General features: G+C 38.3%; 2 protein-coding genes across 11 annotated transcripts; both read left to right on the top strand.

Annotated features, from left to right (window-relative positions):
• The first annotated feature begins 61,741 nt into the window (after positions 1-61,741).
• Positions 61,742-173,080, top strand: PPP1R12A (protein phosphatase 1 regulatory subunit 12A). 10 transcript variants are annotated; one of them, XM_041465511.1, is made up of 27 exons: positions 61,743-62,094; positions 106,446-106,576; positions 123,828-123,946; positions 130,049-130,208; positions 131,997-132,141; positions 134,194-134,268; positions 134,727-134,815; positions 134,945-135,102; positions 139,219-139,340; positions 141,343-141,459; positions 141,821-142,036; positions 142,828-142,922; positions 143,918-144,040; positions 145,389-145,550; positions 145,990-146,166; positions 149,749-149,839; positions 151,236-151,433; positions 151,606-151,774; positions 153,331-153,449; positions 154,153-154,218; positions 156,683-156,699; positions 157,844-157,985; positions 158,655-158,759; positions 159,638-159,685; positions 164,133-164,183; positions 165,772-165,933; positions 170,601-173,080. In XM_041465511.1, exons 1-26 carry the CDS (start codon positions 61,858-61,860, stop codon positions 165,904-165,906), a joined length of 3,267 nt encoding a protein of 1,088 aa, XP_041321445.1. In that variant the 5' UTR covers positions 61,743-61,857; the 3' UTR covers positions 165,907-165,933; positions 170,601-173,080. The 10 variants fall into 10 exon arrangements, with proteins under 10 accessions (XP_041321453.1, XP_041321445.1, XP_041321450.1 ...); XM_041465516.1 differs by lacking the exon at positions 165,772-165,933 and adding an exon at positions 163,086-163,098; XM_041465514.1 differs by lacking the exon at positions 165,772-165,933 and adding an exon at positions 163,086-163,116.
• A 13,477-nt stretch (positions 173,081-186,557) lies between these two features.
• On the top strand, positions 186,558-258,910 carry PAWR (pro-apoptotic WT1 regulator). The gene is made up of 7 exons (XM_041465610.1): positions 186,558-186,619; positions 187,011-187,650; positions 223,597-223,725; positions 241,677-241,711; positions 250,262-250,409; positions 251,731-251,835; positions 256,348-258,910. The coding sequence occupies exons 2-7, from the start codon at positions 187,180-187,182 to the stop codon at positions 256,432-256,434; spliced, it is 975 nt and encodes a 324-aa protein (XP_041321544.1). The 5' UTR covers positions 186,558-186,619; positions 187,011-187,179; the 3' UTR covers positions 256,435-258,910.
• The last annotated feature ends 443 nt before the right edge of the window (positions 258,911-259,353 follow it).

The following is a 259,353-nucleotide window of genomic DNA, read 5'->3' as shown; positions in this document are numbered from 1 at the left end:
AGGGAGCGGGGCGGGGCGGGGGTCGGAGCCGGGAGCGGAGCCGGGGGGAGAGCCGGGGCAGCTTGGCACGGGGCCCTCCGCTGCTGACACCGGAGCACACTTTGCTGGGCCCCTGTCACAAAGCAGAACCTAGGTGGGCTTCTGCTGTAAGGAGAGCAAAACGATGCCGTGCCCGAAAGGCTTGCAGTCGCTCTTTGAACCTCCTGGAGATGCAGCAATGCAAACTCCATGGCTTGTATAACTTTGAACTCTGGTAAGCTGGAGAAGATGAAGCAGCAAGCCTTGTATTCGCTTCTAGCACTGTACACTGACACATATTCAGAAAATGCCTTATAGCCAATTAAATACTCAGGGATGGTTATATTTAAGATCAGCTCAGAGTTCTCTTTAGATTTAGTGCACTCAGGGAACCCCATCAAATTTATCTTCCGTCTCCATTTATTTCTTGTTTAATATCTGTCATAAAGCATGGAATTTAAGTCACTTTCAGACTGAAAATATTTTATTTCTAATGTGGTAGTATTTAGTATGCAAAAATTTCCAGAAGGACAAAAGGAGAATCTGTTGATGAAGCGAGGTCACGCTTCTTAGACATTTTAAATGATAGAGATTTAAATTACTATGATGATTAGAAAGTTGACTGCTCAAATGAAACAATCGGTTCCTTTGTCTTTGGACAGGATTTTAAATACTGAACATTAGTCATCGGTCATGTGAGGATTTAAACAAGCACTTAGCTTTATGCAATTTGAGTGATTAGTTCTGTTCAAGTGAATAGGACTGTGCAGAACGTGTAAGATTTAGCACATCTCAAACCCTCAATTGTACAAAGCTTTAACATGTGATCCAAACAGTGATTTCTTTTTTAAGGCCGTTTCCTCAGGAGCAGTGTTTGTGCAGTCACACGTGTCTATCATCCAGTCTTTCCCTATCATGGGAGGAAGGGGAACGGTCACCTCCCTGTTGGCCACTTTCAGTTAGTTCTTGAAGACGAGGGGAAATTTCAGAAGCAATACAGGTTTTACGTGTTTGGTGAAAGTAGGTGGCTCAGCACCAGAGAGATCTGTAACTTGTGCAGCGAAAGCAGCTGCAGGAGCTGGAATATTGAGACATTATAAAACCTTTATTTAGGTGAAAAAGAGAAAACATAATACCTGATTAACCCAGATAGACAAAAAGGTTCAGCCAATACTTCTGATCAACCCAAAGGTGAGCCATTAGTAATTCAGTTTTGTTGGGTGTCCAGAGAACTTTCAAAGAAGAAGAAAGCAACTCTAAATCTGTTTCCTATGTGGACATTATCTAAGGTCTGCTACTGAAGACCTGTGTTTTAATATTAAGTATACCATTAAACAGGTATTTTTAACATCTATAAAACATATTTTGGGAGCATGCTTTCTTAGGTCCTTTAAAATTCATGCTCATTTGAGTGTTCATCTGCTGCATGATCTTCCTGGAACTGGAAGCAATCATCCTAGAGGAGCCTGTGTGAAAGCCAGGGATATGCCTACATACATGTATCTTTCTGCCTTTGTTAGCAAAAGAAGACAATAACCAACATATAGTGATCAGTTAGCCTGGAAGATAAGGTTAAAGGCTTTGTGCTGCTTGCTCCCTTTGCTTTCTAGCATAAAAAAAGGAATAAGAGCTGAGAGGTTGTAGGCTGTGTAACATTGTAAGAGTTAATTGGAACATGAATAGCACAAAACAAGGAAAAAAAAAAAACCCTCAGGTAAGATCCTGTACTTTTACAAAAAGTACCAGCACTAACAATATCCCTATTTAGTTTTACTGAGCACAGAGTACTTTAAAATGGTAATATATCTCAGATTTCAAAAGGAATACATGGTAAGAATCTGCAAGCACCACCTACAAACTCTTGTGTTCACTTCATTTTTATTTGTGAAATAATTGCACCTGTGGAATGTAAGGCATTTGTTTGGTGGCCTTCTCTTTTTTTTTTTTTTTTTTTTTTTGTTAACCTGATTTTGCACCAGTGTGAGGACTCCTATAGTGAATAATCAGACCCAGAGAAATTAAGGCATGTTTGCTGGTAAACCACTCTCAGCAAAAAGAGCATTTCATAAAAAGCTGACAGGTTTGTACTCATGTACATATAGGGCATTTTATTGTTTCCTATTAGAAGGAAAACTATTTGGATTTTACTGAAATGTAAGTACTTTATTTCACAGTCATTCTACTAATTCTACATGGATGATGTGTTGTGTATCTTTGTAGCAACAAGATTCTTACAACTACTAAATCTTATGTGGGCATTTATTGAGGCTTTAAGGGATTGAGAGTCTCACTGGCTGACCTCCTGCACTGGGGCTGCTTTGGCCCCATTGCAGGCTGTGATTTAAGGTGCTGCTGTGACCTGCTCATCTCCCACAGTCTTCTGGAAACAGTGAGGGTATGGCAGCAGGATGTAGCGCTGTAAGGAATGTCTCTGACAGCATCTCCAGTTGTTTATTCACTTTGTGACAGGAGCACAAAGCTTGTGTATATAAATGGCTCTGCAGGGAGGAGGGCTGGAAGGGAATGGCAGAGGTGGACAGAGGTGAGACGAGCGGAGCCAGTGGGTTGGGCTGAGGAGAGCAGCAATGAATCTTTCTTTGGAAATTTGCCAGTGTGGAGCATAGTACCACACTGCAGTCCAAAACCTGCAGGACAGAATGTGTGTGTCAGTCCACTGCCCACCAACACTGTCAGGCTGATGCAGTGCAACCCATAAATTTTAAATTTAAACGTCTTTGTTACTTGAATGCTCACAATTTATTTGGCAACACAGGAGTAAAATATATTGAAGATTTTTGTGACTTATATGCTTGTGTGGGGTTTGTTTTTTCTGGGATTTTATGTAGTTTGGAATTTAGAACAGCAAGTGACTGGAATTCCATGTGAAATCATGATGTTGGTTCTCCACTCAGATCTTGTCCTCTTTGAAAGGAAATTCAAATTCCATTTGAATTCAAGTTCAGAAGGTAAACATTCAAAGAGGACAGCATTTGAGCTTCCGCTTAGCACGGAATTATGTAGCTGCCAGGAGTGTAAGGCAGCAAAGAGTCAAGGTCAGTATGTTAACAAGGCCAGCTGTAATGTGGCTCTAAATTTTCTCCTGTTTAAAGAGGAGAGAAAATGCTCTCAGTGGAAAAATAATGGGAGAAATAGTGAGATTATCTTCTTCATGTATTATTTAAAACATTAATAGAAAGGTAAGAGCTATGGCAAAATACAATCAGTTACTTCTACATATATTGTCATAGGAAAAAAAATTATTTTGAAAGTAAAGGAACATTTAGGGGAAATAGAAAGAAATATTCTTCTACATAGTCCATAATAACATTTTAAAAGATCCATGCCTTCTACCAAAATGTCCCAATTTGCAATTGATTGTACTTTGTAGGATTTTGTGTGGTTTTTTTTAGCAGAGTGGATAGTTTTAACTAGGGAACAGTTTTGTTCAGATCTCATGCATAATAAACAAAGCAAATTCTCTAAAGTTTTTCCTTCGGACAGCAAAATCATCTCTTCAGAAGGCAGTGTTGGTCTTGTACAGTTTTGTATCTTCTGAAAATTAGTGGATTCCTTCACTAGGAAGTATGAATTATTTCAGGAAGGAAGATACTGGCATCCCTTTTTGATGGCAGATTTTATAATCTGAGAGGTCTGGGATAGCAGAATATAGTTCTCATATTACAGTTTGCAACTGATGCATGTTTGATGATAAAGTGTAATTAGCTAATGGTTCCCATTATTTCTGAGGCTTGCTTTTCACGGATTGTATTCATCCAGGCAGCAGCTGAAGAGTTTTCTAAACTCAATTAGTGCAAGAATGCTGTGGCCAATGGAAAAATGTTTGATGCATGCCAGAAAACAAATCTTCCCAGCTCTTGGAAATATGTTCTGAAAACAAATATGGATCACACAAGATTTTCATAGCAATAAATATTTTTTCCCTAAAATATATTTAAAACCTAAAGCAAAATTTTTGGTTTAATTATTCTTCTCAAATGAAGCTCTGGAACATAAGGGTGTGGGTTATCCTGATTGGTGTGAATACTGTCTCCCATTTGCAGATTAAAAATGTTAATGTTGCATTGAGATTGAGAACATGAGACGATTTGTAATGTAGAAATTGACACAGTGATAGGCTTATTCACACTGAAATTCAATGCATGTAAATAATTAGCAATACAATAGTTTACTTAGGACCAAGCTTAGCATTGCTGCTTGGGAAAAATCACAATTAATGATTGTCTTAACTTTCATTTTGAATGAATAGGCTAGGTCTTTCAGTTCAATAAACAGTAGAAATACAAAGCCCATCTTGTGTCTGAACATACAGACAAAAGATTAAGGCTTATTGTTTTAGCTCTGTTACCTGAGTGGTTGCTGAAATCTGAAAAAAGTTGTGACTTAAATTTGCAACATGAATCCTATTTACAATGGCTGGAAATTTGTATAAACAGTTAACCTACTAACTTTCCAGATGGAAATGTATGGCTCATTTTAGAATCTGTCTATATGACCGAAACTAAAATTGAATGATCTAGGATTTAGACTTGGAATATACGGTCGATCTCTCCTTTAGTGAAATCTATAACAGCAAATTAGAATTACTTAAGACTCTTCTCTGCATTCACAGAAGCTGCTTTTGAGTATGAGTGCGTGAGCTCACACACTCACACTTTTGTATGTCAACAGGAATCAAAGCTGCAAGGAGCTGACCTGGCAACAGCCCAGTACCCCCAAGCTATACTAATAAGCAAAGAAGTAAATAGAATCACGTACATGAAACAATTTATTTTTTTTAGAACAGAACGGCATCTCCAAGCTTCCTGCTGTATTTTGCTGCCCCTGGAGGCTGCTTCTCAGTTTAGTTCCCATTTTTAGAAACTAAGCACAGCAGGGTCCAGTGGGATCCAGCTGCCCTCTCAACTCTTCTGCAGAAAGAGAAGTCCTGCGCCTTAACTTCTGCAGGGCTATTTGGATCCTTTCTACTTTCTTATATTAAAGAAATATGAGGAGGAGTGACTGTAGAAAGAGACACCTATTTCACACTTACAACTTTTTTCTCCAGCTGGCTTAATTATGTTCAGATTGCAAATACAGTACTGCACTCCATCGTCCATAGGTCTATACTTCTCTTTAAATCACACATTTGACGTAATACATACAGAAAGTTGCTGACTTCCAGTAAATAAAAAGGTGCAATCATTGTTATTGACTACAGAAAAAGCCTTAAATATGCACACATTTACTTTGCTGAAGCATCACTCATGGTTTAGAGCAGAAAGAGATAGGCTTCTGTGAAGTTATATTAATATCTACTGAGGTAATTTCTATTTCTGATTTTGAATGTTTGTTGTTTCAAGTGAAACATTTTCCATTGCCTGTGGTAAGAGAGCAGATTAGGCAGAAGTATCAGAGCTCGTGAACTGTTGTGTACTTACTGACCTACCAGAGAGCTGAGACATTTTCTTCAGAAACTGGAGCAGTTGAACTCTAAAGGAGAATGAACCCTTTTGGCAAGGCTTTCTAAGGGCTCTGGATGGAAAATCTTGTGTTTATGAAACAGAGAGAGCAGGCAGAAACGTAGTGACTGCTCAGCTTGTAGAATTAAGGGAAAATAATAACACATTTTATTCACACAGAGCCGAACACAGCTAGTTTATCTGGACGCTGCGTGCTGTCAGGAAACACAGCAGAGTACCTGCCTGGTGTGGGATTGACAAGGTGGTTGTTGCCAATAACCAGCTGTAGCTCTTAAACTGAAACAATCCTCAGTGCCTTGTTACATGTTAATAGTTGATGCATTTTAAAGTAATCTATCCATTCTCACCTAGCCCTTTGTTCAGAGACCGCAGAGAAGTCATAGAGTCTTGTCTCCTGATTCTTCTGTAGTTCATTCCTCCACTGTTCCCAAGAGAATCTAGCCCATAATATCTACACACTAGGAGATCTACACAGTTCACAGAAACACAAACACATGCAGTATTACAACACATGTATTAAAGTGACATTTTTTTACAAGATCAAAAACAGATAGAAAAAATGAGGGGCTGTGGGAAAGCTTTTACCGAATAAAAATGTCTGTGGAGGCTTGCTCATATGTGGGCCTGTGAATAACACTCAGGAGACTATAAACTTTAGACGAGCCAGATGGTTAGACAGCAAACCAGATGCTTTTATTTATGAAGACAAAGTTCACATTTTGTAAGGTACTTTGTTCTTCTAGAGAAGGCTTCACACACAAAGTAAAATAATTATATATGTGTCCTGTGATGATTGACTGGAACATTCATACAAATAAAGTCTCATCCAGTAGTCCATTGTTCTTTCAGTACCTGAAGAAATGACCCAAATTTGTGTCAGGAGAGGTTTAGGTTAGATATTAGAAGAAGGTTTTTCACCCAGAGGGCGGCTGGACACTGGAACAGGCTGCCCAGGGAAGTGCAGAGTCACCTGGAGGTGTTTAGAAGAGGTGTAGATGTGGTACTTGGGAAATGTTTTAGTGTTGGGTTTGGCACTACTGGGTTTATAGTTGGACTCGATGATCGTAAAGGTCCTTTCTGACACAGATGATTCTGTGATTTTATGGTTGGTGCCTCTAGTTTTACACATGAAAGACACAGTTGATGCTGGCTTGCAAAGTCTTGTCAAATGAAGGAGTTTGGAGTAAGGTAAGTATAGAAATACAAGCACTGGTGATTTTATACCACACAAAAATCAGTGGTTAGATTGGAAATGAATGCCAGATTTCAAAAATGTTCAAAATATGTATGAGATGTAGACGCCTAAATCTCAAAGGAGTACAAAACCTCTGCCTTTAGGTAACTTAAGTGTCTGAGTTCTGTTTGCACAATGACATAGATTCATAGTTTATATCTAATTGAAAGTTAAGCTTTTTTAAGTACCTCCACCTTTTGTAATTACGACTTCTGTTCATTATCATTGGAAGTCTTTGGAACATTTATTTTCCGTCTAGCATGCTGTTTGTATCAAGGGGAGTAAACCTTTCTGTTCTACCAATTCCATTATTTTGAGGGGCTTGAAAGGAAACAGATCAAGTATCTCACAGACACACCAGGGTTGTGCTTGAGACGAATACATCAGGATGTTAAAGGTTTAAAAAGTGTATTCCATTGGATTTAAAGATGCTCTGAACTGTTATTCTTAGTTATTTTTATATAAGTACTCTTCCTTTTTTTTTTTTTTTTAAAGATTGGGGTTAAAAGCTCTTCAAGTCTGTTTATTATGCATTCTGGACTCAGTGGCTAGTTGTTTATTTTAAGAGTTAAAGTATTTTGAAAGAAGGTCCCATATAATCTCTGCCATGTAATTCCATTCCATGGTCAGCAGCATCTTAGATAGGTAAATCAAAGCCATAATTTTTCACAATCTTCTGTTGTCCCAAATTATGTTTAATGGTAATTATATGTTTTTGACTCTTCATATCAAGCTGATATAAATACTTTTTTATCCATAGACAGCACTCAGTTTCAGATCTGTTGATGTTCAATTTTACTGTACTTGGTGGTTATATCTTTTTCACTAAAATCATAGAAAACTTGAAATTTTCTGTATTGTATTGATTTTTGCAATGTCATTCATACAGTTCATAAGTAACAGAAATAATATTCATAGTGCTTTAATAAAATACTAAAATGTGATACAGCAATTTATCATTTTGAACAAAATATTCTGCAGTTAGTTGTATGTCATGATCTTGCCTTTCAACAGTTCAAAAGTCAAACCATCATTTGTGCAAAAAGAAAAAAGAGACCATCTTTGTGTGATCTCAAGCTGTGCATGCATGAATTTGCTCTATGCAGCGATCAAATCCTCTGAATATAAAGACTTAAACAAACTAACCTATAGTTGTGACTGAACATGCACAGAGTCCTTGCCTTCAGCATCAGGAGCTGCAGTTTTAATTTAACAATTTCATTCAGTGCCTTTATTGATTGCTCACAATGAGGCCATTTGGAAACCGTAGCAACAGAAACCTTCCTTTATATAGAGCAATGTCAATGCAGGCTTGCCTGCTTAGAGGTTGAAAAGCACATTTTATCTAAATTCTTCATGTTCCTGTTAATGTCTCGAGTTTGGATTTCAAATTTGTTGGCATATGTCCCTGAGTTATGATGTGACAACTGTTCAATAGGTAGATATGGTCCAAACAACATAACAGTACTCTAAAAAATGTGTGCAGTTATTCTTTCCCAAATGTCCAAAAGAAACAACTACTTTATGGGATGTTCTGAGAATGAAAAATTAATCTCGAAATGCATTTTCTTTCAGCTGTTCCTGCATTAACTCTCCAGAGGAAAGGCAGGGCAGAGGGTTTCACTCGAGCTACACTATAAGGAGCAGTTGATGATTTCACATGTGACTCTTGCATAACCATCTAGTGATCAGAGCTCCAGTTGTTCTAATCTGATCTAAATTTGAAATCAGTTCACTTAAAGTGACCTTTGCAACTTCTGTCACCTGTTTGGAGTCCTGTAGAATGCTTTCTACTGAAGGCTTCTTCAAACACAACTGAAAACTGTAGTCAGTGATCTATTTAAGCATATTCCACTCCACATACGTATTCCTTCCATCTCTTCCCTCCTTGCTAATTCTCTCTGAACCCTTCATCCCTTTGCCTCTCTGTTTTGTCAGAGGGTTGTGACAAGCAGCCTGGAACAGACTCAGTGCTGATGTGTGTGGGTGGCAGGAGATGGGGAGGGCGAAGCTGGCTAGTGTGCAGCCCAATGTAGCTGTGAGTGGTATGGAGAGCGGGAGCACCCCGGGTTGGCACTAATGCCAGCTGCCATGGAGGTGAATGCTAATGTTCCTGTGGCTTTTCCATCACCAGCAAGCAAGACCTGCACCTCAGACATAGTGGAAAAGCTACAGTGAAGTGTGTTTGCACTAACTCAAATCTGTCACTACTTACCTGTACTAAAGAACAACTAGAAATCAGCTGATTTGTACTACTGTCACGGACTCAAAAATAATGCTTGAAAAAATACTGCTACAAACTTCAACGTGGATTCCCAAAGGCAATGGTTTTCAATGTGATTTTGTCAGGAAGGACTGGGGTAGCTCCTTGACGTGGGAAGAGTCAGGAGCTGAGCATGACCCCAGCACAGGCAGTGCCTCACCAAATGGGCACCATCCTGTGACGTCTGAGCTGGGGGTTGGTGTTGTTGTCCATTTCACAATTTTATATTATTTTGGTTTTCCAAGCATGGCTTACTTTTTGATTTGTCTGTTTCTGAAAATCCTGCAAGCCCTGCACAACACCCACTTACCAAAAGTACTTACTGGCTTGAACTGTTGACAGTTTAATATAAAAGTTTATTGTGGATTGATTAACTCTTTGTGAGCTACAGCCCTTTTTATCTCTTCCATGGCTCCTTCAGTAGCCATAGCTGGCAGTTTGAGCAGCACTGCTCTAGCCAATAGTTTACATTGTCTGCAAACTGCTTTGTTAATAAAAAAAAATTATTAACCTGTAAGTAAGCAGGCATCTTTCTTGAACATGAAACCACTTTTACTGAGATGCCTGCTGGCATTAAGATAACTGAAAACTTTATTTGTAGTGAAATTGTCTCTAGAGGCCTCCATACCCTAAAGTGTTTGCTGTCCTCTCCTTAGGCACGTGCATCCGGCATCACCCACAACCAAGAGACTTGAAAAGAAACAGGAACCCGCCAGTGGTGGGTGGGGACAGAAGCTGTGGGGCTGCCAAAGGGAGCTGGTAAAGGACAAGCAAACAATGAGAAGCAGAGCTGATCTGAGCCCTCACCTACAGCTACCTTCACTGAGGTTTCATGGGGTTTTTCACCCCATGAGAGTTTAGACTCCTCCATTTCCAAATTGTCATAGACGCTTATGCACAATTTTTTTTTTCCTTTTCCTGTGCTTCGTTCACAGTAGGTTATTTCTGCTGCCCCCGGAGAGTGGAAGGAAGCCCCAGCTGTTGTGTTTCCCCTCCATCTTACAGCCCCAACAGAACCCTGGCTGTGCCAGCTTGATTTGCACACTGGGGGTTCCCACTGCCATCCTGTAAAGAGATATGGGGGATTTAGGGTTCTTGCTTGTAACTCGCTCCACAACACTGAAATGTGTGCCTTCCTGTACAATCTATACCCACTTCTGTATTTAGGATACTTTGGCCCATGTATTGAATGTTTTTCTCACGCGCACACACAAATGTGTGTGTCTTGGTTTCGACACAGTTATGATCCAGCTTCACTAGTTTGCTCAATCTGCTTTGTGGCGCTTCAGCAACACAGAGCAACACAGAGCAACTGTAAAGCCTGCTTAATTGACCAATTAAACTTTATGACCACTCTGAATCCCTGAAGCAGTAAAAAGCAGATGGAGTGCACTGGGAAATCTTGCCCATCATTTGGGAAAACTAAGGGAGCACAAACCTCCTCAAACCAGCCCTCACCCTGTGTGGAGGGACTGAGCATCACCTCAGGTCCAGCGGGGCTGCGCTGGCAGCAGGGTGTCCAGAGGACAGGCGTGTGCAGAGATTAGGCAGAGTTTACCTTCGCAAAAATGCAGGCATAGCCCTTCTTTAAAATGTGCTTTTCATCGTCTGTAATGGAAGTCCACTAAAGATAATGATGCTTGAGATGTAAAAATTGTACCCTGATCTCATCAAACTCTTGGACTATGCATGAACACAGAAGACCTGAAATTTGTGGTGATGTTTATAGGATAAAATCTTACTTTTCAGGAGCACTGCTGATGAAAAAATTTTGTCTTTCATTCTAGTGATCCATCTAGAAGAATAACTACTGCTAGCAGTCTCATCACCATTCTGTTAGTCTTTCTTGGAGAATGCTGCAATCATTATTTTCTATACAAAAACAACAGGAGTAGTCCAAGCACAGGAGGCAGGACCAGGAGCATTGCTGATGTATGTATGTATGTGCTCTGAGTCTACTTCTGACTCACTGGCTGACCTTGAACCTAAGTCCTAGATCTGAGCACTACCCCTTTGGCAAAGCCGAGGTCTGGGCTTGAAGCTAGCATTTTAGAACTACCCCTTCAAATGTTTTCTCTAACTGTTTGGTTGAAACAGTTCTTCCAGAGGCAGGGTGTTAAATATTCCAGGAAGGGGTTAAGTGGGTCTGGCTGTTTGATTCCCTCAGGAAATGGGAGCTACATTCTAGAGAAAGAAGAAACGTGGGCTGTGCACGACTCTGAACTTCTCACAGAAAGGCTCAAGATGAAATACATAGAGATGGTAACTGGAATATGACGCTATTGCTAATATGTTTGTCAGCAAAAACCATCTCTAGGATGAAGAGCTTTTTATTCTTAAGCAGGAAGATTTAGTTTAAGATTATGTAAGTAAAGCACCCACACAAAACCTGCTGTTTGTTTTTCTCATTCCATTCACATTAAAAAATATTCTATTATAAAAGACTTGCTTTGCACTTACCCTGAGTGCAAGTAGCTGGAAATGTCCCTTTTTAAATTTTGTGGCTGCTTAGTTACCACAGCTTCTTGCTATCCAAATAGACTCACTCTGTCAATGCTGCAAGATGGGGAGAGATAAACACAAGGAGCACTTGTGGCTTCCTGCCACCAGCCCTGCTCAGAAAGCAAGAAAGCAATAGCAGATGAACCGTTGCTGCGGCAGCGGTGGGAAGTTGTGGCCTCAAAGGAATAAGGGAGAAAAAAATCCAACCAAATATCCTGAGATCAGGATAAATTATGTTAAATATTGTGCTCTCTTCTAGTCTGACTTCACTTAGTCAATAGTTTTAAGGCAGCTGTTACTGTGCCAGGAAATAGTCCATGTAGATATGCTTAGAAAGTATTGGGTTTGAGGTATTGCAGAGGGATATTCTATATGCAAGACTTACTATGGTGGCAACCAAATTAAAAATGATGTGGTATAGTCATTTATCAGCTGTAATTGTTGCATGAGTTTTGCCTAAATGTTATTGTCAGGTGTTGAGTTTTGTTACCTGACCATGTATTTTCCTTGTTTGTTCAGTTTTGGAAACCATAAGTAGAAAGAAACAAAGAAAATCAGCTGATGGGAGAGAAAATGAGAGAAATGGGAAAAAATCCCATACAATAAAGTTGAAGGCCAGGAGCTCCAAAAAGAGGCAAGATCCAAAACATGAACAACTCTCAAGCAAGCCAGCCTTTCCATTCCCTCTGGTGGGATGTGGAACAGGCAGTTTTGCCATCAGAAACTGCAGGACTCGTTTCTGCTGTTGTGGGGCTTTGTAACAGGAGTTTAATCAGACACACTTTTGCAGAGCGGGGGAATAACAGCAGTTGTTTGTTGTTTCTCTAACTTTCAGCAGGGTTGCATGGGGTGCAGCTAACTGCTGCTAGCAGGAGCTAAGCCCAGCCGTGTTTCACACCAAAGGAAGGTTACACAATGCTGTGGGTGGCAGAGTGCTTCTGGGAGGCCCACTTTGCTGCAGACTTTGCTTGCATCACTTCCTGAAATAGAGATTGACTGATGTGATATATTCTTACTTTTATTCATTTGGGGGTTTTTTTCTGAAATTACACTTTATACTTGCATGCTGTTTGCAGAGTTGCCTTTTGAAGAGCAGATCATAAAGGCTCAAATCAAGGTGCACTCCTTGATTTGATTTTAACATGAGATCTCCCTGATTCCTCCATTTTTTTTCTCTGTTCTTCTGGCATCTCAGAATGGAAACTCTGCCAAAGCACTGAATAAAAAGGGAATTATATTCTCTGCAATATTTGTCATAATTTTAATTCACTTTACTTTGGGCTGTCCTCAACTTGTGCTTTCTTAATGTGCTACAGATTTCAGAGTTGACAGTGGGTAACTGTGAGGAGCTGGTCAACATGCAGCTAGGGTTTTAACTCTCAGGAAAGTGTAGGAGGTAGTTTAAAATTTAAGTTGTTTTGTTGGGGTTTTTTTTCCATGGGAAAAAGATACCTCTTCTCTGTCCCTTGTGCATGGGAGAAATGTGAAAGAAGGGAGGTCTGGCAATTTCCTGCTTTCCTGCTTAGCAAACCCATGACAGCCACTGTCAGTGTCCTACCCTTTAGCCTACTATTTACCAGTCTCTGTGTATTTTTGATGAAATTATTAATAGAAGTGAATTTAAACATGATATATTGCACACTCAAATTCAATCTCTACCAGGACTAGAGAGGAATGCGACTTGAGGAAATAGTGCATTTAATTTGTTTGGTGTTTCTGCATAACATTATTTAATGAAAAGCCATTTGTTTCATCAAATTAGTCTTGATTATGTTTTTCACTAATAATGTGGTCTAGGCAATTAGTTCAGCTTTGAGAATTAGAACTTATTCTTTCTTGTGCTACAACAGGAAAGGGTATGGGATGACAAAATAGGCATGGTTCATCACTCAAAATAGCTCATCAGCTGTGTGGTATCAGTGCTCTTAACTGTAACGAAAATAAAAATATGCTCTTTTCATAATGGTTTCAATCAATATGTTTAACTTCTTATTTTTAACTCATGTACAGCTAATGAAATATCTCAAAGTGCTATGTGCTATTTCCAACAATGGGAAACAACAACAAAAAAATAGCAATTAACTCTTCCTCCCATATCAACTGCACTTGGATTGTCTTGTTTAATAGGCAGCATTGGACCTACATTCCATGATTTTATCTTACCTATTTTTCTTATCTCTTTTGAACTTTTAAGTTTAAAGTCTTCAGTTCAGTTAATTCTGCATTAAAAAAGTAATTAATATATTTGTTTCCAGTTTGTTCTCTACTAATTTCATTTAATTCATCACCCTTATTGTAAGAAATAATTCTATTCACCTTTTTAATCCCAACCATGGGTTTATTTTGTAGGTCGCCAGCATATCTTTTTCACATGCATCTTTCAAATGTGAAAGAATTTGATCCTAATGGTGTTACTACACAGGAGCTGGCCAGTATCCGTTGCTCACTTCTAGGACATTCCTACCACTGCTTAGAGTATTCACATTTGGATTGCAGTGGCACAGTCATACATTTTTATTTAATTTGGGTTTTGGTCATTGCAGGCATTTCTAGATGAATATCTGCTAGGTATTAGATTACATTTAGAGATACGTGCATCTCCCTGTGTCCTAAAGTGGACACCTGTCTTCCAGACATAGGTTTGTATTGCACACTGATGCCCAGGTCCCAAATCTTACACTGCCTGCTCTGAGATGAGTATGCATTCAGAGGATGGAATAGTGATCTTCAGTTGAGGAAGTTTTGGGCAGCAAAAACCTGTTTGAACCAAGTTAACCTGCTCTGAGTCTTGTGCTCTTCTGCTTAATAGTGTGTCATTTTCACAAAGGCTGTGAGACATTGGAAAACATAGCTGGTAGGCTATGATATGTATTAATTAAGATTATAACTTTAAAATTAAATTATTATGGCCTGTTATACCACTTTTGAGGCATAATATTGAAATGCTTAATTTCACATAGTGAAAATTCCAGGTCTATAACAAGGCTTCCTAAGCTGCATTCTGTTGTTTAATGTTTGCGGTCCTCATTGACCCCTACTGGACTTACTGCCTATAAAATGAAACTCTAAATGAGCAGCACCTGGGAAGGTCAAAGAATGACTCTTTGAAAACCCTTGTTCAAATATGCCAAGAAGCAGGGAGAAGTTGCTGCAGCACTAGCAGAGGAATTCGTAAGAGGTAAGGAAGACTGGCTGTAGCCATATTAGGGCTGTGGAAAAGGCATGATTTTGCTTCTTCAGTATATTTTGTATCTGAAAGATCTTGATTATATGTTTTATCTTCTTCTGCAGATTAGATACCTGTTTACACTGAAAAGGGGTTTTGTTCCTTAGCTCTTTTTCTGTCGTGCACAATAACTGCTGCTGAAGATAAACATAGATTTCTTGCTGCTGTGCTCTGTAATTGTTGATGAAATCTTTCTTATTCCAATTAAAATGAAAAATCATAGGCCTATGGCAAATTCCCCATGCTTTAATAGAGCCTTGCTGAGACAGTTGTGTTTGGTTTGTTGTGTTGTGCAGGGGCTGGTTACTCAATACCTCTCAGTTTAAGTGAAAGCTCCTTTTGTCCGGGAACAAGAGCTGCTGGAATGCCAACACCCGGCACTGTGGTGTCCCACAGGAGTAGGTGCCGAGCTGCTCAGCCCCCAGCTTTAAATCAAGACCTGATTTCAGCTCTGCTTTAAATCAAGACCTGTTGAAATAAGCACACCTCTCTGACATGCTTCATTGCTCTGCGATTTCTGAACAAAACCCTTATCAACCTGTCACTTTGTCTTTTAAAAATGCTGTGTCTCTTTCCAATAATGGAAAAATGGTTTTGTACAGCATCCCAGGAACATAATCTGCCTTATCTTTGATGAGAATGGTGCAAGTTTCATCTGCAAAGTGCTCCCAAAAATAAACAAGCAAAAATCTGAAAATATTTACTGCACATCCTCGCACTGCACATCTACAGATGCAAACAGTTTATGGCATGTTAGAAACAACTTTCGCTTCCACTTGGTGTTGTGATGTCAGATATCTTCCTTTCATAAAAATACTGATGTCGTTTCTTTTTCATCCAATTAGTCATTATGAAAAGTGTGCTTTTGCACTTAAAAATATTCACCCAAATTTTTCTGTTCTGGAGATGTCAGTCCATGTTTTTATTGTAATTCTTTTTCTGCCAAGAAAATGAAGAGCAGGAGATAAAACTACTACTTTGTCTTCTCTTTTAAACATCTTTTGTGGTTTTCTACCTTGCCCATGAAGAGAGAAAAATAATTAGACATACTATCCACTACTTCCTGGATTGTATTTCATCTTTCCCTAGATCTGAACTGTGCTTGTACAGGTTTGTTTACACCAATAGTTCAGTATTTTGTTAACTATTATAATTTTTTATGTGTTTGTTAAGCTTTTAAAGCAGTATGGATTACTCAAAAAGGCAGTGAAGCTAAATAAAGCTAATGCTAAAACACTATTATTTGTGGTTTAGAGATATATTTTAGATAGTGTGCATTTTGCAAAATCCCTGCATGTGAGGCTTTTTAAGAACACTCTCTGCTTCTTATAAAACAAATAAAATAAGACATGGAAATCTTGAGCATAATAATGTTATGCTTATAAACAATTAAAAATATTCCCGCCTTTTTTGGTTATTGAGATTTTACTTAGAGCGTGAACATTTCATTTTGTTCCATACTTGCAGTTGTAGCTAAAATCCACAAATGAGTACAAGAAATTCTCTCTTGACTTCATTGCAGTAAGCATGAGATCCCTTCGTATTAAATTATTCTGCAGTTTTGGACAGAATCAAAATGTATCTACAAACAACTTCTTTAAAAGCTGTCTGCAGTTTTCATGTTTCCAACAGGTTGCTCAATGACACTGCAAGACCCAAGAGTTGTACTTACCTTTATCTGAGTATATTGTATCAGAGGTGAATTATATTTTTTTTTAAATAAAATACATTTTTTCTGACCTCTTCACATGCTAACATCAGCGAGAACAGTTTCAGCACAAAAAAAAAAAAAAAAAAAAAAACCAAAAGATATGAAGGTTTTGGCCCTGCTGAATGCTTTTACATTTCTGCATTCAGAGGAAAGGAGTGATAATGAAGTACTTTAAGTACTTGGGAAAATAATACACAAGAATTAACTATTCAACAACTTTAGAGATCATGATGGGGACAGCCTGGGCTACTTCTGAAGTTTTGGAGTTCCCTATTTTCTGTAAAGAGAAAGAATGTGAGGCTAGAGATACTCAAAATAAGCAGATTTCACCAGCCTCAAATGGTGACTGGTAAAGTCAGAGGGAAACAAATGAGTTGTGAGACCAGAGGATGGGAGTGCAAGCTACTGCTGTGGAAGGCTCTGTTACCCACCTGGGTTCAGAATGAGAACACTAAAAACCCCAGCATGGCTGCAACAGCAAGGGAGACAAACACTGCTAGGGAGGGAGCAGCAGAAAGGCCGTGCCTGTAAGCAGTAACAGGAAATCCTTCTGTAATTGCACTAATGGTAAGAGGAAGGCTGAGAAAGCTTTGGTCTGCTGCATTGAGGGGAGGAAAGATCTAAACAGATGATGCTGAAAAGGTTAAACTGTTTAATGCCTTTTTGCTGGAGAACTCTCTGCAGAAGACATCTGTTACCATTTGCCTGGCACAAATCACCCAAGTGACCCAAGTGACAGAGGACTAGGGTAAAGAAAGCACAAGCACTTAAGAAAGTAAGATTTCCAAATCAGCTAGTGAGAATGTCTCCCAATAAATTTCTTTAGACACAATAAACTTAGATCTGCTATGGGGGATTACCTCATTTAAATGTAGCCAACTAAAAGTTTGGCACCCATTGCAAACCATTTTCTTTATTTTAAGGGTCCCTGACCCCTTCCCAGGGCTCCCCCCGTGCTGCCCACAAGCCAGGATGCTGTTTCAACCCCCTGGGACTACCAGTTCCTGCTCCTGTAACACTGCAGCCGGTCTCCAGGTCCAGCCCTGCCCTGCAGGAATACTTAAGATTAAAAATATATTACCATGTGGTCTCACTCTCTCTTCAGTAAATATGTGTAAATAAGGAAGGGAAATATCCAGTGACCCCTGTAACAATGCAGATTAAATCTGTTCTCTTGCATGCTCCTTTCCAAAATATCTGTATCTGCCACCTGTTCCCTCTACATCCTGACCTCCATGCAAAATGACTTCGTTTTTCTAGCATGTCATTTCAATAAACATATTTGCTCTGCACATATCTGCAATGCCTGTATAGCTCTTAGAAACTGCAAGTATTCTGCACATGACAGGTTACCTAAGGTGGCTTGGTGAAAGAGAAATATGGTCAGTAAGTGCTTAACATAACCCTTTCATCTCTCTTCTTACCAGCAACTTGTCTTTTTGCAGTTTTCTTTTACAGGGTGATTTGTAAGGTCCTTTTGAGTAGCTTACATTTTATCTCTGGTTGGACATGAAATAACTCCACACACTGTACTGGAGGAAACATGTTGTTCTAATATCACAGGCACAGCTGCTTGGGCAGAGGAGAATATTAACAATGAGGCATTCTGATAAACTAAGTAGATACCTGCAAAAAAAAGTTGCTACCTCATTAGAGATATTCTATCTTGCAGCACAGCTCTGTTTGAGAACCCATTTGGCTAGTGAAATATGAAATGAAAGGACAAACACACAGATGATCTTTTTTAATCAGTTTAATTAAAAAGGAAGGTTAGTACTTACTTTCACTTCCTTTCCTTTTAATCAAGCAAGAAGTATAATGTAATTTGTGTACCACAGGCAGCCAAAATAGTAGGAAAAGCTCTGCTTCACAGTTTTATCAGCTTAATCTTTTTTCTTCTGAATGTCATTTGGCATTTGCACTCAGAACTCATGTGGACAAAAATCTTTAGAAAAATATCCACTGCCAGATCTGCTGGCTGTGTCCTAGTTAAACCGTCTTTCCACTTTTAGCTTTGTATTGCCAATAAAAGATACCCAAACAAGACTATTCATTGGTGGAAAGCTTCATTACAGGTGTGCCAATTGCTGTGGCAGTAAAGAGGAAACTGTAATTTTTTTGAGTTTTTAAATGGAAAAGTACCAATCCCTCATCAACTGCTGTTCTTGCTTAGCAAAGGTGACTGCAGTGGCAACTGTCAGTAGAAGAACCTCTGCAATCTCAGTTTTCTGTTAGCCCCAAGGCAGGGAAGAAGCTACTAGTACCAGTTCAGCTGCTTCCCAAGTTCTCTGAGTCTGCAGCTGAGTAGGAAGCACAAGCTGGAAGCATTGAGGATATTTATATTTCTTTAGCTCTTCTGAAAGGACTTCTCTTGCTTCCTTACCACACTCCTTTCATGTGATTTTTGACTGGCAGTCTTTCCCAATTCAGCTTGTTGCTGCTTAAAATGTGTCTTTTCTAGATCCTCCTGCCCTCAAAAGAACTCAAAACAGTTAGCATTTTACTAACTTCTTCAAGTGTTTTTAAAAGTTGTTTAATAGACAGACCTTCTCATTTAGGTAAATTTGAATCCCGAATGAAAATTAATGTGACAGTCTGTTTGCCTTTGGAACTGTCTCCAGCATGATGAATAGACAGCTCTAAGAAAGGGAGAGAGAATAAAGGAGAAAATGTGGCTACTTTACATCTTTGTTTACTAAGAGAAAAAAGAGAAAATTGGAAATTGCTAAAAGGAGAAATATGCTGTCTATAAGAAAACAGAATGGAACTGGAAGAAACCCCCATGTGGTACTGGTGTAGTTGCCCTACAAGGCCAATAGAGATGAGGTCCTTGCAGGCAAAACGTGGGAACCAAAAGATGGAGCTGAACAGGAGGAATATCTCTGTGCAGCAAATAGTGGGTGGCAGCGTTTTAGGGATAAGAGCGGCGACGAGCAGGACCAAAGCAGATCATATCAAATTTCCTTAATTTTTAAGCAATTAATTATATATTTGGGTCATTTTCTCCGTGGGTCCAGAAATTGTATGTGCTCCTATGAACTAAAAATTGCACGTTTAATGAAGTGTCAGTGTGGCTTGCATAGCACCTTAAAGGAACAAAGTCTATGTACAAAAGAATACTCAGAGAGCCAAGGTATTCCGTGAGGAAAAAGGAGCTTTGCCTGCTACATTACTTAAATATTGAATCATTTCCAGTATCATATGCCAGGTAATCATTCCAGTGCATGTAAGTTGTACCAGTATGATCTGATATATCAAGAGGCAAGCAGATTACATCACTTATCTTGATCTTATCAGAACACAAAACCCATGTCTCTTTTCTTGTGTTCAGTGCATCATTTCCCAAAGTACTTTTCATGTTTCCTTCCCAGATGAATTTTTATATTCATTGCCTACTAAATCCTCGATGCAATCTCCATGTCCCAAGCATAATTCCTTTAGTTCACTACCTGCTGCCTGAGCATAAACCCAGAATTTGTTTAGCTGTTGTTCTAGTAGCCTGAAGGCTATTTCGGTCACAGAGAGAGCATTTTAGTTGCCTAACTTGGGAGCCTGACGCTATTTGAGAAGATCTAAGCCACCCATCCAAGCTGATAACACAAAATCTGTGGGAGACCTACACTGTTTTCAAGTGGCAAGTAAAGAGATGCAGGACCTTTAGTTCATGTCAAGTGATGTTCATAAATATATTATTGTGCTGTGGAAGGTTCAGCTTGAATATAAACCAATATTCTCATGACTCTTAATTTTTCCTGGTGCTGCATATCTCTTCTTGCAGTCTGTTCTATGAAAAACAATTAACAAGTAATTATGTTCTATCTCATCTCAAGTTCATATAAAGGAAACTCAAACACAGGAAGCTAGAATAATGTTCAGAATCACACTATTACAGTGATATTTAGACTTTAATTCATCTGCCAAGTTAGACATATGCATCATTCAGTTTCTAAGCTTGGTTTTCAGTAGCCATAGAAACTGGAGAAGAGTGAAAATAGCATGACTTATTTCTTCTTTAGTTAACTGATCTTTAGAAGAATTCCTGAATCTGCAGTGCTGTATTATATTTAATCACAATTTTGTCCAATCTAATTTTATGTCAAAAACTGTATCTAACTTAAAAACATTATCAGGTACCTCATATTTTAGCGTCTGGTATTAAAACTTCAGGAAAGGTTCACTGAGGTACAATTACTTTGTTTTATTACACTAAAACCCAAAAATTTCTTCCCTTGGTGACAGTCCACTCTATAAGTAGATGTTTTCCTATACTGTATTCCTACTTTTTAGTTCTGCCATTTATCACAGCTTGCTGCATACCCTGCTTGACTCCTGCTGAGAATGATGTTTGCAGGAGGAAACAGATGGTGAAGTACTGATGCTAGAAAAATACTTAGCTTGTCTAAGCTGTTCCTGTGGCCACTGAGGCTTATGGAAGTACTAGAACATATATAAAACCTTATGTAGTCTTCAAGCATGGCATTTTTGCAACTGCTGATCATTATAAAAATACCTTATAATCACAGACTAAGAGTTGGAAGAGATCCACAAGGATCATGGAGTCCAGCTCCTGGCCCTGCACAGGACTATCCCCAGGAGTTACACCGTGTGCCTGACAGTATTGTCCAAACTCTTCTTGAACTCAGTGAGGCTGTGACCAGTTCCCTGGGGAGTCTGCTCCAGTGTCCAACCACCCTGTGAGTGAAGCACCTTTCTCCCCTGACAGAACTTCAGAGTCCTGTCACTGATGCCTCTTTTTTTTTTTTTTTTTTTTTTTTTTTTTTTTCCTGTTAAGCTTCCTAGATGTACATGAAAATGTGGTCAATATTTTCAGGAACAGACTTGTTTCAAAATCATAACTAAGTCATTACTCAGTTAGGGCTTTGGGATGCCAATTGCCATATCCCATTACTCCTGGATTTACAAATTTTAATAATATTTTAAAAAATGAGATATTAATCATAAGTTATCTTAAATAACTTAAATAAGTTTTAAATTAAATTTGGATGTAAGTACCTAGGTTAAAAACCTCCTTTTAAAAATATATTATATTTATAAATATATAAATATTTTATATAAATTTCTAAATCTAGTTTAGAAAATGACATTTTATATATTTGGTGGTGTGAGATGCCTCCACTTTCTGAAAGCCACATTACAAAGTCCTGTTCTGGTCCAGGAGCTTGATGTGAAACTCGAGGTTTGCCATGCACACCACTCAGCACAGGTGTAGCTGAGCTCCCGTGCTGTGCCCAAGCTGGTTTCGAGGCTCTGCCCTGCCTGATGCCAGGGTGCAGCCTGGTCCTGCTCTGCCTGATGCCAGGGTACAGTCTGGTCCTGCTCTGCCTGATGCCAGGGTGCAGCCTGGCTCTGCCCTGCCTGATGCCAGGGTGCAGCCTGGCCCTGCTTGTGATCTATGGGCTAGAGCTATCAATCTGGTTGCCTTAGCAGATTTGCTTGTGAGTCCCAGCAGTGCAGAAGGACAGAGCAGGGCCACAGCTCTCCTTGACACAGGATAACCTTCCTTCCCTGACACACCTCCCTGCACACACAGCATGGAACCAGACAGAAAGACGACCGTGTGACAAATGGGATGAGCCACGCTGAGCCTGAGCAGTCCTTGCTCCGGTGGCAGTGGGAGCCTCAGCAGCAGCGCCTGTGGTGCCACCCGTGCACACCCAGCTTTCCTGCAGGTGAACCCCTGGAGCCTGCACACTTCTAGCCTACAAGTCTGAGCCTGTTTTAACTAACTTGTGTGTGTGCAAGAGTATGACAGTATGGCCTCATGATCAGCCATACCATGATCCATCCAGACCCCACTGTCTCACTTTGTGTCAAACATCCAGTGGCATGCTCAGTGATTGGTCCTTGTCTCTATTTTCCTCATTAATTCATCTCTAGAAACATTTTTCCTCTAGGCTTTTGTGAGATTTGCAGCTTTCCAACAACTTTAGCTTTTTTGTGCACCAAGCCTTTAAAATTTCTGCAAATTAAAAAAAAAAAAATTCTTATTCTTCAACTGAACCCTGTCCCAAGTTGTTTCCAGCTCAAGAGCTGATTAGTATAATTTAACATTTAAATTCTTCTTCTTGGGAAATACAGTATTCAAAAGATGTTCCTTAAACTGAAATTATGAACTTCCAACAATTGACATTTTAGAAAAAGTCTCTTACATCCAGTAGTCTTTTGGATGTCCTCTTTTTGTGACTTTCGGAAAACTCAGTATAAATCCAGTAGCACATTTATATGAGTATTAAATTTCTGTGGTATAAATGGCACTAAATCCGTTTCCTTTTATCCATGGAGCAAACAGAGAGGACTCCATGTCAGATGAATTAATTTATTTAAGAAATGTGTGAACACCAACGTCATGCATCAGCTCAAAAAATAGTGATAGGCAGTGTAGTGCCTTGTCAAGTGAAGGTATTCTGGGAGTCTGAAACAGAGTCCAACAGGGTCCAAACATAGTGCATCTCATTTATTCAGTTTTACAGACTGATATTTCCTTTCATTTTGTCTTTGAATCTTCATCAGTTTGAGTCTCTTCTTTCTCTGAATTCATATAACATTGTCCCAGGTTCTGTCTGACTTGTTTTGTTTTGTTTTGTTTTACATAGAGATGTGAGTGGGGACACCAAATTTTATCTCAATAACTTTAGTCACAGCATTAAAAAAAAGGAAAGCATACCTTCACTGGAGGCTTTACTTTACATTTACATTTACTTATTTTACATTTACATTTGAGCCATTGCTTTACTGTAGAGTGTTTGTTCACTGGAGAGTTTTCATTTTTAAGCAACCAATATTTTATTTGCATCATTCATGGGAGTATCCAGCTGCATGAGCACCCTGCTCACCTGGCCTTGTGAGTTTCTTGCTGCAATAATGTGATCAGTTTTATTTCTGAAGAGACTTCTTTGACACTTGTTTTCCCATTTTTTCCTCCCAAATATCCCAGTATGCTAAATAATAGGAATAGAAGTAGCATGCAAATGTGATGAAGAAAAAAGCACTTGATGTAAAGCAACAAGAACATTCACTCCAGTTGTTTTTTGGTTTTTTTTTTTGGGACATGCAAATAAAGAAGTGCACGCTTTACAGTGAGACGTGTACACAGCTTGGCAGAGGTTGTATAGCTGAAATTGTACTATTCTCTGGCTATGAAGAAGAGTCCTAAACAAATCTCTTAAAAGTTCTCTTTGCACCTTTTTGTATCAACATCAGTTTCCAGGACTACATTTAAGAAAGCTATTGTATTAACATTTTTGCCAGTATTTACTGTGATACTTAATTAATTCTATCATATAGCCTGTTTTCCAAGGAATATAGTGTTTTCCAACTCTTCTTTTTTAATTTTTATTATTTTCTGATAATATAATTATTCTGGCCTCCAAAAAAGGATTCCACAATTTTCCTTGTTTAATGGGAATGATGAAATGTTGGAAGTATTTGAAGCCCAAGAAGCTCCTGAAAAGATTTATAGAAGTTAATGCTATAACTGTCCAGCCCTGGAGATTTGCCACTTGGAAGGGCCCTGCTTAGACTTTAATTTGTCAGCATCGTGTCTTTAAAAAGTAATCTTCGGCACTCCAGTTTTCTCCCCAAAACTGTAACACCACTGCATCAGTAAACCAGGGCAGACCTGCATGAGTCCAGGATGCCAGAGGAATTTGTCACTCAGATACACAAAGAACCATGAAAACCTCCTGTGCTATGAGCATCTTCTGTCACTCCCTTGCTGTGTGTTACTGGCATGAGGCAGTCAGTGAGCAAGGGCTTTGTTGTTCCTTTATGCCCCAATAATACTGGCTACTAAAATAGCCTTTTTGAGACTGCTGGCATCCACACTAGCCTTTAAACTCTTTGCTATACTCCAGCCCCAACAGGATTCCACAACCAGGAGAAAATGAAGTTGGACTAAAGCAAATTTTGCATAGTCTGGGTGCCACACTGGGCACTCCCTTCACCATTCGGATGCTCTGAGCTTGCTTTTGTGCTGGAAAGTTTATGTAGAAATAGCAAGAATGTATTTTTACGTAGTGAGTTTGTATTATTTTCTTTTTGCCCCAGTTGTGAGCCTAGTGGTAAGGGACACAGAATCTGTTAAATACTGTCATTTATTACACATAGCCTATAGTATTTTTGGTGTAATCTGCAGGTTGCTGGGTGAATTAAGAGGTTACTAATATTCTTCCTATAAAGAGACAACTGAATTTCTTCAGCTGAAAAGCACTACTGGTCAGCTGTCACTGGAGCAACATACTGCTTTTTAAGAATCCTTGGCTAATGTACTCAACTGTTTTGTGAGGAAAAACATCTGCATGTTTTGCCATGCAAAAAAACTTTAGCTCAACGACACATAACTTGATGTATAACTTTCTAGTACGCTTAGAAGGGCTTCTAAGACAACCAGCCTTTGACTTTGGCAGCATAAGCCATCTACTCTAGACTGATGCATGGTCTAAAATAAATCATATCTGTGTCACAAGCTAAATATCTGGAGTCTGTTTCTCTCTTAGTAAAACCAAAATCTATTCTAGATGTGAATTGCTAAGTTTTTAGCAGCAAGTAAAAGCTGTAACCAGTCTTAATTCAACTGCCTCTGGGTATTGACCAAATCATTTTACATAAAGAAAGAAATTAATGCCTTACTTACTTGTAAGCTGAGATTTCTCTCATTTGAATTTTTAACACAGCATTCTAGACCTTCCCTAAAAAATACTCACGGAGTAAAATCCTGATCCCAATTAATGTAATGGCAATCCTCCTGCTGACATTTCGGGAGCAGAGACTTAACTCATAGCCTGAAAGCTGATAGTGACTTTAACTGCCTGGGCTGAAACCTGAGATCCAGAAGGAAGGGCATACATTGAATAGATAATTAGTTTATTGCTAGCCTACATGCCAACAAGCAAGTAATAATGCATGTTTGTATCATTTCCAATGACACAAGGAACACAACTACTACCTACAAGTAATACAAGAAGGAGCAAATATTTGTCCCACCCAATTGTTTCTATCTTCAGAAAGATAGCCTGTATTCTGAAATATTTCATTGACTTGCTTAACCAAGATCATAGTCACTGTTTTTAAGAAAAATAATTCCTGAGATTATACCAGTAGATAGTGCCCTTCATATTTAATGTGCAGAATTTTAAGCCACACAAAAATAAGTAGGAGTTTTCATTTTGTTTACTATATACACATACACTACTTAAAAAGATTTGCCTGAATTTGTGAATACTTGCAGATTACTCCTTGAGTGCAAATTATATAATTGATCAGTTACCAGCTAATAATTAAATGAAAGACAAACCAAGATATTTCTGAACAGTTTTAAAATCAACTGTAGATATATTGGGAGACATTCCACTATATTTTTGAATATTACATGTGTCCTTCTGATGGTATGGTCTTTCAAAGCAGCAACGAAACAAATAATTTCAGGAGTTTTCCCAGATTCCCAAGTGCAATAAGCAACAAAAAAAGTAGATAGCCAGACACCTACAAGCACTTAGAGATGAAATTACCTGCAGTGAACTTCAAGGGGAGAGCCTGTGTTGTAGGAAGGCAGAGCTTGGACGCAGCACAGCCAGGCAAGTCGTGTGCATCTGATTTGCCAGCTCAGTGTCCTGGTAAATGAGGTTGTTACGAACAAGAGTTCAATTTTAGAAGCAGGGACTCCTCTTGTGCTGATGTGCAGCATGCGGTACATGAAGCAGGACAGTCACAGGAATGTTTCCAGGGTCCATTAGTTTCTTCACCAGAACAGCTTGGCAAAAGGAGCTCACAAACACACAAAACAGAGGCATTGCCTTGTTGTAGAGAAGATCTCTGCTCTGAAACTAAGAAAAGTGAAATCTTCAGGGATATTTCCAGCCAGAAAGCGGGGTCCGAGGAAGAATTAGGCCTGTAGATCTTTCCGGTGAGACATCAGCTCATCTCACATTAACATTTTTCTCCCCAAGTGCTCTGTTCCTATGAATAAGTCATATTTTACTTGGGAGAAGCCTTTCTCAGTCACTGCTCTTACCTCCAGGGCCCGGCTGATGAAGAACAGTCTCTGGCAGACATCAGATCCAGTCAGACCTGCTGCAGAATGGTGGCTGAGTGCCAGAGGAGCCAGGGCCAGGAGTGGGAGAATGCTGTGTCTTCACCAGGAGAGGGAAAGAAGGAAGGATGGAAGGTAAAGGGTGTGGGACAGGCTAGCAAGGCATTGCAGGGGTGGTTTATCTCTCACAGGTATGGAAATAGCTTTGTGTGCTATGCTCCTCTCAAGCCAGGATAAGCAGGCAGTGATCATCCTGAAAGAAAAAAAGAAGAAAAAAGGTCCAGATAGGTGAGCTGTACCAGAACAGCTAACAATTCTGTAATAAATATACACTAGTCCTCAGCTGATAACCATAGTAAAAAGGATAGTGAGTGTTTAGATAACCCTGGTCTCTTTCTTCAACATTATGCTATATATGAGGTTTTCATGGAAAGAAGCTTTTCAAGTAGAACAACACTTCCTTGTTTAATCTCAATATTAAAATTAGCCATAGGAATTTGAGTTATGTCAAAACTTACTCCAGCCTTGAATGAAAATGGAAAATTAAGTTTTACCGCTGTTAGAACATCACAAAGAAAATGTCAGCCAAAGATGTTCAAAGATCTGTGGTCAAGGAAGATGTTTAAAAAGCAAGTCCCAGTAGGTGCTTTAATTAATGTCATGTCTTGACCTATGGAAGTTAATAGTAAGATTGCCATTTGCTTGAGTGAAAAATACATTCCTCGATTTGCCATACAATTTCCTGGTCTAGGGATGGACCAAGATTTATGGGCTAAAGCTGTTCAATCTGGTTGCCTTAGCAGATTTCATTCAGTAGGTCTTGTCCTGTTGCAGCAACTTTTCGTAAAGTGGTTTTACTGGGGGAAACCACTTTAGGAAACTTCCGAATCTCCTACACCTCCTGCTCCTCTCCTTACCCGCCCCTACTCACTCCTCTCACCTCTTCAGAGCTTCACAGCACATACTCCCACATCTGTTCCCTGCAAAGACCCTCTCAAAGAAATCTGGCATATATTCAGCCCTGAGTGCAAAGGCAGGCCACTAGTTGTTGGTTCGCACTGGACAAAATATTTTATCTGAAATTACAAGTTTTCAGGAAAAAAACCCAAGAAATTTCCCCTGTAGCTATGGGAAACCATCTCTGCACTTGCTTGTCGTCTCTAGGTCTGGAAGCTGATAAGCTAACCTTTCTGCTTTCAGAATCTCCCACAACATGTGTATGTGATTTTCTGTTCTCTTCCAAATGATCTCACTGTTTTCTTTTCCACCTCATAATTAACCAGCAAGTTCTAATCATTGTATTTCTCTGAGCATACAAACAGAGTCAATCAGTGATTTAAGGTCACAGTAGAGCTTCCTGAAAGGATTACATAAAAAACAACTTATGCTGTGTTGCTTTTTACTTTAACTTTCCAATAACTTCCTCTTAAGGAAGATCTTATGTCCCTTGGTGTTCTGACAAGCACACATAATGATGTATTACTATCTTTAGACTATTATGGCTCAGCTACATGTTGCTTTAATGACACACATGTAATTGCTCTCAGTCAGGATCACCAACCACTGCACTCCCAGAATTACTGCAAAGTCATTAGTTACTCACTTGAAATTGGAGAAGCAAAGTACATGCTCTGGGTATCAGGGATGTTGTGAATACAGGTATAGTGAATGTAGGTCTTTGGGGCCGGGCAAGAGAGCACCGAGTGGGATTCTGTTTGGGCAGCACACACAGAGTGCATTGATTTTCCAACTGGAAAACAGTCTGTAAAAGAAAGAAAAAGCTTTTTAAATATCCTTTACAGTATTTAATTTACTCAAACAAATCAGTTAAATGGTATCATAGAGGGAAAATATCACCTTCATATTTAAGGTGAGTTTCTCCAGTTTGCATTACAATAACGTTTGTGATTTCAAATGAATAGCTAGAGTCATAGGAAAAAAATGTGTCAGACAGAATTTATAGAATGTAAAGCAGAAAATACCTTTATGTTAGCTTTTAAGTAGAAACATGTGATTCCAGCAGTACTGTTGATGTTAACACAGTCAAGGTTATGAACAAAGGGTGGAATGAGTAAAATACGTTTATGGTGTGAATCACACCACTGAGTTCACATTAAAAGGAAGCAGAGATGATATATTTATTATCATAATGTGCACTTCATGACTCACCCAAAAAAATAAAGTATGTGAATTATTAGGCAATGAAGATAGGTGTTAAGGAGGGACGGACAATGGAAAATATTATTAAGCTTATAAAAACAACATGACCTATTCATTAATTTGAAGCTAATATGTTGCTCTTCCAATTATCCTAAAAATAAACAGAGGGAGTTTTTTTTCTGTGTGAAGGACAATTCCAGCAATTTGGATGACAGTCAAATATGTTTGAATGACAGGCTGCATAAAATGATTTAAGGCTTTATTTGGCACATACTTTTCATGTGAATCAGTATGCTTATTTTCATTATGATTCCTCACCTTCATGTTTGTAAGGCTATAAATCCCATCTTTATAGTTCAGGAACTTGATGAAGAGTGGCTGTAACATCTAAAGCATCAAGCCTAACTCATAGTGTAGAAGATTTTTTCTACCAGATCATTCTGAATATTATAGTTTTTGCTGATCTGGATTTTTTTTAAAACTTTATTTTACTGATCTGGGTTTTTTTGAAAACTTGATTTTATATATAACTTACAAATTGCCATCTTAAACAGGTCAAATGCTTGAAAGCCATGCAACAGTACATAGTTTATTGGTACTTCCAGCTCTAAATATTTCTTGGGTTTTTTTCTGTTTAGAGCTGGAATTGTGGTTTTCACTGTCTTCCTATTTCAAATCCCCATTGTCTGCCACCAGTCTACATGGGGCAAGACTACTGGAGATCTTTCTGGCCAAATGTAAGTATCCCAAATAGGACTCTCAGTTGTTGAGCTGGTTATCTGGGTTTCCCTTCTCGTCAAAGGAGAGAAAGATCTTACAAAGATCAAGTAGATTCATCCAGAGGTAGGCATTTAAAAAGCCTGAGATAAGTCATGTCTCCAAGCACCTATTTCTTTCTTCTGTAAGGAAGAACCGTGGGAAGCTGGCTCAGGGATTCCTGTCTGAAGCCAGGAGAGATGAGTTCCATACAGTAAGTCTGATCTGAGACTGAGTAAGTGGGCAAAAGGAACAGAGGGAGGGCACAGTAAACACATCTCATGGTTACAGGGCATGGCTATGCAATATGTATGAATTTGACAGGTCAAATTCAGTTTCTTCCAACATTTAAAAAACCAGGATAAAAATAGTATGAGAGAGACTGTCAGGAAGAAGGGAAGTGATAGAAACCCACATATGGAAATGCAGAGGAGGAGATATATGAAAGGTAGGCTGGGAAAAAAGGTGATGGGATACAGAAAATGTAAGGGAAGATCTTATTGGGTTGTCATCATACAGGGGCTGATAGTTTCACGGGGTCTTGTCACCCCAGTCACTTCAACAGACCTGCAGCAACATAGCTGGAGGAATCACATAGCTAAGTATGGAGAAAGCAAGGTTGAATGGATCTGTGCAGACAAGATCAGAGTTTCTCTGAACCAAAATTACGTCTCTGGCTGTTAGCATTTCTGAGTTGCACATTGCTGCTTACTCTGGGAGCCTGGGAATGGTACAACTGAAGGTCCCAGGACTAGTACTGTAAGAAATCTTTTTGATTTCTTCATAACCAAGAGAAACCAGAAACCACTCCTAAATACAGAAACACAGTATTGGGAGATTTCTGAACCAGTAACACCAAGATGCATATCTTGGAAACGTTTTTATCACTAGCTTGGAGATTGTTTACCATAAGGCTTCCAAGTGGCTTTTCAGGGCACTTCTTTTTCTTGCACTGAGCTTTGACAATAGACAGAACTGAATAAAAATGTGGTGACTTGGCTTTTTCAAAATAGGTTTGGTGTAGTTTATTGGCATAGGATTAAATATCTACTTTGTGCAGCAGCACGCATATTGATGTCCATAAGCCAGAAGAAAGAACATGTTAAATCATAGCTGCCATATCCTTTGGAAATTATGAGCTTTGTTTGTACTTATATAGTCTTAAATTGACAAGCTTAGAATTCTCCAGCTTGCTGGTGAATTCAACAGACCACAATTGCTTTACTAATCTAGATATAATTTGGATTAAATCATCTGGATAAGACAGAAATTTACCACATAAAAAAGAGCCTAGCTGTATTCTGCAACACTAAATCACACAGGGCAATACCATGTCATTACAACACTTTGCTACATTTTCAAGCATCAGTGTTTGCAAGAGTAATCACAGGAGAATAGGGACAAGAATAAATGCAATTTTTCATAAGCAACAATCTGGAATCTTTTTATCTAAAAAAATCTTACCTGGACAGTATGAAAAATCACTGTCCTGGGATATTAGGCATAAATACATGAAAACTGGATTCATTTTATGAACATTAAACTCTTCTATGCATTTCAGTTTTTTAAAAAAAATAATTGAAAACAGAAATGGCAACACTTTAGGTAATGAGAGGAAAGGAATCCATTATACATAAAGTTGCACCTAGAGATCTAATTAGCATAAACTATGGATGAACTCAGCTGAAAATCTTTTATAAATGGCTGGTTTCTTCATTTAATATCACATTAATTAATTAATTAATTAATAATATCTTTGTGTCATGGACTGACTTCTGTTCACTAAAGTAAAAATAATTAATCATTCCAGAGAAATATATATTAATGAGTCAGATTAACAAACAGTAGAGAACAGGGATGGGCTAGACAAAATTACTTTCTATGCTTCTTTTAGGAAAATAATAGTACTACTCAGCAGCATTAGCAGTAATGACAATTGCTCTGCTGACTGTCTGGCTTGAGAGCTAAGGGACTGGTTTTAGTCCTGGGCTAAGTATCCCAGACATCACAAGTAATCTTCTGCAAATCTTTGCAAAAGTGGACTCTTATTTCTAATTCCTTGATTTCTGAGTAGTTGGCCTGAATTTCAGACCTGCTAGGTGCATACAGATCCTGTTGACTGTAATCAAAGTGCATAGCAGTCTAAAAAATGAGCTTTCAAGGTGTATGTTAATTTGGTTAATCAGAAGTTAAGCAACTCAAATAAAATGATTGCTTAGAAATGTGGGCTCAGTCATGCTGCCTCCATTTCTTCTTTTGCAAAATGGACATAATATTTTCCATTAATTGCTTAAAAAGAGGCTTGTCAAAAAATGACTTCATCCTATATATTTTAATGCGAAAATATCAGCTAAAAGCATGGCAGACAAGTGCTTTACAAACATTTTAGATAGGCAATTGCACATGGATTGCTGCATATGGAGACTTACTCCTTCCAGATTTTGGTAATAAAAACAATGTATGTACAAAAAATTACAGTAGGGCTCTGCTAAATAATTTATCCACAGTGTTTGAATACTGTTTCCCATAAAGGAGCAGCACATTGTCAGTCTTGTGACTACAGTACCGAGGAAGGTGAAAGATAGCATCTTTGGAATGAAATTGGAGAAATATGACTCATCCTTTTTTGTCGCTTGCCAAGCTTACCTTGACATTTATTTCTTTGCTGGAGTGCAGAACGTGTTTACATAAGTTTCCCCCATGCAAATGCATCTGGATTTCCTCTGAACTGTCATCATCCTGCAGAGATATTCAGACTACCACCTCATGGAATTTTCTTTTCTAATGACACTAAGTTAAATGGTGCTGTGGGCCTGAATGTTGCCAGCATTCATGGCAGCCTTGTATTTTGAAAACTTCATACTCCAGTGGGAACTCTGCAACCTCACACTGACTTTAGAGGATGAAATCAAAACTTAGATGTGAACTGGTTCAGACCTTTCTGCGTGGCAGCTTTGCATCTCAGGATGTTCTCAAATGACGAAACAGTGCTGAACTACTGAAAAAATTTTGATTGTTTAATGTGGTATATAGGTTTTTATTATTTAGGTCATGTCAGTATGAGAAGGGCTGAAACCATGTATTCCTGATCCGTTTCAATTCAAAGCAAAATGCATTTCTTTAAGAAAATCATATATTTTCTCTGTACAAAAAATACATACACGGTTAGGGATCACCTCTTTGGAGAAGAAGAGTAATTTTCTTAATTTCTCTCTTACTGCAGTTCATGTGACGATACAACCAAATCAAAACTTGGTTCAGATTAATATGGTAATGTACTGGTACAAGCATAACCATCTTTAGCATTGTTTTTGCCTTCTGAACACGTGTTCATGGGTTATATTTCTAACCAGGCAAGCATCTTAAATGTAGGTGGATTCGTGCAGATTTTATGGTCCAGGCAAACTACCCTGGTACCATACAAATCAAGGCAATTCTGTTCACCTTCACAGGCATTGTTGTGCAGTCACAAAGCAGTCATTTTCACAATACTAAGGAAGCATGTCCATAGCCTAGAGGATATGGATCTCTAAAATGCATTCCATTTAGATATCTTCCTGTATTCACAGGTACGCTTTTTACTTTTTTGCCAAGTACTTTTGTCTTGTGATCACATTGACAAACCAAACCCTTTTAGATTATTGCACATTATCAAAAAAATAAAACAGGTAATATTTCTCTCATTTAAACAGATCACAATTCTCATGACAGAAGCATCTAGGCATTAACCAACATACATAATAACCTTCTTACTATGTTATGATGACATCAGAAAAGTAACCCAATTTTTTCCACAGCCTCTGTGTTATTTAGCAAAACTATTGACTCCTACCTATTTCACATTAATAAAATGAAAGAGGCAAAAAAGTAAGAACTGTATTGTTGCAAGAGAGGTCTTCAGTGACAGTATCATCAGAGGTACATTATACTTGTAATTACTTTAAGGACATCTGAAGCTCCTGTAAGAGATAATTCAACTGAGATAATTGTAGCCTGGATTGCATCTCCAGTTATTTTGTTGTGTTTGGCAAAGATGACTATGTATTTTTAATTTCTGTATTTTGTATACATCTGTTTGATTTTAATGTTGTCTGTAATTGACTACATAAGTTGCTCTTTATTTAGTGCTTTTGCTGTATGGCCATAAGCCAAACTACACAAATAAGTAAACAAATGAGCCCAGAGGGTTGTGTGAATATATGTTATCTGACAGTCCTCAGGGACCCATGCTCCAAAAGGGATGTGGTGTTGTTTTCATTTTGTTTTGTTTTGTCATTGTGAATAGTGTTACTGGGTTTCTTAATTTTGAACAGAACCACCCACTTTGAAGAAAATGATATGCATAATTTGTGTTAATTTTTTTATGTTTATCCAATTTTCAACTTTGAGAAAGTTAATGGGGAATGATAAGGAGCTAGTTTAAGGTGTATTACTTCCTTAGAGTGGTACCAAATAGTTTTTAGATAAGGTTTGCTCCTATTTCTTTCTATGCCAAGTTTCTCCCAGAATCTATGGACTATTTCCAATTTTTGTGTGTGAGAGCTTTCTCTCACTTTCAGCCAGGTGATCAGAATAACCTTACTGCTAGGAAACCAAAGAGATTAAGGACTAATTCTCATTTGCATTTCCTTCCAGCCATGATTAGGTCTCCATCATCATGTGGCCTTTTCCTTTAAATAAACTGTTTAATGCCAGAAACTTGAAATGTGTCAAAGTTCTGACAAGACACTTTCTTACATGACACCATTAAAATTTTCAATTCTGATTAAGCTTTTGGGGTGAAATAGCTCACTATGTGTACTGATGTATCTTGATTTTTGGATATGGGATAAAACCAGCTATTCCATAACCCTCTGGGTTTGGTTTGTACTCAGGAAAACAGGAAAAAAAAAACAAATGGAGCTGGCGCGTGCTGTGTGGGAGACTCTCACTTGTGTGTGCTGTGCAATGCGGTGCTTCCTCCAGGAGTGCCAGCCACTGGATCCAGTGAGAGACCTGACTGTGAGGAATGCTCAGCACCCAGACAAGACAAAGCAATAACAACCAAAAAATCATTTGTGCACATTTGTGCATGCTGTTTTGCTCATATTCATTAGGTACACATGCCCTTACAGCAAAGGAAAGCTACTGTTTGAAATCATTCCTGTGTACTATGGAAGAGAGAACCAAATCAGGCAGTGAGGAAAGTCCTTTTCCAGAGAGCATCCTTGGCAAGGGATCCTCTTTGTTGCAAGAGCACTAGACCAGGGTATATATTAAATCACACGAGATTCTATAACTTTGACTCAGCCAGTTCAAACAGAAATAAGTCAGAGTACTGTGCAGCAATAATTGCTAGCTGAGGCACTAATTGGAAAAAATTGCCCTTAGCGGGGAAATTAAAAACAAAGGGATAAGCTTCCCATGATCTTTGCACTGCTGTATCCATTTACAACAGCAAGTTCTCTGTCACAGTGGGCAGGAGCAGTGGTGGGCTCAGAATCAGCTATGAAATCTAACGAGTCACAGCAGGAGCCAAGAGGCCACTCCTCAGGAGGGAGAGAATGAAACTGGCTTAAAGACTTGTGTTGTTCTAGGATTAAATGACTGAAGGAAAAATATTAAACTTTTAGGTTTCTCATTTAATATAGAGATGATAAACAACCTGCCATAACAAAAGGACCTTTCCTGTGGAAGGAACATACTCTAGTAAAGCAAGAAACATTATTTGGTTTCTTATGTTCCCTGGAGCAGCTTGTAAAAAATATTTTGGCATCTTCCACTCATATAATTTCTCACTGCCAAAATGATTAACTGAGACTAAGAAATTGCACCTTCTTCTGACATGGTCCTAAAACTCAGAAGTACACAGAGTATGACTTGTGGGGCTAAAATGTACTCTGGGAACTTTAGGCACAGTCAGCCTGCTACATTTCCATTTTGCTCGTTTTCAAAATCTTTTTGAATAATGTCGCTGGGTGATTCTACTCCACTGGATTGCCCATGGACAATACGTTCTATTTTTCTGGGAACAAGATCATTTTTTGTCTTATTTTGTGGGTTCTGTCTTGAATACATGCAAGTTTGTAATACGCTACAAATATAACTTAGCCTACGCTGAGTTCCTACATGTATGCAGTGATAGTTGCCATCCTTGTTTCTTTACTCTACCCTGAGCAGCAAAAAGTCAGCTACTGAAGTCAGTGGGATAATGTCTGAAAGAGAGAGTTCAATTTTGACTTTTTTTTTCCATTCTGAAATCTGTTATCCCAGAGGTGCCACTGCTGCTCTTGGGCTCAGCCTTGGCCAGCAGTGGGTCTATCTTGAAGCCGACAGGAATTGGCTCTGTGGGCCATGGGGGAAGCTTCTGGCAGCTTCTGACAGAATCCATCCAGTAGCCCCCCAGTACCAAAATCTTGCCATGCAAACCCAATACAAGGCCATACTGAGAATATTATCACTATGCATTTGCCTTGATTTTACATTCTTACATAAAGAATAAACATAAACAACTGCTGTGGCCATGACAGAGACAGGATACTGGGCTGAGTGGACTCTTTGGTCTGACCCAAACTCATTATTCCTCTTCTCCTATATTTTTCTGATGACTTGATTTTCTGCTTCATTGACTCAATCTCCAGTCTGCAGGGCCCATTACGTTCTTATAAAGGAAATTAGATAGACAAATTATTCTTGACAATTCCTCAAGGGCTGCTCCTTACTCCTTGCTTTGTTATGCTTCAGGATGCATTGACACAGGCTGGGATACCTTTTATTTGCATTTGCTTTCGATGGATCCTCATTTTTTCCTATGACAAAGTCCAGTAGACTTTTCTTTGCAACAATTCTTATTTAGCTTCCAGATAAAAAGTGCTAAATTATTGCTTGAATAGTTGCTAAATTCAGTAAAAATAGATCTGAGGTCTCGGCATTTAGTGACTTGTTTGGCTTGTTTATCTGAAAATGATGGTGTATGAGTTACACTGGAACACCTAAATTTTACAGCAGAAATGTGAACAGTCTTTGATCGTGATGTATCAGAGCAGACTGTGACATTTGCTTCAGAAGAAAAAGTTACTAATGTTGCTATCATCTTTTAACCCATCCTTTGACCTCTATTTCACAGTTAGTTGCAGCACTTCAAAAAATACTGCATTCAGCCACTTTCCTAACTGTTGCAGAAGAGGCAAATCAGGAATCGTAAGACATACACAGTGCAACAATCATGGATTTAGTTCTGATTGAAGGGTCAGAACATTTAGTTCTGACTGTATGAAGATGCCAAATCCCACACTGCAAGTACCAGTGATAAAATAAATTACTCCATTCATTGGTTACTGCTGACATGGCCTTCTTGCAACACAATCACTTTCCGAGCTCAAATATTTCTCATTCAAAGACAATATTAGGTCTCCAAATTCCTCCTATTGACTGTTGTTTAGATAATGACAAGATTTCTAGATATCTCTTGTTGCTGTTTTAAATAAGCCATCAGTAACATTTTTTTTATTGGCTGTGTATAACTTAACTTGGTAGTTTTGTTTCTCTTAACATAGTAATTATGCAGCTTCTAAGAACACCTTGAGAGAAAAGAAATTTCAAAGAAGTCATGGTCAATGGGAGTTTACTTTAAATTTTTTAATGGGGTTTAATTTTCTGAAACTCCAGCTGGATCTGTGCAGCTTTATTACATATTTTTACCAGGTCTGCATGTAGATGACTATATGGCTCTACAAAATACAGGTGAAATTAATGAAATCATGGTAAAAACATGGTTTTATTCTATATTATTAAATTCTTTAGGCGTAATGTATTCCTAAGACTGGGCCCATGAGAGAAATCTCAAGGCGCTTCTGCCAAGAATCACAAATTGAGGTGATTAACATCCCTTGCCATTGTTTTCTCTTTCATTATCATTTTTTCCTATTCTTGTCTTACAAAGTTAAATGCAGAATGTGTTTATATCAACCCTGTTACAAATAGCTTGATGGTGCCATGTAGTGTATTATCATGACATAAATTGCTATACAAATAATAAGAAAACCATGTAATTTGTCAGAATATCCCATATTCTGAATTAATAATTTTTCATTATGTAGCTTTAATGAAATTGTAAAGTTTAAGTCTTTTCATTCAAAGGCAAAAATTGGCTGAAGGGGAAAATAATAAATGTTTGTTCTGTAAGTTAATGATTTAATTTAAAAGATTGGATTATAAAGTTATATATCCTTAGAATAACTTAATGAAACTGAGATGTTTTTTAAATTAAAAAAAAAACAGAAACAAAAGAACCAAGAAAACAAACCAACTTCTGGACTGACCCTGAGTCCCAGTATCAATTAATTTTTGGGAGTTTGATTAGCCAGTTCATTTAAACTTGTTTGTTGCTTTAGTTTTATTCAGTTTACCTGAAAGTAGAAGTATACAATACAAAAAGCAGAACTGTCACTCTGTTTCTCTTTTGTTTGTTTCTGTTTTCTTTGTTGCTAGACAACATGTTATTTTTTAGTTGATTTCCCATAATTAAAAAAATACCACTATAGCAGATAATATGAGAGAAAGTAAAACAACATACTGTCTCTTTTGTCCTAAGAATGGGAAGGTATTTGTCTGGATAAGGTCACAGTTGCTTCTTAGTATAAATTACTTAATTGTTTTCAGTAGGGCTGTTGTGTGAGCTCCAGGACTCGGCAGTCTAATCTGAAGCAGAACTCTCTGTCTTTGAAAGAATGTTTCTGGGGATGATCTTTGCAGGACGGACTACTAGGTCACCAGGGACTGGGCAGATTGAGTTTTATTAGTACTTTTTGTTTTGTCTTAGAAGAGAATGTGGATAATAAAGAAACATCATTTTACAGACATTGTTTTCTATGACCATATACTTTTAATTCTTTGTAGTTTTAGGCAGAGAAAAGGCTACTGCCAAAAAAAGGTAGTCTTCACAATAGCTGAATACAGCAGTTGCAAGCACAGTTACTGAGATTTTTAATAACTGCCTGGTTTTTTTTAGTGACAAAAAAAGATTTTATGCTATCAATGTAATCCATGCGGTGGTAAATATCAGTACATTTTTAGGTGTACATTTCAGTGGTGCCTTTTTCATGGAAAAGGGGAGAACGGCACCCCATTAGTGCCATCTAATGCAGCTGGAACCACGTTGTTGTGTACTCAAAGGGCAGCTCCATCCTCCTGGATAAAAATAAATTTCATTCCATCCAAGTTTGTATGTGGATGGACAAGCCTGTGTGCGTGGCTTTGCAAAGAGCCCTCCCTCTGCATAAACACTCTCTCAAAGCCAAAGCTGGAGGCCAGTTCAGTAATGATATGTACAATTTGTTAACAACAAATTGTACTTAAGATGTTGTTTTAATTGACATATCTGTGAGCAGTCAAACCCCTACTTTAATCTGGTTTGTATCAACCAAAAGACTCACAACTTTTGTGGGAAAACAAGCCCTGGCCCTACCCAAATCTTGTTCCTCTGCACGGAGTTTATAGAAAACTATGCAGCAGGCTGCATTAGTTACAGTGCAATCAAGGATTCACTAGGAGGGAAGAAAAGGACTTGTCCTCATGTGAACTCTGCATAAGATGCCTGTAATTCCTTGTGGGGGCTTTCGAGGTGACACAATCTGAGGTTATGTTGGAGATGGAGATAGAATTAGAACATAAATTTATGTAAGTTTTAGGAGCACGTTTAAAATTCTTAATTAATTAATTTTTTAAATGTCCCTATTAGCCAAACGCTTGCAACAGTCCAAAGATGAGCAAATGCCAGTACAGCAAGAGTAAATTTAGCAGCCACCACTATGGTAAAAAAAAAGTTATCCAAAACATAAGGCACAAGAAAGGGTAATTTCAGGGTTGTTTTGTTGTTATGGGTTGGTTTTTTTCAGATTTTCCTCTGGAAAGATAGAATGATCCTCTTGGGGAAAAAAGAGGGCTCACTTAGAAGCTTCCTGCAGGGCAAGCCATACACATATACAAACCCACACATACAAGCACAGAGAGATATTTACCCTGCGTTGCTCAGAGCCATTACATGTGGCTCCAGCGGAAGAAGGCCTGTCGAAGGGGTCTTTCACTGGGCACATAGGGAAAGCAGGAGCAGAAATAAATATTTGAGTAAATGTTCAAAGCCTAGCACTGATTTTGAAGTAGCTTACTTCCAAATGCTTGTTGCATGTTTGCATTACGGTGTTGTACTTTCTTTTCTCGTCTCTGTCTTGAATCATGTTCTGTCTTTCCCCTCTGCCTCCATTTATTTGGTCCTTACACCCCTCCAGCTTTTTTTTGTAAACACCATAGTAAATTTTAATGTGGGAGCACCTATGGCTTCACTTTATTAAGCTTTTGGTGCTCAGCAATACTAGTATAAATATTTCTGGTTTTACATTTTTCTCTCAATTGTTTAATCTGCTGTCTGTTTAAACTAGACACCAGCAGGGTTGCAGTCCTTAGCAGGCAATCCCATTCCTCCAGTGAGGATGCCTATTTTGTATGAAGCATGTGATGTTAGAAAGGTTTTTTAGTGTATACAGCAATGAGACAGCTAGGATGCCATCTATGGTTTTTGTTGGAGCCTATTATCTTGCACAGTAGCTACAACCTGATAAGTGTCATTTAAATGCCTCAAAGTTCTTCTTTAGTATGGTGCAAGATATTTTTATATGTGCAACTCCTGTTATTATCAGTAGGATGTACATCTACTCTGTGCCCTACTCCTGGCATGGTACATTAACAAGGAATTCATAGCTGCACTCTAAAAGAGCAAGAATTTCTGTATAGGCACTGCTGAATATATACTGGGATATTTTGTTTTTACCATGTTCCAGGGAAGAAAATTTTGGCAAGCCTGTGTACCTTGATGTACAGCTTCAAGAGCAAAAGAGGAATAATGTATAGCTGAAGTGCCTCACCATCAGTGAAAGGCTCTGAAAAGCTGCAGCAGCGCATAAATTAAGTGCAGCCCACCACTCTGTGCCAACTACGACTTAGTTGGGAAACTATGCAATGATTAAACAATGAAATTAAACACATAGGACCTGGTACATTTAAATATTTAAATGCCACTTTTCATAACAAATCATACTAATGCATAACAGTGAGTCTGACCTTGCTTTAGGATGGCCTATGACATTGCCAGCAAGACAGATAACTTTGTGCATTCCTCTGCATCTTCAGTTATGATCTGTGCTCTCCCATAAAGGTAGGGCTACCTACATGAGATCTTGATTATGAAATTTCTTTGGTTTTGTGTATTTATTGGGGACATGACAATAATTTTTAAGTGAAAGGAATCTGCTTTCACATAAGCATAAATCTAAAGTAAATCCATTGACCTCAGTAATGACAGGAAAATGCAAGTCTGACTCCTTGAGGGCTGCTACTTAAAAGTTTCTTCTTAATATTTTAACTACTACACACATTATTTCACTGGACAACTCCATGGCTTTTTTCAGTGGAATTATCTCCCCACTTTATCTGTAATTCAGGTAAACTTCGCAGTAGAAAGTTCACTCAGATGTCCTTCAGGAAAGAGGTTTACAGGCAGGACAAAACCTCCAGCAGAAGGAAACCTTTGAGCCAGCTGTGTAAAGAAGAAAAACAATGCTATGCATGTTCAACAGAAGTCTATACTTCAAAACGAGAAGGTCAGTAGGAGTCTATTCAGAGGCATAGGGAGCAGGAATTCTCAATCTTTTAGTGATTTTTTGTGTCAGCAAAGAACTGGTTATAAGATGTTGGCCCCACCTTGTTTCTATGTCAGAACTGTATTAAAAGATGCGTGTAAATACATTAAGTGCTTTCCTAAAATTAATTTCCCTTGAAAGCCATTGCGTGACTGTAACAGCATTGTGCAGTCATTGAGGAACTTGCTACTGTTTGTTTATGACACAGCTACAGGGGAATTGGTAACAGCTAAGCTCGCTTAACTAAGAGGTTAAAACAGCAAGAAAAGCAAGGTAACTTGGGGTCTGACACTGGATAATAGCTCAAGTCCAGATCAGCATTTTCCACGGATCTCAACTCCAGGTCCCAAGCAGAGCTAAACCAGACTTGCACTGTCACTGTTTTAGCCAAGGTTTTGTGCAGCAGGAGGGGGTGGGAAACAGCTCAGGCTGGGACTATGCTGCTCGAAAGGTCACTCTGCCTTGCAGAGGGAGCCTGCAGCAATGTGAATTCCTGAGTCAAGATTGTCAGGAAACGTTTTTTAGCTGAAACTACCTTTGAAACCATGTTAAAGAAAAGAAAAAAAACAGTGAAAATGGATCATTCTCACAGAAGTCCTTTATCACAAGGTCATTTTCTCTTGGAGTGAATTTATCTTGATGCAAGTTCTTTAAACCAGATTTAATCCTAAAAACATAGAATTTTTGAAACATGCACTAGCCCTTGGGGATTGTTATTGTAGCCCCACCCTTACACCTGCACATCTTCTGTTTGTTCAGATATTGCCCCAGGGAATAGGGAAAACATTTGCCCCAGCATGCAAGCCCAAGAGTTTACAAGGATTTTCTATCATGCATGTTCTGTCTCTCGATTTCAACTTTTCTTTTAAATCTGTGTAAGTGTATATTAAGTGTGTGCTCAGGTCTACTTACACATCCAGCATCATTATCCTTAATTCTTTTTCAGTTACTCTTGTGGGGTGCTTTTATGTGTGTGCACATGTGTATGTGTATCTAGCCTGCCATCGATCCATCCGTCTGTCCGTTTGTCCCTCCCTCCCTCCCTCTCTCTCACTGGGACTGTTGGGCAGCAAGGGTAGAGGGGACATGTGTCACTGTGGCCCAGGCTGTGGCCCTCTCACTCCTAGGCTGAGAGGTCATGTTCAAATCTCATTTCCTGATGCTGTGAACAGAAGTCTAAACAGTTAGTGGCTTCATCTCTCGAACAAGATATTGACCTGGGGCTTCTGGATGTCAAAGATTTCAGGGAATATTTTGGAAAGAAAGGGGAATAACCCCAATGCCTTGGCCAACATCCCAGTTTTCAGCAAAACTAACATCAAAACAGTGTGATTAATGCTAAGTACATAATGGCTGCCACATTTGCCTTTGCAAGCAGACAAGCTTTTTATTCTTTCTTTCTGATTCCAGTTAAAAACCAAAAAATTTTCTTTAACTGTAGAACAAGCGTTGTAAAATATGTTGGTGCTCTAGTGTTTTACAAAGATTATCCTGACTTATGAATATGTTTTCACTGCCAATTTTAAATTGGTGTAATTTAAATGCTTTCAGACTTCCATTCCTCTTAAATAACACTGCAGTCTGTGGCCTGAACTTACTTTCTTAAAACTCAACACCATTGCTCTGATAATCTCTGTAAAGACAGAATGGTACTTACTGTTCAAATATGGCATTTTGAGTGTAATAATAAGCTTTTCTCATTCCTATTGCTCTTGAAATTTGATGTAGCTAATGCTGGAGAAGCTTAAGTGACCAAGTTTAGTTTTATTTTCAGAATGATACTCTCTCCCAAGCTATGTGTTTAGAAAATCACTGTTTTTGCTAGCAAGCACACAGGAACTCAGACTGAGGCTCAGACAGTTCCCACACTGATCACATGCACTTCAGACTTAGTACAGAGAGAAACTCCATTAGAAGCAAATGTTACTGTAAAAATGTATCTTAAGCCGCACGAAAAATTCACTTTTCCAGGTGGTGATGTTGGACTGTGGCAGCCATTTGGGGCAGTCAGCAGCAGCTGACAGCTCCTGGATGGGGAAAGGAACACTTTCTGAGATCATAGAATATCCTTTATTGGAAGGGACCCACAAGGATCATCAGGTCAAACTCCTGGCCCTGAATTGGACCACCCCAAGGGGTCACACCATGTGCCTCAGAGATTTGTCCAAACGCTTCTTGGATTTTGGCAGGCTCGTGATCAGTGCCTGCCCCTCTGCTTGCCCTCGTAACAAAGCTGTAGACTGCTAGGAGATTTCCTCTTGATCTCCTCTTCTCTAAGCTGAAAAATACCCACCCATTGTCCTTGCAGGAACTGAGTTTCTGAAAAGTGGGAAATTAATAAATTAAATGGCAGAAACTTGCTCTCCAAAACTATAGGAAGTACAGAGGTGAAATATATCCACTTCTGAGATGCAGCCTTAGCTCTGCCCTGAGGCCAGCTTGGCCAGCTCTGCATGCACCAGCAAGCTGCAGTTGCATCTTGGAGAGAAACCATATGACCATTGCAGTAAAATACTTCTGTAACGCCTTCTCTTTGCTATGGCAGGGCTCAGCTCCTCAGTCACAGTGAGCAGGACACACTTTTAGCTGGCTGATCTTCAAGTACTCAGGGTGCTGGCACGAGGTCATTAACCCACTGTGGTTACTTCTGTCACTGCAGCTTGGCTAGACCAGGTGAACAGGCAGTGCTTCCCCAGGAGGAGAGGCCCCAGCGTTCTGCACTACAGTGCCTGGTGTGGCACTGCACCAGGGGCTGTCAGTCCAAAATACCTTTTGTGTGGTTTGTGGTGGGGCTCATGAGGAAAATTCTTACATATCTACTTACACTTCCTATAATCTTCTATTTTACATTTTCTCTGTAAAGTCCATAATGCTTTTCATGTCACATTTCATTCTCTTCATTAATTTTTTATAGAAATACAGATGATATGCAGGTCAACAGATGTTTTGGTAGCAGCAATATATAACATCAGGGGTTGTGTTGTTTTGGTTTTTCTTATTATTTGCATCATTTCAACAGGAAAATTTTTGAATTTTCCTCCATATAACCGGGAGTTGGACTTGATGATGCTGATGAGTCCCTTCCAGCCCTGCATATTCTCAGATTCTATGAAAGCACAGAGAACAACTGCAGTGGATAACAAATTAGTTTCTGAATGTTACTAGCATTTAACTAACACCTACACCTGGTAAGGCAAAGCTACAGGGATTGTGAGACAAGTTGTGAGACATGAGGATGTACATTCATTCACATAAGCCTTGACAGTCACCAGGAGAAGAGAGGTTGTGAGAGACAACATTTGGGGAGTTCAGCACCAGCTTCCATCTTGACATCCACTGAATGATAAGAGCTTTGATGAAGATTAAAGGGATGACACTGATGAAGGCTGTTACCTGGCTTTCAGTAACTATGTGGAAGCTGGAAGACCTAAGGCATTTCTTCTAAGACTGCAAAGCTACCAAGTCTGCATATTATGACCATGGGGCAATACAGGGTAAGTAACAGAGGAGCACAATGAATTTGCTTCCCTTTGCCTCCCTGTGATTTAGAAGAAAATAATATCACGACTTTTCCAGCCACAGCCTCCTCCCTACCCTTTCAATGGTAGAGAAAGAGCTAATTTTCCAGGGCTGGGAAAATGTCATTGAAGCAATGGGAACACATGATTACTGTGAGCACAGCTGGTTAGGAAGATCCATGATAAGTCTTCAGAATAAAACATTTTTCTCATTTAAAAAACCCCAACTTTTTTTTTTTTTTTAATTTTTTAAACCCCTATCTTTTAAGCTTTTTAAAAGTCTTAGAGGGAGCACCTTCCTAGCCTGGCACATGCACATTGATGTTGTTGCCAGACTAACAACTATTTGAGGAACCACCTATTTTTCCTGTTCTTTGTGGAGCCACTGGGATGCAAAGGCAGACGTGAGCATAGCTTGAAGATTTTGCACTGCCTTGCAAAGTGACTGTTTAATGTGTATTTGTAGACTGATGCTGGAAACACTTCATAATTAGTCTGTGTCTAAGCCAAAATATTTTTGTTGTGATATTTGAATGTTACATTTTACAGATGATTTGTAAAACAAAAGGAAAATGTTACCAGGAAAAAGGGTAGGGACAAAAATATCTCTGCTGATTTTGAACTGCCAGACATAAAGGCAATTACCAGAGCAGACTGTGGAGATGTGCACCCAAAGGAGGCCTTAAGGGCATCCTTTGATATTATGTCAGAATCAGAGGAATGTCTCCTTTGTGCTAATTTGTGTCAGTGTAGTTAGCTTGCATATAGACTTTAAATAAACTGCTGGTTTTAAATAAACATGCCAGTTTTGAAAGCCTGAGTAAATTATCATCTACATAAGAAATCATAGGAAACACAGACATTTCTATGAAGATTTTATCCATGAAGAAGATTCAATGTGCTGACCATTCTTACATGGCTCACAGACTGGAGTATCACTACCTTCAGTGTACAGTGTGGTCAGTATGCTGTGGGTACAAAGTGTACACACAAGAGAGAAGACTTAGTTTGGCCATAATATGCCAGAAGATGGCTGATAAAAACATCCACACAGTACAGTAGAGCCCGGCAAGTAAGTTTCACGTTCTTCTATGTCCTTACACTTTATAATACAGTCTTTTGGTATTTGAAGGCTGCAAACATCTTGTATGCTTCCTGAATCAGCTTCTAGTCCTGCTGCCCTCTTTTGAAAAGTTACTGCCTTCACTTCTTAGCTTCTGCACACTCTTGGCCAAGTTAGAGGTTATCCTCCTTTTTTCCTATTTTTTCTTTCTTCCAGTTAAGTTTCTATACTTGCTTTTCAAACACAGCACAGGAAGGCCACTGAGAAATATCTAATGAGCAAGAAGAAAATCGTAAATGAGAAAACTCTTTAAAGTTTTTCCATAAGGATATAATTAGAAGTATTTAATTTGCTTTAGATGGCTCATTCAGGACAGTTCAGCAAATCCCAGTACTATGAACACATGAAGGACATGACCAAAGGACTGATGGATGTCAACAGTGATGAGATAACTGCCTATACTTGTGATTCTGACTGATATTTGGCTTGTCAGGATGCCAAAGGATGAGTGCAATAAATTGAAATGGATCAAGGACCTGTGCAATAGAATATTTCAGAGTGATAATACTGCCAGGGTTTCATCGTTATTCCTGGGGTTGTTTTGAAGCCAAGCTTATTACTGACTCTTCTCCACATGGACTGAAGAAGTTCAGGGCTTCTTTCTTGAGAAAGTCAAGGATCTAGACTACAAATAGGTTTTTGGGAACAAGGCATTTTTAAAACACTGGGAATTTTAATGGAAGAAAAGTAGGGCTTTGAGATGTAATTGCTGTGACTTTGGGCCATAGAGTTCAAGTCAATAACATGAACAGTCCTAGTTATAGGAACACAGGCATAGTGTGTGAAGGATGAATCACTGATAATTAATGCAACATCCCAACATGCTCTAAAGGAAAAGGAGTAAAAGCTAATTCATCAGCTAGTTTTATTAAATCAGAAAAAAGTTGAGATTTTACCAACCAGACTTCAGATTGCAACATAGAAGTAAATGCCAAACCAGGGGTAGTTCTACTGGCAAAATAAGTGTGGTTAGACCTCACCAACCTCTGTGTAACAGCAGCCACATCAGATTTGCTAAATGTTAGCAGTCTTCATTGTTATTCTGACAATACCTTTTAAAATATGCCCATCTTTACTACTCACCACCATACCACAGAAACTATAGTTATACATGCAAATAGTCAAATTGACAAGATATCTCTCTGTTTGTGGTCTACAATCAACAGACTCTGATATATTAATTCCTTCTATCAGAAAACCTCCCTTCATATCTCAGTTTATATAGATACTGCTCACACTCAGCCTACAGCAAATTATTCTGAAACACTACAAATATAAGAATATTAAGGGTGATTTACTAGAAGTATACTTAATGAAATACAAGGATTTTAGATTATTATGATCCAATCTTCACAGTAACTTGTTATATCTTATTTCCTTCCAAAAAATTAAAGCAAGTTTCTATTTCACTTCTTTAAAAGTTAATTCTTCCTGAATGTAAGACCTAGGATAGCTGTATGTACTATACACACTTCAGACAAATTAATGTCACATAGCAAAGTAAAGGGAAAGACTGAAACTCCCCAACTGCTTTCCATCATTCTAAATGCCAGCTTTAGCAGTGCTGAGATAGTGTTGTAGCTCATGGCCCAGATATGCAGTAATATTACATGCATTTTAATTAAAGGCAGTTTGTCCTCATCCTGCTGAGGATTTGGTCACTGATGTACAGTGGAGCAGGAACAGTCTCAGTAGGCAATCTTCAGTATCTAGGAGCTGCATCTCCAGCTGGGTTTTTATTCAGAAAAGTACTGAAGCTTTAAAGTCCATGCTCTGATCATCCTCACTCTCTCTGCATTGGCTTGGTTTGCAGAGTGGGCTTGGTGCATACATAGGATATTCTTTCTGAGAGAAATGGAACTTTAACTTTCACTCCAAAAGTATACTGGCTGCACTGCCGCCATAATTAGAGCAGAAGGATTCTGAACCACATGTATGGTAGGCACCACACACAATATAAACCTAGAAATGGTTCAGCCATCACAGTAGATCTGATCTAAGGTAACATGCACATATGTATATATCCCAGGGAAGTGATTGAGTCACTATGGAAGCAGCACTTAGGGACATGGTTTAGTCATAGCGTTGGCTATGCTGGGTTAATGCTTAGATTAAATGATCTTAGAAGTCTTTTTCAACCTAAATTATTCCATGATTGTATGGTTCTTTAAATGGAGGAATCAGTACCAGCCATTTCCAGCTGCTGATCTGCTCCTATTGCATTGAACCATTGATGCAGATGTGACCAACATACCATGGCACGCAGCCTACTATGGAATATCGAACTGGGAGTCGGATTCTCTAACGACACATCTTTCCAAAACAGATCTATAAAGCATGTGATCAACAGTGAAAGATGTGGAAATACAAGGGCTGTAGTTAAAACTGTGAATAATAACAATTTCTTTCAGGTGCTTCTCTGCAAGGTGAGTCTCTAGATTCAGCTTCCTTTACTCATGTCAGTTGCAGGTCAACATGTAATTGAAAGAGCTTGATTCACTGTCCAGCCATGAACAGGCATTCATAGAAAATATAATGGGGATGTTTAAAACAATCCTACCAGAAGCCAAGACCTTTCACTCCACTTTGCACTTGCTTTTTGTTGATTTAAATAAGTGTGAAGTAGGAGATATTAATGCTGCCTGACTTCAGACACCTGTCTTGGGGGATCAGTCTCCTTGGACTCTGTGGTCACTGGAAAGAGAAAGAGCTTTCTGGAAGGCTACTGAACATCTGCCTTTGCCGACTGAACTCAGACTGTGTACACACTTTCTAACACAGAGCAACAGAGAATCATACTATACTATATACTACTATCAGTAGAATTAGGATATCTAGGATGTAAAAGTGCATTAAAAGAGAATTAATGCCATTTAATACATTAAAAATTATGGGAAATCATTTATTTTTGTACAGCATGAGATTGAAAATAAACATGGCTATTTCATGAGAAACCATGTGATTCTTAAATCAGATGCAAGAATCCTAAAGCTTCATGACTATTTGCTTTTTAAACTACTTGATAAAAAGCAAACAGGAGAGTCCTTGCTTTAAAAAGAAAAGATCTGGCAAAGCTTCCAGCTAGAACAAGGATAAGACATGATTACAATCTGTTTACTGGAACATAATAAAGTCATCTGAAAAAACAAAAAGCACTGGAAACCTCGCATTTGCTTTGGACACGTATCCTAAACATGCTGTAAGATATGACATTACCTTTTTCATTTCCCTATTTAATGTGAAACAAATACAAAAATTATTTGAAATTGTGCTTTCTTTTTATTTTTATCCTGGGATAAACAAAAATCACTGTCAATAAATTCAGATGTTACCATGAGTGCATTTTACCATCTTATGTATGTTGATGAAAGAAAAAAAATTTTTTTGAAGAAGGCATTTGACAGAAACAAGCAAATGGGGATAACTCAGCAAGCAGGCTAATTCCCTTTACTTAGACTTTCCCATGTACATTTATAATTACGTAAGAACATCCCATCCTGAAAAACCCATCTCAGTGCTGAAAATAAATACTCTTACTAATACTTTGTAAGTCTTAAGGAGAGCTGGGGATGGACTGGTCACCGCCTAAATGGCAAAGGCCAAAAGCTTTTTGGTTTTGAAAAGCCAAAAGCTGGCATAGGTTCAAATGGCACTTTGGCAGAAGTCCAGCTGCTGTCATACATACATATACACACACACACACATATATATATATATATATATACATATTTCCAGCCAGAAGCAGATATACCAAGGGAAAAAGACTTGCATCCAGTTCTTCACAAGAGCAATGGGTGCTACAGACAGAATTGTAGTTCTGTCTACAATCCACTTGGTTGGATTAATAAAAATATCATAATTAATCTCCCAGCAGTCATTTCACAGGCAATGTGCAAATATGTACACAACTGCAGGAAAAGTTTTTATTATAATGACTGATATACACGCCAGAGAGCTAACCCATCTTCTTGCACCACCTTCAGCCCTACAGGTACTATATGCCCAATTCCAGTTTATTATATCTTTTCATCCCCTTAAAAATTAAGGTTCCTACTTATACTGAAGTAGAGGCCTTCAGAGGTATCTGCTTACTTAATTAGTGTACATGTAAGTATATGCATACCTACTAGGCCTTAGAGGTTTCAATGGGACCATTACATGATTGCACCTCATTATATTGATTAATATTGTGTGAAAACAAACGTTCCACAGATTTCTTTACAGTCCTCCTCTAACTTCACTAAAGTTAATTAATGCATTCCCATCTAGGTATGACTATGCAATGACTAGCCAAGGAAGATGACTTTTGCCTCACACAGCCAGCCATTGGGTGCCGTGCCCTTGGGAAGTGGACCCACCTCCCAAAACACGTGTTACAGCCAGCAGATAGAGGTCATTAGTTGTTGGCAGATAGGGTGTATACAAAAGATGTCCTGAGAACAAGCACAGTGGCTTGAACTCTGTTCTCTGCCTTGCCTCAGGGTCTCTCTTATTGTCTTTGACTTCACTGTTCAGGATCCTGCTGGCATTCATCACCCGTTCATTTGTAGCTTTGTCTCAAGCCATGTGTCCTTGTTGTCCCTCTGTCTGCTCCTTCTCCTGGACTCACCTCATGAATTCTGGCTCCATCTGAAGTTCAGCTATGCTCTTGTCAAAGTGAATGCAAGCTTCCTAATGCTAAACCCTACACCCAGCCATAGGCCTACCTTCCTCTGTTAGGCTAATGACATTATATGTGTCTGGTCCTTGATTTCAGATTGCCTTAATTATATCACCTGCCTCCACCCAGACTCAAACCCCAGGGCTTCACTGTGAGTCTTGTAACTCCCATGTCCCGTCATAACAGACTTCACAGACAGGTGCAGACAGACAGCAGCTTGTTTTGCTGGTGCTCCAAGCTGGGCAGAAACGAGCCAGCTTTGGACTCGAAGCTGTGCTCCTACATCACCTGAAAGGGAGAGCTCTTTTATAACCAGACAAGATACGCAGCAGTTTGAACCACAGACAAACTGTGTCCACCTCTCTCTATACTTGCTCACTTACACATATTGTGAAAACCTGTACTAACTATAGGGTACAGGTTAAATTTAGATACCAAGTAGAGACACACTGTTCACATGTCTCAAATGTTTGCCCAGATGTTGAGCAGTACCCTCTGTGCCACACAGGTAGACAGAAATTTACTGTGCAGGTTGGAGAGGACCAAGGCAGAAAGATTTCTACTAAACTTGCTTAAAACTGGTTATAGTTTATCTGTGAATGTTGTCTATGTTGACCATGCCATTCAGATGAAGCATAGCAATTGCACTTCGTTAATTTGGGTATCAAGCAAATTCTAGTCTGAAGCACACTTTTTGAATGTGGTGGGTTAACCTTGGCTGGACACCAAGCTTGTCTATCACTCTCCCTTCTCAGCTGGATAGGGGAGAGAAAATAAGACGGAAAATGACTCATAGGTTAAGATAAGGCAGTTTACTAAAGCAAAAGTGAAACTTTGTGTGTGCAAGCAAGAGGAAAAAAATAATTTTATTCTCTACTTCCCACTGGCAAGTGATGTACCAGGAAGCAGGGTTTCAGCATGCATAGTGGTTGCTCCAAAAGGTAAATGTAAATAATGACTGCTCTCCTCTTTCCCCTTCTTATTTCCTTAGCTTTTATATCTGAGCTGACATCATATGATATGGAAGATCCCTTTGGTCAATTTAGGTCAGCTGGCCTAATTGTGTCCCCTCCCAAGCCTCTTGGCCACCCCAGCCTACTGATGGAGGGCAGTGTTAGAGAAAGCAGCGCTGATGCTGTGCCAGCACTGCTCAGCAGCAGCCAGAACAGCGGGGTGTTATCAAGACCTTTCTAGCTGCCAGTGCAAAGCTCAGCACTGTGAGGGGTGCTATGGGAAGACGAACTCCATCTCAGCCAGACACAATACAGTGAATTAGGTGTCTCTTTGTTTCAGTACAGTTAGTTCAGACTTCCTCAAAATCTGTATAAGTGGAACACAAATCTAATTTCCACAATACTAGAATTTGAAGTTTAGGCCTTTATCCAGGGTAGTTTCAGTAAGTTTACACCAGCTGATGATGTCATACCATGTAATTTCCACACCAGCAGATGAAACATCAAGAGATACAGAAGGTGCAGACAGATGTGCTTGAGCTACCATAAAGCTAACTAGTTTGGCTACTAGTAGTAATATAAGCAGAGTTCAAGCGTAAATTAAGTTGGGCTAGATTTAATTTAGACAACTGAAATTTTGTAACTTAAGCTGAGCTCTATGCTTGCAGAACTTTTACCCAACCCAGGCAACACAAACCTAACAAAGCCACTGTATGCTGGAATCATTAAAGCAAATATTGAATCTAAAAGCTGCCTATTTTATGGCAGCTTTAAAAGCAAATGAAGCATTTATTAACTTCTAAATTGTTTTTAATACCTGAGTACCTCAATGGGTCTGCTCATAAATACTGTACAATGTGAGCAAGGGCATAGTGGCAGGATCTGGCCATAAATGCTTTCAGACATGTGACAGAGACAGAGATTTTTGTGCTTTTGTTTCTAGGTAACTGCCTGGTTTTGTTTAACTATGTTTTGATTATGGTATGGACTTCATTAAACACTGTATGGGCAAATGGCATGCTTTATATTATATTTAGCTTTATCTCTCTACTCATGAGGACTGCGTGGGGTAATTGCTTCTTTGAGGGCTGATCCTCATCTCTTTATTAAAGCTGAAGTGTGAATCTGTGGGAACATTATATAACAGGGGAATGAGATTCCAGCTCTGTTATAATATGTTTAACTTCAATAAATAGTCAGGCTGGAAATTGTCTGTGTGTTGTATAACCCCTTCATAAGTTAACGCATAATTAAATTACAGATTTTGGAACTTATACTGGAAATCATTTACTTGCATAAGAAACTCCAGTGGGATTCAGTGGGATATTATTGGGAGCTAATACAAAGTCACTAAAACAAGTAGGAGTTTCTAAACTGAGTCTTGACTGCTTTAAGTGAAAACAAATTAATACATCTTGACATTCTCTAGACAGAGCAAGTGTCTAATGTGACCTGTATATATTACCTACACAATTATTATACTTCTAGAGGAAACAATCATTAAAACTACTCCACACATTTGGGGTATAAAAGAGTACAATATATAATTTCCTTGGTTCTTGCTGCTGCAGAGAAGTGCTATACAGTGGTGATTGTATGCAGGATACAGTTCCAGGATATTTCTATTTTTTGTGGGGAACTGCATGGCATCTCTTTGAAAGTAAGAATCTTTGGAAATATGCAATACAGAAAAGCAGTGATATAAATTTTGAATTTTAATCATGGATTAGCTTTTTTACAGAAAGAAGACATAGTAATTGTGCTTTAAGCCATTATTTTTTTACACTGATTGCTTTTCTGTAGTAGTTAGACTTCCTTTATAATCTTATCTTAATGCAAGTGATGAGGGAGTAGGACCAGATCCTTCTCCTTTTGAAGTAATTGTTTGACATTTCTTTTACTGGGAGTACCACAGTGATTTTATAAAGGGTGTTAAGATTTAATATTATGTACAAATTCAAAATTATGCAAACTCTGCCTTTTTTAAATATGGGAGCCCACAGAATTATAACACAGACATTTAGCACAGAAATCACTTTTGTGTTAGTGCAGGAATGTTTGATTTTTTTAAGAGCACTCTTGGCTCAATCAAAATTCCCACTGCAAAAGAAGATGCAGCATTGGGTGCTGTATCCCTAGTAGACTATTATATCTTTATTAATGCTTTAATTTAAATATTTTAGGTCTTAAATTGTAAACAGTGGGAATGGAAAGATTCTAATTAATGTGATCAAAATTCTTTATTCCATTTCTGAGGTTCAAATACAAACTTAGGTCAGAAATGTAAAATTAAGTATTTTAAGGTATTTATCCCACGTAAAAGCAAGATTCAGGTGCACAGCCAGGAATGTTACAAGAACCTATTATTTATGCTGCATATCAGCCCACAATCCTAAATTAGCTATCAAAATGTTAATAACAAAAATAATTAAAACAATTACATTTTTAAACTTTATCTTCCAGTTATAATTGTATACACAAGTAGTTAATTTTACTGTTATTAATCTAGCTGAAATGAGGTAATTTTTTATCTATCTATCTATCTATCTATCTGTCTATCCATCCATTCATCCACCCATCTGTCTTAAAATTAGTATAATGTAGAACTTTTTTAGGACCAGCCTTAACTTTCTTGAGCCAGAAGGATAAAGCAGTGAAATGCACATAACTAAAAATCAATGAATGCTTAATAAAACCAAGCCAAGTGTCTGATCTCAGCAAAATCAGTGTTTTAGATCTCAGTTAGTGCTTGAAGTAAAAGTATGCCTTAACTGTTTCAGTCATAAAGAAGTATATAATATATACGCTACACCTGTGTAATAGATACACTATACCTGTGCTGTAACAGGGAAGTGATCATGACCCAAACACTCCTGAGAGGAAGAGGCAGGTGGGCATGGGAGATGAAGAACAGCACTGCCTGGCTGTGCTGGGGGATGAGTTTCTGGGGGATGAGCTTCTGCTGGGGTCCTGGCTCACTTCGTGCCACCGTTGCTGTACACTCAGGACTGAGTGCGTGCTAAGGGTGGCCACTCAAGATTGTCAGTTTTTAAAATTAAGACTGCCAAGAATAAGAAAGCTGTTCTTATAAATTAACATGAAAATGATCTAGCCCTCCACTCGCTGCCATGTTTGCACTCTGCCTATTTGCTGGCTGCTATGTGGAAGGAAAGAGAAAGTCACGTGAAACAGGTACGTTACCTGCGCAGAGAAGACAAAGACTGTGCTCACTTTTCTCACTCAAGTTAGAGGATTTATTTTCCACATGCCAGAATTCAGGTCCAAAGGACACCAGACCATCAAGTAAACCTTTCCAGACATGAAAACAAAATGGTTTAATGGTCACAGCTAAAACTACAGGGGAGATTTCTTGTGATGGTTGAGCCTACATAATGTATTCCTGCTTCTGAGAAGAGTCACTCTGTCCTTCCTCAGGCCTGGTCACGTACTCCCAATTCTATCTAGACTCCAGTCACCCTTTGATACATTTGTTCTGTTTGCTAGAGCAGCAGAAAACTAGCTGAGCCAAGAAGTAAATAGTCTGCTAGTGTAGCCAACTCATTCAGGTGCCAAATGAACACCAAAGCCTGGGAAACAATTGGGAAGGGCATCTGTGCATCCAGAGGTAGGGAATGGGCAGTACAAAAAAAAAAAGACAGCTGGACTTTTCTGTGTCAGTAACCTGCCTGAATGTCTTCATCATCTAGTGAAACCTTAGCCTGGGTCTCCAAGAAAATGCTGGAAGGCATGTTTTTCTCTCAAGCAAAGAGAAGGCTGAGTCATATATCCAAATTATTTAGGGAAATAAAAAAAAATTGGCTAAAATCTAGAGGTTACAGCCTTTTCCTCATCTTATATTAAGTGGCTAAATAAAGTTTCAGTGAAAAGAAGATTGTTTTGAGTTACATAAGCATTTGTTAAAGGGAAAATTAATTTTACCGGTCCCTTCTCAAGTGTTTTGAGTTACCATGATGAATGGGGGAGTTGCAGCCCAGCACACCAATACTGGAATGGTTAGAAAATGCAATTTCATCAGATGGGGGTTGAAAGTCACAAACCTATCAAACTAGAAGCCATTTAAAAAGATTTTAAAGCATACATCTCTGCATTTATGATATAGATATTAACGTTTCTGGAGTACCTTAGTGTTACATTAGTGGCTGCTGTAATTTTGCCTCAGATTATTGTCTCAGTTAAGTAACTCTTCTTTTGAATTTACAAGATGAAGCAATTCAATTTCTTTCTGGCCTTGTGCTAGGGAAAAATAGGAGGTCACCAAAGAAGTCACTTGATGGTTTGGAATGAAGACTGATCAGTTGAGCTGTAGTGTGAGAAGTTACCTACAAAAGTAGCTTTCCACAGCAAACAAAGGGCTTGTAAAAAATTCGGGGGAGAGAAAAACAATAGAAGTGTTTATTAGGACAATGAATTGCTAGAAGTGATTTCTGAGCAAGAAAACTGCTTTCAGTTGCTTGTTCCTGTTGTATTCAGAGACACGGGTCTTTCTGAATATTCTTATAAATATGCATTGCTGTATGCTAACAGCCAGTGCTCTTTCTTAAAAAAACTCCTCATTTTAGTGGCTGTCTGAATAGACTAAAGGACGACATTCTTTTTGCAGTGATACAGGTGTGTCACTTCTGTTAGTACATGGCTAAGACTAAGCATTATGTCAGTGTGCAGTTATGTCACATGCTCACAAAAGCAGAGCCTATAAGCACCATGAGCAGCAAGGCATACTCCTAGATGCCCAAAATATGAGCCAAGCCAATTGTTCAGCCACATATAGATTTTAGTATTTATAATTTAGAGAAATGACACATTCATATACCAAAACAAATATTTAAAAGGAAATTCATATACTTTCTGATAGCAGAAGGGCAGAAATGTGTCATAGATGTCAATAACCCTTGAGTGCATGTACATTTGCATTGTGAGAGAGAAACTAGGATAGGATGTCTTTCACTTCTATTGTCCAAAACATTCTCCTGCTGCCCTGGAAGTATGTTTCCCAGCTGTGATATGTTCAGAATGCATTCACAGGGAACAACTTGAACGCATTTCAGAGGGACAGGTCATTCCATTCCCCCTCAGTATTTGAATTGTATGTTTCAGCAGTATGCTCCTTGACTCAAGCCACACATGAGTGGGAAAGAAACACTTCACCTTCAGAAAGTTGAACAGAGGTTCATAAAAGCTACTATAAGGTTTAAGACAGCAAAATACATCAGAGATAGCTGTTCTCAATATCAAGAGGACAAAATGGACAACTGTCACACATGTCTGCATCCATACACATTCACTAGTCCCAGGACTGCAAAGATTGGATAGAAACAGAGCATCTGTATTTCTGTTACACAACATATGGCTCAGTTCTTTTTTTTCATGACATGACTAGACAAAACTTAAATTTAATTGAAAGTAAGAATGATTTTATAAAGTCAAATTTATAAATAAGTATATTTTCCTATTTCTAAAGGACATAGTGTTACTTTTTACTAGCCAAGACAACTATTTTTAGCTTAATCCATGTACTGTTGAAATTGTCCATAGAACAAATGCTAGTTTAACAGATGGGTACACATAAAAATATGTGAAAGCATCTCTGTGTGAATCAAGTTTAAATGTTACCTTGCATTGCCATTCAGGAATACAGAGACACCAAACTGTGTAAAGCTCATGGAAGATGCTGGGAGAATACACCATTGCAGATCCAATTCAGAACTGCATAATTTATAAATCTGTGCTCTGGTTGCTATGGTAGTTTTAGTTTTGGTTTTGGTGACTCAGGATTATGCAGCATCAAAAAGTAACCCACCTTGAAATGTGGGGTTTCTGTATAAGAATCTTATTCAGAACTGACTAAAGAGCAAGAAGTCTGCTTCTTATGTAGTTTACCTGAAAATTTTGATAGCAATTTGTGCACAGTCCTTTTACCTCTTTTTTTCTGGTTAAGGATTATACCAGAGATTTCACTGTTATATGTGTGGGTGCGTCACACAATTAGGGTAGAGAATACAGCAGATTTAAAGATAAAAATGACTATGACTATCAAGTAAAGCAATGAAATAAATGCCTTATTCTTATGACAAGTATCTCTGTCATGGTGTTTTCACGTGAAAAGATACTTTTATATTTTGTTATCCTTTCTCTCATTTTACCATCTTGGATTCTTTATATGAATCTGTTAAATTTATTAGAAAGTTTTGTGTCAATATATATATGAAATATTTGTCACTAGCCTTCAAATTACTCTTTTTTTCCCAGAGCTGAAATTGATGACATTAACTTTGATATATTAGTTTTCCTTCAATGGGGAGAGAAAAATGTTAAGACAAAATTTTAGAAGCTACACTGTATGTAATGCTATTCAAAATGAGAGACAAGGCAGCAATTATCCACTTGGAGGTCAGAACAAAATTCTACATCCCAAAAGATGATGATTTTGGGTAGTGCAAAAGCTTCATCTGTGAATGTCTGTTGTCTAGAAGCCTGTGTGAAATAGCTTTGAACAATGGTTGTAATGCTTTTAAGAAAAGATGGAAAACCAGAAAGCATACTGATAGCAATCTCATTGCTAAATCATTGTATTGATCAATTGAAGCCTGTTGTTAAATTAACTGGAGATATGTATACACATAGATGCTATCTCTGTAAAATGTTTACATCATTACCTCTACGGAAAAACAGCCCTACTGAATTCAGTGCTAATAATTGTATGGGGGAAATGACATACTTAATCACATTTAGTCTTATGTATATACATGCCAACAAGGGATTTAACAGCACACCTAGTGTGTTGGGTAATCTGGTAGCAATACACCAAAAAAGCCTGATAAAACTAGGTCTAACCTAGTGTGTCCTTAAGTTGCACTGATAATGCAACTCAAATGGTTAAGCGTCTCTTGTTAGCATACTGTGATTATTGTAAACACACATGCACACTTATGCAGTTATCTAATTCACTCTTGTGATACTCTCTTGCACTAGTGATTCTTTTAGAGCTAATTTGATACACACTTTTAATATGGTCTTCAAAGACAGCTTTAATATATATTTGCTCTAACCCTCTACACAAATGAATTTAACACTCCATGCTTAGACAGATGATGGGAAAAGAATTTCATATTTCTACCAAAATTATTATTGGTATTTACATATGTTTATCTCAATTAGTATGGAATTAGAGGCTGCAGACTGTCTCATCTTCTCTCAGCTACACTGATTTTACAATGAAATGGAATGACATTAGACATGGGGTAGAATCGCATTATGATGGGGTAAAGTATATGGCCCAATATGTCTTTGCTATTGAAATTACAAACATTTATTGGAGATATGAGAGAGGAAAAAATTAGAAATTAAAAATATTATTATTTGTATTATTCTTCCCTTCTTGAAGTGTGAACACTTGCAGAGATTAACTAGTTTACATGAACAACAGCTCTACTTTTTGCTTAAGGAAGACCATATGCTTTGCTAGATTTAAGAACTACATATAGTTTCCAGCAGAGCACACAACTATCTCCAAAAGACATTTATATTCAATATATATGGAATATCTGAGTTTCAACTGACTGTACAAATGAATTATATCTTGCCTGTAGTGTCTGCAAAACCCCTCAAACATATCTCCCAACCATGAGGTGCAATCCAAAAAAATTTAGAAGTCAAGGAAAATAATGTCAAGAATGTGGAACATACAAATAGCTGCAGTGCATGGAAAAATATTTGCTGAAGTTCACTGAAAAGCTGGAGCTGAATCAGTGAAAAAACTTTCCTGGAAAGAAGAATAAAAGGAAAGTATGAGATCTGGTTTTTAAAACCAAACTAACTGCATGTTATTTAAGAAAATTGAGCTGTAGAACCTCTGCATTTCACTAACAAGCCAAGAAGAGCAAGTTGGAGTTAAAAGAGGATCCATGACCAGAAAGAAAAAGCTTAGCTGGAAAATTAAAATCAAGCAGAGAGGTCTGGAACTTAGAAACTTGCTCCATGACATTGAAATTCCTGAGAGAGTGCATTTTGAACATGCGGCTATCGATTTGCCTAGAATTACTTTGTTGCTAATGAAGCACTCTATTTAAATATTGTGTGCTGAAATAAAACATTCTTCAGATATGATGTTTCTTGAAGAGTCAACAGCCAACTGAGAGAAGGAGCATCATGGGGAGGTGACTTGTGAAATATCTGAGACATTTGGGGCAGGGGAATGCAGGTTTTTTTGCATTACCTTTTTCTGGGTTATAGTTTTCAAGTCTTTAGGAAATGGCACTGGGTTGAGAGTCTGTCCCCAGGGGAGTTTGCCCAGAAGGACAAGACCACAGCAGGAGGCTGGAACCTGCACAAATTCCCTCTTTAGACATGAGTCGGGTGCTGCAGCCAAGCTCCTGGCTGGTAACTGTCCGTGCCATGCTGATGGTACCAGTGCTATGCCAAAGCACACCTAAATCACTCGTGTGAGTAATAAACACTGCAAAGACTGGTTTTGAATTGTACTTTGCAGTCAGCCATATTTTCAAACCCAGGAATCTAAAATGTACCCCTGGGTAGTCACACAGGCTGCCAGTGGGAAGGTATAAATTAGGTGCCAGGTAATCTTTCATCCACCTACTTAGACTGCAAATCTTTCCCTGGCAAATCTTTCATCTTGACTACCAGATGTTGTCTTTTGTTCTCAATCACATTACGCCTGCAAACTGTCAGTGCATGTATCTCATGCACTGCTGTATGAGTAAGTCTGATGGATATTATGCAAATATCTCCAGATGAAAATCTGTTCTGAAAGACATTAAGAACAGCACGTTGCTGCAGGTACCTTGCAACTACTACTTCTTGTGAAATGTCACTGACATCTTTATCAATATAAATGGAAATAAGAGCATGAGTTGGTCGCAGGATTGCCCACCATAAAAAGGAGAGATTATAATTAGAAAAGCACAAATCATGCAAAATTTGAAGTGTATGAGGTTTGGTGACCCTCTCAAACTATACTTTGTTTCCTATAATTAGCTGAAAAACAAAGCTTATTTTCCAGTAAATTCAAAACCGCATTTTATCCCCAGAGATTATTCTACTTAAAGCAAAATACATATATTTTTAGCTAAAGAAAACAGGCTGTGCATAGAAAAAAAACTTTATTATCTGTTATAGCTTGGTTCCTAGAAGTTGCAACTCTGAACAAAAACATTTTAGTCTTTGTATCTTTAAATGCTGCGTGGTTTGTAACTACTTGTTTTCTCCCAAGAGAAAAGATTGCTGTGCTATCCCCCCAGGTTTTGACACCATGGAAGTGAACTATACGTGAAATGGACAATAAACACAGGGCTTTGTCCACTGCCAGGTAGAATGACAGAATCATGTCATGTTATGGGGTTGGAATGGATCTTAAAAATCATCTAATCCCAAACCTCTGCCATGGGCAGCAGCACCTCCCTCTAGACCAGGTTGATCAAAGCCTTATCCAAACTGGCTTTCATCACTGCCAGGGCTGGGGCATCCACAACCTCCCTGGACAGCCTATTCCAGTGTCTCACCGCACTCACCATAAAGAATTTTTTACAAAAATATCTAGTCTAATTTGTACCCATTACTCCTGGTTCTATCCCTACAGTTCCTGACAGGGAGTCCCTCTCCAGCTTCCCTGGAGGCCCCCTGAAGTGTAAGAAGCAAATGGGAGCTGGTGCTTTCGTACATCAAGCTGGTCTGAGGTGGTCCTGTCTAACCTCCCAAAACAAAGGACCCTCAAGCAAGTTGCTCCATTTATTTCCTCTTTTCCAGTCAAGTGGCTACATGTGTCCCGTTTGCCAGCGCAGGCGGAAACACCGACGCCGCCGCAGGTGACAGAAGCCGCAGGCGGGAACGGGCAGCACCTTCAGCGAAGCCGCCCGACGGAGGCGGGGCTGCACCCCCACTGCCCCTCACAACTCCCAGCTCCCGACCCCCCCTCAATTCCCAGCTCCCACTGTCCCCTCACAGCTCCCGACTCCCACTCCCCCCTCACAACTCACACTGCCCCCTCACAACTCCCAGCTCCCACTGTCCCCTCACAGCTCCCGACTCCCACTCCCCCCTCACAACACATACTGCCCCCTCACAACTCCCAACTCCCGACTCTCCCCCTCAATTCCCAACTCCTACTGCTCCCTCACAGCTCCCGACTTCCCCTCTCAATTCCCAACTCCTACTGCTCCCTCACAGCTCCCGACTTCCCCTCTCAATTCCCAACTCCTACTGCCCCCTCACAGCTCCCAACTCCCTCTCTCAATTCCCAACTCCCACTCCCCACTCGACTCGGCCCGGCCCGGCCCAGCCCAGCCCAGCCCGGCCCGGTCCCGCCCCGCAGCCCGCCCCCCGGCAATCTCGCGGGATTATGCTAATGACGCCTCCACCGCCCCGCCTCTCCGCTCCTCGCCCGCCCCGCGCCCTCCCTGGGCGGGTGAGCGCGCGCGGCCGCGGTGCGCTGTGGGATAGTGGCGGTATAAAGTGTACGCTCGGCGCGGCCGTGGCTGAGGGGGCCGGCGCGAGCGGGGCATGAAGATGGCGGACGCCAAGCAAAAGCGGAACGAGCAGCTGAAGCGCTGGATCGGCTCCGAGACCGACCTGGAGCCGCCCGTGGTCAAGCGCAAGAAGACCAAGGTGAAGTTTGACGACGGTGCCGTCTTCTTGGCCGCCTGCTCCAGCGGAGACACCGAGGAGGTGCTGCGACTGCTGGAGCGGGGCGCCGACATCAACTACGCCAATGTGGACGGGCTCACCGCTCTCCACCAGGTCGGTGCTGGGCCGATCGAGGGGCCCCTAGCCGGACTGGGGCGGAGGGGGGCGAGGCCGGCCGAGTTCTTCCCCCCGGAGGAGGAGGTGGAGGAGGAAGGGGCCGGAGGCGGCTGCGCTCCCTCCGCTGGGGGGTGTCGGGGCGGGGAGGTGGCGGCAGGTCAGCCTGGGACCGGCCGGGGGCCGCGGGCCGAGCCCCGCGCCGGCGGGGCTGCAGGGGCGGGAGGCTGCACCCCCTCCCCGCGGGCAGGGCGTCGGAAGGGGCGGATGGGCCTCTCCTCCGGCGGGAAGGAGGTGCCGCTGACCCTCTTTCGTTTTCCCCTTTTGGCACCGCTTCCCTCGGAGGGCCGGGGGGAGCGGGCCCTGCCCCGTGTGGGCTGGGGGGCCGGAGGCAGGTGCCCCCCGGCGTGGGAGGGTGACCGCAGGTGAGAAGGAGCAGGCCGCCCTCGGGGGGCGCTTCTGCCGCTGCCCCTTGCCCGGGATCCCGGTAGTAGTTCCCTGCTTCCCTCGTCTCCTCGGTTCCGCAGTAGAGCCGATTAAAGCCCGCTCGTGTGTGCGGGCGGCCGTGTTAAGAGACGGATCATCTATTTCTCTCCGGTTTCTAGGGGAAACCAGTGTTTTGTTCATTATATAGAAACGCGCATCAGTAAGGGGCTGCTTATTTTCGTTACCGATAGCTCCCGCCGCAGTGTGAAAGCTTAACTTCAAGAGGAGCAGGGGTCTTAAAATTTTTTTTCGTGCGTTGGAAAGTAGTGAAAAACCCAATCCATATTGCTTTGTTCTGGTGTGGGTATGTGGGAGGGGTGTTGGTGCCGAGGGAGGTAACTTTCACTTGGGCCGGGGGGGGGGAATGGACGGGAAACTGGCTGTGAAGTTTCCTCAAAATGGATGCTTTGTGCATGTTGAACTTCATAGCAGTCTGATTGGAATCTCAAAACGTTAGCCAAATAAGGAAAGGCTGTGGCAATCCGGAGATAATGCGGGTTTGCCTGAATAGTTTTTTTTTTTTCTCTAGAAGGCCAAAAGCTTCCACGCGGTATTAGATTCACTGAATATCTGGAAAGCAAAAAAATATCTTTGACAGGCTGGCTTCTTGTTCTGAAGTTTAGAAGTTGTTCAGTAGTTTAAAAAAATATCTTAATGATTACGTGTTGTAGGTTAATCAAGTAGAAATCTTTCCCAAATGGTTAGGTGAGGTGGTTTCTTACATTAAAAAAATAAGATGGTGAATTTGTTTTCTCCATCCTGTATAGGTTTTTCAAGGATATGAGGCTCTAGAAATACATAAACTGCCTTGCAGAACTGGATAGAATCCCCTCTTCAGCATGGGATATAAAATTCTACGACTGTTTGCTGTGTCTGAGTTGTCACTTGCTCCCGTGTGAAGGATGTTGGTTTACTTTCAGTTGTGAACTGAACTGGAAGAATGAGTGTGTGTTGTGGTTAAGCCTGTCAGCGTGTTACTGCAGCACGGTTACCTGACTGCAGGCTAGCCTGTCACTTCATTGCAAGGTTTTCTGTTTTTATTCTCTTCTAATCAAGTTATGGTCGCTTCATGCTTCCAGCGAGCTCTGCATGAGAAGCCATACCTTAACTGGTTAGATCCTTGGCTCTGCAAGTTGCTGTACTCCAGCCATTGGTAGGGAAGGATGACGTTTCGTTTAACTCTATTGTTAGAATAAGAGATGGCGTTCTTTCTTTCTGCTGTCCAGAAGGCATTTTCAAAATGTCTGTGATACTCTATACAAAAAAAGCTTTCATCAGGGTAATTCTGAGCATATTCTCCCCCTTTTTTTGTATGTTGTAGTCAGCTTTCAGTTTGGAAGGGCAAAGTCTGAGGGAACAGAGGTAAAGATTTACATCACCGCTAAAATTCTTGCTCATGCTCCTCCTTTCCTCTCCCCTCCTTTAGTGATAGCATAAGACCTTTTCCTTGTCTGATTTTATGGTACTGAAAGCAGGTAAGGTCAGTTGTGAAGTTATAACCCTCTTGAGGCAGTACAGTAAGCGGACGTTACCTGTTGCTATAAAAAAAAAACCATGTAACAAATCCATGCCTGTGATGACTCTGAATGGTTTCACTTCATGATTAACACAAAATCTTATTTTCTTCTAATATGCCATATAAAAGGTGCAAATCACACATGATGTGGTCTGTAACATTAATTAATTAAATTAAATTTGGCTGCAGTGTGAAAAAAAGCTGTTCTCAAAGAAAAGTCTTCAAAAAGTTATCATTCTTCCTGACACTTTTGACTGACTGATGGTAACTGTGTTCAGGTCCATATTGTTGTGTTTAAGACTGCCATGGAGTGCTGTTGCTTTGTGGTTCTTTGGTTGGGGTTTTTTCTGTTTTGTGTTGTCTGTCAGATCTCATGTAGAAGACAATGCTCTTCAGAGAAATAAATTTATCTCAGTAAAGGTAAAATTACTGTAGTTTTCTGGGTTGTGTCTTTTTTGTCTTCCATCAATTTATTTTTTCCATTTTTTGGGAATGCATACATCTAAAATAGCGATAGAATTAAATATTCAATGTAATATTTAGCCTTTGATTTTCCTGCTACATATGGCAGTTATAGGAAGAGACTTCAGCTTTGTTTTTCACAGCCTAGGTAGTTGGAAGTGCTAAGGGGAAAGTGTCATTAATCCTGAAATTCTGGTGAACTTTAGGTCTGGTCTTTAATGGAGCATCAAGCTTTGTTGCTGAAGCCATTAGCTAAGGTTTTTCTCTGAGTGGGCTAGAGTGCTATCACTATCAGAGAGCTGCTTGTAGAATTGTTTCTCTTCATGCATATGGGAAAGAAAACAATTACTTGACTTGGTAGCTGAGAGGAGGAAAGTGGGGAGGATATATATAGGTACATGCTTCAGCTCTTGACAGTGCCAGTGAGCAGATTTTGTTTTATATCTGCACGTGCATAAATGAGTGGACTTGAATGCATCATATCTGAGGACAGATGAATTAAATTCTTTGGTATCTTGCAGAAGAGGAAAAATTGTCATTAGGTGGTTATTGTTCCTCTACGTAATTTTGAGTTCAAAGCTCGCTTTAAGAACTCGTTCTGCACAAGATTAGGCCTTCAGCACAAAGGACAAAACTGTTATGTACTGTTTTCCTATCTATGAGATATATACACAATGTAGCATATTGCAGCAGGATACTGTATATTGTGCTGCATGATCTGCATTATATACATATTATGTGTATGTATCTGTAAGACCAGAAGACTTTTAAATGAGAACTTAAATTTACAATCAGATGTCAATGCCATTACTCCAGTGGAGGAAGAAGTTTGAATGTTGCACTTTCATACAGCTGTTATGCAGGATGAGCTCTAACTTGAAGTGCAGCTTTTCTAATCTGCCTTAACAATGGAATGTGAGGGGAGCTTGAGACAAGAAGGAAGCTCAAAGGTGAGCTGTGACCTTGCAGATTATTAGTGTCTCCTGAGTGGGGGGGTAGAAGTGGCATGTTCCGAAATGATTTTAAGAAGAGGCTATATAATATTTTCAATAAAACCTGATCTCTTCTTAGGCAGATGTATTTCTTCATAGTGGGATTCGGTTCTTTCATCCCAAAAGCTTAACGCCTATCATTCCTCAGAGTTTGGACTCTCTTCTGCTTTCCTTGGCTTTCAAGAAAGAGAATTTAGTTCACTAGCTCTGACTGGAATTTATTGTTTAAATAGCTGAAATTAGTTTGTCTCGAAGTTATGTGGAGCTCTGTACAGAAAGTGGAGCCCACCCTTTCTGGACAGCGCCACGGAAAGACTGCATGTAGTGGGGGGGGACCACGATGTGGCCAGTTTCCTGGAAGGCTGGACTTCCTGTGCACATTGCTCCTCTGGGAATATCACATATGCAGTGTGGAGTACCTGCACACACCTCAGCACTGGCTGAGATTAGGCTGTGGTTAGGTATCACAATTTATGCAGCCTGCTTTTTGACTGCCCTTTTTCTCTGAGGCTGCTCAGACCTAGGAGATAGTAACCTTGTTTTTGGCCTACTTCTCTCTGGGTGAGGAAGGTAAGTGCTGTAGCCTGATTCCACCACACAGCGTGGAAAGAACATGTCCTGCTGTGCTGATCTTACCTGTTCTGGGAAGGGTACTGCTTTTGAGGTAAGATAAGGGAAATTCTCTTGGCTATTTGTGCATGGGGATTATTGCACACCCACAGGGGATGTTGTTGGTGAAGGCCCCTGCTCCTTGTTGAAGAATTCATGTAATCTTTTTTGTCTGACAACTACAGTTTAATTTAAAGCAAAATTCCTCTAAGGCTATCTCTCTGTATCAAATAGTGTTTTTCTGCACCTCTTGAGGTGCTCAATTGAATATGAAGGTAAAACTGTTTTGCCAACATTATAGTTACCTACTAGTTTGCAGATAGAGCAGTATGCAGTGTTACTTTGATTTGCTGCCACTGTTGTAGGACTCTGCTCTGTTTATCCCCGAATACTAATTAAGATTGTGTGTTTCACAGAATGTTTGCTTACTGTGAGTAAGAACAGTTATTGCTGTTATTTCCTTTGGGTTCTATGAGATTTATTTATTAGAAGTACCTTCCTTTGCAGGAGTTTTTGCAGCTGTTTATGTGGAAAGTTCTGTCGTGGCTTCTGGTGGCATGTTCTTAGTACCTGATATGGTAACGAGTATGGATACCTCTGGCACCAAGTGTGTTCATATTACAACATCCTTTCAAACTGCAACCAGTGATGCAAAAGGAACGTAAAATCTACCAGCACTGGATCCCTTTGCCTTAGAATTTGATAGAGGGCATTATGGCTGCACTGTCTGTATTCCTTCTGATGAATGGTATGATACAGCTCATGTATTTGAGCTGGGGCTACAGCACATCAAGCTGTTAAGATCAAAGACCAGGTTGCCAGAGTCTTAAATCTCTAGAATGTTTGCATCATAGCAGCAGCACCTAACAACCAAGGGTGAGGAAGGTATGGAAATAGCTCAAAGCTATCCTAGTGACCTCCTGGCTATGACTTCTACCATTACTCTTTCAGAGAATGAAAATATTGGTGCATATGGTAAACTTGTTAACTCCTCAAAACTGTCGAGTAGGTGGACTTCATACTGAAAGGTTTGTACTCAGTTACAAAACTGATGTCAAAGTCTCACTGTTTGGAGAGGAACCAACCTACTAATCACCAAACCTCCTAATGCTCTCATTGTGGATGTTCTGCCACTGAGAATTTTGGAGTAATTTGTTCAGCTTGTTTTATTATTCTTTTATTGTGGCTTTTTTTTTTTTTCCTATTTATCTATGCTACAAGATAAACAGAGAAAATTAATCCAGAAATAAATGTATTGTTGACTTCACTCAGTGATCAGACTATAGAGGCATATTTGTTTAAATTCCCTTTTGTAATTCGTTCTTGTGTGGGCCACAGATCTTTCTCTCTGTAGTTACAGTAGCTAGGTTCAGGTGGTACAGTAAGTACTTGTTAACTTCCTACTGATGTTATCTAAGCTTTTAAAAAAATTTTTTTTTACTCTTTGAAAGGGAGGCAAGAAGAGGGGGGAAAAAAGGTGTGATTTTCCATAACATACTGTGAGTATAATAGTGGAAATTTAAATACTATATTCAAAAAATTGTGTTCTCCTTGGTGTTTTATGAAAGAAACGAGTAACAATCTCTTCACCTTTTTAGGTTTATTATTTCCGTCAAGTCTGAACCTGGGATTTCTATGTATTTTCATTGCTATGGATGTTGCTTGTGCACAAACAGAATAATCCAAGTGAATTCTAGCATATAGAAATTACTTAAAGTATTTAAAGCCAGTTTTCATGTTAGTGGAACTGACAGGTTTTTTAAACTTGCTAGTCGTGGAGGAAGAGCTCTGCATTCCAGGGTAAGAATGAATTCAGCTGGTAGGGATTTAGTATTACTGAAGCTAATGTTCAGGGACAATATCTTTTGGTCTCTAGATATGAATTTCACTGTAGCATTAATGCTGCTTTTACAGTACAGCTTGGTCTCTGGTTTTCTATGTGTTCTAGTATATTTTTGGTATTATTAGAACACTTTCTCATGATAAGCCATCAAAAAGCACCTTGTAAGAGTAGATGAGATGTGCTTTTTTATGTATTAATAAAATTGATATGAATACACTTGATTTAAGGCCTTTATGATTTTGACATTGTAGTAGCAAGAATACTGTTTTACCAAATTATTGAATTTGGTAAAAAAACATTGAATATTATAAGTTGTTAGCTAAATCTGAGGCTAGGAGATGGAAGCAGTCAGTATGAATCACCAGTAGATTTACCACTCTGGAGGGATCTGTATTCCAGGCTTAACAATATATGCTACGTTTTAGTTGGAACAGATGGTTTGACAGGCTCTTGTGCAGTTCTTTACTTGTTTATCCCTTTGCTCATGCTCTCAGTTGCTCCCTTTCTCAAAGTTATTACTTAGGCTAGTAAGACACTTAGTGCAATCCTCTCAAAAACTGAGAGCCCAGCAGATTGGTAGTCTCTCTGCGTAATTGTGTTTCCCAAGGCTGGACTCACACCATGTGGAATTGAGGAACATGACCTGTTCTAGCAAATACTGAAATTTTATCCAAGGATAACTCTAGATGGATTAGAACTTAGATGAACTAATACGCTCTGAAAGCTGTGTGGAGGTAGTTTTGAACAACTGTAGCATGAGTGCAATACCTTTCTGGGATTCTTGCAGCCAAGAAACTGTAAATTAAATCTTATTACTGCTGTATTGTAGTATAAATCTAGATCATACCAAGTAAGACATGCAGCATATGAGGGCATTTGCCTAACAAATGTTTTGTCAGTGCCCAACAGTATATTTTTCTTCATTGATCTTGACAAGTGTAAAATGCAAACTGGAATGCAGCTGTAAGGCAGTGGAGCCGTCCCTAAGCTGGTCAGCTTCTGGTGCTGCTGGATGGGTGGAGACATTCCAGGCTCCTTTACTTTCCTATACGCATTCCTGAAATGACAGTCAATGGAAAGCGTGGCATAAGAGTAGTGGCATTCCTCAGCTCTTTCCTTTCTAGTAATTTCAAGTCTGTAAGATAGAATACAAGAAGGCAAAAGATGATCACTTGGTGGGGGGGAGTATCGTTGAATTACTCTTTTTTAATGCATTGTTTTGACAAGATCTGGTACCCAGCTCTTGTGTTTCAGTTATTGAGCACACTGAATCAGCCACTGTGCTGATCCTGGAAACTGAATCTTTGCTGGCTCATTGGCAAAACCAAAATTAGAGCAATATGATGAAGTCCTTGATCAAGACTGTTTCCCATTTATGCCTGAGTGATGTTAGCACTTACCCCAATAATGTATTTGTTAGGCTAATGGCTTCTAAAGGTCTGTTAAACAGAGTGAAATGTGGAGCTGGCTTTGAGAAGAGGGTGAAGCCCCTGAAAATCAAATGTAGCCTGATTTTGGACCTACACACAGAAGTAGGTTTATCTTCAAGAAGGCAAATAAATAGTTCCTATAATACTGTAGTTTCTGAATGCTTAAATTTGGTCTATAACTAGCACATGACCATTGATTCTCATACTAAATTATCTGTAAGCTATTGTTAGAAATGGTTGTAACCCTAAAACATTCAAAAGGATCAAGTCTCTCACTGATTATTTTTTTAAATTATTTTTAGTTCAGTCTGAAATATGCTTTGATTTATTTTCTCCTGTTATGATTGTAGTTCAGGGTCTTCAGTTGGAACCATGACAGCTTGCTTTGATGTGATCAGTTAGCCAGCTAGTGGTGATTATTAGACAATAATAATCTGGGGTGATGATGATTATTATTATTACTGTTAATTTAGTTCTGGGGTGATTATTTAGTTTTGGAGTTTGTTTTACCACCCTGACTGTGAAGCTAGAAGAGTAACCAGAGTCATCTATATAGATAAACTTCTTGAGTATTTGAGGTTTCTTGTACATCAAGGAATTACTTGCAATTGTTAGCTTTATGTTGTGGATCTGATAAAAATATCTATCTAGATAGATATATCTCTTGTTTTTTCAGTTGCCTAGGGTTTTTTCTTTTTTTGCTCTTTCACAGAAGGACTGAGGTGAATGTTGACATGAAACCTGTTTGTTAGTAATTCTAACAAATCTCTAATCTTATAGGATGAACTTACCTTATTAGTTCTTCTTAAAATTTCACACTTGAAGCAAGTATTTGTCTAAGGCAAAATAACAATATCTTCATCTGGTAACCAAGGTGAACACATCTGACAAGGATGTACACTGTGTGTGTGTGGTCAGTGCTGCCTTCTGAAGCAGTTAACTTAGCTGAAGCTTTCACTGAGGAGCTGCATTCCTCTGTCAAAGCTGGGATCCTTGTGGGCCCCTTTTGAAACTGGAACACCATCCCAGACTTACGGCTTTGAAACTCTCAGCTTACAAATATCCTGAAATTTCCTTTAGCGCTCTTGACTGAAAACCTACGCTTTTCTTACTGAAGTAGAAAAGTTTTTATTTTAAGGCTGGCAGAGTGTGTTATCCCCAGTTTTAACAAAAGTGCTGTTGCTTGCAGTGTGTTTGCAAATAGATGCAGTTATACTTTAATAAGTAAGCTTAAGTGAATAATTTTATCAAAATAAGTCAATTTTCTAAAAGTGTATCTCCTCATCCCAGAGATGAAACAATCTGAAACTGCTTGTGTTATTTCCTCAATCAGTGTGTATTGCAACTACTAGTCATGTATTCTAGAAAATAAGTAACCCTGCTTATTGTTGTTGCAGAATTAAGTTTTTTTTATTTTTATTTCAATTGTCATAAAAAGTCAGTGCTCTTTAAGTTGTTCTGCTAATCTGTTATTTGGAAATGTTTTTAAACATGGTGCTTTAATCTGCTGCAAATTTGGGCAAAATGAAACCTTAGGTTTTTTCCAAAATGAAGACTGAAAATTGGGGTGCCAATGTTGTGTCTGTGGGCCGAATGTGGACTCGTGATAAGTAATAATCTCATTTCTATCCAATCATATAAAATAATGTCTTTAGAAAGCTTGCCAAACTTCACAATTTCTCACCACTTTTGTTTTATTCAGCTACTGTAGCAAATTGAAGTATTTTAGGTCTTGTTTTTTTATGAGGAGCCTGCACTTCATCTCCTCAGTAGAAAATAAAAGTTTAGTGCTTACCTCTGAAAGAAGAATTTTTGTGTAATGTCAGTTTCTTGGTTCCTGAGTATAACAGAGCAGAGGGGGTGAGTTGTGCTAGCGCTGGGACTGTCAGTGGGTTTTTGTTTATGAACCTCTCTGGATGTGGCTTTTTGGTCACTCATCGTTTACTTCCTTGCAAGACAGCCTAGCCAAATGCTTGGCACTTGGCTCTCTGTAGCTGTTTTGTATGTGTTTAATAGTGATAGTGGATGCTAATGCTTGTATGTCACAGTGCTTATCAGGTATTTGTACACTTAGGAAGAGAAACAGCTTTCCTGCATCTCTGCAGAGGAGTAACTTAACAGGTCCAGTGTCACTTGTGCTTAACACTTCTAATAGACTTACTAAATATTGAAGGTGGGCTTTGGCTGGATCTATCAAACGTGACTCCTAAGAAAGCGCGTGAAGTTACTGTAGAAACAAGTCTTATTTATAGCTCTAGGTAAATACAGCAGTGGTGATTTAAAAACTACCAGTTTTAAGGAAAACAGGGAACAACTTGGTGCAAATGACAGAAGATACATTATATATTTTGTAAAGTGTTTTACCACTTACCCATGTGGGAACTGGAGGTGGGAGAGCGCTTTCTCAGTTGTTTTCTCAGCAATTGAGGAGGTTGCTGTACTCTGTAATAATAAAAAGCATGTCAATTGTAATTATAGCAAACAGCATTTGCAAGCTCAAGTAGCTGTTAAGATATGACTGCTGGAGATGAGCACTATTAGAATTTTTTTCTGCAAGAAGCTTAATTTTGTGAGAATAGTTGTACCTGTGAACGAAGTGTCATAACTTTCTGGAGCCTAATCATTAGTAGGTTCTATGGTACAAGGAACATGGAAACAAGAGTTTTTCTGGATGTGTATTGAGCAGTTCCTAAGAGAAGATAACAGCTGCAGTTTGACTTACAAAGATTTTGCAAAAGCTAGGAAAGCCTACTAAAACAAAATTTGTGATTATTAAGATGGTGGGTTGCAAAAGCTGTTGCTGTAATTATGGTTTGGCATCCTTTTTTAGAATAAGACACCTGCCATGTCAGGTGCATATGCTGGATTAAAACATAAAACCAAGAAAGCTCTGGCACAGAAAATTTTGCATGATAGTAGTACTATTAAAAATACTTTTCCTTTTAAGTTTGTTTTTAGGATTTTTGTTATGATTTCTTGTGTGTGGTGGATTTTTTTTTTTTTTTTTTGCTTCCAAAACACAGTATATAAATAAATGCATCGCTAAAAGTTGAAGGCAGGCAAACTATGGAGATTCAAATAAAAGACCAAATAGCACTTAAAAGTAACTTTCTGTTAAGAAACCTTGGCATCAGAACCATATCTTCTTCAGTGACATCATTTATGATCAACTACACAGAGATATGACTGAAGTGTTGGCTTTAAGAGCTGATGTGTAATTTCCCCCTTTTGGGAGATCCTCCAAGGGCTTTGTATCTCAATAGCTTCTTACCTGCACATATTTTAACAAGTACTTTGTCTTTTCAAGACAAACTCTTACGACAGCATTTGTAAGACTTTATTCTTTCATTTCTTATAGGAGTTTGGGTCCTTTTAATTTCTTCTCTGTAATGATCTAATTTTATTTTATATTGCCAAGCTAAATGACTTAAACACGAGAGAATTTTCTTGGTACTTTTTTCTCCTTATTTTGCTTTGTCGTGTTTCACTGCTGATAATGTATTTGATAACATGCTTTGAATTCTATTACTATTTGAAGGGTGCTTATGCAGAATTTAAATAATTAACAGCCTAAGTCAACTGATTTGGACTGCTTCATTGCAGCTTAAACTGCAAGTATTACTTGGGTTTTAAACTTTAAGTAAGAACCCTCAGTTTTTAAAACAAAAATGGTTTAAGATCTGGATTCAGCTGTTTTGCATTTGAGTTCATAGTAGGCTGTAAAGCTGAGGAGTGTCGCTTAAGTAGGAGTGACATCACTAACTTTTTATCAATACACTTCTGTACTTGTCTTTTGGTAGCTACGATTCATGAGACACATATTACTCCATACAGTTGCATAAGATTCTCTTTTTAAGAAGTTCTATCACCTAGATGAAAGTGGGCACTGGGAAACACAGGGTAAAAAACAATCTTCTGGTCCTAAAATAGAACAGTGGTAGAGGTAGGAATGTTTTTAATCCAGGTAAATTGCCGCTCTTTCTCTTTTTTCTGTCCTCCTGTCTCCTTGGTCTACTCATGTTCCAGAAACTGGGTTTTTTTACAATCAAATTCATCTGCCTTGTAGCTTTTAATAAATAAGCAGCACTGGTTTGTTATTGGTGCTTTTAGAATTATAAAAGCAGTCTCCAAATTCAAGTCTTAATCTGTAGAGACCTTATTAGGGTGCTGGTGTTTATAGAAGTCCAGCATGTGCCCTGCTTTGATTTCTTTCTCCGTGAAAGGTCTGATGAGGGTTGGTTCCTTCAGTACTATCAGCAACCATGGAGACACATGATATTTACATCTGCATTTCCTCCTCCTTGTTAGGATACCTAAGATGACTCTCCATACCCCAAACCCATGAATGCACTATGAATTTCTCTCTCTGGAATGTTTTAATTTTGCTTAATTGCAGAATACAAGGAATTGTTCCTATAAAGCCAAATATGTAAACCAAAGATTTCCATATACTTTGGCTTTTGTCAGGCTTAGAGTGTAGATTGTGAAATGCATCTGGCACTTCTGATGACTCTTGATTCACTGAGAATATTATGACTCTGTTAAGGTATTTATCTCCTTAATCCCAATTATTTTTCGTATAATCATAGGCTTATTAAGGCTTGGAAGGGACCTTAAAGATCATCTAATCCCAACCAAACCCCTGCCATGGGCAGTGACACCTCCTGCTAGATCAGGCTGGTCAAAGCCTTACTAAAACTGCCTTTGAACACTGTCAGGGCTGGGTCATCCACAACCTTCCTGGGCAGCCTGTTCCAGTGTCTCACCATACTCACAGTAAAAAATTTCTTCTAACATCTAGTCTAAATTTCCCATCTTTCTATTTGTACCCATTACTCCTATTTCTGTCACTACAGTTCCTGACAAAAAGTCCTTTTCCAGCTTCCCAGTAGGCCCCCTTCAGGTACTGGAAGATTGCTATAAGGTCTCTATGCAGCCTTTTCTTCTCTGGGCTTAACAGCCCTGATTCTCTCAACCTGGTCTGCCAGGGTCATGCTCCAGTCCTGTTACCAACTTTGTGGTTCTCCTCTGGGCTTGCTCCAAGCAAGCCCTTACGTTCATGCCCTTACATTGAGAGCACCAGAATTGTACACACCACTCCAGGTGGGGTCTCACAAAAGCAGAGGAGAGGGGGAGAATCTCCTCCCTTGGCCTGCTAACCACACTCCTGTTGACACAGCCCAGGGTATGGTTTGCCTTCGGGGCTGTGATCTTGTACCGACAACTCATGCTGAGTTTTTCATCAAACATCACCACAGTTCCTTTTCCACAGAGCTGCTCTCACTCATCTGTCTGCCCAACCTGTAGGTGTGTCAGGGTGAAGTCCAGTTTTAGTAATGCTCTGGCTTTATAAGTTGCATATAAGTATCTTTCTTAAAATCTTAGCTGAAGATGCAGATTGTGCCTAAACTGGATGTACTATGTGGTGGTGGGGGGGTTCTGCAATCTTCTTGCCTTCTGCATGTAGGACTTAAAGTTCTAGACAGTGCAGTGGCTTGAATTGATCAGTGGGTGGAACCTGACTCTATGATAACAAATGTTGGGAAAGAAGTTATTAACCACTGTAGTCAATATTGCAGAAAGTTGTCAATTTCTTAGAGGATAAATATGATTCGGTCCTTGCCCAAAACACTATATGCACGCAACAGCAATACTGTTGCCAGTTTAGCAGAGAATGAAAAGTGAAGGGAAGTTCTTCCTAATATGTGATCACAGAATCAACTAGGTTGGAAAAGACCTTTGAGGTCCAGTCCAACCTATGACCTTAAACTACCTTGTCAGCTAGACCGTGGCACTAAGTGCCACATCCAGTCTTTCCTTAAACATCTCCTGAGATGGTGACTTCGCCACCTCCCTGGGCAGCCCATTCCAATGCCCAGTGATCCTTTCCTTGAGGAATTTCTTCCTAACCTTCAGGTCCAATCCAGACCTCCCTTGGCACAGCCTGTGTGCTCTTGTCCTGTAGCTGGTTGCCTGGGAGAGGAGACTGACCCCCACCTGGTTACAGCCTCCTTTCAGGGCGATGTAGAGAGTGATTGGGTCTCCCCTGAGCCTTTTCTGCAGGCTAAACCTTCCCAGCTCCTTCAGCTGCTGCTCACTGGACTGGTGTTCCACACCCTTCACCAGCCTTGTTGCCCTTCTCTGGACGTGCTCCAGCATCTCAACATCCTTCCTAAACTGAGGAGTCCAGCACTGGACATGGCACTCAAGGTGCAGCCTCAGCCGTGCTGAGTACCAGGGAACAGTCACTGCCCTGGTCCTGCTGGCCACAATATTCCTGACACAGGCCAGGATGCCATTGGCCACCTGGGCACACTGCTGGCTCGTGCTCAGCTGCTGTTAATCAGTACCCCCAGGTCCCTTTCTGCCTGGCTGATGTCCAGCCACCCTGTCCCCAGCCTGCAGTGCTGCATTGGATTGTTGTGGCCAAAGTACGGGCCACGGCACTTGGTCTTGCTGAGCCTTGCAGAAGGCCCCAGACAGGCTGGATCATTGGATTCATTCCATGGATCCAGCCAGCCTGGAGCCTTCTGCAGAGCCCTCCCACCCTCCAGCAGATCAACATACACACCCAGCTTGGTGTTGTCTGGGAATTTCTTAGTGGTAGACTCAATCCCCTCATCCTAGTCATCAGTAAAGATATTAAACAGGACTGTGCCCAAAACTGATCATGGGGGATGTCACCAGGGACCATCCACCAGCTGGATACAGCACCATTCACCACCATTCACTGAGCCCAGCCATCCAACCAGTTCTTAACCCAGTAAAGGGTGCACTTGTCCAAGCCATGGGCTGCTAGCTTTTCCCAGGAGTATGCTGTGGGAGGCTGTGTCAAAGGCTGATGAGTAGCAGAGTGATGGGGTCATCTGGAATAACTAGGGAAAGGTAATGTGTCTGCCCCATTCTCTGCAAGGGGGCTGGAGGGAGTGAGAGTAGCCTTTAATTTGAAAATTACACTGGGCACAGTGTCTAAATTGAAAAATACAGCAGGGCTGTAATGTACTGGCTGAATGGACTGGTCTGTCAAAATAGGAGAATCCTCCCTTTAGGCAGCAAGGGGTGAGTTTCTGCAATTGAGTCAGTGGTGTGGCTGCTTTGCTGTCTTGGATTTGAATGTGTACTCTGAGGCTTTTTTAATGTGAGACTTTTGACTTGCCATCAAGTGTGTCCCTTTGTCTCTGTCACAGGTAATGTCCAGAAAAGCAAGAATCAATGGAAAGTGCTGCATCTCATCAAAATAGTGCAAAAGGTCTGATTGAACTGGTTATGATAAAGCCTGTAGGACTTGCAGTATTGAGGAAAGCTTACTGGAAACCTCTTGCTGAAGATGCTGTACTTACAAGCAGCTGTGGTCAAGAAAAGTTGCATTTTTGCAACAGGAATAGGTATCTTTTATAGACAAGTATCAGAAGGTTGTAGATTAGAGCAAACTTGTAACAGTTTTGTTTGTCTACTTAGCTTTAGAAGTATTTAAATATCTCTGACTTTCTGATGTATTTCACTTAAACAGCTTTTCATTTCTACCCCAGTGAGTGCTAGCCTGCTTTTAAAACAGGCTGCTGTGATGGCTGTTGTCCAAGTTGATATACTTTTCTCCCTCCCACTTCAAGTGTAACTTACATTTTATGGTTACTAATTCTTAACACTGAGTGGTTTTTCTTTGCAGCTATTAAGAGGTGTCTTCATGTCATATAGTTTCTATTGACTCTCGTGATGTCCCCTGTGTTCAGGGTTGAATAGGCAGGTGTGCTCCAGAACCTTCAGATGTATAGTAGTGATGTAATTAATGTGCAATATCACCATGTCTTTGTACTGTTTATAGAGTTTACAGTTACTGTACAGGTAGAACAGGTGCTTAGCTGATTGACAGTGCTCTTCAGCCATAAAACAACAAGCTAAAATTTTGGCTTGAAATCTCTGAATCCTTGATGCAATAAACTTTTGCAGCATTCTTTCTGAGCTTGGGAGTTGAAGCCAATGTCAGTAATTTTTTTTTTCTTTTAGAAGAATGTTTACATTGACAAGCTTTAACTTTCAAGTCTCTGCTATAGTGTTAGTGTTGGGTTTGACCTGTGATTTCAATGTAAGTGTCCCACTTCTGAATTAATTCTGAATTTTCTGTATTGCCATAATTCTCTCCTGTGTTTTGCCAGTAGTTGTAACAAGTTGTACTTCCACTAAGCACCATAAATCACTGGTCCTTTTTTTTCCCCTGGTTTCCTGCAAAGGGCTGTGGGGAAGGAGAAGAATGGATGTTCTGCATTTGCTAATTGGTAAATGTATGAGTTGTACATGCCACAAATTAGGAGATAGAGAAATTTTGAATGCATGAAGCCAAAATCCTGCCTCTCCCTCACTGTGATATGGGATTATTTAATTTGTAATTTCATCCAGCATTTGAGCTAAAACTACTAGAAGTAGATATTAAATTCTCCAGTAGCAGTTGAATCTCAGGAGTAAAGTTCAGGGCAACTTTTGCCTCAGCTGATGAAGTCCTAGTAAACTTGCTTTGATCAACTTAGATTTTATTTTGTGCATGTACTGGCACAGGCAGCTCCTTCAGTTTGTAACCAACTATGATGTGTAATCAAGTATAGCCAGATTGCTCTGACCTCCTGCAAGCTGGTCTCCTAAAATGGAAATTATCCATTTTGCAGATGGAAATTGGAGCCAAGCAGCTGTGAATTCCAGGAGACAAATACTGAAGCAAACTCATAACTTTGGTCGTCTGTTCTAAAAACCAAATGACAGTTGAGCCTTGCATTTGCCACTTGCTTTCAATCTGTGATTTTTTTCCAAGAAGTTAGGAAGTATTTGTATGAAGGCCCTGCTTACAACCTGAAGTTTTTTGTTTCTTTTTTCACATAAGTCTTTTCTTTGTAATACTTACTTTCCCTAAATTCCTCTCCTAAAACAACAAACTCTTGCTATTGCCCAACCCTTACTTCCATGGCTGCTGTTTTAGGGAGTTAGTGTTTATTTGCACTGAATCAGCTTATACTGACTGAATAGCAGGAAACCAGGATAGGTTGACAAATATGTACATTTTCATGCAGCAGTGATGCTGATCACCTGCAGTTGTAGAGGTTGGTGTGGAATTGCTTAACTATAAAGCCTGTTGAATGCAGAAGTGACAAATAATGTGCTTAGAAGGACACTTCCATGAATCTGTTTCTTAGAATTAAATGTACTGCCTAGATGAAAGATCTACTGTTTCTTCCTTAGTTTAGCTTTGGAAATTGAAGACAAAAACTGGGTGAAATTGTATTAGTCACTAGTGTTCTGTGCTGTTCCCAGGGGACTACTTATTTAAACCTATAAAACCATCATTTAACTGTTGCAGAAATTTTTAGTCTGTGTGAAAGCTTGCTGCATATTTTAGGTTTTCATGGAGGCTTGTAACTAGCACTACTTCAGGCTTAGTTTTTGACAAAAATCTGACGTGTAGGCAGAAGGAAAGCTGGCAATATATGCAGGCAAACCACCAAACAGTTCTGCTAACATGTTCCCAAGGGTCCTACATAAACTGGAATAAAAATTATGCAACCTCCTTAATCTGTGTTCCTGGTAGCCATACTGAAACTTTGCCTTTAAAGAAAAAAGGCTTTTGTAGTTATGCCCTAAGGCTGCAAAAAAACCCCAACTAATGCATCGAAAGGTGCAAAATCGTAAGGATCTTTCCCAACAGCCAGATCACACTAAGAATTCCTTTTGGTTGAAGGTGAAAGGCAAAATAGAGCTGTGGTTTGCCAAAAATGATGTAAAAGAGAAAAACCCAAAACACAACCAAAAATTTCTACTGGTCCTTGAAGACCAAAAACTGCTGTTGCACCGGTTTTACAACTTTTCTGATTGAGCTCTCAAGTGGTAGATGCAGTGAGCATGGTACTACTCTCTGTTATGAGGTGGGCTGTATTTAAAGTATATAAAGTATCTTTAGATGCTGATTGTTGAGTGTTTGGTGGAAGGGGTTACTACTTCTGCCACTGAAGTATCTGGAGGATGTTTGCTTAGCCTTTGTCTGCTTACTTTTAGGTGAATAAAAATGAGGGATTTTCTTCTACTTTAAAGACTCTTTTTTTCTTAATCTGAGTTATGAGGCTTTTGATTTTTAGGGTCTAAGGAATTCTGACTTCCTCAAATCCTTGGCCATGGAAAGTAAGTACATAACTAGAGATACGATGCTATAGAGATACTATAGTTATCTACCAAACAACCTTCTGTTTCTTGCTGTATTCTAGTGCCTTACTTTTTTTTTCTGTTCCCAAGGTTACCAGAAGAAATAAAATTATTTTTGCTTTATGCATCTTTTTCCTATGTGCGTTTATCCAGCAGTTTCAGAATGCTGTTTGATATTACATTGACCTTGATAGAATGTAGCATTGTCTTTCCTGTTTTAGTCAGTCCGAGCAAGGAGTTTCTCTCCAGTCTAAATGTGAGCATACAGGCTTCAGTCTGCTGAACAGGGATGTCTTTGCTCAATCTATTCCTGGATCTCAGAGCTTACTTTTTTTGGCAGGTACGTAGGCATGTGTTGTAATCTTTCCACCTACTGCAAAGTTAGTCTGGACAGAAATGTGGTCTTAATTCCTGAAAAGCATGGCATAGGAAGCAGAGAAATGAGTGGAAAGGAGGAATTGTTGTAGCATACCAAGCAGAAAAGATTAGTTACAAAAAGAGTAACAAGTTTTTTTTAATAGCAGAGCGTTCTTTGTTCCACAAAGCAGAAATGTAAAATGCAGTTGTTAACTTTAGTGCTGTGTAAGTAAGCAAATGTTTACTTAATACATGGGTTATCTTACATTCCTAGAATTTGCAGCAATCTTGCCTTACATTATCTTTGACTTTCTTTTTTTTTTTTTTAATGACATATAAACAGGTGACTGAGAGGTGCCAGGGTACACTGGCTTGATGAGAAATAAGTTTCAACAGAAGGTACTTTTGGGTGTGGCTTTTTTTTTTTTTTTATGAAAGTATGATTTAGTTTGTCTGCTTTCAATAATGATTCTTTGAATTAGATACAGAAACATAGATGCCCAGTATACTTCTTCAGGAGTATTGTTTGGAGAGATCAGGACTTTTGCTGGTGTCCTAACTAATGCTTGTCTGTCTGGTTTTCTTGTTTTGTTTTGGGGTGGTTTTTTTTGTTGTTGTTGTTGGTTTTTTTGTGTTTTTTTGTTTTGTTTTTTTTTTTTTTTTCCTTTTTGGAGACACTGCTGGCTTTTTCTACACTCCGGTAGCTTTTTGGCTACTGAAGTAGAAATCTCTTCCAGAAAACCTGAATTACTCTACAGATGTAGATATAGATCTTTCTGGAGATCCTGGTCTGATGATTAGAGCTCTTAGTTGTTAAAGTAATATGGGATTTATGTGGTAACTGCTGTATTCAATGGCTTTTCTCTCATAATGGCATAGAGACACAGCAGAAATTTCTAATGGAACAGTGGCTTTGCTTGTGCTAAGCTTTGCACAGGCCTCTGAAGACATCGTTCCTGCTCTACAGTACCTCATAGTGGAAGATGTGTGTGAAGTTTGGGGAGGAAGAACACAATCAAATACGTGAAATATACTTGCCTGCATTTTAATGTTTGATTCTTTTTTGAAGACATTTTTTTTTTTACTTTTGCACCATTCTGTCGAACATAGATTGTACTATATTTGTATCTGTAACTGATCAACCAGTAATTGAGACGCACTATAGTAGTACTGGGGGGGGGTATTGTTGACAGGCTGTTTGGTGTTTGCTTTGTGGTGTTTCGTTTTTGGGGTTTTTTTTGTAACTTACCTTATTTAGTTGGGTAGACATAATTATTCAGCTTCCTTAGGGAAACTTTACTCCAACCTGTAAATATTTTGGCATTTTTTGGAAACAGGAATGCTGTCATGTGAAATTATCTGATCTTGCAAAATGTAATTTTTTTTTGTAATAGTGTCTTCACACATTTAATGTAATAGCTATTAAATAAAAGAAATGCTGTATTGCTGTTCAAAGACTTTATTTCTAATGAGAGGATCTTTCAACAGTCTGATTTTTATTAAGTTTTCCTTTATAGAAAGCCAAGATCTTAAAGTGATAAATTAAAACTACACAATTGGTTACCTTCTTGCATATGAGATGGTATAAGTTTAGATCTCTATTGGTAAAAAGATGTAAGGGTTGGGTCTCTAAAATCAATCCAAGAGGTGATAAAACTGTTGCTATATACTTGAGGGCAAAGAAGGAATGGGTTCAATTTTGTATACTGATATTAAAGTAGTTGAAAGATTTTTTTAAATAAATGGGCTGTAACTCTTGCTTCAAGCTCATTTGAATTGTTAATTTCAGCAAATTTTATCTTGCTTTAGCTATAGTTCTGTAGTTGTGATGTTCTGAACATGCTTAGACTTAAAGCATCCAACAAAAACAAAGTAGCTTGCTTGCAGTAATGGAAAAAATGACTCAGTTCAAGTGGAGAACAGAAATTAGCTAAAAGGCAAACAGTAATTCTTAAAACAGAAGCTAAGTTTAAGCACTTCGTAAACGACATTGAAGATCATCTTGTACTTCTGGTTTTCCAGTTACACGCGTGCTTCAGTCATAGTGCTCATGTGTCGTTTTCACTAAAATTTCGCAGTTTTGCCAAATAGATTTCATACTTCGGTGTGCTAGGTTGGGTCTGCTACTACTTTAGTTCAAGAACCATAAGATAGCACAGTACAGTCATCTGAGATTAAGGTACAATTTAGCTGAGGAAACTCATGCTGCCAGCTTATAAATGACACCTGAAGAATAAGGGTGGTGCCAGTTTGCCTGTCTTCTGCCAATAGCTGTGTGCTTCTTTGGAGTAATGAGGAGATTGCTGGTGATACAAGGGCCATCAGCTGTTCAGCTTCTCTGGTACTAGTCTGCATGCCAGAGTTCTGAGATGTAGATCAATTCACAAATGAAAGAAATAAGCCATTTCCTTATGAGCAAGACATATAGTGTATTGCAGTCCCACATTTAACCTTCATTTAGACCTCATATCTTCAGTTCAAGACCTTAAGTACAGGGTAATTTTGAATATTAAGAATTAATAGGGAAGATTGCTGTAATTAGGGAGTCATTACTTCATAGTTGAATGAGGCTAGCTCATAGATGTCTCATAATCAACAATAAGGTGCTTTTTTTCCTTGGATTCTTGTTTCATTCAAGCTGTTCTAGCTAGACTTTTGCCCAAGCTAAAACTGGTAAATAGAATGTTCTTTCTGAACTACATAGTCATATTCTGCAGCGTTATATTCTTGCTAGGCCTGTAGTTAGACATGTAGAGGTACCTACCAAAACAGTACTTGGAACTTGTGTAGTAATGCACATTGCAATTGGGTAGACATTTATTTTAGAGATACTTATTTTGTTACCTCAGTGCTCTCTAAATACACTTATAAATATTAACTCCTGATTTTTTTATATCCACATGAGCTCCAAATTACAGAAAACTGGCTTTGTTATCAGGTTTCTCAAGGGGAAGTGAAAATTAAACACAGAATCACTTCTTTTTCAAGGTGATGATTCTGAGTTTTCCTTTTTTTACCTTCCTACATCCAGTCTTTGCTGCTGGCTTCTGCACGAATGCTGTCTCCATTACACAGATGGCTTAAGGCACAAGCATGCTTAGACTTCTTCCCTAGATAGCATTAGCTTCCCAAATAAGAATGGGGAAGTCCTGGAGCAAGGGCTTTGGTGTACCTTTATAGGCACTGGCCACATTTCAGTCCAACAGTTTTCTAATCTCATTGTTATACTCCACAGACATCTGAACACAGCAATTTAAAGCATAAGGAAAATTTAACACTGTGAGCCTCTTTTTTGTTATTTGTGATAGCATCAATTCATGTTACACTTGATAACTTCTTCACCAACTATTGTTGATCATTTTAAGAACATTATGAATCAATGCCTGACACCTTAATCTGAAAACCTCAATTTTCAATGCTTGTGTAAGAAACAATAATTAATTTCTTTATAAGTCTTTATACAGCTCTACCATAGAAGTAGTGAGAAACAGACCCAAGAATTGAATCTTGCTTCTATTCCTGGAACCACTTAAGCTTCTGTAAATACCACAACTTCAGTAGAATTATCTGTAAGGCTTGCAGATTTGTGGCCAAACTCTACAGCCCTTGGTATACTTGGAGCATACTTTTTTAGTGCTCAAGTTTAAAATGATGCCTTCTAGGTTCTCCAGAACTATAGCTATAACTTAAATGCATCTTTCTAGATTTTCCCTTCTCTATAACAATAAACAACTCATATCCAAGCACAGGGTTTGCATCTGTTTTAGCTAAATTAGTTGCTTAGTAAAAGGAACTATCTATGGTAATACCTAAACCTGTTTTACAACAGTACTTATCAAAGTACTTTTTCTGGTCTCTTAGATAATTATATGCTCTGCTTTTGGAATAGTGTGGTTAAATGCAAACCCTAGAGCAGCAAGGTGGTGTAAGTGTATTTTGTGTCATCATTGTTTTTGCTTGCCATCTTCATGTGGGACAGCTCAGCTCAGTTTTATTCAGCTAGTTGAATGACCTTATCCATTCATCAATGTGTGGGTGTCCTGTTGCTTTTCATTAAGGCTATGGGAATTGAGTCTTGTAACCATCTTAAACCTTTTTCTTCTGAAACTCGATACGTACATTGATTTTAGTGCAGATATATACATATTTTGTTGACGAGTATATCAGTAAAACAATGTTGTATGTAGATACAAAGAACAGCTGCAAAGTTACTGGAAGTTTCTTGACAAGAAATTAACTTGATTTGGATTCACGTAGTCTGGATCTGAACTTGTCCTTCTTCACTTTGAGCTCAGAAAGTGAGTGTTGCATTCTGCCACATATCTTCTTTCACACCTGTCCTCTGCAGTTGAGATGCAATTGTGTGACTAAAATGTCGATGAGCACTGCCCCATGTATTCAAGGTCAGCTGTTTGTAGGTTTTTGAAGAATGCTTTACCTTTGTGATCTTACTAGGCTTAAAACTTCAAAATCACATATTAAAACTTTTTATTTTCTCTGACCTGAATTTCCATTCTTTTCCTAAATGATCGTGAAGACTGGTGGGTTAAATTTTGTTGATAATCAGTTACCATCTCTTCTCACTCTTCCTGGGCAGCAGGAGTGGAATGAGGAAAGGCAAAGATAATAACTGATTCTAAAATTTTTAGCTAATGACTGCTAGTGACTGGATAAGAAGGCCCAGAATGACTATGCAGCATCACCTCCTGTTTGTGTAGAGTGCCACGTCTTGTGCACTGCAGCTTAAGATGTTTAATTGCAAAGTATGTGACCCTTTAGCAACCTGTTCTGTCTCAGACATTAGTGATTTCCATGGGAAGAAAGTAAACTATAGCCCAGACTAATGTGGAAAGGCAAAAACTCACCTGCCATCTCATTTCTTTCTCCCTCTTGCTTCCTAGTGTGTTACAGAGGAGTGCTTGTGATATTCGTATGTCTGCAGCATGCTGTAGTTGAGTCATCTTCTGCCTAACCTAATTCAATCTAATGAGTAAGTCCTCAGCAGAGCAGCAGTAGTAGGTTTTTCTGTGCCATTCCTAAAGCCAGGAGGGTTAATGCTATATTTATTTCTTCAGTTTTACTCAGGACTTTATATTTAGCAGGACTGATAAGGAGTAAATTTGAATCTAGAAATGTATCAATACAGTCTTTTCAAACAAAAGGTCAGCATCCCATTTGAGGCATCCCACAGAGGCAGTCTCTGCCCTTAAAGATTTCTTCTAAGGAGAGCCCATATATGTGGCTTTTTGAGTCTAAGACCTTGTAAAATGTGCTTTTAGCAAGTTGATACCTTGCAGAGCAAAAACATATTTGTAGCTACTCTGAAGTTATCTGAAGTTGCTTGGTATAATGGTACATATTTCTGAACTAAGAATGCATTTACTTTTGATAGGGGTATAGATACTGTGATAGAGGTATCTATAGTGCTATATCTATCTATAGGTAGATACTATGGTGCTGTTGTTATTATAGACTAAATGCCTACTTAAGCACAAGTAGGCAGCGCCTGTGCATTCCCATATCCTGTTGACAGCTCCTGTACATTGCCATGCCCATTCACTCTTGTGTAGGGAAGTTTAATTTGTTGACTTGGCAAGTCATGTGGTAGATGAGCTTGCAGTTGGACAGCAGTAACTGCAGTAACTTCTAAACTACTGATACAAGAACCAATTGAGCAGTCATTAAATTGCTACTTAGGTCCACCCAGTGACACAATCATGAGAACTTATCTTAGCTCTCCTCTGTGGATGAAATTAAACAAATCTACAGCTTATTAAGGAATGTTTTTAATTCAGGGGAATGTTAGCCAAATGAATTCCAGACTTGAATAGAGATGGCTCCTGATTCACAGTCTGGCGTATAGGTTTCAAATGTGTTTAGCCTCAGGGTCAAATTTAAGATCAGACTAAAGTTTCATCTTTTACACAAAGGTAGTTGTAATTTTTTTTGTATTTTTACCATGGTCACATATGTACTCAGTTTCTAATAAAACTGGTTCTGGGTCTTGTTTGGCTACCCCCTGCTTAGTTTTTCTGCTTTGTTTTTTGTTAGTGTCTTTGTTAGATGGAGTATATTTGCTGAGGTGCAAAAAGGCAGCTAGGTCTGGCAGCAGCTAACATTTACTGGAAGGAATAGTTCTGTTCATATTGTGTTAATCTGCAGGCACATTTTTTTTGTTCTTAGGAGTCAATAGGCTATGTGTTGATTGAAGAATTACATTCTAGTCCTACCTAAATAAAGTAGGTACAAAATGTCCTACTTTATTCAACAGATCTGGTAGTGTGGTTTTACTATGAGGTTTGGATATCTGTTTCAAGAGGAAAACCAGTATTGACTAAACTATGCATTTTATTGGCAAAATTGACCTTTCATAAAGGTTAATTGTGAAATGCTTATCTAACAAGATTAATGCAAATATTAAGGGGAGTTAGTATATAAGAAGTATGGCAGAGCTCTCTAGAAATTTTGATGCTGTGTTAGAAGTGTTTCTTCCCAATGTTTAAGTGCTTGGTTTCTTCTGAAAAATAAACCCTAGAGCTAAGAAGATGCTGTTGTCATGCTGGCACATACCTCTAACTGCAGCTTTTTCTATTCCTGTATTTATATGTCTAATCCTGAAGTTCATAGTTATTTCTTTCTAGCCCCATCTTGTAGACTGATGTTTCCTTCCATTGTCTTGAAAGATCCCTTGCCCTTGTCAAGTGGAACCCCTGCAGTCCTCTCTATTTTACACCCCTATCTGTTCAAGAATGTTTCTTTCTTCAGTTCTCTCTGTCCTTTCTCTGTAGACTGTGTATTACCATCTCCTTATAAGCACTTGCTCGTTAGAGTTATTCTTGTTGGAATCTAGGCTACAAATAATCTTTCCATGCAGCAAGTTGCTGCCTCTGATAAATGCAGGCTACAGCCAGTGGCTGACAGTGAGATTCATTTGCTGGCAGACCCCTGAATTCGGCTTTTCTGGTACTTTTCATTTGCACCAAAGTCAAGGATGTTGTGTTTATGAATGCTACCTGCAGTTGTGAAATTGCTCTGGTCTTAATATTATGTAAAGGAGTGCATTCACTTGAGTGTTAAGCTGTGGATTCTTCTGGAAGGCTCTTTGCATGAGCTCAGTGAAGGCAAAAGTAATGCTGTATGTGTAAGATTTAATTCTAAAGTGTCTTAAAAATGTACTGCGAATGTTCATCTTAACTGTGATATATAAACTAAATAGACTTCATGGATAGATTTGTGTCAGCGTTTTCCATGGGAATCCCAGTGCCTTATATGGTCAACTTGCTTTGTAGTGCTCCAGTGAAATGAAGGCAGCCATCCAAAAACAGGGGGAAAAAAACCAGCCCAGCTGTCTTTAGCTTTGTCTCTAATACCCTCTTTCTTGGCCTCCTTCAGTAGCACAGTAGCTAATTATTAACACTGAAAATGTGGCCTGTGTAGCTAGTAGAAGAAATTTCTTTTGTGGCAATGACTTTATACTGCAGATTTAATTAATCTAATGAAGGGTAGTAGCATATTGATAATACTGCTTTATTTCATAATGCACTTTTGTTATCATGTAAGCTGTTGTGCCTCTACCCAAGCTTATTGTAAACTGGTTATCATTCCAGCAGCTGTTGCAGCCAGAGCAGGGTAGAGGGAGAGAATCCCCCCCTTGGCCTGCTGGCCATTCTCCTTTTGGTGCAGCCCAGGGTTGGCTTTCTGGGCTGTTAACACACACTGATGGCTCATGTTGAGTTTTCATCAACCATTACCCCAAGTCCTTCTCCTCAGGGCTGCTCTCAATCGCTTTTTTGCCCACCCCTGTGAGTGTGCCTGGGATTGCCATGACCCAGGTGTAGGACCTAGCACTTCGCTTTGTTGAAATGCATGAGGTTTGCACTGGCCCATCTCAAGCGTGTCCAGGTCCCCTGGATGGCATTGCATCACACGGCATGGTGTCGTCAGCGAGCGTGCTGAGGGTGTGCTCCGTCCTGTTGTCAGTGCTGCTGACAAAGATGTTGAGCAGTATCTGCTCCAGCTGCTGAGGGATTCCACCTGTCACTGGTCTCCATGTAGACAACAAGGCATTTACCACAACTCTAACATGCAGCCATTCCATCATTTCTTTATCCACCAAGTGATACATTCATCAAATCCATGTCTTTCCAGTTTATAGGGGAGGATATAATGCGGGACAGTGTCAAACCGTTTGCATAAGTCCAGGTGGATGGTGTCAGTTGCTCTGCCCCATTTACCAATGCTGTAGCCCCATCATATGCTAAGAGTTTAAATAAGCACCTTTTGAGGCTTGCATATTAAGGGATTGCTTCAGAGGGATCTGGTTCAGGTTCCTCTGGGAAGAGCATCTGGGTATAGTGGCATCAGTGAGGTGAACTACCCTGTACTTACTCTCAAGTAGTAGGATGCACAGAAGCTTTACTGTAATTCTCTGTGTGGTAATTTATATACCTATACTTTAAAAATCCTTCCTGAATGAGAAGCTAGATGTTAAACTTAGTCATATCTCTTACTCAGATACACAGAATCTTGCCGAATGCAAGAATGTCATTACCTTTACTTGTAGTCGTAATAAAAAACCTTATTTTCTATTGCAGAAAAGAGAAAAAAACAAAGCACTTCATCACTTACCTATTCTGAGAAGTATCAGTCAAAATGGTGCAGTATTAGTTTAAATTATAGTTAAGAGGGTTTTTTCCTCTGTAGAGCTGTCTGAGGCCTTTAGCATTCTTTTGGTTAATCATACAGCTCCAGTGTCTGATTTGTGTGAAAAGCAGAGTCCACTCAGTCCACTGAGAGTAGTGATAAGTCATCTTTGCTTGTGCTGATACCTAGCATTCCAATATGTTTTCAAAAAATGAGCTTTTGTTTCTTCCTGTCTTTGGTTGCAGATTATACTAACTTCATGTAATGACTTGAACTCATTGTTTTAACAGAAATGGTGAATTTCTGAATGGTGATTTCTCTTATTACTGATTTTTAGTCTTGTGTGACATGGTTGTCAGTGTCATTTTGTTCTAGGCTGAAGAGTTCTGCCTATTGAGTTATTTTTCTGGGAGGTAGTCCATCCCTTTGACCAAGACTCTGGATCTGTACAAAGTCTGTTCTCTTACTGTTTTCATCTATAAAGCTGTAAAGGAGGATGGAATTTTTTTAATACTGAATTAGATGCCAGAAGCAAAATCTCCTTGGATGGATCTATGTTTTAATATTCTATTTAATATTCTAATATTTTGCAGTGAGACAGGATTTTTCAGAAGAAAACCTTTTTTCACATATTTTCAGGTTTACCAGAAGAGTACTTCAGGGAAAGTCTGATATCTGACAGAATATACCAAGACCTAAAACAACCTACAGTACCATACAGTGATACATCTGTGTTAATTTTGAGTGTGATAATTCAGAACACAGAAGCTGTATAGATGTCAGGGTGCTGTGGACTGGTAAAATTCATCTAGACTTACGCTGGTACTATCTGTGCTGTGACCTCTTTGTGCCTTCACTAGCACAGAGGAGGAAGCTGTAAGATTCAAATATAGAGTAGGAATGGATGTAGGAGTGAGTCAGAAGAGTGGAGGCAAAAGCAAGCTGTCAGATGTGGGCTGGCTGTCAGGATGAAACTGAGAGTTAGGAAAATTAAATGATGGTGTGGAAAAGAAAGACTGATATTGGGAATACGGAAATAAAGGAACTAGGTTGTTGGTATATTAGATATGAGCTAATTAACATGAAATCTGTACTTGGATTTAACATGCATTAACCTTTTAATACTGTATTATGTCATCATACCTAGATTATAGGGCCTCATAGAGGATTTGCTCTTGCGATAGTTCAGGACATCTGATAAAAGATGGTGGTGCTCATCAAACTCATGCTTTATCAGTGAGGGGGGGAAAAGAAGAGAATGGTGTATGGGGTAGGAGGGAAATCTGCAGGAAAATCTGTATGCACTTGTGATTGTAATTGTATTCAAAGGAAGCTTTCCTTTAGCCATATGAAGTAGTGGATATCCTAAAACCCTCAGTTCCATGGTATTTCAAATTGCTTTGTTAAGTCAGGAGATATGGCTTATGATGACCTTTCAGTTTGTTTTGTTTGTTTTATGATCTGTAAAGCAATAACTTTTGGGGTGGAGGTTTTATGAATCCTGCTTATGTACCTAAATGGTTGTCAGGTGGCAAGTAAGAGCGCATGAGAGAGTGAGCTCTATTCGGAACAAGATTTAAGTAGTACAAGCTGAACACTGAGCTGTAAAGAAAAATCTTTAATTTTGAATAGCCACACATTATGGAAGTATTGATCATCTCACAAATTGAATGAAACAAGTTCATTTAGCCACAGGGAAGTAGAGATCATGTAGGACTGTACACAGGTCAGAGGTTTGTTGGGCCAATTGCTTTGGCTTAGGCAGTGTTAATTAAAGCGTTTCTTAGGCCTGGAATATTTGGCTGTTCAGCCCTACTATTGCTTATATATAGGTGCATAAATGAATATTTAATGTCAAAGTAGAGTCCTTAGAGAAGCATAAAGCTGTAGCACTTTTTTGCCTAATTTAATAGTGAAAATTATGCTGGCAGAACAGCTTTCCCCTCCAGAAGTTTTTTTGTAGAGGTGTGCACTGTAGGGGAGGAAAAGCAAGCTCAAGGCATCAAAGGTCGTCTTCTGGAATGTCACAAAGTGGGTTTCTCTCTTCTGTACGACGGAGTCAGTTTGTTGCCAAGTACTCTCAGATATTTGAAGTATAGCCCCTGGCCTGATGGATAGAGCTTTTGTGAAAATAAATTGAGAAGCAGTTTTCGAAACAGTTTGCATTGCAGGAGCTTTCAGTTTACAGCACGAACAGTGGATAATTGAATAGCAGAGAAAGTCAATCAGACCTTTGTTCATTTGTCTTAAATGTGAAAACTTGGAAGTCTTCCCTGTCGAACTCTACCCCGTCCTTGCTATTGCTCCTCTCCTTCCAGGGACACTGAGTGGTTACCCACCAAAACTCTGCAGCGCTTAGACTTTCCCCATGCTCAGGCACTGTGTGTGCTTTCTCCATAATGTTAAAGAAATTTTATTTTTTTGTAGGGTTTTTTTTTTTCACTTGTTTAGCATTTGTTTGTAGGTATTTGTGGGGGAAAGGCAGTCAGTAAAGCCAGTGTGCATTTGTATGGCTGACCTTGAAGCCAGTGTGCTTTTCAGCCAGGCTTTCATTTTTGTGCTCTTTAATAATAATCATCTTTAACTAGAAGTCTGATGTACAAGAAGGAAACTTTAGAACATTTGTGATTGATTTTGTGATGATATGCAGACTGCTAAGGTCAGGTAAACAGCAGACTTCTGGGCTTTTGTTATTTCTTTCAAGCTGACACAATCCTGGTGAAGAGAAAGTCAGTGTATTTTGTGTCCTGATGTAAAAGATGTCAGCAGCCTTCCAGAAGTTTGAAGTCGATACAAATGAGTTACTCCATAATTAGTAATTTAGGCTTTTGTCCTTTTCTCTAGAATACTTTTTAGACTGAAACTCTGAAGTGGCTGCAGCTCCAGGTGCAACTGAGGCAGTACCCTGCTTTTCTGCCTTGAAAGGGTGTGCTCTTCCTCCCACCATGCTGTTTTCTTTCCCTTCTCCTTTTTTGTTTGTTTCAGTGGGTGGGGAGGAAGAAAAGGTTGTTTCTGCCTTGCTGGTTAGTGAATTGGCTAATGGAGAGTCTGACAAATGCTTTTGGGAGTGTGCAGTTGAGAATGAGGAGGGAGGCTAGGACCTCCCTGTTTGTCAACAGTGAGCTCCTGTAGAATCATGCCCTGAGTGATTATGATTAGTGCATGCTAGCTCAAAGGAATTAGGGTTTTCTGGTTTTATAACACTACCTCCTGCAGGGAACAGATTATTGCTTAAAACTCATCTTGAAACATAGGCAAATTATTGGATAGGGGTGGTGTTTATAAGTACTTTGAAATGTTTTTATCATCTGAATGTCATAGATTCTGAAGCGAAATATTCAGATGAGGGTCTAATTGATATCAGCTGGGGTATGATTTTTGTGTAACTGCCTAAAATCAAGTGTAGCAGGAAAAAGAAGATCCTAACAGCTCACTTTAAGTGGTTTCTTAAAGTGTCTGTTTTTGTCAGCATTCAAGAACTTTTACCAAAAGTATATTCTCCATTATCTCTTAAAAGTGGTACTGTGTACACTGACAATACTGTGTGAAAGACAGTGAAAAAATACATTATTAGCAAGTTTCTTTAGTGCCTTTTCTCCTTGGAACTCATTTCTGAGCTTCCAAAATTTGGCGTGCAGGACTGAGAAGCAAGAGTTGAACTGCTGCAGCATGTGTATGAACATCTGAATTCCTTGTTCTCTGACATAAGTGCAGAGGACACCATGATTTTGCCACGCTGATTTTGACATGCATGCTGTTGGTGACAGTTGCTCATCTAGTTACAGTATTTTTCTCTTGCTTGCTTGCATGGATTAAATTGCACTTAAGAAGGTTAGCAAGAGCTAGAAAATTCAGTATGTACAAGTTTACAGGTTTGCCTCTGCACATAGAGATAACTTGATTTGTGAGGATCAAAGGCTCTGTAGAGGATGGGGAATATACAGCTGTATCCTTGCCCTGTCTGTAAACTCTTCCCTAGAATTTGTAGACACTTTTAGGGGATAGTAGGCATGACCTCTTGAGGCAGTGCAAGTTGTGCGACACAGAATAGGTGTGACCAGAGCTGTGACTTGGAGAGTGATAAAGTCTTGCCGTGTGAAATGCTGCAGATCTGCTGTCTTACATGTTGGGTGTCAGTGGTGAAGGTGGTGGAGGCTGAATCGGAGCATGCAAACAAATTCACCAGAATGAGGCTGGAGATGGTGTTGATACTGGAGCACACAAAGCAGTTTGAAGAAAAAGAAGCTGCTTTTGTAATATACTGACAAAAAGTATAACGTTTTTAGTATACCAATGCTTCTAATAGTGATGAAAGGTCAGCATAAATAATTTTTGACCTCTGTATCAGAGTAAATGTCAGAGACTCTGTAGCAGAGTCTGATTTGCTTTTTAATGCCATGAAGAGAGCAACAGTGTTGAAGAGAACAACAGTAACACTGGTTGCAGATGCAGTGTGGAGAACCACTTCTCAAAAATACTCCATTTGTACTGGGTTTTATGCATTGTGTGCCAAAACAGCAGACATCAGTGTTAATCTGATGCTTCATATGATGACGATATACTATGGTCAAAAAAGAGAAATCTATTGTAACTCAGGTTTGGGGAGACATACTTCAAGGTGTCCTGTCCTGAGGAAAGCCTCTTCAGGCTCTGCACCGAAGGTGTCTCTGCTAGTCAGCTTTCATGAACATCTATGAACAGTTGTCAGCATTCAAGGCTGCAAGCTTAAAGAGCCTCGTTGGACCCATATTGTTTCAAAACTGTTTGCTACTGCCCCAGATCATAGGAGAGAGTGTCAGCTGCATTCCATGTTGATCAGGTCTAGCTCCATGGTGCAAAAAAAGCAATGGTGCTGTTGGTGAAGCTAAGCAAAGCTTTTGGGACAGTATAACTGTGTTGACATGGTGTTGCCTTCCTACTGATAAGCCTAATGAACCTCAGTTATCTTACAGTCTTTCACATGGATTATTTTTTGTTTGTTTGTTGGTTAATTTTTTATTTATTTTATCCAGCATGGCTGACAAGCTAACACATTCAGGCATTTCTGTTGCTGGTTTGCAGTGCTGGTATGGTGTTATCAGTCCTTTGCTGTTTTCCAGGTATTTCACAATCTGTCTAGAAGACAAACATTGGCAAACTTGAAGCTGCATTAGTTCTTGAATAGTGGCTAGGGAGCTACCCAAGCACACTTGTGATTTGTGTTACCAAGATCTACTAAATTAAAATAGTGATCCATGGAGTTTTAATATTCTTCCTTGTTACTAGTAGAATAGAAGTTATATCAGCCACATTATGCAAGACAAAACTTTCTGATTCATTCAAAACACAAAATAGAAGTATTTGTTGACCAATTTTCTATATTTGTTTATTTATTTGTGCCCTATGTACTGTTTGTGGGGTTTTTTTCCATTCTTAACATATCTAAAAAATGCTTTAGTATTCCTGCCCTTGATAGCTGTGTTTTTTCATTGATGTTTCTAACTTTTCTTTCCAAATCTCTACTCTGTTACAGTAAGTTTATACTATCTATACCCATTTTTACTTCAGATTTTATCTTGTCTCAGTTTTATTTGTTAAAAAATTATTTTTAATTGCTGCCATAATTTTGCTTTATTTCTTTACTACTGTAACTTCCTAATAAAATTGCCATTTAGAAAATGGCTTCTGGTCCATGTGATACACATTCAGAGGATTAAAAGACTAAAAAAAGGACTAAAAAAGACTTGAAAATCTGCTCTTTTAAAATGCCATGTATTGTGTATATATAGTGATACACACTGTTGTGGGTGGGTCTAAATAAGCTCAGATTATTTTACTTGTTGGCTGTTGTCTTCCTGACCATTTTTCACTGTAATTGTGATGTAAGTGGTTTCTTAGTAACTTGTGATTACTTGCAGTTTCTTTGTTAATCTGTCATAATGAGTTTCTAATGGGACAACTGTACCAAAGAATTTCCTGTTTATATAGACCAGAGGGAATCCGATGTCAAAGCTGGTACTTCTGTTGTGCTCTTTTGGGACAGAGAGGGTTCCAAAGTGGATGTTGTTAATTTTGTGGCTCGAGAGAAATCCTAGATGGCTGTCCCTGTTAGGACATACTCACGGTTTTCTTGTGCTAGTGAAAAATTTGGATACAATCAAAGGACAGTTGTTGGAGGTGGGACTGGGGTTGCTGCTGGGGCAAAGGAAGCACCCACATGGGAGCACATCTTCCCTCCAACCGGCGAGGGTTTGCTCAGCAAGTTCACGATGTAGTGAGCCTGTTGAAGAGGGTGTTAAGTTACACTGTGGCAAAAACGCCTTTTTTAGAAGTTGCGAACTATGCGCAGATGAACAGCTGCATAGCTGGCCTTTGAGAGAGAGGGAGTTTGGTCTTGAACATTTCTTTTTATTCTCTATAATTGACAGAGGCTTGTGGTGTGTTGTGGTGTGTTTATTATCTCTTTATTTGTTTGAACAAACAATTTTGTTAACTATTCTTGAAGCATGCATGCAAATTATTTTAGAAGATTGTTTAGCAAAGGGAAACTATGAAAACAATCTTTTTTAACTTCCAAAGGTTTCTTTAAGTGAGTTGGCTGACTTGAATTTTGGCTTTAGATATATGCTGATGTCATCTTATACTTGCAGAGAATTTGAGTCGTCGTGACCTTTGTCTGTTGCAAGTACCTTACCTTTTGGAGACCACAGAGATGTTTTTTATGCAGATTGAATGAGAACCTTTGGACAGGTTCTTCCAAATGATGCTCTGTGTGTTCCTATAGTGTGGAATATGAAAATGTATATGAAAATTTACCTGACACTGAATTTTTTAGCATTGTCTGTACCTTATGCACTCTCCTGAGTAATTCCTTCAGACTTACAACAGAACAGAAAGCAAGCCAGGTCCTCCCAGTTTCTTCTGGTTTTGTTCTGAATGTATTTCTGAAAGCAGAAATTCATTGAGTGATTGTAAAATGAAGTTATGTGTTCCACAGCCATTGGAGAGCTGCTTCTTGGTTTTTGGGGTTTTTTTGGTTGAAAAATTGAGTTAAAATGCATGGACATCACTGTAATGTGTAAAATGCGCTGTGCTACAAAGATTATTCTGGAGGTTTCTCAACACTTCTGTTTTGCCCTGCCTCAGAGCAAGGCCTGTCCTGAAGAGCATTGAGGTGTTACTGCTGATACAGCTGGCAAAGGTGTTGTCTGATACCTGCAGTGTTTTAGGGACTGGAAGCTGCATACCATCTGAATAGGCAAGATCTATATTAAAAATACAGTTTTGAGAAAAGGCAGCTGTTTGATATTTACTGTAGCAAGTTTGGCTGATTTACTTTTGGATAACTTCACTTAAACTCTGTTGAATTGGGGTTTTTCAGAAAAACCTTGGTTTTCTGCTAAAGTTTTGGTGAGCCTGTCAGAATACTTTACTTTCATCCTGAACCTGCTGATTTGCAACCTAAGTCAGCTTCAAGACTTAGTAGCGTTTTTGAAAAGCTGAAAATTATTTCCAATTTATCTAAGTTTGATCACAAATGGAAGAATTTTCTGGGATTTAAATGAGAGAAGAAGAGCTTTTCTTTTCCCAGTCTAGGAACCAGAAAGTAGCACGGGCAAGATATTCTTTCCTTAACAATGGAAAATTGCGAAACAATTACTTTCCTTGTGTATATGTAGTCTTACCTTTTTAAAGTGGGTTTGTGCACAGAATGCAGTTATAATAAACAAATATATTTATAGTATTTAAAATTATCTGATTAATGTTTAGGCAATTATAAATGCCATTGTTACTTCTCATTTTATTCTTGGTTTCATCCATGTATGAGTTTTTTCATTCAGTTTGATGATACTTTTTACATGTAAAATGCATATAAATCTAACTGATGCATAATTCATGGTTTACATGTACTTTTTTATTCTGTGTTAAATTGAGCTATACAAATTAGTCATTTATTTGTATAGATTCCCCTGCTTAGAGAATAAAAGAGCCCTGACTGATACCAGCCTTATCAGCTTACTATATCTGCTTTTACTACTAATATACTGTACAATGCTAAGGAGAAAACCACACATGGCAAGTGCTAATTGAATGAGTGTATTACTGCCTCTTTGTACCTGTAATCCTGGTTTTTTTCTGTTAAAAGTCCTTTTTATTGTCAGCGATAATGTGTAGTAGGAAACTGAGCACACAGAAAGTCTGTCTTGATTACTCTGGGATGCTGTATCAGCTTGTAAATTTTCCCCCTTGATGGTGTGAAGGGCTATCATTGTTTTTCTTAAATTCGATGTTATTACTTTTATTCTACTCAGTTTTGCCACTTCACTTAGCTAAAATTAGAAAGCAGGGAACACTTCCCCTAGATCCTGCTAATACAGAAGATTAAACGTCAGCTGATGACTAGAATACAAACATAGCCTAAGAGTTCACAGAGGAGGGCTGATAGATGTGGTTAGGTTTACTTTCTTCCAAGGCAGTGCACTCTTCCACTCTGAAGAACTCAGAACTGTACAGAGGTGATAGTCAGAAGCAGAAGGAAAAAAGAAAACTTGGCACATGTGGTTTAGATTTAATAGAAAGAACACAGAAATGAACAAACCCATTTGTTTATGTAAACAGGTTCCCCTACAAAGTTTTCTTGATCCTTTTTTGTTTTGCTAGATTATGTTGGTTAAGAAAGTGCATTAGGGGATATCAGGAGGTTAAGTATTTTAAATTGAAAAGCTACTTTGGCTCAAGAACTTGATTAGTCACCCATGTGCTAAAAGCAGGTTATGTTTACTCATGGAAAAAAACCCCTATTTGAAATGCAATTGGCTACTGTTTAATTTGACTGGGACAAAAATACATGTCCTATATGACATTGCTTTCTTCTTCTCAAATGTAATATCTACACATGGTGTGACCATGAAAACGAATCACTTTCTGCCAAAGTTGTAGCAATAAATGTGTAATGAAACCATAACTGTATAACAGCAGTATGCCGGTTTTGTTTACTCCTGAACCTTGTTTCTTTTCCATACTTGTTGGGAGGTAGATGTGGAGGGTTGTATTGTCTTTGTCCCACTGAGCATGGTGCATCAACCACAGGGCCTGTTCAGCCCTGAGAAAAGATGACTGAGAGGAGACCTCGTCACTGTCTGTCAGTATCTGACGGGAGCACGTCAGAGGATGTTTCCAGACTCTTCTTGATGGTGCCAAGCAATAGGACAAGAGACACTGGGCAGAAGCAGATGCACAGGAAATTCCACCGGAGTATGATGAAGAACTTCTTTACTGTGCCCTGGAGCAGATTGTCCAGAGGGGCTGTGGAGTCTCCCTCAGTGGAGATGCTCGAGAACTGTCTGGACACAATCCTGTGTCATGTGCTCTTAGGATGACCCTGGCAGATTGTCCAGAGGGGCTGTGGAGTCTCCCTCAGTGGAGATGCTCGAGAACTGTCTGGACACAATCCTGTGCCATGTGCTCTTAGGATGACCCTACTTGAGCAGGGGGATTAGGCTGAATGACCCACTGTGGTCTCTTCCCACCTGACCCGTTCTGTGATTCTCTGATCTGTTGAAATTGCCTCATAAAGCAAGCTGCAAAGGCAGAGGCCAGAAAAAACAGAAAGACTTTTCTAAAACAATTGAACTTGAAATTCAGTTCTGGATGCAACTCCCAAATTCACCAATTTTTGATAGGTTTCAAAAACATGTAGCTAAAATGAGGATTTGTCATATGTAATTTATACATACTTACCTGCCTGAGCCTTCAGGGTTCAAGACAGCTTGTGAATTTGCACATTGTACCAGCTGTGTACCATGTGTATTGTACCATGGTGTCAGTCAGATCTTAATTTCTCCATTTTGCCTGGTAAACTCCTGTTTTTTCAGTTGGCATATGGTTAAAAAGCTGCCTAAGAAACCTGAAAATACGTTTATAAGCAAGTTCCACAAAAAGTACTAGTGTTATTTTTAGATGGAAAAAAATCAGAAGGAAAAGCAGAAGTTGTTTCTCAGGCACTTAATGTCACAAGTTTAAGAAAAAGCCTCATTTGTGTGAACTTCAGACAGAGATTGCTTTGTGGAGTGCAGTGTCTTCACCACCTTTGTCAATATGTTGAGCCAGGAGAAAAAAGGCCACTCAGGCAAATAGATTGCACCAGCATCAGTAACTTAGTCTTTCAATGCCATTTGGTTTGATCTCTTCCAAAATAATTTTTTTTCCATGACATCTCATTTTCCAAGGATTATTTGAGGGCTTTAGGCAGATCTTTTTGGCAAGTTGTCTTGAAATTTTTTCTTTGCATTGCAATAGATGAATACCATTAAAGTTTAATACTGCATATTTAGTACGGTGGTTTTAATTAAGAGATAACTTCTGGTGTGGGAATTTCAGCTGTTCCTGAAAATAGATTTTCACAGAGCTGAAAATGAAAACAAATGTCTATTTTGAAGCACATTTGCATGTAATACCCATGTAACTGGGTAGCCTGGAATAGCTGGGATTATTTTAGCAAGAATGGGAGCAGGCATTAGACTGGGTTGTTTTGTCCATAAAATGTCTGTTAGGTGAGTCTTGATCTGTTAGAGGTTGGTAACACTAAGGGTGGCATCTCTGGTTAAATAACATTGCAGCAGCCAACTCTCCTCCTTATTTATCTTGGCAGGAGGTTAGAGGGCAAGAATAATTCTATCTGTACTTGAAACACTCTGAAACCACTCAAATACATGTATTCTATTTCAGTCCTGATTAAGATCTATGATTAAGCATTCAGTAGGATTCAAATAGTGGAAAATCCCTATGAGATCAATTTTGTAACATGTAGATTATATCAGTCTCAGCAGCGATAGATTTTAGTATTTTTCGTGAATTGTGCCCATAATTAAACTTGCAGATTCAACTATAAGTTACAAACTAGCAAAGCTTAAGGGCATGCAATTAAATTAGTAATTTCAGTGTAGCAAGGAAAACAAGACAGAATTGTAGGGTGGAAATTACATTGTGTTCTTACCACATATTTGAGCTAAACATTTACTGATTTGATGTAGCTTCTGGTTTTATCTTGGAGCTGAAAGAAAATCTTAAAGTGAACTTTCATTGAGATATTCACTTGTATATCTTAGAAAACTTAGACAAGTTGCTTACATAAAGTGGAAATAATAGCTAGAGAAGTTTTGAGTTCTGGAATGATTTATCTATTTTTGTAATGTTTGACAGTTCTGCAGGATTTGAATTAAGTAATCATAGTTAATGGGTGCTCAGTTTCAATAGCCTCTGCATGCTTTCCCCATGAGACTTGAATGGACATGAAATGTTACATCATCTTCAAGAAGTGGTTTTTCCTTAGGAGAAAGTGTCTTTCTCACCTGCTTTTGCAGATGTCTGAAATGATTCTCATTTTCTGCACTTAAAAGTGAAGTGTTTCCAAGAAATTTCTCTGGAAAAGAGTTTGCTGTAACTTGCAGAAGCCATGAGATACTCTTGAAATACTTTGGTAGTTTGAATTATTGGAAATGGTAATAAAAATTTTAACTATTTTTTATGGGCCAGTTCTTCAGGTTTTTAAATAGTAGGCCATTCTTACCAAAAAATAACACACGAGTGTATCATACATAATATTTACAGGCAAGCTAACCAAAGTAATGCTAGTCTAGCAAAAGGGTAATATTACTAGTTTAGCAAGGATGTTTGCATTGTAAACCGTACCATTTTTGCCAGAAAGCATGCTTTAATAAAATAAAATATTCAATCCTAAAACTAGATTTTGTCAGTAGGCAAGGTATCTGGTATTACCCAGCTCATTGAAAAACAGAGGCTGTGACTTGTGCGTTGGCTAAATGAACACTTAATTTCATAATTGAGCAACATTTGTCATCTGTAATACTATATTAACACCTGAAGTTCTGTTACAACACCAAAACTCTTCTGTTTTGAATGTAAACATGAACATCAACAGCAGGTTGTCCATCCTGTATGTACTGTATTAAACAGAATACTTGGCAAATGTAAAATACCTGCTTTTATAGTGATTGCTTGAATAGTAAGTGTAGTAATCACTAATATTTCGTAACCTCATTTGCTGGTCCTTCTTATTACCCTTCATCCTGAAAGGGTTCCAGAATAGTCAGTGAATATTCTGGAATGCTTTAGAACCTTAAGATGTTATACTTTGTATGAAAACATTGAATTAATAGCCGAGTAGTAAATTTAGGTGCAAAAAAAATATTCTTCCTTTGTTCTAGTGGCAGTAACTCCCAGATTACTTTGACCCTGTAACTTGAAAGTTAGATAAGGCTAATGTTTCATTTCATGCACTTTACTGCCACTTCATTTGTTGGTACTTCATTGTTAATTAATGTGCAGCATAAATATGTAAGTTATTGAAAAGTGGAAAGCGTTGCTCAAACCTGGTTTCATTCATTTGACCAAATTTCTTTTTAGACCTTCTCTGTCAGTGGTTTATTGACAGAAGAAAACCTGTAAGAATTGCAATATGTAAACTTACTCTCTTTTTCCCAGTATCAGTGAAGATGAACAGAAGATGTGATTAGTGAGCTGTAATGTCCTCTCTCCTAAGAAGACCTTTCCTCATGAGGGCAAAAATCATGGCAGAGTGAGACCAGCGTTCAAACTGTGGGGATTATCTCATGGTGCTGTGCTCGCTGGGAGGTCAGCATGAAGACCTGGGTAGGAGCAGGAATTGTTGAGTTCACACTGTGAACTGCTCTGTGGCGCCATTATTTCAGAGGATTCATGGTTAACCTCCTTGTCATGACAACTGGTGAATTTAATTCTCTTCAGCCTCTGTTCCTGTCTCAGTTTCAGTTGAAACTGCTCTGCAAGGGAGGGAAGGAGGACAGTGAGATAGACAGAGTGAGTAATGTCATTTCTGTAGGAAGGCTGTACAAGGCCAGGTTGGATGGGGCTCTCAACAACCTGCCCATGACAGGCATTTGGAGCTAGATGAGTTTCTTCCAACCCAAAATATTTTATGATTCTATGAAATACTTACAAACAAGAAACTAGGCTTAAAAGTGTTGTAAATTTAAAAGTACGAGGGGTGAAACAGTTGCTAATTTAGAAATATGTCTTTCAAAAAGTTTCAGTTTGAAACAAGAAGCTTTTACAGGCTTTATAATGGGTGAAAATTCAGAGTGAAACTAAATTTTGTTTCTTTGGTAGTGGAATTAGGACATGAAAATGAATTTCAGAACAATGCTGCTTCTCTGAATACAAAACCCATTTTAATATAATCAAAGCAAATAATTCTGTTTTAACCAGATAAAGATAAGAGTATTTTTCTTGCTTTTTCTTATGTATTTCTTTTTAAATTCTAATTTCCTTTCTGATCCAGTTTAGGTTCAGTTTAGCACAATGTGTCAGCATAGCTGGAGGGGAGTGTGGTATGTGATGGCAGAGGAGCAAGCGACCCAAGGCAAAGAGAATGGGAACCACTTTTAACCAGCTCTGCTGCTTTGATTTGATTCTTGGGTACATTAGCACAGATGTTCATGTCCTGCTAAGTCCTGTTGGACCCACTGGAATTACTTCACTTGAAAAATTGAAAGAGGGGACAAACTATACTTCAGACCCACTGTGTGAGCTCTTCTTCCTGTTTCCAGTATTCACATGGCAATTCAGAATGGCTGTTGGACTTGTTTTATCTCTTTAATATATTCTTCTGTGTTCATATTTTTGATTCTTTTCTGTACCAAGAGTAAAAAAGGAAAAAATAAAATGTGATGGCAGAGGTGTCAAACAAAAAACGTTTGTTTTCCTAATAGATGCAAAATAATTTATGGAATAGATCAGAATACTGATCTAATCAGTAAAAGGTTAGGTTTTAATCTCTCTGTGGAGAATGGAGACAAATTTTACTGAAACTTATTAAAAGAAGTGTAATGTCTGAATGCCTAAATTAGATGGTGTTACCTCTTCAGATGTTAATGTTAATGAAAATCATAAAAATTGTAGCCCCGTGTAAGGTGCATGGTGTATGGCTCTGCTTCATGTATATGGGACAGTGGTCTAACAGTCTGATTGCTTCCTTCCCTACAAGATTTCTGATTTTTTCAAAACAATTACAGGCTTGTTTTTCCTGTCTTTTGGGGAAGAGTGCTCTCTGCTGAATTCTATGGGTGCTTACTCACTGAAGAACCAAGCACTTCTGATGTTTCTTTTAAAATTACCTCTTTTTAAGGCTACTGACTAAGTTCTATTTCCCTGTCATCTATGTTCTTAACACATAGTATCAAGAGGCAGCTATATTACCTGCCACTTGCACTGGAATACAAAGTCATGGCAAATGCAGTCAGTTTAAAGTCTAGCATATTCAACAGGTATCTGGTTATCCCCTTTTGAGTATTTATAGGAAAAGGTTAAAATGTTGTTTCTAGCACAAGCTAGACCTACCTAGGACTTGTCTGTGTGGGAGCCAGGTGCTGTTGATCTTTGCTCGTCTTTGCAGTCCAAGTTTCAGGTTGTTGTACAAATGGAAAGTAGCTTTCTTTTCTGGACCTCAGTGTACTTCCTGTTCTTATCAGAAAAGGTAACCAGACTTTGTATTCTCAACTTTACTTTGACTTTATGACTGATTAGCCTAATTTCTAAATTGGTTCTCAAAGGAAAAAAAGTTTCTATGATTGCACTGGCAGCTGTTGTTCTGTTTGAGGCCTGTTTGCTAACTTAGGTCAAATTTGGCAGGGTAATGAGCACTTCATGCGGAAATGCCTTTCTGCCATTTGGTGAGGCTGGGATTGAGGGAGAGAAAACAGTTCTTGGGATGAAGGGTGTCTTATGTGTGAGTTCCTATGTCCTGCTTCCCCTAGGAGCTGGCCAGTGTAGGTGCTCTACAGCTGTGTTTGCAAGCACTTGGAAAGAGCTTTAGGATGACCTGTGGTTTCACTAAGTGGTAACTGATGCTCTAGATGGGAACTGTGGGCCATGAAGGGAGAGTGTGGGGATAAGGGCAGATGACGGTGAAGAACTGAGATGAAAGGGATCTCTGTAATAAATGTAGAAAAGGAAGACCTGCTGCTGTCTGCATCCTCTGTTCAGATTCTGGTACAGAAAGAATGGTGAGAATTTATCTTTCTGAGTTACTGCAGCATCAGTGGAGCTATAGTTATTTACATCTTGCATGTATGTTGCTTTTTCCTTTGTAATAACTTGCAGGGTGAGGTCTAGAAGGGCAGTCTGTTCAGAGGCTACTGCTTTATCATGCTGCTCTGACAAGCTTTCCTTTTGTGGTTGAGATGTCAGTCTTTAACAACAGAGGCACTTCTGACACTTGATAAATATTGCTTTTAGAAGTGAGCAGTGCAGTGGAAATGGAAAAACATTTAGATAAAATTTCTTTTATAACATTTGTTTCTTGGCTTTCTGTCTTAAGGCACCTGATGATACTGAGAAGTACCTTTCCTATGGAAAGTGCTGAGAGTGAGAGAATCTATCCAACACGTGCCTGTAGTTCTGTTAAGAAGAAAAAGGGGACATGGAGACATAAGATGCAGTGGATTCGTGTTTATCAGTAATAGAATGAATTGCAATTTGTTGTATTAGACTTAAGATAGGTATTACCTTTTTGGAGACAACAGTGAGTTTTTAATAAAATATTTTTGATTGTTATGAAAGTGCAGTTTCTTATAATACCTGATAAGTGTATTTGAGCTCTCCTTATTGTTGCCATATATGGCACAATAAACTGCCCAAATTTGGTGAAATATTTTTAGCCACTTAGTCATATGTCTTTTAATGTGCTGCATATGTAAGCTTTTGATTCACTTAGCAACAGCACTTTTATGAGTATGTCTTGCCAGGTTTTCTCATGTATATTTGAAAAATAGTCAAGGATTGTTGGGTTGTGTCACAACCAGATGGTTGGGGCTTTGTTTTTTGATTTTTTTTGTTTGGTTGGTTCATTGGTTGGTTGGTTTTTGGGTTTTTTTGTTAATAGCGCTAATCAGTTTTAAGATAGCTTTTTTCCACAGATTATGAATTTTTTTGAATTTTAAGATAAGCGTGCAGCGTATTGAAATTTAATACTCAAATACCTATACGAAAAATATTTTTGATATAAATTTAATTTTCCTTATAATTAGATGGTGAATATTATTATAGACATAGAATATCAGTGGTTGGACAAATTGAATATCCAGAAAAACTGGATATATGGCTATATATAGTTGATATTTCTGTTAGGTGTAAACATCTGAGTTTCTTGAATTTGTTTTCCTCCTAAACTGACTAACCATGTCTTGCATTTGGATTATTTTTCACTAAGTTACAAAATGTCTTACAAAAAGAGGTGATTCTCTTCTTTCAGAGCTTGTTATAAGTGTATAATCATTGTAGAGTGTTGGTAAGTGGGAGAAATTGAAGACAAATATGGTTAACAAACTTGTAGTCTTTATTGTTGGAGTATGTTAAGAAATTATTTTATTAGGGATGGATATGACTAAGAAATTTTCAAGTCAGTTTTCAAGAATACCTGAAAAGGTAGGGAAGGTTTCATTCAAGAATGGGGTTTTGTTTTTAACTGAAAAACAAATAACGCAAGCAGTGTATTGCAGTCTAGTTGCAGTCTAGCTGTACCTAACTAAAGCAAATGGAGTTGAAGGATAATTTGTGGCTGGTTTTATTTGGCTGGTAATACTGGGCAGCAACATTCTCCTCATGGTGTAGCTGTTGCCTCAGCATTGCAGAATGGAGGAAAGCTACAGGATTCATCTTTGAGCATACAGTTGCTTAAATAGGGATATCCAAGTTGTTTTGTTTCTATAGTAAAATATTATGTAATTTTGGGGATTTTTCAGAAGTATTCTGAAAAGTAAAATTTATACCTTAATTGCATTTCATTGGAGGTGTAATTCCCTAGTAGGAATTAGGATCCTAGGAAGTAGAGGTTCTCATTTCAGCCATGTGGCTGTGTAGTATTGTTGATTTATTAAGCTGAAAAATTAATACCAGTCTTGTGGGGTCTGGCTGTTTGGAGTTCTTGCTGCCCTGAAATGCAGAGGGACTTTTCTCTCAGTTGCTCTGCCCTTTTAAGGGCAGCAGGATAGAAGTTGGCAAGAAAACTCACTGAGCACCCTGTGAGAAAAATACTCGAACACAGAGAAGAAAGGCAAAACAGGAGTCAGTCAAGATGGAGGTCTGGAGAATGGCAGTAGTTCTGCATCTGAGCAATGCTGTTTGCTTGGTAATTAAGAGATGTGGGCAGATGATAATATTTTTGCAATTGCCAACTTGATACTCGAATAAGTTTATAAACGTGTGATCAATAGACTGTTAAAAGATTTATGGTGGTGTAGAATATACTGCAGTAGAAAACAGTAGGGGAATGTTGAAATACTGTGTAGCATCCCCATCTACTCCATAGTTTCTTCTACATTACAGGTAAAATCACATTATGGCGTTGTTTTCAAAGTGCTTCCCTAGTTCTTAGTCACAATTCTACTTTGTGGTGTAGCTGTTCATTCAATTTTAGTATCCACTGAAGTGGCTGAGCTGGGCCTGGGACAAAGTGAGGACCTGAGGAACCACTTTATACTGGAGAATAAGGGTTCAGTGGGGATTGTTGTAAAGGGCTTCTCAGAAAACCAGAATGCATTTACCTGAGAAAATAATATTTTTTGCTTTTTTTAACTGTTTGAACTCATTTATTTAAAAAGTTTTATAAATCTGGAACACCTGCTGTTTATCTCTCAAATTCTTCCTGTCTTGCTGTCAGACCCCAACAAAGAAACCCTACTTCCTCATCAGAACTGTAAATACTTAACGTTTTCTCCTGAAGATTTTGCTTAAAGATGCTCAGTATTATAGAACAGCTTTGATATGAACTTACTTCTTAACTCTTTCTTTCTTTGTAGGCTTGTATAGATGATAACGTAGATATGGTGAAATTTCTGGTGGAAAATGGAGCAAATATTAATCAACCAGATAATGAAGGCTGGATACCTCTACATGCAGCTGCTTCCTGTGGATATCTTGATATAGCAGAGTAAGACTTTTTTCCTGTATTTTTAAAATCTATGTATTTTGCTAATACATTGCTAGAGAGACAATAGAAGCAGATGGTATTCATAAGTTATGCTTTTAGTTGCCTCTGGGATGTGTAGTGAGGAAGAATGCTTTTATATTGTGTGTTGATTGTGAAGTGTGCTATATCTATAATTTTATGTGTTGCATTTTCTCTTTCTAGTTTTTCTACATTACATATTAGGTAGATGCAAACATAAACATAAGACTTCTTGTGACTGTCAGATTATTTCTTTATATTATTTTTTTCTGTGGAAAGACTTTCTGGGGAAAGGCACAGGGACAACGTTCCAAATTACATTTATTAATAGTCTGAAACATTATCCTGGGGTAAGTCTATGTGTAGGAGATAACTTTACAGTTGTATTTGCAGTCTTTAAACATTTGTTTTTCATCTATAGTATAGAACAGTTGACTAGTTCTTTTAGCTGTGGAGCAGAAGCCTACAGTAAAAACTGGATGCCCATTTCAGTATTAGTTAAAGCTTACTCTCTGCTGAATTCCAGGAGTGGTTTTGGGTTTTGTTATTTTTGAAGTCTGTTGAGAGCCACTGAAGGTGTGCTAAAATCAAAATTTTTGAGAGGCTGTTTGTTTGAGCCTGAAATGATAATTCTTTTGAGAAAATGTGTGGCATATGTTGTTCAGCACATTGTTGTTTCAGTTAAGCTTAATTTTACCAAACTTTTTTACTTTTTTGTTTTGTTTTGGTTTGGTTTTTTTTTTTTTTTTTTTTTGGACAAAATAGAAAGTAGTATTTTTTCATGTAATTATGTACTAATTGCAGTGGTGAAGAATAAAAATTGTGAGTTTGTTCTGTGAGTTTGAGAGTTTTACTTGCTGCAGTCTAGAGAGAAGTGAAAAATTCTGGGGACTCTAGTATATAATTTTCCTGGTTTTTGTTTGTTTATAGGGTCTTTTTGGTTCTGGAGGTTTTTTTGGGTTTTTTTTGAGGTGTTCACAGAGTGATGTGCTTTGTATATCCATGGTATACCTGGGGCACTGTGTGACCACTAACTTTGTACTCTGTCTTCCTACGCTATGCAGATGTTTGATGGTGTTATCCCCTCTTGCATGAGTACTGGAAGTGTTTACTTCTTGGCTATACTATGACAAGAATTTCCCTGCAAATTGAGATAATATAAGCCTTTCTACAGTTTAGTGTGGAGGTAAACCACCCACCTTTATTCCACAGTAGGAGAAAGTTTAGTTAATTGATCTTGATTGGCATTGCAGCCAAACATAGGCACTTGTTTAGGAAAGAGTGTGCAATGTTCCTTGTCCACTGAACAGTTTTTCACTATGACTTGAATATCTGAATCTCTCTGGTTCTTATTCTCTCAGACTGGAGCAGAATCTCTCTGCATATTTTCTATAGCCTTTGGAGAAATGGGGTTATTGAGGTGTAGTCCTTTGGGATGTGAGAATCTAAGATGTTGAAAGAGCAGTGTTTCTAAGGCGCATGGAGTTTTGAAGATAAGCTGTTGAAACAAATTTCTGTATACAGCTGAGAAGGGGAGCCTGACGTGAGTGGAGCAATATTTATATCTGATGATGCCCATAGAATTTGGATCTTCTTCAGACTGCTTCTCCACAATCTCATCTTCAAATAATTTACAAAAATGAATTCTAGAAACCACAGTTTGCAGCTGAAACAAAACTAGGGGAAGGGGAAAGGATGATACAATAAACTACTAGAGATTAGAAATTTTATTTTAATTTAGTCCGTAGTATGTGCTGGATCCAGCATCTGCTTTAGTGAGGATGCATTCCTGGGAAGCATGAGGATGTGTGTTTGTGCGTGTCTGTTACTGAATCTGATATATTTTACTTTTAGCACCTATTTTTGTGCAAGAGAGAAGACAGGGAATGAGTTGTGTTGTTTTCTAAGTTTGTTAATAAAAGGCTGGGAAGAATCTGACCTGTGCTTCCCTTTCTCATCCTCCTGTGGAATTGCCTGTTGCACAGATTTGTAATGCTTCTCCAACTGGGGACTTGGCAATCCTGTTTCTGCTTCTTCTGCTGCCATCTTAAGTTTTCTTGGCCTTCCTTCCTTCCTTCCTTCCTTCCTTCCTTCCTTCCTTCCTTCCCTCCTTCCCTCCTTCCTTCCACCTGCCCACCTTTTAGTTGCACTTAACTTATTGAGATAGCACAACTCTTTTAAATCATCCAAATATGCAAAAGATTATTTCAGGCTTGCATGTCTCAAAATCTAAAATTATATATAAGAACTGTGAGATGTTAATTCTAGTCCTAGAATTACAGAATATTTGAGTTGGCAGGGATCTTTCACAGGTGAACTAGTCCAAGCCCTCTGCAATGAGCAGGGACATCTACAACTAGATCATGTTATTCAGAGCCATGTTCAACTTGGCCTTGAACAATTCCAGGAATGGGGTGTCTACAACTTCTCTGGGAAACCTGTTCTGGTGTTTCACCATAAAATCATTTGCATTTGAAAACACTTCCAAGATCACCGAGTTCAATCTTCCCCACGCTATTGCTGATTCAGGCCAGGATGCCATTGGCCTTCTCAGCCACCTGGGCACACGCTGGCTCGTGTGCAGCCACTGTCACCAGCATCCCCAGCTACTTTATCCCTTGGGCAGTTTCCAGCCACTCTGTCCCTATCCTGTAGCACTGCATGGGGTTGTTGGGACCCAAGTGTAGGACCCAGTACTTGGCCTTATTGAAGGTCATCCAGTTGGCCTTGGCCTACTGATCCAGACCCCTCTGCAGAGCCTTCCTGCCCTCCAGCAGATCAACACTCCTGCTGAGCTTGGTGTTACCTGAAAACTGGCTGAGGGTGTCCTAGATCCCCTTGTCCAGATCATCCATAAAGGTAATAAACAGGACTAGCCCCAGTGCAGAGCCCTGGGGAGCACCAGCCAGCAACTGGATGTAACTGTTCCTCCCCACTTTCTGGGTGCGTCTATCAAGACAGTTTCCAATCCAGCAAAGAATGTGCCTGACCAGGCCATGAGGAGCCAGTTTCTCCAGGAGACTGCTGAGAGAGAGAGTGTCAAAAGCTTTTCTCAAGTCCTGGTGGACTTGAGCATTCACAGTCTTTCTCATCCAGTTGATGGGTTATCTGGTCATAGAAGGGAGATCAGGTTGGTCAAGCAGGATCTGCCTTTCCTAAACCCATGCTGGGTGCGCCTGATTCCTTGGTTGCCCTGTAGATGACACAGTGAAGAGTTTCTTCTTAATATCTAATCAAAACCTGCCCTCTTTTTTGAAGCTATTCCCCCTTTTCCTGTTGCTGCATGCTGTTGTTAAAAGTTCCTCTTCAGCTCTCCTATAGTCCCCTTCAGCTAAAAGAAGGCTGCTATAAGGTATATATGAGCTGTAATGTACACATTACTCTTTAGTAGTCCCTGCTGCTACTCAGATGTTCCTGAGTGAGTGCACCCATGTGCTGGAGATCTGTGAGAAGTACAGAATATGGAAGTGGTAGGAAGCTTCTCTGAAAAAAACTCTGGATATCTCAGGGAGCCACAACTTCAGCGATGTTTTTGCCTTGGTCCCCTGCTAATTGCTAGTGGGCTGAGTGAATTTGTAGCATGACTTCCCACTTGTTGGGATTTTATTTTGCTCTGTACTGTCCGGTCAGTGGGCTTGTCATTGCAGGTGTATTCCCTGACCCTGTTATCCTCCACTGTGTTCACCACTCCTGTGACAGTTTCTCCCAGCAGAATCTCCTGTGCCATTTCAGTTTCCTGCACCTTCAGAATAGCTGTCTTGTCTTGAATATGCTTCCTGTCTCTTCTAAAAAATACATCTTCCACTTCAAGAAATGTTTGTCTTATAGAAGGCCACTTCAATTGAAATACAGCAAAGAACATAGTTTAGTGTGTAATAATGTGTCAGCTGCTTGCAAAGGGGAAGATGTACTGTAAAAGTAAAATTTCTGGCATGGAAGGCAACTGCTTCTGTTGTTTCTGACATCTGTAAATACTGAGAGTGTTTCAGCTTACTAGAAATTCTTTGAATACTTTAATTTTAGAATTGTCTATTTAGATTACTGTTCATCTAATTTATGATTATGTAAATCACCTTACAAGTAATTTTAATATGAACATGTTTTAAATCAAAATTCTTCAACATTTCCATAACAGGTGGATTTTGTATAGTATGTTCTCATTTCTGTTCTCCATTTTTTTTCATACATAGAAAGCTTTACACAAATGAGCTTTTTTTTCCACTAATGTGTTAGTGTAAATTAAGAAGTCAACATGACATGCTTTGTAAAATTATAGTTGTGGGAAAAGAAACCTGAATGCAGGAGGACTTGAACAGAAATTTTGTGTGCATTCTTTAAGATGCTATTTAATGGGTAGGACCCTTAAATACACCTTTATATGACTGTTTCCTTGTGTATAATGAATTATTTTATCTGATAGTTCTCTTCTGTGGTTGAAAAGTTCCTATATTATTTCAGTATCAGGGAATAAACAAATAACTTTTTTTGAATGCAAAAGAAAGTAATGGGGGAGGGCAAAATAGTGCAAAGTGGCATTTAAGAAACAATTTTAAAATGCTTATTTTTTTTTATTTCTCTCTGCTATGTATTGCACCAGATAAAGAAAAATCTGAAATAGTAGAAATTTCTCCTTTGTTCAATAATTAAAGTTTGTGCTAAAAATTACTTTCTTGTGGTCTTTGTAGGTTGCGTAGTTGTGAGTGTGTAGTTGATGTATTTTGAACCTTGTTTGCAACTGTTCAGAGGCTGCTATACAGTTATACGACTTAAATAGCAATGCTTTTTCATTTTACCCAGAATGAAAGATGCATCTTCCAAGAAGTATAAGAAAAGTGTTTTTCAAAACTAACATAAAGTCAGTGACAGTTGCAGTTTTATTGCAAAAAAACACCCAAAAACTGAAGGGGGAGAGAGATGTCGACAGCATTTTCATACCTTCATGCAATAGGTTTTACAAACAGCGTGACAAATGTTTCTGCACATAGTAAAATTCCTCATGGATTCAAGGGATGAGAAATCCATGGAGGGTGGATACATTAAAAATATTAAGGTGGAATACATAAATAGAAATGGAATCTGATTGAGAAAGTCTATGAAAGTAGTTAGAAAGGTATTATATGAAAAGTAGCATGTATTTGCTCTACTTCTATGCTCGTTGAAGAACTTGCGTCTGGAGATGGGCTTGATGTTAACTGGATACATGGACTAACTCTGTACGGTAGCTTTTATGCTTGAGAACCATGTTTGATACTCAATAGTTTGATACCCATACAAATCCTAAGGCCTAGTTCAGTTTCAAAATACACCTTCTTTATTTAAGAGGTTTTAAAGGCTGAAGCATATGATTACAGTCAGAAACAGAAAAACGTCTCAAGTTCAGAGTCTCTTCAGTCAGTTTATTTAGGATGAGAATAGTAGTTTGACCAGCTCTGCTGCTCTAAAATACCACATTTCCTTTCTGCCCAAAGTTTCCTATGTTATATATCCCCTCCTTCCCCTAACATTTAAAGCAGACTTTAAAAGGCTTGTGTGTAACCGCAGGCTTGCTGCTGACATCCATCTGTTCTTCCAGGCTCCAGACACCTGAAAGTGAACCCAGCCAAACTCGTTTGCTGAAGCCTTTGCAAACCATTGTCCCAGGATCTCCCTATTTTAGTAACAGTCCATTAAGACTAAGTGAATGATCCCTGTCTGATAGACAGACAATCCTGCAAACCTGTAGCTGGATATCTAGATGTTCAGTGATAGGTGGTTTTCTTACAGCTCTAATTGCCTTGGGGGGACTGCTGTGGGTGCTGCCTGGTAGTGATTCCTGCCTGTGGTACAGGACCAGTGCTCATCTGGCAACAGCTAGTCAAGAGAATTCAGTGGAGTTTGACAACATGATTAGAGTGATCTAACTTGAGACTATTGCAGAAACAGGCAGATACTAGCTTCCTCCCTTGGTTTTGCCTCCTCCACCTTCCCTCTTGTGTTATCTAATGATCACACAACAATGTGGGAACTATATGCATAAGAATAGCCTTCAGGGGCTTTGGAGGCTTTATTCTCTTTTGGATCACTGAGCTGACCTGGCTTGCCAGGAGCATTTGGCATAGATATGCAGGTAAAAAAAAAAAGTCTAAGCTGCTTTTCAGAGATATCTTGTACTTTTGATCAGAAGCCTGGCTAAGTAGAGCTGCCTGTTCAGTGGTGGAGTCCTGTGGTTCATCTCCCACCTCATAAGCCTGAACCACTTGGTACTGTTCAATGTCTTTCATGATATCTGAGGGTGTTGGTGCCAGGCAGTATGTTTCAAAGCAGTTGTTTTTAATCCATTTTCTCTCAAAGTTTTAATAACTAGATCATCTGAAGCTGTTTCTTACTTATTAGGGAGTTTTTAATCTAAACTCTTTTGCTGTAATCCATTTTAATCCTAAAGGGCAAAATATTACTTAGGCAAAGCACACTAGTGAAATGTCAGGGATGGCTCCTATCTCCTTCAGCTTGGTTACAAGTTATAGTTTAATTAAGTCAGTAGGAAGCGATATTACTAGTGATACATTCAGAAATGGATCTTTGGAGAATAATCGGTAATTTGGATTTTGGAATGACAAGGTAAAGCTTGTGGTCTGAGGTAAACCACTTGTAAACTGATGATGCAAACTGGTATGGGATTTGATCTTACAGACATGCTACAAGGTGAAGGGATGTTTTTGTCAAGATCCAAAATGTTTATTTAAATACTAGGAAATGTTAACTGGAGGTGTAGACTTAAAAGTGAAAGGAAGCAAAGATGAAACATCATACAACCCACTCAAGAAAAGGGGAAGAGGACTTCAAAAGGATAAAACAAGTCATGTGACAAAATAAAAACAGGGAAAGAAGATATATTCCCAGCCAAGGAAAAACGTCTCTTCTAGAAGAATGACTGACTCTTACAAGTTGATATTGGTAAAGCTGCAGTGTTTGTTTTGAGAGCTGGGAAAAGGTCACTGCAGGCTTTAGAAGATTGTTACAGTTAATTTCCATTTGTTGCCTTCTTTCTGGAAAAACAGATTGGGAAAAAAACTAGTCTCCTCCCCCTCCAGTCAAAAGTGTGATGCTCTGTCCAACATAAAAGTTTCTCCTCCTCCAAACTTGCATTAGTTATCTGCAAGGATAAAGCTAAATTCCATTAGATAAAGTAGTGGACAGACTGGAAGAAGATCAGTGAGGTACTATCAGTTGACATTTTCTTTTATGAAGGTGTACTGTGTCAGTGTCCTGTTCCCAGCATGTTTTTGCTGCATATGTGTATGTCCTAAGAATAATGAAATACTAAGGAAATTGTTAAGGTTGGTGGTGATGTTCCCTTTTTGAAATCATGTCATTATGTGGTAGAGTTTCATATTTTCTACTGTGTAGCTGTGATCTGATGTGTGGATAAAACCCAGCTGACAGAAATACACAGTAAAATATAGTTGATGGGTTAGAGGAAACTATAGCACTTAACTGATTTTCATACATGTTTTTTCAGGTGAGGGAGTCAAGGAGAGCTGGTCACTGTAGAATGTACAGAGTGTGTGCTCTGTAGCTGTCTTCTTTCAGATTGGCTTACTGTGTGCATCTCTACTTGTGACCCTAAATATTTTAAGTTAGTGTATTAGTATTTAGTAAGCATTCCTGTTCTTCTAAGGGTAAATGAAATAGAAATTAAGTTTAGAGATATATTCCTCAGGAACACGATTTAATGGGAAATACCTTTTTTTCTTCTAATACAGTTTAGCAGTTCATTCAGTCTAATGAAAGGTCAAGGGGCTGATGCCCATTGTAATGCTCAGTGAACTCTTAATATTTGGCTGAAAAAGAATTTGAAAATGGAGCTGATGTCTAAAAAACCATCATGCTTTGAGAAGTGAAATCGGAGAGATCTTACTTGTTTCTCACAAAACATTGATTTTATTGGTATTCTGAGAACAATTTCGAGTAGATGCCTTACATGTGAATTCTGACGTTGAAGGTGGTACATATGGAAAAGAACATATACAGAAGAGTGATAGATATGGAAACCTGAGAGATTGTACAGACTCACAAAAAACAGCACTCAGGTCCTTCCTGGCTGATAGCTTGTACTGCCCATTGCCACCAGTAAGTTCCTGTTTTCTAGGTAGGACTAGAACATGGGAGAACAGCTCTAGGTACATTATGCACATGAGAAACCAAGTTCTGAATTGTTCAGAGGCTTGGTGAGTATGGTGTACTGTCACATGTGAGGGCCTCATCAACCAATTCAAAATTGCTATATGACAGAGGCAATGATAGATCCTCTGTAGACTGTGGAATCTTTGGAATTATTGGTGCTGTTGACAACTGAATATAGTATTTATTAAGTTACCTGATATAAAAATAATTTAACTCGCAACAAAGTTGGTTTTGAGGATTGTGTTCTAGGAGAAAACAAAGTTGTGGTATAGAATGTCACTTCTCTGCATCTCAGTTTCGATTTTTTTTCAGCTTTTACTTGAGTGGTTCTATCTGTTGTGAGTTTGACCCTATTCTGGCACATATAGTAGACTTTCTAGTGACACTAAAACAATTTATGACCTACTTATCCTGTCTTAAAGCCATGTCTTTTGTTGACTATCCTAAACTGCGTCATTTCAGTGCAAACGATTGTAATCTGTATGTGTTTTTCTAGTCTTATCCCTGACTGAGGCAGGATAAAAGATGTTTGAGTTCTCCTAAAATGCATGTAGATGTAGCCATGGTGTCTCTAGACACATAAGGGCTGCTGTGCATTGATGAAAGCGGGTTATTTGGGTGCAATTCAGACACCAAGAAACAGAAGTGTGAGGGTTTTCTATAAGCAGTGGATTTGAAAAGAAAAAAGTATATAAAGTAATTATTTGAAACCTCTTTATTACAGACAAGATGCTGCTTCTCAAATTTGAATGAAGAGTAGGACTTTATTTTGGAAGAAGATTGATTTCAAGGAAATTCAAAGCAGACTGAACATGTAAACAATTGCTATGAAGTGCAGATTGCTGGTATCTAAATGGGGGTCAGACTAAGTTCAGTACTACTGAGTGATGCTAGGAACTGCACTGTGATAGTAATGTTGCTTTACAGAGAGGTCTGCTTACAATATTGTTTTTTAATATAATTACAAGTAAGATAAGTTCTGTGATGTAGTAGTTGTGTATATGCTAAGATCTGTTTTAACACAGGAAAAGAATTGATCTTGATTTAAATTTTTCTGATATGAATGCAGTCATGTGGCTGTTAGAGAAAAACAGTTACGTTTAAGTCCATACTAATAACTTCTGCTGAAATAGAAGTCAACAGGTAAAATCATTATTTTTGATGCTACTATACCCAAATATAGCAATGCTGCTTTTGGCATAAGGCTGGAGGGATGGTGAGCTGCTGGTGGGATCACCGCTTGTTAGCTGAGGAGAGTGGGAAGCAGCATGGTCTTCCTTCTCCCTCCTCCTCTTCTGCCTCCATGCTGCTGTTACCTCTTCTTCTCAAGCACTGTAACTCTATCCCAGTTGTTCACTTTGATGATGGTTCTGTAAATCACCACAAATTATTGGAGACTTGCTATGGGAAAGCATTCCAAGCATCATGCTGTCAGCTGGAGTTACAGTATGACCTCTGCAGCTGCAGCGAGACATTTTTCATACTCAGCCTTCACTTTTGCATAATATGCTGCAAACTTCAAAATGAACACTCGTTTATGAAGTGCATCATGAAAATAACATTTGATATGCACTTTAAAAATACTTTCTGTTTTGCTTCATTTCATTCCTGGTGAAATTTTTGTCCTGTATTCCTCCTGGCAATGCCAGGCTTCTCTTCAGTTTTTTCTTGGGTGCTGCTTCATTTGGAGGTTTTTTTGTGGTAGGTTGGTTTTTGGTTTGTTCTTTTTTTGGAGGAGGCCATATGTTTCCCTATATGGCTTTCTTCGTGTTTTCAACTTTACTTGCTTCGCTCGCTGTTTATTTTCACCTAAACGTTGCTCTGCCACCTCTCAAATGTCTTTCCCTCTATATGGATAAGGCAAAATATGAAGGCTTAGTTGCTTTTCAGATGCCGCAAGTAGGAATTTTTCCTTTTCCATTTTTGTGTTATTAAGTTTAGCTGGCCACCTACGTATATTCTAGAGCTGGCTTCTTTCAGAGGTTTCTTGAAGCACAAGAGGACTAAAACTAACCAGATACTGTTATCTACACTGTTTCTTTTATGCTTCTGCATACCAAGAAGGAAGACAGATGGGATTCTACTTAGTGTGCTTTCTTGGGCGTACAAGTAGCAGTGGAGGCTGGGAACAGCCAGCTATGTGCAAAATTCAGTCATGTGTTGGTATGTTATGGAATGTTGGCTTCCTAATCATAAATATATTTTTTCTATAGGTACAATATTTAGAAGTGATAGAAAGTGGTGTTTACATAGGAAGCTTTTTTTTTTTTGTTGTTGTTGTTTGACTACTTTGATAGCTTTGGGAGTATTTTACAATTTTGAAGCAAAGATGTGTGTCAGCCCAAGATGCCTTTCATAAGAGCTTCACGGGAGAGACTCAGAAGCTGGATTTGATGATATCTGCAAGAGCTATTGCATATTGAAGGACATAAAAACGTCTTTGCAAACTCGTTAATTATTTAGAAAAAAAGATACATGCTTTAGTCTGGATTATCGTGATGAAAATTGAAAATAAATGTGTCCTTCTATTTGCTTAATATCTTTTGGCCATTTGTTTCTCGCATATTTTTTGTTATTCTTTTTTTTAAAGCATCTCTAAAGCTATCAGAAATTCTTGGGGTTTGTGTTCTGCAAGCAAAAAATCATAAATTTACCTCAGGTCTCTTGTTGATACTAGCTGTCTTAAAATCATCACTCATGTATTTCAGAGTAAATAATTGTCTAGTTATGTCAAATAACCTTAATTGGTCTGATTTAACTTGGTGTTTTGCATAGCTACTAGCTGATGATACTGCTTATGGGGGGAGCATTCCTTTTTAAAAAGTTCTGCAGCACTCTTTTTTCAAAAGAGGAAGATGTGAGTGAAAGTCTTCTGGATTTTGCAAAGCAGCATTACCTTAGAAGTTCCTGAGTGTTTTCATTATTTGGCTTAAATTTAAATGCCATCACAGAAGCCTGTCTTTCTTGTGCCACTCTCTGTTCAGTTTTAAATGCTCAGAGGCAGAATGTTGAGGCACAGCAGTGACTGACAGTGTGGGATGGCATTTTGCAGAGTGCCTGAATAAGACATCCCTGTGAGTTTGACTTTGTTTTTCAAGTCATTTGAAGGTGAAAGGATTCTAGGCCCACTTGAATTCCTACAGTTTTGGTTCCAGTGCTGAATTTGGAACCATCGTTTTCTTTTCTAAATCGTAGATTCAGAAGAGAGAACTGCAGTAGTACCTCAGCTGTGGAGAAAGGGGGTTGAGGAGAGTTACCTGTTGGTTTTCTCTCCAGGGGGCGAGGAGAGTCCCTGGTGGTGCAGAGCAGGGGCTGTGCGAGGGGTCCCTGCCCAGGCAGGCAGGGCTCCTCAGCGCTTGGCGGGACCGCTGCTGCCTGCCCCATGGTGCACACCTTTTGACACTCTCCACCAAATGCTTATAGGCCTCCACCAAATGCAACATAGGTTTCCAAAACCATGAAGTTGTGGCTTTTTGTCATTACATTTATCTGGAGTTTGAATTACATGTTCAAAAGTGAGGCTGACATTGTGAGGGTGCTTGAGGGAGTGATTGAGGGGTGGCTGTACCATGGCTGTTCATACCTGTTCAGCCAACTGTATGTTTTCCGTGGGGCTTGCCCACTGACATGGCTTATTTATACTGTGCACCACAACAGAATTTAGCATAATGTTACTCTAATGCTACTGGATTTGCTTCAGGTTTGTATTATGTTAAGGCGTTCAAGAAAAATAAAAAGACCAGGCCTTTCTTCAATATCTTATTTTGAGAAGTGCATCCTTATAATTCAAGAATCACATAGAAGTTATAATCCTGTCTCTCAATATGTTGTCCGTACAGGTATGTATACCTTTTCTTACCTGGCCTATAAGTGTTATTTTTTCTGAAAGTTGAATACCAAATAAAATCCGAAACTGATAAAACCAGACCAAACCAAAACTACATTTGGAAATGACAAGTAATCTTGAGTTAGTATTTCTACCTTGTCTGAGTTAATAACAGCCTTGTTAGGAGATCAGAGTGGAACTATTTTACAGTTATAAAATATTTTAAGAAATATTCTCAGACATTTAAAGCAGCAGAAGGTCTGAGAAGGATCAGGTTTTACAGTTTCGGTGTACTTCAACTTTTAAAAAAACTGGAAATAATATTGTTAAAATTTTATGGTTTTATTTGTTAAGTGTCTCTTGGAGGCCTAATTGTTTGGCCAGAGTTATTGTAAATGTATTTTTACCAGTAATATGGATGTTTTACAAAGATGTACTTTCATAAGTGCATTGATACTTTATATGTTTTTTAAAAATAAACAGTGAAACAATTCTGAAAGGCTTTAAAAAATACATACTGCAATATAGTCAGTTTTTAATTTTTTTTCTTGTTTGTTTCTTCAAATGAGGGTTTACACAGCTGCATGAATACAGTGATACTTTTTCAGTCTCTGGCTCCTTTCAGTTGAGATACTAATGGAATTAATTTGAACTCCAACATGTATGGATTTTTCTAAACCAGCTGGGTTTAGCTGAAATCTTAAATGTTAGCTAATTAGTTAAAAGTTCTTTGCAGTTGTGCTGTTAGTTCCTTTCCCCCCCCCCCCCCCCCGCTGGCAATTAGACCTTGTTTCCCAGGAAGGACACACTGAGCATGTTTATTTAAAATGTATATGTAACATTTTTTAGGCAGGTCCCTCTCATTGCATTTTAGGAGCCAGGAACTGCTGTCCAGTCTTTTGAACAGTCTGATGGGACCACTTGTTTGCATTAGTGAGTCTCCAGTGAGCTCAGTCAGCAGTTTGTAATGGCCACTTCTCTGCCCTTCCCTGTGCCTTCCACCCTTCTGGTGACCTTCAGGTTCAGCCAGTACTTCAAGTTAATTATATCTGTAATGACTTTGCAAACTTGTTTCCAGATACTGTGAACTGGGCCAAGGTTCGAATGTAAACATATGCCCCTCTTTCTGGTGCTGAGATAAATAATATGAAAATGCTATCTGCAGTGTATGCTGTTATCCAAGTTTGAGCATCTTCCAGATTCTCAAATTCTAAATTCAGAGATATGACTCAACTTTGTATACAAAGTGTCTTCAGAGAGAGGTGTTTTCCTCTCTTTTTGGCTATATATGCATTTTGTTAACAGATGTACAGACACACAAAGTTCAGTTGTAAGGGATTTTTATTGGTTTGGGATTTTTTTTTTAAATTCAGAATGTAGACCACATTGCTAGTTAATTTTTTTTTTTTTATTTCCAGTTCCTGGGATTTGTTTTGGTGTGGACTGTTTGGCTTTTGTACAGTAATCTCAGAGGGTTAGTTTTTATTGTCTCAGATATACTGAGATTCCAGCCCTTTATTAGTGATATAAAAATATATTTTTCACTAAAGGATGGGAGAGTATATGGGTTTCATAATAATTCTAGAAAAATAAATGTTTGTTTGGGTTTTTTTCCCAAAGGAGTTAATTTCAGTTTTCAGTAGCTATTGAAGAGTATATAGCAGTGACTCCTTGAATAAAAAATTAAGTTAGAAGCATATTTGCCTTCATTAAACAATAGTATTGCAAAGCAAACTTCTTCCAGTCTTACCCAAACTGCATAATCCTTGTCATGGAAATATCAGAACAAAAGTATCAGGAATTAGTTTCTTTTCTTTTGCTGCTTTTGTCTCTCCTAGTATTCCTGGGATACTTACAGTTCTCTATATTTAGATCCCGAGAGTATAAAAGTGGTACCTTTAGCTTCAGTGTTAACACTTGAAAGCTTTAACTTGATAAAACAGGATGGTATGAATCAAACTACTGTTTCCTTGCCATCTAGATTTAGAATTAAAACCTTCCAATACATTATACAGATTATCACTGAATTTTCTGAAGTTTTGTTCTGTAGTTGTCTGTTGAACATGACCATTTTTTGAAGAAGTGAATTTCAAAAGATACAAATGCAAGGGCTATACCAAAAAAGTTCAGTAGGAGATGGTGGAAGTCTTATATGTTTTTACTTTTTCACTGCTTCCAAGTTTACATAAAGCACCTTTATATAGACATGGTATCAAAATGCATGGGGCTGGACTTTTTATTACACAGCTTCAATTTCCTTTTCACTGTATATGTATGTGATATGTATATATGTAACTGTATAAATTAATTATCTGTCAAGGAAATGAAGTTAATGTTTGCTTGCTTTAGAAGGATGAAATGTCAAGGTGAAGGTAACATCTACTTTAAAAAGGTAAAATACAAGCAGTCGTTTGTATACATTGTTTAGGTTTTTTCCCAAAACATGGAAGTCTTAATATACACATACATACTTAGACACCATGATACACAGTGGCACGTGAAGGTTTTAGTGTATGGTACCAGGGTAACTGAAATGTCAAATACACCTTTATTTGAAGTCCTACTATCTAAGTTTTAATTAACATTTAGTTTGAAATACAGTTCATTCGAGAAGTATTTTTCTTATGTAAACAGCAAAATCTTCTCATTCTTAGGATTATTCTGGTACTGTCTTCTGCTCAGTTATGCCCGACAAAGTCAGGGCATCATTCTCTTGGTCTTGTTTACCAAATCTGTTTTCTTTGTGTATGCAGTGCAGAGTGAAGTTATCGACACATGGAAAATTATTCCTTTCCTTTCCATTGATAGCACTAAGTTTCTAATAAAACCATTGATTCTGTAGGTACCAGGTTCATGTGTCATGTGAACCCTGTCATAGCTTGGCTGAAAGTAGCTGTACTGTAAGTGAACAAATGCATAATACACTTTTACAGGACGAGGTAATCTGAATTATATGGAAAACAGAACAAATGTATATTTCATTATCAGGTGAAAAAAGGTTACATATTAAAAGGTGTCTTTAAAATAGTTGGAATTTGAGTTACTTGGTTTATCATGAATAATGTTCTTTCACTTAATTTTCCTGAGAGGATCACTGTTAATTTTTTGAGAGGGATAGCAGTGGAGGGGCCTAGTTGATGTGGCTGGAGGAAGGCTGGGAAAAGTGTGTTCTCACTTCTTTGGCAAGGAGTGGCCTTTCTTCTTTGATGTGTTTCTTCCATCCCTTTAAATCCTGTGAACTTGGAGCTAGTTCACCTATGCTTGCTTTGCTGATCCAGGAAAACCAAAGCCCTGTAAGCACCTGCAAAAGGAAAATCAGATAACTGTACTTCTCCAACCTTACTAATCCCCTAGCATTGCTGATCTGATTTTGATCCGTAAGCAGCTTTTTGAAGTCTGCTTTAAAGAATCAATTGCTTGTGAAGTTGTCCATCTATAACAATAACTCTTTAAAATGCTATGCTAGCCTTTTATTCATTCCCTACACTTTTTTATGCGTTCCTTGACCCAGTTGACCAAATACAACTGCTTCAATGAGATATGTATTTTCCTTAGAGAAGTGCTTTAATTTTCTGCTAAAGGTATTACATGGAAATACATAAAAGTGGTTTTTCCCTGTCTGTATTAGAATGTAAACATTGAAAGAGCGTTAATATTCACTTGGATTTTTAAATAAAGATATTTTTGTAAGTGGCTGACTTTATTTTGACTTGCTGAAGAGGGTTGATATCCCCAGTGCTGTTTTTGCCTGTTTAGCAAACACCTGCACAGCAATTACCTGATCTGTGACATAGGAGGCTGTTTCACTGTTAGTACAACTAGTAGTGTTGAGAAATGTTGTTCCTCTGTATTAATTTTTCATTCCTGCAGAAGCTCAATCTCTTAAAAGGAGGGAGGTCATAGAGCACAGCACTCTAAAGAAGAGCAGTATAAAACCAGCATGGTATACCAGCATCAAAGTTGTTGGTAGCAACTGATGATATATATGTCAGGAGATTTGCCTTTCTGGGAATTAGTTTTCATTTTGTGACCTACTAGTTCTTACCACTTCTTGATGTAATTACAGAGATTTAGTAACAAGTACTAGTTAAGTCATACATTAAAAAACACAGATATGTGAGAGTATTAGATTTGAGTTATTGATTAAAGATAACAGATTTCACCTATCTAGGATGATAGTTAGTTGGCAGAAGTTAAGGCAGCAATAAAGTACTTCGAAGAATTTGTATTAGTGTTGGATTAATTTTGTGATTGTCTCCTGTATAATTTGGCATTATGTAATAGTGAAGATAGGAAAGCACTGTTTTGTACACCTCTTATGACAGATGATTGATTCTTCAGTATATCCTGATTTTTTTTTCTCAAATATGTGGTATATATTAATTAAGCTGTGCAAGACAGGAGGTGTGTTTGCAGCTTTTTGCTTGTTGTGACTCTTGTCATGGCTCAAAGTATTGAATTTTTTAGGTAAATGGAAATATTATGGTTAGAAGCTGCAAGACTCTGTTGATGAATTTAAATTTTTCCTTAACTGTAGCTTTTCAATAACTTCATAGGTTTATGGTTTAATACAATTAAATAATATAATCTTTTTGTGACCTATTGTTGTAATTGATCCTTTGATGTAATTGGAAATTGAGAATTTTGGGTTCTTGACTCCTGAGACAGTAACATATCAAATAAGAAAACATAATGGGGTTGAAATGTGTAAAGTACGGTTTTCTTCCTCCCCTTTGCCTCCTTCCCCACTAAAAGCTGTCCTTACAAATACTTAGAAGGAAATGTAATTTTGTTTTTATTGACTTTAAGAAGCTGCCAGAAAGATCAGGAGTCATCATTTTGGCAAATTGTACGTGCCACTGACTTATAGGAAAAGTGACTTAATAAGAGGAGGTCACAGGAATTGGTGGTTCCATCCCTGTTCACCTTGTCATCACCTTTGGTCTTTATCTAGCCATTTTCTTCTTTCAGTTCTTCCAGGTATGTATGAAACATGTCAGGAGTCTTTGTGGCAAGCTAATACCAGAAGGCTATTTGTATTAATGGGTATTAGGATGAAAAGACCTATGGGTATTCATAGGTTGCAGACAGTCAAAAGGGTTTGTACTTACACCCAATATAAATGTTTCTATTAATTGTATGTGTGCATATGATATCCTAGTGGCTGATATGTTGGTTTTTGGGATTTTTTTGCATCAGCTTTGCTATGTTATTTATGGGCTTTTTTTCTTTGTCTATTGGCAGGTATTTAATTAGTCAAGGAGCACATGTAGGAGCTGTAAATAGTGAAGGAGACACTCCATTAGATATTGCTGAAGAAGAGGCAATGGAGGAGCTGCTTCAGAATGAAGTAAATAGACAAGGTAATTTTGAATATAGAAGGAGGGTTGTATTTACGGACACTAAATGTATTTTTGAAAACTTGGGCTAAATTGTGACTATTAAAGTTAACTTATTTTCTAAACAGAGTTGATCAATATAGAATGTATGGTGTTTTAAGTGTCTATCTCTTAAAACACATTTACATAATTCAACAGTAAACTACTAATTGTTTCAGGCTTTGTCCCATTTTAATTTATGTGCTTAAACCCATTTAATGCCCAAAGGAAATGGTGAAAAGAAACTGGAAGACATGTTCTGCAGGGAAATAAGAGATACCTACTGGTACACAGAAGTAGACAGTGGATTTGCAAAGTGTTCGATTCAGTTAATTGGTAGTGTTAACAGAAATTTGATTAGCAGTTTTTACAGTTAACACACAGCGAACATCAGATTAGACAGTTGTGTGTATTTTTTGTCTATATTACCATTTTTCTATTTTAATTAGTTGTTCTCTTTTCTAACAGTACTGTCAGTCTTGCTTGAGAGTTGTTTCTGGAATTCACCTCAGCCTAGATTTCTTAAGGTTGTTCTTGAAATGCTTAGCTTTACTGATGTGCAATACTAAATGACTGCAGTAGCTCTTTATGAAATTGGAATTGTTTGGGGAATGAACTCCTCCAAAATCTCTCTTTTATATGTTACTGCATTTTTTTAAGAAATACTTTGCTATATAGGATTTTACATACATTTTTGTAATGTGGATATTCAACATTACTAATTACAACACTAACTTTTATTCTTTTGCAAGTTTAATTAAATTATTTTGAACAGCCCAGTTATAAAATTAGCCACAGCACTGAAAATTTCAGTGAGGTTTACATATTTCACAATTGAAGCTTACTGTAAACTGTGTAGTGTACTGTCTTTATAAATCTGAGAAGAAGGTACGTGTTCCCACACTGTAGCTGTTAGCTTCTAAAGGAATACTTTAGGTTGTTTTAAAGTACTAAATTTCACTTGGAATGGACAGCCTACTTTCCTTCCTCTTTCATTTTTATGGCAGTTGGTTTGCTTGCTTGTTTTTACAGAAGCAGGGAAGAAGTCATGCATTTTCCCTCCTTCTAAATTTGTGTTTGAAGACATAAGAGCCGAGGGCTTTTATGTGCAGATATAAAATCAAAGGAAGTATTTCATGATTGTGGATAAGAATGGACTAGGAAGGGTATGAATCTGGATGTGAAGTTACAGTGCATGTCTTACTAAATCATGGGACGGTTGTCTCAGCAGTTAGGTTTTAATTATGTATCTTTGATGGCGTCCTAGCTTGGATATAGATATTAAATAAATGTGTGTGTTAATGTTGCATTAAAAAAGGATTATTTAGTCATTATCAGAATCACTTAAAAAGTGCATAATTGTGTGTTTTGTGGCTAGAGAAGTTAATAGCTCTAAAACAGGAACCTAATTGTTTCTCTTAATGTGCAATTAACAGTGAGGCATTGTCAGTTTCATCTTTGGCTATACATATAGCTGAATATAATTATCACTCTGGCAGTGAGATAATTTGTATTTCTTCCATGTGATACACTCCTTCATATCAAAGCATTGCCACAGTTTTGTTAATGCAAGTTAGCGCTGGGGTCTGTGGAATGATCAGCCCTGGCTCAGTGTTAAGGGTAATGGAAGACCAGGCTATTTAATTTGAAAATAAACAAGCCTGGGTGACAAAATGTCCTGTCTCTTTGTCGGTAGAATATGCAGTGTGAAAATTAAGTAGGCATTTTCCATAACATTTCTGCCTTGCAACCCTTTCATGTATTTATTCCTACGTTCAATGTAGTTTCGTTTTTGTGTTGCAGTGTTAGTGCTGTAAATTTGGCTTCCTACATATTGGCAGAATTGTTTGGTGGCAAAAAATTGCTTGGAAAGATTGGTCAGGTTCATCATGAGTTTTAAGTGATGATATTTGATGTTTGTTCCTGTTAGAAATCCGAGAAGAATCACTTGTTATGTCTCCTTTTTTGCTGCTTTTGCAGGCCTTATGTCTTTATAGGAAATGTCGAAACAGAATACTCAGCTACTCAGCGTTCTGTTAATCATCAATTTGTACTTATGCCCAATTTTTGGCAGCTATCAAGCTGTATTTTAAGGACATGTCTTATTACAGGACAAAATGTGGAAGTCTCTAGAGACACTAAATGCACAAAAATAAATCATAGAATACAATACAGTTCAGTTCTGTGTGACATTACAGGCTTAATAAAAGGAAGGATCTGCAATGTTTCCTCATCCTATTTTAGTATTCAGGCTCCAAGGTCTGATATGACTAGAGAGGAGATGGTCGGTGATCCAAAATAATCTTCTTGTTATACAAGTTCTATTGTAATGAGTGTTGGCCATTAAAGAATAAAGATTTTCTAGTATTATTATCCAGTGTCTGTTTTTCTTGTTGTTCTGATTCCCACATGCTACACCTCTAAATTGCACCAAGGGTCTTCTTGTGTCCTGCTGAGCAAATGGAATGGCTTGACATAATGGACTGTGCAGGAATTGTGAACTAAGGGAATCGCTGTCCTGTAACTGAAGCTGTACCACTCTCATAGTTAGGAAAATATTTTTCTACCCTAATCTTCAGTGGAGAATTATTGGCTTAATTATTTTTTAAGCTTCAAACCTACCTTAGTTTTGTAATTTGTGAGGAGGTAAATTACATGCTCAAGTAAGGTATAAAGATTTTTTTGACCCAGTTACAAACCCTTCACTGATAACAAAATCAGGTGTTTTGTGGAAATGATTCCAGAGTAGTGCTGAACAACTGTTCTGTTTGCACTCCATATGGTTAAACTATTTTGTGTGTTATAAAAAAAACCCTTTATCAAGGACTTGTTTTATTGTTCCTCCACATGACTAATATCTTTTGCACTGGTCAGTCCCATATATGTATGGGGGCTACTGCAATTCTCAAAATCATTTAGCTTCATCAAAAATATTATTTAGTTTCTCATTGTGACCTGTCATGTTTCTGCTCTGCAGTGTTTCAACACAGAGTTGTAGAAGTTGTCTTTTACCAGTAAAGTTTTCATTTGCACTGGTGAAAACCAGCAGATGTGAAAGAGATGTGGCTTTAGTCCTGGCCAGCCTTGGCCAGTTTTAAATGTTGTCTCTCCTCAGGGCTCGAGTGGGGTTACGTATAATGGTTTGAAGTGACTTTTTTAGCTGTTGGATCATCAGATGTCCTCTTAAAATTATTTTTAACTGCTTAAGCAGTTATTTTGAATTATAGGAAACATTCTCAGGAGGTGAGTTAGTGGGGAGAGGTGATGTGAGGTGAATCAGGGGCTCAGTGTGGTAGCTATTTATTTATTCAGTAACTATCGAGAGTGGTCACTCCTCCTGTTCCAAGGAGAAACACATGTTCCTCATTCTTAATTATAGGTAATGTAAAAAGACTCTCCCAGATGTATTGCTTAACTCAGATTTGTTTATGTGGATAAAATGCGAACTATTACATTTGTATATAAACATTCACTTCATGAAGTAAAAAGTGGGTTGATCTTCCCTGCAGTATCTATAAAACATGCCTTTATATGGCTGAGTTGTCCTGAAACAATGATTCAGCAGTTAAAATTATGCTGAATTTTCTTTAAATGCTCACTGAATGGTACACTGTTTTCAAACCTGTTTAGGGCTTTGAGTAACACTTGTTGATCAGAAAAAAAAGTGGAAGCATTTAGCAATAAATTATTAATGATATAAGTTGTTCTGCAGCCAGAGAGGTTAAGTGCACTGGTGGTGTGAGCGAGTGCTGTGGCTGAGGCTGAGCTGGGAGGCAGCGCATTGCCATCTATGGGCCGTCGGGAGAAAGGGTTGGAAATAGATGATGGGCATTTGCTTTTCCCCTGGTCTGGAAAACAAAAGGAAGGAGAAAGGCCCATACAAGGTATAATAAAGTCTGTTTACATTCCATTTTCTGTAGTTAATAATGGGAATTGTATTTATCTCAGAGCACAACTGTTTTTTTCTGTGCCACAAAGTTTAATTCCCATTTTCATGCCAGTTATTAATGTGGAATGTTTTATTTAGATTGGCAAGATTCTAGTACTTTCTTCTGTTGAAATATGACCAGAAATGAACTGTCTTGTAAAATAATGTATTGATACAGCCGTTACTCCTCTGCAACCATTGTGTTTTGTTTGGGCTTCAGAAGTGCAATAGTTGGTGATATTAATGGAAGTCTGTATTGAGTATTAGTTACTTTTTCTGCAAAAGCATTGCTGTTTTGATATACTAACCTGTGTTGTTAGACCTTTCTGGAAAATAAGCTTAGATGTGACCCATTAGAAGCTCACAGGATCAGGGTCTGGAATGAGTTTTTCTCTGTTCTTCCTTTATACCGAAATGTCTCAGAACAAACAGCTATGTAAATAACAGTTCTACACTGATAGGAATTTTTTCAAATTCTTCAGGTGGGAAAGGTTACTCATGCTGATAAGGATTCACAGTTGGACTTTGAGCGTACAAAAATGGGAACGGACATAAATGTGACTAAGAGATGATCAAATGTACGCTATTTATTTATATAGTAGTATTTTACAGGCAACACTGACGTGTAAATGACTGTATTCTAGAGTATTGTCCCAGGATCTGCTGATCACTGCTGTGTCATTCTGAAAGGCAAGCAGATGCTCACGCCCATGAAGTTAGTAGTTCACATATCAATATGTAGGAGCTTCCTGAGCAATGAGAGTATGTGACTATCAGTGTATTATAGATTCAGAGTTTCTGGTCTTCATTTTTCATATTTGGAAAGTTTTTCAGCTTTTTCCTCTACTGAGTCCTTCAACAGCCTTGTATGTCTTCCTGCATCTTGGAGACTCAACATCCAAATTACGTTTTTTTGTCAGTTTCTGATAAAATGTAGTTCTGTTAATTTTTTACCTAAATTGTCAAGATTAAAATGGTTTTGCTGGACAATTAATTCAATGAGTCTAGGAGTTCGGTCAAGTCCTCAGAACACTGACTATTTAACTTGCTTCAGTTACTTTATAGCACTTAGTGAAGTTTTATCTTTTGATTGTCTTTAGCATTAAGTTTTACAGTATATATCTCCCAGGTCCCTGCATGCCAGTGTGTAAGATTAGAGAAATCATACACATAAAAACATTTTGTTGAACTGATTTTCTTACAGAGGTCAACCTGCATGCAGTTTGTGCTCTTGATGATCACAGTTTCTAAACTGCTTTTCCTTATGAGTACTCCTTATGAGTTGTCACTATTCAGCCATCAAAAGTTAGAATTATGCTCATGCACAGTTCAAGATCTCTTTCCTGCTATGTTTTTGAGTAGTACTAACAAAAATGCTTGCATATAATGTATTTGCATTACCCTTTCAAAGTCTGGAATTTATTTCCATTCGTTTAACCTGATACATATATTGTAGGTATTATGATGATAGACTGTGTTTCTCCCTTTCCATCAGTGTATAATTTTTTTTTGTGAGACATACTGTAAAAAGTTTTCAGTGTTTTGGGTGTTTTTTTATCAGAGCCATGATAGTGCAATATCCAAAGTGTTGTCTATTTGTGTAAAAGATTTGTGATTCATGCTTTAGAAAGTTTAAAAGGTATAGCTCCATTTTGTCATCAGTATTAAGAAGAAAGATTGTTTCTCTTCCCATAGAGGTCTGTTTGTAAAACAACTTCAGCTGTTTTCTGCTGTATACAGGTGCATCATCACAGACTTGTTTTTTGGTGCTTAGAAAATTAAAATACAATTTTTCTCTTTTGTTTAGCAGGTCACTTCAGTGGTTATTAGTGTGATGGTAGACATTCTTAAGAATGAGTTTGAAGAGTTTCAGTAGATTGATTTTTTACTATTATTTATTTTAATACTTTGTCCGCCCAGCCCCTCCTTTTGTTAAAAAAGGCATTATGCAAGCTGTCTTACAGTGTTGGATGTTTCCATAACCTTGGAATTCATCTTCCAAAAAATACTCATATCTAACTGAAAATTTTTCAGGTTTAGGGTTTTTTTACTGTATCATATAAATGTGGTATAAAGTTTGTTATATAATTGAATTGAAATATTGGAACTAAAATATTTTGTGTCTTCTCTTCCCCTCTCCTCCTCCCTGTCTGAATTAGGGGTTGATATAGAATCAGCTCGAAAAGAAGAAGAACGAATAATGCTAAGAGATGCGAGACAATGGCTCAACAGTGGCCATATAAATGATGTCAGGCATGCAAAATCCGGTGGTACAGCACTTCATGTAGCTGCTGCTAAGGGCTATACAGAAGTCTTAAAGTAAGTGTGGTTTACCTTTTTCATATTTCATTGTCTTGATGTAATGCTGCTTGGAATTGGGCACTTTTAATATTTACAGAGTGTATCTTGAAAATCCCAGTCTCTCTAGAACAATCTGTGCTCAAAGCTTGATTTTATGTTTTCAAGCACTCATAAAACATGATGTGGTTAGCTTTCTATCCCAAGTCATTCAAAACATGAATACAGTATACGTGTTAAACCTAAATACTTACTTGTAAGAGAAGAAAGTTGATTAAAAACTTGCCCTGTTTCTAAAGGAAGCTTATGTAAACAAGCTTAAGACCCTTTTATAATGCCAGTTAGCATCCTGGTTGGTGCATATTTTCATATTTTATTTCCATACATAAAGCAGAATTTGTAATTCAGGCTAAAAGTTTTTACACTTAAAACCAGATAATTTAACTTTGTGTTTTGATGATGTTTTTAAAATTCAATTCAATTCAATGAGTCTTGAAATCTTCCCTGGAGAGCTTTAGGCTTCAGATGTCCCCTAATTCACAGCTTTTCGTTAATGTAATATCAATACATATCGTAACTTATTTAATTTCTTTTTCATCAAAGCTCTACTTTTATTGTGGTAAATCATAATTAGTAATACATTGCTTTAATGTGATTGTAAATTTATTTGACTGCTTTAGCAGTGCTAGGAGTTCTTACAGACTTTAACATAAGTGAAAGTGAGCACACATCCTGACTGTGAGTATTGGTGCCTTTAAGGTCTGCAGAGCAATTTGTTGAATGGGAGTTCTGTTTCAAAAAACCCTGATGCTTTAACATTATAAAGACAAATTATTCTGTTGAAAAAGAAGAATTTTTGTTTTAGAGTAGCAGGTGTCTGTAAGGGAGTTGTATCTGTAACTGTTTGGGTGGTTTTTAGCTTCCTCAGTTACTGTGTTTTTTGTAGTCCAGTCTGTATATTTCTGCTAGGAGAGGCAAAACATATGTGCCAGCAATTTTAGCGATTGCTTCAAATTATCAAAAATAGGTGCTCTGTATTGGATGCAAGACTGCAAGATTTGCAACTTAACGTGTGTGAAAGTTGACTCATTGGAGGATATTACTATAAGTATATTGGCTCTTGAGAAGCTGAGGATTTTTTGAAAATAATATTTTGTTCTTATGTGATTTATAAGTGGTTCAGACAGCTCTTTACATAAAACTACTTGTTAGGTTAAGTGTCCTTTGTCACTTTGATGCTCACCTGAGAACCATGATGAATGTGAGTGCTGAATACAGGCAGAACAGCAGGTCCCCTCTTAGAAGAACTCTGCTCCCTCTCAGAACAGTTGAAGCATGTAGTAAACACTAGATTTTTGCAAAAAGTTAATGACAGGAAGTGAAAGTTTCAAAAAGCTAATTTTAGAATGTAAGGAGGTTTTAATAGTTTACTAATAAGAACACTGTATCTAACAATTTTTTTACATTTTATAACTCTTTTCCTTAAAAAGCCTTTTGCCTATTACTGCATGTACAGAGAAGAATATCTAACTGTAGAAACAATGGTCTTTGGAGACGAAGTGAATGGAGAAGAAAATGGCAAAGGCTGTTTTTCTTGCATTTTCCTTAAAATATGTATACACACCTGCTAAACAATTAAAAGGCAGATGTTACTGTGAGAAGTAAAATTAATCAATTGTCAGTAGCCCAATTAAAATATCTATGAGAAAAAAGGAGAAAGATATTACCATAGAGCAGTTTTACAATTTTCACAAAAAATTATTTATCCCTGTCAGCAGTGTCAAAGTCTGTTTCTTTTAATTTCTTCAGGCTTTTAATACAGGCTCACTACGATGTAAATATTAAAGATTATGATGGCTGGACACCACTTCATGCTGCTGCTCACTGGGGTAAAGAAGAAGCATGTCGCATTTTAGTGGAAAACCTATGTGATATGGAGGCTGTCAACAAAGTGGTAGGATTTTTATGTAATCCTTGTCAAGATACAAAGTTCTGGTCTCTAAAGTGACTTTAGAAGCCAGGGTAAGAAAAGTGATGATAAACTGCTGTTTACTGTACGTGGAGCTTTATATAATGCATGTGTTGTCAAAACAGCATGGTTGTGTTCAGAACTAAATTCTCTGATTGTCTAAATTAATTTCCAGGCCAGCTTTATGCTTAGTTCTGTATTAAATGATCCATTCGGTCTTTGACGTGGAAATTAATAATTAAAAGAGTTTATTGGCATTTCAGAGGTACAAAATTAGTGACTTGATGGATTGCATTCAGGCTTTCGTTTGATCTCTGAAGATAATGATGATGCCTTTGGGTAGTGTTTCAATTCTTAAAATCAGTTTGTCTTGGTATATTGAAGAGTTGTCACTATATTATGCTGATTTGGGTGTGGTGGAAGAAACTTGTAGGCAACCCTGAACGTACCTGAAAACTTCCTAAGCTCTATTTCTTTGACTTTTATGCAATGGCCTGTGTAGCTTGCTGATCTTGCTCCCAATAGACACAAATATGTTCACGAGGCTCATTGGATGGCTCATTTGGCCATTCAGACAGTTCATTCAGTAAGTGCTCAGCTCTCATTCTTCTCTTCGTAGTGTCTTTTACAGATAGATTCTGTTCTTCTTCCGATTTATGTGTTAGATATTTTACTGGGGTTGTGAAAATGAGGATGTTATACACTAGAGAGCACTCTCATAAAAGTACGTTCAAATCCACTGGACAAGAATAAGAAAAAAGGAGGCATAGAGACATATCAGCTGTTTTTTTGTATATGGACTTGTTTCTGCAACCTAGGAAAGATTTGTCTGGTTTTTAGTAAGCTAGTAAGCATTTTGCTTTTGGAGATATGAGGATTGAAAGCTCTGGATTTGGTTTCAGTTGTATGTGCTTAGCATCTCAGAGAACTCAGCCATTATTGTTTAGGCACATGACTTCAGCTATCAGCTGTTGCAGATTTGGATTTAACATACAACCTTCCAACTGCAACAGTTTTCTGCAAAGTGACTTTATGTGGTCATAGTAGGTCTAACTACACCTAATAGCTACCTGTAAGTAAAAGGTCACATTAAAAACTGTAGTTACAATGCAAATATAAACTTGTGATAATAGTTCACATGGCAGAAAACCTCAAGCTGTTCTGGCTAATGCTTGTTGAAAGGTTGCCTTTAGTTAACATTTTGAGAAACTGAAATAAGCACAAACAGGAACACCTTTCATTATTTTTATAAGCTGCTGTGGCCACTTTTCAATGACAGCTCTGTTTTTATTACTGGTTATTGTACAGAAGTACTTCCTAGTTTAATCTTGTCATGATCCCCCCAACATTTCAGTAAGCCCACCCAGCATGTTGATGCAGCTGCATTTATGCCAGTGAATATAGGACTTTGCCTAGATTCCAGCCTTCAAGTATATGTCCCCTGGAAATCATACCCTAAGGAGAAATAACAAGCAGATATTTTATAAAATAGAATATAAATTGTAAAATACACTTTGGCTGTAAAATGTGAACGCATGACTGCTTAAATTTAGTGCAACTCCCTTAAATCATGAAAGCTTAAAAAATCAAGCTGTATGTGATAGTCTTAAGATGGGCAGGTTACTGAACTGCTCAGGATCCATCCATTCAACTGCCATTGTGAACAGTTGTTTGGCACTAATACTGTGAGATTATATTCATCAATCTACTTTTTATTCATGGTGTTCTTTTTTTCCTTCAAACAACAAGAAATTTGTTGTCATGTCTTTATCACTTAAAAATGTGTTTACTCATCAGGTGTAAATGGTTTTGTTTGAATTCCTCCCCCCCCCCCGCCCCAAAACAAAGGAATATTGCAAAATTGTTTTCAAGTACTGACAGACTAACAGTTTGCAGTAGAGCTTGATTCATATTTTCCAATTTCTCTCTCTAAACGTTCTCCTTAACCTGCATCATCATTGATGAGACGACATAGTGGTCTGATACATTTAAAGTCTGTTGTACAATTACGGTGTTTTACTTCTTCCCCTTCTCCAGGGCCAGACAGCGTTTGATGTGGCAGATGAAGATATTCTAGGATATTTAGAAGAGTTACAAAAGAAGCAGAATCTGGTAGGCCTTGTGCATATATATATATATATATATATATATACACACACGTGTATGTTTGCTGCATTTAATATGCATATGATTATGATATCCAACTCAGGGCAGGATATAAATTAAAACCAAAGTTTTAAATTCAGGGCTTCAATTCAGGTGATGCCACAGTCATCTCAAAAGGTCTTTTATGCCCTTACTTGGTCACCTATGGTGAGCAAAAAAAGCTTTGGAAGAAAAAAGGCAGTCTACAACTTGCTTTGTCCAGTGGGCATTTTATGATCTGAAGTATCAACAATGAGCATCTTACTTGGAATAACAATTTCTAAGATTTTTAGAGCTTTTAACATTGATACTTTTGAAATTTTTTAAACATTCTAGCATTTGTAGTATTTAGGATCTCCCCTCCCTTTGTTATTTTGTCACATGGATATTCTAACAATTAAACTGCATCATTCTCTGTTTTGAAGCTTCATAGTGAAAAACGTGAAAAGAAATCTCCCCTAATTGAATCCACAGCCAACATGGATAATAATCAGACACAGAAAACATTTAAAAAGTAAGTAAAAAGAAGAAAACATATGAAGTCTTTAAAAAGATTACTTTACAAGCTGTCACAAAGTCTTACTCTTAACAGGCTTTAGTAAATTTTTCAGTACTTAGTAAATACTTCTCTTTACAATCTCAGTAAGGAGACGCTGATTATGGAGCAAGAAAAGAATGCATCTAGTATAGAGTCTCTGGAGCAAGAGAAAGCAGACGAAGAAGAAGAAGGAAAGAAGGATGAATCCAGTTGTTCTAGTGAAGAGGAAGAGGATGATGACTCAGAATCTGAAGCAGAGACAGGTGTGTTATTTGGAGCATTGCATTTCATTAAATGTATAAATTTTCTTGTTTAATATCACGTGATAGAGAGTTAAGTATATTAAATTTCACTTATTCTTCTGTATTTCACTAAGTCTCTGGTTAATTTAAAATAAGTTTATATATGTCTAAAGTTGAGTCATAACAGGTTTATCAAATAGATGTCTTTACTGGTAGCTACTTAGGTTAAAGCTGTTAGCCGGTTTACTTGATTGGCAGCTTAACAAATAGATGCTGTGAATTAGATAGATAGAACAATATAAGCCTGAAGTAGCATGTCAGAAACATTGAAAAAGTTTGAAGATCAAATTAGAGGGGAAGACTTCTTAGCAGTATTTGCTTGTGGAACTGGTACAGAGATTGGATCAGCAGAAGTGCAAACATTCTCATTTGTTCTTACCATCTTGAAGTAATTACCACTTAATCTGGCTCAGGTATTCATAAAGTAGTAGTGCATATATTTTCAGTGTGTACTAAGATAAACTTTCAAAGGTGTTATTTTATTGTTGACTGTTACTTGATATATAACTTCAAGAGGAATGTTCTTTGAAAAGCTTTGCATTGTATGCACATTAATGTCTATTTCTCTCTTGAGAAATGGAATTTCTGTGTTGTTGTTGTTATCTTGAACAATTATCAGAGTAATAAGTACTGATAAAAGAGCAACATAGTATATTTTTCTTTCATACCAGAAAACAAGTGTCTGGCAATAAGTGTTTAAAGATGTATGTTTAATCCTAATAAAGAATATTAGAATTGCAGTGCAGCAGTACAATACATAGACATAGATGTCATTAGAAACAGCTTGTTAATATTTTAGACAAAAACTTTTAAAAATAACTGGTTTTGGTGAGATGTCAGTTTTTATTTTAATACATTCTAATTTCTTCACCTGAAAAGATAAGACTAAGAATGTATTTTACAGCTAGCCAATCTATCATAAGCATTTAATGTAGGTAGAAGTAAAAATAACTTGCAAAACCAAACTTTCTATTATGGTTTAATTTTTTTTTTTTTTTTTTTTTTTGTAGTTTGAAATAATCCAGCATTTCAATATTAAGCTGAAAAAAAGTGTCTGGCAGGCTTTGTAATTACTTTTTTACCTTAATGTACTTGCATCCATTATTTACTGAGCTTTGCTAAATTCAAACTACTTATAATATATAACATGTAGTAATTTCTCTGTCACTGAGCTGACTGTAATGTCTGCTGAACTTTATGACTCTGGTAACTGTGTTCTCTTCATTGCCAGTAGTTCATGCCAGGAAAATTTGACTGTGACACAAGAATTAATTTATGTAAACTTTGGGGGTTTTAATATCAACAAGACTTTATCATACTTTATTTGGCAAGATACACTTGAAGCTTTTCCCTGTAGAGCTACATCTCTTTAGTTCCAAGATTTTACTTTCGCTTTTTTTAACCATTATTCAGCTTAAGGTAGTGAAAGACTTTTCTAGTGAAAAATTGTTATTATTATTATTATTATAAGGAGCATTCTGGTTGTGAAATATTTTAACAGTGTTCAGTATTCTGAAGTAGTGGAAATGGTGATGGTGATTTCAAATCTTTTGGGATAATTAGAATGTTTTCCTATGTTTTTGTTTCATTGGTTACTTGAGAATATAGTTTAAATATAAATACACTTCTGTCTGTAAGACCAAGAAGGGAAACATGAATGTGAAAGTAGCTTATTGCAAAGGACAGGGAAACAAGATAAAAAATAAGATTTTCATCAGTTCAGGTTTTGTAGCTTACTTTTTTTGACATACTCTAATTTTTTTTAATTAGTCCATATCAGCTCAGTCATGCATACAACTGTTCTTGCTGCTCTAGAAATAAATTCAGAATACAGTTGTGAAAAACCCATTTTTCTCCTTCCATGCTTTCACTCCTGATAACTTTTTCTGATGCCTTGAGAGGCCATCTAGAACAGAGGCTAGACAGTGTTAAAGGAATAAAGTAGGTATTTATTAAAAGGCCTTCAAAGGATGAACCTTGGGCAGTACAAGAACCTGGCTGTGGCTCCACCCAAGTTGGACAACAGGTCACGAGTTTTTAGACTTCTATAACTTTTGGTCCATTAGCATATTGGAGTTAAATGTCCAATTACAGCTTCAGGTTATGAAGTCCCATCCTCCCAGATTGCTCTTCTCAGTTCACTGTTGTTTATAACTTTTGGGCCTGAAGCTGCAACGGTGTTGTTGGTTCTCAGGCTGGAAAAGGATTGTTTTGTCTAACTAAACTGTGATGAGAACTTGCTAACACTTTATGTGAAGTTCACAGTTATATACTAATGCAGTACAGAACTGGAGAAATGAAAACTAAAACTTAAGGGATCATTTCTGTGTATTTTAAAGATGTATTACTTAAAAAGTTTCTATCAGATCTGCCTGTGCATCATCTCAAATCATACTGTCAGTCCAGATTGCCTTGTTCAGCTTTTTATAACCTAGAATTTTACCACCATTTTTTTCCCTTGTGTTTAAAAAGAACTTTCCATATAGGGCCGTTGGTCATGTAAGCTGCAAACTTTATATTTGTATTTGTTTACTGCATAACTAACATTCACAACATCTGTTCAACTATGTCCATAACTAAAACAAGTGTGTAACACCAGTACTGTGGATTACACAATTTCTAATTGTATATCAGTATTTTATTGAATTTAAATGTTAATTGTGAGAACACTGCATGAAAACCCTGTATACTTTCTAAATTAATTGCTCCTAGGCTGTATGGGTCACATAGATGGAAAGATGTGTCTGTAGTAGAGCCAAAACCAGTGGGGATTGAACCAGTGGGGATTGTTGCTTCATACTGCACTAATAAATAGGAGGAACAGCCAAGCCTGAAGAATGTGCAGTTTGAATTCATGAAACAGAAGTGAGGTGTAACATTATGAAGCTCCAGCAAAAGCAGTGACAGCAGTTGTATCTCAATCATGACATTTTCTGTGAGTTTATGTAAGAAGGGTTAAGGTTCATGAACCATGGACAGAGGAAGAAATTTGGACAAAGCAGAAGAGACTAGGTAGGTAGACAGTGAAATGTAGGTAAGAAAAACAAGGGACAAAGAAGGAATGAAGCAAATGGAAAATTGGTGCTCTAGAAGGCAAGTAAGTATCTGCCTCAGCTCATTCTGGTGACCAGAATTCCTGATGGGCTTCTCTGTACAGTTAATTATTTCTTTGAACTCAAATATGCATAGTTATCAGAGAATAAAGGTTTCACTTTAAATTGGCACCTGCCTTCTGTAGTTTGAATTAACTATTACAGAATCACAGAATCAATGGATAGTCAGGGTAGGAAGGGAGCTCTGGAAATCATCGAGTCCAACTTCCCCTGCCAAGGCAGGGTGACCTAGAGCAGGTTACACACAAAAGCATCCAGGTGGGTTTTGAATGTCTCCTGAGAGGGAGATTCCACAACCTCCCTGGGCAGCCTCTTCCAGTGCTCTACCACCCTCAATGTTCTTCCTCATGTTAAGGTGGAACTTCTTGTATTTTACTTTATGGCTATTGCTCCTTGCGCTGTCACTGGACAGCACCAAGAAGGTCTGGTTACCATCCTCGACACCTGCCTTTGAGATACTTATATGCATTAATGAGATCAGATGAGATGCTAACATATCTCCTACTGTTACAGTTTTTATAGTCATTAGCCAGCTGCTAAAATACAGGCTGTGTGGGGAGTCTGAAATCTCTGTCTCCAGAGGTTTCCAAGATGTGACTCATCAAAGCCTTGAGCAACCTGATGCATGAGCAGTATTGACCCTCCTTTGGGACAAAGGGTGAATTAGGTGATCTCCTGAGTCACTTTGAACCTGAATGGTTCCGTAGCTCTGTCTCTGCATCTCTGAGTGGTAACACCTTATGAATACAAAAGAATTGTTACATGCACAACCTTTTAGGAAAACAAGGTAGACCTAGCAAAGATGTAAATTGAGAGTGAGGGAGAAAACACTGAGGAATAAATAACAAAATGCTGGTGATAAAGTTAACTGTCAAGTTTCTTGGATAGAAATTCATTTCGGTGTTGTAAAAGTGATGAAATTGTGAATGAAGAATGAAGATTAAATCTTGTAAATATTTTGCAGATAAGACCAAAACCTTGGCAGCTAATAATGCAAATACCACAAGTACACAATCAGCATCAGTACCTGTGATGGCACCCTCAGTAGCTGGTGGCCAAGGGGCACCTACATCACCTGTAAAGAAGGTAAAAGAAAATACCTTTTTATTTTCTATTACATCGTAATCTTACGATTTTCTCTTTCTTTTTTCTGTGTAAGTTTATCTTTTTATCCTAGCGTAAGTAGTAGATTTGGTTAACCAGTGAATTGATAAAAATATGCACAGATTCTTGAAATGCTTTCTTTTCCAGAAACCGATAATTTTTTTTTTAAATTTTGAATGGCTTTAATTCTGCACAGGGACGTAAAATACAAAACTGTGAAATAGCTGAATGTAAAATCCTTCCGAAAAAGAAAAATTCTGTTGCATAGTGAGTGGAGTTCTTGTTTGTATTTTCTGAAACTAAACTTGGTCTTTTGAAAGTCTTTCCTGTGTCAAATGTGTCAAACTCCTCCAGAATTTCTAGAAGCTACAGTTCTCATGTCTCTCTGTGCCTGTATTTCTCATGCACTTAATTCAAGGGAGGCAGGCCATGACTATGTGACTTTATTGTGTGGGTCTCATCCCTGTTTTAATATGGTTAGGACCTCATGGAAGAGCTAAATAATAGGGACACATAATTTCTTCAATGCATAGCTCAGAGCCTCACCTAGCAAAGCCATATTACTTGCTGGAAGCTTTTGCAGCTTGTAACTTTAAATGAAAAGTTAATTTTTATGAACTTGAGTTTTACTTGGTAAGGGGAAGATAAGTATGCCTAGGGGAAAAAATTGCAATAGATAACAATGCATAGTCAGAAGTCAAACTTTCAGAATGTTGGAGCAAACTGGATAGTAAGCCAGTAAATCTTCATTTGTCATTCATTATAACTTTTCTGTACACATCATCATCAAAGTATAACCCTGTACTGATGCATCTGAGAAGCATGTTCAGGAGAAGTGGTAACCATGATATACTGCAGCCACAGTAGAGAGAAAAGACATACTACTAGGAGAATACTGTAAAGTGTATTTTGCTCATGAGAGCTTACTGAATTTATACTTCCATATTCACAATAGAATCTAATAGTGATTCATTGTACAAAGTATACTTTAATGTAACAGGTGCAGGTATGTGATTTAATGATATGGGGGAGTATTTTCATAAGAGAGGAAACAAGCTTGATTTTAAGCTAAATTATAACCTTTTATAAATCATCAATACACTTCTGATTCTATTATGCAGAAATTAATGATTTATATTTTGGTCTTCTAGGTAAAAGGTGCAGGCTAAAAATAAACTAGTTATCTTCCCATTACTATGTGAAAAGCTCAGGGCCTTCTGTAGCTGTAAAATAAATGCACTTTATATAAAAATTATTGTCTTGTAACATAGCAGGTACATGTGATCTAAAGGAGCAATTACAGATCCTGTCAATAAACAGAAATGCTTTAAACTGCTTTTTCCAATGAAGGTAAAGCAGCATTCTGTGTGTGATCTTGCGCCTACATTTGCACCTGCCTTTCTGGGTCTGTGCCATCTGATCTGCTGTAGCTGCACTTTTGCTTTTATATCATAGATGGCCAAACCAAGGGGTACAGATACAGTATACTAAGGTAAGGTCAGGTTTCCTTCAGTCTGCATTGCTTTCAGTAATGCTGCTCTGTGGCTGCAGGTGCTGAAGGTAAGGCAAGTCTGGGAGGATAGCTGTGCTAGCGTGGGATGTGATTCAGGGATATGTGATACATGGTAAGAAAATGAGGGGTATGTTAGTGTGAATCTTGCAGTATTCTCAACAGTGTGAAGATTTAGGCCACAGACCTTGTAAGGTTACAGGCTTTGTTGTTCTTTTCTATGCAAGCTGTAATTCTGTCTCTGAATGAGCTAAACATGCTGTGTTACATTTAGTTGTAATCTGTTACTATGGTTTTAAGTGTCTTGCTGCTTTTTTGGTATTTTTGTGTTGTAATGAAGAGTTACTTAATATAATCCTTAATATACTTAATATACTTAATATAAACCTAAGAACAAACTATATGGTGTTAAAACAACCTTTGGTTTCTCTTTTCCTATCTTTCAATCTTCATCTTTGTCTTAATTGGCTTTAGTATGATTTCATTCCTCCTATCATGCCTGTCGTGGAGTCAGTAGATCCTGCATCATGGAGGCAGGGCTTGCGCAAAACTGGCATTGTTCTTGTGCCCAATAAGGGTGAAAAATCTATGGTGAGGTTCTTGTGTGCACAGGTTTATGTACAGGTTGCAAAATAACATATTTAATCAAAATGTTAATACCAGGTTTGCATGTGTCTAAGTTTTTATCTTAAGTTCACAGCGTGTATTACAAAGTGTGGGTTTTTGTAAGCTAACTTTTATGAGAGTGATATTCCTTGACCAGTCTTACGGTTCTGATCTCATTGACTAATTCAAGTGAAAAGTGCATAGGTTGCCTCTCACTACAACTTCCCTACAGATTCAGCACTTATGTTTATTAAAAACAGTTGTGTTCTTGAATCTTTGCAAGGAGCATGAATTACAATGGATAACGTAAATTAATAATGTAAATTCATTTTCATGTGTTTTATAGTTTCCAACATCTACAACCAAGGTTTCTCCCAAAGATGAAGAGAGGAAAGATGAATCTCCTGCTTCATGGAGGTTGGGTCTTAGAAAAACTGGTAGTTATGGTGCACTTGCAGAGATTACTGCTTCCAAGGAAGCTCAGAAAGAAAAGGACTCTGCAGGTGTTATGCGTTCTGCATCAAGTCCTAGACTTTCCTCTTCGCTGGACAACAAAGAAAAGGTAATAATTTTCAGGATAAAAGAAAATTTTGAGGAATTCATATACCTTTCTTAGTATAGATGTTAATGATGTATTACAGAAGTGAGATTGTAGTACACATCTGTTCTTTACTAAAATTCCAAAAAGTTGAATTACAGAGCTTCTTTATAGTATCTCTCAAAGTGTAATATGCTCCTCCAATGTCTGGTGACCTGGTACATAGGTCTGGCATTTCATTCCTTTTTAGGACTTGCAAAGCTAATAGTCATTTTTGCAATTTGGGGACATGAGAGACTTGATAGCATTTACATCACTTGGAGAATTATGCTAAAATAATCTTATAATTGAAAGAAGTCTTTTTTGTATTCATTTTCATTTTGTAGTGATTTTTTGTTTTTAAAAATTGGTTCTGTAACTAAACATGGATACACTAAACCAAGTGTTGTTCAGGTAGCTGAACAAAATAAAACTTGTGCTTCTATTTCAAATATAAATGTTTATATAGTTTAAAGATTAAGAATAATAATGTACTGTGCTATATAAAAATACTGAACCAGTTTCTTTCAGGAATCACTGTCGGAAGTGTACTGCAGCAAAGCAGAAAAAAGAGAAATAAGTCATTAGCATCACTAGAATGGAAACATTAGCAGTTTCCTTTTCCTGTTACAGTCTTTTGCGATATTTCACTAAAGCTTAAAACTCATTTGTATAATTGGGTCACAATAAACACGGCCAGAGTTGGCATAATGATGCTTTTCCAGAGAAGATAATCAATAATAGTAACAATTAACAAAAAAACTATTGTCTTTCAGGAGAAAGATGGAAAAGGAACTCGACTTGCATATGTTGCACCTACAATACCAAGACGGCTGGCCAGTACCTCTGATATTGATGAAAAAGAAAACAGGTGACTATGAAGTTGTATATATCTATTTTAATATGAAATTTAAATAAGATTTTATAGTGACTGACAAACTTTCATGTTTTAAGGCATTGCTAATTTATAGCATTGTCTGGCTGTATAGATTATGCAGAAAACCAACAGTTTCCAACTGCAGGAGTGCTAACATACATTTTCATGCAGAAAGAGGCACATTATGATGGCCAAAGGTATCTGAACATAGAAGGCATCTTTTCAAAGTTTTGTTTTATTTTGCCTTGTACACCTGATTGCCTTATATATAATTTTGTGAAAGACATGTTTTAGTCGTCCTATTGTCTGAACTTCAAATCTTGAGCTGATATTTTTATTAGAAATTCAGTTTTTATATGTCAGGTTTTGGGATAGTTTTTCTAAGTAGATTTTTGCACTGTCATTCCTTGCTGCTATAAACTGCAACAACAGCCTGGAAATTCCTTATGACTGAAGTCATGTCAGCTAGTGATACATGTCAGACCCCTCAGGAATGGCTACTGCAAGCCTAGTTATGCTGGTCTTAGAGTATCATGAGTTCTAAAGGCTTGCCAGCTTTTAAACTTCTTATAACATCAAAGAATGAAAAATGCCATCAAATTAGCTATTAAAAAAGCCAAGCAGATTTTCCTTATTGCACTGGATAATCTCAGGAGCAAACAGAAAAATGTCTTGTTCCTTTTTTGAGAAAAACAAAGCTAGCAATAACCACAGATAAAAAGCAATAATTGATTTAATGTTGATTAAATCCTCTTTAGCAGTTTTCTTTTGGTGCTGTTTTCTTCTTATGTTTCTAATTGTGTTACTATGAATGTAGTATCTTTTCACAGAGTTTGAAAATGATTGTCCATAAAATCAATTTTTTTCCTTATTCAGTTATGTTTATTTTAAGTGTGTTATCCAGGATTTTAATTCTAAGCTCCTGTTCAACTCACATCAAGAACAGCCTTCTTTAATGTGAGTTTGCTAAACTAAAATCTCTTTTCTAGGGATTCGTCTGCTAGTTCAATACGTGGTGGCAGTTCCTACACCAGGAGAAAATGGGAGGAAGATGTCAAGAAAAACAATTTGAATGAAGGTCCTACATCATTAAACACAAGTTATCAAAGAAGGTATGGGATTTTCTCTTAAAAGTTAGCAAGTACTGAATAATTTTGTAAGGACAGTTTAAAACTGAATGGTAACATATTGCCATGTTCATAATAATTGCAAAGTGTATATTGCAGTGGTTGTGCTGGTTTTAAACACGCACTTGTATGCTGGTGCAGTGGTTGTGCTGATTTTAAACTATGTAATTAAAGTTAGATGCTTTCTTTTTCCTATGGTTTATTTCAGTTTGGGGTTCATTTGACGGTTTCCAGATTAGGTCAGTAGTCAAAGATAATTATTTTAAATGTTGAAATGGATATAATTCTGCTTGGTGTATGAAAAAAGGGAAAACACTGTCTCTGTTGAATTCTGGTTATTGCATAACAGTCTTGGAGGTATTGGGCTGCTGTCCTTAATTGTAAATTATAGCCATACCTATGCTGAGTATAAGCATCACAGAATGCATAAAATTCACTTGAATGCAAAGTAAATTATGAAAATGCAAGAACAATTCTCAGGTGTGCTGGTTCCTAACTTGAAGAATTTTCTCAGGAGGAATCATATGCTGCACATACAATACATGATTAACTTCGCTGCATTGTGTAGTATGTAGCTATTTGTCAAATCCGTCATTGTAATTAGTGGGGCAATAAACAACTAAAATGAATAGATCAAGGAAAAGAGTCAAATAACTGAACTGCATATTGGTACGTGCTGCTGATGTACATGATACATACTTAGCATTTTTTTGTGTCTTGACATTGATGCTATCAGTAGCCAGGCTGTCTCATACAGCATAATGCATATTTATTTCTTGTAAACCACTGGGTCTGCTTTATAGCTTGAAGAGCAAGGGAAAAACCTGAGTGGGAGGTTATTCTTCCTGGGAATGATTAAAGATTTTTTTTAAAATGGGGCCGTATATTTAATTGCTTTCAAATTATAAGAGGAGTGATATTGATGACATTTTGTTTCCTGACAAGCTGTGCAGTAAGGTTCTGCGTTTTCTGAGGTATTCAGTGTGGGTGAAACAACAGTTTAAAAATGGGACATTGGGGGCCCTATGTGAATGCTTTAGTAAATGTGATCAAGACATTCTTACATAAACGAGTGAGATTCCATTCTTTGTCCTCTTTGGTAAAGAAATGCTCGGGATTAAGGGACACTTCTGCTGCCCTCCAAAATCATAGATTAAAAGTCCTAGCCAAGGAAACAATGGAAAAAATGCTTCTTTTGCACCAGAAGTTTCCAAAACTCAACTGAGGCACAGAATACGTGGGCAGAAATTTAATAGATCATTCACAGTTTGGTGATATTTTAATGAGTAAATACAAGGAATAAATGCAGTCATTGTACATGTCTCTCCTTCAGTGGCTCCTTTGGTAGAAGACAAGATGATTTGATAAGTTCTAATGTTCCAAGTACTGCATCAACAGTTACCTCTTCTGCTGGTCCTCAGAAAACGCTGCCTGCCAGCACAAACACTACTACAAAGAGTACAACAGGTTCTACTTCAGCAGGTGTACAAAGCAGGTAATGGCACCAGGACATTTTGTTCTTTTTTTGTCAGGTCTACTGTGTGCTTATGTATGTGCATGCGTTCTTGTTTAGTAGATCCTGGGGCTCTGGATTTTTTCACTTTACTGTTAAATTTGTTTTGATTTTATACAATTTGGCTCAAAAATTGTGAATGGCTTTCTACTGTAATATGAAAGCCATGTTGTTATAAAACAATAAATCAAATGTTGGAAGGGTCTGAAGAATAAAAGTTCAATTATTGTGAACTGGTAATTCTTAATTTATTCAATTTATTAGCTCAAGCTGAGCTTTCATAGTAGAGACCTTTCTCAGTTTGCTTCTTAAAAAAAAATCCATCCCTCAATTTACATGTTATTAGTTGTTTAGTAAAGTGCTTTCATTGTTTAGCTGTTTCCTTTTCTCTTTTTTTGTGTTGCTGCTTGTTATGCTGTAGTACCTCAAATCGTTTGTGGGCTGAGGATAGTACTGAGAAAGAAAAGGACAGTGTTCCTACAGCAGTGACCGTTCCTGTTGCACCATCTGTTGTAAATGCTGCAGCCACTACTACAGCCATGACTACAGCTACTTCTGGCACTGTGTCCTCAACATCAGAGGTCAGGGAGAGACGGAGGTGTGTAAAGGTCCTAAGAGTAATGTTGCTCTTACCCAAAAGTTATACTTTTTTTTATTATTTAAAGGAATGTGTTGGTTACCACAGATTTGAAAAGTACTGTGTGTAAAGCAATGTTGTTTTCTTGCTGTGCATTGAAACAACTGGTACCTCAGTTTATCTAAGAGTTTAGTACTAATAGAGAAATTTAAACTTTGATATTGTATGTTGTTGACTGACCTTGGGTTCTTTAACAGATTAAATGAGTCCTCTTAGAAATACCAGCAATTCAACTCTTTAAAAACACTGAACTAAAAATAATTAAATGAGCAATTAATTAATTAATTACTACAACTACATTGTTGCAGACTGAGGTAGTGTGCCATTGGCAGTATGCTAATAAGTCACAGCATAGCATTTTTTCAATCATTTTGTATGCCTGACATTATTGAGAAGAGAGTATTGAACCCAACACATTCTGTTTATTTCATTGCATGATTTAGGGTCTCTTCTACTTGAAACATAGTCATACAATTTTAAATGCAATGCTTTAAGATGTATTCAGTATGAAGAATGAGTAAGAAGCTGGTGTAAATCTTACTTTAAGAATATGGTGCATTTTTCTGTTTACAGTTACATGAAGTGTAAGTTAAGATAGGTCCATATTTGTTTCCATAAAGAGTTGTTTCCTTCTATTTATGGAAGCAAAAATAAGATTTCAAAAGATTGTTAATTCATGTTAGCTTTCCCTTGTTCTTCTTTTTCTGGGTACTTATAAATGTTTATCCTTTAACCCTTCTGCTGCAAGTTCAGATTTGTGTGTTGCTGCTATAGTAGGTTCCAAATGTACTTTCTGTATCAATGCCAGATATGTGTATCTCTGTATGTTCACGGAGGTAATGAAGCTGTTCCTTATTTCAGGAGAATATTGTATTCTTTTGGTTCACTTAAGGCAGCAGCATTTAAAGATTCCTTATAGAGGCCTAATGAGGGTAGTCTGTTTTCTGTAGTCTTCCTACCCAAAACTGAGATGGAAAAACTTCTGTGATACATGGATTATGTTTTTATTCCCCACCATGATTCAGGAAGGGTCCACATGTGCTAACAATCCATTTCAGTAACTACAGTAGTCAGAACCTGCATTTTCCGTAGTGAAATTTGAACCAAATCCAACAAATGAAAAGCATAACCAACAAAATGTGAGTTTTCTCAAAAGGAATTCAGAGTAGTTCAAATTCTAAAATGCAAATGCTGTTTCAGTCCTGTATAAGCTAGAAAGGCAAGGAAGATTAGAATTAGGCTTTTGCTGTCTGTTTGCTCTCACCAGTGTGTGTATACTAATGTGCATATACTACATATGTTTTAGATACCTGCAGCTGGCCTGAAATGCCATGGTTTTCTCTGACTGGGCTGATTGTGTAATATACTGTTGCAGAGGCATTCTTCATGGCAAATTAGTATGTCTGTGAATCTTAGAAATCAAAATTGGAATAATTGCTGCATGCATTTGAGAATGTTGTGCTCTAAATATGAGCACAAGCATATCTATCTGTATATATACAGATAGATACTTATATTTGTGTGTGTATCTACATATGTTTCTATGCACATGAACAAATAAATGTATATTAAATATTACATGCTATATATTTTCTTAAGTAATGAAGTCGGTTAATCTGTGTTTATCGACTGAAATTGTATATTTAGAAAGTATGTTTGCAAGACTATTTCAAAGATAGTTGAAAGTGAAGATATAAAGTACTTTACTGATGAAGGACGTAATGGTGCATTCTTTTGGAACAGCTGAAGAAGCTATATTCTCTAAACCAATCCTAAAAATAATTTGATTTTTAGGATTGGTTAAGAGAAACAGGGAAGGAAATGACAAACTTGACTCTCTTAAGATTTTGTATTGTGAATAATACAGCATAGTGTGGCACATGCAATGGATGCTAGGGAAGAGCACTTTCTACTCTTGACTGTAGCTGCAATGTGCACCTGAAAAGTTGAGACTTTGCATTTTCTCTCAGTGCAATTTACAGTATTTCAGATTTATTGGAAGGTAGCTGTAGGTACAGCAGTTACTAAAAAGAAAGTTATGGCAAACAGTTTGTAGCAATTTTAAGCCCTAAAGATGACACCTGCTCTGCAGTCAAGCACTCCTGGGTAGGTGGTGGTTCAGGTCAGGCTACCTAAAGCAGCCTAACGGGCACCCTTTTCCTTGTCTTGATACGGCCTAGAGTTTTTGGGAAATGGAAAGTCAATCAAAAATGCTGCTTGCAAGAGACCAGGATAAGGAAATCAAATTTACATAGTGTAGGTTTTTTAAGATGCACCATAAGATGGGATTTGTTTCAACATTTCTAAGTATAGCAGTTAGCTGTAAGTATTTTAATGGGGTAGAGCATAGGTTGTAATCCATAGGTCTGTGTAAATGAAGTTTTTTAAATCTTACAATTGCTTTGGAACTCTTTTTTAGTATGTGCTAAGGCTATTAAATATATTATTAGGTGAACAAACTGCTCTTTCCATACATAAATTATTTAGATGTTAATAATTGATGGCATAATCACTAGCAAATTATTGTATTCTAATCCAGTGACTCTCAACCATTCTTAACTAATGACACATAAAGAGAGACAATCAGAAAATATAGACTCTGATCTAAAGAAGCTCAGAGAGGTTTTAAGCAGCCTTTTAGCGACCTTTTGAGTTTGCTTTTTTCAATTCTTTTTTTCACTTTTTTCTAATTTTTAGCGAATTTAAAGATTTAAAAACTGTGTGAAATTATAGCAGCTTCCCAGAGTATTCTGCCATAGAAAATCAATAAATGCCTGAAAATCTTTTAAGTTCTTTAATTATGGGTTTACATACATAAAAATATATGCATTTTTGCATGCATCTATGTCCTGTTGGTTTTTTACCTGTTATCTGAATTACAGAATTTCTTTAAAAGTGTCCAGACCTTCTATTTCTACTCTAGTAGCCTTTTATCTTTGATTACAATTACCTGCTTATTCTGCAGGACTTCTGTGGGTTTCATGAAGATTTATTTTTAAGCTCATTTTTTTCAAAGGGATTTGGATTGCTCAAAGCGTGGATGATTCATGTGAAAATATGGTAACCACCTCCTCAGGGATTCTTAATTTCTGGTGAAATGGATAATATAATTAGGTTTTCTGCATTAACAATACATTTAGCTTTTTCTGAAAGCTTACAAATTATGTCAAAAGTTAATACACGCACATATTTGATATAAAAATGTCTAACTGGCTGAATCTCTGGGGTCTTCTACCCCTGTGTTAGTAGACCAGTGATATACCAAAAGAGCTGAAGTTAAATTTATAGAAAATGGTAAAAATAAATCTAAATTAAGTAGGAAAACTGTGTCTTTTATTTGAGCTCTAAAGCTGTTGTCTTGATGAATAAGTAGATCCGTATGATATGAATGAAATATCTAAAATGTAAACTATCCCATATAGTTAAATATTTTCTTCTGACTGCCTTGGTTTTCAGTCTGCAGTGTTGGGGGGGCGGTTGACCATTTAATAAATTTGTGCAAAAATTATCATGTGCCAATTTTGTTTGTAATTCACTCTTTAGATCATACCTCACTCCAGTACGTGATGAAGAGTCCGAGTCCCAAAGAAAAGCTAGATCCAGGCAAGCAAGACAGTCTAGAAGATCTACACAGGTATAGTATTACTAAAGCTTCTACGTTTTTGAAAACATAGCCATAACATCATTCTTGAGAAACAAGCATAGCATACTCCATTTGCATCCATTTCTAATTTTTTTTTCCTGTGCAGGAGCTATTGTAGATAATATGATTGAGCTGATCAACATGGATTGCTAATAAGACTCATGACATAGGAAAAAATATTTTTAATCTAATTTCCCTGGAAAATACTAAAATAGAGGTTTTTATTATGTGCTAATAATCTAGTATCTAACTGCATATCTCCTTGCAGCATTTCTCTCTCTTAGTTTACATACTGATATATTTGGAGGTTCTTCCCAGTTTTTATCCATATCTCTCAGCAACCAACACAATTCTATCACAGGAGCAAAATAGAGTATCTCTAATGGTACTGAAATGCTCTTTGGGCAGTGGAGCAACTGCCAACCACTGTCTGCTGGCAAACTGAGAATAATCAGCAAGCAGTCCCTGAATAAAACAGCACAAAGAAATACTCTAGCCATTTTCCTTACCTGTTTTTAGGCTGAATCCATAACTACATTGCTTACTCAAGTTGCTTTCAAATCTTTGCAGTTTTAAACCCCTCATATACTTCTGGTTAGCTTTCCAAATGAGAGATCTGTGCTGCTTGATACAGCTTCATTGTACGGGACTTATTTTACTTCATAGTACTAATTCAGAGCCCTGAATGGTGGTCCTACTACAGGCTAACTATTGCTGAATCCTTACAGTGAAGAAGCTACCAGGAATTACTGGATTAAACTTCATCAACACTAAAAGCAGAGTTGGCTTTGAAGAGTGGATTACAAAGTGTTTTGAGCAATGTCTCACTAAGATACATCAGCTGAAAAGTATAGTAGAGAAAAGCTGTCTTCATAAAATTGTTTGCTTTCTGAGCTTACTTCAAAACTAGTTTATAGCCTAAAAATAACAAGAGATTTTTTAGTGTAGCTGACCTAAAAATCCAGTTGCAAGGAATTAATTTATAAAGTATCAACATTCCTGAAAATATGAGAATTATATTTGTAGGGTTCTTTCAGAAATGTTTAGTATGCTCACGATCACATTAAAAGTATCTATTGGATTCTTAAATTATTTCTATAGGATCTTCTATGCAGTCTGTATCTACTAGTTCAACTAAAAATTGGCTTGCTAGAGTCTGTGGTAGTTCGCATTACAGCAAATACTTGCCACGTATCAGAGGGATGTTTGGTTCCAAGATTCAAGAGGAAAGCTTATAGGTAGAATATGTAGGTAAAATTTATTTCTTAATAGATAGATTTAATTTTCTTAGGTTGAATGTTTTCTTTAAAATATTTATGAAATGTGATCATCTACATTAATGTTAATGTTATATTTAAATGGTGTTTGCTGATTGCTGTTTTCACAGGGCGTAACACTGACAGATCTTCAAGAAGCTGAAAAAACTATAGGAAGAAGTCGTCCCACACGAACTAGAGAACAGGAAAATGAAGAAAAAGAAAAGGAGGAGAAAGAAAAGCAAGACAAAGAAAAACAAGAAGAAAAGAAGGAGTCTGAAACTAAAGATGATGACTACAGACAAAGATATTCCCGAACTGCTGAAGAGGTATTTTCATGATGAGTCTCTTTAGGTAGAGAAATTATATTAATCTTTGCTCCAACAATATTATTTTAATTTTGGTACTACTGTAAGAATAATTTATACAGTTAAATGTTTTCATATCCCGTGGTTTGTATTCATTAATCTTAATTAATTCTGACATTTGTCTGTTGAATAGCCGTATCATCGCTACAGACCAAGTTCAACTTCAACTTCATCATCATCCACCTCTTCTCTCTCCACGTCCACTAGCTCTCTATCAAGTTCAAGTCAGCTAAACAGACCAAACAGCCTTATAGGTATAACTTCTGCCTATTCTCGGAGCGGAACAAAGGAAAGTGAGAGAGGTAGGAGTACTGTTCATGAAGGGTTTTTTTGTTCTTTTGTTGACAGAGGGCGGTTTACATTCCTAGAGGTATTTCAAAATGCGGTGAGATACGTAAGGCCACTGGGGGTGTACCTTGCTCAAATCTTCTGTAAGAAATTTCAAAACTTTCATATAGAGAGGAAAAAAGATTTTCTGTATTTGGTGGTGTTTTGCAGCCATGTGATTTTTTTCCATTGTTGGGTCACCGAAATTTCAAATGTACTCCCATAAATACCCACATAATGCTGTAATTTCTACTTTTAACACAGCAGCTATAATGAAATACTATATTTCAGGGTTCAAATACTTGCATGTATTAAGAAGGAATTTTACTTGATTAAATAATTGCTAAATAACTAGGGATTTGTTTCAGTCCTTCCACGTTGAAGGACTGGAATGATGCTTTATTTCTTTAAGGATCTCTCAGGGTTGTATGAGCAGCTGGAAAAGGAAAAGGGATGTTTGCCATTGCAGTTCAGATGTAACCATACTTCTGCATGCTTTAACTGGTTTTTGTAATCTTAAACTGAGGATTAGATGCGTGATTCAGAGATCACAAAATGTTCTTTTCTGATGTCACAGAGATTTTGCCTTCATTTCAAATGTGAGTCCCCTGCTGTAATTTTGAGATGTTGTGCCTGATTCTTTGCCTGTCAAATGTATGTCAAAACATACAGTGTAATCTTCTGTTCTTGGACTTGCCACTATTGACTTGAGAGAAATACGTTAATTCAAATTATTGATCAGTAACTTCAGTAGGATTACTGATTGAAATTGATAATTTTGTTCTACAGAGGGTCAGATAAAATGATCCTCTGATGAAATCTCCATGAACTATATAGCAGCATTGCCATGTTCCCTAGACTGATGTTTTCTGAGGAAGTTACTGGGGCAAGGCTTCATGGATATACTTTCTGATTTTTTGCCTTTGTCCTAAAATGAACTGAAATTTGGATTATGATTATTTTGTAATGCATGCTTACTCTAGGAAACTCGCGCTAGATTTTTCCATGGAAAATGTTTTCGTTTGGTAAATATTAGCTACCAGAGGTTCTAATTTTTTTCAAGTTAGGACTTTTGGAGGAGAAATACACTACCATCTGAAATTCCAGAGGTAAAATCCTAGTTTATTAAATTTGGAAAGGTATAAGTTCACCATAAATGTATTTCCCTTCTTTCTTATTTAATTTTTGCTTCACTCTAAAGTATTTATTTACCTCTGAAGACTAGTGATGATAGTGTTAATGATCAGTGATTCTTCTATCTGGACTCAATTCTGTGGTTTCTTTATTTAATAAAAGAACATCAGGCTGAACAAACTGCATGATAATAAGTTAAGAACTTTTTGGTTTGTTTTATTTATTTTGTGTTCTGGGGAGTGTATGTTACAGCAAACCCTGTATGTGGTAAGAAGCTCTTCAGTGAAATTTAGTTCAGGTAAAAAGAACTTATTTGTGAGCATTTTAAAGACTGAGAAGTATTTTAGAAAATTAGGATGTGTCAAAATTCAGTGAATGAGAAAGTTGTTATTAACAGAAGGGGGCAAAAAAGAAGAAGAAAAGGAAGAAGATAAGTCACAGCCTAAGTCTATAAGGGAAAGACGGAGACCAAGAGAAAAACGACGATCTACAGGAGTTTCTTTTTGGACTCAGGATGTAAGTAAACTTCACTTGTAGCAAAATGAAATGTGTATAGTGTACTCTTAAAATAGAGAATTGTTTAGAGCAATGCAATATGTAACTCACTGTTCTAGAAAAAAATAAGCTTTTCAACTTATATATTCTTTGGTTAGTTTTGATGCTTTCAGGAGCAAAATCAAAATGAAGTTTTTTCAGTTGATACTGCTAACCAGAATTCTAGAACACTAGAATTAGTGTAACCATTCTAGTGTAACTAGAATTAGTAGTAACCATAATTTAATAGGAGCTAATCATAATCTAAGGAAAATAATTAAATTATTGAACAAATCTTTTATATTGCATGCATATCATAGCTGTAAAAATGAGGCTCTTTATTTGGCACATGGCAAGTCGCTATGTCCTTAGCAACATAACTGTTGCCAGATTAGGAAGGTTATAGTTGTTGTTTCAGACTATTCCTTTTCCCTTTTCTTTGTCACAGGATCCATGTGTAGTATAAAAGCCAGATTTTCATGTGTGAAATGCATGAAAATTGTTTCATCTCCTTCTAGTACTGAAAACATGTACCTGTTTGAGAATTTTCTTCATATATCCTGTATATTCTCTGTGGAGTATTCTGCTGCTGTTATATTTTCATATTCAAAGTGTAGAATGCATTAAAATCTTACTAAGCTTTCATCAGTTTTAATTATTTTTCCTCTCCTACCTCTTTCACCAGAGTGATGAAAATGGACAGGATCACCAGTCTGATTCAGAAGAAGGAACAAATAAGAAGGAAACTCAGGTAATTTATGAAAGATAATGTGTTCATTAATTTAAAGAGATACATTTTGTTGTAAAATTTTTGTTACAGTTGAATTCACATATCAACAGTGGCCATAACTGACCATTTTCATGTCCATTCTGTTTATGTAGAATTAGCATCCAGAAAATGTAGATTCGATTTTTGACACACAGGTCAGGGACATGATGCAGCAGGTTACTGTAGCAAGCGCTCAATTTCTACCCAGTAAAATCTTTATTTCACCTACATTGTTATTTTCAGATAAATTATGGCCAATTACTTGCACACACTAATTCAAAGCTTTGAAAATTAAACCCAGTGCTGCCATTATTATAATTAAAAAATAATACGCAAAATGAATTTAAGGAAACACAGAAAGTTGAAGAGCACGATGTATGTAATTTCTTCAGTGAACAAAATGGCTTTCTGAATATCCTAAATGAGTATTATTGGTGTTGATAAAAAGTTAGTGGAAAACTGTATAATAGGCTTGATTTGATGGGAAAAGTTCTTGAAAACAGAGTGGGATGAAGAGGTGTTAAAAGGGAATTAGTTATATAAGCTGAGCTATAAGAAGAATGTATTTCTTTTTACCTAAACACTTGAGTAGCACACTACAGAATCATGTTCATTACTTAGGAATAAAACTCAAGGGATATTTCTTTCTTTTTTTCTAAAAGCTTCCATTACACATCTGTTAAATATTTTAGTTAAGAGACTCATTTTATGCCATTTTGGTTTGCTGTCTTTTTTATTTCTGTGCCACATTAACATAACTGCATTGTCCTGTTTCCTTCCCTTCCAGAGGTACATATCATTATCCTTAGGTTTGTAATTACTTCATATTCTGTTTTGTAGACATTAATTTTGGTAAAGCATGCTGTGTCATGCTTCTGATAGAATTAATGACATTACAGTGAAATAGTGCTAAATGAGTCCCAAAATCATGAATATTATTAAACGGGTGAGTGTGTTGGGCTGGAATGGTGGAGAAGCATAGAGTTGACTGACCAAGAATTATTGGACAGGTGCACTTTTTGCTATGTGCCTAGGCCCAGAGAGTGGTGGTGAATGGAATTCTGTCCAGCTGGCACCTGTTCATGAGTGGAGTTCTCCAGGGTTCAGTGTTGGGGCCAGTACTGTTCAATACTTTCTCCTGTGATCTGGCTGAGAAATTTTCTCACTGAAAAGGGAAGTTAAGCATTGAACAGGCTGCCCAGAGGGGCTGTGGAGTCATTATCGCTGGAAGCATTCAAGAAACAACTGGACACAACAGCTTTATGGTTTAGTTGTCATGGTGGTGTTCAAAGTCGAAGACTGGACTCAGTGATCTTGTTTTCAAATGCAAATGATTTTATGGTGAAACACCAGAACAGTTTGCCCAGTTTTCTACAAAATCTCTTAATTCACAGCATTATTCATGCCCTTGACAGAAAATAGTGATGTTTTATTAGGAGTGGTTAGGCTATAGCATGTACCTTTGATATCCTCTGTGCAGTAAATGCACTTCAAGATGTCAAAGGGGAAATTGACCGTATTGTGGAGAATGTGGCTGTTTACCTGTGTACATTGAAAAAATACAGTTTCCTTCTATAAAAGGAAACCAAGCAAGCCACATCAGCCCCCCCAGAATACCGCCTGTGGGGAAGGCTTCAGCCACTGCTAGGTGAATAGCATTGGAGGATGTCCAGGTGATGATGTGTCAGTAGACTGAAATGTCTTCACTCAAGATTGGAATAATAATTTGAAAAAATTATGAATTTATGTTGACCACCCAGAGGGGCAAAAGGTTTGTATGACTGATGTAATACTTAGAGGACACTCTCTCACTCTGAAGTCATCACTTTTAATTAAGTTTTGCTTGTCAACTAAAGAGAGTTATTTTTTTATATTACTTTCATTAATTAACTCATTCATTCCAGGTGTATCCACAGGGACAAAATTTACTGTCATGTAAATTAAGTCTAATAAGTACTTCCTTATGTTGTTGGTGTAGTAACTTGTTTCCAGTCACGCTATGTTGAAACAGTGATCCTGTATCTTTATATATTGTTTTGAGCTGAAGTCATTATGTTCAAAACATTGTAGCTGATGTTAAAGAAGAGAAAGAAGGAACAGTGAATTTCAGGAGCACTGTTCTGATGCCTTTGATAACAAGGAAGCAAACCCAGAATGCACCAAGTGCTGAAATAACTCCACTGTTTAGCGTACTCCAGACTTTCAGAGTGTTACGTTAATGTCCTTGTAAATCATATTTTGTCAAGTGCATTCTAGCACATATTTCTTTTGTTTTCCAGACATAACAAAATTGAAGCTTGACACAGTTCAGATAATACATACTGGTGGATAGCATGTGCATTTGACCTAACTACTTAGTTGTATTTGTTCACAGATTGTTATATATTTTTATTGAATTATTCACTAATCCATTCTTTTTCTCTCTTTTTTCCTGTCCCCACCTCAGAGTGAGAGCCTTTCAAGGTATGTGCAATTTAAACAAATTAATTAGAATTGTTACACTTTCTGTTCACATGTTGTCATTTTAAGTTGTTTATGTAGAAATTCAGCTTAAATCCAGTGGTTGGATTGAGCTTTCAAAGGCTGTGATGATACTTGTGTTTTGCATGAAGTATGACTGTGAAGCTGCAGTCCTGCCATGTGTGGGTGGAATATTCCATGTGGGGGAAAATTATGAACTCCGTATTTGTAGTGCACTGAAGGCAGGCTGGGCGTTTCACAGAATACAGTGGACACAGTGCTATCCCCTACAGATTTTTCAGCATAGACCCAGTTTTTACAAAGAAGACGAGGTTCCTATTGCCTCTCTTTTAGAATATCCTACTGAAAATTTTCTACATAACTTCAAAAAAAAATACAGCCAATGAAAAACATATTTCCTTATGATTTGTTAAAAAGTAAATGCTGGAATATTGATAATTTTTAAAAAATAATTTATTTTTGGACCACTAGCTTTAATTATCAAATTTTATTATGTTCTGACTGGTGAAAATCTGTTAAATAAAACTGCTGTAACACATGATTAGTGAAGAGTGAACAGTGTGAAATTTCTGTTAACTTTATTAATACAGGGTTTTATTGAGTTATTAGGATAAAGACTGCCAAAGATTTGTTTCATCAGCTGTTTCTGTTGAAATACTAGAATTCACAACAAATAGTTTTGAAATCCTGGTTGCTGTAACAAAACTTAAAATTCATCTAGGCCATTCATCTAGTGTTTTTTAAAACACTTCAATTAAACTAATACACTTTTTAAAAACATGTTCTTTGTAAATAAAGAAGAATTAAGCTATCTAAGCCAGTTTTTAAAGTATTTTAAAACATGTAAATATTTTCTTGCATTAAATAATTTAATTACATTTAAAGTATTTCTCTGCATGCATTACTCTGCAGATGGACCAAATTGAAAACATTTTCACCCAGAATCTTTGAAGTACTGGAGAATGTAAAAATTAAATTTGCATCAGATTAGAAGATGGTAGTCTAACAAAAATGCATAATTACTTTTGGTTGTTTTCAGCTGGATAGCGGTAAACTCAAAACGTGATACAGTCAGGGTCTCAGTTTGGCTGCAAGGCAAAGAAAAATCAGAACTTTTCTTTTACAGATATGATACGGGATCGCTCAGCATGTCTGCAGGTGATCGTTACGATTCAGCGCAGGGGCGATCAGGGTCGCAGAGTTATCTTGAAGATCGAAAACCATACTGCAGTAGACTAGAAAAAGATGATAGCCCTGATTTTAAGAAGGTATCTGATTCAATAAGTTTGGTGCAAAAATAGGATTTCATTACTGCTTTACTTGAATTGTGTGAAAATAGTCTCACATTGCATCTGAAATGCTGCTTAAAGTAACTTAGCTGAATGGAGAAGCACAGCAACCACTACAGTGGGGGAAAATATACATTATGAAACAGCTTCTGGCTTTTGTACTTTTCAAGGCAAGGGAGAAATCCCGAGGAGCCAAGATACAGTCAAATTTAAAAAAGATAATGTGATAGTATTTATCATAAGAGAGTATCATTAAAACTGATGTATGCATATGTGACATATGTGAAGACTTCATTATGTGTTTGCCAGCTTACATACATGTAAGGGAAAAATATGTTTAGATCTTGTTTTAAAATAGAGGAGGAGTTTGTTGAAAAGTTTACTGTGGTGGGGTAATCTGTGAAGTCTGAAGAAAAAAAGGTGGCTTAATTATGTGTAAGGTAAGTTGTGTGCTCCCTATACAAAGCTGTTTGTTTCTAGAAATATTTAGCAACAGTTCCTTACCATGCTTGCTAATTTTAAACATCTTTATTTTACTTCTTAGACTGTTAATATATTTGTTAATTTTACATGTGGTTCAGTCATGCTTTTGAAGTTTTTTGGCTAATCTCACTTTTAGCTGATTTTTTAACAAATATTTTCTCTTAGCTTTATGAACAGATTCTAGCTGAAAATGAAAAACTGAAAGCACAGTTACATGACACCAACATGGAACTTACAGATCTTAAGCTACAGCTGGAGAAGACCACTCAGGTTTGTATAAAACAAAAAAGCATCTACTTAACCAATAACGTAGATAATAAACCGGAAGCACCCCAGGCTATGGGCTGCTCTTTACTGGGTATCAGCTTTGGTTTTTATCCAAAGATGGGTATGGAGAATTTCTCTCTTTATAAAGAGAAAAGAGTGCACGATTCTGGTCTTCAGCTGTGAACAAAAAGTGTGAGACTGCTTCCTGCCTACTTAAGTAGTAGCGGTTCTTGTGAACATTGATCTGCATGCACCTTTTTTGCAGGGTAGGAGTAAACACTTTCTACACTGTTAAGCATATATTCGAACTGACAATCTGGACTGCTGGCAAACTGGCATAACCTGCCAGTTCTTCCTGGCTGGTTAAATAGTTTCATCTTGGAAATGAAGAGCAAATAATGCATTTCTGTTACCAATAACTGCTGTCAGATAACAGTGCTGCATTTAGTTTTTCAAGACACATGCACTGGAGTTAGATTTGTCTAAATTTGTCTACTCTTGCTGTAGAATGTTTCATATTGTCGTATCATATTTACCACAATTTAGCTGTACTTAATTGTCTTTCACCTGCAAATGTACCCTGCAAGTGTTAGTGAAGAATGTTTAAAAGATGCCCATTTTGTAACACTTTTAGATAGAAATAGTGTGTTTTTCCTGTTAGCCAATGGCTGTTTAGTGATGAAATAACAGGGATGGTCACAGAAGAAGTGCATGATAAATCCAGCTTATTCTTTATTTCAGTGTTACTTCCCTGAACGCTCTTTAAAATGTGTTTGATTACATACTTCAGACAAAATGCTGAAATGTCTAATTGTTTTCTTTCCTCAGTTCTGTGTTATGTCAAAGCACATGTCAATGTCTTCATCAATTTTGTGTTTCAGAGACAAGAAAGATTTGCTGACAGATCACTCTTGGAAATGGAGAAAAGGGTGAGTTTCTGCCAGAGAACTTCTAAATACTCCAATTCAAGCTTTGTTTTAGCTTGTTTTGCAACCCCTGGTTTGGATATATTTTAGTGGGAACAGAAGCTTTTCTTATAATTTGCATTTTTTAGAGGATTTGGGGATTTTAGGTTTCAAAGTAGCAATGAGTGTGAGATGGGAATTACTCTTAAGAATTGCCTGTAGTTTGCCTGTTCATTCGTGATAACCAGTTTCTAAACTCTGCTGCCCTCCAGGGATCTGCCACTTGTTCCATCTCATCCAAAATGATGTTGTCATTCCAGAGGGTTAAGCAGATTCATTGTGTCTCATATTTTAACACATTTCCAAGATTCAGAGAAGTTAATTTCCTCAGAGCTTTCCAGAAGCACCAATTATTGTTGGTAATGAGATAGCTGTTTCTGCCTCACAGACATGGGACCTTAAACCTGCTAATGATATAAAATTATCCTTATCTGCCTCTTTCCTTGCACTGTAGCTTTTTCCAGAGGAATATGATAATGGGGTAGGGGGAGAAAGTGGAAGAATGAGTAAGCAGTGCAGAAAGAGGGGCATCAGAGTCAGAGACAATCCTAAATTGAATGGGAAAGAAGTCATGCAGTGAATTCATATGTGAGATGGACTACAGGAATTATTTCAGGAGTTGGACACATGATAATTTTAGGCTGTAATTTTATGCTAATTTAGAATCCAGCCTTGTAAAAGTTTGGTTCCACAGGAGTGTAAAGCAAACTACCTTGATTTTGTGGTGGTCTTGGCTTCCTTCATGACTCTGAACACCATGTGTTCTTTTCTTCTCCCTTGATTCTGGAGTGACACATTAGAGACAAACTGGGGAAAAAAATGAGACTTTGACAGTAAGAAGTGATGTGGTAAACATTTATTAATCCCTGGTAAATTTCATATTCACTAGCCTTTTGTATTGATTTTTAGTATTTTAGGTTTTAGTTATACAAAACAAGTTTTAATTACACGGAACTGTCCAGTATATAAACAGATTGTGCAGGAGCACATGGAGCACTCTCAGGCACATCCTGAAGTTTCATTATATTTATCTTAATAGTCTGTGCACTTCATTGCTGCAGTTTAACATGTATTTCTCTCTTCAATTTTTTTGGGACCCTAGTGTGGGCAGTGATTTCATCAGTAGAAAGGTTTCAGCAGCAGATAATTTGCTTGCTTGCTAGCATGGCCACACAAGTGGACATTTAATTATTTAATAGATGTTGCTGCATCTATTACTGTGTGGGTTCCTAGGTAATGCACTAAGTACTGCATAGAGAGACATAATTTCAGTTTTAGATTACTGCTTGGCTTTCTCCCAAAACAGGCCATTGCATTACAACAATTGCCTTTTTTAGAAATCCTTGCACTTTTTTTTTTTTTTAAGACATTCAGTCCAACATCAAAATGTCTTTCAGAAATTTTATTTTCCCTAAATATATTAATATTAAATCTAGTGGATAAAATAATTAACTTAGTGATGTATGTATTTAACTTAGGTGCTGTATGGCTAAAACAGGATTTGCACAAATTTTGTACATCTGAATCTTATTTATAATTACATACTTCTTTTCAGATAGGAATTTAAATGAGGAATATATTTATTATTGGTTTTTTTTTGTTGTTGTTGTTTAAATCTGAAGCTTCACTTTGAATCTGACTGAAGCAGGATTCTCAGCTGCTAGTCATCAATAGCTGATCTCTAGAAATAAGCTTCTTTAATTCAGCATTTAAAAATAATTTTAAAGACACCTTTTTAATGTGTAATGTAACAATAAAAATGCTAAAATTAAAAGATACTGTAGAGTTTTTCTAAGTATACTTCTCCAAGTATATAACTTCACTAAAATAAAATATAAACCTAAAGATTTTTACATAAATTACATAGAGAAGAGGAGAGGGAAAAAGTAAATTAGTGAGGAAAAATTGTAAGAAATAAAAGGCTGACAGAGAAAGAGCTGAAGACATCTTTGGACTGTGACATTTTCCAGCTGAAACCCACCTTTTCAGTGAAGAAAATGAGAATGTGTATTAAACCTAGATTTGCACAGTAGTAAAATTCACAAAATATTGGCTTTGAATTTATTTAAATTCACGCTTTAGAAGTGGGTTTCCATGACGTGACTTAGTGATACATTGTGAATATTGTTTGATTGAAAACTGTTTACCAGAAAGGGACTATTTCCATGAGAATGGGGGTACAGATCAGAGCACATGTGCAAGGTCCTAGAAATACATGGGCAAAAATGAGGGTTTCTTTAACAACCTGTCACTGCCAAATATGCAAACGGCCTTTTGCAGAATTTTGTATGATGTGGTAATATAACTTAAAACCAAAACTTAAACTTAGAGGTTTCAGTCTGGATGAGAAATCAGAAAAATAAAGGTACCTTTAAACAATTTTTCCCCAAAATTAGAATTTTTCAGCTGGGAGTTTGAATTGTGGAGAGGTGTATTTCTTTGTATTATTGAATATACAAATATATGTAGGCATATACATCTGGTTTTACTTCTTAAAAATTGTATAGCTCTGGGGGGGTCAGTTTTTCATATGTGTATATCTGTGTATGTCAGATTTTTTTCTTTTTTTTTTTATTAAGTTACAAATGTTTTATTTGAGTTACAAATGTTCCTTGACAGACATTACAGAGTTGAGGAAGTATATCATAAAATTTTAGACCTCATAGATTTCAAATACTTTCTTTGAGTCCAGGAAATAATCAAATAGTACTGGCAAATCTTCTCAATGAAATTGCGGTGTATTATTTCATTGGCATCCCTCAAACCAGTTCCTAAAAGAGTAAGCAGTTCAAGAAAAAGAGGAGCATAGCTTCAAATAATAGCAACAAAACATTTCTACAAAGGCTGTTATTCCTAGACCAGTATGTTTGTTTCTTTTGTATAATATGAAGTATAAAAAGTCAAATTTTACTGAATTGGTTTTTATTGCTAATAGATAAGCTCAACATGCTAGTTAAGCAAATGATTCAAAAGGATTAAGAATTTCTAGATAACCTGAAATTTTGAGATTTGTTTGATCATTCATCTCTTGGTAATAGGAAAAATTGTTGAATATTGCTTAATATAAGAACACATCATGTATGTTATTCTGTAAAACAGTAGGTAACAGATAAAATTCTAAGTATTGTAAGACAGTGTGGGATTTTTGTTAGTTATTGCATCCCGTTAACTCACTGGTAGTTATGTCATTACAGTCATTATAAAAAAAGTCTTAGTTTGAAAGAGTTAAGTACATTAAGTAGTAACAACTGCAGTAATATATTTATTACTTTGATAAAAATTGGAGTTGCTTGCTATAATGGGAAAATGTTGGGGTATAACTGTACTGTGATTAAACTAAATTCAAATGATTTATATCTGAAAGGTGTCCGGCAAGAGTCAGTATCTACTGGGCGGTATGATCTAACCAAAGTTTTACACACCTCAGCCAATGCTGCTTGCTGTTTGCATAACACCATTGTATGCAGATGCATATGTCCACTTCGCAATAATCTGTTGCTTTTGCCTCTCACCCTCTGGAAAAAGATCTGAATGTAGAGTACTGCAGCTGCTTTTAAATGAGATACACTGCATCGTCTGACGCAGGAAAGCAAGCTATAAACCCCAGCGTCTCTTGCATTAGCTGCTCATCTGTCAGATGTGTTGACAAATAGGTTTAAACAAAATAAAAACGTATCTGCACTGCAGACTGCAGTGTAATATAGAAAACCCTAAGCTAACTTTCCATAAGCTGGCTTCATTATATAGTCAGTGCAATCAAGTTCATATACAAAGGATAATGTCTCCTGTTTCTCAGGTAAAAAGGGAAATAAAAGGAAAATAAAAGGAAAATTAAACTATATGAGAAATGCAGAAAATATTAAAGAAACATTTTCCCAAGAAGCAGCTGATTTCACATAACTAGATTTCTTTGGTACTGAGCTAAGTCCTATAATGTCAGTTGTATCAACTGTTGCAGTTTGGAATGTGGACAGATCCCACTGAGCTGAGACAGGTGTTTCAGCTACCTTTGTCTGTGAAAGCTTATGCTTTTGTGCTTGTATCTTTTAATATTCTTGTTTGTTTCTGATAATTTTCTGCATTTCTTGGATATTAAGGTCTTACAAAAGCTTAGCTTATGAAAAATAAATCCAAACAAGTTGTACTTAAAAACTTTCTAAATCAGAGAAAAGGAAGGGGTATGTTTTGTAGGACTTGATAGGAGTTTCTGTATCTCTTCCTCTTTGGATATTAAAATTCCATATTGACCAAATTTCTATGTATCACTGCCATCACAAGTTTTCTGTCCACACTATGCTTTTGGTTGTATGATCTTTGAAACTTGAAGTATTTCACTGTTACCACAGTATTTACAAGCTGTAATTTTTAAAACATTGTATTGTTCAGCATTAACACACATCTTCTGATTTAGGAAAGAAGAGCGCTAGAAAGAAGGATATCTGAAATGGAAGAGGAACTGAAAGTAAGTGAATTAGTACACGATTAGTAACAGAGTGTATTATTATGTCAGTGAGACACGTAGCCTGGCAGTATTACTGGTCTCTATAATTTCACTAGAAAATAACTAAGTTACAGCTGCATGTCAGAGTCACTCCTCTCGCGCAGCTTGTAGCAAAGCTGCTGTGCTGGCAAAAGCAGCTGTACATGTATGATTGCAAAGAAGGTGCTGAGTTCTAGGATTCTGTAACATGGCTAACAAGAAACATTTAGAGGTGGTTAGAGTGAAACATATCTTGAGCTAATCAAGATGGAATTGCAGTCTACAATTTTGATATGATACTTGTAAGTTTTATTTACTAATTATTATTATTAAAGTCCATTATTATTAAATAGTGGTAACATATAGTTGTATAGATATTTAAGCATTAAATGTTGTTTCAATCTTTATCTCATGCTCTTTATTAATTAGATGGCATGTTGCAATATCAAAAGAAAATCTTCTGTTTGTATAGTGTGAATCAGATATTACTTAACAAAATGCGGTAGGTAGATTTGAGTTGTTGATAAATGAGTGACATGTACTGTATTGATTTCTGCTTTTTTCAACTATGTATAAAGTGAATCTCAGAAGCAATATTCTTTTTAAAATAAATTTCATTTCTGTTTGTTTGGGTTTTTTTAACCAGTCTTTATCAATGTTAAACCCTCTGATATGATTAAGAAGGATGAGAATTTGGGTGGGTTTATTTTCTATTATGTCCTTTCATGTAAACGTTGGACATGACCAACAAAACTCATAGAATTTAAGTGGAATGTGAAAGTACCATTATTTTGACATTTGTTATTTGTCACTGATTAACAAGAAGTTTCCTTTTGAGCTCCCCCTGGTGCTTGGAAATAGCATTAATTTCCAAATACTTTTCATTAAAATACATGCACCAAGTTTTGTTGAAGTAATTGAAGCTGACAGGCAGAAGGGCAACTACGATGCCTCTGGCTCCCTTGGATTCAGAGCAAGATAGTCTGCTGTAAGGGAGAGCACAAGGTCCATGATTCTTTGAGGGGTCTTCAGAAGTGAAATACAGAAAAAAGAAACTATGATAGAGGAAAATAATTGTCTGCCTAAGAGTAGAATACAGGATATGAGCTTCTAGGGGAAGCTAGGCTTCTGGTAAAAATAGAGAATACAAATATATTGTTTTTCCAAAAGTTTGCTTTCAATAAGCAAGAAGTGAAAGTTTTGAATGAAAGATTAAATATTCTTCACATAGTTTGTTACACTGTTGTTTAAAAGTATATGTTAAATGTGTCATTATGTACAAGGTTTTGAATAGGAGATTCAGTCTGTGCAATTAGGATGTTAAGTGAAGAATTCCAGGAATAGCTCTCATTGTTAATGCATCCTGAACTGTTTTGGAAAGCTGTGACTAATCACTACTGGTACTTAGATTGCTTTTCAAGAATGTGCCACTTGTTTGATACTTTCCTTTCACAGCAGCTTATTTACTTTAAAAAGGACTGTCTCTTCTAAGTTTTCTTTCAGTTCTGCTCATCTAATATACGTGTGGGTTTTTTTCTCATTTTCACTCCTATTTCTTTGATTCCTGCAGAACCTGCAACAAATAAAGCAGATTCAATCTTTGAAACACATAAATGAGCGACTGGTGACTGAGAATAGGGCCTTGACCCGAGTGCTTGCCAAGTTGTCAGGGTCCTGTAGGCAACTGCGCTCTGTGGACTTGTAATTTCTTCCTTCTCCTTTGTTTAGCCAGGCAGGTGTTGACATTCAGTTTGTGCTTGGGCAGAATTTTACAATTAACACTTGTGTGTCAGAAACTGACTAAGTGCTGCTTGGTTCTGGAGGTGTGGCTAAAGCTAAAGCATGGTGCCCCGTGTACAAGCTAGAGGTGTTGCAGATGTGCTGGTATTGTGTGGTATTGTCCCTGCTAGCACTGAAGCTTGTCCTTGAAGATAAATTGGCAAGGATCCAGGAGACCTTTGACATGTTAAAATCTTGGCAACAACTGAAAGGATTTGGGTTTGCATGAGGATACACTAAAGTCAGTCTCTTGTTTTGATGTTTGTGTAAATGCTCAAATAGATTTACCTCTAGTTTTCTAACAAATTGAAATTAAGATTTGAGCTTTCTTTCTGCGGTTTGGTTTAAGTGCATAGAGTTGATAAAAGTTAGTCTTAAGAAAAAAAAGAGTATTTAAGAACTGGTTTCAATACTGTGCAGCTGAATTCCTGAACAGCTGCATTAGCAACCATTTTTCTTACATTTGTGTATTTCAGTGTTTCAGAGGGCACCAAAGTATTGGGTTTTTTCAGAAATGTATTGGAATTTCAAGTTGATTACTGTTTTCAAGTATTAACTTCCCATTTGGGTCTTGCCAATCCTTATTTTTACATAGACAATTTAGAACATGCAGTTCCAGCACAAAGTTAGGATTATTGATTTCTACTGCTATAGATATAGGCATCCCAGCGTGGATGAGAGTCCTACAATGCATGGACTGTAAAATCACAGACACAAAACAAACTCTGCCTAGTGGGTCAGATTGCTTCAGACCCCTTCTGATAAAAGTATGAACGGCTTTGAGTTTCATCTTGGAAAACAATGCTAGTCTGTTGTTCTTAGCGTTACTTCAAGGATGTTTCAGAAACCCGTGGAAGGTTCAAAACTTCCATGAGGATAAAATGTGGTTTCACTCTACACCTAATATATATGCCTTTCTTCCTATTAAATATAACAAGTGTCTAGGCTGGAGTTTACAGTGAGCTTTTAAGATGTGTAGTTGAAAAAAATAAACCATCCTTCTGCACAGCAGCTCTTGCTAAACTGCTTCCTTTCATCTATCCCCTTCCCACTTAGAAAGGAACGTGATGAGTGTGCATTCTGCTCAGAATCTGATCTCGGGTTTTCCCTGCTAAGAGGCCTGAAATGAAGAGGTTTATCCTTTTGCTTGGTGTCTTTCTGGAGCTGGACTAACATTAGGATGTGGTGTTCCTGATCCGGGCCCTGCATTCCACAATGCTCCCTTATGTTAACCCTTACTGAGGAAGTGAAGTCAGCTCACTGACCTGGCTGAAAACAAATCCATTTATTCATAATAGTAGTTGATGCATCTCACCCCAGTATTGTTGGATCATTAAATTAACTGTGCAGAAAGCAACAGGAGCACACTGCTGCATGAGGAGGGAGAGCAGTCCCTTTAGGGCTGTCCATCTTACATCAGCCTCAGCAAACAATGTGGTTTTTCAACACAGCTGAGCTAGTCTAATGACTGCTGTCCACATCGACACATCCATACTGTGGGGGTTTTTGCTAGCACTGGCATTCCTTTAACCATGGTAAGCCATTTGGGGTGTTAACCACAGAAAACCATTCAGTATTCCTCTCCATAGCAGGAGTTTTCAATGGCAGGTTGTTGTGGAGCTTGAGTAGCCTGACAAGCAAAAGAGAAGCAGTGGAAGCGCAGCAGGGAGCCTTGATGGTATGGTGGTAGGTTAACAATAGCAGCGTGCCTGAGTAATCTGAACAGGTACTTCAGCGGTTCATGAGCTTTTTGTAATCTTTATTAATCAAGTTGTTTTGTATGTACAAACTGGTAACTCCTCCAGCACAGACGTGATTATTGCTTTACAGATCTGAGATGGCTTCATATGTCAGATGGTTATTAAATCATTACTTGCTAAATGATAACACTGCAAATTTACTAGCTAGTCATGATACAGACAGACAAAACAGTGCATTTTTAATCGAATCTTACCACAGCAAGATACTTCACTATTTTAGTGAGAAGCAAATTGGAATTCAAAGTGCAGTAGTATGTTACTGTAATTTGACTGAATTTACTACAAAGGTTTTTCCTCCCTCTTGACATTAAAGGTGTATGGTGTCACCTCATGAGAAGTTTGAGTACCCATAGAAATGCACTGCTCCAAGAGATTTGTTTAAAGTATGTGGGGAGTGGTATAGATGATAAGTGTAAGTATTTTAGGTTACATGTGCTTATCCTTCCTGATGAATCTCCTGCTATTCACAGAAACGTAGAATTATTTAGATTGGAAAAGACTTCCAAAATCATCAAGTCCAACCAGTACCCCAGTACAACCACCCCTAAACCATGCCCTGCATGCCACATCTTTTAAATATTGTCAGGGATAGTGACTCCACCACTTCCCTGAGCAGTTTTGCTTGATAACCATCTTGATGAAGAAATTTTTCCAGCTATGCAATATAAACATCTCCTAGTGCAACTTCATACCATTTTATCTCGTCATATAACCCTTTTATCTCTTGCAAGTCTTCTCCTATGCTCCAGCAGACTCACAACAAAAGAGAAAATATTTCCTTAAGACCTATTCTACCTATTAATTGAATCGGGATTAAAATCTACCTACAGAGATTTGCAGATACATAATGGTACTGGATTATGTTAAAGCTCTAATTTTGAACAGTGGATTTTGTTAAAGTATTTCACCCGAAAATCTACCTCTCTGTGGGTCTGTCTCTATGTAATTAACCATTCTGGGCTGCAGCTCCCTCCCTGTTCAGTAAATTGAAAGAGGACTGTGACATTCCTGGATTTACTTTGAGGTTTCATTGGAATGCACACACAACACTACTCAAGGTACCTATTTAACCAGTACAAAACCAGACTCCCTTGATTCCCTGTGCATGACTAGATGAGGGTTGCTGTGGTTTCACCCAGTACCTTTGGTATGAAATCTGTAGCAGAATGGAAAGGAGGAAGAAAAGCTTTTGGTTGATTGGCCTGAACAAATGGCTGTTCCATTGTTTGCAGACGCATGTTATCTGGATATGACCCCTATCTTGGACAACAGTAGTTATTTTTTACAGCTTAGACTTAAACAATAATGCTTGACAATTGCAAAAAGTTCTCTCATGCTGCCCAATTTCAAACATACTTACATAGTTTTCGAAAGTAATCAGCATTTTACAGCTCTTTTTGTTCAGAGCACAGCTCTCACTTGGCTATAATGGAAGCTTCCCTGTGACTCTAAAGAGCTCAACTTAGGTGGCTTTCCCTTGGCTCATCCATAAAACAGAGTTGGAATCAAGGGTAGCTGAATGATTTTTGACTACTTTAATTGTAGAAACGACCATTTGCTTCTTATGATCTCCTGTCAACTTCCTTTCACATACTTTGGTATTTGCAGGGAGATAAACTAGAGATCTACAACCTCAGTCATTTTCAGTTCACCATTGTGATTTACTGTGAAAGAGTCTGCAGTTCAGTGAAGTGAGTGTGGGCAGGAGATGTAGAAATGAAACCTCTAATGCACAGTTAATTGACCCTGCATTTTTAAATTCCTAGTTCTTTCTACTCCATTATAGTGTTCTGAATATAATGGGATTGAAAGTATAATTTTGCTTAAATAAAATGAAAATAAACTAGTGCCAAGAAAATAATGAAGAATAGGGTAACAGGTGTTACCTAGGTTGGTAGTTGAACTTCTGCATACACTTGCACTTGAGGTTACTGAGTAACCACTGTGCAGGAATAGGCTGTTAGCTCCTGTGTGAAACCCCTGCTAGAATTCTTAGGTGTAATTTAGCTATGAGTGTGATAGGTCGTTTGTTATCAGTGTGTGAATGTAGATACAGAGAACTGCTGAGATAATTTCTGGTTTCTCTGGAAGCTGAATTCTCCCAGTACCAACCTCTGTGCCCTGACTTGTCCTGCTTTCCTATCTGATCCAGTCCAACTCTCACCTCTTTTGGCTTCTGCCTTGCAGCTTTTGTGCTTGTGTGTCACCTATCTCCTTTGGCAGCAGTAACTTGCCGTTCCCTAACCTGTCTGCCTGAGTGTGTAGCCTGGTGTTGCTGTGATCTGTTTCAGTGATCTGATCTTGTGTGAACTATGCTATTCAGGGACATGATCTCAGATTACAGGATGTGTGCTTCAACATGACTTTGGAAGTGGTTGGAGGATTAATGCTATGAGCTAACAAGCTGAATCACACTGTATCTGATCAGGATGAAATCATCCAAGGGCACAGTGGTAGAGATGCTTAGCTACAGCATGTTTTTTTGAAACTCTGCAAGTGCAGTATAGACAAGCCTCTTTAAATTGTTGGTAGTTAATTTCCCTCTGCCCCCCTTCCTCCCCCCTGGAATTTGAAGTATTTCATTACTTTCCCCATGCTACTATAAATGCTTTTGTCAGAGGCTGGTCATCTGCACCACTGAGTTTTAGTGCATCTAGTCCAAGCAAATGAAAACTTCTAATCTCTAACCCTTAAATGTATCATGCTAAAAGGGGAGATTTTTCTGAACTGCTGATATGAAGTGTGAGAACTGCCAAGATACTTAAGCTGAATAAAGATTTTTACTCACAGTCCTTGTCTAGTCTTGCTGCTTTTACTTGGGGTGTAACAGCAAATAACCACCATGTTTCATTTTTCATAGATGCTACCAGACCTGAAGGCAGACAACCAGAGGCTAAAAGATGAAAATGGGGCCTTGATCAGAGTTATAAGCAAACTTTCCAAATAAAAGGTTTACTACAGCAGCAAGTAACGGTATTGCACATCACTAGTAACTCCAGTGGACCATGGTATGGCAGTCACTGGAAGTGTGGGAAGATCCTTCGGAGACTGTCATTTTCAGATATCCTGCCAAACACCCTCTTACCTGTGTGTTTTTTTGTATCAAGATCATTGTTTCTGTTAAAATGCAGCTGCTGAGAAGATAAAATGACTGAGAAATCTTGTTTACAGCCACAGCATAATAAGGAAAGTATTCAAGGCCAGATACGCCTCAGATATTTAACCAGTAAGCCTTAGTTGTACATAAACACTTTACATCAACAAAAGCTTTCAGCTCTCACAGACGACAGTTACTCAATAATGTTTTTGTTGTGCCACAATTCCCATTTTTTTCCTATACTCAGTTTTTCTTTAAGATTTAAGTTTGGATTTTTTTTTCCCTTCTAATTTTTCGTGTACCAGATTTTCTTGTACAGTGTTTTCACAGCTTTACCATTTGCAGAGACCACACACCCTTTTAAATTACATAATTTGTGTAGCTAACTAGAGTTGTATTGTCCAACCACCTGGAACAGAGATGTTTGGTGGAACATTTGCTTTCACTGTTTGTGCAATATGCATTTACTTCCTATACAAAATGCTTTAAAAGTCAGTTGAAATTAGAAATATTTTAAGAGTCCTGTTTTCTGCCTTTATTGGTCACTTTAAAAAAAAAAAGAAAAAAAAGAAGTTTGTAGTGAAAGACGTTAGATCCTGTAATCGTCACATTCATTTGAGCAGGTACTGAGTGATGCTGTATATATAAATGTGTACTGGTTTGATTTTTCGGACCACCACGTGGCATGCTTGAATATATTTCCCTATTGCAAATGTCTGTTAATGCAAATTAGGCTATCCAGAATAGTGTGTTTAACAAAGTTCGTTAATTTTTATGGTATAAAGAATTTAGACATTGTACATTGTATGGAGCCCTATCTTTGCAAAAGGTCTAAACTATATAAAAACTTTATTATCTTTTTGTCCCAATTTTTTTTCATTTGATAGTGTTCACCATAATAAAAAAATGCATAAATATAACTGCTTCACTACATTTCACATACCTGTATTTATCTGAGTGCTGTCCAAAACTGTTGTGCTAGCCAAAGTAATGTACTAAATCATTTGAAAAGCATAACCCATTACACTCACAATAATGTTTATATGCACTGTTGTTGCCATGTGAGAAGGCATCCAATTTGATAACACCGTGTCAGACCATTTTATACATTTCAGTGGCCTTTAAAAACAAAAAAGTACTTAAGTGAAGATCGTTTTTGTTAGGAACAGCTTTTATATTTTCACTAAACCATTCAAAATATGACATCCTATTGGCACATAGTTTATTGCCTAAAACCACTGAACAGATCAGCCATTAAAACAAATTGTACATTGTAAAGCTTGTAGTAGCTATTGTATTATTGATTATATTGTATACTATATTAAATGTGAATTTGTACCCCTTCATTTAAAAAGGTTGTGTCCTACTGCCTACTTGGGGGGGAGGGAGGGTTAGCTTTACAGGGTGGGATATGTTTTGGTAAGGATGACATGATGTCCTCTCTCTGTTGATTGGTTTTTTGAAGATGTAAGGTTATGCTCTTACTACCAAGCTCAGGATTTTTGATTTTAAAGGTACACGGATAGTTTGAGATATCTTATTGTAATTGATCTGGATGAGAGGTGGGTCTGAACCATAGGGACTTCCATTGTCTTATGCTAACATAAAGAATTGAATGGCTGCAACATATTGAGTTCTGTTACAAGACAGTTAGGCATATTCTGGATTATATTTGGTAAAGTTTGGGTGCCTGTGAATGATTAAATACGTGTTTCTAATATTTTAGTGTTTTATATTTAGGTTATTTATTCTTTATATCTAAAAAATGAATGGCTACTGTGCTATATTGATTTTATTGGTAGTACTGAGCAGACCTTGTATCTGCATGAAACTAGTTGCAAAACCCACTATTTTGGAAAAAAAATGTATTTTGACATATACAAATAAAATGAATACAAAATATTTTAAATGTGTGAAAGTTTTACTGATAAGACATTGAAATTTGTTATGAATTTAAACCATGTTATAAGTTTGCTATTTAAATTCTTCGGTGGGCATTTTTCATTCATTGCGTTACTTGGATGCAAGGTTCAAGTACCTTTCAAAGATTGTAATCAGATTGTGATTATTTGCACATCATTGTACATGCACATCTGTAAATGCAACAGTAAAAATGCCATATTTATGCAATCTGTAACAACTTGGACAAATGTTTATATATTTTACATAAACCTGTCTGTGTGCAGAATCTGAGAACCATTTTTTACGTTATATTAACCTAATCTCACAAAGCAATTGCTAAACTTGTGTCATTGTCTTATTGTTCCTGATTGTGTTGAAGATCCATTACATCCCCAGAAAATCCAGCTACAACAGAGAGAAAAATGAGTCGTGGAAGACTATGTTATTATTTAGATGACTGTTTGCATGTAAGAAGTATATTATTGCTGGCTAGTGACTCTGACAAGCTTCCTTAAATGCTAATGACTTAAATGGTAATTCAAACCAGCAACTTAGATTTTCAGGGGATTTGTCAGTGTGGAAAGAGATCTCTGTGTCCAGAATTAACATCAAGTACAGAGGCATGGAAGTAGCTGGTGTGGAGAGTGAAGAGGCAAAGGGCCTGCCCAGAACCAGCTCCAGCCGTGAAGGGAGCCATAACCTGGGGAGGAGGAATGAGTGAAGGACACTTGAGTGGGAGGAGAGTGCAGGAAGCATGGCTGCATAAGGACTGCCTGACCTTTATGGCTCCAAACAATAGCAGCTACCTAGAAGAAAAAACTCAGGAGCTGGAATTTCATTTCTTGTCCACCTTGTCTCCCTGATAAACAATTTCCTCTGAGCCTTCCTAATTCCTACTTTGCTTTACTGCTGTTTCCTTGCCAGATCCCCAAAAGTGCAGTTACAATTCATAGCGTGCAGGTCAATGCATTTGTTTATTCAGTACCAAGTACAAAATGTGGATCTTGGGATTCACTCATTTAGAAATACTGTCCTAGCTAAACTTGGGTTGTGCTCACATGAACATTAAACTGGTATTAATCTTACCTGTCCAGTATTCCTGGCCACTGTTCATCTGCTGCCATAAGAGCAATTGGGTTGCCATACAAGGGTCCTCTCATTTCTGTTTTAGGAAGAGTTGTTATTTACATATGTTTTAAAAGGCATGGAAAAAGGCATGCTTTTGGGTTTCTGAAGATACCTGCCTTAGGAGATGTGTGCTGAGAGAGAAATTTTAATTATTTCACCTCTATCAGACACAAATGGACTCCATCTGAAAAGGCTCCTACCCCTGCTAGCTAGCCATAACCATGAAGTTTATAGTCAAGAGTGATGGCATAATGCCAAAATATAATGGTAGGCAGGAAAATCTACACCAAAAAAAGAGGAGGGGTGAGGAAGAAGTACGCCATGATGTCAGACAGGAAAGGCAAGACCATGTCAGAAAATGAATGGTTTGCACGGTGGCATCAGAACAAAATGGCCCCAAGTCAAGAGTTCAAGGCCAGGCCCTGTCTCATCCAAACTCCTCAGCAGAGAAATGTCAAGTGCAGCCAACAGTATGAGTTAGGCTCACTGCTGGCTCATAACACTGTTCAAAGGAGGTATTAATTTAATTATTTTTTTAATGAAATCATCATTACATTGACTTGTACTTGGTCTGGTGATCCTGGAAGTGTTCTGACTTCTCACAGCTGGCACTTTACTGTCCTTTTATGACCATCTTGAGGTATTACTCATCTCAGTAGCACATCAGCTCCTCAAGAAAGGAATATGGACCCTTTTGTCTCTGCCCTATTGCTTGTGGTCTTGTGACAAAGGTATAAATGGAAGCAGCCAAACCTGCCATGCTGAAATGTGGTGCAGCTATGGGTCCTGGGAAGCTCCAGGCTGGGCCTCCCTTGGAAGAAGAGTGGGCAAGTGCTCTTGGCAGCTGAGGCCTCAAGCCTGTGCAGTATGGAAAGTGTAAGCAACCTCATTTTTAGTTACATTTAAAGTCACTCTTCACCTTTTAGTAGTAGCTTCAGTTTCTCTAATTTGACATGGTACAGTGTGGCCAGTAGTTAATGACAGCACTTTAATTGTGCAACTGAGGGATTAATAATGATTTATAGATGAAATTTAATTGGCAGTTACAATCCAGAGGACTGTTACAGGAAAGCATGACACAAATTCACTATACAATACACATTTAAAAAAAACCCAACGAAACAAACTCCACAGCCATTACACAGTTTTGGGGGAGGGTACTTTGAAAGAGAGGAAAGAAACGTGTCGCTGCATTGTAGGGGGTTGCTTTCCCACTTGCTTTAAAGGTTCTGTTGAACAGTTCTGTTGCTGCTCTGCTGGTCACTTCTGTGAAATTACAGTTTTTTCCTACATAGGGATAGCCAGTCTGTTTCCTAGGGAACAGAAGAAATGCTCTTAAGTTTTTCAGAAGTTCTTGGTATTCATGGCTATGTACACACTGTTACATTTAGCTGCGGTGATTCAGCTTCCTCAAGTTCTTAAAGCCACATGAGTGAAAAAATGCTGGCAACTGGAGTTACTTGCTTTACATTTGTTTTGATTGCAGAAGCAGCAGTGGAGCTGGTTAGAGAGTAGTAGCAAATAATATTTTGCTCAGCCTCAATATAGATGTAAAATAAGACTAGAACTTACGTGACAGGTGACTGCAGGTTCCTGCACTGAAGGCATAATTAAAAAGCAAAATAACACCTCCCAAACTCACAATTAATTGCTCACTTTAAAGGGAGACCTGCTGCCATACGGATGAGGTAATCGGCTATTCCTGCTTGTGTCAGCACCTCCCCATTTTGTGTCACTGATTAGATACGAAAAGTATGTAGCCTTTAGAGAAAGGAGGAACTGTTCAGTTCTTTCATCTGAAAACATCACCTGTTGGATGTCTAATGTTTCTCATCTGGCCCAGGGACAATTACAGCAGGGACAAAAGCCCCACATTCCAACTCTAATTATTTCACCCTTCTTGCTTGGGTTCTACACGTCTGTTTTGCAAACCTATTCAAGCTTAGCAGGAATAGTTAGCCAAGACAGTGCGATTCATCTTCTGGTGTGGTCTTTTGCCTTTGCATTATTTGCTGGAGAAGAAAGAAAAAAAATGCAATCAAGTATGGTGGGTGGTGGGAAAGAAGCTATTTATTTATTTGGTACCATCTTCCTGTGCTCCCCCCTCTGCTCTACAGAGTCCTTGGAGCAGAGACTCACTGGGCTGAATTGCTCTTTGAGCAAACCAGCGCCTGCTGCACTGCCTCGGGTGGGACCCCAGCAGGGCTGGCTGCTGCACCTCCCCCTGCCTTCATCTCTCCCCAGACAGAAAATAGTCCTTGCCCATGTTTTGCCTGCTTATATATGGTTTAATGATGTCTCTAATTCCAGAAAAGACAGACCTGCTCTGAGGGAATTGCTACATTGCAGCTAAAATGAAGCTACTGCTCTCTGTATGCGGTAACTTGGGCCTATACCCCAAGTCTGACAAAGAAAAGAGCATGAGTTTTTACATCAGCTGGTACAAAATACACATCTACACAAAATTACACAATATACACATCTTGCCATGCAGTCTAGTCACTGCCCAGGAAGATTTAATGAAAAAAGTTTGTTTAAAAGTAAAAATCCGCATTTACATCAACTGCAGATAGTGTGAGTGCGGGCAGGCACCCCCTGCCCTGGGAGCACTCCCGTGCTGGGTGAAGAGACAGACCGGGAATAGACACCGAGCTCACCTCTATTTTCAACTATATGAAAATCACCAAATTAGACTAAGTTCTTTCCTCCCACTTATCCCATGGCTATCGGCGATGCATTATGTTAAGTAATTGCCCAGTAAAGCAACCACAGCCACTCTTTGTGCTTCCTGAAAATAAGAGAGCTTTCACTACAGGCTTCTATGATGCTTCTTTAGCCCCGTGCATAATAAAAAAAAAGCCACAACTCAGAAGTATAAGGGGGAAGGAGCGGAAGCGATACTCCTGAAGCGCTAATATTACTTCACCAGTTTCTGCCTAGAAATAATGGCACCGAGATCAGTTTCCAGCCCGTGGAGGAGCTCCGAGCGCGGCAGGGCCGCTGGCGGGCGGCGTAGCCGGGAGGTGGCACCAGACGGCTTCGCTTCTCCCGGGCTGCTCCGGGCTGCTCCGCGGCTCCCTCGGGGCTCCCCTGGGGCTCCCCCCGGGGCTCCTCCCGGGCTCCCGGGCTTCCCTTTGGAACAGCGGCCGCCGTGCCGGCCAGCTCTGGGCCCGCGGCGAGGCACGGCCGGAGCCGGAGCCCGCTCCCCCTTGGTCTGGGAGTGCAGCACGGCTTCTGCACCTGTCCCTCCCGCTTTGCCCTCGACACCCGTGCGTAGGAATGGCTCAAACGACAGTGCCTGGAGGAAACTCTGCCTCTGGCGTAAACTGAGCCAGGTCTAGTATGACCGATGAAGCGTGGCAGAGAACAGCAATCTCAAATTCATCGACACCAGGAGCGCACTAGGTTAGTCTGAAGGCAGCAAGGACTACTTTTAAATATCTTATACTGAAAGCCTGCGAAAGGAGCTTGACACCCTGGGAATGGCAGAGTGCGCTTGGCTCGGCTGGTGAGCTGAAATCCATCCCATCAGGAGGCAGAAACTGTAACCCAAGGAGGGCTGGCCAGTGGGGCCGGCGGGACGGATCCGTGTGAGTGCGGGCAGGCACCCCCTGCCCTGGGAGCACTCCCGTGCTGGGTGAAGAGACAGACCGGGAATAGACACCGAGCACCACAGGACAGCTCTGCTACAGAGAAGAGGGACAGCAAAAAAAGTAATCCTCTGTATCAAAAGTTGTCAAATCAGCGGTTCATAGCAGCACTGCACTTGGCTGAAATGCCGAAACACTGGTTAACTCCTTCTTGCTCAGCCCCCTTTCAGTATCATGTGTGTTGCTTGCTGTGTGACCAGAGAGCTCTGAACGCTGTGAGGTCCTTGTAGCTCTCCCTTCAGTCCCTTCTCTGGTGCGGTACACCGCGGGCACTTGTATCTTTCTGATCTCCTCAGCCTTTTCTCCTCAGTTCTGCATGGATGGGGGTCTGCCTTATTTCCAAGCCACCATATAAAATTATTTTCTGTGCAAAAGAGAGCTTTGAAGTCTAATCGCATTCCCTGTTGTCCCTGGAAATAGCCATAAAAGACCCCCAAAGTCGCTTCCCCCGGGACCTTGAGCACTGTCTAAATTTCCCTTTGTATGGGGAGTGGCACTCAGGATTGCTACATGCAGGCACTGAGTGCAAGAACTCCATATTTTACCAACAAGTCACTACAAGCTTACCGACATGCCACAGCTGCTGGAAAGAGCAGCCTCTCCTCCATCTCCTCACCTGATCTGTCAGGTGGCTCCTTTGTGCCACCCCGACTATCGAAACTCCCCTTTGGACATCAGATCCCAGCACTCTCATTCAGTCCTTGTTGTACTTGCTGCCTCTTTGCAGCCCCTCACACCACCTCCCGTCCTGCTTGCTTCTTGTGCTTTCTATTCGTTTGCCACTTCTTTCTCCTGTTTCACTCCCCTGCAGACCTCATCACTGATTACAGCTTCCAGACTTCTTTGCTCCCCAGTTCTGTCTTCAGCTGAATTTTCTGCTGTCCACAATTCCTCACTCCACAAGTGCATGCTCTCCCTCAGCCTCTGTTCCTCACCTCCTGCTCCCCTTTCCTCACACTGCCTTATCCTGAGCTTCTTGGATCCCTAATGGTTTCAAAGATGCCATTAATCTTTTCCTGACCACTGGATCTTTTTTTTTTTTCACTGATAATCTAATCTTTGCCCAGCAGGAATGCCAATGAGTTCCCACCTACCCTTGGTTACCTGTAGTGTAAGGGGATGGTTTTACCATAAACTAAGCCCACTCCTAAAAGTCACCTGTTCCCACTCAATCCTCTTATTCCCTCCTCAGGAATCAGCACTATATTTCATAGGCTCCATACCTCAAAACAGTTTCCAGAGTGAAAGGTTTTACACTTCTTTCTTATTTTCAACCCATCAAGGGGTTTGCAGGCATAATTCACTATTTCCTAGTTTTCCTTCATCTCGTTTTGAGTGTCTTACAATAAAGACACTTACAATAAAGGGGATGCTGATGGATTCTAATGCTAGGCAATAAAAAAATTGAGCATTGGCTGTGGGTTTGCTGAAGTATGCAGCTTGTCTTCTCCAAAGTAACTTTTGAACACAAAACTTCTTTATAATATGTATTTAAAGCTTGTCATCTTGAAACAGCAAATCCTGTATTATAAGCAAATCACAACATTTGTTTTTAAGCATGTCCACATTTGTTTATATAAAATCATTACAATGGCACATAGATTTTGTTCCAATTTTCACAGACTCAAATTTTTATCCTAAATGTTTATAGCATGGCCATGTATCATTGAAATAAATTTTGTAATATAAAATATCAACAAAATGTTAACAATAGGATGCATATTTTATTTATGTTCTTTAAACTATTTTCTTCCTTTGTAGTCTGTTTGGTTTCATACACAGTCACTCCAAACTCTTCCAAGTGCTTCCCCCTCCTCTGCTTACACTCACTGACACATCGCTGCCATTGATTGATTGTTGTTTGTGTTTGCTTTGGATACTTCCAGATGATTGCTACTAATAACTAGTACTAAATTCCTGAAATATCTGCCTGATTCCTTTTCCAAGGCGACTTCATTATGGTGTCATATGAAGCACAGTAGGCCCTAGAAATATTGTGCTGCAGGAGAAAAATAATCTCCAAATGAAGGGATAGCTCAAACAAAGCATTGTAAAAAGCCATCACACTAAATTCTGCATGCATCATCTACTGCATTTCAGCAAAGGCCAAGCTTCTTAGTCAGCTCTCTGAGGAGATCCCTCAGCCTTAACTATGATTCTTTTGGGACATAGTTTTGTGCTCACTGCACTTTGCTACTGCACACAACTCATCACCTGAACGATGTTAGATCAAAAGGATGAGGTATAATCAAGTTTAATCAAGAAGTAGACAGTGACAATCAAGAGGCCTAATTAATTTTTACTGAATTTGTATTGGTTTGTCAAAAAATCAAAATAGTTCTTATGAGTTAGAGTGCTGTTAATTAAAAAACAAAAAACCCCAAAACCGCAATACAACAACCCTGAAGGATTATGAATTGTAACATTGTAACCAGTACCAACAAGACACAGACTGACAGTGAGCCAGGAACCACTGGATTTGGTTTCTAATTATTCATTTGACTGCTTACATTTGGAGATACGGAAAGACAGGAACAGAATTGTCTTTGGTACGGACCAAAAATCTGTTCAACAATGTTTTAAACTTGTGAGCTAGCTGCATTGAGGTCACAGAAGTATCTTGAGTTGGAAGGGACCCATAGGATCATTGCATCCAACTCCCTGTTTCTGCAGAACTACCTAAAACTAAAGCAGGCATATGGTCAGAGCTTGCCATCTTTAAAAAGAATGTGTAGGCTCCACAGGTGCTAGAAACAGCATAAAAGGGAACAAAGGTGGTGTTACTCAGATAAGGTTATCTTATAAGGTAGTTTACACCTATGACATTATTTCTGTCACAGGGAGAGGTACAGTCAGCTCTTTATCACCAAGGTGATAGACAATATCTTAGATGGCACAGCAGTGGGGTAACCTGGCAGCCTCTCCATTAATGAAGATGGTGGCAGGCCAGCTGCCCATTTAGGGTATTCCCAAGAACTCAGGACTCTAGAGGACAACATGGCACAAAGTCAGGTGCTTGAAAGCACCCAAGGCTGGCTTACATCCTTTAAGACTAAGAGAACTCACTCTTGTGAAGGAATACAAAGAGAGCAAAGCATCTCTATTTGTTCCCAAAAGGACAAGTCTGGAGCTGGACTAATAAACAAGCAAAAGGCTTGTTTTGGCTTGGTTTTCCAATGCCTCTGTGTTATGCTCCCTGGTATTCTTATGGCAAGGAAGCACAGGCATTCTGAAAGAGCATTTTAGTTCAACAGACTCTGTGCTGCTCAATTATCTCCAAGTGGTATTGTGTGTTAGAAAATTTGTCCCAACACAAGTCACTTTATGTCTACCTACACTGAATTCCATCTGCTACTTTATCACTGCCATTCACTTTGTCAATTTGTTGTTTTTCACTTTCTCAATTTGTTGTTTCTTTCCAATTCTTTAGTTTTGATGGATCTGTCATAGTGAAGAGCTCTGCTGCAAGATGCTCCCTAGGCTCCTTCACAGTAGGAAAAAGCTTTTTTAAAAAGTGCTCCTTTTGTAGGGTGATTGTATTCTGGCCCTACTGATCTGCCATCAGGGGAATTGCTTCTATCCCTTTTGCAAACTGGTCCCTAAACATGCTTACAGGCTGCCGTACAGCATCCATGTTTTCCCCCCTTCTTTCCCAAGCACTGTGAGGCTCGTCAGCGTCAGCTTTTTCTCTACCTCCTCATACCTCACTGTTTAACATTTTGACTCTGTGTCTGTTTTTCCCTATTCCTCAACAAGTTGCTCTAGGGCATACTCGCCTGGTTCACTGTTCAAATCTGGCCCTCCAAGTACCTGTTTGGATCAAAAAAAGAGGTACCACAGTTGCTCAATAAACTCTGTCAAAACTATGCTCGCTGAACCTCACCACAAATAGCAAGAAGGTAAGACAAGCCAAGTCATTGCTCTATACCCTCCTGGTGCAGGACATGAGCAGCAGCCACAGATCTTCTGACAGAGTCAGACTGGGAACTGTGGCAGAAAACATTCTCATCACACTTTTGAAGTCATCTGCACAGATACCAAATCCATTCCCATCCCCACTGTCATTCTTATCCAACAACTGCCAGCTGGAGACCAATGGCAATCTCTGCATTAATTTTTCATACTGTAAGATGAAATACTTAAAAAAAAAAATCAAGCAAACTTCTGTCAGTTTGTTTTTTGCCTCTGCATTAATTTTTCATACTGTAAGATGAAATACTTAAAAAAAAATCAAGCAAACTTCAGTCAGTTTGTTTTTTGCCTTTGACACTGCATCCTTCCATCAGACAGATGAATAAACTTTGCTGCAAGAAACAATACTAGTTTGTCTGTTAAACCAAACTAGTTCAAAGAAACTACATAGCTTTTTTGGTCAAATGATGGCAGAGTTCAAGATTGGCAAAACACATATAGAAACAAGACTAAAGGATGCACTCTAGAACTGATCTTGAATGCTAATGACCCTTGATAAATGCACCTATTTCACAAAGCTGTTTTATTTACACACAAGATTTCAAATCGTACCCTAGCACTTAAAAAAAAGGGTTTAAGCATCCAACTCAGTAGCACAGCAAATAGGATAAAACTGGCATTTCATTAAAAGCAGGACTGTCAGATTTGTACAAGTTTGCAGACACAAACCGTAAGAAAGCAATCCATTTAAACCACTGACTACAGCAACTAGAACACAATGAGTTGTTAGAGCCTTAGAGAGGAAAACCTAGCTAGAAGGTTAGCACTATGGCCCCAATCTGCAGTGAGGGGGAAAAAAAGAATGATTTAATCAATTTCTGCAAGAAAAGTTGAGGAAATGGAAAATCCCTGATGATAGGCTAAGCCTCTCAGGACAGTGTGCATAGCTCAGAAGTAGCAGAAAGTGGTATTAAATTGAAAGGGATAGCAGCTCACCTGCCTTTAGACAAAAACAACCAAGACCATTAGCAATAAAAGGCTGAAAAAGAGGAGTATATGCTTGAGGACTGTTTTACTTTCTGGTGGGATTTGACATTACAAATGTCATGGAACATAGGCAAGGAATTTACAGGAAGATTAGACAGAAGTTGCAGCCAGAAATTTAACATGAAAGGTTTAAAGAGAGGTTTTTGAAATTTTATGGAGAAAAAGAACAGATCCTTCAAAAAGACGGCCGTAAGATTTCACTGAGTCACACCAATTTTAAGCAATGGCATTTCTGGACTGATGGTGCAGAAATAAGTAGGTAGATGGATTAGTTAGGGTACAGTGATGTGGGTGAGGGTTATCCAGCAGGTGAAGTTTAAAGCAACAGAGATGGAAAGTTTAATGGAACAGCATCAGAACAAGCTAAATAAACCTAGCTTAATAAAGTGTGAGCGATAAAGCAGATAGAGCAACTACAAAAGTTTAGACTGGGAGAAGAAAGATGAAGAATGCTGAGTGAATGAACTTCAAAGGGGATCCAATATGGGAAGCAGTAGACAGGTGCATTAAGTGGAAGAGTTTCATGGAAATTCAGGTAATAGGAGAGGCAAGTAAAGTCTGGAGCACAAGGAAGAGCATGTGTGTTTGAGAATCAGGCAGGTGAACACAGTAAACTCAACAGAGACTTTGGGGAGAGATGCTGAAAAGGGTGAGATGGAGGGGATGTTTCACTGCAGAACAGGAGTGTATATAAGAAATGTTTGCCAAGCTCAGAGCATGCTGGTAACAAGTAAACAGACATTGGGCAGGAATTTGGATGTTGTCCTGAATTTCCTCAGCAATTAATATGTTATTATGTGCTCTATTTTATTTTCCAGCCCTTGAAAATTGCCACTTCAGAAAAGATTATGGCTCAGATAAACTTGAATTCAGAATGTTAATAAGGTTGGATAATTTGTTTAATCTCTAGAAGAAATTATGAAAATCTCAAGCAGCTTGCAACCCTTTACAAAGGAGGCAGCTTTGAAGTGCCCAACCCCAAAAGGCACTTCATTTCCTTGTGATTTTAAGAATGAATCATGGGTTTTACTCTAAATTAAAAAATGAAGTATTTTTTTCCATGGAAAAGGAGACCAAGATCATCGTACCCAATCCTGGTGGTAATTTTACCTCTAGGGAAGAATCTCATTCCAGAATATATAAAAAACAATATCTTAAGGCTTAAGGACCCTTATCATTACGCCAGTTTAAAACATAGCTAATAAAATGAACTGTATTTCTAGGATTTAAGAATATCCTGAAGATTTTTTTTTCCTTTGTAAGAAAAGAGAAAAGTGTTGTTCTAAAAATGTTTGCAAGCTATTAAGCTGTTCTCCCTTGTGGCAGAGGAAAACATGCAGCGTGATACTTAAACTATTCGGGACTTTATCCCTGAAAGCTCTCCAGCACAGACAACCTTATTGAGATGCAAACATCTGACAGTCAGCATTTTTGTATTGGGCACTTAAGCCCAACCTCACTCACCACAACATAACTTCTGTTAATTTATAACAGACTATAAAGCAAACAAAGCCTTTTTGGCACAAAAAACCAAAGGGGGGAAAAAAAAACCAAACCAAAAACCAACAAAAGAAACCAAACAAACCCCACACCCCCCCCAAATCTCGCAATGTTTTTTACAGTAGAGAGTGAAAAAAACAAATCCAACAGCAGTGGTAGATGCAGCTAAAGCCTGGACATATCAGCTCCTACACATAAGAAAGGTGGGCACAGAGACATGAAGCAGGGCAGGCACATCTAAGCCTCACTAGCTGCTACAGACTGCCACAGAGAGAGGAGCTCAAGGGGCAGCTGGCATCACCTGGGTAACAGAGAACCGAGGTGTCCTAAGAACTAAAATACATTGTTATGTTTCTCAATATACACCACATGCTGTAAGTAACAACTTTCTAATACGACTTTTTTGCTAGTATTTGGCCAGCTGCCCTGCTCATGGTGTGTAATAATGAGGGTGAAATACTGTTATTGTCACAGTTACATGATTCTCTCAAGCAAAGCTCTTCATTGTAAACATGGAAAAAGATTACATGATAGGAGAGACAAGAACTCATATCAGAAATCCTTTTTCTAGATTATATTTTCTAGAAATACAACTGAGTACTCATCTAATTTAAAAACTGTACAGATAAGAGTGCAGGTAAGAATTTTTTCTGCGGGAGAGTGCTTAGTCAAAACTTCTATTAGGACCAACTTCGCTTATTTCATACTGCTGAGTAGTAAAGAGTAGCACTAGTGCAGAACTATGTTTTTACCATCTATTTTTCTGCCTATTTACAGCTTTCCAACCCAACACTCAACAACTAGCTGGATTTGTTTGGGGATTTTCCCTTGGCCAGAAAGACAAGAGGTTTCGTCTGCAGTAATGAAACTGCACCTTAATTCCACATATATGAACATTTAAATGCCCCTTCAAAACCAACCACCCCACCAGAAACACCCGTAAATCCAAACCAGAGCAGAAATCAGATATGAGTTCAGTGAAAAGTCCAAGTAAATGAATGATCACCAGAAGGGCAGAGAAGGTTGGCAGGGTGAGACTGTGCCCACTGCTGTGAAAGAGAACGAGGGAGAGGCTTGTTTAAGGCACAAGTGGCTACATGGACTAATCCTGTTATTTACATTGTGCAGACAGCCTAGCAGCAGATATTTGGAGCTGCATTTTGCTAGATATTTTTTATCCCTAACACCTATATATATATATATATATTTCTGTAAAAAAAACCCCAAAAATCTTTGCAAAGTTTATATTCTGAAGTACTACTGAATTTTATTAACCAGGTGGACAAATTCAGGACTGAATCTGAAAAGAGGAGAAAAGGTGATCATGTGCTCTCAGCTAGGTAAGCCCAGGCTATATGGATGTCCTCTGACTGATACAAGCTTTTATCTTGTCCTGAGCCAGCTGGAAAGGTGGCACCGATAGCACGGATAAGCAAGCCACAAGTCTATTGAAAGCTGTGATTTTCAAAAGTACCACGATCAATTTCCAGGGCGCTACTAAGACATAGTGAGTTTGGGCAAACAAAAAACCCCGAGTTTTCCGTGCAGGTTTACCCATCTTATCACCTCCACAAGCTGTTCAACAGATAGCACATGCTCCCACCACGGTCCCTGCACGTTCGTTTTTCCTAACATTTAATCCAGTCGGGCTTCCCCACTGAGGGCTGTTATTATTTATAAAACGAGACATCTGTCAAGTCTTTGCAGCATGACTGGCGGAAACCCCTTGGATCCTGGCTTCTTGTAACGTCAGGAAAACACAGGATCTTTCCCAACCTTCCGCCCGCGGGAGTGAACTTCCACCAGGCTAGCAGCAGCCTGCCCAGCACCGGGCGGCCCAGAGGAAGTCATTCTGCCGCGGGAGCCGCTGACCTCGGGCTCCTTCCCACCGTGCCCGACCCCGCCGCCCGGCGCAGCGGCGGCACGGCGCTTTGAGGCCAAGCCGGCGCTGCCGTCCCCGCTGACAGCGAAGCCGCGGGCTGGCCGCGCCGGGCTCCGCACGCGGCTCTCGGCCCGCCGGCGGGGACAGCGAACGGCGGTGCCGGGGAGCCGCCCCGCCCCAGGGCCGAGCCCGGCACCTGCCCCGCGGGAGGCGGCCGCACGTCGGGGCCCTTGGGCCGAGGCTTTGCGGCAGGTGCGGGGCGGGTTTGGCGAAGCCCCCGCGGAGGGTGTGACACCAGACCGCCTTCTCCGGCCCCTCCTGGCGTGGCTCCGGCAGCCCCCGCCCGCCGTCCGTTAAAGCCGCCGGGGAAGCGGAGTTTGGCCGAGGCCGGCGTCGTCCCGGCCCGGGCATCCCCTCTCCGCTCCTGCCGCTCGTCGGGAGCGCCGAGGTCCGTGCCCGCTCCCGCGCCGACGCTGCCCGGGGCAGGTGCCAGGGCACCGCTGCGGGCCGGCAGCCGAGGCGCTCGGGTCGCGGTGCGCACCGGGCCGGGCGGGGCCTCCCCGCCCTCACCCCATTGTCGGGGCCATCTCGGCAGTTTCCGCCCTGGCTTCGGCTGTGTCCGCGCCGGGATGGGGAAAGGGGAGGGAGCTTGGGAAGGCTCGGGGCCGCGCCGCTCCTTCCGGGACGGCGGGAGGCGGTGCCGCTCACCTGGTGCCGCTGGCGCTGTGCAGCGCCCGAGCCGCGGCCCCGCCGGGCGGGAGGTGAGCGCCGGCCGCGCTCGCCCCGCCCTGCTGCGCGCGGGAACGCGGCTCCCCGGGCAGGCAAGCGGGCGGCGGGGGGATGGCACCGGCTTCGGGGGATGGTACCCGATGGCCCGGGGCGAGGGACGGCGCTGCGCGGCCGTCGTGGCCGCAGCGGGCGGGCGGGCGGAGGAGGCGGGTACTGCCGGGCGGCCCCGCGCCGAGGGGTGAGGGGAGCCCCGGGGAGCCAGGGGCGCCGCGGTCCGAGCCGTGGGAGCCGAGCGTGCGAGGGCGGGTGGTGATGGAGACCCGTCCCCTGGGGCCGGGGGCTTCCCGGGGAGTTCGCGAGGCGGCGGGATGGGGATGGGCAGTGCGGCGGGACGGCTCACGTCCCCCCTTTGTTTCTCTCCAGGGTGTTTGTGCTTCTCCGAGCCTCTCTCCCCGCCCCCGGCTCTCCCGCCCCCGTCTCTCCCGCCCGACCCGCCGGGACCTCTCCTCTCCGGGCGGCAGCAGAGCCGCCTCGGGGCGGGAGGCGGCAGCGGTGCTGGTAGGGCGCTCTCGCCGTCCAGCCCGCCGGGAACATGGCGACTGGCGGCTACCGCAGCGCTGGGGGTAGCACCACGGACTTTCTGGAGGAATGGAAAGCCAAGCGGGAGAAGATGCGGGCGAAGCAAGCACCGCCGGCCCCGGGCGCACCGGGCGGGGGGGAGCCCCGTCCTGCGGGGGGCGGCCCCTCCGCCGAGCTGAACAACAACAACAACCTGCCCCCCGACCGCGCGGCGCCCCCCGCCGGCGGGGCGCTGAACTGCGTCAGCCTCGCCAGCGCCGCCCTGGGCCGCGGAGCCCCCGCCAAGGAGCCGCCGCCGCCTCTCGCCGGCAGCCGCGGGGCCGAGCTCGCCGCCGCACCGGGCTCCCCCGAGGGCGAGGAGAAGCTGGCCGCGAAGGGAAAGAGCTCGGGCCCCAGCGCCAGGAAGGGGAAGGGGCAGATCGAGAAGAGGAAGCTGAGGGAGAAGAGGAGGTCGACAGGTGTGGTGAACATCCCGGCCGCCGAGGTGAGCGGGGACGGGGGCGCGGCCGCAGCGGAGCCGCCGCTGGGGGCGCCGGGCGCAGCCCCGCCGTGCCCGGGCTCCCCGCGCGGGCCGGGGGCGAGGCGCGCTCCCTCCGCTGCGGGCAGCAGCGCCGGACGGACCGCGCGGGGGTCGGGGCAGGGCGGCATCCCAAGCGACCGACAGATGAGGTGTCATTTAGCCTGTATAAATTAGACCTGTCGTAACTTGCGGCTTTTTTTTTTTTTTTTTCCTGCCTTTTGTTTTTAGTAGCTTCTTGTCGACAGTGAGTAAGTTCAAACCTTTGGAGGATCAAACTGAGACACTGCCTGTTAAAGCATGGTCGAAACAATAGTAATGAGAGAAAATTGATTTATCAGGTTGGAATAGATGTTCAGGTGTAAATATTATTCAGTTTGGAACCCAGAAGAATTTTCTGCACTGGAAAAAATGTAGTGGTTTGAGGAGCATTTTTTTGAGGCAGAGGAAGATATTTTTATCAGCCAACACCACTGTCCTCTGCGGTTTGCTACTAGTATAACAATCTGGCATTGATTTGTAATACTCCTAGAGGAATTCAGAAGAATGATAACTAAGCTTTTAGCTTGTTTTGCAGTTAATAAGAAAGGCCACAGGAAACTTTGAACAGAGTTAGATTTCTGTCTACAGTTTTGAATCACCAGATTTTTGTAGGAAAAGAATTGTAGTTCTTCTGGTTATCATTATGGATTATTAGAGTAGGTCTAGAATATTAAAGGTCTTTGTTTCTGAAGCAGCAGGAGAAGATGAAATTGTGTTCTTTACACCTGAAGTTACTAACCCTTGCTTGTGACATCCTAGGCACTTTCGCAGCACACCCTTTCATGTGAGGTGGTCTTGGAAGGTTGAGAACTGAGTTTCAGGAACAGCAGAAATCTTTATAGCTGTGGTTTTTGAGAACAATCACTTGCATACTCTTTAGTTTGAGGTAAAGACTTTTGGCATAGGTCTTCATTATCATTGTTTTGTAAAGTGGTGAATACAAGTGAGTTATTTTAATTTTTCTTTTCAGGGTGTGCAAGCCTCATAGACTGTACCTTGTTTGTTTTATATGGACTCCCCCTTAAATACCTGCCCCTTGTGTCTTTTATAGGAACCTTAAAAGGCTGCATCTTTGCTTCTCTAAGTGAACTAGTCCTAGCCCAGTCAGTAGTGGTTTTGCACATTGCAGCAGGTGTTGTATGACGTGGTGTTTTGGGGGTCTCTGTTGTGTATCCTGTCCCTAGTTGTACTCTCTTTGGTTGGTTGGTTTTGAGCAGTGGATTTCTTTTTGCTCTTTGAGACTAATGTCCTAGCTGTTTCAACTAGTTTTTTGAACTGCTGTTCCTTTGGTAGTTTTCGGATGGTGTGGTTTGGTGAGTTTGGTTGTGGCTGGGGTTTCTGTTTGTTTGTTTTGTTATAGTGTTGCTCAAAGTGTCTCTTGCTTTCCAGGAAAGCACATTCCTTGCTTAGCAGCCATTAGAATCCTGTGTTTGAATTTGCTGCATTTTTAAGGGTATCTTTATTTATTAAGGGTAACGTATTTAGACCTTGAGAAACGAGTTCTCACCTGCTCCCTGAACTTTGCTGAGTGTCACCACATGTTGGTGCTTCTTGGAAACTTCTTGTACCTTTGTACTAATTGCTTCTATAAGTAGCAATTAAGCATTTCATCACATTTTTGGGGTCAAATTTTAATAACTGTAGGTAACTGTTGTACAAGATGTTATTGGGGAAGCTTGCTACTAATAAGTGTTGCATTTTTTACCAGTATATACTTAAGCAGAGCTATCGCTTTTCAGTATTTTGCCTTTCTTAAATGTTTTTATTCATTGCCACATGCATTCCTAAGAATTGTTTAGCTAGGGAGCACTAGATCATTCCTGGTAGTGAACAGCTTCAAAACCAGTCTCCAGTGTCAAATGTGAGTACCTACTTACCGGTTAATGCTTTGCAGACTATTTACTTGTCTTTCATACAGCTCTGTAGTCATGAGAAAATGTTTTAAAGTATTGATTCAAGCCGGTCACCTGAAGTTCTCAGACAAAAGAAGGCTGTGATGTAGATGATGGCTTGTTGGAGTAATCTGCAACACTCGAGTTTCTTGCTGTCTTTCTCACTCGATGCTAGGCATTGACATGCTGTGCAGTCAATACATAGTGACTTGTTAGTAGTACACTCTGAATTTTAATCACTTGTAGCTCTTTATGGTGTATGTTTTAAAATTACTTCTCAGGAGATGTTATTTTAGAGCTTTGCTGAGCATTCCATTGTCTTACTTTCCACGAAAATAATTTTTTGTAAGAATGAAGTAGTTATTTTATGCTAAATATCTCCCCTTTATGAGCATCATGGTACTGTGGTGGAGACCAATAAGATCCTCTGAAATGAAAATTGGTACCTGTTGAAAAAATGCACTCCTAGAAGATACAAAGTGCCTAAAAGCTTTTCTGCCCAAAACTGAATACAAAAATAGGTTTTTCCGCAAAGAAGTAGGATTTAATTTCATTTGCAATGCAGCTGGAGACTTTATTGATAGGTAAAGTGGCAGAATAAGAACAGTTTGTGTTGTCTAAGTTATCTTGAAATAGGTATGAAAAATGTTAGCAGATTACTTATTAGTGATTAATTTCTCTCCTGTTCAATGGGAAGGTAATAGGGCCAGTTCTTAAAGAGTTCAGTGTCTTAACTGTATTTTGTATAGATGTTGGTGGAGGACAGAAACCATAGTAGAAGCTGTGAAAACAGATGGTGACAGGTTGGAAGTGGACAATGCTTTGTATTTTGAGACCACCATTATAAAAGTAAAGGCTGTTTTTTTGCCCTCTCAGCACTAGTGCTTATCTAAGTAATGGTGACTTTTGAAAATGGCTTTGGAAATAGTGTTTTTCCTTTCAGCGCTCGTAGTTTCTTGAAAGTTGGATTTTTTCTAAATATTAAGTACTATGGGATTTGGGTTTTGTTGATTCATAACAATTCTTCAGGTTGTAAAAGGTAACTGAATTATATGCAATTACCATTATGTATGTTATCTTCCTTAAATATTAACTTTTATAACCATTTTTAATTATGTTTGGAATGTGTTTCTCAGTTTGCAGGTACTCAGTTGATGCAGGTGTTGTTTACTTGCAGCATTTTTCTCATTTACAGTTGTGCTAATGCCTGTTTAAGAAACACAGAGCTCCCATTATTCACTGACAGTGCTTTATGAGGATCCATATATAGGATAACAATTATGTTTTGTATTGTTACAATAATTATGTCCGGCTCCAAGCAAGACACACTGCACTGTTGAAACTGCAGCTTTATTTCTGCAACTTTACATTTGAGGATTATGCTGGTATAGCTGTGTGAGTAAGGATTTTGTTGGGTTTTTTTTGTTTTTTTTCGGGTTTTTTCTGAACTCCAAAAAGGAGAATAACAGATATTTTTGTGGTTACTTTTTAAAAAAGGTGTATATATAATCAAAATCTTGGTTCATTTAGGAAGGACAGTTGTATAGCTGGGTTTTATGTAACGTGAGCAGTATAGATAAAGTTTACATTTTTACTTAACCAGATGGAAGTCATCTAAGTTGGGAAGTGTTCTTTTGTTAATAACAGGGTGATGAATGATTTTAAAAGGTGTAAGGAACAGTGATTTGTGTATTTTGTACCTGAGGCTGCCAGACCTGAGACACAACAGTCTCCTGACCTGTTTTTTGTGGGAAATACTGGAATGAAAGGTAGAAGTGATTCAAATACGGACTCTGCAAAGGATGTTCAGCCAGTTTGTGTTCATCTCTTGTCTTATGAACAGCAGTAAAGATACAACTTTTTGCATCTCCACTGGTGGCTCCCTGTCAGGAGCGTGCCTGTGTGTTTAGAAGGCAGTGCATGTGTGATGCTTGGTAGGTGTTGTACTGAACAACAGCCTTGGAGGCAGGTAGAACTTGAGTGCTTTCTGTGGGGAAAGGGACTTCCTGCTACTAGAGAAGTCCAGTCTGCTCAGTTGAGACTAACAGAAAATTGCTGTGTTCCAGTTGGAAAAACATCAAGAAAATTTTAAGTGCTACATGTGTCAGGCATAGTAATTACTGTGTGTGTTGTAAAGAAATTGAAATCCTTCTCTGAATGGCTGGAAACTAGAGAGAGGAGTGGAATCCTGTACTAGCTGTTGAGCTCTTTTGATTAAGTTTGCCATCAGCATTGTCTTTCTTAGTGATTCCCTACCTGAGGATTAAAGTGTCTTCATGTTCTATCTTGAGATTAATGAGGTAGTGTCTTTCCATTGTCTAACATCAGCTGTGTTGTAAAACAACTTGTGTCTTTTTTGTGTGTGTTGAGGAAGAAAGAGCCTCAAAAAGTGGTTGTTCAGAGTACTAGAAAAAAACCCTGCATCTGACTGATATGCTTACCATTTGTGCAGATGTAGTAGTGTTACAGTGGAAGTCTGAAATATATTTATTTGATCTGGACAACCATTCATGATAGGTTAGGCCATTCTCCTGCTGGCTTTGTCTAGTGAACACATTTTACTAGGATTCCATTTATGGTTCTTCCTTCAGATGTGGCAGGGTAAATAGAAACATTTTCAGGTTCTGATAGAAGAACTGTATTAAGATTGTTTATATCCAGTTTGTTTTGCTTTTAATGCCTTTGTGAATTCCGATTTTGAACAAGTCTCCTGACAACACCTGTTCAGTGGGCACATTTTCTTACTTCCATCTTTTTTTAGCACACGATAAGCTTATCCTTACTTTTTTCAAGTTTTGTTTTGTTTAAGAATATGCTTTAATATCCTGACATAGCTAGGTACTAGAAGTTATTTGTCAAAAAAACCAATCACAACTAAGTTTTTAATAAACTTAAAAGTCTGGAAAACTTTTAATCCCAGAATCCATGTAGCAGATTCTAAATCACTGTGTGTGTTCCTTTCAAGCCTGCTGTGCCCATCTCGTTTCTTACCACTGGCAAGCCTGCGAGAAAACCAGGATTGTCTGTGATAAGCAATGGCACTACATGGCAAAATTTGATGGATTGTGTGCTTATGAGGCCCGTCAGCCATCCCCATGAGGTGCTGTCTACAGTGAGCTGCGCTTGAAACATTCCTACACTGATGCGCACAGCAAGAGGAACAAGGAAGAAGAGCTTCCTTAATCCCAGAGATGTGACATCATTGGTATGAGTGAAACCTGGTGGGATGAGTCCTGTGCCTGCTGTGTTACAATTACAGGCTCTTCAGGAGAGATCAGGCAGGGAAGGTGAGGTGAAGAGGTGACACAGGTAATAGAGAGGCTGAAATGCATGGAGCTTGGAGTTGGCCATGGCATAGGTGGGAGCTACGGAGTAAGGATTAAGGGACAAACTTCATTGTGGAAGTCTTCTATAGGCAACCCAGCCAGGATGACAGCGCTGATGAATTATCCTTTAAGGAGCTTAGGAATATCTATAAATCAGCCACCCTTGTTCTTAAGGGGGACCTCAGCTTGTCAGATGCTAACTGGGAGCATCACACAGCTGCTTCAAACAGGTCCAGAAGATTTCTAGAACACCTGGATGGTAACTTCTTGATATAGATGCTAGGGGAGTTTACTTGGAAAGGTGCCCTTCTTGATTTGTTGCCTTCATCAGAGTGGGGCCTGTGAGTGCAGTGGAGTGACTGGTGGCTGTCTTGGCCACAGTGACCATGAAGTGATGAAGTTTAAAATGGTTGTGAGGAGAGCAGACTTCAGGCTGCTCAGGGAACTGGTGAGTAAGGTCCCTTGGGAAGATGCTGTGGTCTAACAGTGCTGGTCACTTCAGTACCACCTTCTGCAAGTACAGGAGCAGGTAACTTGAAAATGTCGGAAGTCAAGCATGTGAGACAAAGAGCTAACTTGTCTGAGCAGGGATCTTCTGCAGCTAAGGCAAAAAAGAAAATGTATGTCCAGTGGAAGTAATGTTCATGGACATGAGAAGATTACACAGATGCTGTTTCATCTCTGTGGGGACAAAATTTGTGTAGCTAAAGCTCAGTCAAAATTCAAGCTGGCCAGAAATGTGGGAGACTGTAGAAAGGGCTTTTTGAAATATGTTAATAGCAAAGGGCAGTGCATAAATAATATGTGTGATGAAGATGGTCACCTCACAAACTGGAACACAGAGCAGAGACATTTAATCGTTTCTTCACTTCAGTCTTCAACACTGATGGTGGCCTCTTGGAGTCCCAGAGCCCTGAGCTGGAGAACCATGACTGTGAGAATGGGATTTACTGGGAGTTTATCAATCTTGTGCAGGATTTGCTTCTCCAGCTGAATCCCTCGAAGTCTGAGACCTGATGGAGTTCATCTAAGGGTACTCAAAGAGCTGGCTGATATCATCACAAGACCTCTCTCAATGATTCTTGAATGGTCTCAGGAATCTGAAAAGGTCCCAATCAACTGGAACTCGAAAAATCCAGAAGGGCCAGAAGGATGCTTCTGGTAACCACAGGTCTCTCAGTTTCACTTCAGTTTCTGGTAAAATTATGGAGAGGATTATGTTGGGAGTTATTGAGAAACACCTGACGGACAGTTCAGTCATGGGTCACAGCCAGCGCAAGTTGATGAGGGACAAGTCCTGCTTGTCAAACTTAATTTCCTTTTATGACAAGGTGACTCTCCAGCTGATCAGTGGATGCCAGTTATGATCTTTTTGGATTTCAGTAAAGCTTTTGATAATGTCTGTCACAGTATCCCTCTGGACAAAATGTCCAACGCACAGCTGGAAAAACACGTCGCGCTGTGGGTGAGCAACTGTGAGCAAAGGGTTGTGGTGAATGGAGTTACTTTAGGCTGGTGACCTGTCACTCATGGGGCTCTGCAGGGCTCCATCCTTGGAGCTCTTCTGTGCTCTTCAACATCTTTGTAAATAGCTTGGACACAGGACTGGAAGGAATGCTAAGTAAGTTTGCCGATGACACTTAAGTTGGGAGGAGCTGTTGATTGCCATGAAGGCAGAGGGACTTCGACAAATAAAAGGGCTGGGCAACCACCAGCCCTATGAAGTTTAAAAATGACAAGTGCTGGATTCTGCACCTGGCATGGGGCATCCCTGGATATATGGACAAACTGGGGAGTGTCACACTGGAGAGCAGCCCTGTGGAAAAGGACCTGTGGGTCCTGGTTGAGGGCAGATTGGAATGGCCACTGCTGATTAGTTCTATACAAGTTTGTACTGAGATCTTAAAACTATATCCACTTTACACTTTTTACATATATGTAAACTCATGTATGGTTTTCTCTGCAACTTTTTTCCTCCAAGGCTGGAGTTGTGTATTTAAATAATTTCATTTGAAAGACTAAGTGGATGACTTATTTTTTGTGCTACACAAGGTCATGGGAAATTAAAATAAAAACCACAACCCTGATGTTTTATTTCAGGATTTGACATTATTTGATCTGCTTGCATGTTGCTATGAAGAATTGAATGGAGCATTTAGGTCTCTCTTACTCCAGGACTGAAAATCTTACATTCAACTCTGTTGTGTAGTCTTATCATGTAATTATCACATCATCTTAGATGGTAGCTGTGTTTGAACATCATCCTGAGTGAAGGTAAGCTTAAAATAATAAATTAACCAAAAAAACCCCTCAGAGAAACAAAAGTAATGACATGCCATCTGCAATTTTTACCCATCTTAATTCTTAACTGTTATTCACCTACAAACAAACAAACAACAACAACAAAAAAAGTGCTAGGTATGCGCTTCACACAGTGTTTTATGCAGTATTTAATTGATTTTCTTGATCTGAAACCTAAGTAAGTGACTGGTGTTTTGAATCTTTTAAGTCAGAAGCTTTTTAATAGGTGAGAGACTTGTGGAAGCATAGTCCAGTGCAGTGCTGGGTGTTTTCTTTGTGTAGGTGTTGAATCTAAGTGTAATTAAGGCTAAAAGGAACCTCAGGAGGTCTTTAATTCAACCTTGTTGCATCCGGTCAGATCTTGAAAATTTCCAAGGATGAAGTCTTCACAGCTTCTTTGGGCAATGCTACCAGGACATGACTGTCCCTGAAATGACAGTGTTTTCCTTTCTTTTGGTCTGTCCTTTACATTTACATCCATTGTCTCCTGCCATGCACTGCTACAAAGAGCCTAGGTCTGTACTTGGTGTCTGCCTGAGACAGTTGGAAAAAAGATGGATTTTGGAAGAGCAACAACCTAGATGGACAGAAATAGGTGTTATAGCAAGATTTGAGGTACAAAGGCAGGATAGCTGAGCAAAATGCATGCAACACTCAAATGTGGAAAAGGCATTGTGAAATAACAGCGATTGTATGTGTGGTGTCTGAGCCACTTACATCTGGGGGGTGTATGAGAGACCATAGCGGTAGGCAGAAGCCAAGGAAGCAGTAATGGGGAATTCCCCTCTCTCATTGTTCCTCCTCAGCACTTTCTGATCCTGCTACTTATTTTTGAGAATTATAGGAACTTGTTCATGTCCTACTTGTCCACTGCAGTTACTGGTACATATTTCATGAACTGTTTTCTGTGCAATATGCAGTTTAGTGTTTGTAGGATCATGGGATTTCATCTGAAACCTTCACTCATCTGGATTGGTCTCTTCCCACTGTATGCTGTTTGTAGAGCTCTTTAGCCTAATTTTTCCTCTCTGTGCACCAATAAAATAAAACTAAGTGTATTGTGTCTGACTAAAGAGCCACCTTGCTCAGTGTCCTGCTCCTACCATGGCCATAATCAGACACATAGGAAAAAGTCTGCAGAAATGTCTGGTGTTTCCTGTGAGATAGTTTTCTAGCCAATTGGCAGTTTTCATCTCAAAGACTTACAACTGTATAAAAATTGCTGAATAGACAGAAATTAACATGAATTTATGTGCAAAATACTTGTTCAGTCTCCTCGTCAACTTGTGTAAACTGTTAGCAAACAAAATGTCAGTTGACAGTGAGGCCCACATTTTAGGAACTCTCCTAGGTGATGAGATACCTCTCTATGATCATTTCCTTCTCTTCCCTGCAGAAACGCAATGTGGTATCTGTAAGCCTCATGTCATGATCCCTGTTCACCAGTTACTGTGTATAGTCTGGAAGATTATTGAGCTTCTGAAAGATGACCTTTTTTGCAGCGTTTAGGAGCTAATTAATATTCTGGTGCTCTGACAGATTATTAAACAAAGTAAACATCAGAAAAGTCCTAAACCAATAATATAGGGTGAGCGGCCATTTGAAAAGAGCTGTAGGAACTCTTAGTCTGCTCTTAGAACAAATTTAATCTGAATATCACCGAAATGCAATGAACAGAGTAATCAGTGATACAAAGTATAATTTCAGTTTCTTCCATATCTGCATTTTGTCTTTGCAGATTGAACTAGGAATTATTATTAATACTGATCAATTAATCAGTGCTTTGCCCAGCCAGAGCCTTTGCCTTATTAGCCTTAGTTGTTTGAAGTTTGGCAGCGGTTGTGCTTGTAGTCTGTGTCCCACACTGTTAATCACAGATTGAGATGGAGTGTGTGTATTTTGTATTCGTGGCAATGAGGCTTATTAAAAGTTATAGACTTAATCCAGTCTGAAATAGGAGCATGACTTCATGTTTTCAAGTCTGATAGCAGGGCTCATACTAATCTCTGGTCAGAAAACAGTACTTAGCAGCACCTTACTCATACCTCTGTTAACTGTTTGTCTTGTGTGATACACATTCTTCACAATGTAGGAAAACAGCCTGGAACCCAGCAAAGATTCCATGCACGACTGCTCTGTTCTTTGTACTGGTTTAGTAGCTATTATCTTTTCACAGGTACTATGTAATGATTTGTGTTTTTTTCCTGAAGCTGGTAGCTGTTACAGGTGCCTTTAGAACGCAAAGTCAAAAGGCTATCTTTGTTTGTAGTTTGTTTTCTTTTGAGGGGTAGTTTTGAGTAAAGATCTAGGTATTTTGGAATGTGGAAATTGGAGTGGAACATGGAAGTACATGATCCTGTAGAAAATTATTGTTTAAACCTGTGCTAAATGAGTTGTTTAACATCTGTCTGTTATTTAGGTTACCATTTTTTCCTTTCTATAAAAGCTCTGAGGTCCTTTTGTAAAAAGTTCTCTTTAAATTAATGCACTAACTCCAAGACAAAAGATTTTGTGTGTTTGTGTCTGTAATGTGGTGTTTCAAAGGACGATTGTATGACACTGTCATTTCAATTAGACAGAAGCTAAAAACATCTGCAAAATGATGAGAAATGCTGAAAGATTTAAAAACTGAATGTAGAGACATTTGACAGAGCAGTCCTTTGTTTTTATTCTTTTAGAAAAATAGCAGAAGGTAAGATGAATTTAGATAGTCCACATTATTTTTTTTTTTGTATTTTAAATTACATTCATTTATGCTGTATTGTGCTGAGAAGAGGTAAAGGCTGTGTTTGGAGCTTAAATTATTTGTTAATGATTTGTCATTGTTTTTCAAGATGTTTGAGCCTAGGAAATGGTCACATTTCTTTCACAAAGGTAGTAAAGACTGTAGGAATGTCAGAAATGTAGTAGTTTTTCAGATGCGGAATTCTACAGCTGAATGTTTAAGAAGCATATATTTGGTGTGTTAAGTACTCTGATAAAGCATTCCAATGAAGTATATTGGAACTGGGCACTTTGAGCATTCTTAACAATTAAATTAGGGACCCGCACTTGACAACCAAATATTTAGGTACCTGCATTCAGACACTTCTGAATGGCATAGCTCGAATTTTGTTGGTCCTAACCCATCTGTCAGAGAATTTCCTATTCAGCCTATTTATCTACTCTTTTGATCTATTACTAATAGAATTGAAAAAGGACAAAGTCTATAGTACTTCTTAGTGGCTAGAAAGACATAGAAACCCCAAAGGTAATTTTGTGAAAATAGAAATGAGCTAAAAATTAACAAGACTTGTACAGTGAGTGCACATAAGGATACCTTGTGTTCTCTTGAAGATGATGTGCATTGTAATTACGTTATGTGAAATACTGCACCTCAGGCAGTTGAATTCCACAGCAAAATATAGGAGTTATTTTTAGCCTGAGGCAGAAACTGAGGAGCATCTCCTTATCTAACAATCTTCTTTAGTCTAAAACATAAATGGGTGTTTTAATAGATCCCATTTGTGTGCTTGCTTCTTCCTTTCATTTAAAAAAAATTCGGGCTTGTCAGATGTCAAATCAGTTTTTGTCAAAGTTACCCAGAGGCTATTTGAATGCAGGTGTTGCTGCGGAGCTCAGTACAAAACATCATTTCTTATAGCATATTACATTTTTTGTGAGATACATTTATGAGATGCAAGAATGTTTCAGAATCCAACCAAGTATTGGGAAATATTGATGTATTTTTGCATGCATGATGTATTCATAGCTGCCATTCTGCTTCCCTTTTTTTATTTTCCATAGTTTTTTTTTTTGTGGTCTATTTATTTAGAATGATCTGGACGTTGTTGGCATGTTTTTATGTTCTAAAGCCTTCATCCCTTACTGCTGGCATGAGCAGAGAGACCAGAATGAGATCTGAAGCCTGGATTACCTACATTGTGCAAGCTATCAGTTAATATCTATTCTATTATGATAAGTGTAAGCATCCCTACAGCCTTGTATTTAGGTGCTACAGCTTATTAATTTAGGTTGAGAATAGCTGTTCTGAGATCCTCCTTGGATCAGTGCAGAAGGACCAGGACGGTGCTTGGCCGCTGCTGAGCTTGTGGTTAATAAAGCATGCTGACCTTACATGACTCCATATGGAAATAATGCAAAATGTGGCTATGCAAATGTGAGAAACTGATGTTCAAACTGACTCTCAGGTATTTGGATGTCAGTGTTGCTTCACACTTGGAGTGTTTGGTGGGCGTGCCACTACATCGCATAAGTACAGTTGTTTGTGAAGGAGTGCGGATTGTGCACCTGGTGCATGGGCTTGAGGTCTGTCTATCAGATCTCAGTTTGGAAGGAGCAATATTAAAAAGAATAGCTTTTGTAACACTTTGGCAGAATGGAATGGTTTATGTACCTTCAAAATATACCTGTAAAAATCTTTCTTTAAATATGCTTGGATTTTTTAGCCTAAGGCAAAAACTGGGAGCAATTTTATGGATTTACTAAAGTCATAGTAAATAACAAAAAAAGGCTAAACTGAAGGATAAATTTAAGATGTGTCTATCCTGTAATATGTTACAGGACTTCAACAAAGATGGCAAATGTCCTGATATTTAAAAAAACAGATGATAAGGAAAGGTAGCTAACTACAGATATAGTTTAGAAGAGATAATTTCGTTGGTGTGTCTGGAGAGAATTGATGAACATGATAAATAAAAAGCAGCTCACTAAACAGAGGTGATTTTCTCTTGTGCTGTTGATTGGTTTATTTTTATCTTCTGTTTTAATTATTTGGTCTCTTGAATGCATGTTATATCCAGTGCTTATACTTGCATATAAATGGTATTTATAAAGCCTTTTGCATTTCTTCATAGTCCGGAGACCGAGATAAACTTTTTTGAAGAATACTGGGGAAAACCAGGCAGGGTTGCATAAGTTTTAACTGTTTTAAACCTGCAGTGTCTGTATGGCTGTATTTTCCCTTCATTTTCCACAGCACCCCCAAAATGAGTATGGGATAGATAAAACTTTTATTGGAAAAAAGAGGTGAGCACATGACAAAGAGAAAGTAGAGCAGCAGGATTTGAGTGTCAGAAGGGAGAAAGAAAAGTATGTTCCAGTCAAGGTGTATATTCCGTGTTTTTAATTTTAGGTTCTGAAGTGGAAGGTATGTTACAGCCATTCTTAAAAAACAGGTGACCAAAATTTTTGTTCATATCAATATGTATGAATCTAAGCTTAAATATGAAAATCAGTTTGTTTGCATTTATATGAGCCAGTATTTAAAATTACAATTTTAAGTACACCTCTTGATTTCCCTATGAAATTGAATTGGCAGCATTTTTGCAACCTATCAGGGTAGAGATCTAAATCTGAGACAAAAGCTAAAAAGTCTTTTTTTGTTTGTTACAGTCATTGGTTCTGCATAGCAGGACTCCTCTGGAAGCTTGGAGGGACTGTGTGAACTAGGATCTGTGGCTGGACTAGTATTTGGTCTGTATCAAAAGTTAGCAATAAGGAAGTAAGGCCTCTAAAATATTTTTCCACAGTTTTAAGTGGATTTTTTTTTCATTATTGTCTATTCCTATTCAACTTAAAGAATTAAGAGTTTTCTGTCTTTTGTGCAGGGATGGTTCTTCTGCTTGGACCCTGTTTATTAGGAAGCTGCACTAATTAATCATGAATGAATTCCCCTAAAATATGGCTATGTACTGCTATAAAAGGGTTTCCATTAGGGAATACAGGTGCTGCCTTATATCTGGAACTCAGCCTGGACCATATTTTTCTGGTTGTCTTTGTGTGCATGAGCTATTTGCAGGCCAGCGCTCTGTGAACTTTATCGATGATGGGATGTAAGAAGTGAGCTCAGAGGGACTGGTGCTGGCTTGGGGCACCAAGTACACTGAATGGGATCTGTGACTGTGTGCTGGGTGAGGTGGGAAGCTGCCTGTCCAGACAAAGAAGCTTGGAAAGTGCAGTGATAGGTCACAGGTGTTTGTGCCTGGGGATAGCCACCAGACTCTGAATTGAACTTTGATCTGGGTTCTAACTGAAGTGAGTGCAGTTGGTTTCCTTTGAATTGGAAAAAAAAAAAGCCAGTCTTGGCTTTGAATCAGCTACAAGTCCAGGGAAGGACATGTTTTCTCTTTGATAGGCAGCCCTTCCAAAGAGGACTGTAAATAATGTGTTCTGTCTGCTCCCTTTTTTTTTTTTACGTATAGAGACAGCTTGTTTGAAAACAAGGGTTTTGCAGTTTACTTGGCTTGTAGTTATGGAAATACATTCCTTGAAATATTTTACTTTTGAGGAAATTATGAATTTTCTAGTCAGTGTTTTCTTGTGTTAGCAGCTGCTGGTACAAATTGATTTGAAGGGCAGAATTGTAACTGAAAATGAAAATTTCATGAGAACAGAAGAAAAGTAATCACTTTATTTTCTCACTTTTTTACTTCTAAGAACATGACTAAAATTTTAGGTGGCATACCTCATGTCTGTAAGAGGACATTCCCTTTATTGGTTGTAGCCACAGGTTTTATTTAACAAGAACAGTCTCACAGTGGCATGTTCAGTCATGCCTTAACTGTATGACAAACAAAATGCCCGAAGCACATAGAGATAACAGCAAATGGGGACTGTATTCTAGCAAAGAGACACCACTCATTAAACAATCCTGTTCATCCCTGGTATTCCAACCCTTTCTTTTCTTTCTTCCCTCAAAATTCTGGCACTGCCAGTATCTGGTGATAGTATACTCCAGCAATTAAGAGGTGAAAGGATGTGAAGCCTGTATGCCTGACAAGTTCATTTAAGGTAAAAACATGTTACACCAATACAACATTTCCTATTGATCACTGAGAGTATTTAATTTGTAGCAAATCTTTTTTCCCAAAGTACAACAATGAAAAACCTTACTTAAAGTGCACCCATTTGAAGTGTAGCTAGCAATCTTCAAAAGTCCTTTTGTGTGTATGTGTATAATGACGGAAAGCAGGAGGGTGGATAAAAGCTAGAATAATCTTTATGGTTTCGTTTCAAAACTTCATCTTAAAGATGAAAATAAAGAAGGGTATAGGTACTGGTGTTTGAGCCAATGTTTGGCTTCGTTTAGAGCAAGCAGGTAGATTTTCTATTTTCTAAGTACCTAGTTGCTTTATTTCTGATCTGTTCTGTAGTCTGATCCTCCATACAAATCTTAGTAATTTGTTTCTGACTAATATTTTAATAGCCTGTTAGGTATCATGTCCACTTCTGTAATCAGTGTATGATCTATTGTTGCTCATTCTTTAGTGTAATATCCAATTTAATGAAATGAGACTGATTGTTTTTGGTAGGTGTGGTAGTTTTTTAATTCTTAATTTTACCAAAACTCCAGGGTGTCTGCTTCTAGAGATTTATTTCTTACTTATTTCTTCATGTCTTCATTCTCAGTACAAGTTTGTAATGTTTATGCAAAAGTCTGTGCTTGTAGGGAAATTTTTATTAAATTATCTTTAGAAGCTTTAATGGATTGTTGTTTTTAAAGATTGTGTGCTGGAAACTTTAAAATGAAACATCCTTTCAGGCTGTGAATGCATTTTGCATGCCTTGGACTTTTTTTGTGTCTCCAGGTATGTCTGAGGTAGAGCAAAGGTCAAATGTTAACCATCTCCTCAAGTTACGTTTCAGATTAAGAAGACATGAATGTCAGGAATTTGCAGGATTGAGTTTAGTGAGGCCAGTAATGTCAAAGTATTAGTTGAAAAAGTGAGGAGGGGAAGAAGGGAATGTGGCAAGAGGGTGGGGGTATTTTGCAGATACTTAAATGTACTTCACCCAGGGCAGACGATGTGCTACATGGGATCTCAGAACTGGTGGTGTTGGGATGAAAAAGTGTGTTGTGTGTATTTTACTTTTAAATTAAAAATTAGCTTTACTAGCTAGGGAATGGTTTGGCTCTGAAAAAAATTAGCATTTGCTGCTGCTTGGATTTTTTTTGGTTTTTTTTTCTTACTTCTTGTCAAATGTTTTGACACCTTTGAAAGTCTGTGCAAGTATGATCATGGATGTTTAGATTTTTGGTGGTTTTTTTTTTTAATTGGGAAGCTTTGCAAGAATGTGCTTATTTTCTGCTTAAATGCATTTGCTGCTTATAATTTAAATGAGTTCATAGATGAGTGCCTTTTACTTTCAAGATCAATCCTCTTCAAAAGATGGAGCTGTCCTTGAAAGGTGGATTTGTAAAAAGGCATTTATCTCCAGAAAGCTCTTTTTATTGTTCGGAGGATAATCCTGTACTCTAAATATTTAATATAGTAGTCAGAGTGTTTTGCACACAGTTGGATTGAATTAGTTGATTTTTAGGGAGTGTTGAACTTGAAGATGATGGTTGAGTCAGTTCTTGTTGAAATAAAAGTAGATATCTGCTGTTGTAATCAACTGACCCAGGACCTGAAGAACTTGCCAGGAATTCAGTCCATACAGTCATGTTACATTTAAACTTGCTACTGTGTTGGAGGAGTTCACTTGTTGTGGGTATGTCACAATGCGACAGCGCCAAAACCTGAACGAAAAATACCAAGAGGGAACAATTTCCACTCAACTGTTTTAAAGTATTTGGAAAGAGAACCGCAGAGCTAAGTGAAGACTTGTGAATTTTTGATTTAAGCTTTAGTGCCTTTTGTTACAAGATACTTGAATGGGCCTGTAATGAGGCAGAAGGAATTGTTTTGGCTGCTTACCCATTTCAGACGTTTGGCAGCTGCCTGTTTAGTCCCCATAAAAAGTCCTTTGATTGTCTTTTCTTGACAGTAAATAGTAAGAGAAAAAGGTGTGAAGCTTATACACTGCAAATCTCTGTGCTGTATCTGCTGGTAGAGTACTGTACCAGAAATGTGCACATCACTTCCAGATGTTAATGTCTGGTAGAAGGACTAAGTGTAGTTTGTTTTGAGAACTGAATAAAATTAAAATACACTCAAGGGTGTGCTTTTCTTACTTGAGCTTAATTTGAAGGCAGCCTTAATTTCCAAGTCAAACTTTACTGGTTTTATTTTATGCTGCTATGAATTGGTCAGAAAATTTCATTATTTTTGTCTTTGGTTCCTGCTTTTGCTTAAATATCAATTTCCAGCATGGTCTTTGTCAATACAGTCACTGCTTACTATACTTATTGGCTGGAAGTTTACTTGTTTTCATCAAATAGTCCTTTCATATTGAAGGGGGAGGGTTAGGGAATCCTCTTGAGAAGGTACTTTATAATGCAGTCAAAAGCTATACCTGTTTATCTCTTCTCATGCAGCAATAGACATGGAATAGGATTTGCAGTCTCTATGTGACTGTGTTGGTTTTCCAACTTCTGTCTCTATGTTGGTTTTCCTCTGCAACTTTGAATCCATGAGTCCCATTTCTTCTTTTCCTTGCATCTGAGAAAGTTACTGCTCTCAGTAATGATAAAGCTACAAATTCCATAATGAAAAGCCAATAAAAGAAGCAATCCAACTGTTATGCAGCAGAAGGAAATGCAGTGTAAGTGAATGCACCGAGAGAAAGGAGCAGAAAATAATTCATGGAAGGGAGAGAGATTTCTGATCATGGCAATTTTGATTTGATTTCAGTGAACTAGAAGATGACAAATCCATTGGAAGCTGACCTTTATTGGATTTGGTGCATTTGGAAGACGTTTGCTCAATATCTAGTCTTTATCATATAGTGTGTGATATGAGTTGTGACTTTACACGACTTTATCTGTTTGTATAGCCAGTAGAGTAAGAGTTGGAACAGTGAAGCAGTAAAGGTACGTTTGGATAGGGCTGCTCACTTTTTGGGTGTGGTAAACTTTAGCAAATGTTACAGGAAGAAGTGTACTTCTATCCAGAAAAATGTGTGCATTTTAAGCAGTCCATCTTTCTTCATTCCCTTAATGAATAATAGAGAATCAGTTGCCTGTTTCAAAACCATAAGCTTTGGCTTTTAAAAGATTTTCCTTTGCATATTGAGGAGAACTTTTCAAATGCGTCTGATTACTTGTATGAATGGACTTTTTTTTTCCCAAATTGTTTGCTTCTGCACATTTTTTTTAGATGCATCTTTGGACTTGTGCTTGAATGCTTCTTTATGCAGAGCTTTGAATTACAGAACATTTTGCCTGAATCATCTCAAAAAGGCAGTATTGATCTCATTGTTGCCCAAATGTAAGAAAAGTAAAAGCTAAGTGGACCCTGAGATTTCCACTTTGGAGGGAAGTGGGTGACAGGACATGAAAGATAAATCAAGCAGCCCTGCTGGCTCTGTAAATGCATAGAAATGTTCATTGGAGGAGGCCTTTGGAAGTCTCAGAGCAGTTCTTTGAGCAGCCCTGGATCAGGTCAGCCTTGTCTTATTGAGGCTTGAAAACCTTTAAGGATGGTCTCTCCGACTGTCTCTCTGAGTAACCTGACCCAGTGCTGTGCTCTCTTACTGAAATATTGTTCCTAGTGTCCAGTTGATGCATTTTGTACCCTTTGCTTTATCATCTGCTGCTTCTGAGAACATCCATCATCTTTGTAACTAACCTCCCGACAGTTCGAGGTTGCTATTGAATTGCTCCTTGACTTCCTCTTTAGCAGGCTGAACAAACCCTTCTTCATGTGCTCTTCCTCTAAAAACCATCTCCAGTCTCATTTCCTGCTGTTTACTTCATTTCCTATTTTCAGAAATTACTCTGATTTTTTACTTTAATCATGTTTAAATTAGAGTAAAGGGAGTATAAAGCATTGCTTATTGTTTTTATTGGTTTTCTTAGTCCTTGTTGTGAGTTGAAGCATGTCTGAGAAAAGTGTCTTTTTGTTGGTTTTCCTTGCTGGAGTTACTGTTCAGCAGACATATCAGAGAGACTTTTTTATTAAGGAATAAGAAACAAAGAAAGAATTACCTATTTCTCGAGGTAACTTCCTCAGAAGCTAGTAAAAGTTTACATTTTTCTCAGATCCTTTTCTTTCCAGATGTTTCAGGGGCCTGGGGACCGTAATTCAACTGTTCTTTCAAAAAAAGGAAATCAATATGAATCCACAAATTATATGTCCAATGCAGTAACTTTAAGTAGGAAATATTTTTTATGTTGTTCCTCATTCTTTAAACTGAAGCATTTTAGTTGCAATCAGAAGTATTTCTAGTAACAAAAATACTCAGTGCTGATTTGGATAGATATGTATTCTCATTTATAGTATTTTAATGAATTCTGATATTGCTTGCAAGAGCCATCTAGGAGACTCATAATCTTGGTGAATTATGGAATGCACATAGAAATGTGTCTGTTACCCAGTTACATGTAGTTTAAATTTGAATGTGAAAACAGCATTAAATGTTTATTCTGACTAGTAGAAAAATTTAATAACTTTTCAAATCAATCCCGGTATCTTAATAATCTGATAGCGCTTGTTTTTATAAAAGCTAAGTGCCACCTTTGTGCTGATAGAAAAGTACTTACTCCATTATTGTAAGAATAATATATGTTCTTTTAAAAAGTTTTAAGATATGTTTAGTAATAGAATGCCTTGCATAGTGGGTTTTTTTTTGCAGGATGGTTTTGAAAGCTGAATGATACTACTGGTTGTGAATAACTTAGCTTAGTGTTTTCAAGAATGGTATTTTATTTCCTTGGTTTCCATTCAGAAAGCCAAATTCTAATCAAGTGCTTGATTTAGTTGTGGAGCCCAAATCTGAACAAGTCTGAGGAAAGCTCAAAATAATTTTGTCATTTTAATATTGGTTCATATTATGCTTTTGTTTGTCTATAAAATGGTCCAGGGAACAAGAGCTGACTATTGAGATGCTTAAAAGCCTTTTAATTTAACAGTTTTTCAAGGGACATACTCAGTTTGTCTCTGTCTTCCAGTAGTGAATAACTGTGATGTCCGTAATCTAAAATTTACAGATGGGTTAAACCTCTGATTTAAATAATCATAATGTTAGAACGGTCATAAAGTCGATTTGATTTTGTCTCCTCAGGTAAAGCTAAATAGCATGTTCTTCCCCCCTCAATGTTTTTTCTTTCTTCATGACTTATATGTAAGATATGTAGTTTAATTTCTTAAGTATTTTGCTATTAAATGAAAGGTCATGTGAGAATCCCCGGGAATCGGCTGTTTCCCAAGAATGTGACTCCTGAAAGATGGTTTGTTGTAACATACTGTTTCTGCAGCCATGATGTGCTGCATGTCAGAGTAAATTAGAGCACAGCTTATTCATGCTCCTGCTACATCACAGGAGTTGGGATTTTGAATACCCATTACTCCTTATTCTTCAGAGTTCATTAATAGTTTTGGACCATAAGTAAAGTTCTAGGTCACTGGCCCTTTCCCTGTTAGTGTTAATGGAGCCCTTTTTAAGTCTGCTGGAATGTGAAGAATGAAGTTTTACTTCCCTTTTTGGGAACTCCTAATTTTTGCCAGTTGTACGATTACTCCAAGTTTCTACATTGCTTTAAGGAATAAAAGAGTATCACTAATTTATTTACTATGAATAATTAGAATTTACAACACAAAGAAATGACATTTAAGCCTTAGCCTTTGAGGAAGCTAATTATCATGTATATGAAGATTCCCTAGAAGATGGGAGCTGAATGCTGAGAAGCCTTGTTTTAATGAGACTGGTTTAAATTTCTTTTTTTATGTTAAGTCCTGTCTTTGTTCTGATGCCCTACTCATTAGCTGAACATAAAAGTGAGATTTGATTGAACAACTTAGAAATTATTTTAAGCAAGCATGTCTCAAATAATATTTTAGGAAAAAACAGGAGTTGGATTTCAAATTGAGATGTACAATTTGGGTCTTCAATGTAAATTGTATTTTCAAATGTCAGTTCAAAAGTAGCAGCTTCAAATATTGTAGGATTTTGCAAAGTTACATTCCTTAGAAATTTTGAGAAGTACAAACAGGTTAAACTTGGTGTAGAAACTATATTGCAATCAGTATTTTTTGCTTCGCCAAAACCCCTCACATTATCTTATTAAAACAGACTTTGCATGTTGATAGTTGTGGTTTTTCAAGGAAAAAGATCAGGAGGAGTGAGAATGTTCTCTTTTGTGTGTGTGTGTGTGACTGTATCCAAGTTACTATCCGTAACCCAGGTTTTGTTCTGCGGCAAACTAATTTAAATCCTCCTAGGAATGCACAATATCCTTGCCAGAGGGTTTCACCAAGCAATTGAATGCTGTGTTGCAAAATAGGCATTCTTTACAAATACTTCTATTAAAATTTTTGTCTTTAAGAATAGACTGTAGCAGTGCATGTGCTTTGTGGCAAATAGAGGTAAATGTTTAGTCTGTGCTGTTGAATAATTAAAAGTTCAGTGTGGGCAGCTTTGCCAGGAGTGTTGCTCACTGGAGGGTCAGCATATGAAGAAAACCACAAAATAAAGCACTGTTGGAGTGTAATAAATAAAACAAACCACTGGATCGATCAAAAAGAAAAACAAAAAATTATAATTCTTGTCTCTTTTTAAGAGTTTATAAGTAAGTTATGTATCAAAGCCAGCGGAGTCAGATAAATCCTCACTGTTCCCAACATTTGGCTCCACACACTGATAAACTCAACCAGTAGTTTTCGTATCTTTCCTCTGGAAGCCTACAGCAGCATCTCTTACTGAGAACTGTGGCCACTCTAGATTGGGTTGGATGTGTCCTGCTCTCAGTAGAACCTTAATTTATCTGCCAGGGAAGATCCTCAAGGGACCAGTGTTTAAGACTTGGGGTTGTGGTCAGTTACCGGCTGTGATGGTGTTAGTATTGGGTTCTGTGCCTCTGTCACTTCAGGCAGAGTTACTAATAGTGGGTGTGCTGTTAGCCCATTACAATGGGAAAGAAGAATCCAATCCTACTGTTTGAAACAGTAGGTTTGGATACTTTAAAGGAACCTTTTCGGTTCTAAGGTCTGGCAGCATGGCCGTGGCCAAGTGCTACATTTCATTTGGAGGACCCGTATGACTTAAATATGAAATTCTTTTCCTCAAACAATTATTCAGTCATAATGTAAGTCATGTTGTGTCTATCTGGTTAGATTGGTATTACTGTGCTACATTGGTTAGCACTTGCCATTAGGAGTATGTATTGAAGAAATATTTCTGTTTTCTGCCCATTGGAAACAAATGTAAGTATTCACATTAAGAAAGGCTTTTCTAGGGAGTTGGTTCATCTCCAGTAAGGATAAACATTTGAAAATCATCATGTCCAGATAACTTGCTCTCAAAGGAGTTGTCCAGAGTAGTCTCTGGCCTGGTAATACTGATTTCTAAGAAACCTTGGAATATTGGAGAAGTTTTCAGAGAATTTGAGTATAAAATTGGATTGTAATTACAAAAGCAATTCTAGGTTCATAAATCTAGATCAGCTAGATAGAAGTCAGTTCCAAGTAAATTAGTGGGAGATCTGTTTTACTTAATTTTCTTGACTAATGAAGAGGCAGTGTAATTTAACAGATCTTTTTTTCCTAGTATTTTAATTGAGACCGTCACAGAAGTGTGTTCTAGTTATCTTGTAAGTAGCTTGTGTTAGCAGGAAGGCAGAGGTTGTAAGAAAGGTAGTAATTTTGATTAAGCTAACAGGGAAGGTAGATGTGAACTAGTTTCTTCAGTATCTGTGATACACTAATAGTAATTGAAGTTAATACTCTGGTACAGTTAGTTGGATAAGGTCAGGAAGTGAAAAGTGTAATTTAAATCTTTTTTGCTTAAAAAAAAAGAGCCTGTAATCGAAGTGACATAAGAGCAGTTGTCCTCATCCAGGGGAAACACTGCAGAAACATCCTAGTGTCCTTTCTTGGCAGGAATGAGTGGGAATGTGTTAAGCAAAGCAGGTGTGGAACAGCTTTTTTTATTTCCTTTCTTTTTTTATTTTTTTTTTTTTTTGACCATTACCTTCTCAGATTTGAACTATATTCTGCTTAGGGGAATTCTTGATGTGTACCTGTGTGTTCTGATGAAGAGCCAGCATGCTGCAATCCCACACATGTGAGAGCAGAATTGCCCTGCTTCTTATGCTTGTTTCTCCCAGTTTGCTGTGCAGCTGCAGGTGGTTTCTGTGGGATGGATGCGTGAAGGTTGGTGAGGATAAATGTGTTCTTGGTGCGGTTTGTTACCCTTATTTGTTGTTTCTGTTGCCACTGCAACTCTTCCTGCAAAGAGTTTACTGTTGAAAACTCCTAGAAAATTAGGCTGCAGGGAGCCCTGAAGAGCTGTCTAGTTTGTCATCTTGTCCTAACAACATTCTTACACCTGTGTTATTCCTGATATTTATCTTCCATTGATGTGTTCTTTAAAATCTCCAGAGATAAAGATTACTTTTCTAGGCAAGCTGCTCTATGCCCCTTTTTTGGACGTGGCTTTTTGTATGTTGTTGGGTTTTTTTTTCCTGTAATGTACTTGTTCTTGCAACAAAATCTTACTAGGTTGAAGGAAATGCACGATTGAATCAGTCTGCATCCTATTTGCAAGGTGTGTTTTTATTTTTTCTAACCCAATTGCATAGATGTACCTGTGTCTTGCTTTCTTCTCCACAATTTAGAAAGTGTCTTCAAACACAAACCATAAATAGCAAAGGAGCTACAGAAGAGAGTCAGAGCCTTTCATTATCCTAACTCCATTTAATAAGATATTACATTTTATAGAAGTAAAGATAGCCAGAAAAATCCTAGACCCCATGTATATTCCAGGCATAAATGACTGCAGCTAAATTATGAATCCCTTGTTTTTATCTTTACAAGCTATGTCACAAGTACAGTTAAAAAAAAAGGCATAGAAGTGTGTGTGTGTACAAAGCTCTACTTATGAAAAGTTAAAAAATGTGGAAAATTTTTCTTAAAGCAGAAATAAGAGAATACTAAAATCTTCGCAGTGTAGGGCATAGTGCAGTACATTATTATCCTTTGTGGTCTTGTTTTGGATAGATATTTTTTCCTAAAATGACTTGCATATGTTAGCAGGAGAAGTCACTAATGTGAGGTGTGCTATATATATATATATATACAAGGTATACATATTTTAATGTGTTTTTGTATATTGTGCCAAGGGAGGGGTAATTCATTGCAAATTTCATGTGGAGTTAGGCCAGGTCCTTGTGCTGTCAGCTGTGTTTGTGCACCTGTCATAATAATAGGGCAAGTGGCAGGTCTGAAGATTAGCATTTTTGGGATTAACTGAATTCATTTACAGTGGGATCAGTTCCTGTACAGGTAAACGTGCCAGGACAGAAGGATGGGCAGTGGAGGCATCAGGATGAGCAGAACATGAGGCTGGGCTGTTTGATCAGACTGTAGATATTTCTGACTCCATGCTGTTTGTGTTGGGCAAGACAGGTTAAGTCCATCTTGTTCTTGTCTCTCCATTCTGCTCGTTTATATTTGTGTGGCAGGTTTCTTTGAGTTGCAATGGCCCTGCTGCACGTGGAGCCAAGAAGAAGAACATGTGAGAAGGAGTGTGTTAATCCAGTGTTTGACTCTTGATGGGCTTTTTACCTGAGGAATGTTAACACAGGGCTATGCCGTGATGTGGCATAGTGGTGAAACTTCCAGTGGTTGCATGGGTGAGTTCTGCAGCTCTGTAGTAGTCCTCCTCTTCCAGCTTACAGTAATAGCAGCTGTTTACAAGGGGAAAACTGTTCTGTAGCACACACAGCCTGCAGATTCAAGAAGTCACCTGGGCCTTGTGATGGAACTCTGAAGTCTGAATTAGCAGTTTGTTTTCCTCTAAATATAGATGGTGTTTAGTATTATCAGGGACACTATTTATATCCCAAAATAGTTAATAATGTTAAATGTTGGTATGTGCTTTTAGATGGATTTCTCTTGAACCCCCGTTTCTCTGGTTTGAATTGCTGAGGTTTTAATTTTGTGAGATTTTATCCTTTTCCATGGTCCAGACTGCTTTAGATCCTTGCTTTTACCTGACTTGCCTGTGGTGGTCCTGGTGCCCATTTGATCCTGTTGTTAGGTAGACCAAGGTGTACAAAATACTGTTCCCTTTCATAGAGGTACCTTTCTGCTAGGAAATTACCCTGACATGATTTGCCAGTGTCCGCAGAGGGGATGCAGAGGACTGGTAGATGCCCTTGTGCAGGAGCAGGAAAGAGGGAGTTGGAGTATAGCTAAATGGACACTTGCTGATTCTAGCTGTTGTGGAACCTCAGCCCTTGCCCATTATGTTGTTAAATTTCTTAGGAATCTTGGGGGAGGGAGAAGTCTTGTTTTCTTGGCTGGACAAAGCAGTTACAGGCGGACATGAAAATAAAAAAAATAGGAAGTAGAATTAAAATCAAAGCAATGAAGAGTTATTTCAGTGTTGAAATAAAGTTTGGCTCAACTTTAGGGTGAAGGTTCAGTTCTGATTGTATCTAGAGTAGTTTCCTTTCTTTAAATTGTCTAGTGCCCTCACACATAGATATGCAAAGAAACCTTGTGTTTCCACATTATTTTAATATTTCTTGTGAGATTTTGGGATTCCTTGCTCTTCCAGATCTACAGCCAAGAGTCATGTGGCAGGGAAGGGAAAGAGTTTTAAATATTTACTGAACAGAAAACTGTATATATAAAGCCTTCTGCTAATTTTTGTTTCATTTAGTGCAGGTGCTAAAAGGTTAATAGCTACCCTATCACTTCTATTGTATCAAGAGATTCTTTTCTAACCTAAAGCAATGTTAATTTCCATTTAAGGAAGAATGTCTGCAGGAGCCAGTGGTATTTACTAACTGCGCCTGTAAAAACATTCCTTTTCACCCTCAGATGCTCACTCAGCCTTCTGTTTTCCAAGCGACATTATTACAGGCTTTAGCTTGTAGTCTGAGAAATGTTTTAATAACGTGAACAGCAGAATCCTCATTCCTGACTCCTCCTCGGATACTTCTTTACTTGCTTTCCTGTGGTTTGGATTGGACTAAAAGTGTAGCAGTAGCTGGGGGGAATTTATTTTGTTGTTTTTGCATGTATGTCCTCCTGTTAACAACCGGAAGATCCCTACTGGGGCATCAGTTTATATTTGAAAGGGGTTTTTTGTCATTAAGTTTCTTTAAATCAAGAGACAAAAGTCTGATTTTAACTCTCATTTGGCTGTGATAGGTAATTATACAAGACAAATTGAATGGAATCCCATTTCCAGTGTTCTGAACTCATGTGAATTCCTCTCCTTATCCTCTTTGGTCAGAGTGACAGGCTGTTGGGCTGGACACAGCAATGGCTCGGGGCTGCTCCATGGTAACGGAATGAATGCTTCTACCCTGTGGTACCTACAGGCTGCCTGTAATTGTTTACCTTTCTTTCACTGAGGAATGGTAAAGCTTCAATTACCTTGTGTTTACCACAGTTTGGTCTACAGAAAACAACACATGTGAACAGTTACCATGGCAAACATGATGCATGCTAATTTTGCATCAGTCTTAACCTTAACCTCACGCTTTCGTTACACTCAATAGAAAGGGGGGAAGGGACGTAGCCCTTCTGTTCTGTGCCTCAGCAAGGGAGACCCTTGCCAGTGCCTTGGGTCTGGAGCACAGAGCAAATCCGTGTCACCTTGTAGAAAGTTTCCCAGTCACCAGTAATGGGCTGAGTATTTCAGAAGAGAAGACTTTACCCAATATTCGTATTTTGGAGTAGAGAAATGCGTGGTACAGTTGATGTTATGAATCAAGATAATAAATGCTTTATAAGCTGAAATCTTAATGATTTGCTTAAGCTGTCTGGTCTCAGGCTCCTTGCTTGAGCTGTCATCTGTGTCTAGATGGGGTGACATACAAATAATTGATTGCTGAAGACCTGGCCAAGGCTTACACTACATTGTATGCAAGTAACTCTATAGCTAAAAAAACCCCAAAAACTTACCGGTCACTCAACAATTAAAATAACAGTCATGGAAAATTGCCTTTTTTTGTATAAATTCTGCACTTGTGAATGTAAGCTTTTATTTATCCAGCATTTTCCATGTTTTATTTATTCATGCTTTGTTCTGGTTTGATTTCCTGTAGAAATAGCATTGCTCTCTTATGGAATGAGTTACAGTAGTGTAAGGTTCCAGTGAGTGAAGTTGTTTTGAACCAACTGTGTGACGTGACTCATTCCTCCCATTATGATCCTATACTATGATTTCCTCACACTTGGATGGGTTTGGTTTTGTCTGTGCTTGTTGTTCTCTGTTCTGAGGTCATCATACTCAAATGCTACTTTTGTACTAAGGTACTTGAACTTCTGGTACTGTTTAGTGTGCGCATGAAATACTCTTTAGTGGCAAAGTCTTGTCTGTTTGCATGTTCCCACCCTGAAGTCCTAGGTTTTCTTACCTACTGGAAACAGTAAGCTGGTGCTGGTGCCCAGCTCTGTCTCAGACCTGGTAATCACAATATGAAAATTTTTGGATGCATGTTGCAGGGAAAATTAGGCAGCCCACTCTGACAGTGACAGAAAGACTACCAAAAACAAGTACCTTGTGTAGTTTTGTTTCTCAGACCAATTGAAACAGATGTGTCCTTTGCTTGCTTGCTTATTTTTGCTGCTGTAATATCTGTTTACTTGAGTAGCTCCCTCTCACCAGGCATCAGCTACATGTTCTTTCTGTGAGCCTTTCCCACAGCTCTTTCTGTCTCCCACGCTTTCTCCTCCTCACTCCCAAGTCAATACCACAGTTCCCTTAGTTCCTCACAGAGCTTTTGAATGGGAAGAGTCAGACACCTGCTGAGCTGGCTCAGGGCTGTATGCAGTGCTGACTGCTTAGGTGGAAGGGTAACTGCCTGTTTTGTCTAGTCCTTGAATTACTCTGGCAACTAATCTGCATATTTCACTTGTAGCAAACTTCAGTTAGCTCCCTCACACTTGTGCAACTTTCATGTCTTAAAGAATCTATTACTAAGTATTAATTACTGTCTGGAACACAACACACACACATCCACCAGCACTAGTGACTCCAGAAAGATACGGGTACAAAAGAGCTGGGATTTCTGAGCGCGCTTTCCATAAGAAGCAAGGATGCAAGTGTAGGTAACAGAAGACTGTTAGGCTGTTAGCATGTAAGATTGCACTATGAGGACCTGGACTGGATTTCCATCAAGATCCTTGGACATTGATATATTTATTAAAAAAATGTTGGCAGTGCTCCTGAGGAAGAGGAGTTCCCTACAAATACAGAGCTAAAGAGTGTTTTTGGAAGTCTAGGTTGGGAAACAGCTTCACGGAATTGTCACTAGGATTAATTTGTAGGTATAAGGTATTCTCTCAGGAAATAGTTAAAAAAATAGTTAAAATATTGACGAGCACAACTTGAAATATTTTTCATCTTACTTGGTTATATCTGTACCACAGATGTACTTTTTATGCCTGCACAGTTTTGATCAGTGCTATCTATTCCTGACAACAGTGCTGAGTCCATCAAAAGTGCTTCTTTATTGCCTTGGAAATCAAGTTCAAACTTTTTTTTTTTTTCATCCAGATAAGTGCCTATCCTATTTGAACTGCTTTTTTCAGTACTACTTTTCCCTTTCTGCCCTACGGCTGAATGTAGAGTCCATCTGTGTCTGGTTAGTACACTTACTTGTATTAGGACTCAAAAGAAGCTGGAAGAGCAGAAAACCTGATTTTTTTTTTTAATCAGTTTTTCTGTAGTTTGAGAAGATCTCACTCCTGAATGAGAAGTATAGTGCAACTCTCAAAAAAAGTTTTCTTTTTCCCTTTGGGATGGGTTCTGAGTCTGTTGTCCTGGCTTGCTTGTGCTCAATTGGTTTTCATCAGCCTTTTTGCCTTTGTTTAGTTTGACAATCCCACACCCACTGTATGTAAACATTGAATGAGATTCAGTGAGTAGAATAAGAAAAATGACAACTAGCCCATCAGGCAAGAGAGCAGAATCCTATGAAGTCACTGCATTAAAAAAATAATTAAATGCAACTTGATATTCAGACAGCATAAATGGCTACAAACTGCATGCTTTAGGGGGCAGGATAGTTAGAAATACAGTTCCACTGATTAACCTGTTTGGTCTTCTTTTAGAACATTCTTCAAGTACTGACCTCATCTTTATTTCTCTTTAGAAGCACCATAGATGTACTGGGGGAGAGAACATTCTTCTGTGTTACATGGTCACATTAAAAGGAATAATTCTGTTTTGAAAATAGTGTGCTAATCTTCTCCAAGATTTTTTTTCTCCCTGTTTCTGTGGCTTTAAAGAGAAGGGTGCTCAATCTGTATGATCTTTTGCTACATGACAATAAATCTTTCTCTCATTTGGAGCATTGTTTCTGTTTGCTAAGTTTTGTCAGAAATACATGGCAGTGAAAGTCAAAGTGATGGTGGTTACAGACATTTTTACTCCATTATATGTTGCTTGAGTGGCTTTTTTTCAGCCATTGTTTACATGCCCTCTAATACGAACATCTCCTAAAATCTTACCTAATGCAGGAGCAAGTTTAATAGAAAAAGGAGCATAGGCGAGCATCAGGCATCTAAATGATCACTTTTTTCTATACATCCAGGAAGAGTTCTCTTTTCTGCTCCTGCAGTCTGTGATTGTTGGTTCCTAACATCTGTGGTATGATGCAAACTAATAGATATTTATTTGAACAGTACAAATATTTTTAATAGATATCTGTTTTTCCCCCCTGGCTGAACCAGGCAAACTTTGTTTTACCGGATTTCTTCTGCTCAACCACTGGTTTGCCATCTTCATTTCAGATAGGATGCTTCATTTCAGAATGTTAATTAGGAGGTTAATGAGTCTGGTTTGGTGACTGACTCCACTTGTGTGTGTGTGATTTTTGGTACCATTTCTGTGACTTTTAGATTCATATGTTCGACACTATTAGTGATTTCTGTGTAGACAGTGTAGTTCTTATTAACTCTATACCAGATGTCCACCATCAGCAGAGGAGGGAAAAGGCATGTTACTGTCAAAATAGAAGTAAGGAGCAGTGTGCAAAATTTGAATGAGGAGCTCTTTATTTTCACTCTTGACACACAGGGGTGTGCTACATAAGGACCCTGTACTTCTGAAAGTCAGATCATACCAACGGCATTAGGAGGCTTTGGCTTCTTTTTTCTTACACCCTTTATTTGATGTTGATTCGCATTTTAAGAGCATGGGATTGGGATTTCTTCCGGATGAGTCATAATTCTATTCACATAATAATTTCCCTGTGGAACAGGTGTAAGCAGTTGGATGTCATTGCATAAGGATCCTCAGTCATTGTTGCTGCTTGATGCTTCTGTTCTTAGGTGTTGATCAGTCAGAAGGGCTCTAAAATGCTAACTATGAGTTTAGTGTTAAATGGTTTGGTGCTTAATTCTGATATTTGCCAATCCGTTATTTTTATGTCTCTCTCTTTTCTAGAAAGATTTTAATAATGCTCGATAGCTTGTCTTTTGCAAGACAAGTTTTCGTGTATCCCTGGAATTTTACTCTGTGACTTTCTTATCGTGTACTAAGTAGTTAAATTAAGCATAACCACCAATCATTCTTGACAAGTCTTGTGATAAAGGATTTTTTGGCGATTAGTTTAAGTTAAACATTTGACTTTTGAACTCATTCTTGTGGTATGTTTGAAAACACTGGTGACCAAACAGTGTATTTTGATGAATAACAAACTGCAAACATTGCTGCTTTTTGTTATTATAATGAGGGATAATTGACATTCTGGTGTTGATGCAGTTGATGTTTTACATAAAGCTTTAAAAGAATTCAAAATACTCTGTTATTTTGCTCTTAATACAGACAAATATGCTGAGTTTTTTACCCAAAACATTTCTAAGAGGATTTTGAGACTTTAAATTGTATTTGCTCTGGAATATAATTGAATGTACAAAGTAGGTACTTATAAATTCTTGTTATGGGTGAGAAAAGGATAGAGTTAAACAAAAAATGTAAATGTACTAATAATCAGGAATGCTGTGAATTTTGTAGAGCAAGATGTGCATTTCACTGATCTATGTGATGCTTGTCTTTCAGGATTGCTTTGTTGGCAGCATGGTCAAGGATGAGCGAATCCTATGGCTGCAGTCAGCTGTGCTCTGGCCCACCTGCTGGGCACTGACCCATTCTTGTCCTAGGGTCTCTTTTGATCTCAGATACCAAAGATTCCTGCCTTTGCTCCTCTTCTATGTTAAAAATCCATGCTTGTGATTATACTAATGGTTGATATTAGACCGCTTCAGTTACAGATGGAGACTTTCAGAAGTGCACAAAAGTCATGCAGATAAGGTGTTGGAGTTCAGTATCCTTTTCTGGACTCTCTTAATGTGATAGTTGAAGTCTTAAAAAATAAAATCTTTAGCTCGGTAATTGATAAAACTGCTTGTAGGTTTTAGACAGTTCCTAGGAATAACATTATCTGTTTTCACGTCTATGGGAATGGTTTTCAACTTGTAAAGAAAAGCACTTCAGGAAGTGAAATGTGATGAAAGGCTTGAAGAGTGAAAAAGATGCAGTTTTTCCAATTATACTGTCATTCCAATAAAAAGATTTTATTACTCTAAACGTGTTTTACTTAAATATTTTGGGCGCTGTCTGGACAGTGTAATAAAAGTGTGCTACAAATATGATTAAAATTAGTGTTTCAGAGAGGAAAAGATACGTAATCTTAAATCATAGGTGTTTGGGATTTTTGCTTGGTTTTGATGGGAGGTGCTGACAGAAGCATTTGATACTATGCACAGAGATAGGAAGATGGTATTTAGCGGATATCAAAGTTGTGCATGGTAAAGCAAGGAAGCATTTGGTTCTCAGTGTTGCAGTAAGAAGAGTGCTTATAGAGAAATCATGTGGAAGATATGTCTAAGATAGTTGTCTTTTATTTGCAGTTAGTTTTCCAGGTTTTCCTTGGTCAGCCGAGAGAAAGATAATGTTGAATTCCAAAATGTATGTTGCAGTAGTTAATTGCTTGGATAAGTATTTTTCAGAGTTAAAAACAATTCTTATATCTTGTCTTGTATTTCTACTGTTGAAACTTTTAGAAAGTATTTACATTTAATAGAAAACTTTGCAGTTTTACCATCTCTTGAGGTGAAGTTATGATAGTGCACTTTGAACTTTTTCTCAGCATGGGAAATAGTCTTATGGTAAAATTGAATTTTTAAAATTGCCTCTTTAAATTGTTTGTAGTTGTTTCAGGGAAATGGGAAGATGCCTCGATTTGTTTCCTCTTCAGCATTACTACCATGGTTGATCTAGGAAAGCCCATCGAGATAACTGATGGTGCTTGTGGAGTTTCTGTTTATTGCCCAATATGAAGCTGAACACGAGGTTTTACTGAGAGTACATATCTGCTTGCACATCTTGCTGTACTACTTAAATATGGTGTTATCTCAAGTGCTTATCATTTTCAAACAGCTGATGTAGCACAACCATTCCTGGAGTTCTGCAAAATAAATAGTTTGAATGGGCTTGTATCTGGTCCAGGCACAAATCAATTGAGCTTATTAAAACTACTGAACCAAACCTGACTGACATTTAATTAAATGAGCTGGGGAGCCCTCAGTTACGTGCTGTAAGGCAGAAGCAGGTTGGTGCAGGAAGGGGCTGGGAATGGGGACATTTTGACTCAGTGTGATTTCTTGTGGCGAGAGCAGCTTGTGCATACTCATAAACTGATCTGCTCAGGATAGGAGTATTGCTTCTTTCCAGGGAAAAACAGCCCTTCCCCAGCTTTTGCTTGTTCTTAGCAATGCACAAATATTTATAGGAGGCAAACCAGTGAATCATTAGAAATGTTCTTTGTACAGTGTCTCCTTAAACTGGAGGAGGTGGTGTGCTGGAATGTGGAGATATCTTTGTGGCAGTTTCTTTCCTCAGTCTGATCCTTTGAAAGCATCTTACTCTGCTTGTATTTTCCATACTAGAGGTTTACAAAAAATGTTTATACTACAGCTTCAAACATCTACTGAAATCCTAGAAAACCTAAAAAATTTCTGTGGATTCCTTATATTAAGATCAGATGTGGGAATGTCACATTGAATATCTGCTGTACAAAACTCAGATGATTTTAATGGAGAATAAGAATCTGAAATGGTATGTGCCTAGTGGCAAAATAAAAAAGCAGAGGAAAGGGAATATGGACAGAGGGAATTATATAATGGGTCAGAATTACACCTCAGTGGTTACAAGTCCATTTCTCTGCTGTGCTGACAGAGAAAGTAATTGCTGTACTTATGTCTTGTTCAATGATGTGAAACTAGTTTTTACAGCAGAGTGCAGTATTTGAGAGAGCCTGCAATGTGAACAACACAATAATCCAGCTAATTGAAATGCCTTGTTGGGCTGAGGCAATTTCAGCTGCAGGGCAGTTTGAAAAAACCCAGCTTTTAAAGCGTCTACCAACACTTGAAACATTTTAAATTTTTTCAATAATAATGTATCAACCCTCACCCATAAAGTGAAATGTGGTTTTATTGATTTTTATTGCTCTAAAAATTAGCTAAGAACTTAAATGCTAGCAATCAAAAACTGAAGATGAAGTGCATAAGCAGGATATTTTTAATAGGAGCACTTATTTAATGAGTCAAAACAAGTGGATTTCCTTTTTAAGGCTAATGGTTATTGAAGCAAAACTTACTAACTTCCTAAAAGGCAGTAAAAGGTTTAAATTATGTAGTTGTTAGCATGTTGGTTTGTGCTCAGCCTGTATTTTGTAAACATTGTGTGAATTGGTGTGTCTGCATGTTTGGAAGGGGAACACAACCTTTGTGTTTGGGAAACCGCAGCCTCTGAGCGCGACTCTGAATCTGCTTTAGGGCAGGAAGGCATTGGCAGCCCTGGCCAAATGTGCTGTCAGCCATGGATGGTGACTGTCAACCTGTGCTCGTGACTCTTGCACCTCATCTCTTCCAAGTAATAAAAAACCTGGTGCTTCTGTGGTTCTGACCACTCAGACTTGTGCTGGCCTCAGCTGGTGGGACACCTGCTGCAGTGAACTGGAGTGGGGAGCAAGGCCCCATAGCCTTTAAAAGAGAATTAGATTTACATGAACTGTTCAGCCAACTGTTCCATGCTTGGGAACGCCTTTAACCTTGGAAGTATGGATTATTTGGGGTGGGTGAATACCTTTCAATGGTTCTGATTTGCAGACTTTGGTGATCTTGGACTTTCCTGAGAAGAAAGGAAAGGGTGGGAATGGACATTGCTGGCAAATCCCAACTGAAAATGTTTAGTTTAAAATTATATGGCTAGAACTTTCATACCAGTTTTGTTCCTGTTCAAAATTGCTAAAAGAATAGTTAGTAGCAGGTGGTCTTATATTAAAAGAGAGAAGACCATTCTTCATTACAGATGTAATTGTATTCAGAGAAAAATATTTCTATTGAGCCCTCATTGTCTTTGGAAATCTCCTGAGACACATGTATCTGAAGGAGAGAATTTGTGGAGAAAGGTACACTTATCTACTTAATCACTACTAAGACTTTTTTCCTACAATATTGATATTTGAGCTTCATTTTGCTCTTTAAAGAATGTTTTCCCTTGAAAATGCAAAGTTGTTTCCATTTTCTGCCATGACAACTTGGAGACCGGAAGACCAATCTGAAAATGTTTCTGTTTTTCTAACACAGTATCATTCTACATCTGCATGACACTGGTTAAAATTTACATGATAACTTCTGTGAGCCTCCTAGTTCTTTCTGAACAAGGCTGGCTTTGTAAGAGGCAAAGATGACTCCATTTCTTGTTGCAGTAGGGCCTTACTATTTTTTATTGTGTCACTTCATAATGGATTAATGTGATAATGGGATAAATTAGGACCTAAGTTTGTCATCAAAATTTTCAAGTTTTACCATTTATAAAAGGTGGAGGATGTTGATTTAAAAATCATTTCCTAGAATGTACTGTGGCAGTGTTTTTTAAATGCTTTGTTACAGATGGACCCTAAAGAATTACATTAAATATTTATAATTATTTTATTAGAAAAGACTCATTTAAAGTGTTTTTGAATGTGTAATGATTTAGCCATAGTAACCTTTTAAGTGTGCCTTTCTTAGTGATAGGATCAGGTCTGCATGAGTTACATTGAAAGGTTGGTTAGAAGTAGACCAGTGAAATTGCATTAGTGTTGCTGTCATGAGCACTGCTGTGGAGAGTTTAAATGGCTTTTATTCAGGTTCACTTGTGGAAACATATCCCTTTCTAGTTTGCCAGTTTTCTAGCACGTGTATCACCATAGTGTTTGCTTTGGAGGAGCTGGACTTAGTTTTTCATATACTAGTGCTATTTTCAGCTAGCAAATAACACTGGTTTTATTTTTAAAGATACTGTATTCCAGCAGTCTCATTATATACTTCTGACTTGATAGTTTTTTGTCCTTTGTGTAAGGTGATGAGAGAGATTGTCAGTACCTGAGCCTCAGAATACTTTGTTTTTACTGCATTAGAAATGTCAACTGAAATAATTTGACATTCATCTTTGTTCTCTGCTAGTCCTGTTCTCTGTTTCTCAAGGTACTGTACATCAATCCAGAAGCTTTTCTGTGTCTTAAACTGGTTATTTCCCTGTGTTTCTGTAACAAGGTTTCACACGTCTTGTTCTAATGTAGAGTGCTGGCAAACAGCTTGTGATGTCCTGGTCGGATTTTTTTTTTTTTTAGCTTTGTTTGCTCTAAGTTGGTCTTCTAACATAGCTGACTTAGCCCAAAGCTGGTTGAGTCCTCACATTTCTACCCTGGCCTTAATGTGGCTTTGAGATAGAACAGAGGCAGTAATAGTGATTTTTTTTAATTTTTTTTTTAGTTACTTGCCTTCTTACTTTTACTGTCTCTGGCCTGGCAGCAGTCAGTGCTTTAGAAATGTAATCCTCTCAAAGCAAGTATTTTAGCAAATCTAGTATGAAACATTTGTGTCAAAGAGTCAAAACATTACATATAAGTGTAAACTGTGAGTAATTAATGACTGTCCAAATCATTTAAAAATTACTGGTTTTTCAATGGTAAATTTTCAAAGAAAAAAGTGAAAACCAAGAGGGCCAAAATTAACATGGGTTATTGAGACTGACACTTCAACCTCAGCAGGTGCCACTATGTCAAAAAAGATCAGCTCTTGAGTGAAGAGTACAATTAACTTTTTTTTCTTTCCTGGATTTCCTGAAAATCTCTTGTGTAAAGGTTGCACATGGCAAACAGGGTTGTAGAATCATTCCAATGGAAGGAACTTAAGGTATAGTCCAAGCTTCTGCTCACAGCAGTATTAGCACTGAACTTGCACAGTGTTGTCTAAACCTTTGTCAAAATGGATCATGTTTTGATTATTTCTTTTGTCATGAAGAAAGAGAAGCGTTTCAACATTTATTTAGACTTTCCTGAAATATCAAATTAATATTTGAAGATATTCACTGATGCATGAATTTTGTGAAATATGGGAAGCATGTGAAACAACATACAAAGACTGTAACTAATAACCAAATATTTTTCATTTTAGAGCCTTGATGAGTATGAAGATGATGAAGCGGGGCAGAAGGAACGAAAGAAAGAGGATGCTATTACTCAGCAGAATACAATACAAAATGAGAGTTCCAGTGCAGATACCTCTTGCTCATACTTACTCCAGGTGAGATCTTAACATTGTTTGTTTTGGCATTTTACTCAGATTTAAAACTTGTACTACTTTCTTCTTTGTATTTCTAAACGTTAGATTATACACTACATGAAAAAAACCCTAAAGTTCAGGAGTTGATACATTGCTGAAAATAGAGTATGAGGTTCTATTCCACAAACTTAATACTACTGAGATGAAGAGTCTGACAACAGAATCTTCTGTTTCTGTAGAGGTCTTGAAGGTAATAGTTTTGATGTTCATCATACAACTTACTATTTAGTGAGAGGAAGAGAAACTGGGAGATTCAAGTGAAAAATACTGACAATCTTAGAATATTCAATTAATTGGAGGTAGACTAGGTAATCAGGACATATTTTCCTAATTTATTTTGTCAGTTGACTTCTAATTACTGATTTTGGAATTGAAACCAACACACAAACTCCTAGGGTAAACAGACCGTGCCTCTGTGAAACCTTGTCTCCCTTTTTATTGATTTCCAATCCCCTGACCACACTCATTCCTGCAGTCCTCTCCCCCTGACATCAAAACATTGCCAGTTTTGCCTGGTACACCCCTCCTTCATACTCTACCACCTGTGGCAAATGTTCTGTCTCTTTCCTGAGTGCCCTAAGTCTCTTTAACCAGTTTTGTTTCTCCTTCTGTTACCTAACAGCATGTACAACCCCAGCTGTACAAACTGAGGCCATCCAGCTCTGCCTGTTGACTCTAACAGAGCAACAGCACATGCACAGGGAGAAAAACGTGCAAACAAACCAAGCACATGGTGCTCATGGGTGGTTTTATAACCATCTGTAACTAGAGGTGGCATGGCTGGATTGGTGGATCTGGGTGCACTTTCCTTCTAAAATTTTGCGCAGTCTTTCATCTGTTCATGGATGCCTTTAACGTTAAGAGCCTGTGGCAGAGAAGTCTACACCTTAATTACCTGGAATGTTAAGATCAATCACCTTTGTTATTGTTGCATCTGTCATTTTCCATATTTCCATGTGATTTCAGCAAGGTGTCCAGTGGAAGACATGGGGAACAACTGCTTCCTCTTTATGTGGCTGAATGCTGCAGAGGGAGGATAGTTCCTCTCAGCTGCCTCTTCCCTAGGCTGAAGAATTCTATTTTACTTGGTTGTTCCTCATACAGGAGTTACTCAATAACATTCTCTACTTTCCAGTTTGACTCTGTTTTGTCTGGTACCCAAAACCAGAACCAATGAAACATTCAGTATAACATGCAGTCATACAGTCGTCTAGTGGTGGGGCTTGTTTTGTTTACTGTTTCTTTCCTAATAATTCCTGAAGCCTATTTGTCTCCTGAGCACTGAATTTAATGTTTATATTGTGAATGCCTAATCTAACTTAACATTTTTCAACTTATCTGTGAGTGAGAATAACAAGCTCAGAGGTCAATGCCTGTGTAAATTTAGAAACATGTTCACCTTTCGTTTCGCTTAGGTACACTATACTTATGTACATTGAATTTAATCTCCTGTTCCACCTCCCAGTCACTCCCAATAAAGGAGTCCTGCATGTTTTAACTGTTGATCTGTATCTTTTCTGTTCTGAATAGCATCTGTGGACATCTCCTCCCCAAGCACATTGAAAAGCACAGTTCCTGCACAGGTTCCTGTGACAGTATTCTGCTTGTTCTGTACACTATGAAAGCTGACCATCAGGTCCACTATTATTTCCTGCCTTTTCACCAGTGATTTATTCACAGGACATTTTCTTTAATTCTAAGAGGAGATTACTTTCTTAAGTAGGCTTTGGGGAGTGCCTTTGAAATGCAGTATTCTGTCAATCAAATTTCTGGTTTTTATAACTTTTTTCACATTCTAACAGTGCTTCTACTGTAAACAGACTGTTCTCCAGAGGGAGTGCTCTGATATTACGCTCTTACCATTCTTTTCCATGGTGAACATCAACAAAAATATTTCTTCAAAGTGTCTCCTCTGAGTATGCCTCATATAACCAGATCTGTTGTCTTTGCAGATTTGTCAGGAGCCATCATGCTGGAAAGTTTTTATGCTTTTTTCCAAGTTGTTTATAAGACTGTTTCTTACAGTGTTCACTCAGTTTTCACTTTTTCAGCAGATATTGCAAAAGCTTTAATTTTTAGCTTCTCCTAGTGGTATTATATAATACTTTAGCTATATTCCCATGCCCTCCTTTTTTTTCATCCCTGTTTTCTATTCTTCTTGACCAGCAACCTAAGTTTTTATTTACCAAACTGTCTGTATTAATTGTATTGTACATTTCCAGGTTTGTCACCTCTATTCCAGCAGGCACTACTTCTTTGTTGACAGAGCACAGCAGCAGTGTCTTGTCACCAACAATACAGAAGAGAGTCCCAGGTCTTGGATCTGGCAAAGGCCCAGGGTGGCGCATGTACAGAACAGATGGAACCTTAGAAAGTTGTAGCTACTAAGGCTTAATCAGTTTACTACTGGCTCTGTCAATTCACTTTTTATTAGAAGACTTAGAACTTGCCCATTTTGAGCAGAATTTGACAGCAGTGTTAATTTCAGCTTTAATGACTTAATTTCCTTTTGATTCTACTCTGTCCAAGACTAATACTCCTTTTAAAAGTAGAGCTTTTGTTGTAGATGTAAGAGCTAATTTTAAGTTGCCATTGACTAATATATATTTTACTTCCACGTACTAAGCAGAATAAATACATTTCTGTAGTTACAGCTATTTTCCCCATTTGTCCCTTCTTATTATAATTTAATGAAATTTGTAAATACATAATTATTGTGAAAATGGTAAATAAAATGGTATTGACTTCATATTTGATGAGGAAATACGTTGCTGAATATGGTTTTCTTAATCTGATTTTTCAGTTCCCTTTTAATATTGTCAGAGATTGCCGTTCTCATTTTCTTAGGCAATATGTACATTTTTTCAAAACTCTGTCTGAATTTGAAGTTCTTCATCCAAAGCACAGACATACCATGTTTGTTAAGAATAGATCTAAAAATACAGCAGATTTGAGTATTTTCCCTGAAGCAGAGGTATTTGACTGAAATCATCTTCTGAATTATTTTGTATTGGCAGTATAGAAGATGGTATGTCTGGCAATGTTATAAGCACTGAAAAACTGTTGCAATCAAAGAATTTGTTATTTAACTATAGAAAAAGATAGTGTGGATAGGCACACCTCACCTCAGCATTAAACTCGCTCCCAGACACAAGTGTTATATCTGACTCTGACTCTCTTGCTTGGTTTTCCTCCTGTTCTTAGTAGGACTAAAATCCTATTTGGTTGTTCTGATCTTGTGAGTTATGGTACTGTGGGCTACTCCAGTGATGTGTATGGGGATGCTCACTGAGGGTGATAAGTCATACATCAATAAGCCTAGAACTCCTACAAATGAGCTAAAAAAATCCGTAATGCTAAAGACAAGCATAGTTAAAACTACTACTTTAAAAGTTCAAGTTTCTACTTTATCTAGAAATCTTCAGTGTCTGGCAGTTATAGAAATCTAGCTCTTGTTTAGCAGAGATGGCAAAATTGAAAATAGTGCAGAACTATTTGATAGCAATGTCTTTCTTGTAGGTGGATAGAAATCATACGTTCAAAGTAGCGCGAACATGTCTTAATTGAAAATGGTGTTAATATTTATGTGCTATACAGAAAGCTTGCATCAAAAAACCCACAAGATTTGGCTGGAAAAACAATTTGCTGAATGAAGATTTATTTTTAAGTCTTTTAGAAAACTTTCTGTGTTTCAGAATGTGGAAAAGGTGTTACTATTAGCTAATACTCAAAAAAACCCTGCCAAAAAACACCATATGCAAGGCCTTTGTATCAAAGCATTCAGGTTTGCTGATACCCTGGTCATGTGCCTCTTGGAATTCAGTTGTTTTTCTATCTGGCTCCTGAAATATGTCCCAGATATGTGCCCTTCTTCATGTAATCCTGTGGCAGTAGAGTTAATATAACCTGTCTGTCATTATAAAAGTGATATTTGAGCACGGTAGTAGGTTGTGATGTATTTGTCACCTTAGGATGTTCTTGGAAAATTGGAGCGCCAATAGGGAAGGCTGAAAAGATTAAGTCAAAGCTGATATAAAGCCTTTCAGTGAGAGACACATGTATAGGTCCTCTATCCATTAAAACCTTCAAATTACAACTGGCTGTTTTTTGGTATTTATGCTATAACAATACAGAAGTATTGTTCTCAATACCTTGGAAAGGGTTTCAAATCCTTTGTTTTATGTTATCTTTGGTTCCTTTCTGCTTGCATTTTATTTCAAATGTTGTAGTGTCTGTGAATGCTAGTTGTGCTAAGCAGTGAATGAGTACATTGCAAAAAAATTATGAGCTGTGAATAATTGACATTTAAGATAAGGGAGTTGAGTAAATACATATTGACAAAAGCATCAAGAGACAAAAAGGCATTTGAGAACGTCAAAATTACTTTTGTCATTGGCATGAGGATGGGGGTTATTGAGTTCTAGATGTTGTTTTCTCATCACTGAGGACAAAAAGCGTCTTGCTGGATGAGCTGAATCCTTTCTTCTCCCTGGAAAACTTGACCCAAACATGTCAGGATGATTTTTGCTACTAATGTAAATGGAAATAGGAATCAGTTATAGTGAGAGATACTGATTTTTGTGCCTGTGGGCATGGAAAGAGGAAATTTTGAATCACTTACTGAACTTCAGCCTTTGTGAAACTAATATTCTGAATCCTTCAACTGAAAGGTAATTATAAATACTAGAATGATTTAGAATATCTTACTGTAGAAAGGGAATGCTGATCTTTATTATTGTCACACAGAATTTGTCTAGTGTATTTCTTAATTCTATGTTAAGAAATTGAAGATCATAACTATCACAGTTACCAATATCTTTTGCATCTGTTTGATTGCCAAAGACACTCTGCAGTTATCTGCTAGAAACCTGTCTTGGTATTTGTAGTGCTGGTATGAAGCTGGGAGGGGAATTTCACGCAAGCATTATGAAGTCTGAGATCCCAGTATGGGATCACTTTTTTTTAAGCTGTCACAACTGCTTTGCTGTACTTAATTTTATATTATGTATTGCTGCAAAGCTCAGGGCCTCATTCAAGACCTTGCACTTCAGTTGGAAATAGCAATAATTTTGTTCCAATAATTAATTTGCTTTGTGTATGCAGTTGTAATGCACGTTTCTTGTTCTCCCTGTATTGGTCTTAGCATGTACATGAACAAGAAATTAAGATATTGAATATTACAGAATTATTATACAATATACAGCTTTGTGAGATACATTTTAGACAGTTAAACATCCGCACTGAATTGGAGTCACAAAACTAGAATGGATTTGTTAGACAAAAAATGCCACTTCATTTGTAGCACTTAACCTTGTTAGACTGTAAATTGTATTATATTCTTGCAGTAAGTACAAATTATGTGCATTAGCAGACAGACTAAAGCTTGATCCTAGTACTGAATTCCTGTGGAGCTGTTAATCCAAGACAATGGAAGGCAAAGCTGCCCTAGTTTTCAGCTCAGGGCACTGACTTACATACACAGTAGTATTGCCATGGAGTAGAATTGCTCTCACTCCTCTCTGTAGCAGCAATGCAGGTTTTTGGTCTTTGCAAGAGGTAGCTTGTGATGGATGCTTGGATAAACATTCAATTTAGTGTAGAAATTACCCAGTACCTTTGAAAGAATCCTTGTTGATTGGAGGTGAGGATAGGATGAAATGTCTACATAATTAGTATTAATGGTAAAACTATGAAATTGTCACAGTAGGTTGGGTTCATTGTAGTAACTTCAGTATGAATAGGTTATGTGGCTGATGAAGTAATCTAAACTTGATTTATTAACATAACCCTTTAGTTATGCCTCGTGCATTCAGTTGTAAGTAATTCAAAAGCCTTTGAAAGTTGAAGGAAAACCACATCTGATCTTTTTTTAACCTTTTGTTCTAAAAAATTTTAACATTTCACCAAAACATTGCAGGCACTTTCTAAAAGGAACGTGGTCCAAAGATATTTCTACAGAAGTGTAGTGCTGTTTGCTTAAATACGATTCTTTTCTTTAAATGTGGCCTAACACATTGAAATTTTTGGAAGCAAGGATGTATGTCAGTGTTTAATGTTTAAATGTTTAATAGAGGCACCTTATAAGTTTTGCTGAAAGCAATAAATAAAAGTAAGGAATAAAATTCCTTCTTAGCTTTGTGGCAGACTGAGAAATGCAGGTGTGTGCATTTGTTAGAAGCATCTCCTTTCAGTAGAACAGCTGAAAACCTGCTTGACACAAGCATCCCTAGAGTTTTGTACTTGAATCTTGTGCTGAGAATATACTGCCAAATAAGCCAGTCAACTCAAGTTGCACTTCTTGACTATTTCACCTGTTCTGGCTTTTCATTTAGCAATGTAATATCACACAACATCATTTTACAATTACTCTCATTATTCAATGTGATAATAATATTCATGCCTATTCATACAGGACCATGGCTTTTCAAAGGTGTCTGGCATCTAGGTTTCATGTAGTTCTTGCAAAGAAGAACTGTATGCATGTATTCAAGAGTAGTAACTCATTTTTTCTAGGTATTTTGCCATGATGTTGCTTGATGTTAATTTCAATCCATAGAGAAAATATGGGTGTGCTACACTAGGCATGCCTAAATGTATTAAAGAAGGGTTTTTTTTCAGCACTACATTTTTGAGATGTTAGGCCAGGAATTATTGTGCATAATAACATGATTATAATGTTGGTATTGTTTTTAAAAGTAAGGAATTAAGTGTGATTAAAGTTATTAATTATGGTGACATATATTTGAGTTTGGAAGTCATAAGTAATTCTGCCAAATCAGGTTATGAGACTCTAATATTTGAGAGTTAACTACCAGATAATATTCATCTTGGGTTTTCTATTTGCAGGTGGAGTGTGATGCACTTCACAGAGATTATATGAAAGCAGTCATGAGTATCCACAAAGCACTTAAGCAATGATAGTGACTGCAGTAGAAAACTCATGAGGAAATCTGACTAGATGTCTAAAAGTGTTTGCGTAAAGGTTAATTTAAAAGTATTCAAAAGATCACTAATTTTTAAAATACATTTGCACCTTAAGTCAGTTCTGTGTGTGTGCAGTGTTTTTAAAGTGACATTGGTAGGAGGGAATTTGCTGCCCTGTGCAAGTCATGACGTGAACCAGGTGCTCCAGTTACCATCTGCCATGGCTCCCACAGCTTGGGAGACCCAGATGATTTTTGTGATCTCTGTAAGGAAAACAAGAACACAGGAGTTTCATATTTTTATGGTCATACATGATCAGACAATCACTCAGGTAATTTCTAGCAAAATGGTGCTATTGAGTATGTTAATAACTAAGTAATTAAGGCACGTGTCCACTTTGTGAAGAGTTAGCAAGTACAAAATATTGAACATTACTAACTGAGTGCTGTTCTTTGTGTTAAGAGATGTTGTGGAAAAATACATAATGATGTCATGAAGGGCAGTATCATGAGTTTGAATGAAAGAGGCATAGGTCTAGGATGTTCTGACCTGTTCTGAATTGGTTGACTTGGCAGTCTTGATTTGGTTTAATTGCTTTTTTCTGTATATATTATTGCAGGTTGGAAAAACCTCACTCTATATAGTAAGATTTTAATTAATCTTCAAGGTAACTTCTGAGTTTGAGTAATAATATTGCATGGTGTTCTTGTCTGGTATGACTGGAGGCTTTAACTACACTCAAGGATTTGTTTTGATAAAAATGAGATTGCTAGTTTTTAGTTACATTGTATGGATTTGTGTTTTTAGAACAGAAGATTTTAAAACAGTCTGAATTTCTCATCAGAATGGGCTGTGTCAGATGTTGTCGCAACATAGGTTTTCACTGCCAAAATCTTCCTCCTCTCCTGCCATGTGAGCAAATTCAGTATATATGTGTGTCTGTTGGTACAGTGCTGCTGATCCATGCATTTTCAGTGGGTTTTACTGTGCCAAAGGATCTGCACGTGCAGAACTGATTCAGCTGTAGTGAATGTGCACTACCCAATACTGCTGCTTTTGGAAAGTGCTTACAAGTGAAGTCCTGGTTCTTTTTGCCCCTAAGAAATCAGGAGCTGAGAGCTAGCAGTTACTAATGTGAGACCAGAGGGAAAGAGGGTGGCTGTAAATTGCCTGAGTCAAATAAAGTTGCTTGGCTAAACAACATGTAGCCTTGAGGATGCAGCTTGGCCATCCCTACTTTGAGTTGCCTGACTTCTGCTCTTGGAGGGAAATACTGGTAATGACTGTCAAGATTTCTCTTCCTGACGACTGACCAAGAAGAGAGATCTTTCAGTTTTTTGTGGAAGGCATTATTTGTTTTCAGTTCTTGATGACTATCAGCATATATTTGATTACCTTTGATGGCAAACTTTGCTTTTCTTAGAAAGAAATACAGAATTATTAACATTTTTAACATCTGTGCTCACTAAAGTTTAATTTAGTGGATAAGTGGTTTAAGCTTAAAATTTTGTTTGATGAATGGATTTCACTCCCAACTAAATAGAATTAAAGTAAATTCAAGTAAATAGAATTAAATGTACCCATGAAGTCTCTTAAAATTAAATCTTTGATTTTGTGAACCTCTGTGTGTGTGCACAGCTGTTTGTCACAGGATCTACATGAAAACTAAAGCTGAATCAAGCCTGTATCTGTGAAGGCAAGGCATTGTGAAGGCTTCCTGGTCTTACTTTAGATTCACAGTTGTGCCTAGGAATCTACAGGGTTTTTCAGCACAGGCTGCCTGCTCTTCTGGTATTTTCTAGATCCTTATGAACAGCATGTGTGAAGCAAAGTGTGTAAGTTATGATTTCTTCTGCTTAAGTTTGGTTGTGGTCCTTCTGCTAAGATTTCATTCTTTGTGGGTTTTGTTTACTTTTATTCTAATTTTTTCCTGTCTTCAGATGTTTCTGCTCTGTGTTTAGCCTGTATGAAAAGATATTTGGTTTATTGTTGCCCTATTTGTTTCTTTCACTATGGAGTTGATGTAGCTGTGCTCTGGAATTGCACCAGCACTAGCTGCTGTTACAGTGGTCTGGAGCCTTTTTTGGAACCTTTGTACAGATGTAAGGAATAGGAAGCAGTTTCTCAAATTCCCAGCTAATGTTTTGAGCAGGCTAAAGTGGCCTCATGTAAAGGAATTTCTTTTTTTTCCCCCCACATGTTTTTTGGTTTGGACTAGCTTTTTAAGTCAGCTGGGTTAGTGGGTATCCCCTCCCAGGTTTTTTTGGTGTCTTGTTTTTTTGTTTGTTTTGTTTTTTGTTTGTTTGGGGGTTTGGTTTTTTTGTGTGGGGGTTTTTATTTGATTGTTTAGTGTTTGTTTTGTTTGGTTGGTTGGTTTTTTGGGGGGTGGGTGTTTTTGTTTTTTGGTTTTTTTTTTTTTTTTTTTTTTTTTTTTTTTTTTTTTTTTTTTGGTGGGGAAACAAGAAAAGTGATCCTGAAAGTATAATGATAAACTGTAGCTGAGGTTTCTTTGTCAAGAAGAGTCATTGAGCACATACAAATTTACTGAAAAAGAGTGTCTTCCTGATGTATCTTACTTGTTCAAATAGATTGCATAGCCTGACTGATACTGAAAGCTTTTGTCAGGTATGGAAATACTTCTGATTCCTGCACTTTCCTGTGCTTCTACTCTAGGAAGAGAACTTTAATTAATACTGCTTTCATGCCAGGAACAAATCTGAAGGCTAGGTAACAGTTGTGAGTACCTGCTGGCTGTGTACAGAGGGAGGAGGTTCTTTTCTGCAAGAACTAGCATGGACCATGGACCAAGAGGATCCCTGCTGAAGGTAGAGAGGGGAGACAGCTTGCTTGGTGTTGCTGGAAGATGAGCTGAAATGTATACTCTGCACTAATACACATAGCAATAGCAGTCAGACATTTTGTAGCATGTATCATACATTCATGTTATTAATAGTTAGAGAATACCATAGCAGTAGTTACTCAGATGTGCTGGTGTATTTGGAAGGTTCCAGTTCCCACCACCAGTTCCATGGTGGTGGGAGGATGACTGGGGCAGGATAGCTTGGTGCTCCATCTCTACGTCCTTGCAGTCCCGTGTAATTAATGTGATGGCTCAGGAGGGAGGAGGAATCTAATTCACAGTTGTTTGGTGGAGACAGTCTGACTATGTTTATACTGTTAAAAAGTGCAAGACCTGGGTGTGAGCTCAACTGCTGCACTGCTGATAGAGCCTGTGGCTTAATTATTAGCAACGTTTTCTGGCATGGTTTTGGTTCATGCTACCTAATGTTCTCTTATGTCATACCTGAGGACTGTTTGAGGAATCATGTACCAGGAACCACTCCTCTTAAATAGTACGAACATCAATCACAGCACCAGTTTTGGCTGCCTGTGTAGTGCTTCAAGGACATTACTAGTCTTTGCTAGCTCAGAAACAACTGCATACCTTTAATCAACACACTGGGGTATGCAACACAGACCTAGGTGTGTGTTTCCTGCTCTGAAAACACTGCTTTGAGCTGTAGCTCAGCCCTTGTGTGATTTGAAATACTTTTGTCTGAGGGGAGCCTACAGATTCCTATTTCCTAGGGATACCACATTATCTTTCTGGTCATTTTTCCTGCTCTGCTTTTAATGTGAGCTACCTGAGATCTAGTCCAATTTTTTCAGCCTGATCTAATCAACTCCTTCACAGCTTTTTTTCTGAGTGCCTAACTGCTTGTCCTGAACTCTTGTTCTGACTCTTCAGTGGCGAATATTGCTTGAATATAAAAATAGGAAATAATAAATATAGGAAAAGCTCTGTTAATTTGTTTAAATGTGTGTTTCTGGTTTCCTTATTTCTGGGAGCTGTTTTCTTCTGGAAGATGCTTGACGTACCTGGGAGTTACTTGTGTTACCTGCAGGTATTTCTTTATTTTTTCTCACCTTATGTTCTTAATAGATTTCTTCATAGGCGCAAATTGAGGACACTTACCTTTCTGTTAGAACTCTGATTGATTCCCTAGGTGTTCTTGCAGTGTTTCTCCATAGCCCCCTGGCTCTGTGTAAACAGGCACATAAGTTGTAACTCCCTTGGCTTCGCAGGGGTAATATCTATCATTGAACCCAGGCATTTTAGCACATCTGTTAGTTCTCGTTTGAAGATCTGTTATTACATATGAATTAAAGATAGTAGATGAGGCTGTAAAAAATAAGGTTCACAAAGTTGTGTTGCATTTCTATGAAAAACGTCTCTAGATATTTTCCAAGGAGTGACACAATTGAGAGGAACTGTCAACTCCCTCATGGGCAGAGAAGTCCTGTAGATAGACAATTAGGGAATTGGGAAATCACCAACTGTATGAAATTTAACAAGGGCAGGTGCCAAACCCTGCACGTGGAATGGGGCAGTCCTGGTTGTGTGCAGACTGGAGAGCATCAAAGAGACCTGGAGGTCCTGGTCAATAACAAGTTGAACATGAGCCAGCAGTGCCCTGGCAGCCAGGAGGGCCAGCCCTGCCCTGGGGGGCATCAGGCACAGCATCACAGCTGGGCAAGGGAAGGGATTGTCCTGCTCTGTTTTGCACTGGGGTGGCCTCACCTTGAGTCCTGTGTGCAGTTTTGGTTGCCCCTATGTGTAAAAGACATTAAAAAAAGCTGTTACAGAGCATTGAGAGAGAGGCACAAGGATGATTGAGGGTAAGGCGTGGGAGCCGTATCAGGAGCAGCCAAGGTCACTTGATCTGTTCAGCCTGAGGAGGGGAGACTGAAGGGAGGCCTCGTTGTGGTCTTCATCCTCACAAGGGGAGGAGCAGGTACTGATCTCCTCGCTCTTGTGAGCAGTGACAGGACCTGAGGAAATGGCATAAAGCTGAGTCAGGAGAGGTTTAGGTTAGATACTGGGAAAAAACTCTTCACCCAGAGGGTGGTTGGGCACTGGAACAGGCTCCCCAGGGCATTGATCACAGCACCAAGCCTGACAGAGTTAAAGAAGTGTTTGGACAGCACTCTCAGTCACACAGTGTGATCCTTGGGATATTCTGTTTAGGATAGGAATTGGACTCGATGATTCTGATGGGTCCTTTCTAACTCAGCAAATTCTTTGATTCTGTGATTCAGGAATGGAAGGTAAATGGTATCTCTTGACTCCTCAGGGAAAACCGCTTTTGGGAAATTTTGATGGGAGGAGAAGAAAGGTATTTAATATGTCTTTTTGCTGTTTTTCACATCTGCAGTCATTCCTGGTTTGTATCAGGGTCAGGTTGCCTTTCAGTTGTTTAGCATTTAGGTGTTATACTGCTTAGGATCTGAATTAAACCTTGTCTGTATTGCAGAAGATATGTAACTGCCATTTCCGAACAAATCTCAATGCAGAGTTGTACTGAATGTGAGAAGTAGCTGTAGTTAATCAAGATGTGATTTAAGGTACAGGAGCTGATTTGCTGGATGGAGATAGAATCTACCCAGGTATGTAAAAAGGCAAGAAACACCTGCAGTAGACCTCCTTCTTCCATGTAGCGAAGTTGTATTTGCTCACATCTTGAAGAATGTACAAGAAACTTTTTAGGAAGCCCATATCTGAATTACATATGAAAAGAAAATTGCTTTGATAGCCTAATTTCAGTCAAAATTTAACCTTGCATATTGCAGGAATATAATTTTATAGTAATAATTTGCACTAGTGTATAGTTCTGTTTCAAAACAGTGTGGATATTCTTCATGTCAGTATATATACTAGTGAGCCCTAACAGCCTGAGTTGATCCAGGGGATTTGCTTTAATTGTTTGCAAAACTTTTAAGTAGTGTTTCAAGGGATTCCAATGAACCTTTTACATAGTCCAGCTGATTCCAGAGTCTGTACTTGTTTAAAAACAATGTTTGTTAGGGCATTTTAACTAGCAAATTTGTAATTATAGGGTTGGTTTAACATCTGGAAAACTTTGTCAGACACTTGTAAACACAGACAATTGTATTTATTTAAAGCCCGATGACCAGCTTGTTTATGTAAAATTTCTATTGGCCAGATGAAATACCAAGATGAGCCAGGAGCAAAGAGGAGAGTTAGCCAAGTTCCTTGCATCCTAGTTTGACAGAGATTTAATTGGCAGTAAATGGTTTCATTAATTGAAATGGTCTCAGCTGCCTTTTCTGTCCTTGCATATTCTCTTGTGCAGCAGGTGCATGTCTGTGTGTTAGTGTGTGCAGTGAATCAGATGAAGGAGCTCATGTGGAATGAGAGAAATGTTTTCTTTTTCCTTGTTTTTTTCATGTAGATCACACCTTGTCCTGCATTAATACCATCCACACAATCACTTTTGTAGACAAAACAAAAAGAGAACATGACCAGTTTCTGGAGCTCTGCTGATGCATGTCACTCTGCAGTAGTTTGCAGAGTGTTCACTAATAATTTGGTTTATTAGTGAAGTGTATACTGTTAAAAGGTAATGCAAGTTGCCTGAGATCATGTGCAAAATGTAAAAGTAATTTTAAGGCTGTGTTTGGAATACTGCATTGAAGTGAGTGTTAGATTTCAACCTTGGACAAAGAACTGATGTTGGTAGGTGTCTTTGGCAGCAGTATTTTTTCACCAGTATGAAAGAAACCATTAGCATTGTTATGGATTACTTCTTCACTTACTGTTTTTCCATTCAGGATTTCCACAAATTATAAAAAGAATTCCACTTTTAGAGGGAGACATTCAAATGAGCAGATCACTTCGTTGCTCATGACAAATCATTCACTTTTATAGTAAAGATTAGATATTTCAAATGTGGGTTAGAAGTCAAAGTTAAAAAATATTAAGGAATATAAGCCAGCTTTGTAAATAAGTACTTATGTACAAGAATAGTCATCTGCTTTTAGGTTAACTTTGTCAGAACAGGCATGCCCCTCCTTTTCTCCTTCCCTTGATTTTCTGCCAACCTTCAGGTCTCCAGAAGTGGAGGAGACAAGATCTTAAATTATAGATGCTTGCCTCATTTTAAGATCTCTGAGTAGTTTGAAATCTTAGGTTATTTTTTGATTTATAGACACATAATGCTATTTACAGCGTGACTACTTATATTCATGTTGCCAGAGACTTTTGGACACATACAACATAAATTTCATAAGATGAGAACAGAGCTAAATAACACATTTTTCTAGTGCTTTCATCATCACTTTAAAGAATGATTTGTTTCCTTTTACATTAAAGATTTCAAAGTAATAAAAATCATAATTTACCAAATCTGCAATATTAATTCGGTGTTCAGAGGAATTTTTTTTTTTGTGCATTAGATGTGCATTTTTAACTTTTTGTTCATAGTTAGTTTCAACTACAGAACTAAAAAGCACTAATACTTACTGTAGAAACATCTGTTACAAAGGACTTGTTAATTGAGTCAAGGTTTTTTTGTTTGTTTGTTTTAACAGCTGTCATTTGTAGCAAATGAGAGTATTTGCTATGCACTTTGTCTCTGAGCATTTGTTTGCTTTCCCAGCTTTTTCTGAAGAGCTGGCTTTTTTGAATAGTAGTGCCAAACTTTAAAAAGTGTTCAGTTGAATTAAGTGTACAAGTCTATGTAATTGCTTTACAGCTTTATTTGCATTTAGTATATGAACACGTTTTAGCAAATATGGGGGTATACAGTGCATTCAGTGCATCCTTTTAGTGTCTGGGGTACAGAACAAGCATCTCTTACCTTAAGATTTCTCTGTACAAAGGTATGTGTGCTTCACCAGACTGCAGTCTCAGGTGCAATTTCTCCCTTTCTCCTGAATTCTGCCTTTCCCTGCAAATCGAGGCTTATGTTCACCAGGAAGCATTTTCCTGAAAAAAAGAAGCTGTTAAAATAATAAGAATGGGGAAGATTAGGGCCCAGCCTTCCTACTTTATTGTATCTGCAGGCAGGCAAAATTTAGACCCAGTGTGACTCTCCATGCAAGCCGAAAAAGGCAATTGAACGGCTTGCCCATAGCCAGTGGGGCTGCTGGGATGTTTCTGAGACCATCACCACCAGGAGCTGTGTCTGATGTTATTGATGTGGCGATTGAACGGCTTGCCCATAGCCAGTGGGGCTGCTGGGATGTTTCTGAGACCATCTCTGATGTTATTGATGTGGCATTGCAGTTCTTGGATACAGGGAACATGTGATGTATTAGATGAAGCAATTTGAATCTCTTCAGGTACCTCAGAGACAAATCACTTCATCAGTATTGCTGACTGTCTTAAAGCTAAAAATCTTTAGGGCTTGAAGGGATCTTGGGAAGTCTCCAGTCCAAGTCTTGCAGACAAAGCAGGATACATGTAGCAAATTGCTCAGGACTGTAGCCAGTTGGGTTTTTATTGTCAGGAGGGATAGAAATATGTCTCCATCTTCACCCCATCAGGAATTTGTACACATTGGCAAGATACCTCCTGAGCATCCTATTCTCCTGGCTGAACATTTCCAGCACTTTCAGCTTCTTATGTGGCAGATGCTCCAGACATTTAATCATATGTCCAGCTTTGCTGGAGTCTCTCTAGTATATTGTTCTCATACTGAGAAGTCCAGAACTGGACCCAGCATTCCAGCTGTGGTCTCACCAGGGCTGAGCAGAGGAGAATTAGAGAACGTGCTTAGTTGGAGAGGATGCATGAGTCCATCTCCTGTGCCTGAACAGGACACCCCAAGAGTCGCATCATGTGCCTGAGAGTATCATCCAAATGCTTCTTGAGGTCTGTCAGGTTTGGTGCTGTGACCTCTTTCCTGCAGAGCCTGTTCAAGTGCCCAGCCACCCTGAGATGTGAAGAACGTTTTCCTAATATCCAAACTAAGTTTCTGCTGACACAGCTTCAGGCCGTTGTGTTGGGTCCTGTCGCTGGTCATGACAGAGAAGAGATCAGTGCCTGACTGTCCTTGTCCCTTCATGAGGATGTTGTAACTGCAACTTCCCCTCAGTTTTGTCCAGGCTGAACAAGCCAAGTGACCTCGCAACTTCTTGTGTGAGTTCTCCTCTAGTCCCTTCACTGTCTTTGCAGCTCTCCTCAGGATACTGTCCTTCAACCTGCTGGCAGTGCATCCTGAGGATGCCATGGGCCTTTGCTGCAAGGACACAGAGATGGCTTATGTTCAACTTGATGTCACCAGGACACCTGAGTTCTTTTCTGCGCAGCAGCTTTCCACAGCATGTACTCCTTGGGATTATTCATCCCCAGACTCAGGGTCAGGACTTCACATTTTCCATTTTTTTAGACTTCATGGGGTCTCTGTAAGCCCATTTTCCAGCCTGTCTGTGTCCTTCCAGATGGCAAGACAGCCACCTGATGTTTTGTTAACCTCTCATCCAAGTTGTTTGTAGTGTGCCAACTTGCTATGGCTGTACTTAGTCTCATAATTCAGGTCACTAAAGAAGCCATTAAACAGTACTGGCCCCTCTGTCAATCCCTGCAAAGTGGCTGGCATCCAGCTGGATTTAATGCTGCTGCTCATAACCCTTTGGACCTGGTAATCACTGCATCTCATGGTCTGCTTATCTGGCCTCTATTTCCGTATACATATGTTGTGTGGGAAGGTGTTGAAAGCTGTGCTGACATCTAGATAAGCATCATCTGCTTTGCCTTCATTCACCAAGTCCTCTCATCATAGAAGGCTCTCAGGTCAGGCATAGTTTTCCCTTCATATATCCATGCTGATTTCACCTTCCTGTCCTTGAGGATTTGTTTCACTTCCTACTCAGGGACTGAGCTAAGGACTGTCCTGTAGTTCCCTGGATGATCCTTGAAGAAAGGAATGACATTTACTTCATTTTACTCCTCAGAAACCTCCCCCTGCTTCCATGACCTTTCGAAGATAACCTACCCTAAAAATAGCATTGGTAACATCTAAAATTGTTTCTCTGCCCTTTTAGAGGTAAAATTAGGTTTCTGTTTCACAGCTGTGAATCACTAATTTTCAGATACTGTCATCAATGATAAAAATAGTTATCAGTGTTAAACCAGCAATTTTGCCATATTTGTGGATCACTTTAAATAGTTCCCATGAATTTGTTTGAATTTGTTCTTCTGCTTATCTTAGGGATAAGGTGTAGCACATATGGCAGAAATGGAAAATGCTTCATAAAATAAAATGTACTTTCAGATCAAGTTTTTTCTGTAATACAAATATTTTTAAAATTCTATTTTCTATAGTAAAATAATGCTCTTTGTGTCCTAATTTTTAGCTTGTTTATTTACTTACAAAGTCACTCGTATGCTGATTAGTGAAAGCTCTGTAATGTTCTGTAGAATTTTCAGAGTGGATGGAATTTCTCTTACATCTTGTTGTAAGAGCTCATTTACTTCTTTGCCCACAGTAAGTGTTGTAAGTAGACAGCATTTCATACTTTGCCTGGTTTTTTTCTTGTAAAGGCAATTGTCCTTTAACTCCTTAAATATTCTTTTCTGACTTCTTACTTATTATTTGCTGGGGGTGTTTTGCCTATGACTAAGAAAATAATTGGATCATGTTCTTACAACATCCAAAAAAATATTTATGGACTTACTCTGTCAAATCTGAGCCCTTGTTTACCAGTTGAAACATGTCTTAATTTTTGTACTTGACAGCTTTAGTTTTTGTTCCCATCTGGAAGGACAGCAGTGGTGCTGAGGAATTGAAGCAGTTTTGCTCTGCTGCTCTTGGGCAAGTTCATGAACAACTGTCAAAGAGCACGCGTGTTTCCGTGCTAGTTAGTGGTGGAGATGTATTGGTGGCAGGGTGTGAGCTGCTTCATCTGTTGTGCATGCAGGGGGATAGAGTAAGTGCATCCAGTTTTATGATGTAATCAGAGGCAGACACTTAAGACTTCTGGGGTGATGTTCAGAAGCACTAACATGGTGACAGTAGTCCTGGTATTGTGTATACCTGACAGCAAAATAATGCAAAACTGACTTGTACAGTGGCATGGGACTGCTCTCACTGCAGACTTAGTTTTCTGTGGACTGGTAAGGTATTTTGACAGTACAGCTACAAAAAAATACTAATTAATTTTTCCTTTTTTGTTTCTTTTAGGACTCGTCCAGGATGGTTTCAAGCAGGTATAAAAGGTATGAGATCTTTGTACACAACAATTTTGTTTATATTTCTGCCAGAAATAATGCTGATTAAATGGCTGTTTGTAGTTGGAGCTGTCATACTGCTACTGTGGATATATAGCCTGATACCATGCAAAGGACCTGAAAGATGCAGCAAGCTTATCCAAAGCCCTCTATTATGTTACTATTTTAAAATAAGTTCCACTAGTGTTTTACTGGATCTTACTAGGGCAGAATAGTTTCCCAATCAAATGTCAAACTTGACTACACATTGCCTAGGAGCCAGTATTTTCACAGTTTAATTCGTGAACCACCGTATTCTGAAGTTGAATAAAGGAAGATAATTTTGTTGCTCTCCACAGTAATAGTGAAAGATGGCTTTGTCGTGCTACTGTCTTCAGTTGTAGAGGTGTTTCTCATATATAGCATGTCCTGTTCGTTACTTGTTTGTCTTTGAGTCAAGTATTACCCTGGTCATTTCTCCAGCTTTTTAATCAGAGAAATACTTCAGAAGTTCTTGATGCACCTGACCAGTGTGTGAAATTTTTGTCCATGTGGAATTAGTACTGACACAACTATCGCAGCTATTAGGAAATGTTATGGTAATGCAGGCTCTAAAATACATCAACTGAAGCAAGACAATTGTGTAAGAATGTTCTTATTGTATACCTATACATATATATATTGTATACCTATATATATATATTGAATGCCTTTCAGGTATCCTTTACTTTGGGTAAAATGCGTAGGTGATTAATTCATCTCTGTGTGTGTGTATATATATATATATATATGGCTGTAAAAGAAAGTGCAAAGAGCACTTATCTAGTCTAGGCAAAGAGACAATTATCTAGTTTTCACTGCTGTATTTTCTACCCCTCAAAATTGTTCACCTGTAGAATCATAGAGTGGTTTGGGTTTGAACAGACCTTGAAGATCACCTAGTCCAGTCCCCTGCCATGGGCGGGGACACTTTCCAGTGAACTAGATTGCTTAGAGCCCCATCCAACATGGCCTTGAACACTTAGAGGGAGGGAACACACATAGCTTCTCTGGACAACCTGTTCCAGAGTCTCACCTCCCACACTGTAAAAAAGAATAACCTCTCCTGTTATGCTTTAGCTTTCCTAGCATGGTGTCTTTTATGATTATATTCCCAGGTTCTCATAAACCCAGTTGAGTGACACTTTTTATAGGGTTTTTTTTTTAAATCACTTTGTCATTGCAGAATGGGTGGGCTTATTGTCACAATCTTAATAACGATGTAATTTCATGATTCATTTCTTATTAATCAAGCACATTTTAGTTCAGTCTTTACTTCCTCTTCAGTCCTGGTGCAGAATTTTATTGCTGTTTGTATCTGCAAATACTTAGTGGTGTGTGTCATACTTTTGTGGCTTTTCATAAACCTTATCTCTGCTTGCATGCTGTATATACTCTCTTGCAAAAACTTGCTTGTGCGTGGGGTGGTAATAAATAGAAGTTTGCACAACCATGTTCGTAACTTATTTGAAAATAATCTAATTCTACTGATTAGCATTGCAAAAGTAGGAAATGCCAAAGCTAGAAAATGCTAAATAAGACTTGGTTATGCAGTCTTCCCTCAGTCAGCTTTAGTTATATGTGGGATGTAGAGTCTTTGTCAACTTCCTCTGTCAGGGCTGGCATCACATTCAGGAGGAATCTGACTTACTGTGAGCTGCCGTTCAATATTTTATGTATGTTGCCACCTATCTTATTTATTGCACTGTCTTGATCTTCAAGTTGAAAGTGAAAGATTATTTACCACTGTCAACACAGTGCACAGTGCTCACAAATACTCAGGGGGTTTTATTCTCCTTAGTGTATACAATGCCCACTGTGGTTGGAGTTAATATTAATTTTCTGCTGTATTTGAAAATTTCTGCCTTCGTGAACTAATTTTTCCTGTGAGGGTATTTAAGGTATGACTCCCAGTGGTTTTGCTTTCTGGTTTGAGTGCTAATGGGTTTGAACCAGAATTGCTCTGGGCTTGTTTGTTTCTTCCAAATTTTGCAGTAGGTGAAGATCTTACAGAAAGCAGCCTCCTCTACAGTAATTCTTACTCAGATCACTCAGTTCCAAATACAGTAGGAGTCCCTTGGAAAGTCAGTTGGTTAGAGCATGGTGCTAATAACACCAAGACTGTGGATTCAGTCTCTGAATGGGTGATTCATTTAAGAGTTGGACTCCGTGATCCTTGTGTGTCCCTTGCAGCTCAAAATACTCTGTGAATCTGTGAAATGGAAAATGCCATTCTGTGATTGCACCTAGAATTGGAATGTTAATGCCTGAAGGCTTAATTGAGATAATAGGCTGCTTCAAGGCTCAAATACATTCAGCTTAATTTGCTTTTAACAGTCTTGGGTGTACTCCCTTAGGTTTTCAACGCAAACTGAGGGTGAAGCATTTTTCACATAGGGACAAGCACTTCGAGATCCTATTTGAAACTAACTTACAACAGTAAGTGGCCAGTACTTTGTGGGAGAGAAATGGTTGGTAGACTTTATAGACATGATAGCAAAAAGGAAACTGTATTTTCCTGAAATGTTGGATTCTGTAATAGATTCTTTTTCCCATTGAAAGACTGAGTTATTTGCCAGAAATATTCAGGTTGCTTTCTTCCATTTTTACTGCTGCTTTTTCTCTTCTGCCTTCTCACTCTTCCCCAGTTATTCCTTATCCAACATGACATCTTGTTCATTTCAGCATTTTCCTTCACTTCACTGGTTTCCATTTCCTAGTGCAGTTAGGCACCCTTTCCTTTCTCTTCCCCATTTCTCCTACATCCTTGTATTTAATCATCGAGGTCCTGGTCTTCTCTTTATTATTTGTCTGATTTCATGTATGTGGTTTTTTTTCTTGTTGGTTTTGTTTTCTTCCTATTTTGTCTCCATTATCTGTCCTTTCTGACTTCCAGTCCTGGATTACTGATATCATTCTGGACTGGCAGTACCTTTCCCTTTCCATTTAACTGTTTTCATATTTTATGTTATGATCTTAGAGATTCTTCTACAACTTCAACAATTCTGTGATTATGCCTCTACACTGAGATAGTCATCCTCCTGTATCTGACAAGAGAAAAGAGATTAAAAAGCAGAGCAGATCAGTTATGTGAGTTCTTACAGAATCATTCTTCTCTTGGTGTGTTCCAGGACTTAAGGAATTGCCCAGATTTTACTATGAATTTACTATGAATTACACTGGCTACTTTCCCCTATATGGATGCAACAATCCGTGACTAAACATTTATATGACATTGCTGGGAAACCTATTTCACTGAGTGACCATTGACTGGAAAACATGTTTACAAATGAACTCTGATGGCTTCTGTGTATTGCTGTGTGCTTAGTGACTTGGACAAACTGAGCCTGTCTCTTTGTGCTGTAAAGTAAATAGAAGTTTGTGATGAGGATCTTAGTCTACAATTGTGGTCTGTCTTCCGAATTTACTTCAGAAATTTTCACATCCCCCAGAAGTTTGGGGAGGGTCCCTTTGTAGTTGCATTGTTGAATGCATAAAATATTTTCAAGAGAAAATGATGGTTTTGCTGTGGGGTGGAGTGGTACTGTGAGGTCTGTTAACAGCACGACCAGAATCTGCAAGGCCATGCTGACATGAAGGCCACAGGACTTGCAGGAGAGTATTTGGGAGCTGTGGTCAGTCAGTTGTCCCAACTGTGAGCTTCATGTGTTTTAAATGTGTAGGTATACTTAAGTTGTAATAGCCCATATCAACTTGCCATTCTTCCATTTTCCTCTCAGGTTTTTTAATGTAACATGGCTCGTCCTGGCCATTTCCAACTACTGTTATGAAACTGGGTCTGCCATTTTTTGCACTGCTTTGTGAATAGATATTTTAAGTACCAAACGTATTGCCATTAGTAAGAATGATTTTCTGATTTAGGTCTGATGGTATCAGCATAGTTGATTTCTCAAACATGAGAAGGACAAAGTGCATTTTCTTTATTGAAATATTTGAGTCTAATCTACATGTAAACATAAGTTATGTTTCTTTTGTAAACTAAAAGACTTGTTTCCAAGTAACAGTAAAGCAAGATATTTATGCAGACATAGGAATATTTTTATAAACACAAAAGGTTTGTTCTATCACCTTCCTTTAAAGACTGTCTACTAGTTTTTGTACCAATTTAGTTTCTTTAAAAAAAAATTGTAAAGCAAACCTTGCATATTGGGATTTAAAGATTTTTGTGTGGTTCTTGAATCAGACAGATCAACTGGATCAGTTTACAAAAAGACCTAGATTAAAATCTCTTCATCATTCAGAAGTGTATTCCCCTTACAAGTTGGTTTACTAGTGGAAATGAATACAGTATGGTATGGTTTTATGGCTTCCAGTCAAAATGTCAGAGAGGATTTTTGCCCCCTCTTTTACTATAGTACGGCACATTAACATGGAGCCCTAGAGGTAGAGACTATTTAGCAGTAATTGTAAAAGACTCCATCATACTTGCGTTTATCATTCATGTAAGAGTTGAAAAATACATGGGGAAGTAGAGACCATAAAAAAAAGAAGGTGCTTCAGAGCACTCATTGGAGGGACTCTGAAGGAAATCTTTGAACACTGCTGAAATTGCCTTCCTCAGTGTTTTTAGATAATTATAAAACTTAAACTATGACAGTTTACTTTCCATCATACTAACCTTGATCTCACTAATTAAAAAAACCCACAGCCATGAAATACTGTTTCATAATGCTGTGCCCAGACTTGCCTGGGTTTAGGAGTGTGGCAGTGAGGGCTGGCTTTGGAAGCATGGTCTCATCTAGGTTGTTACCTTAGGACCACTGCTTTGCAGATATGAGCATTTTATTTTAGACAAGGGTCACTTAAGAAGTTTTTCTTGACTTTTGTAGCCCTTCTTAAGACACTGCTGGTGTTATGAGAAGGCATAAACACATAAAGTGTGTTTCTGCAGTTTTCATTTCTGCAAAATGTTGTTGATGGTCTGAGTTCTGGCTGGAGTTCCTCACTGCCCCTTGGGCCAGAGCTCGTGCAGCTGGGCAAGCTACTGCTTCAGGGAGCCACTGTGGCTGCTGCAAGTGATGGCTTCCTTTTGCTTGGCTGCATGATTGCTGCATCGTAGTTTGAGTAGTTTCCCATTCACTTGAAGGCCAGAGGCAGGAAAAGTGAAGGAGCCTAGGAATGCAGCTGTCGAAAAGGTAAGACTGCCTTTCCTTAGCTCAGCTCTGAGAGCCACAAATTTGGTTTAAGTGGTCTGAAGTAAGCCAAGGTGCCCTGTTTAGAAGTAATTGCCCTTTGCTTCTTCCAGAGAAGCTGTTAGCAGCTGACTGGATTGCAGTGACATAAATAACTAGGAATTTCCAAATCAGGTATAGTTATAAGATTCTGGCATACAAATAAATATGTTGTAGTTGAAATACAGCTTGGACAGGATGCTTTTCACTGGGCGAAATGGCAATTTGGACAGTGTTTTAGAAAGACATTGAGAGAATCAAAGAAGCATTGGAAGGAGCAAGAGATATTTCACCTTGCTGTAATAATGCTATTAAACCTGTCCCTGTATAAATAACTGATTTTATTGTAAAGAAAATAACTAGGACCATCATTCCTAGTTATTAGGAAATAACTAGGAACATCAAACCAAAATTCCTCTTTCTTTTTAAGAGGAGTCAAGCTGATCTTGCTATTTTTTTTGTTTTGTTTTAAGTGTAGCCAGAAAAAAAAGCCTTGTAAAATATATTTATATTTGTGCATTTTTATATATAAACATAATGTACTTGTATACTTCCACAGACAGTATCTTTGTTGAGGGTGGTTCATAGGTGTTTCCTCTTAGTAAAGACACAAAGTTCAGTGATACTGTTTTTCTAGTCATCGTTGTGGAAGGGATCCTGGGGGACTTCAGGCACAGCATCATCAGCCAGGTAAGGGGGCGATTGTCCTGCTCTGCTCTGCACTGGGTGCTGGGTCAGGTTTGGGTGCCACAATATAGAATAGACATTAAGCTCTTAGAGAACATTCAGTAGAGAGCAGCAAGGATGGTGAAGGGACTGGAGCAGGAGGCCTTTGAGGAATGGCTGAGGTCACTTGGTGTGTTCAGCCTGGAGAAGGGGAGACTGAGCTGAGGCCTCGTTGCAGTTACAGCTTCCTTGTGAGGGAGAGAGGAGGGTCAGGTACAGATACCTTGACACGTGTGATCCATGACAGGACTCGAGGGAGGGGCATAAAGCTGAGTCAGGAGAGGTTTAGGTTGGGTATCAAGAAGTTTTCCAGCCAGAGGGTGGTTGGGCACTGGACTAGGTTTCTCAGGATAGTGGTCACAGCACCAAGCCTATCTTGAGTTCAAGAAGTATTTGAACAATGTTCTCAGGCACATGTGACAGGTCCAACAGTTGGACTTAAATGATCCTGATGGGTCCCTTCCAATTTAGCATATTCTGATTCTGCGTTTCTTTCTCATTTAACACTTAAGTCTTCAGATGCAATGTCACTTCATAAGTTCCATTCTTTGTGAAAGATGTTTCTTTGTTTCACAACTTTGTGAAAGTTGTGTCATAGGTAGTACTTTTTTGCCATTACTGTTTACTAGCCATTGGTTATAACAACCAAAATAATTAACTTTTTATCTGTCATATCCTTTGTGTTAGGTTATGGACTGATGCCTTCTTAAATGTTTTTTTAAAATCCTGTTTCCTAGAAGCCTCCATGATATGTACTTCGTACTTTCCTACAATGAGAAGTAATGTGTTTAGTAGGGTCTGCTGCCCAGTGAAATAGGTGAGGAAATTAGGTGAGGAAATAGGTGAGTGTCAGGAAAAAAACCCCTGAAAATTAAAGCATTTTCTTTATTAATGAAACCCTCCCTTTCCAGGTGTTCTTTCTTCTAATCTTTGTCTGCCAATATCACTCACTGGAGCTGAGTTTAAATACTCCAGTATGGTGGCAAAAGTATTCATTTTTAAATGATGAAAAGTTGAGACATTTTTTTGTGTGGTCTCTCCTTGAGACATTAACAGCACAAAACTACATGTCTTTAAGAAACTCAATAATCTAGAATTTATAGAGTTAAGTTTAAATATTTGTCTTGTGTTGCAACATGCATATCCGGTCCAAGAAATGTTTTATAAAAAATCTTCTGGATGAAGAATAAACAGTGCTAAATATGGTAATAACATTAAGCTACAAAATTCCTTACAATTGTGTCAGTGTGTCTTGGAAACTTCACACATACTGGAGCAAAAGAATATTTATATCCACGAAAAGACATCCCTTTGCCAGATACTCCTGCTTTTGATTTGCACTGTATCCATCTAAATCTGCACGTTGTCAGCAGGGGTTTTCTAGAGTTATGAAATTCAAACTTCTTAAATGAACACATTAATCATATACTCTTCTGTGTTTTAAATGAAATGTTGTAGGGATGCTCGTAGTTCTTTTCATTCTTTTCCTAAGTGGTCTAGAACACCAGTGTATACATACTTCAGCTGTGTGATTTTGCAGAATCACCGGCTGGTTGATGTTGGAAGGGACCTCTGGGGGAAATCCTGTCCAGTCCCCTGCTCAAGCAGGGCCACCTAGAGCTGATTATTGAGGATCATCTCCAGATGGCTTTTGAGTATCTGTTTTTGGTTTTGTTTTGGCAATTTGTCTGTATATTTTAAGTCTAAGAAGTGTAATTATTTTGGTGAATTGGAGAGGGGGTGTCTCTTTGCCTGCTCTCAGGGCACTCTATTCTGTTGTTCTTAGTTATTCATTAGAATCTTCATTGAAGGTGAGTAACATTACTGTGGGAAGGATACTGTTAGTTTTGTGACTGAAAATGCTTGACTTGTCATACGTATTTTTAAATTAGTACTGGTACATACCAGTAATAATGGAGAACCTGCATGCTTTTTTAAAAAACTAGCTTATGTGCACTTGCAGTGCTTATCTGTTGATTCCATGACTGATTTTTAATAAATAGACACAATCTAGACCAAGTGGTCCCAAGGGACCACTTAAGGAGTGAGCGTCAGCCAGTTCTGACAAACTCCTGTGTACCAAAGTTCTGAAGTAAAATATCTGGAGATGGCATAAAATTGGTTTGTTGGGTCGCATCACTTTCTCACTTCAGTTTACTTTCCATTCCCTTACAGGCCAAACCTATAGTTCCCAAAAAGTTAGTCAATATTCTTATGTTTTGGACCTGTTCTTTTTTTTCCATCCCTTATGTTTTCATCTAGTTAAAAAGATGATTGTTTTAAACTCTGTTCTGCACTTTAGTTCTTGAAATAAAGTTATTTAGCTTGGCTTTCAATGTGCACAGTTAATGAAACCTGAAAAATAGAATAAGTATGTGTTTATAGTGTATTGCCCATGTGATGAAAGCTGCATTATCCAAGTATTTGGATCCCTGAGGCAGTGAATTTAGTGAGTTCTCAGCCACACAAGAGCTGTGAAACATGTTCTCTGTAGTTTATTAGACTGACCTACTGACTGCTTTGGAAAGCTCTTCTGTGACTGCTCTCATTTCCATTTTGTTAAATGTGTAAATAGGTGTCTGCTTTGCTCTGCCTTTCACAGTACAGCTAATGCTCCAGAAGACGATGCTCCAAATAGATATTCCCGAACAGAGAGGACAGCTTACGGCAGATACAGCAGAGATGCAAATTCTTCTGGCAGCTCTCTACCAAGTAACTCTTTGGAAAAGAGGATTGAGGAACTTGAAAGGGTAAGTACTAACTAACCTTTCTGTGGCATACATCTGAAATAAAGTACTTTTGAAATTCCGTGGGGAAATCTGCAGGTGAAATACATAGAAGTGATGTAAAATGTAGAAGTACAGACAGTTATGTCTATGAAAACATATGAAGAGTCAGACTGACTGAGAAGAATGTGAACATTCAAATCACAGATGTTTAGTTTTCATTTGGTATAGAAGTGAGAAATAGTTAAGGCAAAGATAATACACTTAGAAAGCCAGCAGTGCTCTGTGTGCTTCTCCTATGTACCTCGTGACACACCAGCACAGAGCAAATATCATGGGGGAAGAAGGAGCTCACTGGCTGTTCACAAGGTTACAAGCTGGTTTCTGGTCTACTTGTTGGTTTGTTTTTTTTAGTATACCGAAGTATTGTAAAATTTAATTGCTAACCAGTTGTTTGTTAGAGCTGTGAACATTCAAAATACATATTTTGAATGGTTTGTATTGTTTCACACTGATTTAATAAAAACAGTTTTGGGAAAACGTAATAATGTTAAAGCTGAGCTTTTCACCTAAGCCAGTATTTTGCTAAATAATTTCATCTGTGTAATCTATTACTGGCTTCTCTGTCTTCCTCTGAAGTGGATTTTTTGTGGGTAACTTAACAAATATTCTTGAATCATATGGGTGAAAGTTACTAAGTTAACACAATTTGAATAGGTCTTTTTTTGGAAAGGGGGAAAATAACATGTATTTTGTTGAAAATACTATTTTTGATTTAAGACTTGAGGAGCCTTCATTTGAGTAAAGTGCACCATAATCCTCCCTTCTAAATCATCTTCTTTTTGAAATACTTTAATTGCCAGTAAAAAAAAAAAATAGAAGAAGATTTAAGCACCTTCTTTCCTAATGAACATGTTAATTCTTTCTCACATTCAAGCCCACAGATTTAAAAGTGAGTCTTCATTTCTTGTTAATGGTATTACAAAAAACCAACAACAGAAAATCCAACCAACAACAATTTGGGAGCTGATGCTTTACTTCTTCTGTTTTGGGCCTCTGTCCAATTCGGTGTTCAAGCTTAAGTTAAATATAAATTAAAACATTATCACTTGAATGAGATACCAAACAGATTTGCTGTTGTAAAATATTCTTAGAGATGATTCTTTAGCTCCTTGAAGTGTAAAAGGGCTTGAAGATGTGGGTTTGACTTGCTGTAGGAAAGGAATTATAGATAAGTGTGTGTATGTGTGTTCTTCTTTCTTTGTTTTAGACAGTGTTAGCTTAAAAAACTGTCTCTTAAAAAAAGAATTTACATTTCCAACTTCATTATGTATTCTGGTTATAGGAACTTGCAAAAGAAAGACAGGAAAATGCAAGATTAATGAAGATGGCACAGGACAAAGAGGAACTAATTGGAAAGCTGAAAGAAGAAATTGATTTATTAAACAGAGTAAGCAAATACATTCTTACATGGCTCTATAAAGAGGAAATAAAAGTGTCTGAATTCTCTGTTGTATTCTCCAGGCACCGCATCCATTGGGCAAGGTCAGAAAAGAATTAATTGAGGGGTTTTTTTGTATCTGTGTAGCTTTTCAAGAGGTATGTCAGTAAGTTGTATTTTCTTTCTAAGGTGAATTGTATTTGTCATGAGTAACTTCCCTAAGGCTGGTCAATTCCTTGTTGTTCTACGTGTTTATAAAGCAAGGTTATAAAACCAAAAACTTTTTATATTTTGACAGATATTCTCATACAGTTTATTGTTGATCCCAAGTAAAGGCAGAATAAGACAGAGGGCAGGAGGCATGATCACCAGTAACATCACCAGGCAAGGTGTGAAGGCAGGAGAAGAGGGGTAGAAGAGAGAGAGAGACATGCTTGGAAATGGGACAGGATGAGAAGTTTTAAAGTTGATAAATGCTCCAGTTTTAAGAGCAAACAGGAATTCTTCCATAGCCTGGATTATTGACCTCATCCTGCACTTCCTGGCTGAGATGTGGAATCCTGATGTACTAGAGATAGAGGGCTCTGGTGAATCCATCAGTGAAGGGAGGCAATAACTGCATGAATAGTGTCACACCTACATTTTGCAGCTTTTCATTAATAGCAAAGGAGGACAGCGTTCAGAAGTTTGCAAACTAACCTAGAAAATTAAGAGATGAGGTTATTCTGAAACACGTATTTTGGCTTTTATATGGAGAAAGTTGGAAGTTAATCTGTAGGATAAATGAGGTGGTGTCTGTTTGAGAGAGATTTCTGTTTTAACTGAGGCATTGCTCTTCATGCAGTTCTTTCATTCTGCAAAGAATCTGTCACGTCTAAGCTTACTGGCCTTACTACAGTTGAGTCAGGTGTTCATTCCTTCTGCATAATGAATGGCAAAGCTATTTAATAGCTTTAATAGATTAATAGACATCCATTTAATAGACATCCATTTAATAGATGTTGGTCACATCTGATTTCCTGACTCAAAGGTTGGAAAGAACAAACTGAAAGAACCTAAATGACTGAAATATTGGTGTTTAGGACCACAGCTTTTTGAGAGGTCTGATGTTCCAGAAGCAATGTTATTTTTTTTGGCTGTACTTGAAGTATGATGTCCTAAATGAAATCCATCAAGTGTCTTAACTAGAAACTGTCTTTGAACATCCATAGTAAAGTTAGGCACTGTCTGTGCATTGCCTGTGTTAAGTACAAGGGCAATTTCTGCAATCACAAGTTTGAACATTATAATACAAGTTTTATGTTAACCAAACATAAACATAAACTGAATAAAGTAATTTCAAAACCAACTTCTTTATATATTGACTAAAATTTTGCCTTTCCATGAGATCTACAAAGCTCCCTAGGTAGATACTTTTAAACACAGAAGAGAAGGGATTTTTTTGGTCCGTTAGGTCAGCATTTTTATACCTTTAATATTGTCAGTTTGCTCAATAGAGTGCAAGTTACTTATGTCTGTGTCTCTTGGGCTTTTCTTAATGATGAAAAAGCTGACTTTTGATTTTATGACCAGCATAGTTATTTGTCTTCTTGAACTCATGTCTCAAGTGATGCTTCCATTAACACAAATACAATTTCACTTTCCTGTTTATTAACTCTTGAATTTGATTGCTTTTATATTGGCTATCCATGTGGATTCAGAAATAGAAAAGGTTTGAAAAATTAAGAAAAGCTGCAGAAATATCACATCATTCTTAGAAAGTTATGGAAATTAATATGTCAGTTGTATTTGCCTCAGGTTTATTATCATAACTGAGAACATGAGAGGCAGCACTTAAACATCCATTTGATGGATTGTCCTAGCACCAGTATTGGATGCTTTTCATGGAAGAACAGCTGCGATCTTCAGCCTTCTGTTCAGATGAAAGGATGTCCTGACGATTGAACTTTATTTAGAGAGTCTATGCAGAGGTCGTCTTAAAAGATTTTGCTGGTAGGCAGCCTAAATAGAGGTCTCTGAATTTGACCATCTACACATTCATGGTTTTCCTCCAGCTTTTGTGTTCATCAAAATACACAGTTATTGGATGTTGACATCCACAGGTATGGGAAGAATACCACATCAGAAACCCTAGATAACTTCTTAAAAGGCCATTTTATTTTGTCTCTTTCTGACTTCTCAGTCTGTATTTAGTAAATGCTCTTTCTAGAAGTTTTAGTCAGTTCATAACTACAGATGCATCTCTGATTGGCAAAGACCTTGTTTTGCATTTGAAAAACTTTTTCCAAGAATCATGAGAACTTCTTTGTAGAATTTTTCTCATTTTAAATAAGTGTATTTATTTAATGTGCATTATCATTTTACTGAGCTTAGTCAGTACATCACAGAGATACTTAAAGGATATGAGCTGCATTTATATTGAGGAACAGAAAAGGCTTTCTCCTATAAACAGCATTCTCTCAGTACATTAGACATTAAAAGTATGTCTGCCATGTTCTTTGTAAGAAAGGGGCAATTGCTTCATAAAAACCTTAAATGTCTGAAAAGCATCTCAAAATGTTTGAATACTTTGTAGGCAAAGTTCAGCTGTCAATTAGTTTGTGCTTAGTCATCTGTGACCTTACTAAGATGTCAGTGTAGTTAAAAGTGTGTTTGGAGAGAGTCTGTCAGTGAGGATTTACAGTCCAATTAATGTCAATTGTGAACTTATAAGTTCTTTTGGTATGTGAAGTTCAGGCTTTCCTGCTATTGCATCTTTTTTTGCTAATAAGCATGAATTAGTGTTATAATTTTGAATAAGAAGCTTTAAATTTCAAGAGTGGCAGAATCCCTTCCATCTCTCAACCCATTATTTCTGTAGATACTTAAAGTGCAGCAGTTATTTTTCCTGGCTTATATTCAAGAAACTTTTACATGTAGTAATTTCTGGAATGTTATTTTTACAGCATAAATATTTCAAAAACTTGTAATATTTTATTTTGAGTAAATTATACTAGATTTTTAAAAAGGAGGCTTTTAGGTAAGCTTTAATTGAGGTGTCTGATGGCTAGATCAACAAGTTTGAACATTGTAGTACAAGTTTTATGTTTACCAAACTAAAAAGATACCGTTTTGTTGAAAATGTGTTGTCCCTTCCATCTATTTATTTAAATTGCACAAAATAGATTATAAAGTGTATTTGTTTATACTAAATTGTATTTATAGCATCTGTCCACCAAAACTTACCCTGTTTAGGTGTTTAAGTCACTTCTATCCGTTATGTTGGAGTGGTCAAATGCTTCTTCTGGAATTGATTCATACTGTGATGCAGCTTTACTTCTGTGAGGCAAAGAGGAATTTCTGCTAGTGATTTCTTGATTCCACTCTCTAAAACAATAAAGGGATGAATTGCAGAGGTATTGAGGTGTGGATTTTAGCTTGGCAAACTGAAGAGGTTTTTAAAAATCATTATACCCATTGAACAGATAATATCTATTGTGCACTTCTGGAATGACCTCACTGAGAAACAAATAAGAACCTGGGTTTTGTATGTCAAACTCTGCCTAACAACTTAAAGGATCAAGAGAGAGAAAACCTTCTTTTTACTACTTAAGGCAAGAGGACAATTTGGCAGACTTGAATCAAAAAACACATAGGATGTCCAGTGAGAATTCTGGTTCGTTTTCCTTTGCCTGCCTTTCATTTTTCTCCTTAAAATCCTGCCCTTGACATTACTCTTCTGTATCTTCATTCTTTTCTAATTCACATTCTGTTTCTTGCATGTGATTTTTGTACATGAAAATTACATTTATTGAAGTATTGTTTGTATTAAGCAGTCATTATTACTGATTCTCACTTTAAAGGCTTGAAAAAACTTGTTAGGAGTGAAGAAGTGAAATGGGAACTGGACAAAATGTTAATTAGTGGAAAAGACACAAACATTTGTGTGTGTCAAACACATTTTCAAACACTGTGAAAGCAATCTATTTTGAGCACCCATTACTGCTGTGTGCGCGGTGTCTGTTCTTCCATTAGCACTTCAGACAGAAGGTATGAAGTCCTTGTTTTTTTTTCTATAGAAAAAAAGTGGACTGGCATGTCTTTTTCTGAAAATTTTGATACTTAATACACAAAACAGGCCTTCTTGCAATAACAATCAGTGATATGTGTACATGAGAGCCATAGTTGTAGACAAGCAATCAGGGAAGCAGGAACAGGAGCTGTACAATAACACTGTATATGCCAGAAAAATAATCCCCCCCATTCTATTTTGGTTTCTTTATGCATTCATTCCTGCTGTAGCTTTGATTTGAACATGTTTCTATTTAAGGTGCTTAGGAATATAATATTAATGTTTTGTAATTATAGTAACATTTTGAAACAGGCTGGTTTAACAGTTCTAAGGGTACCTACTGTAACACTAATTCTTCCCTATGCCAGCTTCCTCATTTCAGAGCTAAGATACTAAATTTCTGCTGCTACTAATTGAGAGTTTGTATTTCCATCCTGAGAAGTGTTTATTTTTCTTTTTTTCTTGTACAGGATCTAGATGATATAGAAGACGAAAATGAACAATTGAAGCAAGAAAACAAAACCCTCTTAAAAGTTGTTGGACAGCTGACAAGGTAGAAGATTCAGACATCAATGAGGAAAGATTTGAAAAACTACTGATTGAACACTAAGGTCAATATAGTAATATTTCCTGTGTTGCAGTATCTTATAATAACTGTCTTTGTATTTATTGTTAGGAAACCAGATGAATGTTTATTTTCATAGTGCTTTCTCCTTTGTTCAATGAAATTTCAGGGTGTATTTTAGCTTTCTTTTCACATAAGCATGATTAAAATTTTCAACATGTTTCAAAATTTTAAGTTCAAAAATATTTGGATTTTGTATCTTCAGATTACAGCTGCATAAATCACAGTAACCTAAAATTCATAGCATCAAAATAATTTTCAGTCTATGTGGGTGTATATTTTTGAAATGAATGGAAGCAATACATATGAGCTTTGTTTACACAGATTCAAAATATGTATTTTGGGAAATGCTTCCTTTTTTGTTCAAATAGCTGTAAAGTGGATGCCTTATTACTGATGTATAACATTTTGCAGATTGATGATTTGCTCTAGAACTCTTGTATGTTGAGGTTTTTTACTGTGTCTGAAAGATTGACAGTAGAAGAGAGTAGCAATGATTTTTTTCCGTATTTAACAGTATTCTGTCAGAAGGGGACGGTTTTACTAAAAAACTACAAACAAACGCAAAACACCACAAAGCCAAATAAATCACCTCTCGTATCAGCATGAATAAGTTCTTAGAATTACACTGAAGTTGTGCACTGCAGTTTATTTTATGGCTTTTGCTTTAGCAATGAAATGCAAGTTTGCAATCAGTTAGTTTGCTGTGTTGAGAATTCAAACAAAGCCTGGAGCTTTCATTTTGGCAAAGACACTTCTTGTCATCCTAAAATTTGTAGTGATCATAACCCATACAAGTTTTTGGATTTTTTTTTTAAGCTGAGTGAAATTTTTTTATGTGACAAAGTAGAGGGGCATACTAGTGATTTGTGCCTTTTTGAAACATCAAATGGTATACAAATCCCATTTTTATCCTTGATTTTAAACTAACAAGTTGTTTGAAAAGTGCCTGTTAGATGTTACAATCCAGTTATGACTGTGTGTGATTCTTCTGTAACATGATAGCTGACAAAATTTTCCTTAGAGTTTAATCACAGACCTCAGTTAGCATTTAGACTAAAGCTTATTTGTACTTTATTTCATCTTAATGCAGCACATTTTTCATTCCTGGTCAGATTAAAAGCACATACCCTTTGAGGAAAGACACTAAAAATTAAAACATTTCAAAGGGTCCAGGATTTTTGTGGCCAATTTTGGTGTCAGAAAGTTACATACATACAGTTTTTTTTACCTTAAAACTTAAAAGCAACTTTAATATAACAGTATAACAGTATCGTTATATTAATATATATATGTGAAATATAGATGATAATTGTCTTTTCAGATTTGCCAGTTGTTTTCATAATGTCCATTTAATGACAGTGTTTCTTAAATTTCAAATTCCAGCTATTATTGTTACATTTTGGATTGTTTTGGGTATAAGGTAGATTATTTTGCATTTGTGCTTTCTAATGAGGAAAAACTTCTCAGAACTTTAAAGTGTTTTTTAAGACACTTGCAGTCCAGGATGCCTCAGTGTTTTCCTTCACAGTGGATGAGATTCCATGGAACACCGTTTAAAACCTTTTCTCAGGGGGTTAAATGGTACAGGGGGTTTGTATAAGCCCTTTGAATTACAATTCAAAGTACACCAAGGAGTATTGCTTGTAATATTACTGAAACAATAAGAGGTCCCTTAATTTCTAAGTTCCATGAAATTGAACATTTAAAGACATAATGAAGTCAGTTGAGATGTATGCCTTTTGAATAAATATGAAACTTTCTCTGGAAGAACATGTGATTTCCTTCTCAGTGTACTAGGTAGGGAACACACGTACCCATGTGCTGCATGGGCTGTCAAACATATTGGAGCGTTGTTAAGGGCATCATATTAAACATGCTGCAGTACACACAGATAACAGTATGAAGTAGCAAATGAGATGTTTCATGTATATTTTAAACCAAAGAAAAACAGCAACAAAGAGCATAAACAAGAGTTACTTGTCTTCACATTACCTCTTCTTGGTGGCAGTAATGCCAGAATTAGGTTTTTTTAACTTGTACATAAAACTGACAGAAGTATTTGGCAGAATTTCTGGATTTCTAATGTAACTGTTCTTGTTCAGGGCTAGTTGTGATTTTTCTGCTCTGGAAAACTTGTGGTAGTTGAGTTTTTGTCTGAAAACAGTCTCAATCATAATGCAGAGTGATTTTTAGAACATATCCATTTTATGTGTTTAAAAAATTGACACATCGTTAACCTGTGAGTAACTGAATATCCATTTTAGTTTTGAACATTGACTAGTTGTGGTGATACTTGTTATCAGATTATAAAAATGATTTTGAGATTCTTCTGCTGCAGGTGAAAGATACATGTTTTATAATAAAGATTGTTTGCCTTTGTTCAAATAAAACAAAATTCTTTTTAATCCAGGCTGAGTACTTACTGTCTTTAAAGGAGAATTAATACTGTCTCTCTAAAATTCTAACTAGATTTGTCCTCTGTAGTGTGTCATTCCCAATCTGAACTGCTGAAATGAGTTTTGCTTTCACATTGGAGCTTGGAAGTGTGTATGCATATGCAGACGCACAAGAGAGAAATCTGTATTTACACTGTACTTTTTTGCTTCAGGTAATAGTGAGTATTCTTCCATCAATTAGATAGAAATGATCTTTTCTCCACTTCAAAGCAGAAGTATAAGCCTCCAGGAAAAGCAAGAATGTTACAATGTTGTTTCTACAGAAAGTGAGTTGCTTTAACTTCTAAAGCTCTGTGAAAGTAAGCGTTCTCCCTCACAAGCAGACTTGTTAAGGGCAATCTCCTTTTCACTCATAGCTGCAGACTACACAAAGAAAACAAGTGGATAATCAG

This window comes from Pyrgilauda ruficollis, unplaced genomic scaffold, assembly GCF_017590135.1.
Source record: "Pyrgilauda ruficollis isolate IOZ18807 unplaced genomic scaffold, ASM1759013v1 scaffold19, whole genome shotgun sequence".
NCBI lineage: Eukaryota > Metazoa > Chordata > Aves > Passeriformes > Passeridae > Pyrgilauda > Pyrgilauda ruficollis.
This window is presented reverse-complemented; position numbering and strand designations above follow the sequence as displayed.

Coding starts and splice junctions, on each gene's coding strand:
- PPP1R12A (XM_041465511.1), top strand. CDS start 61,858: ATGAAGATGGCGGACGCCAAGCAAAAGCGGAACGAGCAGCTGAAGCGC. Junction 62,095..106,445: donor GGCTCACCGCTCTCCACCAG/GTCGGTGCTGGG, acceptor CTTTCTTTGTAG/GCTTGTATAGATGATAACGT. Junction 134,269..134,726: donor TACAAAAGAAGCAGAATCTG/GTAGGCCTTGTG, acceptor TCTGTTTTGAAG/CTTCATAGTGAAAAACGTGA.
- PAWR (XM_041465610.1), top strand. CDS start 187,180: ATGGCGACTGGCGGCTACCGCAGCGCTGGGGGTAGCACCACGGACTTT. Junction 223,726..241,676: donor CTTGCTCATACTTACTCCAG/GTGAGATCTTAA, acceptor TGTTTCTTTTAG/GACTCGTCCAGGATGGTTTC. Junction 251,836..256,347: donor AAATTGATTTATTAAACAGA/GTAAGCAAATAC, acceptor TTTCTTGTACAG/GATCTAGATGATATAGAAGA.